At 52.4% G+C, this 228589-nt stretch overlaps 3 protein-coding genes across 6 annotated transcripts; 1 reads left to right on the top strand and 2 right to left on the bottom strand.

Moving 5' to 3' along the window:
* Positions 1 to 377: 377 nt before the first annotated feature.
* Positions 378 to 11269, bottom strand: KNOP1 (lysine rich nucleolar protein 1). Of its 3 annotated transcripts, none has more exons than XM_062179782.1 (5): positions 11208 to 11269; positions 7682 to 8604; positions 4555 to 4623; positions 2815 to 2892; positions 378 to 1177 (listed from the first exon to the last, which is right to left on the bottom strand). In XM_062179782.1, exons 2-5 carry the CDS (start codon positions 8600 to 8602, stop codon positions 866 to 868), a joined length of 1380 nt encoding a protein of 459 aa, XP_062035766.1. In that variant the 5' UTR covers positions 8603 to 8604; positions 11208 to 11269; the 3' UTR covers positions 378 to 865. The 3 variants fall into 3 exon arrangements, with proteins under 3 accessions (XP_062035766.1, XP_062035767.1, XP_062035768.1); XM_062179783.1 differs by lacking the exon at positions 11208 to 11269 and adding an exon at positions 11025 to 11167; XM_062179784.1 differs by lacking the exon at positions 4555 to 4623.
* Positions 11270 to 11356: 87 nt separating this feature from the next.
* Positions 11357 to 135667, top strand: IQCK (IQ motif containing K). The gene is made up of 9 exons (XM_062180962.1): positions 11357 to 11546; positions 21439 to 21503; positions 22380 to 22509; positions 23764 to 23861; positions 63318 to 63370; positions 63490 to 63567; positions 84579 to 84663; positions 118279 to 118390; positions 135600 to 135667. The coding sequence occupies exons 1-9, from the start codon at positions 11357 to 11359 to the stop codon at positions 135665 to 135667; spliced, it is 879 nt and encodes a 292-aa protein (XP_062036946.1).
* A 553-nt stretch (positions 135668 to 136220) lies between these two features.
* Positions 136221 to 159950, bottom strand: GPRC5B (G protein-coupled receptor class C group 5 member B). 2 transcript variants are annotated; one of them, XM_062179785.1, is made up of 4 exons: positions 159870 to 159950; positions 148172 to 149195; positions 140632 to 140906; positions 136222 to 139562 (listed from the first exon to the last, which is right to left on the bottom strand). In XM_062179785.1, the coding sequence occupies exons 2-4, from the start codon at positions 149172 to 149174 to the stop codon at positions 139518 to 139520; spliced, it is 1323 nt and encodes a 440-aa protein (XP_062035769.1). In that variant the 5' UTR covers positions 149175 to 149195; positions 159870 to 159950; the 3' UTR covers positions 136222 to 139517. The 2 variants fall into 2 exon arrangements, with proteins under 2 accessions (XP_062035770.1, XP_062035769.1); XM_062179786.1 differs by lacking the exon at positions 159870 to 159950 and having other exon boundaries at positions 136221 to 139562.
* Between the last annotated feature and the right edge of the window lie 68639 nt (positions 159951 to 228589).

Genomic DNA, 228589 nt, shown 5'->3' with positions numbered 1-228589 from the left:
CACCTGGGTGATTTGTCCCTGGAGCTCCCTGAGGTCGGCTGTGAAGTCCCAGGCGGCGGAAGAGGCTACAGCCGTGCACCATCACTGTGGGCCTGGGTCGCCTCCTTCCCACCTCCTTTCTTCTTTGCAATCCAGAATAACCTAAAGAAAACACACCCTGGGACTCTGCCACCCGCTCAGCAGGAGCATGGACCACTCCCTAAGAGGCCTTGTGCAGAATCCAGGGGCGGCACTAAGATCAGGACCCAGCTCAGCACCTGGGTCCTAGAGGCGAGGCCGGGTCAGGGGCTCCGCTCCCTGGAGCAGAGGAAGCTCAGCCACTTCAGCCAGGGGCTTACAGGGTGGCCTGGTTCCTCCCTGTCCACCAGCAGCCCCACAGACGTGTCATACAACGTGTTTCCTCAACCACAAACTTTAATCCTAGTGAATTTTCCCTTCAGAGGGAGAACAGTGACTTAGGGCTGGGGGTACAAAAGTAAACTCCCTGGTACTTACTGTCGGCTGACCCTGGGCAACTGTAGTGCTTTATCCCTGAACCTCAGTTGCCCCGTCTGTAAGATGGGTCTGACGATAGCACCCACTTCATCATTATGAAGATTAATGCACTTTGGTATGTGCCTGGCACACACACGTGCTAACCCCACAACGAGCGTTAGCTCTTGGTGGCTGCACGGCCGTCTCCACCCAGGGATGGAATGTCAGACACGGCAGGAGGAGGGCTTGGCCACGCACTGCCCCCCTCCCCACCCCCCTTCGTCCACACCTGTCCGGACAGCTGGCCTCAAGTGTCGAAGGAGAGCTTTCTTTTCTGCAAGATGGGGTAAGAAAAAGCACCGGGGGCTGTGCCGGGGACCAGATACGCGGTTTAATCGTCCAGCCGCACGGACTTGGAAGCGTTCCTGTCGATGTAGAAGATCTTGTCCGAGGCGGGGGCGAAGCCGAGGCCAGCGCCGCGGCTGTACTTCCAGCTCATGGCCCGGTCGTAGTCCCGCTGCAGGCCCTGCTGCAGGCTGTCCGCGGCCTGCTTGCTGAGGGCCATGTTGGGCCTCCCGAGCGTGCTGGGGGGGCGGCTGAAGGAAGGGGACAGGTTCTTAAAGCCGCCCATGAGTTTGAGAAATTTCAGCTTCTGCTCCTCGTTTTCAAACCCGGCGGTATCCCACTGGCCAAACTGCGTCCCCTGTGGCAAGAGGGGAGAGCAGGTTAGTCCCCTTGGTCCCAAGGCCCCCGCCCGCCCCCAGACTCCAGCCCGCCAGGGAGGACTCCAGTGAGCGAGGCCCTGTGCTGATACAGCTGCACCGTGCCCTGTCCGATCCAGCCCCAGGAAGCACACCACGGTTCTTGTTTCATTGATGAGGAAATCATCAGTCAGGAGCCTGGCTGGCTGGCTGGCTGGCACGCTGCTGCCTTCTGGCTCGGGTCTGGCCAACGCCAGAGCCCTCCTCTGCACGCCGAGCTGCCTCTCTCAACCCACAGCAGATGGCACACCTTGCCCAGCCCACCAGCCACCTGCTCCCCACAGCTGGAGGGGTGGAGGGACTTGGGGTCCCGATGACAAAGCGTTTCCCCGCCATGTGAGAGAAAAGGCGAGAGCCCTTTGAAAGACCCCTTCCGTCTCCTACCTGTGGGAGAGGTAAGAACTGGCTCCCCTCGTCCACTGTGGCTCTGAAGCCACACCTGGGTGACTTTGCCTGGATGGCCTCACCTGTAGGCCGCAGGGGTTCCTAAGTCCGCAGCCATCCATCCTTCTTCCTGCCCCACCCTCAGTGCGCTGCCTGCGAACCTGCCAGGTTGGCTCGGGGAGAACAGTAAGAACCAGCCATCACCCCCGCTGCCCTGGGTGCACTGCTGATATTCCCCGGCTCCGTGGTGGCCCAGATGACAGCCCAAACTGGGTCTGAGGTGAGCACAGCCCGAGGCCACGTGGAGTCCCAGAACCCAGCTGCAGTCCCCAGGCCGAATGACACTACCCAGGTGGCTGGTCTTCCTCTTGCAGCCGGGCTGACCGAGCTGCTCCAGGAGCCCAAGGGGACACCCAGACCCACGTGACAGCCCCCAAGAGCCCGCTGAGCCAGCGTATGCACCCCCATTTTACAGGTCTGAAAACTGAGGTTCAGGGAGGGCAAGTTGCCCGACGGGAGTGACACCTAGGAAGCCGGTCTCCTGACCCCAGCCAGCGGCTCTCCACCCTGCGAAGGCTGTCAGCACCAAGGCAAGCCCTGTTGTCTTGCTCCCCCTCTCCTCTCCCCCAGGCCCTGTTCCTGACAAACTCCCGCAGGCCGTGCCTTGAAACTTCCCTTTTTCCTTCCTCCAGGCACGGCTTGCTAACCGGGTTGCTCCTACCTGGGCCAAAGCCCCCTCTAGCGGCTCCCACTGTAAGCTCGTGCCGTGGCTGTGCCACTAAGGCCTCCCCCACTGCAGCACAGTCCAGCCAGGGCTGCTTCTCCGTGATGCGTGGTCCTTCCTGCTGGATTACCCATTTCAACACCACACCCGTCCCTGCCACTAGCCCAGGAGCACTGCCTCGGTATGGGGGAGATGGAGCTATCCCCACGCCCCCAGCCCGGGACTGGGGGTTTCCCATTCACACTGGCTCTTGAAGCCAGTCCTGCAAGACTCTTGCCCCCACCCCTTCCCGTTCTGGCAGCCTTCCATAGGTACTAGCCACTGCTGGGAAAAGTCCACGGTCCAGGGGGCATCCCACCCCTGCCCTAGAGGGAGCCAGCTGTGGGCCTGGATGAACGCAGCTGCTCCCCCTCCACCACACTGCAGGAAGGGGTGGAGTCGGGACGCTGAGGGTCCCTGCATCAAACTCACCGTCCACGTCCTGGTTTCCGAAACTTCCGTCTTGCCCGACTCCCGATCGATCTCTTCTTGCAAGGCCTTTCGCCTCACCTGAGCACAGGAGAGAGCAAGGAGATGTATATATTTTCTTTGAATTTAAAACCCAGGACAGGGGCCAGCGCTGTGGGTTAATCCCCTGCCTGCATCCCATATGGGCGCCGGTTCGAGTCCTGGCTGCTCCACTTCTGATCCAGCTCTCTGCTATGGCCTGGGAAAGCAGATGAAGATGGCCCAACACCTTGGACCTCTGCATCCACGTGGGAGACCTGGGAGAAGCTCTTAGCTTCAGAGCGGCCCAGCCACAGCCGTCGTGGCCATTTGGGGAGTAAACCAGTGGATGGAAGACCTTTCTCCCTCCTCCTCTCACTGTCTGTAACTCTACCTCTTAAATAAAAATCTTTGAAAAAGAATAAAACCCAGGACAGAGATGGGACTGGGGGCACAGGGTCGGAGCTGGGGTAGGTGGCGCAGCTTCTCTCTGCTACCAGCCATGGGGGACACTTCTGTCAAAAGGCTTCCCTAATCCAGGGTGACGGGCCTAAAGGGGCAGGTGTCATTTATCCCAGTTACTCAAAGGCAGGCAGGCAGGCAGCTCCCATCAGCTAGTTCATGCCCCCAGTGCCTGTTAACAGCCAGGTCTGGACTGAGCCAAAGGCAGGAGCCAAACTCCAACCACATCTGCCCCACGGGTGCAGGGACCCAACTGCTTGCCCCATCACGGCTCCCTGCCAGGGTGTGCATCAGCAGGAAGTGGGAAGGGGAAGTGGAGCCAGCGCTGGAACCCAGGCCCTCCGACATGGCACACGCACGGCCCAAGTGGCATCTTCACCACTATTTCTCCTCTTTGGCCAGTGTTTCTAGAGAATGAATTCTCCCAGAAACTGAAGCTGATTTGTTAAGTTATCCTGGGTGAAACTTTCCAGAACCCATGGCCGGGTACTGCCGCTGACTCTCATGGGAACAGCACCCTTGTTTGGCGAGAAGACAGGCTGTGGAGTCATGCAGAGGCTGCTCTGAACCCCAGTGCTGCCATCAAGCAGCCGTGGGGCCTTGGCAGTATGGGAGAAACAGAAAAGCTACGTGGAGAGCCTACCAGGGCATTGGGCTTTAAAAGACCCTAGCAAGGCGGCTTTGTGGCACAGTGGGTTAAGCTATCCCCTGATGCCAATATCCCATGGGCGATGGGTCAAATCTCAGCCATACCACTTCTGATCCAGCTCCCTGCCAATGCACCTGGGAAAGCAGCAGCAGGTGGCCCAAGTGCTTGGGCTCCTCCCACACCATGGAAGACGCTGATGGAGTTTCAGCCTGCTGGCCATTGAGGGAGTGAGCCAGCAAATGGAAGGTCTCTCTTTCTCCCTCTCTGACACTGCCTTTCAATACATACATCTTAAAAACAAACAAAATAACACAATTCCAAAAAGTCAGCTCCCACACAGGAGACAGCTGCAAGGGATCTGGACACGAGAGAAACAACTCCTCTGCGTGCTGGGGACCAGCCCAGGAGGTGGCAGCCCTGGGCCGGCTGAGCCACGTAACCCCTGCCCCAGCTGCAGGGTCTCAGGATCATGCCCTCGCAGGTCCCTCGGCCACAGCATAGCAGCTGGAGGGGCCGTGGCAGGACGTATGGGAGGCATGGGGTCCCTGCCCTGGAGGTGTGTCTGAGAGCAGGAGCTGGGGTCCTGGGGGGAGGCAGGGTGGGCCGGGCCGTACCTGGTCTATGTGCGCCTCGTCCGTGTTGCCTTTCTTTACCAACACCACCTCTAAGTCTGTGTCTGGCTCCTGCACAGAGGGAGGACAGAGGCGGGTGAGGGTCAAGCACACAATGACACAGGCCCCAGGCCACGGGGCCCACAAAGCCCCGCCCAGCCTCTCTCGACTGCAAGTCTCCTCCCTGCACCTGGCAGATGGAGACACAGCCTCAGGGAGGAAAAGGGGCCGCCACAGACCACCCCACAGCTTGGGGGACAGGGCTGAGCCCGAGTCAGGACTTCTATCTTGGGCCTACAGTGCGACCTTTCCCACTACACCGGACACCTGACCTCACACATGAAACCAAACCAGCCAGGGGCACAAGCAGAGAGGCGGGGCTGCCAGCAAACGGACCACCCAACCCACCCAAGTCTTTCCTTGGCACAGCCACGCCCGAGTCCTGATGGCTGCCTAACCACGACGGGCCTCTAGGGCTCTAACTTCCACCTCCTGACACCAGCCAGCGAGGGCATCCCAGCTACTATGAAAATCCAGCCTGGGGCCCGCATTGGGGTGTAGCAGCTTTACTTACCACCTGCAATGCCGGCATCCCCTATGAGTGCTGGTTCAAGACCTGGCTGCTGGCCGGCGCCGTGGCTCAATAGGCTAACGGGGCGCTGGATTCTGTCCTGGTTGCCCCTCTTCCAGGCCAGCTCTCTGCTGTGACCCGGGAGTGCAGTGGAGGATGGCCCAAGTCCTTGGGCCCTGCACCCCATGGGAGACCAGGAGAAGCACCTGGCTCCTAGCTTCGGATCAGGTGGGGCGCTGGCCGTGGCAGCAGCCATTGGAGGGTGAACCAACAGCAAAAGGAAGACCTTTCTCTTTGTCTCTCTCACTATCCACTCTGCCTGTCCAAAAAAAAAAAAAGACCCGGCTGCTCCTCCAATCCAGCCCCCTGCTAATGCACCTGGGAAAGTAGCAGATGATGGCCAAAGCGCTTGGGCCCCTGCACCCACGTGGGAGACCCGGATGAAGCTCCTGGCTTCAGCCTGGTCCAGCCCTGCATGTTGTGGCCATTTGGGGAGTGAACCAGTGAACAGATATCTCTCTTTCCCTCTGTCACTCTGCCTTCAAATAAATAAATCTTTACAAAATGAAAAAAAAAAAAAAAGGAGCCTCTGCCCCTCTGCCTGGTCCTTTGGTGCTGCCACAGCTCACCCAAGTTCCAGCCACCCCAGCCGCCTCCTCCCTCCCTGGGCTGCTGCTTCCTCTGCAGGGCGGCAGAGGCCCACACTGCCCACACCGGCGCACCGCCCCTGGCCCCTGGCCATCCAGCACTGACAGCCACCGGCGCCCCGCAGCCTCCCTTCAGGAGCGCTCTGCCCAGCACTGGCGCCCCGAGAAGCGGATCTGGGGGCGCTCCGTGCTCACATCAGCCCCCGATCCTCTCCGCACCTGCAGGATGTGTGTGTGCATTTGCCAAACCAGCAGGCTGGCCTGGCATTACCGCGCCCTCACCGCGGAGATGGTAAACAGTGGGGACGGCTGATGACCCTAGACTCTGATGAGGGCTGGGCTCCAAGGCACTGGAGTGCCCCTCACCCTGAGTCTCTGAACAGTGAAGGTCCAGGTGGAACCAAGTCAAAGGGGCTGGGTCAAAGCTGGGAGAAGCAAAGCCACCTCCAGTCAGCCCCGTGCCCTCCTCAAACCCATGGGGCTGAGCCAGGAGCAGGCCACACACGCCCTGTGGAGGGCCCAGCTCTCAGGGCCAGGCACGCCCTTCAGGAGCTGCCCCCCCCCCACCAGCCACTGCTATTACTTGCAGACCATAGGGCAACACAGGTAAGGGCCATTCAGCTGCGTGGTGCCGAGCTGGGAGAACCCGGGGTGTGTTTTAAAGGAACACAGTCACTTCCTGCCTCCTGTGCGAGGAGACACGGGCTGCCTCCGAGACCGGACAAAACCCCAAGGGCAGAAGCCAGACCGTCCACTGAGTCCGAATCCAGCCCAGCGGCCATTCTTGCAGGCAGGGCGCCCCTCGATCCCCCTTCCCGCTCATGGGGGCACCACGGCAGCTCCCCACCCGACGGCAATGAGGCGGAAGCGCGAGAGGGGTTCCCCAGCACAGAGCCCTCAGGAGAGCAGCAGATGGACAGCCAGCACGCAGGCCGGCACCGGCGACCGAGTACAGCCAGCACTCAAGCCAAGTCAGCCCCCAGCGACGCCGGGAGCAGGGTGCACGCTTGTTTCTCCCGCGCACCGCACGCATGCCGCTCACACGTCGCTCGCACAGGAGTGACAGCCTGGTCAGGGGACTCCCCGTCCTCAGCTCACGGCCACCCTTCGCTGCCACTCGTCCCTGTGGAAACAGCGCATCTCCATGGCTCTTGCCAAGCCATCCTCCTAAAAGGATCGCTCTGGTTTTCCCTCCAAAACTGCCCCCCAACCCCAGATGGCATGGATTAAGTGAGACAGATGCCTGGCATCGGAGCGGGGTTTCTGGCTACCATGACCCAAGCCAGCCTGTGTCAGCAGCTCTAGGCCTCTGCGGTCACTTCGCAGGAGCCACGCTGCGTCCTCGGGGAGGGCCTGAACCCTGAACCACGAGGATGAAGGCCTGGAGCTGCGAGGCCAGCTCGCATGGGCTGGGGACAGGGGAAGACCAGGACTACACTCCGGAGAAGTGCAAGCCCGGAGCTGAGGGAGGCTACCCAAATCGACCGTACCCCTAAGTCGTGTGTACTGAGCTCGGACAGTGAGCTCAGAGAGCTACTAGCACCCTGCGGTTTCCGACTCTTGAGCTTTGGGTAGCAAGTGGTGACGTTCAGGAAGCAAAGGATCCGCTGAAAACTGCAAACTTCATCAGCTCCTGAGTGCAAACAGTTGGGTGGACTCTCAACAGCAAAGGATGCCTGTATTACTAACAATACTGCATGAGCCCCTGGATCCAGACATACCTGAAGCCGGCATACCATAAACCTGATGAAACAGGTCAACAACTCCCCCCCATCTGGCCAAGGTCAGTTTCCTGCTGGCCCCAGCAGCTCAGGCACGCATGCCCACATGGGTACACACGTGCACTGCGCCCGCCCCCCCCAGCGCCGCCCCGTGCTCCCACGGCAGAGCCCACTTCCGAAGGAGAACCCACCTCGTCCCAGAGGTCGCCTGGCACCTCGCTCTCTTTCCGCTTCTTCTTCTTCTTCTTTTTCAGAGCGGGCTCCTCGAGGACCGGCTGCTCCACCTTCTTCTTGGACTTGGTTTTCTTCTTCGTGGGGGTCTTGGGGCCATCTCCTATGGGGATATACTCGGGGGCGTCGACCTTGACCGGCTTCTTTTTGCTGCCTCTCCGAGGGCTGCTCTCCGAGGACCTGGAGAGCGGGCACTGGCCCAAGAGGGTGTCTTCCTCCTGGTGGACTTTCTTCTTCTTCTTCTTCTTCGCCTTCGCCGGGTGCTCCCTGGAGCTGCCCTGCTTCCGCTTCTGACCCGCAGCCGCCTGCTCCTCGCCCCCCTCCTGGCCCGCTGCGCACCTGCACAGGGCGTCCTCCACCTCCAGGAACCAAGGGTCCCGCACTGCGAAGGCGCCAGGCTCCTGGGCCTTTTTTTCCTTCTTGTGTTTTTTGGGCTTCTTGCTGGCTCTGCTCACCTCCTCCCCCTGTCTGGGGTCTGGGGAAACCTTGACCCTCAAGCCATGGGGCACGGCCAGAGGTACCGCGGACTTCCGCTTCTTTTTCTTCTCCCCGCCGAGGAACTCCGAGTGGCTGGGGGACTGCTTCCGGGGGCTCGGTGACTTCTTCGTCCGCCGGGCCCGCGAGGAGAGCTCGGGTTCCGGGGGCTCCTCGCCCAGCGCGCTGCTCTGGTTTTTCTTCTTCTTTTTCTTCTTCACCACTAGCGGCACGTCAGGTGCCTGTCCCTGGGCCCCGCTCCTCCGCGGAGACGCGGCCAGGAAACAGGGGTCATTGTTGAGAACCGAGTACCGAGTCTCTGCCTCTTTGGCCAACTTCTTTTTCTTCTTCTTCTTTTTCTCTGGAAGCTCAAGGCCCAGGTCCAGTTTGGGAGCCTTGTTGATCATTCCTGCCAAAAACAGTAGTACAGGTTAGCCTGACTTCAACTCTTCTAAGCACCACCAAAAGCCAAATTTCTTTGAGCAGGTAGTCTGAAAACGATCAGCATTCCTTTGGTGCAAAGCCAAATAGGACAGACATTTAAGTCCAGACAGCTTTAGGTTCCAAACGAAACCGCTCTGTTACCCTGACTCAGTCACCCAGCCTCAGGGCCAGTGCTGTGGCACAGTGGGCGAGGCCACCACCTGCGGTGCTGGCACGCCATACCTGAGTGCCAGCTCTAGTCCCAGTTGCTCTGCTTTTTTGAATGATTATTTATTTATTCATTTGAGAGGTAGAGTTCCAAAGAGTGAGAGGTAGAGACAGAGAGAGGTCTCCCATCTGCTGGTTCACTCCCCAGATGGCCACAACAGCTGGAGCTGGGCCGATCCAAAGCCAGGAGCCAGGAGCTTCTTCCAGGTCTCCCACGCCGGTGCAGGAGCCCAAGGACTTGGGCCATCTTCGCCTGCTTTCCCAGGCTATAGCAGAGAGCTGGATCAGAAGAGGAGCAACTGGGACTCGAACCAGTGCCTGTATGGGATGCTGGCACGGCAGGCAAAGGATTAACCTACCGTACCACAACGCCGGCCCCCTGCTCTGCTTCTGATACAACTTCCTGCTGATGCATCTGGGAAAGCAGTGGAGGATGGCCTAAGAGTTTGGGCCCCTGCCATCCACACAGAAGACACAGATAAGAATTCCAGGCTCCTGGCTTTGGCCCGGCCTAACTCCGGCCATTGCAGCTACGTGGGGAGTGAACCAGCCGATGGAAGACCTGTCTCTTCCTCTCTAACTCTGCCTTTCAAATGAATAAATAAACCTTTAAAAATACACCCTAACCTCCCTGAGCCTCAACTTCCCCATCTGGAAAATGGGGGTGGAGGGCACTACCAACTCCTTCTCCGGGGGAATAAACAGGACAGTCCACGCCGAGCACGTCCTACATCGTCGATTCCTCTTCCAAAGCCCCTTCCTCAAACCTCCAAGCCTGCTGTTCATCCCACAGATACCAGTCAGCCTGCTGACTCCCAGCCCAGGCAGCAACGGGGCCACAACCAGGCCCTCACCCGGGCTCTCCTAACAATGAACTCCCCCACCTGCACCCTGAGTGACCTCCCCTCGCAACTGCCTTCCTGTGTGGCGCACAAGACCAGGGGTAAGGGCGGGCAAAAAGCCCCAGCGAGGACCCAAACACTGGGCTTCCGGTGCCTCCAACACACTCTTGCCACACGGCCTTGGCAGTTCCCGACCTCAATCCCCGCCCCCCCATCCACAAAGAGGGGACCAGAAGCCCCCAGGGTTAGAGGCCACATCCGGCCAGCACACCTGTTTCGCGGCTTCTTGAAATTTCAAGCTGATTGCTGGCACTCACTGATTGGCCAGGCCACACAGCAACCCAGAAGGCTCTCCCTAGTTGAATGCTATGGAGACACCTGTGCGAAGGGGCGGGCGCCCTCCGCACCCTTCGGCCCCTCTCACCCGGGCCGGCAGCCTAGCCCCCGCTGCTCCCCGGGCCAGCTGAGAGCCGAGTCACCCAGAAACCAAGCACAGGGGCTTCTCCAGCCTGCGGCCCACAGGGGCCCCCCTGGATCCGGCTCGCTTCTAGCAGCGTCAAAGGGCGTTCATAACCTGCTCCAGCAACCCCCGGAGAGCCAAGGGAACAGCCACTCGTTCCCTGCGTTCCCAGAGCCCGAATGCGTGCTAGAGACACAGACACAAGGCACTGGCCTCCCAGCCACCCGTAGGCGCGGGAGGCTAGGCGCCCCAATAACGCCGATGATACAGTCCCCAAAGCAAGAGTGTGGCGCGGTTGGGGCGACGGAGGGCGAGGAACCGGCCCTACCAGTAGTTTGCAAAGTTCCGAAGCACAAAGCTCGGGCAGCCGCGGCGACCACGCGCCTGGAGCCGCCCCGGTGGGGGATGCTCACTGCACAGGTGGGTGCGGGAGGAGGAAGCGGGGGGCCACCGGGTCGCCAGGAGTTGAGGAGCAAAGCGACGGTAACCACGCCCCAGCGCGCACCCGAGCCGGTGCATCCGCCAGGCGCTCGCCACCTGGAGCTGGCGCCCCGGGGGGGGGGGGGGTAGCCGAGCGCGCGCGCCGTCCAGGGGTCGCGCAGAACAAAGCCGGACGCGCAGCCTCGCCCCCTCCGCCGCCCCGGCTCGGCCACTCGGAGCCCGCGGCCCGCCGCGCGTCCGCGCTCTCCCCGAGGAGGCGCGGGGAACCGAACCACCGCCGGGGCACCCCGCGCCCGCGCGCTCTCCACCAGCCACGTCCCACGCGTCCACTGGCCCCAGATCCCGGTCCGTGCGTGGCAAGACGGGGGTTCAAACCCGCCCGCGGACCACCCCGCCAAGCCAGGCCCCCCTCTCCAAGCGCCCCCACAAACACACCGCGAGCCTTGCTCCCGGGCACCTTCCTGGAGGCGGGGGCCTAAGGCCCGGGCGGGCTCGCAGCGACGATCGAGGGGGCAATTTCGGGGTGCGGCGCCGCCACTCGTCCCCCTTCCTCTCCGGCCAGCAGACGCCCAAGCCCCGTCTCCAGCCGCTCGCCGCCGCGCCCGGCACCGCGCTCACCCGTCAGCCGAGGGTCTCCGCCTCCACGTGAGGGCCCGCTCCGCCGTGACCCGGAAGTTAACTTCCACTCGCTGGCTCGGCCCCGCGACAGCCAGTTCCTTCCGGGTCGCTGCCAGGAGGCGAACGCGGTTGCCGTGGAAACGGCGTCCATGGCGGCTCCGCTGCCGATCCCCAGCCGCAGTGGCCAGCGCGAGGAGCCGGACAGCTCGGCCGACTCGTCCGGCACCACCCGGACGCCAGCGCTCACCGTGTCGTCCGTGTCCCCCGACCTGCCTGTGTCTCTGGGGCAGGTCACCGAGCCGCCGCCGGGCAAGAACCTGTGGGAGCAGATCTGCGAGGGTAGGCAGCCGGGACTGGCCGACGAGGGCGGGAGCCGGGCGGCCTCTGTGCGCCAGGCGGCTGACGTCGTGGGGCCGCTGTGCGATTCCCAGCGCGGGGAACAGGCGGGCTCCCGCTGCGCTCTGTCGAGTGGCTACGGAGTGGACAGCTCCCTGGCAGGCAGCTAAGGCAGTCGCCGTGGCCACGGGAGCAAAACTCCCGGTCCTTGACCCCGACGCCCACCCCCCACTCTTCATTAAAAACACTCGGCTCCCAAGGGTGATCGAGTGTTTTGGCTAAGCACTTCCTGTGGCTCTCTGGGTCCAGCCTGAAGTCCCTGCTCCAGCCCTGGCCTAGAGACACCTGTTCCATTGCAGATGCTCTCCGCGTAACTCGCACCCTTAGCTCCCTACCCCTTGGTGCCGTGGCAAGGAGCTAATGACTGCCACAAAGGATTCAAGTATCTGAGGGTAGGCACGGCGGCTGTCTCCTCCCCAGAGCTCTCGCTCCCCTAAGCCAAACGCTTCTGCAGAATATGTGAGCAGCGTGGCGCCATGGGGGGAGTCGCTCAGCCTCCTCTGGAGAGAGGGAAACTGATGGACCGGCTCACAGGGCTGTGGTGAGGGCCGAGTAGGAACGTGCGTGAAGGGGCCTCGCTCAGCGGACTCAATAAACCTTCACTGTCACCGACGAAGAAACACGGGTCGTGGCTTAGAATCCGGGTTCGTTTTGGCCACACAGGCCTGCAGGGAGAAAGCACAGAGAATCTGGGTGCCCGCCCAGAACCAGGTGGGGGGAGCCCCCTGCACAGAGACAGCGTCACAGAAGGAAGCGACTGGGGTCACAGGTGGCCGGCCGTGCGCATGGACACTCGGATGATGTCTGTACCCTGGACGAATAAACTGAGCTCCTAAACATCTTAGAGCACGGTTTGCTATAACAGTAAAGTGTGGTGATTCCCGTCTCTGAGGTTAGCAAGCGTCACGTTCTGTTAGGACCCCTCCATCAAAAACAAGGCTCACAGCAAGCAGCCTGGCCCGAAGCTCGGTTCGTGAAAACAAGACACAGGGCAGGGCCCGGCATCGCCACGCAAAGGTTACGCTGCCTCCGGAGCTGCCCGCCTGCCTCCCACGGGGGAGTGCTGCTTGGGTGCCCCGCTGTTCTGCTTCCCGGCTACGTTCCTGCTGATACACCCCGGGAGGCACCGGGCGATGGAGACCCAGATGGAGTTCTGGGCTCCTGGATTTGGCCTGGCCCAGCCCCGGCAGTTGTAGGCATTGAGAGAGTCAACCAGTGGGTGGAAGATCTCTCTCTCTATTCTCTCTCTCTCCCCCCCCCCTCGTTGCTCTGCTTTTAAAGTAGGTGGAAATATGGCCGGCGCCGCGGCTCAATAGGCTAATCCTCTGCCTATGGCACTGGCACACCGGGTTCTAGTCCCTGTTGGGGCACCGGATTCTGTCTCGGTTGCCCCTCTTCCAGGCCAGCTCTCTGCTGTGGCCCGGGAAGGCAGTGGAGGATGGCCCAAGTGCTTGGGCCCTGCACCCGCATGGGAAACCAGGAAAAGCACCTGGCTCCTGGCTTCGGATCAGCGAGATGCGCCGGCCGCAGCGCGCTGGCCATGGCGGCCATTGGAGGGTGGACCAACGGCAAAGGAAGACCTTTGTCTGTCTCTCTCACTGTCCACTCTGCCTGTCAAAAAAAAAAGAAAAAAGAAAAAAGAAGGTGGAAATAAACTTTTATATAAAGACACAGTACAGGTAAATACCTAAGATGTTGGTCCTGCCTGCTCGGGCTGTCCCGTGTGCCTGTGCACCTGCCTCTATGAGACCTTATCCATGAATGTCGTCGTGTTTTCTCCCTCCTCTTTCCAGTGACAACCAAGGGCTCTGTCTTGGTGACAGGGACCTTTCCTGCCAAGCCTCCTAATTAAATCGTCCAGTGGCTTGGGACTTAACGATGCTGGGCTGTGGTTTCAGCCAGGACTATGGTTTCAGTGCAGCTGTCTGGGCCTTGCTGCTCCTGGTCTGGTGCTGCTGTGGTTCGCCGCCCCGGCAGCCCCGGCACTGTCTGGGATTCATGGCTCAGCCTCAGTGCTCTTGTAGAATCTGATCCCTTATCCCAGCTGCCAGGTACTGACGCGGGTCAGAGCTGAACCAACGCGCGTTCCCCTGGCTCACCCGCCGGCTCTCGGCGCTGGACGCTGTTCAACATCCATCAGTGCCTCCTCCCCTTACCCACGGCGGCTGGCCCCGGGCTTTAGTCCTCCCCCTCTCCACCAGCGTTCTGTTGTCCCACTTAGCACAGGAGGGGAGTCCTCCGGTCCCCCATCTGCGCACACACGGAGGACACGCGCTCTGCGCCCCGCTCACCACTCAGCCCTCCGTCTGCTCTCCATCCCAGGAGCTCACCCTGTCACTCACCACCTCCACATCTTTCACTTCCCCACAAACACTCTGCGCTTTCACCTCGGGGGCGGGGGGGGGGGGGGGGTAATAAAACCTGCCCGGACCCCATTAGCTGCCAGTCCCGATCCATCTCTCTTCCCTGTGAAGAACACACAGGGCCCTTGTTGGCACCACTCTCACTCCCACTTCCTTAGCACCGCAGGCAGACTGAACTTCACTTGATCTCCCCGAAGAAAGGATTCTCCCGCACCCAGTCAGCAGTCAGCACGTACCCACCGGGCGTGCGTGCGTGGTGTGACGGCAGGCAGGCCTGTGGGCCCGGACAGCGGACTCTGGATCCCATATGTCACCATCGTCCACCCCGCACCCCGCTCCAGAAGCCGAGGACCCCTCTTGTGTGCTTCTCGGTTACAACCCCCGCTCTTAATCGCCAGTCCCTGCAGGGTCTCCCTGCTTAGCATCTCCAGGGATCAGCCCCGCCCCCGCCCCGCCCCCAGGCTCATCTCCCACCTTCGGTGAGGCCCTTACAACCCCCGACTGGATTGAACTGGGGCAGGTCTCCTTCTAGACCATGTTCCACTCTGTCACAGGAGCTGCCCTAAAATTCCCATCTCGCCATGCCATACCAGCCTAACACTGAAGCCCCTTAAGGATCCAACCCTGTTTTTCTTGTCTCATCATTTTTCTGCTTCAAACTATTGGAAGCAGAAAATGTTCAACATTTAGTGAACTGTTCTTTAGATACAAGGAACTAGTGTAGGTACATTTTCTTTATTTTTTAAAAAAGATATATTTATGGGGCCAGCACTGTGGCACAGTAGGTTAATGCCCTGGCCTGAAGCACTAGCTGGTTCAAGACCCGGCTGCTCCACTTTCTGTCCAGCTCTCTGCTATGGCCCAGGAAAGCAGTAGAGGATGGCCCAAGTCCTTGGGCCCCTGCACCCACGTGGGAGACCCGGAAGAAGCTCCTGGCTCTGGATTGGTGCAGCTCCAGCTGTTGCGGCCATTTGGGGAGTGAACCAACGGATGGAACAGTGCGCACGCTCTCTCTCTCTGTAACTCTCACTTTCAAATAAATAAATATTTTTTAAAAAGATATTTATTCATAAGCCCATCCCCTGGTTCACTCCCCAAATGGCTGCAACAGCCAGGGCTGGGCTGATCCAAAGCCAGGAACCAGGAGGCTCATCCAGGTCTCCCACATGGGTGCAGGGGCCCAAGCACTTGGGCCATCCTCCGCTGCTTTTCCCAGGCACATTAGTAAGGAGCTGGATCATAATGGGGCAGCCAGGACTGGAACCAGCACCCCCCAGCACTGCAGGTGGAGGCTTAACCTTCTATGCCACAGCACTGGCCCCAGGTGCATTCTCATTTAAGACTCATAGTAACTCAGGATTTTCCCTATTGTACAATGGGAGAAACTGAGGCTTAGAAAACCTGCCCAAAGTGGCTAGCAGAATGAGGATCAAAGTCAGGCCTGTGTGACGCTCAAGTTCAAATCCCTCAACAAGAAACCAGCACGTTGGGACTGGCGTTGTAATACAGCGGGTTAAGCCCCTGCCTGCATTGCCAGCATCACATATCGGCATTGGTTCAGGTCCCAGCTGCTCCATTCCAATCCAGTTCCTGGTGAATGTGCCTAGGAAAGCAGCAAAAGATGGCCCAAGTCCTCGGGCCCCTGCCACCCACACGGGAGACCTTTCAGCCTGTCCCAGTCCTGGCTGTTGGGGATATTTGGGGGGAGTGAACCAGCAGACGAAAGATCTCGACATATCTCTCCCTCTCCCCTTCTCTCTCCCATCCAAGTACTAACCAGGCCCAACCCTGCTTAGCTTCTGAGATTAGGCGCATTCAGGGTGGTATGGCTGTAGACCTCTCCTTCTCTCTGTTTTTGCCTTTCAAATAAAGAAGTCTTAAAAAAAAAAAAAGGGGGAAAAGGAAAGGAAAGGAAACCAGTATGCTTTCAAGCATGGACAGGAGCACCGACGGCAGAACCTCCTGGAAGCTTGCTAACAACACAGATTGCCTGGTGCTGGCCCTAGCCTGATGAGTCCTTGAACTCTGGGCATGAAACTAGCACTCCAGGCAAGGCACACGGCACAGCGCACCGTCCTGTACCGTGTCCTTGTCGCCACCCCGTGTCCCACCCCTCCACTCCTAGGCACAGGCTTTGCTTCATAATGGAACATCTCTGCCCGTTCTAACCTCTGTATCTTTCAAGACTCAGCCCCAGGTGCCCCTCTCCTGGAAGGCCTGCGTCTCTTCGGTGCTTCTAAAGCTGCAGGTGCAGCCCTCTGTGGCATCGCGCTTGGGCATCACAACCCCAGTTCACTATGCATCCCCTCACGGCAACTTAAGCTCCTCAGCCCTGTTCTTCCCCCAGTCCAGCAACCTTGTATAACCCCCTGCCAGAGGACACACCCGCCAGGACTAGCAACAGCCGGCAGGGGGCAAATGTTGCCTTTTAATTGTTTCCATTAGGATCATTTTCAGCGGCAAACAACACAAAGCTCAACTTGTAAATGGCCTGGGCCATCAGTTCATTTCATTATCTGGCATCCCAGAGGCACAGCAGGGAAAGTGTCCAACTGTGGTCCCAGGGCGCGGCTCGCCTGGCGAGCTGCCGGGCTCACTCTGCTGGTTGCACGGTGTCGCCTTTGCTGTGTTCAATGAGCGACCACTTCTTCTGCTTAAACAGGGGTGCCTTCCTCCCGCCTGTGATGAAAGTCCCCTCGCCAGTGAACCTGCTCACCAGTCAGTTAATTGAAAGATTGGAGGTGAGCTTGCCAGCAGCCCTTAGCGATCAAAGGACACAAATGATGATAGATCAGGCCGGTTTAAGGAACGCGATGCTTTTTACAAACCATCAGATCCTCTCGTGCCGTTCGCTGGGACAGCACCGGTCTGTAATCAATTACATATTTCCAGTTGAAATCACAGGGGAAATTCACAGATTCTCAAACGTGCCCGAGGCTGTGAGTGAGGAGCACATGGGATGGGCTCGAGGCCAAGCTGTTTCCCTGGGTATCCTGTATCCTCACTTCCACTGTGGATCTTTCAGGGTTGTCACGATAAAGTTTTTATCTTTTCCATCAAATTGAAGTGAACGCCTGAGATTTCACTGGCAAAAATGCACACGTGGCAAATATACTTAAAGCAATGCAAATAAAAGTATCTTTTTAAAACTGTGTAGGATTGATTATACCCTAGACAAACAGGGAGCGTTACTACTAGCAGTACAAATTGTTGTCAACCTTGGGGCTCAGATTTTAAACTAATTTTTCCTGTGACAGAACAATTCTCCAGGTAGGCATTAATCTGACAGACAAGCTCCATTCAGATCAGTGATATATGTATGAAAATGCTCATTGTAACTTAACAGTGTAACGTTGGGAAAAAAAAATCCGAATGCCCACCAAAAGAGTACCCTGGTTAATTAGGCGTGGCGATCGTGTGTGCAGCCCCATTGAGAGTGGCACCACATCCAACACCTGGAATGTTTCCTTCGGGGCCCTCAGTGAATCGGAGTGAGTGAACACGGAGTCAAAGCACTTTGGTGGGACCAGCGCCATGGCTCGCTAGGTTAATCCTCCGCCTGCGGCGCCGGCATCCCATATGGGCGCCGGGTTCTGTTCCGGTTGCCCCTCTTCCAGGCCAGCTCTCTGCTGTGGCCTGGGAGTGCAGTGGAGGATGGCCCAAGTGCTTGGGCCCTGCACCCTCATGGGAGACCAGGAGGAAGCACCTGGCACCTGGCTTCGGATCGGCGCAGCGCGCTGGCCGTAGCAGCCATTTGGGGGGTGAACCAAGGGAAGGAAGACCTTTCTCTCTCTCTCTCTCACTGCCTATGACTCTGTCAAATAATAATAATAATAATAAAAAGCACCTTGGTGTCCTTGCTTTGTTCACACTTCATCCATCCATCGAGGAAGTATTCTCCAGGAGCTAACAATGGCAGGCACACACACACCCAGGTGCCTCCCTCCCAAAGCAAGAAAAGGATTTCAAGTGAGAGGAAGACCGATACAAGTTGTGAGCGAAAAGGACATTTAGGAAGCTCTGCACCTGGGTCGTTTGACCTGGTCTAAGATCTTTTAAGTAAATATGTTTGTGTATTATGTATTTTTTGCAATGTGGTCTTCAAAAATTTTGTGGAAAATGCCTATTAAAAAGCTATGCATGGGCCGGTGCCGTGGCTCAGTAGGCTAATTCTCCGCCTGCAGTGCCAGCACACCGGGTTCTAGTCCCGGTTGGGGTGCCGGATTCTGTCCCCGTTGCCCCTCTTCCAGGCCAGCTCTCTGCTGTGGCCCGGGAGTGCAGTGGAGGATGGCCCAAGTGCTTGGGCCCTGCACCCGCATGGGAGACCAGGAGAAGCACCTGGCTCCTGGCTTCGGATCAGCGCAGTGTGCCGGCCACAGTGGCCATTGGGGGGTGAACCAATGGCAAAGGAAGACCTTTCTCTGTGTCTCTCATCTCTCTCTCTCTCTCACTATCCACTCTGCCTGTCAAAAAAAAAAAAAAAAAAAAAAGCTATGCATGTGTTTTAAACTTTTTTTTTTTTGCAAAAATAAACTTGAAAAAGTTATTTATGTATTTGTGGGGGTGGAGGTAGAGGAAGGGATCCCATCCATTGGCTCACGCCTTAAATGCCCGCAGTGGCTACAGCCAAGCCAGGCTGAAGCCAGGGGCTGGGCACTCAATCCACGTCTCCCGAAGGGTGGCAGAGACACAGCTACTTGGCTCACCTGCTGCCTCTCAGGGTGCGCGTTAGCTGGAAGCTGGAACTGGAGCAGAGCTGGGACTCGAACCCAGGGCATTCCAACCTGGGATTTAGGCATCTTAACCTCTAGCCCAATTGCCTGTCTCAAACTTACTTTTTAATTTTGTTTCCTCTGAAACTCTAAAGTACCCTCATACATACATTAACAAATATGTTGAAAAACATTCTAACAGATTTACAACAAATCTTAACAGTGGTTATAGGGTTGCAGTGGGATTAGATGTGACTTTTACTCTTTGGAAGCCATCTCTATTACTTAAAACTTTCACTATGTACTGGTTTTATAATCAAAGATACAGGTCTAGAGGCTGGCACTGTGGTGTTCAGGTAAAGCCGCCACCTGCAATGCTGGCATCCAATATGGGCACCGGTTCGAGTCCGGCTGCTCCACTCCTGATCCAGCTCTCTGCTATGGCCTGGGAAAGCAGTAGAAGATGGGCCAAGTCCTTGGGCCCCTGCACTCATATGGGAGACCTGGAAGAAGCTTCTGGCTCCTGGCTTCGGATCGGCACAGCTCCAGCTGTTGCAGCCATTTTAAGAGTGAACCAGCGAATGGAAGAACTCTCTCTCTCTCTCTCTGCAACTCTGCCTCTCAAATAAATAAATCTTTTTTTTTTTTTTAAAGATACAGGTCAATGACATTTTCCATACTGTATCAGTGGTGGGTACTTCAAAAAGCAGTGGGAACAGGAGGGTAAATTCACCATGCCCAAGAGGGACGAGCACAGAGCTGTCGCTGGTTTGCAGGCAGGATGCTAAGGTGGCCTGCACATTCTCACCCCTGGCGCACATGGTTACTCAGTCACACGCTAATCCGGATCTTCATCGGCTGACCTTAATCCTGGGAGATGACCGGAAGTGGACCAGACCTACTCAGGGGAGTTTCAAGGAACAGAAGCCAGAGGGAGTCAAATAGGAGATTCTTGTGTTGACCTTGACGTAGAAACAACCATGTTGCCCACTGCCTGTGGCAGGGACCTGGGGGCAGCCTCCAGGAGCCCAGTGGTCCCCGGGTGACAGCCAGCAAGATGCTTGGGACCTTAGACCTCCAATGGTGAGGAGCTGAATCCCACCAGCCCTGGCGGGTGCCTTGGTTTTGACCTCCTGAGACCCCGCACCATCCCTAGATTCCTGACTCAAGGGAGCTGTGATGTGAGAAACTTGTGTTGCTTTAAATCTCTGAAGTTGGGCTCAGCGGTCCTCCCTTAGCCATGGTTTCACTTCCCATGGCTATGGTTAACTGTGGTCAACTTCCGTCTGAAAATACCGCACGAAACATGCCAGGAATACACCTCTCGTGAGTTTAAAATAACTGATTACAGTGTGTTGATATAAGTGTTCTATCTTGAGTTATTGTTGTTAATCTCTCCTTGTGCCCAATCTCAAAGTTAAACTTACAGATAAACACAGGGTTCAGTACCATCCACAACTTCAGAGACCTGTGGAACTTCTTGGACTGCATCCCCACAGAACAGCAGCGGGCTACTGTCATTTGTTACAATATTGTTACAGCAATGGAAACTAATACAGCTGGGGCCAGTGTTGTAGTATGCACAGGTCTGCAACACTAGCATCCCACATGAGCGCTGGTTCAAGTCCCGGCTGCTCTACTTCTCATCCAGCTCCCTACTAATGTGCCTTGGAGGCAGCTGATAATGGCTCAAGTTCTTGGACCCTGCCACCCATGTGTGAGAACCGGATGGAGTCCCATCCTCCTGGCTTCCTCCTGTCCCAGCCCTGACTGCTGGGGTCATCTGGGGAGCAAACCAGTAAATGGAAGAGCTCTAACTCTGCCTTTCAAATAAATAAATCTTAAAAAAACAAAACTAGTACAGCTGCTATAGCAAATCGAAAGGGCTTACAACCTGCAGTCTGATGTACTTGACCCCAGCCTGATACTTAGGAGTTAAAAAAAGAAAGTTAAGAAATGCTCTACTTCCCAGTAAGGAACCTGATAATGGGGGGCCAGCGCTGTGGTGCAGAAGGTTATTGCCCTGGCCTGAAGCACTGGCATCCTATATGGCACCAGTTTGAGTCCCAGCTGCTCCTCTTCCAATCCAGCTCTCTGCTATGGCCTGAGAAAGCAGTACAAGATGGCCCAAGCTCTTGGGCCCCTGCACCCACATGGGAGACCCGGAAGAAGCTCCTGGCTCCTGGCTCCAGATCGGCGCAGCTCTGGCCGTTGCAGCCATCTGGGGAGTGAACCAGTGGATGGAAGACCTCTCTCTACGTCTCTCTGTAACTCTTTCAAATAAGTAAAAATAAATCTTAAAAAAAAAAAAGGACCCTGATAACGGAGACACCTTGCGTCCAGTACACCTGTATTCCCGCCATACCGTCTTGCCCAGAACGGCGACTCTTCCTCATCACCAAAAATGACAGTGCAGCTGCCCCTAACACCCTGACCTTTCCAGAAATCTTTTCCCAGCCTTCTCCCGAGAGAGGTTTCTGGCCACCTCTCAGCCAGCGTTGCGGCCGTTCCATAGAACTTGTGTGGCGGGCTCCCTGTAAGCCTCTCCTCCGGAAGCCACGGGCATCTTCCCCTAACCCCCTCCCACTCCATCGCTCCTAGTTACCACGGTCACAATCGGAGGCTGAGCACGCTGGGGAAAGACAGCCCCAGACCCTCACATACAGCCTTAGCCCTGGCATGTGTGGGACCAGCTGTCTCTCTGTGTGTCACCCACTGCAACAAAGCATGGAACTGAGCGCTTCCCCTGTCTCCTTTCAGAGTATGAAGCCGAGCTGCCCCCTTTTCCAGAAGGATACAAAGTCAAACAAGAAGCGCCGGCTGCTGTGAGTATTTTCCAGGCCTTAACCTAGGGGGAAGGCTCGTAGAGACTAGCACGGACGGCGGCCAATGTCAGTGTCATGATGGGGAGGTGGACCAGGGGAGGGATTAGAGCCAGGGAGAGATGCTAGCTGCACTCCTCACTTAAAGGGCGTCACGTGACCTCTCTGCGCCTCAGTTTGTTCGTCTGTTAAATGGGACATAATCCTCGACTAACTCCAGGGGCCTCTGTGGGGCTCAGAGGAGACCCCCGAGTGAGAAAGGCCTCCGGGATGAATCCAGCAGCCTGACCACGCCGGGGGCAGTTGCAGACCTAGTGGATGTCTCCGAGCATTAGGTGGGCAAGAGGAAGGCTGGGCCAGAGAGAGGGGTTGAAGGACAGGGCAGCCGGGGAGGGAGGCCCCCGGGACGTAGCCTCGGGGTTCACGGAGTTTCCAGTTTTGCTGGGAAAGAGGTTGGCACTGGCGCGGGGCGCGGCTCTGTGCACCCCGGGGCACGCGGGAGCAGGAAGAAGGCAGGTGCAGCCCAGCGGGACCCTCACGCGACCTCACTGTGCCCCCCCCTTCGGATCTGCGCTGACTCGGTGGACTCTTTCTCCGGGGCCAGCGTCCCCCTCTGGCTGTGCCTTCCTCCCTGGCTTCCCTGTTTCTTTTGGGTGTGTTTGCAAATCGGTCATGCAGAGAAGCGGCTCCTGTTCTTTCCTGGGTCAGGGGTTTATTCCTCGAGTGTCATCTGCAGGTGTCCCGGAGGGAAGGGAGACACAGATTTGTGCTGGGTGTGCCCCCTGAGCCTAGGGTTCTGCCGTGGAAGCGCGACCCTTTGTGAGGTTCCGAAAGGAAAGACCGTGCCTGCGATGGGTCCCCGCCCTTGCCCACCCTCAGGATTTGCCACTGGAGGAAGTGATCGTCCACGGCTTCCACGCTGAGCACTACCTGCCAGCTCCCCCTATCACCGTGACCTCACACATACCTTGTCCTTCGTACAAACTGGAAGCCATCGATCCAAAAACATGTAAGTAAACAAGGCGAGATTTCCGCTTTTGTCGTTTGGGGTTTGGGACACAGCAGAAGCCACAGGGTGAGGGTGGGGGTGGGGGTGGATAGCTAGACCTCACAGAGGCCATATAAATCAGAAAGAATATGGCTTGGGTTTTAATTAAGAGAAGTATCCTTTAGTCCACTAACTTGGAGGTTAGAATGTAATAAAGAGCTGGGTGTTTGGTGAGCTTGCAGGTGCCTACATCCCGGATCAGAATGCTTGATTAGAGCCCCAGCTCCTTCACCTCCAACACAGCTTCCTGGGGGGCAGCAGGGGATGGTTCAGGTGCTTGGGTCTCTGCCCCCAACATGGCTGCAGCTCCAGGCCATGGTCTGCTCCTGCCACTGGTCTGGCCCAGCCCTGGCTGCTGTGGGCATCTGGGGAGTAACCCGGCAGATGAAGGCTCTGTGTTTCCTCTCTGCCTTTCAAATAAAAGGAAAATAAGGCTTTTTTAAAATGTTATGAAGATAATAGCAGGTGTAATTTGATTCTGCATTGAATACAAAGGGGAGAGGGGTCAATCAGTGTGAAATGTGGGAGCAGTTATCATGCCGCCCTCATTTACTTGTGACACCAGAGGTGGGGCCTGCAGGCCTCTTACCCTGAGTCTGGTGCTGTAGGAGCGGCCTCCAGCCAGGCCCTAGTACTGCATTCTGGGCCTTTAGACTCCCACCAGCTACGCCCTGGCCTCACTCCTGCTGCCTTGGGGCTGTAACCAGCTGGGGACCTGGTTCTAGGTAGGACCTGGCCTACATCCTTGCCAGTCTACAGAGGCTCAAAGGACATTTCAAATTCCTTAAAAAAAAAAAAGAAATTCTTTATTTGAAAAGCAGAGACAGAGACAGGCAGATAGACAGAGCTCTTCCACCCGCTGGCTCTCTTCCCTAAATGCCTACAACAGCCAGGGCTGGCAACTCAACCTGGGTCTCCTTCATGGGTGGCAGGGACCCAGTTACCTGAGCCATCCCTGCTAGAATCAAGAGTGGAGCCAGGACTTGGAACCAGGTACTGATATGGGATGCGAGGGTCCCATTGCATCCAAACGCCTGCCCCTTAATTTTCTTCAATAATCCATCCCAACCCAGCAGTCTGGTGTACGCTGTAACACTTACGGCTGTCTTATCGAATAGACCAGACTTTTTTCGGTTCAGAAGGAAATGTTCTTCCCAGAGTAACACAGGGCATTCAGGCCCTGCAGAGGGATTTTTTCCCCCTTGTCTGCTTCAGGTTCCCCCAGAGAGTATTTGGAAACATTCATCTTTCCAGTCCTGCTTCCCGGAATGGCCAGCCTCCTTCACCAAGCGAAGAGGGAGAAATGTTTTGAGGTCAGTTGCTTAGCAAGGTCTTTTGCAGGTTCTCGGTCCTCCATTTTGATCAAATGGTCACTCATTATCTCAGAGTGCCACTGGGTTCCTGTCCTTGAAATGATCCCTTTGGGTGGGACAGCCTGCGTTCGGGGCCGCTCACCCAAGCCCAGCCTTGCGGCCAACAGTGCACACACTCGCCCTGCCTTCTGTCCGGCTGCGCGGGCCTCCCGCCCTGCCTGGCGTCCCTGCCTGCCCTTCTCCTGTGTGATGGTTTTCCTTGCATGCATCGGTGAAAGCTTTCCTTACCACCCGTGGCGTGGAACTTGCTCTGGGAGAGGCCTGGTGCTCTCAAAGTGAGCACAGGATACTGGGCGCTGTCACCCCGTAGCTGGTTATCTGTGCAAACCAAGTGGCACACCGCCACCTAGCACCCTGAGATGATGGGGGGGTATCTCCTGCACGGTTTTGAATTGTAGCATGTTGGGTGAGCCACAGGGAGAGCGTGGGGGAAAAGTACTTACTGTTGAGTGAGCACTGGCTCTGTGCGGGCACTTGACTTTATCGTCCATTATTTCAGTTAGCCCTCATAGCAGCCTTCTGCAATCCTCTGTTTTAAAAAAATCATTTACTATTTTTATTTGAAAGTCAGAGGGGGAGATGGGAGAGTGGAGAAGGGAGAAGGGAGAGGGGAGAGGGGAGAGGGGAGAGGGGAGAAGGGAGAGGGGAGAGGGGAGAGGGGAGAAGGGAGAGGGGAGGAAGATCTTCCATCTACTGGTTCACTCCCACAAATGCCTGCACAGCCAGGGTGGGCCAGGCCTAAGCCAGGAGCCTGGAACTGCATCCAGGTGTCCCAAGTGGGTGGCAGGGGCCCAGGTACTCAGGTCATCACTGCTCTCTTCCAGGGTGCACGTTAGCAGGGAGCTGGATCCTAAACAGAGCCGGGACTAGAACCCAGGCCCTCCAATATGGGATGCAGGTATCCCAGGCAGCATCTAACTGCTATGCCAAATGCCTGCCCCTTCCTTCCACCATCGTCATCAGCGTTCAGTAGATGAGAACACACAGGGACAGAGGGCTCAGAGTGATCAGGCAGCGCTGGTGCTGTGGCGTAGCGGGTGAAGCCACTGCCCCCGGTGCCAGCATCCCATATGGGCGCCGGTTGGAGTCCCAGCTGCTCTGCTTCCGATCCAGCTCTCTGCTAAGGCCTGGGAGGGCAGTAGAAGATGGCCCAAGAGCTTTGGCCCCTGCACGCATGTGGGAGACCCGGAAGAAGCTCCTGGCTTCGGACCAGCCCAGCTCTGGCCATTGCAGCCATTTGAGGAGTAAACCAGCCTATGGAAGATCTGTCTGTCTCTCTGTCTCTGTCTCTCTCTCTCTCTCTCTCTGCCTCCCAAATAAATAAGTCTTAAAAAAAAGTGTGACCAAGGGTGAATGGTAGGGCTAGATCATTGAATGCAGATGAAGTCATTTGTGATAGAACAAATGCAGCCCTTCGGGGTGGCCACACTGTGGACTCTGTAAAAGCATCTGGAGTTCACGCTGTCCCCTTGGCGTCTGGCAGGGCTCCTGTCTGAGTGTTTGGTCCTTGATTGTACTGTGGAGCCAGAGGTCTCCCATGTTCCAGCAAAGACTGGAGCTTCTATTTAGCTGGGCGTGACGTTGCTCCGCCCCTCCTGCCTCTTCCCCCCAAGTGCCTGCCCGCAGATCCAAGCATTAGGCCTCGTGTGGCTGTTTTGCTTCGACTTGAGGCAGGAACGGATCATGAGGCATTGATGAGAACTTGTGCCATGCACCTGTGAAGGCGGAAACCGGGGCGCAGTGGGCCACAGTCCACCATCCGACAGCCATGGATGCGCACGGGGAAGCCGAGGACCCTCAGCCGGACTGTCCACAGCCTCCCTGCCTCGTCTCCTCCCACCCAGTCTCCTTCCCGGCCCCGTCCCTGCCCACCAGAACCGCTCGGTGTGCCCCGTGCGAGGCCCCCACTTCCGGGCAAGTGGTCCTGCTTTTGTTAGATGAAAATCTTGGAACCAATTCGAGTTCCACTTGGTTTTCCATGCCCAGCTCCGTGACACCTCTTCCCAGCTTCCAGCTCCCTGCTGGGCCCAAACCACAAGTAATTGATCCCAGCTCTCAGCTTTCAGGGTATTTCATCCATGCCTTGTTGCACGGCAAATTAAGATATCCTTAATTAAGGCATTCTTAGCCCGCATAGACTTAATTTTGTACGCGTCTGTCTCTCCCAGCATTTTAAGTCCCTTGAGCACAAAGTCTTCATCTGATTTCTTTCTGCTTCTCTACTCAATGCCCAATATGCCCTGCCCAAGGCATAATGGGGGAGCGCACGTAGGTCCTCAGTAAGTGCGTGGCCGGACACAGGGCAGCGTTGCTATCACCATGGTCCAGCTCGCTCCTGCCTGTCTGAGAAAGTTGTCCTGTTAGACTCATCCCTGAGAGGCCGCCAGGTGGAGAAGGAAGAAGACTCCATCCATCTATTTCACGAGTTTTGTCAATGAGGGAGTGAAAGCGATGGCAAATGGCACAGCCTGATCCCCCTCCTGTATGAGTTGTACACTTAGTAATCCCGGCCTTGTTTGTAGCCTAGTACTTCAGAGCAGGATTCTGAGGTCAAAGCTCCCTGACTTTGAAGTTCATTACCATCCCAGCTGACCACACAGCCTAGGGCAAGTTCTTTTGTTTCTCTGAGCCACAGGCATTTCTCTACGTGTGAAAGGAGCAGGGGCATGGCACCTGCTCCTGGGGCTACCATGCTGGTGGAATGAGGCAGAGCAAGCCCAGGGCTCAGCCAGTGCCCGGCACATAAGACAGCTTGCATAAATGTTAACGTACGATCTTGCGTTAGAACTCCTGGGCTACAGGTGCTTCCCACGTACAGCGGATTACCCCTGCTCTCTGAGTGGCTTCATTCTTGCCACTTGAAGATCTGATTCAGCACTTGGTCCAGCTCCCAGGGTAAAAACAAAATTCCAATTCTGCAGTGGGTTCATGAGGCAGCCTTATTGTATGGATCATATCATGGAGAAGTTGGGAAGAGGATTTTGTTTGTACCCATGAAATAATGTTTTGTTCTTCTCTGGAAGCATTTCTGTCACCCCCAAGCAAGCAGCCCTCTCACCAAGTCTCTGAAGACACCTTCCTGATCCAGAACTACCTGGCTCCGGCGCTCAGCTTGCGTGGCCCACCCAGCTAAGCCAGAGCCCCGTGTTGGGCCTGCTCCTCCCTTGAAATGCAGTTCAGCCATCACTCCTTGGGGGTGGGAGTGGTTCCAGGGACTGTACATCCCTCATGCCAACATAGGCACAAATGCAAGGATTTCTTTATATTGCTCTGTCAGAAATGCTTACTCTGGGAGCTGGTACTGTGGCGTAGTGGGCTAAGCCTCTGCCTGCGGCACCAGCATCCCATATGGGCGCCAGTTCGAGTTCCGGCTGCTGCACTTCCGATCCAGCTCTCTGCTATAGCCCGGGAAAGCAGCAGAAGATGGCCCAAGTCCTTGAGCACTTGCACCCACGTGGGAAACCCGGAAGAAGCTTCTGGTTTCTGGCTTTGGATCGGCCCAGCTCTGGCCATTGTGGCCTTTTGGGGAGTGAACCAGTGGATGGAAGACCTTTCTCTCTCTGTCTCCCTCTCCCTCTCTGTAATTCTGCCTCTCAAATAAATACATAAATCTGAAAAAAAAAAAAAAAGAAAAAGAAATGCTCCCTCTTGACACAGGCCTGTGGGTGCCAATCCGGGGGCTTTCAATCCCACTTCACCGACAGCCTGCCTGTCCCCTTGGAACCAGGAAAGCGCACAGGGATGAGAGCCCATGTTTTCAGGAACGGGAAGTAGCCCGCGAACAGGAAATGCTGCTCGATGAATGTCAGCGACTGGTCTACATCACAGCCAGGTAACCGCTCTCCTGTCCCCTGGACTTCCACCGGGGCCCGGGTGTCAGCCGTAGTCGTGAAAGCCAGAGCGGTCGGCTCATTGATGAGCTGCACACCGCGCACCAGTGCTGGCCAAAGCGCTGTCCACACATCAGCCCGCTTCTTCCTTACCCCAATCCTGTGAACTGGAACGAGAGCGGTGGGATCATCTTGGCACACACATGAGGAATACCTACAAGAAGGCGAAGTCACTTAAGTGTAGTTCCGTTCATCAAGTTCTCTTCTGTGCGATCGTGGGGCCAGGCCCTGGGGACACGGAGAGGACAAGCCACGGCCTTGAACTCCAGAAACCCACAGATGAGTAAGCAAGCCTTTGGTAGATGCAGGACAATGATGAGCTAAGGCAGGTTTTTTTTTTTTTTTTCTTTTTAATTCTTCTCCGCTGTGAGTCTGTTCTTCTCTGTGTTTGAGACAAGAATCTATGAGGAGAAGCAGCAAGTGGATCCGTGCTGGGAATTCACTTCTATTCCATGATGCAGCCTTTATCCTAACTTGCTCAGCTGTTATTCCTTTAATTTATAGTCATGCAGAAGGCACAAACATCAGCTCCCCAGGCAGTGATTAAGATTTGACGTCGGAGACTGCGTATCTAATATTCACCCATAAATAATCTTTGTAATGAGGGGTTTAGAGTTTCCAGCCTCCAGGCAGTGATCAAATGCTTTTAAGAAACAAGAGGCATTTCTGTTTGTATTAGAGATTAATGAGGCATCCCTATGCCAGGTCCTGTTTCGTCTTTGGCATCCCACGGATGGACTGCTGCCGGGACTCATTGGAAACACTCTAAACATCAAACATTGCAGGCCGCCTGAATGCAGCATGAAAGTTGAGATTTTCAAAGAAATGACCAAAGGTAGAAAATAAGGGTTCTTCCCGCCATCACCTTGCAAGAATTGATGCAACTGAAAGCCACAGACAACTGCAACTCAAAACCCTGTGCCACCAACTCCTTGCAGGATGGCTGCAGGAAGTCTACGCTGCCTCTGTCAGTGGGAGCGTAGGTGATGGTGCTCACAGCTCCGACAACGTTAGCTTCCCGCGACTCTGCCAGGAAGCTCAGTATCTTAAATGCCACAAACGTGCAGGGTGAGCGGATTGCTGGGAACCTTGGTCCACTCCCTGACTTGGGACCTCCTCCATCCGTCCCCCTCCTTGGCCACATTCTCTGTATTGGATTTATTTTTGGAGGCTTATCAGCACCGTCATTGTCGTCTCAAGGTCGGCAGCCACCAAGTGGGACTCCCGTTACCCAGATCCGCACGACAGATTTGCATTGTCTCAGTTCAGCTCTCACGTCCTGAGGTTGGGAATAGACGCTTACACTGAGTGACGGCCAGCCTCCCGCCCAGATGGCATCACTGGACCACCCTCATCTGTCACCACAGCCCAGCTTACACTCAAATGGCTCTTAGACAGCCGCGTAACTCATGGTTTGCTGGGGCCATTCAAATTATGTCTTGAAATAACACAGTAGGCTGCCCAGGCACAGTCAGGCTGATTCATATTTTGCCCTTAACTTGCTGATTTCCAGTTACTTTTAGTTACTAATCAGCTGTTTTATTCCATGATGCAGCTCCTAAAGTGCCTGGCACGTAGTAGGGACTCAATGAGTATTTATTGAATGAATGAATGAATAGACAAATGAATGGATGAATGGACAAATGAATATATTCCCTCAAAAGTCAGAGCCTACTTTTAATAGAGCAGTTGAGTCTTGAGAGCCCCAGGGGAGGTCAGGGACTTTACTCTCAGTTTACTGTAACTGCTATGTGCAAGAGGTAATTTCTTCAGTGCACCTGCTGTGTCTGGACAGAGGTTGACTCTGGGGAGGCTGCCCAGGTCTCCGGGGTCCCTGGAGCTAGTAAATCCCTCAAAGAGGGAGGGGCTTCATACCCAATGGAGAGCCGTGAGCTTGAGCAAGAGGCTAGCATTCCAGAACTTGCTAGCACCTTTAGAGCCCGTTCTGTGTGCCCAGCACTGTCCTAAGCACGGAGCCTACAGGGGCTCATTTAATCCTGCTGACAACCCTCCAGGTGAGCACCATTCTCCCTGTCTTACCGGCGGACTGAGCGGCACGCAGGTGCACTGAGGAGCGCAAGCAACACAGCGAGTGAGTGGCAGAGGCCAGAGTCACACCAAGCGGTGTGGTGCCTGAGTCTAGGGGCCTGACCACTGCACCACAGTGCTGGTCAGTCCAACAGGTTGCCAGAAGCATAGCCAGATTCTGACATGAAAGATGGGCCTGGGGTTATGAAGAAAAGCAATGAGAGGCCAGCTAGCCCTTTGGGTTTTCCTGGGAGTGCTATTAACCTCTAAGAAGACCAGGGACTGGCCGGCGCTGCAGCTCACTAGGCTAATCCTCCGCCTGCGGCGCCGGCACACCGGGTTCTAGTCCCGGTCAGGGCGCCGGATTCTGTCCCAGTTGCTCTTCTTCCAGCCCAGCTCTCTGCTGTGGCCCGGGAGTGCAGTGGAGGATGGCCCAAGTGCTTGGGCACTGCACCCGCATGGGAGACCAGGAGGAAGTACCTGGCTCCTGGCTTCCGATCAACGTGGTGTGCCGGCTGCAACGGCCATTGGAGGGTGAACGAACGGCAAAAGGGAGACCTTTCTCTCTGTCTCTCTCTCACTACCCACTCTGCCTGTCCAAAAAAAAGACGACGACGACGACGACGACGACCAGGGACTAGCATAGCAAGAGATGGCAAGTGGCGATGCTGAGTGACTACGCCACTGAGCCACTGGCCAAAAACGCTTGTGATTGTATTCGTCTGTTTTCTCTTTTTTTGACAGGCAGAGTGGACAGTGAGAGAGAGAGAGACAGAGAGAAAGCTCTTCCTTTGCCGTTGGTTCACCCTCCAATGGCTGCCGCGGCCGGCGCACCACACTGATCCGAAGGCAGGAGCCAAGTGCTTCTCCTGGTCTCCTGTGGGGTGCAGGGCCCAAGCACTTGGGCCATCCTCCACTGCACTTCCTGGCCACAGCAGAGAGCTGGCCTGGAATAGGGGCAACCGGGACAGAATCCGGCGCCCTGACCGGGACTAGAACCCGGTGTGCTGGCGCTGCAGGCAGAGGACTAGCCTATTGAGCCGTGGTGCCGGCCTTGCCTGTTTTCCATTGCTGTAGTGTAGTACCTGCGGCTGGGTGATGTATGAAGAGAATAGATCTATTTAGCTCAGTTTTCTAGACTCACTTCCAAATATCTTGCCACTGGTCTGGCAAGGGCCCTCTGACTGTGTGATGTGGTGGATGGCATCCTGGTGTGAACACGTGTGTGTGTGTGTGTGTGTGTGAGAGAGAGAGAGAGAGAGAGAAAGAAAGAGAGGGAGAGAGATAGAGAGAGAGAGGGAGACAGAGAGAGAGAGAGGGAGAGAGAGAGAAGACAGAGAGAGTGAAGGACCAGTCTTCCACTTTTCTTGCAAGAACAAAGTGGGGACCCATGAGAACTACATCTATCCGTAATTACTTCCCAGGAGGACCCACCTCTATTCTTCTTCCACAAATTACAAATATTTATACACATATACACACATATGTGTGAGTATATATTTAAGAGACCCATGGACAGAAAGAACTCCTATACACTGGTTCATTTCCCTGTTACCTGCACCTGCTGGGGATAGGCGAGGGCCAGGGTCAGGATCCAGGAACACAGCCCAGGTCTCCACATAGGTGGCAGGAACTCAATTACTTGAACTAACACTGCTGCCTCCCAGGGTCTGCACTGGCAGAGAACAGAGTCAGGAGCCACAGCTGAGACTTGAATTCAAGCACTGCTGTGTGGGTCGTAGGCAGCCTAACCACAAGGCTGAACGATCACCCCAGGCCCTGACTCCTCAAAGTTCCACGCTACCTCCCCACATAACCGCTCTGGTGATCGGTCTCCCAGCACACGAGCCTGGGGGATACACTCAATCCATGTCCAAACTATAACTGTGGGGTGAGGGGAATGGAGGGTGGTGGTCTGAGAACACAAATGAGGCCGTGGAAGGGACTTCAAAAAGCTGCTATCGTCGGGTCACTTCACATACTTGGCAATGGCTGGAGCTGGGCCAAGGCTAAAGCCAAGAGCGGGAACAGAATCCAGGTCTGCCTTGTGGGTGGCAGGGATACAATTACTCGCACCCCACTGCTGCCTCCCAGAGATTGCATTAGCAGGACGCTGAAGTCAGAGCCATGATCTAACCCCGGCAGTCCACTGTGGGACACGGCATCGTAACCGCCCCACGTTATCTTCGGATTCTGTTTTTCCACAAATTCCAGACCAGGCAAACTACTTCCCACCCAGGCCGCCCCCGCACAAGCTGTGTCAACTTGCTCACTTTGATGTGGAGTCAGAGACCGACCAGCTTTTTATATCTGTCATTTCAAATAGTAAGAATCTAACAGAAACCCTAATCTACTATTTTGCTTATCTTTTTAAGTATTCAAGTCCTTAAAATCTCCAGAGTGATGTTCATGATCCCTAATGAGTGATATTTCTCCATTCCTTAAACTTTGAAAGAGATTACAGTTGTTAGGGGAAAAAAAACCCGAAGTGTATGATTTCCGTGAATTATCTCAGGCCCTGCGCGTTTCCTTAGATGAACTCAGCTGTGAAATAGGCTGATTTAACCCTTTCCCAGATGGACATTTTTTTTTAAAAGAATTAAGTATTTTTCTCTATTTTTTTTGACAGGCAGAGTGGACAGTGAGAGAGAGAGAGACAGAGAGAAAGGTCTTCCTTTGCCGTTGGTTCACCCTCCAATGGCCGCTGCGGCCGGCTCATCACGCTGATCCAAAGCCAGGAGCCAGGTGCTTCTCCTGGTCTCCCATGGGGTGCAGGGCCCAAGCACTTGGGCCATCCTCCACTGTACTCCCTGGCCACAGCAGAGAGCTGGCCTGGAAGAGGAGCAACCGGGACAGAACCTGGCGCCCCGACCTGGACTAGAACCCGGTGTGACGGCGCTGCAGGCAGAGGATTAGCCTATTGAGCCATGGCGCCAGCCTAAGGGACTTCTTTATAGTCAAATGGGCCTCTTAGTTTTCCTGTGAAGTCAGCTGGGCGCCCACAGTCTGAACAAGTGTGCTGTGTGAAAGACAAGGAGTGGAGGATGTTAGCTTTGTCCAGAGGCCGGGGGGAAGTGTACCTGTGAGCCAGCCGCAGCATTGTGGGGACACTTCCTGTGCATCGCCTGATTCATGAGCAAATGTAGACCAAGCCAGAGCTAGACAAGTGTTGACAGTAGTAGCTCAATCTTTTAGCCAAGAAATGAAAGCAGCATAGGGGCCGGTGCTATGGTGCAGTGGGTTAAAGCCCTGGCCTCCCATATGGGTGCCAGTTCAAGTCCCGGCTACTCCACTTCCAATTCAGCTCTCTGCTGTGGCCTGGGAAAGCAGTTGGAAGATTCTCTCTCTGTCTCTGTCTCTGTCTCTCTCTTTCAAATAAATAAATCTTAAAAAAAAAAAATAGAAAGCAGCGTATGGAAGTTGGAGATGTGAAAGTTTTGGGGCCATTGCTCTCCAATCTTTTGACAGTATTAGAAAGTTTTTAAATAAATATGAATGATTTTTATCAGGAAAAAAGGAGTTATAGGTAAATAACACGTCCAAGCCCTTAGAGCTGACCTTGCTGCCCCATCTAGGTTATTCTCTCTCTCTCTCTCTCTCTCTCTCTCTCTCTCTCTCTCAAGAAATCGCCTCACCTCCAGCTTTTCACCATTCAGTTTCCTTAATGCAGCACTAAAATCCCCTGGGGCACTTCCTCCCAAGTTTACTGAATGACCCAGTACTATCAGATTCAGTGTCCTATTCCAGGGATGGAAAGGAGGCCAGGATGACTGGAGAAGAGTGAGCAAAGGAGACTGGAGATGAGGCTGCACGGCCAGGAAAGAGGGTAGAGTCTATGCTAAGAGCAGGGGGACGTTGGTAGATATGTATCTAATTATGTATACATGTTGTATTGGGTATATATCTATTGATATCTATTTGATACTAGGTGTAGAACTCTATATACACATGCACGTATCTTACTTACTGAAAGGCAGAGAGCGATACTGATCCTCTGTCCACTGATTTACCCCCTGAATGCCTGCAATAGCTGGGGCTGAGCCAAGAGCCAGGAATTCCATCCAGGCTTCCCATATGGGTGGCAGGGACCCAAGCGCTTGGGCCGTCATTTGCTGCCTCTCAGGTGCATTAGCAGGGAGCTTAATCAACAGCGGAGGTGGACTCAATCCTGGGCACTCGAGTTTGGGATGTGGACACGTATCTCAGCTGCGGCTTAACCCCCTGAACAACAGTGCCATCCCCGAGCCATGATTCTTGACCCATTTGGGCCCAATGCTCCCTCTTGTTTAGCACTGGGTAGAGCCCTTCTTACTATCTTGAAATGAAATTCCCTGATGGTTATGCTGCATGATAAATGACCTGAAAACCTTTTGGCTTAAAGTAATGAGTTATTATTTTTCAAGATGCTCTGGACTAACTAGGTAGTTCCTCCAGGTCTTCCATGTGAGTGTAGGGGCCCAAGGACCTGGGACATCCTCTGCTGCTTTCCCAGGCACACCAGCAGAGAGCTGGATTAGAAGTGGAGTAGCCGGGACTCGAACTGGCACCCATGTAGGATGCTGGTGCTGCAGGCCAGGGCTTTAACTTACTGCACCACAACATTAGCCCCTGCTCCACTTCTGATCCAGCTCCCTGCTAATGTGCCTGGGAAAGCAGTAGAAGATGGCCTGAGTACTTGGACCCCTGCACCCACATGGGAGACCCGATGAAGCTCCTGGCTCTTGGCTTCGGCCTGGCACAGCCCGGGCCATTGCAACCATTTGGGGAATGAATCAGCAGATGGAAACGTGCTCTTTCTCTTTCTCTCCCTCTCACTCTTTCTTCCTTCCCCAACTTTTTTTTTTTTTCAACTTCTCTCTGTATATCTGCCTTTCAAATAAATAAATAAGTCTTTAAAAAAATTTAGGGGCCATGATCATAATCACGTATCACACCCATCTACAGAATTTCAAAAATATATAATGGCCATTTATATTATAGTGAAGTATAATAGAAAATGAAAACAAAACTGGATTTATAAGTAACATGTATTTTTAAAATTTTTCATTTATTTTTATTTGTAAAGTAGAGACAGAGATCTTTTATTTGTTGGTTCACTCCCCAAATGCCTGCAAGAGTAGGAGCTGGGCCGGGGCCAAAAAAGAGAGCCAGGAGCTCAATCCGGGTCTCCCATGAGCAGACTCAAGTGCTTGAGCCACCACCTGCAGCCTTCTGGAATGCGCATTAGCAGGAACCGAGTCGGAAGCAGGGCCAGGACTCCACCCCAGGCACTCCAGCATGGGACATGGGTGTACCAGTATCCACTGCAGCAGATGCTCGCCCCCGTATTCCCTTCTGTAAATGCCAGTGAAATTATGTTTGTAGGTATCATGAAGTCTTTTGCACATATGTATAGAATCACCATGCATATTACAGCTACCAATGGCAAACTAACTCATATGTGTACATTTATACGTGTGTGTGTGTGTCTCACATATGCTAAGGAGTGTTGCCCTAGGATACAGGGTTTTCTGAAATGGTGAAAAATTCAGGTCTTTAATAAAACAAAATACAATTTTCTCTTGACATACATAAGAGTTACTTTCCTAAAAAAAATCCATTTAAATTAAAACCATGTAAAATGACCTTGTATTCATACATTAGACAGCTAGCTAGGTTCTAGGCTCAGATAACTAGTAGCAAGTTTGTGGTTTTTTTTTGTTTGTTTGTTTGTTTTTTTTGACAGGCAGAGTGGATAGTGAGAGAGAGAGAGAGAGAGAGACAGAGAGACAGAGAGACAGAGAGAAAAGTCTTCCTTTTTGCCGCTGGTTCACCCTCCAATGGCCACTGCGGCCGGCGCATTGCACTGATCCGAAGGCAGGAGCCAGGTGCTTCTCCTGGTCTCCCATGCGGGTGCAGGGCCCAAGCACTTGGGCCATCCTCCACTGCCTTCCCGGGCCATAGCAGAGAGCTGGCCTGGAAGAGGGGCAACTGGGATAGAATCCGGCGCCCAAACCGGGACTAGAACCCAGTGTGCCAGCGCTGCAAGGCGGAGGATTAGCCTGTTAAGCCATGGTGCCAGCCACTAGTAGCAAGTTTTAAAAATAATGTCCAGTGGATTATTTGCAAACATTGAGGCTGCAAGACAGTCTCTCTTGTGCAGGACTCCACTGCCCATTGCAGTGGCTGGAACGTCTCTGAGCAGATGTCGAAAATGGCTCTGCAGAGCGTGGTCCCGCAGGAGGTGCTGGGAGGGGATGCTGCCCTTTGCTTTACCCAGTTGCTAGCTGCACTCCTTGGCTCACGGCCCCCGCCACCCTCGGAGCCCGCAGAACCAGTGTCACCTCAACCTCCGCTTCTGCCATCCCTTGTGCTTCTTGATTATACTGGACCCGGCCCGTGTCAGCCACTTCTGCTCCTTCCGTCTCAAGAGCCTTAATTCAGTCACAGCACAAGGGTCCTCAGCCGCCTAAGGTGACACATTCGCCAGTTCTGGGAGTTAGGATATGGACATTCTTGAGAGCGCCGTGGTTCAGCCAAGCACACCCAGCATCCCGATGCTGTACATACCAAGGCGAACACACTCAGAGGACCACAGCACCTGGTAGATAAGTACATAGGCCTGGACTAACCACATAGGGTGTGGTGGGGACTGTGGCCACCCAAGCAGCCTGTGCACTACAGCGGGGGCCGCTGTCGCCTGTCCTCCTCCTGAGGGTAACCGTGCAGGAACAAGGGCTCCTGGGCTGCATCTTCTGCCCGATTCAAGCCCCTAAGCCAGAGTTGACTAGGATAGGACCTGGACCAACTTTTCACTGTTGACAAGTTTTTAAAATTAAACACAGCACGCCAAACAGAACATATTTGTGAGCTAGATTTTCGCCTTGGGTGGGCGGTGGCCTCTGATCCGTGTTCTGTTTGTTTTAAGGTCTGTTTATTTATTTGGAAGGCAAAATGACAGAGAGAAAGAGGGTGAGGGGGAGCATTCATCGGCTGGTTCACTCCCCAGAACCCTGCAACAGCTGAAGCCAGGAGCCAGGAACTCCATCCAGGTCTCCCACGTGGATGGCACGTGAGCCACCCTTTGCTGCCTCCCTGGGGCATTAGCAGGGAGCTGGGTCAGAAATACAGAGCAGCTGGGCCTCAAATAGGGATCCCAGTGTGGGACATGGGCAGCTTAACCACCGTGCCACCATGCCCACTCCCCAGTCTGTGCTCCTAACTCTTCTAATGAGTTCCTGGCCCTTTGCTGTCTCTCCACCCTGCCTTATGCCCACCAAGGCCACCTCAAATACCCTATGACGCCCATCCTTGAGATCACAACAACCATCATTTCTGAGATAGCTTCTTTTATCCAGGTTTCTTGAGGTCCAATTGGCAAATCAAAATCGCACATGTTTGAAGCATATGATGTGATGATTTGATACACGTGTATAGTGAAACTATTACCATGAGCCGGTGCTGTGGCTCAATAGGCTAATCCTCCGCCTTGCGGCGCTGGCACACCGGGTTCTAGTCCCGGTTGGGGCGCCGGATTCTGTCCCGGTTGCTCTTCTTCCAGTCTAGCTCTCTGCTGTGGCCCGGGAGTGCAGTGGAGGATGGCCCAAGTGCTTGGGCCCTGCACCCGCATGGGAGACCAGGAGAAGCACCTGGCTCCCGGCTTTGGATCAGCGCAATGCGCCAGCCGTGGCGGCCATTGGAGGGTGAACCAACGGCAAAGGAAGACCTTTCTCTCTGTCTCTCTCTCACTATCCACTCTGCCTGTCAAACAACAACAACAACAACAAAGAAACTATTACCATGATAAAGCTAATGGGCACATGTATCATTTCATGTAGGGTCTGTGTTGCTTTGGGGGCTGCTGTAACTAAATACTTAAACTCGGCAGCTTATAAACAATAGAAAATTTTTTTTCTCAGTGTTCTGGGGCCTGGAGGAGGTCCAAGGTCAAGGTGAAGGTCCCAGCAGATTGAGTAACTGGTGAGGACCAGCTTCCTGGTTTTTGTGGTATCCTCACATGGGGGAAGAGACAAAAGAGCTACTGGGCCTCTCTCATGAGGGAGAAAATCCCATTCCTGGGGGCTCCACTCTCCCGATCCAGAGACTTTACAAAGCTTCCGCCTCTCAACACCATCACTGTGGGAGTGACACTACCTTCTGTGTTGCTCGCTCAACGCTTGTTTGTAAGATTGCATTGATTTTTAAGAGCGGCCTCAAGATGTACGTGGCATCATTAACACTGTGGAAACTGCAGTTCAAAAAGAATGTTCCTTGCTTGCATGTACCAGGTCATGGAGCTAGCCCCTGGCTGAGCTAGCCCAGTCCTTCTGTTAAGGGAATAAGTATCCCAATTTTTATTCCAAGTCCTTGCCTCAGTGTGAGATAAGAATTCGGAGCAGAGGCGTAAATACAGTGCACAAATGAGAGCAGGACTCAGCTGAAGTGAGAAAGTGCACACCCACTCATGCGGGAGTGTGGGCAACCCCACTCACCGCAGGAGGGCCAGAGAGCAGTCTACAAGGAGAGTGCATGTGGGAGAAGGCAAGAGAAGGCAGGCCCAAGGGCCGCCAAAAGGAAGGGCACCAAAGCCAAAAGGCTGCTCCCATGAGCAATGGTTCTCTTTATGGGGTAGGGGGTGGTTCCCTAATTGAATATGCAAACAGGGTGGAGTTTGGGCAGGGTTTAGAGGCTTGCTGAGAGTTTCATGGTGCCTCCACCTGGAGTTTAATTTTTGTGTGTTCATCATGATATCTCCTTCCCCATCTTGGGTGAGACACAGGTGCACCATGGTAAAGCGAGCATACTGGTTGGATATGCAAGGGGGTGGCATTAAAATGTAGGTTGCAGGGGCCGATGTTGTGGTTAAGTGGGTTAAGCCATGGATTGCAATGCTGAAATCCCATGTGAGCACTGGTTCTAGTCTCAGCTGCTCAGTTCCAATCCAGCTCCCTGCTAATGTGTCTGGGAAGGCAGTGGAAGATGGCCCAAGTGCTTGGGCTCCTGCCACCACCCATGTGGCAGACCCAGATGGAGTTCTAGGCTCCTGATTTTGACTTGGTCCAACTCCTGCCACTGTGGCCATTTGGGTAGTAAACCAACAGATGGAAGATTCTCTGTGTGTGTCTGTAACTTTGCCTTTCAAATAGATAAATCTTTAAAAAAAAAAAAAAATCAAATCAAGGTTGCAGAGACAGAGTTGTGGAAAAATCTCCCAGCTCACTTATTCCTATCTAACTTCCTGCCTAGTTCTCCCACATCCGTTTGACTGTGAGCATGAACTCTTTTTTTTTTTGACAGGCAAAGTGGACAGTGAGAAACAGAGAGAAAGGTCTTCCTTTTCCCGTTGGTTCACCCCCCAACGGCTCCTATGGCTGGCGCACTGCACTGATCTGAAGCCGGGAGCCAGGTGCTTCTCCTGGTCTCTCATGCGGGCGCAGGGCCCAAGCACTTGGGCCATCCTCCACTGCACTCCCAGGCCATAGCAGAGAGCTGGACTGGAAGAGGAGCAACCGGGACAGAATCTGGCGCCCTGACCGGGACTAGAACCCGGTGTGCCGGCGCCGCAGGCAGAGGATTAGCCTAGTGAGTTGTGGCGCCGGCCAAGCATGAACTCTTTTAACTACAGAAAGTAGCCTCTTGTTCCTCATGGTGGAGGCTGAGGCTGTTTGCAAGTCTGGTTGGCAGTGTCCTGTGGCTCCTGGGGTCCCAGGTGTTCTCCCTCTGCCCCACTCCCTCAAGATGCTGATCCTGCCTCACATGGCCTTTGGATTTGGATTTTTTTTCTTGGAATCTTTTTTGATTGCAATTCCTTTCACAGACTTGGGTTTTCAGAGTTTTTACTTTTGGGAGGCAGACAGGAATAGTCATTATCGATGTGATATTCATTGTAGAAAAACGAGAAACTGCCGAACACCCGTGTCAGTCATAATCCTGGACTGGTGACCTGTTTAATGCTTTTCTATGCTTTTTCAGAATTCTCATTCACACATACTCAACACATCCTAATGTGGTCGCAATTATTTTTCTTATCATATTAGTGGTTTTATAACCTTTCTATTTAAGATTTATTGATTTGTTTTACAGGCAGGGTTACAGAGAAGGAGGGAGAAACAGAAAGAGAGAGAGGTTAATTCTGTTGCTGGTTCACTCCCCAGGTGGCCACAACAGCCAGGGCTGGATCAGGCCAACACCAGGAGACTGGAACTCCATCTGATTTTCCCTCATGGGTAGCACACCCCCAAGTACTTGGGTCATATTCCACTGCTTTCCCAGGCACTTTCGCAGGGAGCTAGATGGGAAGTAGAGCAGCCTGAACTTGAACCAGCACTCATATGGGAAGCCAGTTTGGGAGGAAGCTGCCTGGCCTGCTGTGCCACAGTGCTGGCCCCATCACCTGCTTTTAAAACTTAGCAGCAGAATGCATGGTCCGGGAGGAAGATGGCAGTACAGCAGCGAGAGGTTCTGAGTCATTCGAGGAGAAATGGATAGTTGGAGGGGATACAAGCCAGTGGCAGAATCATGAGAAGTTCATGCAGCGTGGCTCAGGAGTCCACCAGAGACTGCTCAGGTCCATGCTGGGGCAGCAAAAGAGAGGTGGCAAATGTACAGTGAAGGAGCAATGTAGGGACCTAGCGAGGAGATGGGTGCCGCCGCCCCCAGTGAACCAGGTGAGAGGTAGTGAGTCCACGGAGCTGCGGACAGTGGCGGGCGGGGAAGCTTGGTGAACTGCACTGTGTTTGAAACTCCAAGCAGGAGAAATTGTAGGGGAATGGGCGGAGAGGTTGGACACGCCATGGTCCTTCTGTGTCTCACCCCCTCCCCCCAACACACCTACAGCCGGTGGGGAGAAGCCATGTTGATTGTTAACATTCTCGAGCAGAGGATTGCCACATCTGCCTCCCGTCACGCACCCGTCGATTGCGGGGGCCACCTCACAACACGCCCCACCTGGGAACAAGGATCACAACATTTCAGAGCGACTTCCTCCCCACCATGCAAGCTGTACAACGAGGAGTAGTCCTAAACAGTGAAAACCCAAGCTCATTTCATGCACCAGTGGGAAACGTACTGGACCCCCCAGTAGGCAGGGCTTAGTGCACCAAAGCCCTGGTACCTCCTCCATCACTATCCCGAAGTAAACAGAGCTTCAGAAGGCAGGGCTGTGTGCTTCCACTTGCAATGCACAGACACATAGCAGCTCATAGCAGAGGGAAATCAACTTAAAAGTAAAATCAACCGGAAATGCCAAAGAACAAAGGACGAATCCTGAATAAGAGTAAGGAACACTTTATGTATTCGCCAGAGCACCAATACAAATCCTCAATTATGGAGGCTGAAGAAGGGATAGAGGATATTCCAGAAAATCAGCTCAGAGAATTAATAGATTACTTAGAGCAATCTAAATGAAAAGCACTCCCAAGAAATTGAGATTTTAAAGAGAAGCCAGAATGACATACTGGAAATGAAGAATTTAATAGATGAAATAAAAATGCAGTAGGAAGTCTTGGGAAGGGAATAGATGAAACTGAAGAACGAATATCAGAACTAGAAGACAAACTTCTGGAAATAATATAGTCAGACTACATACAACAAGAAGAAATTAGAAAATTAAATAACATGGTTGGAGTGTTACAAGATTCTATCAAATGACCAAACTTACAGATCCTAGGAGTTCTGGAAGGTGTGGAAAGAGAAAAGGGATTAGAAGGCCTTCTTAATGAAATAGTAAAGGAGAATTTCTATAATTTGGAGAAAGAAAGAGGCATCTGAGTACAAGAAATACACAGAACTCCCACTAGACATGACCAGAAAAGAATTTCACCATAACACATAGTAGCAAAACTCACATCAGTGAAACAGAAAGAACAGATCTTAAAATGTGCATGAGAGAAATGACAAATCACATTCAGAGGAAATCCAATTATACTCACCCCAGACCTCATCACAAACCCTACAGGCAAGGAGACAATGGCAAGACATAGTCCCTGTCCTGAGAGAAAAAACCATCAACCCGGAATATACCTTCAAAACTCTCATTTATGAATGAAGGAGAAATAAGGATCTTCCACAACATGCAGAAATTGAAATAATTTGTAACTACTTGCCCAGCACTACAAAAGATGCTCAAAGATGTGCTGACATAGAAACACAGAAAAAGGAACATCACTACAAAAGAAGATAAACACAGAAAATGACCCAGCAAAAGTGCAAATGAAATCCAAAATATATAAACAGAACTATTTAAGGGAACACAGCAGGGCAAAGATGGTATTTACAACGGTCACACTGAATTTAAATGGTCTCAACTCCCTAGTTAAAAGACACAGACTGGCTGAATGAATTAAGAAAATAAACCCATCTATTTGCTGCCTACAAGAAACACACCTTAGCAACAAAGATGCATGCAGGCTGAAAGTGAAAGGATGGAAAAAGATAATCCATTCTAACAGAAACCAAAAAAGAACAGGTGTGGCCATCCTAATATCAGACAAAATAGACTTTAACACAAAAACTATTAAAAAGAGACAAAAAAGGACACTGTGTAATGATTAAAGGATCAATTCAACAGGAAGATGTGACTATTAAAAATGTATATGCACCTAATTACAGGGCATCCGGTTATTTAAAAGACTTGTTAAGGGATTTAAAGGGAGATATAGTCTCAAATATAATAGTAATGGACAGATTAACTGGACAGAAAATCAACAAGGAAACAACAGAGCTAATCGACACCAAAGATCAAATAGACCTAGCAAATATCTACACAGCCTTCCACTCTACAGCCACACATTTTGTTCTACAGTGCATGGACTTTCTAGGACTGACCATATGCTAGGCCATAAAGTGAGTCTCAGCAAATTAAAAAAAAAAAATCGAAATCATACCAAACATCTTCTCAGACAACAGTACAATAAAGCTGGCAATCAACAACTCAAGAATCGCTACATCATAGACAAACACATGGAGAATGAGCAACATGTTTCTGAATGAACAGTCACAGAAGAAATCAAAAGAGAAATCAAAAAATTTCTGGAAACAAATGAAGATGGCAATACAACACACCAAAATTTGTGAGATACAGCAAAAGCAGTGTTAAGGGGAAAGTTTATAGCAATTGGTGCCGACATCAAGAAACTGGAAAGGCACCAAATAAATGAACTATCTCTGCACCTCAAGGATCTAGAAAAACAACAGCAAACCAAACCCAAAACTAGTAGAAGAAAATAAATAATTAAAATTAGAGAAGAAATCAACAAAATTGAAACAAACAAACAAAAAAAACAATACAGAAGATCGGAAAAATGAAGAGCTGGTTTTTGGAAAAATAAAATTGACACACCATTGGCTCAGCTAACCAAAAAAAGGAGAGAGAAGACCCAAATCAATAAAATTAGAGATGAAAAAGGAAATGTAACAATAGCCACCACAGAAATAAAAAGAATCATCAGAAATTACTACAAAGAACTGTGTGCCCACAAACTGGGAAGCCTAGAAGAAATGAATAGATTTCTGGACATGTACAACCTACCTAAATTGAGCCACAAAGACACAGAAAACCTAAACAGACCCATAACTAAGACAGAAATTGAATCAGTAATAAAGGCCCTCTCAACAAAGAAAAGCCCAGGACTGGATGGCTTCACTGCTGAATTCTACCAGACATTTAAAGAAGAACTAACTCCAATTCTTCTCAAATTATTCAAAACAATTGAAAGGGAGGGAATCCTCCCAAATTCTTTCTATGAAGTCAGCATCACCTTGATTCCTATACTCAGGAAAGATGCAACAGAAAAGAGAACTACAGACCAATTTCATTGATGAACAGATGCAAAAATCCTGAACAAAAATTCTGGTCAATCAAATCCAACAACACATAAGAAAGATCATTCACATGGACCAAGTGGGATTTATCCCTAGTATGCAGGGGGTTCAATACTCGCAAATCAATCAATGTGATACATCACATTAACAAATTGCAGAACAAAAAACTTGTAATTATCTCAATAGATGCAGAGAAAGCATTTGATAAAATACAACACCCTTTCCTAATGAAAAATCTAAGCTCAGTGGGTATGGAAGGAACATTCCTCAACACAATCAAGGCAATTTATAACAAAACCATAGCCAGCATCCTACTGAATGGGGAAAAGTTGGAAGCACTCCCACTGAGATCTGGTACCAGACAAGGATGCCCACTCTCACCATTGCTATTCAATATAATCCTGGAAGTTTTATCCAGAGCCATGAGGTAAGAAAAAGAAATCAAAGGGATACAAATTGGAAGGAATAAGTCAAACTATCCCTATTTGCAGATGACATCATTCTATGTACAGGGGATCCAAAAGACTCCACCAAGAGACTACTGGAACTCATAGAAGAGTTGGGTAAAGTAGCAGGATATAAAGTCAATACACAAAAATCAACAGCTTTTGTTTACACAGATACTGCCACGGCTGAGAAAGAACTTCTAAGGTCAGTCCCATTCACAATAGATACAAAAAAATCAAATACTTTGGAATAAACTTAACCAAGGATGTCAAAGATCTCTACAATGAGAATTATAAAACATTAAAGAAAGAAATAGAAGAAGATACACAAAAGGGAAATATTTTCCATGTTCATGGATTGGAAGAATCAGTATCATCAAAATGTCCACTCTTCCAAAAGCATTTACAGATTCAATGCGATACCAATCAAAATACCAAAGACATTCAAAGAAAAAGTGATGCTGAAATGCATATGAAGCCATAGGAGACCTTGAATAGCTAAAGCAATCTTATACAACAAAAGCTAAGCCAGAGGCATCACAATACCGGATTTCAAGACATACCACAGGGCAGTTATGATCAAAACAGATTGGTAGAGGTACTGAAACAGATGGATAAACCAATGGAACAAAATAGAAACACCAGAAATCAACATAAACATTTACAACCAACTTATATTTGACCAAGGAGCTAAAACCAATCCCTGGAGCAAGGACAGTCTCTTCAACAAGTGATGCTTGGAAAACTGGATTTCCACATGCAGGAGTATGAAACAAGATACCTACATTACACAAAAATCCACTCAACATGGATTAAAGATCTAAATCTAAGACCTGACACCATCCAATTAATTGAGAACATTGGGGAAATGCTGCAAGATATTGGCACAGGCAAAGAATTCCTGGAGAAGACCCCAAGGCACAGGCAATCAAAGCCAAAAATAACAAATGGGATTACTTCAAATTGAGAAGCTTCTGTACAGCAAAACAAATGGTCAGAAAAGTGAAGAGACAACTCATAGAATGGGAGTAATTTGTAAACTATGAAACTGATAAAGGATTCTATAGAGATCAAGAAATTCCACAGCAACAACACAAACAACCCAGGTAAGAGATGGGGCAAGGACTTAAACAGATATTTTTCAAAGGAGGAAATCCAAATGGACAACAGACACATGAAAAAATGTTCAGGATCACTAGCTGTCAGGGAAATGCAAATCAAAACCCCACTGAGGTTTTACCTCATCCAGTTAGATGGCCCTCATACAGAAATCAACAAACAACAAATGCTGGAGAGGATGTGGGGAAGAGGGCACCCTAATCCACAGCTGTTGGGAATGTAGACTGGTGCAGCCACTGTGGAAGACAGTATGGAGATACCTCAAAAATCTGAATATAGACCTTCCATATGACCCGGCCATCCCACTTCTGGGAATTTACCCAAGGGAAGTGAAACCAGTAAATAAAAGAGCTAGCTGCACCTCCATGTATATTGCAGCTCAAATCACAATAGCCAAGATACAGAATCAACCTAAATACCCATCAACCGAAGACTAGATTTAGAAATTATGTGATATGTACGCTATGGAATACTACACAGCAGTAAAAAAAAAAAAAATCCAGTAATTTGCAACAAAATGGACCAATCTGGAAAACTTCATCCTTAGTGAAATAAGCCAGTCCCAAAAGGACAAATACCATGTGTTCTCCCTGATCTGTGAGAACTAATAGGGCACCTAAAACAAAGCTGTAGAAGTGAAATTGACACTTTGAGAAATGATGACTTGAATAGCCCTTGTCTTGACTGTCAAGAAATAGCTTTTTATTTTTAATTATTTTTTTCTTTTCTCTTCTTCATATTATATGTTGAACTCTTAACAGAGTTAATCATATATATATATATATATATATATATATATAAACTGAAAATAGATCTCAGTAAAAATAAGAGGAGGAATAGTAGAGGGAGGAGCAGGTTTGTACCTATAAAGCTGTAAAATGCCATCTTATTTGTTAAGTGTTAAAGTGAACATATAGATAGGATTAAGTGTTAAAAAGATCATGTAAATAGCATCAAGTGCCTGGTAATGATAATAGAATTAAAAAGAGGGAATGTCCAGCACGGGAAGCAGGCCACACAGCAGACCCATAGAATGACAATTACTTTAAGTAACAGTATCACCTCAGAATCAGCCCTTAAGGCATTCAGGTGTGGCTGAAAAGCCCATGAGAGCAATTCAGGCATGGAAAGCCAAGACACTGTGGCAAAAAATATCCTACATGAAGCATTTCTATGAATAAGACCCCAGTGGGAAGAAGGGGGCATCAAAGAAGGAGGTACTTTTCTCTGAAGGGAGGAGAGGACTTCCCCTTTGCTTATGGCCCTGTCTAAATACTGATGGAGTTTGTGGACTCAGAAGGCTTCCACAGCCTTGGCAGCTATGGCAAGATCCTCAGGTGGTCACTGACATCATAAATAAGAGTGCTAATTGTTAAGTCACTGTGCACTTACTCCCCATGTAGGACCTCTGTCCTTAATGTGTTGTACTACGAGAATTCACTGCAAAACTTTTCCTCAAACAGTACTTTTTTCATTGTGTGTGTATGTGTGTGTGTAAACTGTTGAAATCTTCACTTAGTATAGAGCTGGTCTTTGGTATATAAAGTTAATTAAAAATGAATCTTAATGAAGAATGAGGTGGGAGAGGGAATAGGTGGTGGGATGGAGTAGGGGTAGGAGGATGGGTATGGGGGGGAAAACACTATTTCTAAAGTTGTACATATGAAAATTGTATTAAGTAAAAACTTTTAAAAACATTTTAATAAACAAACTTAGCAGCAGGTCAGGCATTTCTAACAAGTGCATGAACTTTCATAGTGGGCTTCACCTTGACGTGCTAGCTGATCACCTGCTACTGGCCATGGAGGGTCCTGATTTCTCGGTAATCTGAATAATCCTTCAACGTAAAAGCCTCGTGGATGCACTTGCTTCTGCTTCGGGCTCCCTGGGCTAACTGACCAGGAGGGAATCCCCTCCTGAGGCAGGCTGAGACGGAGCCACTCAGGGCACAACAGCTGGCCATGGAGGTGGTAGCCAATACGCACGATAGAACCGGTGCCTGCCACCAGAAGTGCCTGCCTCTCCCGCTCCAGGGAAGCAGGGCTGTTCAAGGGCAAGTCTGTGAGCAGGTGGGCACAAAGTCCTCAGGGTTCTCTCTGCGGGACAAAGAGCTAGGAAGAGGGTGTGGCAGAGCTCCGGTCCCACATGAAACCCAGTCACCACCCATTCCCAGGCACCACCACCCCAACTTGTCTTACCGAAGTGCCACTTATTTGCTGTTAGCTGTGAGAAGCCACCAAGCCCCGGTTTGCCATAGTCTCCAGGAGCTGTGGTATGGTGGCGCTCTCTCCTGGATGAAGAAGGGGTTTGTCACTCTAGGATGTGTGTGTGTGTGTGCACACGTGCATGCACTGGAACCTGACACCCACTGAAGAGAAGCCTCGCTTCTCTTTCTTTGCCCACTTGGCCCCCTGCCTGTGGGCCTCCTCGTTCTGGCTGCCTGGAGCAGGAAACCTCCCCCCTCCCCCCACAGGCCACCTGTAGCTAGCTGCTGCGTCTTATTGATCCACATCTTTAACAGTGTTTCCTTGGTTCATCCATAAAATTTTTTTTTTGGACTCTGATGATAGGAAGAGGTGTCATGTGGTGGTGAAGGGGTATTTTGGTATTATTAGTCTGAGTATGTGTGTGAATTAGTTCTGTAATGTTAAGGTTTCCTTTTATTCATTTACTTGACTAAGCTATTAGAATCAGATAGAGCTGGGTTGTGATTTCCCCGGGCTGCTTGCTTGAATAACCTCACCCCCAATAGCCTCACTTTTCTCGAGTATAAATGGACAGTAATATTAGCATCTGCCTTATCAGCTTGTTCTGAGCACCAAGCTAGATCACGTGGCTAATGGCTTCGCATTACACCTGCCACATGGCAAATCCTTAATAAATATCTGTTATTAGTGTTATTCCTTCAAAAAATATTCCTCCAAAAGGCACAGTGCCAAAGCAAGAGGGAAAGGCAGAGAGAGAAAGGGGGTGGGGAGAAAGAGAGGGAGAGATCTTTCATCCACAGGCTCACTACCCAAATGGCCTCACTAGACAGGTCTGCCAAGCCAAAGCCAGGAACCAGGAGCTCCATCCAGGTCTCTCACGTAGGAGGCAGGGGCCCAAGCACTTGGGCCATCTTCCCTTGCCTCCCTAGGTACATTATCAGGGAGCTGGAGCAGAGCAGAGTAGCTGGGACTTGGACCAGCCCTCCAGCATGGAATGCCGGCATCCCAGGCACAGGCTTACTCCCTCCCCCCCAACCGGCCCTGTGCTCGCACAGCAGCCCCCTGACATTCTTTCTTACTGTTGGCCCATGGCGATACGGCTGTTGGTGCCCAAAATATTTCCCATTGTGATTCTTGGCATTTCTGGCAGATACAGTTTGTAAGCTTTACAAAAAAAAAAAATCGTATTAGAACTTCCTGTTCATACTTCTCTTCTTTTTTTGATTTTCAACAAAAGAGCATTGATAAATTCATTCCCCGGACTTGGCTAAGAGTTGCTTTTTGTTTTGAAAAATCCAAGTCATCCTCAAAGGACAGGCTTTAGAAAGAAAGTCAACAGGCTCTGACCTGAGGATGACCCCTTCGTTCCCTTACAAAATAAGGGCAGAGGCTTGGTGGCAGGGTTTTCCTTCTCCGGCCTGAAGCTTTGTCCTCTTGCTCTTAGGGGAATGGCTCCGTGCCAGGTGGCTGCAGGAGCTGCCTTGACCTCCTGCCAAGTCGGGGAACATAATCATTTGGCCATAAACTGCATTTCAGTCATTATGCACTGCATCAGTTAACTTTTTTCTGCATAACAAACAACCTCAAGAGTTAGTAACTTAAAATGACAAGCACCAATTTCATTCACGATTCTGCAAGTCAGTAATTGGACTGGACCCACTGGGAAGCTCTTCTGGCCCTGGCTGGCTTCATTCACAGGTCTGTGGTCAGCTAGGTGCTTATAGGGATGGATCGTCTCTGTTGCACTTGATCTCCCATCCCCCATCCGTTTGGCCCTAGCTAGTTCCTAGGGTAGCCAGGCAGCATTGCTTAGGTTTTGAGTGGATGCCCTTAAGGCCTTTTGGGCCTGAGACTTGGAGCTGGTATAGTGTCACTTTCCAATGTTATATTGGCCAAAGCAAGAGACAAGACCAGCTCAGATTCAAGGAGTTAGGAACTAGGCTCCACTTCTTGATGGGGAGAGCTGCAAAGTCACATTGCAAAGGCTTTGGAACAAAGAAGGGTGGAGAATGGGGGTCCTTCCTGCACCTGACCTCACATACTGCATTAGTAATAATATAGGGGTGGGCATTTGGCCTAGCAGGACCACTTGGGTTCAATAGCTGGCTCTGGATCCCGAGAGACCCTAAAGGAGTTCCTGGCTCCCACCTTGGCCCATCCCAACCCCAGCCATGGAGGGCATTTGGGAAGTGGGGCAGTGGATGGGGGAGCGCTCTGTGTGTATATATGTGTGTGTGTGTGTGTGTGTGTTTGCCTCTCAAACTAATTAACTTTAAATAAATAAAGGCTATGGACTGGTCACAGATGCCCGGCTTGACTTCTGGCTGCAGCGCTGTAACTTCAGGGAGGCTACTTGCTGGCGGCTCTCTCCTCTCACTTTCGTAAACCATAGGCAGGGTTACGGAGACGACCGAGTGAACTAGTGAGTCAAGGTGCTAACCTAGCGTCCAGCTGTCTGGATCCAGATTCTAGTCTTCCGTTTACTAACGCACGATCAGGTAGGGCAAGGTAGCCTCTTCATGCCTCCATTTCCTGATCTGTAAAATGGGAGAGCATGGAGTACACATTCAACATCCCTGATCTGAACATCCAAAATTCAGACTCCAGAACTATCTGGGTGCTGACATGAAGCCACAGTGGATACTTCCACACCATACAATTTTTCCATGCAAAGCAGTGGAAGATGGCCCAACTACTTGGGCCCTTGCACCCCCATGGGACACCTGGAAGAAGCTCCTGGCTCCTAGCTTCAGATCAACCCAGCTCCAGCTGTTGGGGCCATATGGGGAGTGAACCAGTGGATGGATGATCTCTGTCTCTCCCTCTCTCTTTCCAAATAAATAAATATTTAAAACATGTTTTCATGCACAAAATTATATGAAGCATAGATGAATTCTCAGGACTTGGCTCCCATCCTCAAGATATCTCATTACATACATGTGGATATTCCAGAATATGAAACAGTTCAAATCCCAAGCATTTCAGATGAGGAATACCCAACAAGTACCTCATAGTAATGTGTAGTTGTGAGGATCAGTGAGTTAAGTACAATTTAAGAGAGTGCCTCGTACAAAGGAAACACTCAATCCATGTTAGCTATTGAGAACACTATCAGCATTGTGCTTGGAAAAGAAACAGCAAATTAGTAAGAAGAGTATCATTCTCCATGGCCCCTTCAGGTTGACCAGTTGTTACAAGTATGAATGGCGGATTGTCCCTCCTCCCATATGTATGTATATATGTCAACGCATAACTGAGAAAAAAGATGAGCTCAGAGCCTTCGAATATGACAACACCTCCAAGAATTTAGAAACTGCTGGAATCACAGCTTTTGACAACAAAAAAAAACCAACCGTGAAAGTATCCCAGATTTGAGAGTTTATGTCCAAAAAATAGAAGTCATGTTTTCTAAAAAGGATGAAAATATAGCCAATGGATTTTTTTCAGGAAGCATATCTTAACATGAGTTATTGTTCCTTGGGGTGGGTCAGAGAACTGCATATCTCTGCTGTATTTTAGAAACAGGAAAAGCCAATCGTCAACTGACCCTGAATCTGAAAGATGGTTTAACTGTCAGACTGACAGTTGCCAGGAGCCAGAGAAAGAGGTAAAGCAGCACCCTCTCCAATTCAGACTTGTATGTCAGCCATCAGGTATACCAAGCTTCCTCACGGTTATTTGAAATGTCCTCAAGAAGAGGTCTCCAAACTACAGTCCATGGGGCCAACTACCTGTTTTTGCAGGAGAAATTTTGGGGGGGACACAGCTGGGCCCATTCTTCTACTACTTATTGCAGTGGTAGAGTCAAAAATTTGTAGCACAAACCCAAACATGTTTACGATCTGATCCTTTGTGAAAAAGTTTACCAACTCCTATTGTGAAGTCATGGAATTTTCCAGATTTTTATTTTTGGAGCTGTTGGGTAGGAGGTAGGACAAGGGAAGCATACTGATGAAGTTGTTATGTGGAAAGCAGGATGAGGGGTCTTCAAAAAGTTCATGGGAAATGTGTATTATGAAATACACATGCAGGCCAGCGCCGTGGCTCAATAGGCTAATCTTCCGCCTTGCGGCGCCGGCACACCGGGTTCTAGTCCCGGTTGCCCCTCTTCCAGGCCAGCTCTCTGCTATGGCCTGGAAAGGCAGTGGAGGATGGCCCAAGTCCTTGGGCCCTGCACTCGCATGGGAGACCAGGAGAAGCACCTTGCTCTTGGCTTCGGATCAGCGAAATGCGCCGGCCGCAGCGGCCATTGGAGGGTGAACCAACGGCAAAAAGGAAGACCTTTCTCTCTGTCTCTCTCTCTCTCTCTCTCTCACTATCCACTCTGCCTGTCCAAAAAAAAAAAAAAAAACCATACACATGCATAGATGTCAGATTTTTTGCACCAAAAAAACCACATTTTGATTCTAGTTTTCATGAGGTATTCAAAGTATACTCATGTAAGGAAAATTTAAGAGTAAAGCATGGAATGGGGACCCATTTTCAGCTGAGTTTAGGATCCAGGTGCACATCCTTTCTAAAAGGACCTTGCTAGCATTGTAACCTTCACTGTCCTGAGGCTTAGTTTCTTCCTTTGTGAAATGGGGATAATAATAGTAATGGCTTCATATAAGGGAGCTTAGGAGAATTTAGTAATGCCTTTGAAGCACTGGCACAGCCATGATGAAATGTAGCAAGAAAATGGAACAAAATTCAACTGGAGAGCAGACGTCCCTTAGACCTGGAATGGAAGACTGAGGATAAAACAATGTGTAAGGAAGTGGTGGGCTGAGACTGGCCGCCAGGGGGCTGGCATGGTGGGAGATGAGCCTCGGAAGTGGGGAGGGCGGTGGCAGGACACGTGGTGAAGATCGGGCCAAGTGGGCTTGAGCCCCCTTCTAACCCTTGCTGTCTCTGGAGCCCTGCGGAGATTCCTTCAACTCCACGAGCCCTCCTGTTCTTCTCTTTCAAATGGGAGCAGTGATAATCCCAATGTTCACTTCGCCAGCACTGTCGGGAAGGTTGAACGAGCAGGTGCACGTCAAACACAGAAAGTGGCAGCCATTGTTAAGAATTGTGCCAGAGGGAGGGGTCTCGAGGGAGGAGGCAGATGTCAGCAAGTGAACAGCCAGGGGGAGGGGAAGATGCGTGCAGGGTGATGGTGAAAGAAATACTTCAGCCAGGAATAGCGAGGAGCCCTCAGGAATGGCCTGGCACTGGAGCCTCCTTCCAGAAGCACCCATGTACACAAGTCATAACAAGCTTTCTCTGAGCAGAGAGCAGAATTCTTGGTCTCTCGGGGACATGGCTGTGAAACTACGTGTGTGACTAATCTTGGTCCTTGTTAGTCTCTCTCTGCTACCCTGGAATGTCCTAGACAAGCTATGGATGAAGGCAGGAGGTTTATTCTGGCTCGTGGTTTTGGAGGTTCACAGTCCAAGATTGAGCGAACCCCACTGGTTCAGCCATCTGGTGAGGCCGGAGGAGAGCAGCAGCAGAGCCCAGGCAGAGGAAGCACCACATGGCGAGCCAGGAAGCACAGCCAGAGAGGCTAGACCCAACTTGGTGTTCTTAACCAACACTCTCGCCAGAACTGCTTCGGAGGACATGCCTCAAGCGACCCAAGAACCTCTCACTAGGCCCGCCTCCTACACACTGTGATTGGATGACATTTCCACTCTTCTTAGTGCCCATTAGCATACACTTTGAGGCTTCAGCTTTAAACATCTGAGTTCGGGAGCCATCTCACTGAAATTACAGCAGCTCCTGAGAAAAGAGTTTTTGCAAGGACTTGCCTTTCCTGTCCTGAATCTGCATTGACATTGACCTTCCTGCTCTTGTTAGAGCTGCCTTCTCTGGCCGTGGCCTGTGAGAGTTGGAAGAGGGAAAAGGTTTTAAGGCAGGAAGTCAATGGTATGATTGTTCGGATAGAACTTCAGTATTCGCCCTGATCTACTAGGAACCGAGCTGTAGTTCACTGGAACAAATTAAGCATCAGACATATAAATACCATCATGAGGACGAAACCTTACTGTTGGGTTGATGTTAACTGATCCCTGGACATCCAGCCAGGCCTCTGGATTAGCTTAATTGGAACACAAGAAATCAAATCTTAATTAGAACTTAATTGAACTGCTATATTAAACAGAGTTGGCTTAGCAGCCCATGTTGTTACATTTCACTTGGAAATTCTTTCCGATGCAACTCTGAAAATGTTCTGGGCACTCAGAGGCAAGATAACAATTTTTCCTCTAAGCAGTTTTTGATAAGAGATTTATTTTTACATTTTTAGCAGTAAGAAGTATTGCAAACCCAAAGGAGCTTGTTTCAGCCGGATGGTAGTGTTATGTATGCAGAGCTAAGATTCCCATATTTGCTGGAGTTAACTCTTTGAGAACAGGTCCTGCAAGTGACAGGAAACCCAATCAAGCTGACTTTGCATAAAAGAGAGGAGGATGAGGATTTTAGGTGTAGTCCAGAGGCACAGCTTATCTGGGCTCTCTACTGACGTCTTCAGAACTTAGTTCTGTCTCTGTCACCTGGTTCTGTTTGCTTTGCTTTGGCTCCTTCCTCTGTGGTGTCAGCCTGTGCCCTGCCCTCAGGCTCAAGAGCAAAAAGAGAGTTGCTCCCAGAGTTTCCTTCCAATTGAACTAACTCGGGTCACTTACCCACTTCGGAGTGAGTCTGCAGAACTCGGAGTACTTACCAGGCTTTGGTAAGAGAAGGGGCCCCAGCCAAAGCACACGGTCGTAGAGTTGGGGAAGCCTGGAACCCACAAAGAGTCTGGGGTGCTGGCACCCAAAGGAGGTGGAAGGGATCCTGCGCAGCTAGCTGGGTGCGGGCTGCACTAGCTTAACTAAGGGGACTTCATGGACTCAGGAAACTAGAACATTCCCAGATAAGGCTTCAGGGTGGATTTCAATCGGGGTTCAGTACATAGGAGGGCATTTCACAAAGTCTGTGGAAAAATGGGAACAAAAGAGAAGTTTATTTTGGTGTAGAATTTTTTTGATCTCCATGCGTAGGTTTTTTTTTTTTTTTTTTTTTTTTGTACTGTGCATTTTCAAGGACTTTTGGAAGATTCCTCATATGCAGTTTGCAAGAATTTTTTTGTACCAAAAGAAACTTGTCTCTCAATTCCATTTCCATGACCTCTGGGAAGTGCCCTCGGGTAACGGAGGGTCTGGTTCTCTTCTGCCTCCTGCAGAGTCAGCCTCAGAGCAGCAGGACAGCCGTGGCCGTGGCCCGAGGCTGGTTGTCCACCTGCTGCATCAACCAGAGCGAGGCCGTGAGCAAGCTCTCTGGGAAAAGCAAAGGAAACGATTCTCCCCCCGAGTCCCAGCACATCTCCTCTCACAGCCTATGACCAAAATGGGCCTTGTGTCCAGTCCCGATTTAGTGAATTCCTTTGACCAGGTTAACTGTGGATCAGGCTGGTGAAGTGGGTTTATCTCCACTGCCTGCTCTCTGGTCCACATCTGGTGCCGGAACCGGGGTTCATTGTCTGCACCCACAGCAGCTACTTCCCAGCTCTGGGGACTGGGGTGGTGGTCGCCAGTCATTACATTAATAACCACATGGGGGCCATGTCTTGCCCATTTCTTGATCTCCAGTGTTTCTCCCAGAGCTGGGCACCTAGTAGATGCTCAACAAAAGGTTTGGAAGAGTATCATCAAAGTGGAGCAGTGCACCATACTTAACTTGGAAAGAAATCAGAAGTTCTAGGCATGAGTTGAATGACGACTAAAAATAAGTATTTTCTCATCTTTAAATGTGGATTAGATGTGCGTTCTTTACAGAGGCCATGTGACCACCTGTCCTTCCTGCCCTCCTCCATGCTAAATTTCCCTTTCGCTCTTGGTCGCTCATCAGATGCTCTCACAGGGAGGAGCACCGTAAACAGTAGTTGGGATGGCATTGTAGCACAACGGGTAAAGCCGCCACCCACAACGCCAGTGTCCTGTATGGGCACCACTTTGTGTCCTGGCTACTCCACTTCTCATCCAGCTCCCTGCTAATGGCCTGGGTAAAGCAGCAGAAGCTGGATCAAGTGCTTGGGCCCCTGCCACCCATGCAGGAGACACTGATGGAGCCCATGGCTCCTGGCTTCAGCCTAACTCAGCCCTGGCTGCTGCAGCCACTTGGGGAACAAACCAGTGGATGGAAGATGCTATGTGTTTCCCACCCCTCTCTCTAACTGTGACTTTCAAATAAATAAATCTTTAAGAAAGCCGGCACTGTGGCTCAATAGGCTAATCCTCCGCCTTGCGGCGCTGGCACACCGGGTTCTGGTCCCTGTTGGGGCGCCGGATTCTATCCCAGTTGCCCCTCTTCCAGGCCAGCTCTCTGCTATGGCCCGGGAAGGCAGTGGAGGATGGCCCAAGTGCTTGGGCCCTGCACCCGCATGGGAGACCAGGAGAAGCACCTGGCTCCTGGCTTCGGATCAGCGAGATGCGCCGGCCACAGTGGCCATTGGAAGGTGAATCAATGGCAAAGGAGGACCTTTCTCTCTGTCTCTCTCTCTCACTGTCCACTCTGCCTGTCAAAAAAAAAAAAAAACTTTAAGAAAAATAGCTGGTAGCAGGAAATTAGTTCTAACTCCTGAAAAGTCCTTTGAGGATGACACTAAAATTTGCTATGTGAATAATTAAGTAAAATAAACCTTTTTTCTTGTTATATACCTTGCCTGTCTCAGTCTTTCCCTTTTTAAAGAAATCTACAGATTTTGCTTATTTATTGAAAGAGAGAGACAGACAGACAACTAGACAGAGTTCCCATCTTCTGGTTAACTTTTCAAATGCCCACAACAGCCAGGGGGCAAAGCCAGGAACTCCATCTGCATCTCCCACACGGGTGGCAGGAGCTGAGCCACCCGAGGCATCACCGTTGCTTCCCAGGGTCCCCACCAGCAGGCGGCCGGAATCAGGACCCAGCGCCGGCGGTGGCGCTCAGGCACTGCAGTGTGGGACTTCCGTGTCTCACCCAGCGTCTTCACCGCCAAACCAAACGCTCAGCCATTTCCCTTGTTTAAACCAAATGCTTGAATCTCTTTTAAAAAGTACAAGGGCTCAGGTCAGTGTGGGAAGAACTCCATTTCCTGACCGTGGCCAATAAGGAAAAATTAGAAATATTATCAGCTTTTGTTTAAAAAAAAAATCCTAAAGAGTGGAAAAAATAGATCTGGCAGGAAAGGTGTGGCAGAATTTTTCAGTGTTATCAAGAGCACTTTTAGTAAGGCTCTTGTGACCAGGCTGGACGTCTTGGCCCATAGTTTGTGTTTCCACAGCATATTTTGAGCTTGTTTTGAGAAGTATTATTTTTCTGTAATAAAATTCGGGCGCAGCAGGGACAATGAGAACACCTGTTTGAAGTTTGCTGTGCTAAGTACTTCGACATCTGGTTAGAGTCCCGGTGTTTGCTCAATCCTGGTATCGTAGCATCAGAGGACAGAATTACAACACAGAGAGATCTCAGTGGGCTTCCTCTGCAATCCTAGAATCGGGCAACACTTCATTCCATAAAACAGAACAAGCGTTCCAACGGGCTGAGCGGAGAAATGGAGAAAGCAGAAACACAGGACACAAAGCACATGGGTCCTTTCAGAGTCACTTTCCCTGCAGAACCAGCACAGGGAGACAGGACAAAAGAAAAATAACTGACTCCCAACACCAGGTCCCTCCCCTTCAAAGGATGGAAGCGGAAGGAACGTCATTACCATTCTGATTGAGCCTGGCTTGGGAAACTGGACTGTTACTTCTCTCTCTCTCTCTCTCTCTCTCTCTCTCTCTCTCTCTCTCTCTCTCTCTCTCTCTCTCTCGACTTCTTGGAAGATCGGGTAACAACTTAGCTGCTATTTGGCAATAGGGAACTCTAGCGTGAGTGACTCCATTTTGACCTGTAGCCTAATCTGTTGTGCAAGAGCTTAATGCAAAATAATGACCTCCCATAATTTTTCTTTAGCATAGTCATGGACCAGCTCTGTCCTGTCTGGGAATTCTCAGGCTGCCCCAAGTCTAGTGGAGAGAAAACGTGCGTTGGAAAGGAGACCACAATGGTTCTGTGTGCTGGCCGTGTCCACAGCCCTTGACTGCCGATCTGTTGAGGCTTTGTCCCTGTCCTCGTCACCTGGACTACAAGTGACTGAATCTGGTGTATGAGGGTACTTCAAAAAGCTCACGGAAAACGAAATTACAAGTCTATTTAGATGCGAAAAAGGGTGAAAGCTGTATATAAGAGAGATCTTCAGAAAAGTCATAGAAAATACATAGCATGAAAAAATAATGGGAGCCAGTGTTTGGCCTGGTGGCTAAGCCACCACTTGGGGTGCCTGCATCCCATATTGGAGGTCCCAGGTTCAAGTCCCAGCTCCATCCCCAATTCTAGTTTCCTGCTAATGCACACCCTGGGAGGCAGCAGGTGGCACCTCAAGGACTTGGGTTCCTGCCAATCTATGCAGGAGATGCATGGGGAGCTTCTGGCTCCCAGGATTGGCCTGGCCCAGCCCTGGCTGTGGTGGGCATCGGGAGGAGAGATCCGCAGGTGGGAGATCTCCATCTGTCTCCCTCTCATCCCTGCTTTTCAAATGAAATATCTTTTTCCTCCCCTCACTCACCTCCCCCACAAGTAACAGTTGTTTTTAGAAGGCAGCAAAAGACTATTTCAAAATGTGCTTGCCTCAAATAAACTTCTCTCTCCACTTTACTTTTCCACGAACTTTGTGAAGCGCCCACGTAAGCGTCAGGCCGTGGGGAAGCCACCGCAGGGCGGCAAGGGGGCCTGCAATGATCTGGCGCAGCTTCTTCGCTCACCAGGGATGCTCTGGCCTAGCGAGTACCTAACCAGCCCAATCAGATCCTCCCTCCTGAAGAGCCGCACGTCAGACCACAGAGGGAACAGGCACCCGGGGACAGGGAGAAACCACAAACATGAGTTAGGGTTAGGCACCTGGCATCGTGGCTCAGCTACCCACAGCCCAGATCAGAGTTCCTGGGTTCAAGGCTTGCCTCCACTTCCTGCCCATGGGAGCCTGGAGAGGCAGCTGGATGCTTGCTTTCCGTTCCACCCCTTCTCCTCTATAGCGCCCCCGTGTGGTGGAATATTTTGACGTGCACGGGTATTTTGGGCCTGTCTCTAAGGGAGGCTTCCCTGTTGTGGCCACTGAATGGACCAGACATGACAGTGTGGCATTTCCAAACACACGCTTTAAGAATCAAAACCTGAGGGGCCGCCACTGTGGCACAGGGGGTTAAGCTGCCGCCTGCATCCCATATGGGTACCTGTTTGAGTCCCAGCTGTTCCACTTCCTATCCAGCTCCCTGCTAATGTACCTGGGAAGGCAACGGAGAATGGTCCAAGTGTTTGGACCCCTGTCACCCACTTGGGAGACCAGAGTGGAGCTCCAGGCTTGTGGTTTTGACCTGGTCCAACCCTGGTTGTTGTGGACATTCGGGGGCGGGGGGGACCACTTGATGGAAGACCTCTCTCTCTGTCTCTCCCTGTCACTCTGCCTTTCAAATAAGTAAATATATATATATATATATATATTTGAGTCAAAGCATGGCTCAGTAGATTGTGGTTATTTGCATGGGAACTGGTAGTGTTTCAGATAGACGATGCTCCTCGCTTAGTCTGAACTGCGAAGAATATGGAATCCATCTCCCTGCTAATGCCCCTGCTGCATAGGCCGTGGGATGATGGTCCCAGCTCTTGGGTCCCTGCCCCCGACATGGGAGACCCGGATGGAGTTCCAGGTTCTTGGCTTTGGTCTGGCCCAGCCCTAGTCATTGCAGCCATTGAAGCTCTCTCTCTTTCCGTCTCTCCCTCCCTTTCTCCCCTCCCATCCCTTTCCATCTGTCACTCTGCCTTTCAAATCAAATTTTTAAAAAACAAAACTATGGAGCAGAGAGAACGGCAGCCGCTCAAATTGGTCTTGTCACGAGAGGGCGAGATAAACCCCTGATTGCATGAGCTACTGAGATTTGTAGGTTGGGCATCACCCCGGCAGATATAGCCTCTTCCGGCTGACGGAGAGGGAGAGAAGGAAAGGGAGAGACCAGAACGATGTGCTACGGCCTGAGTGTCTGTGTCCCCGTCACCTGCCTGGCCTTTGGGCAATGATCAGAAAACACAGGCAGGGCCTTCAGGAGCGGGTCCGGGGCTCTCATGGAAGGGGCCCAGGGAGCTTGTTGCTCGGGGGACAGAGGGAGAAGGTACTAAGTGGGAGACGCCAAGTCCGCTGCTGTGCCCTTGATCATGAACCCCCCAGGCTGCAGGCTGCAGGCTCCAGGCCTGTGAGAAAGGAAGTTTTCTTGTTTATAAGCCCCTGGTCAAGGTGCTTTCGGGATAGCAGCCCAGCTGGACCAAGGCAGGAGGCAGCCTGACCCTCGCGCTCTCTCTCTCTCTCTCTCTCTCCATCCCTAGGAGCCTCAGCCATGCTTCAATCCACTCAACTCACAGCGTGCGCTGTGGATGTATTTAGGGGGTGGAATTAGACTCTGTCTCTTCCGAATGCTGACTGACTCTCTTCCCAGTCTTCCAGCCTGTCTCCTGTACGCGCACCCATAAAGACTGGTCCCAATGCCTGTGTGGACGGAACTCCTCCTCATGTGTGCCTTTCCTCTCTCTGAGATTCGGATCTTTTATGGTGGCGCTCTCTCCCCTCCCCCTTGCCCTCAGTTTCATCACACAATTTCATTCAGGCACACAGCGGGCAGTTTAAGCCGCCATTTGGAACGTCTGCATCCCACGTCAGAGCCCCTGGCTCAAGCTCCGCCCCCCACCCCAGCCCCCACTGCTGACCCGGCTTCCTGTGAATGCACCTGGTGGGGGAGCAGAAGATGGCCCCAGTGCTTGGCTTCCTGCCACTCAGGCGGGAGACCCGGATGGAGCTCTGGGCTGCTGGCTCTAGCCTAGCCCCTCTTTGGCTGTTGTGGGCATTTGGGGGGAGTGAACAAGCTGACAGAGGATCGCTTTTTCTCTCCCCGCCCCCACCATCACTCTTCCTTTAAAATAAATAAAAATTTTTTTTTAAAAAAAGAAACCTTCAAAATCAGGGTTTTTTTTTTTTTTTTTCCCAAGCACAAAGGGGATCTGAGGGGATGTCAGAGCGACTGTGCACGTATCCACATTGTCAGCGACCGTCTTGTTTTACTTGCTTCATTACACATCTATCATGAGCCATTGAGCCATCTGTTTTGGGTTTTTTGGATCTATTTCAAAATAATTTGCCAACTCATGATGACACAAGGATGTTTTATCCCTCAATGCTTAGTCTAGTTCCTCTGAATTCTTGATAAAAAAAAAAAAACAGATTTTCTTGTAACAAATTTGAAGCTCCTTTAACGATTTCATCTGCTTTCCCAAACTTGCACATTTGCAGCCTTTTACCGCCAAGAACTCAGTGCGTTTGTCCACGTTCGGGAAACCTGGAGCGCCCACACATTCTTAATCTTGCTCTCTCCTTTTCCCATTACTTCCTCTCTCTTATCTCGTCACTCGTCACAAGTTTTCATTTGCTTTCCCTTCTCTCTTTCAGCTCCCCCAGCAGATAATTTTCAAAGCAAACAGCAGCTGAACAATGCCCGCAGTGTTCTGGGTGTGTGGGTATGCACGGCACGTCCACGCTCGCTCAGAACACGAGGAGAACACAATTTTCCCCATGTTATTTCTTTGCATCCAAAGGGATTAGATCTGCCTGCATGACCTTCATACACCAGAGCGCCTGGCTATTTTGAAAGTCTCGAGCCTCCTTCCCTTCGTAGAAGGAACCTTTGCCACTAAGTGGTGCGGTGACTGCCGAGGGAACAATGCGTCTTTTGTGGGACGAGAGCGCGACGCTGCCATCCTACAATCGCCGGATTGTTCAAATTAGTACACGGCGCGTCAGGCCAGCTACCTATGTGCATTGTCGTTGGCGTATTTCCTTATTTTGGCTAGAGACAGCCTCTCGAAGGGAATCCTCCCCTTGCAAAGGCCAGAAGACCCCATTACACGGTCTAGTATGTGGTGGGAAGAAAGGGAGCAGGACTTGTCTGGAACTATATGAGCAGTTCCTGTTTGCACACAGCCCACCCCTTGTGCGTGGGTTCTTTCTGGCGCTGGGGCACTGCAGCTGGGTGGGGAATGCACTCATTACTGCACCCCGCTCATCACCTGCCCCGTGCAAGGTGTCCCCATCACCACTGGGAACAGAAAGACGGAAGAACCCACAGGTACGCTCTACCCAACTTCAGTCAGGGACGTAGACATGTGGGCTACCAGGTGTGTCACGGTCTGAGGTGCCCTGCGGTGGGCACACAGGGAGCGAGGGGAGAGCCCACCCTACACAGAAGAGGGTGATGGCACTCAGAAAGGCTTCCTGGCAGCATCGTGAAGGGCAGGTGGGAGGTGGCAGACTGGAGAAGGAAGAATAATGTTTAAAACATCTGCTGTTGTAGACCATGCCCAGCCCAGCGCAAACTGGCATTGTCCTAACCAAAAAGGAAAGGAAAGACACGGCTCAGGTTCCTGAAAGGTGCAGGGCATTTTGCCTTCATCATGGCAGGACCCAGGGTCCAGTATGGCGGTACTGGCCACGGGTAGCCTCCCCAGTGGCATCGCCGTCTTCCTCGCTACTGGAAACCTACATTGGTTCTCAGTTATTGGAGCAACTTTGACCTTCTGGAGTGGCTGGGCTTAGTCAGTTACATCTGCGGCCAGGTGTTTCCATGTCCGATCTTGTCCTGAAGCACTTAGGTGTTAGGACCTCAGTGTGTCAGGGGGAGGGGACAGAGCTCAACCCACAGCAGCCCACCTTTCTCCTCTCTCTCGCTCATCCCCTGCGGGTTCTTGCTATAGGCTTCACTCCATTAGAAGGTAAAGGAGCCCGGTCCCTGGGAACCTCTCCAGGGCAGAGAGGAGAGGAGAGCATGGTGGATCTGGAAAGCCTGATATGTCACCGTCACCCTTGGGAAGACTCACTCCACGGGGCAACCGACGCCTAGGGCCTGACGTGGTTCTTAGCCCCTGCCATCTTCAAAGGAGAGGCAGGTGCCCTCTCTCCCCCCCGTTTTCCTAACACTTCTCCAAAAGGAATTGACTGGTTCTGTCGGGGCTACCAGAAGAGACTCGAAGCCGAAACCTAAGGCGAGGTACCTGGTGCCTTGCCCCCACTGACTCTGCCACTTTCTCTGCCTTGTGCCCATCCAGCTGTCTGCCACCAAGGCACGACATCTAATCGCGTGTAATGAAAACTCAAGATCAGGGCCATGACCCACATGAAGTTTCTTTATCCTTACATATCAAGAAGCCCAGAGCAGGGCAGGCCCACGTTGGGGCGGAAGGAAGCCGCCCCCCCTGCCCCCCTGGCTCCACCAGCCCTGGCAGTGGCTTCCTGGCTCCCTCCTAGTTCTGTGTCTGGGTTCCAGGTTGGAAGTGGAAGTGACCTTCTAGGAAGTGGGGGCAGCAGGACTTAGAAAAGCAGAGCTTTTCCTGAAATCTCCAAGATGGGTCTTTTTGTAGCCCGTAAGGCCGGACTGCTGTCCTCCTGTAGCTGTCCCCTGGTGCCGCCGTAAGGCCGGACTGCTGTCCTCCTGTAGCTGTCCCCTGGTGCCACTGTAAGGCCAGACTGCTGTCCTCCTGTAGCTGTCCCCTGGTGCCACTGTAAGGCCAGACTGCTGTCCTCCTGTAGCTGTCCCCTGGTGCCGAGGAGCCTGGGAAAAGTGATTGCGTTCACTCAAAGAGAATCGCGGTCTAGATCGAAGTGCAACCTCCTTCCAAGGCAATCCCAAGAGCATGTAATCCCGAGAGCCCCAGCTACTGTCCGCTGATGCGCGCATAAACCTCGTAAAGAAGTTGGGTCTCATCCCACCCATGCCTTCCGTTACCCTCTGCCCCTGGCCTGCTCAGACCCGTGAGCAGAGGCAGAACAGTTTCATTCTCTCATTCCAGAGGAAGAGAACCAAATTCCTGGCCTGCGATTTCCTCACCGAGTGGTTATACAAGTAAGTGGTCCACGTCTTTGAATATCCTGCGAGCCTGAGCATTCCCGAGTGTGGCAACAACTGACTTGCATCCTTGCTTATCGCTTCCCTGGCAATCAATCGCATGGCCTCCGGAGCAGCCACAATCCAAAGAGGACGGGGGAGCCGTTCACAGAATTCTTCTCCATCCCATTCGTGGCCGAGTGGCTGAAGCAACAGTAAGTACGGCACGGGGCTTTGCATGATTTATCCGCATTTGCGGATTGAGTTACTGAGCGTTTCCCCCACTTTAGGAGAACCCTGGGTCAGCTCTATTTGTGGCTCCTGTCTCTGGTTATTTTTAGCCCATGCTAAGCTCATTCTAACCCTGCAGTGATGTCATTCAAGAAGCATTTCAGAAATAAACCAGAAAAAATAATTCTTATCTGAAGTCATTCATCTCCCCTCTCTCTCTGAAGGTCACGATACCTCGGGAAATATAAAAAAAAAAGCTTTGCTAAATATTAATTTTTCATTACATGCATTAACTCTCCATCCCTATATTAGAACAAGACAAAAAGTTAACTCTCTTTGGCAGTGCTAGTCTGGGTCTCCTCCCCTCACCGAGGTAATTGGTTTAGTCTCTAGTGCATCTTTCCAGAGCTCTTAATAGCTCAATAGGCTAATCCTCCGCCTTGCGGCACCAGCACACCGGGTTCTAGTCCCGGTTGCTCCTCTTCCAGGCCAGCTCTCTGCTGTGGCCAGGGAGTGCAGTGGAGGATGGCCCAAGTGCTTGGGCCCTGCGCCCCATGGGAGACCAGGAGAAGCACCTGGCTCCTGGCTTCGGATCAGCAAGATGCGCCGGCCGCAGCGGCCATTGGAGGGTGAACCAACGGCAAAGGAAGACCTTTCTCTCTGTCTCTCTCTCACTGTCCACTCTGCCTGTCAAAAAAAAAAAAAAGTGATATTTTTACTATATAAAATTAGTAGTATTTATATCATAGTATATGATAGTACTGTGTATAAGGTTTTTTTTGTCATTGATAACAGCAAGTCCAGCCATCATTTAGTGAGTACCTGTAGTGTTGCTCTCAGCATTTGACCCACCTAACAATGCTATTACCAGCCCAATTTTTGCAAATCAAGAAATTTTCCTTTTATTCTACAACGTGCTTTAATTCAAATATACACTTGTGAGATCTAGCCACCACGTTGAATCAGTTACATCTAATTTGTGCTTGTTGATGACTCTACAGTACGTTCAATTTCTAGATTAGCATAATTTATTCATGCATGCAAGAAATATTGATACTGCATGCCAGCCATCATTCTGGGTGTTGGAGAAAGAGCTGTGGCAGTGAACCCAGTAGCCCGACATGTCTGTCTTCAAGGAATTGATAGTCTTGGGGATGGGAGGGTGACAAAAGATCAGCGGGTACACGCCAGGAAGAAGTAAGTAGAGAGGAGAATGTGTCGTGGTGCGGGTGCCCAAGTTGAGGGAGCAGTCAGGAAAGCTCACTTCGAAGGCGACAGACAAGCAGTACTCCACCGTGTGAAGCCCTCGGTGGAAGAAAAGTGCACTCAGTTTGGAGAGGAACATGGATTTCTCTTGTGTCCCGTGCAAGGACAGTGTCAGGAAACTGAGGTGCAAGGCTCGCAGGGGCACGGGTTACCCGGAGTGGAAGCTATTAGGTGAGACCCATGGCCCTGCAGTGCCACACCATGTGCACAGACTTGACACTCTCAATTCTGACAATTAAAAAACAAACAAGTGGATTTTACCATTTTAAAAAAATCTTGAGGGGCCACTATGCTGTGGCATAGTGGGTAAGGCGTCTGAGTCCCAGCTGCTCTACTTCCAGTGTAGCTCCCTGCTAATGAACCTAGGGAAGCAACAGAAGTTGGGCCAGGTGCTTGGGCCCCTGCACCCACATGGGAGATCCAGAAAAGCTCCTGGCTCCTGGCTCCGGCCTGGACCATCCCCGCCATTGTGGCCATTTGGGGAGTGAACCAGTGAATGGAAAGTGTCTCTCTGTAACTCTGCTTTTCAAATAAGTAAATCATCAATCTTAAGAAAATGGCTGTGGACATCCACTGGCTGCTCATATACCTATGAGGGGTCTTTCTTCAAAAAGCTGATGTAAAAACTATGCATGGATTTCAAATATGTTTGCATCTAAATATATTTGCTTTTACATTTGATTTTTCTTTTTTCTTACTTTTAAGATTTATTTCTTTGAAAGGTTGAGAGAGAGAGAGAGAGAGAGAGAGATTGATTTTCCATTTGCTGGTTCACTCCCTAAATGGCCCTAAAAGCCAAGGCTGGGTCAGGCTGAAGCCAGGAGCCTGGAACTCCATTTGGGTCTCCCATGTGAGTGGCAGGGGCCCAAGGACTTGGACCATGTATCGCTGCTTTGCTAGGCACAGTAGCAGGGATCCGGAGAGAAGTGAAGCAGCCATGACTTGAATCAGCGTTCATATGGGATGCTGACATTTCAAGTGATTGGCTTAACCTGTTAGGCCACGTTGCTGGTCTCCAAATTTGATTTTCTGGGGGCACAGTCATCTCAGCTGGACACCACAAGAGCAGAAACACAGGCACTCTTGCTTGAACTGGCATTTGTATTCTCTACTTCCATTGCTTTTTTTTTTTTTTAAGATGTATTTATTTGAAAGGCAGAGAGAGAGAGAGAGAGAGAGAGAGAGAGAGAGAGAGAGGTCTTCCATCCGCTGGTTCACTCCTTAAATGGCCACAACGGCCGGAAGCTGGGTCCATCCAAAGCCAGGAGCCAGGAGCTGGGAGCTCCCCTCTCCCCCTGGTCTCCCACATGGGTACAGGGGCCCAAGCACCTGGGCCATCTTCTGTTGCTTTCCCAGGCCATTAGCAGGGAAGCTGGACAGGAAGTGGAATATCTGAGATTCAAACTGGAATGCCAGCATCGCAGGCAGCAGCTTCACCGACTATGCCACAGTGCCAACCCTTCCACTACCTTTCAAAGAAAAGCCTAGAAGCATGAGGACAAGTAAGTGATACTAGGCCAATTCATTTGAAGCAATAACTATCTATCGAATAACCACCCACTACGACGCAGAGCTTAGTGCTATGGAAAAAGCAGAGGTGGATAGCTTAAATCCCCAGCCCTTGGAGAGAGAGAGAGAGAGAGTGTGTTTATGTTAGCTACAGATTCCATAATGAGTGTTGTGATACACATGTGAGCAGAGCGCTAGAAGGAAACAGGAGAGAGCCCCATCCCGGGGGTCGTGCTGCTGGGCCTGGAGCCAGTCCTGCTCGGGCAGTGGCCAGGGTGGTCAGTGCCCAGATTTGGTCTTGTACAAGAACCCAGTGCATTATTCTTCCTCAGGGTACTCTTGGAGAATCAGAGAAGCAAGTGGGAGCCCAAGTTCTTCAAGGAGATTGAAGGCAGGAGCTGGAAAAGCGTATCTAATCCAGGTTTTTCTCACTGTGGGCTCCACTGATGTTTAGGACCAGGTAACTCTTCATTGTGGGGTTGACCTGAGTGTTGTAGGGTATTGAACAGCATCACTGGCTTCCACCCATGAGCATCCAGTAGCTGCCCCCTGCACCTGACAGTCATGGATGTCTCCAGACACTGGCAAGTGTCCCCAAGGCTGGGGGTGAGAACTCCTCATCTACTCTAGTGGCTTTCTGCACCCCGGCTGCCCATGGAAGTGACATGGGGAGCTTTGGGAAAGTATTGCTCTTGGCTTTACCAAAGACCGGTTGTTCTATCAGCATCCTCCTGTGGATGACTCCAGGAGGCAGGAGCAGGACAGAGGGGCATTTTGAGCAGGGCTTAAAGATGCAAACGGGAGGAAGATGAACTTTGAGAAAAAGACTCTGCCAAGATTTTTTTTAAAGGAAGCGCAAATATAAACTAGTGCCTTAGGCATTATTGGCTTTGGATCAAGAGCCTGAGCTCTGGGGACAGACAACCAATTTTCAAATCTCCGCTCCAGTACTTACTGATGGTCTGACCTTGGGCAAGTGGTGTTTATCCATCACTGTGCCATACACTGCCCCCCAAACGTAGCAGCTTAAAGCAGTACACAGTTATTATCTCAGTTTCTGTGGAGCAGACACGTGGTTGGTTCTGGTTCAGAGCCTCCTGCGAGGTTCTAGAATAGATGTCAAGGGGGCTTAGCTAGGCCTGGGGTTTCCAAGATGGTGCAGTCGTGTGGTGAGGTTGTTGGCTGCAGGCCCTCTTGTGGGCTGCTTGAGTATGCATCGAGCTTAAAAAGAAAAAAAAAAAACCTAGCACAATGAGGAAGCCACAGTGCCCTTTATGCCCCGGCCCTGGAAGTCAAACACCTCCATTTTTGTAACAAACCACCACAACCTTGGTAGCTTTTTATTATCCTACAGCCTGGACACCAGAGGCTGACCTGGGTCTCAGTGGGCTAAAATCAGGGGGTTGGTAGAGCTGGATTCTTTTCTGGACACCCTAGAGGAAGATGCTTCCTGCCTTTTCCAGCCTCTAGAAGCTGCCTGCATTCCTTGGCTGGTGGCCCCCGCCTCCATCTTCCAACCCAGCAACTTTGTATCCTTGACCTTCATCCTCAGCCTTCTCCATCCTCACTTCTGCGTGGCTCTCCTTGGTGTCCAGCTGCTACTTTAAGGACTCCTGGGCTCTCATTGGCTCGCCTGGAAGATCGGGATGACCCTCCTGTCTGAAGATAATACTTAGCTCTATCCCACCTGCCAAGTCCCTTCTGCCAGTGTCAGATAACACTTCCCCGGGGAATTATAACAGGGCCATCTTTGGGACCCAGATTCAGTCTACCACAAAGGGTGATGGAGAATGTAGGGAAATGGACTGTTCTTTCCTCCTAGCTGTTGTCTACATTTTGGCGAGTATCATGTCCATCTTCAAATGGTATTACAGGTTTTGTGAAAGTCATACACACTCAGTGATGAATTTCACAGAAGGCCTGGTCATCTAGGCATCTCCCTCCCAGACAGGACCACGTTGGCACTGGAATGACTCCTCTCAGACAGTCCTCTGTGCGTCCCTCCACAAAGATCCAAGCAGGTGCTTCCTCGGTGCCCTGAGATGGAGCTAAAAGCGAGGGAAAGCTCGGGTGGAAGGGAGAAACATTGAGAAAGTCTGAGCTGAGAGCTGCCACGTGGCTGCTGTCACAGATATCAAGGTCTCTCCGAAGAGGGAGGCCACGCGGGTCCTGAGGGCCTGTGGGGGAGGAGAGGGGAATGTGGCAGGGGCTCTGGTGAAACCTGGGAATCAACAAGGGCCACACGGGGGTGGCCCCCTGCATGCTGAGAGCCTGCTGATGGGAGGGTGCCCAGCAACCCTGGAAAGAGGGTGGTGAGAACAGATGGCTGGAAAGTTAGGGCTGAAGACGGACGGAGCTGTCACAGCAGCAGGGGAAAGGCGGGGCCCAGGTCTCAGGGCCAAGGGAAAGCCTTGCATCCTCTTCTAAAAGTCGCATCTTGCCCCTGTTCTCATCAGTGACCGCCACTGCCGATGCATTTGCATGCCTGCACAATCGGTTTTCAGGAAGAGAAACACCACGTGAGTGTCTGCGGGGAAAGCAAGGGCTACATCCCACCTTGGTCCTCGTCGGGCCCTGTGGTTAAAATGCCATTGGATTGTGCCCCCTTGGGGGTTCAAGGCCTGCCTCTGCTTTCAATCTATCCTCCTGCAAACGCACACCTTAGGAGGCCACAGAAGATGGCTTGAGTCCTTGGGCCCCTGCCACCCACATGAGAGACCCGGATGGAGCTCCAGGCTCCCGGCTTCAGTTAGGGCCAGCCCTGGCCACTGCAGGCATTTGAGGAGTGAACCAGCGGGTGGATGATCCCTGCCTGTGGCTCTCAGCCTTTCTTATGAACGAAAATCAACTTAAGTATTCCAAAAAGAAACACACTTTTTAAAACTGAGAAACACTGAAAAGGAGACGGTGGGGTCCATCTTAGAATCAAGAAGACTTTAAAAAAAAACTTGAAGTGTGAGTCTTGATTCAAAAAAAACTATTTAAAAAAATAAACAGTTGGAAATTTGAACACAATAGGTGGTTGATGACATAAGACATTATTGTTAGGGCCACTGTTGTGGCATAACATGGATTAAGCTGCCACTGTGACGTTGGCATCCCACACCAGGGTGCAGCTGGAGTGCCAGCTGCTCCCCTTCCGATCCAGCTCTCTACCAAGGTGTCTTTGAAAGCAACAGAAGATAGCCCAAGTGCTTGGGCCCCTGCACCCACCATGTAGAAGACCTGAATGGAGCTCTGGGCTCCTGGCTTTGGCCTGGCCTAGCCTCAGCCATTGTGGCCACTGGGGGAGTGAACCAGCAGATGGAAGATTTCTCTCTCTTGTCAATCTGCCTTCTAAATAAACTCTAAAAATCTTTAAAAAGATAAATTATTGTTATCTATTTAAAGTATGATGACAATGACTTTATAGTCACAATAAGAGAAACACACTGACGTGTGTATGTATAAAATTACAAATTCTGTGGTTGGGGGAGATGGTAACCACCAAGTGACTGATATGGAGAACAGCACAATTGAAGCTGGCAGATGGAGACGTGCACTCATTTTTTTCTGCCTGCTTTTGTATTTCTGACATTTTCCATAGTAAAACACTGAAAGAGAAGGAAATCATGAGCTTGTTGGATTCGCCTTGTGAGTACCTCTGAGCACATGGGGGCTGGCCACAGGCAAGGAACTATCTGTTGCCTGGCAGCGAGCCAGAGTTCTCCGAGGTAGACGGCTGGGGTGACGGTGGGGGACTGCATTTTCCCAAGATCATGCTGAGAAATTCCAGCGGCCCTGGGGCACGGGGAGAGTGGCAGGTGCAGGCCCAAGCGAGAAGCAGCACGGTGCTGGGGATGCCTCCTCACCCCTCCCGAGACCCAGCCACGACGCACACAATTAACCTAGCAGTTCCCCTACACGAGTCTCAGGCTCCTTCCCACCTCCCACTCCAGTGCCAAACCCGATCCTCCCAGCCACAACCAGAGGGGGATTAGCATGATCAGAAGCTTGGGTTTGTCCTAAAGAACAAGGCTCCACTAACCTCAGGGTTTCTGGGAACAATTAAGAGTCTCTCTAGGCCAGGGGTCAGCAGACGTTTCTGTAGAAAACAATCTGTTTTAGGCTTTGCAGGCACAGATGGTCCCTGAACTGCTCAACTCGGTCACTGTAGCATGAAAATAGCCATAGACAATATGTGAATGAATGGAGCTTGGCTGCATTCCAGGAGGACTTTACTAACAAAAACAGGTGGTGGGCCAGACTTGGCCCGTGGGCTACAGTTTGTTGATCCCTGTTCTGGATGGAGGGCAAATAACCTTCATGGTCTCATGTAAGGGCGAAAAACAATACAAACAGAAGGGAGGTGCTGGGAAAGGTGGAAGAACACAGAAAGTTCTGGTCCAGTGGGGACCCTGGGAAATTGAGAGGTGACAGTCTTCGGTGATGAGCCATCTGCAAGATGGGACCATTCTATTGTGTGCCTGTCACAGAGGTGAGGTAGGGCTCATGGGAAACACGTGGACCCAAAGCCTCCGTGCTGATAGCATGGAGGATAGGTAGCTGAGAAGGTTGATGGGAGGCAGTTGAAGAAGGCAGCAGGGAGTCAAACCCCAAAGCTGTCAAGGGAGATGTGGGAACGTTCCAGAAAAAGTGCAAGTGCAGTGCCGTGGCTTGGAACGTGGGCTCTGGAATCATAGCTCCAAACCAGCTCTACCACCTCCTGCAGTATGACTGTGGAAAAGATGACTTGGTCTCTCTGAGCCTTAGTTTGTCCACAGCTCAGGCAGTTTCCTATCTCAATAAAGCAAGCGCCCCACCTAAGAGGAACTGGGTACCAAGTATACATTTTTTTCCCATTACTGAGACATATACCAAGCAGGTGTGTTTCAGTGATTTCAAGAAAGGTACTTATTTGTCCATTTGTTATCTAATATTCATTGAGTGGTTCAATGTGCTCTCAGGGGAAGGTGCCTGGTCCAGCCATTAAGTGGCCAGTGGAACACCTGCATCTCCTATCAGAGCGCCTGCTCCCAATTTTATGTCCCGCTGATGCACACCCTGCAGATAGCAGGTGATGGCTCATGCACATGGGTCCTTACCACCCCCATGGAAGACCTTCATTGAGTTCCAGGCCTCATCCTGGCCCAGCCCTGGCCAATGCAGGCATTTGGAGAGTGAACCCGTTGAGCTGAGATTTGTCTGTGTCTGTCTCACTGTTTCCCAAATAAATACTAATGTGCTCTAAAGTTATGCAACAGATACGTTCAGTTATAGAATAAATTTATAGGATTTATAGAGACCACTTCCATTTATTGAATACTTACTGTGTGTCCTGGAAATATGATTAGGCAAACATGATTCTAGTCCTCATGGATAGATCCCATATATAGTGGGATTGAAGTACCTATGTACTGAATTTTGGCTAATTCAACAATACTCTTGTGGGAAAAAGAATTTTTTAGATGAGGGCAGGTCTTGCGGTGCAGCCGGTTAAACTGTCACTTGGGACACCCATATCCCATGCTGGAATGCCTTGTTCAAGTCCTGCCTCTGCTTCTGGTCCAGCTCTCTGCTGATTAGCACCCTGGGAGGCAGGAGGTGATGACTCAAATACTTGAGTTCCTGCCACTCACGTGGGAGACCTGGATGGAGTTCTTGGCTCTGGCATAGCCCTTACTGTGTGGGAATTTGGGAACTGAACCAGCTGATACAGATTCTCTCTCTCTCTCTCTCTCTCTCATCTCTATATCTCTATCTCTATCTCTATCTCTACATCTCCCTCCCTCTCTCCACCCCCACTCTGCCCTTCAAATAAATATGCTCTAAAAATTTTTTTTGAAACTCAAGAGATTCTTGCATTTCACCTGGGAGATGAAGCATAAGATGATATCCATGACTCAGTTATTTCCTGAGTTATTCTCAGCTTTGTGTGCCCCTGGTAACATGAGTAACTAATGCCTACTGCCTGTCCATCTGTGCTTCGACTTGCCAAATATCTACATGGTTCTAATTTGCATACTATTCCAAGCAGTTTTCAAATATTACCCGATTTAACTTGCATAACAATATTACAAGGCAGAAATGTTATACCCATTGATTCATTTAGGAGCTTCAAGGATGGTGGAGTAGGGAGGGAGCTTACTGCTCTAGTCTATGAGAAAATAGTTTAATAGTTGGAGGGAGTGCAATTGCAGTCAAGTGTTAGGGAGAAAATGGCAGAGGAAATGCTATGCAAATTAGAGGGACACAGTAGACCTATGTAAGGATCGTGGATTCCCACAACTCAAGACCCCAGCCAGCAAGAGCCTACATGTCAGCATTGGAGAGTGAGGCAAGATCAGACTACAGCAGCCCAAGCCACTGGTGATAAAGCTGTAGGAAGAACCTAGAGGGAATCTGTCTTGGAGCCCCATGGGGGAGAGTGTACCTGCCAAACTAGATGAGGGCAAAAAACAAGGAGGGACACATTTCTCTCTCCCTGATCACCTTACAACAGAGTCCTGTAACAAGCTGATAGAGCGGGCTCCAGTTTGGACATATGTAACAGCTGTGCCAGCTCATGTCCATTACCAGCAACCAGCTGAGTGGAGACTCCTGACTGTGGTGGGGAGAACTAACAGGAGGCTGGGTGCTCGTGACTATGGGAGGGTTGTGTGCCAGGACCGTGGAAAAAAAAAAAACTGAGGCTGTGTGGGAGGACTCATGGTGTGCCTGGGACTTTGAGCAGTCACTGTGGGAGACTCCACACACTCAGGACTTCCTGGTTATCTGGTGAGAGACATTGCTGGAGAATCTAAGCTTACACTGAGGATTGCACAGATCATTTGTGTGGATCTAGGGCAGAGTGGATGAATATTGTACTCACTGGGGCTAGTGCTCAGGCACTGGTCTCCTTTGAGGAGAGGAGCTTAACTGAGCAAAATAAACCTCCCTTCTGATAAAAAGAAAAAAAAAAAAGATTTACCATGCCAAACCTGGGTGTGTCACCTTAGACACACCCTTCACCCTGGAGAACTGAACAGATCTCCCTGGCCACACCCACCACATGCCTCTAGATATCCTCTGAAAGCAGACACTTCACTTATCAACAGAGGCTTAGTACAAAGATAAAAGCTGCCACAGCAAAAAAAAAAAAAAAAAAAAAAAAAAAAAAAAAGTATCTCCACAAATGCCAAATAACAAATGCACCAATTCAAGAAAGAATAAGAAGACAGACATCATGATGCCCCCCAAAACAACATAACACTTCAATACTAGATTGTGAAGATGAAGAGATTGAAGAAATACCAGAAATGGAATTCAAAAAATTGATCATAAGATTACATAGAAGTAATCAGAAGCAAATGCACAAACTACTGAAATCTGTATATGAGATGAAAGAAAATTTCTCCCACGAAATTAAATCTTAAAGAGAAATCAAAATGAAAAGAAGAATTCAACAGAATAAAAAATGCAATGGAGAGCCTTCACAACAGAATCGGTGAGGCAGAATAAAGAATATCAGACTTAGAAAACAAAGCACATGAAATTATACAGTCAAACCAAAAAGAAGAGGAAATTAGGAAACTAAAAGCACTGTTGGGAATCTACAGGATACTATCAAATGACCCAACATACAGGTTCTAGGAGTTCCTGAAAGTGTGGAAAGAGAGAAATAAAAGGTGAGAAGGCCTTTTTAGTGAAATAATAACAAAAAACTTCCCTAATTTGGAAAAAGGAAGGGACATTCAAGTACAAGAAGCACACGGAACTCCTAATAGATGACCAGAAAAGATCTTTACCACAACATATTGTTATCAAATTCACCACAGTAAAACATAAAGAAAAGATTCTAAAATGTGCACAAAAGACATGTCAGATTAGACTCACAGCGGACTTCTCATCAGAAACCCTACAGGTAGGAAAGAATGGTGAGATATAGTCCAAATCTTAAGAGGGGAAAAAAAAACCAAAACTGTCAACCAAGAAGAGTACACCCTGCAAAGCGCTCATTTATGAATGAAGGTGAAATAAAGACCTTCCATAACAAACAGAAATTCAATGAGTTTGTCACACCCATACAGCCCTACAAAAAGATGCTTAAAGGTGTGCTTCACACAGAAACACAGAAACATGGTCATCACTATGAAAGAAGGTAAAAGAAGAAAATCTCCCAGTAAAAGTTAAAAGGAAATTCAAAGTAAATAAAAAGGACTATTTTTGGAAAAATGGCATGGCATAGTCATTACTAATCAAGTCTCCTTGAATGTAAATGGCCTCAACTTTTCAGTTAAAAGACATAGACTGGCTGAATGGATTAAAAAACAAAACCCATCTGTTTACTACCTACAAGAAACAGATCTCACCAACAAAGATGCACATGGACTGAAAATGAAAGGATAGGAAAAGATATTCCATGCCAACAGAAACCAAAAAAGAGCTGGTGTAGCCATCCTAATAGCAGACAAAATAAACTTTAACACAAAAACTGTTGAAAGAGACAAACAAGGGCACTATGTAATGATTAAGAGGTCAATTCAACAGGAAGATATAACTATTATAAACGTATATGCACCCAATTACAGGGCATCTGACTATTTAAAAGAAATTTTAAGGGATCTAAAGGGAGACATAGACTCCAAACAATAGTAATGGGGGACTTCAATACCCCACTTTCACAATGGACAGCAACCAAACAGAAAATCAGCAAGGAAACAGCAGAGTTAATTGACACTATAGACCAAATGGACCTAATAGATATCTACAGAACTTTTCATCCTGTATTTGCAGAATACACATTCTTCTCACCAGTGCATGGAACTTTCTCTAGGATTCACCACATACTAGGCCATAAAGCAAGTCTCAGCAATTTCAAAAAAATAGAAATCATACCATGCATCATCTTAGACCACAATGTAATGAAACTGGAAATCAACTCAGGAATCTCTAGAACATATGCAAACACATGAAGACTGAACAACATGTTCCTAGAGAAATAGTGGGTCATAGAAGAAATCAAAAAAATTCTGGAAACAAATAAAATGACAGTACAACATATCAAAACTTATGGGACACAGCAAAAGCAGTATTAAGAGCAAAGTTTATAGCAATTAGTGCTTACATCAAGAAATTGGAAAGGCACCAAATAAATGAGCTACATCTCAAGGATCTAGAAAAACAACAGTAAACAAAAACCAGAACAGTAGAAAAAAAGAACAATTAAAATTAGAAAGAAATCAACAAAAATCAATCCAAAAGAACAACACAGAAGATCAGCAAAATGAAGAGCTAGCTTTTTTGGGAAAAAAAAAACAAAATGACACACCATTGGCCCAACCTCACCCCCCAAAAAAGACCCAAATAAATAAAATTAGAGGTGAAAAAGGAAATGTAACAATAGACACCACAGAAATAAAAAGAATCGTCAGAAACCACTACAAAGAGAATTGTATGCCAACAAACTGAGAAACCTAGAAAAAAAATGGATAAATTCCTGGACACATACAATCTACCTAAATTGAGCCATAAAGACACAGAAAACCTAAACAGATGTATAACCAAGAAGGAAATTGAATCAGTAATAAAGAAGCTCCCAACAAAGAAAAGCCCATGAATGGATGGCTTCCGTGAATTCTACCAGACATTTAAAGAACTAACTCCAATTCTTCTCAAGATATTCAAAACAACTGAAAGGGAATCCTCCCAAATTCTTTCTATGAAGTCAGCATCACCTTAATTCCTATACTCAAGAAAGATGCAACAGAAAAAGAGAACTACAGAACATTTTCCCTGCTGAACATAGGTGCAAAAATCCTGAACAAAAATTCTAGCCAATCAAACCTAACAACACATAAGAAAGATCATCCACCCAGACCAAGTGGGATTCATCCCTGGTATGCAGGGAGTTCAATACTCACAAATCAATCAATCTGATACATCACATTCACAAACTGAAGAAAAAAAAACAGTTATCTCAATAGACGCAGAGAAAGTATTTGATAAAATACAACACCCTTTCATAATGAAAATTCTAAGCACATTGGGTATAGAAGGAACATTCCTCAACACAATCAAGGCAATTTATGACAAACCCACAGCCAGTATCCTACTGAATGGGGAAAAGTTGGAAGCATTCCCGCTGAGATCTGGTACCAGACAAGGATGCCCACTCTCACCATTGCTATTCAATATAGTCCTGGAAGTTTTATCCAGAGCTATTAGGTAAGAAAAAGAAATCAAAGGGATACAAATTGGAAGGAATAAGTCAAACTATCCCTATTTGCAGATGACATCATTCTATATACAGGGGATCCAAAAGACTCCACCAAGAGACTACTGGAACTCTTAGAAGAGTTTGGTAAAGTAGCAGGATATAAAATCAATACACAAAAATCAACAGCTTTTGTATACACAGAAATGCCAATGCTAAGAAAGAACTTCTAATCAATCCCATTCACAATAGCCACAAAAACAAAATCAAATACCTTGGAATAAACTTAACCAAGGATGCCAACAATCTTTATGATGAGAATTACAAAACACTGAAGAAAAAAATAGAAGAAGATACAAAAAATGGAAAAATCTTCCATGTTCATGGATTGGAAGAATCAGTATCATCAAAATGTCCATTCTTCTGAAAGTAATTTACTGATTCAATGTGATACCAATCAAAATACCAAAGACATTCTTCTCAGATCTAGAAAAAAGTGATGCTGAAATTCGTATGGAAATACAGGGGACCTCAAATAGCTCAAGCAATCTTGTACAACAAAAACAAAGCCAGAGGCATCACAATACCAGATTTTAAGACATACTACAAAGGCAGTTATAATCAAAACAGCCTGGTACTGGTACAAAAATATATGGATAGACCAGAACAGAATAGAAATGTCAGAAATCAATCCAAGCATCTACAACAAACTTATATTTGACCAAGGAGCTAAAATCAATCCCTAGAGAAAGGAGAGTCTCTTCAACAAATGATTCTGGGAAAACTGGATTTCCATATGCAGAAATATGAAACAAGACCACTGCCTTACACCATACACAAAAAAATCCACTCAACATGGATTAAAGATCTAAATCTATGACCTGACACCATCAAATTATTACAGAACATTGGGGAAACCCTGCAAGATATTGTCACAGGCAAAGGGTTCTTGGAAAAGACCCCAGAGGCACAGGCAGTCAAAACCAAAATTAACAAATGGGATTACTTCAAATTGAGAAGCTTCTGTACTGAAAAAGAAACACTCAGGAAAGTCAAGAGGCAACTGATAGAATGGGTGAAATTATTTCCAAACTATGCAACTGATAAAGGATTAATAACCAAAATCTACAGAGATCAAGAAATTCCACAACAAAACAACCCAGTTAAGAGATGGGCCACGGACTTAAACAGACTTTTCTCAAAGAGGAAATCCAAATGGCTAACAGACACATGAAAAAATATTCAGGATCACTAGCCATCAGGAAATTGCAAATCAAAACCACAATGAGGTTTCACCTCACCCCAGTTAGAATGACTTTCATGCAGAAATCAACTAACAACAGATGCTGGTGAGGATGTGGGGGAAAAGGTTCTCTAACCCATTGTTGGTAAGAATGTAAACTGGTAAAATCACTATGCAAGACAGTATGGAGATATCTCAAAAGTCTGAATATAGACCTTCCATATTACCCAGCCATGCCACTCCTGGGAATTTACCCAAGAGAAATGAAATCAGCAAATAAAGGAGCTAGCTGTACCTCCATGTTTATTGCATCTCAGTTCACAATAGCTAAGACATGGAATCAATCTAAATGACCATCAACTGAAGACTGGATAAAGAAATTATGGGATATGTACACTTAGATACCACACAGCAGTAAAAAAGAAAATGAAATCTGGTCATTTGCATCAAAATGGATGAATCTGGAAAACATCATACTTAGTGAGATAAACCAGTCCCATAGAGACAAACAGCTAATATTCTCCCTGATCTGTGAGAATTAATAGAGCACCTAAATGGCAATCTGTAGGAGTGAAATTGACACTTTTAGAACAATGACTTGAATAGCCCTTGTCTCAATTGTCAATTTTTTTTTCTTCCTTCTTCATACTATTTGTTGAACTCTCTACTTAACATAGACTTAATCATGTTTGTATAAAGTTAATTGAGAATGGATCTTAGTAAAAAAATAAGAGAATAAGAGAGGTGGGAGAAAATTTGTAACTGTAAAGCTGTATAGTTTTGCATACCTTCCTATGGACTTACTTCTAAGGGTATAGTTTAAAAATTTGTCATGGGACCCCAAATCTCATTAAGCTAGGTGGTAAAAATGTCATCTTAAGTTTTACAGTGATCATATTAAGTGTTAAAGTGAACATATAGATAGGATTAAGTGTTAAAGTGACAATTAATTAGAATCAAATGTCAGGTAATTATAATAAAATTAAAAAGGAGAGAATAGTCCAACATGGGAAGCATTCCACCCATCAGACTCATAGAATGACAATCACTTTAATTAACATTCAGACCTCAGAATCAGCCCTTAAGGCTTCCTGGAATGGCTGAAAAGCCCATGAGAGCATTTTAGGCATGGAAAGCTAAGACTCTGTGGCAAAAAATGTTCTACATAAAGGATCTCTGTGAGAGAGACCCCAGCAGAAAGAAGTGGTCATCAAAGAAGAATGTACTTTTCTCTAAATGGAGGAGAGAACTTGCACTTAGTTTATAACCTTGTCTAAATACTGATGAAGTTTGTGGATTCAAAAGTCTTCCATAGCCTAGGCAGGTCAATGTCAAGAGCCTTGAGTGGTCACTGACATCATACATAAGCCAGTCAATCACAGGGTCAGGATTTGCACCCCAGCAGCTGGGCTCCAGTGCTGGGGCTAATGAGTGAGGTCCCCACTTCTGCTCTGTCTCCTGTCACCTAGTATTTAAAGTGATCAGAACTGAGACTGGGAGAAAATCAGCCCCATGAGACCACTGAGCTCTGCCATTTGTTGGGGTCATTTAAGGATTTGAAATGGAAATGTTGACTGATGATCCCGATCTTAGGTCTCAATTTTACAGTGCAACTGCTCTGTGTGCTTGCTAGCAATCAGTGCCTCAAATAATCTGACCTGCCAGCCCGGGGAGCATGGGTCTTTACTGCTCTTGGTAGGACGGTCTCCCAGGCCCAGCTGCCTTGGAAGCTCGATGTGATTATACCATCAGATCACAGCTGGGAGGTTGGGATCATTTGTCACGGTGACTGCCAACTGCTCGTCACACAGATGACGGGCCCTTCTCCCACAGGCTCCATCCACCCCTTCCCAACTGCCCACTCATTTTCCCTAACTTCCTCTTACAGTTACATTTGTATGTAGCTGGAGACATTTAAAAAATGTTCCTACGCTTATAGAAGTAACGAAAATCTATTGTGTGTACCATATACATATTAGGTAAATTATCCACTGATAGGGAATGTCCAAGGATCATCATGGAGTAAACTAACTCCAGGCCTCTAAAGAGGTTCAAAAGAAGGTTCCACTCCATGTAGCAGGAACGTGAATGCCTTCTGTTTTCTCCTCTCTGCTTTGTAGTTTTCATAGTTTCTGCAGAATTACTTTAGGAATGAAGAACAGTTGTTAAGACTGAAGGACATACATTCCATTTTGTTGCTTTCTGGGGTGGACATTTATGCTTCTCCCAGCTCTGCGTTGATCTCCCTCTTTGGGTTACAGGATCCCCTGTGTCCCTAAAGGATCACCCATCTGCCATCCTCAACTCCGGCAGCTCAGGGAGCCAACTCCGCCTCTGGCTTAGGCCTGGGTTGTGACCCAGGTCTGGCCAATCAGATCGGTGATTCTCCCTGACCGCCAGGGCGGCTACCCAAATCAGTTCACGCAGAGTTAATCCCAAGACATTTTTCCCTTAGATTTTCATTTTTTATTAAGCTTTAGCTTATTTTGATCTATTTGGAAAGCAGAGCAAGAGCGCACCAGAGACTTATCTTCCGTCTTCTAGTTCACTCCCCAAATGGCTGCAACAGCAGGGTTGAGCTGGGAGCCCCAAACTCCATCTGAGTATCCCATGTGGGTGCCAGGGACCCAATCCCTTGGGCCATCATCTGCTGCCTTAGAGGATGCGTTAGCAGGAAGCTGGATCAGAAGTGGAGGTGCCAGGGCTTGGCCAGCATCCCAGTGGCATTCCAGTATGGGACGAGGCGTCCCGAGCAGCTCAGCCCACTGCTCTACGACACCCCAGACTTTGCTCTGAGCAGCTCGAAGCTTGTAACTGCAAAGATCAACCACCTAAAGGCCCTGAGCCCGAGATGACAGAATGGAAAGGCAGCAAGGGTCTGTGTCCTTACAATCATCTTTTTTAAAATTAAAAAAAAAAATTTAAGTCATTTACTTTCATTTTATTTTAAAAAGAGACAGACACAAACAGCCAGGGCCGAACCAGGCAAAAGCCAGAAACAGGGAACTCAATCCAGGTCTCCCTTGTGGGTGGCAGGGACCCAACGACTCGAGCCATCACCTGCTGCCTCCCAGGGTGTGCATTAGCAGAGAGCGGGAGTCAGAAGCAGAGCCAACACTTGAATAGGCACTCTGCCGCGGGGTGGAGCCGTTCCCAGGGGCACCTTACCCACCGCACAAAATGCCTGCCCCTGTGATGTTCCTCTGAGCCTCAGCACCTGGCCATATGGAAATTCAACTCTCTCCCCCTTGCCAGTTAAGTGAGCCCTTTTGTTTAAGGCAGTTTGAGTTCCTGACATTTGCAAGTGAAATGTCCTGCTCTGTGGTATGGCCCCTCCTACCCCACCCCCAGTACTCTGACAGTCATCTCTCCCTAAGTTCTGCTGTAGTAGCAAGCACTAACTACCCACCACCACCACCACCACCACCACCAAGTCTCAGAGCCTTGTAACACCGCAGGTCTAACCTTCACCCTCTTATACATTGGCCACGTGTCAGCTTGGGCTCTGCTCCACATCACTTCCCATCCAGGACCTAGGATGCCGGAGCAGCCTCCTCCCTCAGTCTTGCGATGGCACAAGAAGAGCAGTGGTGAACATCACTTCTCACCTTTCCCTGACCAATGCGGGTCAAACGGCCAAGTTCAACACCAGCGGAAGGGGACACTTCCCAAAGGGAGGAACCACAAGGTGTATGGCCAGGGGGAGGGATGCACAGTTTCCCTGCAGGACGGGGAGCAATGACACAGTCCACCACGGGCTCTAACCACCACTTGTTCGGGATGCTGTGTTCCCCCATCTCACACACTGGTGCGTTATACTAGACATCCTATAGACTTTATTCCTAATCACCATCCTCTTTCGAAGTGTAGGGTCCTAACCCAACCTGCCCATCAGAGGCCAGGTCATTATCTGCTAGCATATTAAGAACAGGAAAAGTTTAGTCTCCTATTTGTGTCTGAAAGAATTGCCCAAGAGGACTGACAGAAAGTCGGTCAGATCCCTTTGCAAAAACAAAAAACAAAAAGCGCAGCGCAGCCCTGCTGGCCTCCTGTCCCCCAGGGAGAAGCCTCATAAAAGACATCATTAAAACGGAGACCTTCCATGAAACAAAGATCGTAGAAAAGAGGAAGCTAAAGCAGGCTGACGTGTCTTTTCAGCAGTTCTCTCCCCGAGCAAAAGGGAGGAAAAAAAAAAAAACAAAACCCACGATGCTTTCATGTTGGCGAAAGGTATCTTATGACCGAAAAGTGAGGCGAAAACAAAGGCACCACGGTGCCGTGTGAGGACAAGCGCTGGCCGTGCGGTGGCCTCTATGTGCCCAGGGACCCAACGCGCTCCTGCCTTCAAAGCGACCCAGGAGACAGCGGGCGTCCTGCGCTCAAGGTTGCAATTCAACGCCGCCACGCCCTTTTGAGAGCCAAAAAGCCTTGGAAGCGACTTTGTCTCGTGGAAGAACAGACTCCCGGGTGGGGGACCTCAGCAGCCAGGAGTCTCCCCCCACCCCGCACGGTAAATGGCCTCTGCGCTTCGTGTGTGCGCAGGAAGGAAGGCTGCTTCCGGAACTCGGGACACCGGCATCCTGAGAGGCTGAGGGGGCACGGGGGGGGGGGGGGGGGGCCCTTTCTGCAGGCTGCATGGTGCTGCTTCCTCCCTGTCTTCCTGCTGGGGAGGCGCGAGCCACTAGAGTTGCAAAGTCAGTTTCCCTATTGGCCTCCCTGGGAGCTCTGGGGAGACCTGGTCCTCTGGCTTCTGGGGCTGGCCTATGTCCCTCGGCTCGGGACCCCTCGTTGGCATTACTACAACCTCTTGCTTCTACTTCTGCATGTCGTTTCTTCCATAACATTTTCCACGAAGGTACTGAAGACTTCCTTACAGGCCTGTATTTCAAAACTTTCTGCACCAAAATCAACTTGTATTTTTAAGAAATTAGGTATTGGGCCGGAGCTGTGGTATAGTGGGTATGGAAGCTGCCTGCAGTGCTGGCATCCCATATGGGCACTGGTTCGAGTCCCAGCCGCTCCACTTCCGATCCAGTTACCCGCTATGGCCTGGGAAAGCAGCCGAGGCTGACCCAAGTGCTTAGGCCCCTGTACCCATGGGGGAGACCCAGAGGAGTCAGTTATACTTCATTTGCACTTGGGAAATGAAGTGCATGAAAAAAGAGCAGCACTAAGAAAGCAGTTCCCAAGGCCAGCGCTGTGGCGTAGCAGGTTAAGCTGCTGCCTGAAGCACTGGCATCCTATACAGGCACAGGTTCGAGTGCTGGCTGCTCCACTTCCAATCCAGCTCCCTGCTAACGCGCCTGGGAAAGCAGCGGAGGATGGCCCAAGTGCTTGGAGCCCTGCACCCATGCGGGAGACCCAGAAGAAGCTCCTGGCTTCAGCCCAGCCCAGCTCTGGCTGTTGAGGCCTTGTCTCTCTCTCCTCCCCCCCACCTCTTCTCTAACTCTGCCTTTCAATTTAAAAAGTAAATCTTTAAAAAAAGAAGAAAACAGTTCTTAAACAAGGCAGCAAGCCTCTTGTGCCCGACTGAACACGAACATGTCTGCGGCGGGATTGGGTGGGGGTGGGGTGGGGTGGGTGGGGGTGGGTGTCCAGGGCAGGCCTGGGAGGAGCCTCAGCTGCCTTCTCGGGTGACTGACACATTCATCTCTCCTCCTCTCCCGGCTCCCCGGTGATGAGCTGTCACCTCTTTAGTTTTCATCTGACCCAAAGGCACCTGTCACTCCTCTCCGGAGACTCCGTCCCCTACATTTGGCCCGATTTCCTGGGGGTCTCTCCTACCCAGTCTCGAATTGGGAGCTGGGTGGTGGCCATTTAGCCAGAACGGGGATATCCATCACTCCAGGTGGCCTCCTATTACAGCTCTAGAGGCCCTGGAGGACGGACTTTCCCTCTCCGGAGATGTCATTGTGATGCAGAGATCGGCTCAGGGTTTCCCCCGCTGTGAGAGGCCTTTGTTGGGCCGGCCCCACCCCTTGTGTCCCTGTCCCGAGATTTTTCCTTCTTTTCCTCCTGCCCTCCTGAAGCTGGAGAACCGGCCAGGGTTGCAGGACATCCGCGGTGAAAAATGTACTTAAGGCTGCAAAGCGGCAGCTGGACCCAGAGGCGCGGTCGGGTCTCCCCCGTGGAACGGGTGCCAGCTCGGCTTTGCTCAGCGGAGTCCCCTGCAGAGGTTCCCATGGATGGATATCCGCCAGGGTATCTCCCTAGAGCCCCCCGGAGGAGGCGCTGTCCGCAGCTGTGGTTTTTGCTTCTAGGCAAAGGGCTGTCTTCTAGTTAATGGCCGACAGCTGCTGGCCCCCTCTCTCTGGGCCACTCCCTGTGTTTCCCAGGCAGTAGGTGATCTCCCTAGGACATGCTGTCCACCCCCGTGCGCCCCTCTTTCTTCCACTCTAACCCAGTGGCAGTAGCTCCTTACTCACGCCCCTCAGGGAGGCAGCCGCTCAGCCCACAAGCGTCCAGTGAGCGTGCTCCCACGCGGGAGGCTTGGGGGCGGGGGGGAGCTCCTGGCTCCCAGCTTCGGCCTGACCCAGCCGGCCTGACCCAGCCCTGATCATTGCGGGACATTTGGGGAGTGAGCCAGTGGATGTCATCTCCTATTCTGGGTAACTCAGCCTTTCAAATAAAGGAATACATATGCCCTCCATCCCAGATTGAGAAATACAAAATGCCAAGTTGAACATGCATTTTCTATGAACGGTGACACTGTTACGTTCTGAGAACTTCACCAGAGAGTGTTATGTTGTCAAGGTTACTCCAAAGCTGAAGCATGGAGCCTCACATGCCTCGTTCCTTTTCAGCCCGAGGCCTCCAATCATGCTCTCCCTGCTGCTGACGGAGGAAGAAGCGGCGATTTGCATTCAGGCTTTCTGGAGAGCCTATCTGGTAAGCATTGCGTGCAGCCGCAGCCTGGGCTCAGTGCTGGGGTAGGGGGGCCCAGGGAAGAAACATTAGACACACTTGCAACAAGATGCTCCATCCCGCATCCCGACCTCCGCGGTAGGATGCTCTGTGGCGCAGGTCTCCAAGAGTGACTTGGACATTTTATCAGTGCGAGTTCCCTCCGACCTTTCAAAGTTGTCTTGACCAGCCTGTGTTGCCTAAAACCATACTCTATGAGTACAGAGGGGAATACGTTGTCTTTATAGACAAAAGCATTGTCAGAAAAACTTCAGACAAAGCAGGAAAAATCCTTTTAAGTCAAAAGATAATTGTTCTTTAACATTTTGGTATAAAGCTTTCTAAAATTTAAAAATCTTAATATGTAACAGGATATAGAAATATTCAACCTAGAGAAAAGCACCTTTTCTTTTCCAATTTGTCTTTTTCAACTGTTTTCCTCCTGGGGACTTTGAAGCTATGTCCTTTCTTTCACTTTTATAAAAAAAAAATGCACATCTTTGTGTGTGGTCATCTTTGTCCATTATGTAGGAGGAATTCTAGCAGTATTTTTTTTCCTAAAGATTTAATTTATTTGAAAGAGAGTTAGAGAGGTAGAGACAGAGATCTTCCATCTTCTGGTTCACTCCCCAAGTGCCCACAATGGCCAGAGCTGGGCCAATCTGAAGCCAGGAGCTTCTTCCGGGTCTCCCACATGGCCACAGGGGCCCAAGGACTTGGGCCAGCCTCTGCTGGTTTCCCAGTGCATCAGCAGGGAGCTGGATCGAAAGTGAAGCAGCTGGGACTCAAACAGGTGCCCACATGGGATGCAGGCACTGCAGGCTGGGGCTTTAATCCGCTGCACCACAGCACTGGCCCCAGGAGTGGTTTGTTGGTTTTTTTGAAGAGAAACACTTATTTGAAAGTCAGAGTTGCAGACAGAGAGGGAGAAACAAGGAGAGACACCTTCCACCTGCTGGTTCACTCCCCAAGTGGCCACAATGGCCAGGGTTGAGCTAGGCTGAAGCCAGCAGCTTCATCTGGGCCTCCCAGATGGATGCAGGGTCCCAAGCAATTGGGCCTTCTTCCTCTGTTTTTCCCACGCCAGTAGCGGGGAGTTGGATTGGAAATGGAGCAGCTGGGACACAAAGTGGCACCCATATGGAATGCCGGTGTTGAGGTGGTAGCTTTACTTGCATGTCACAATACCATCCCCTGGGAACGGTATTTCTGTCAAAAAGTTTCTTTTTAAAGCTCCTGATGGGTATGGTCATGTGGCCCTTCAGAAAGGATGTACTTGAAAAAATTCTTGGCCAGCGCCGCAGCTCACTAGGCTAATCCTCCACCTGCGGCGCCGGTACTCCGGGTTCTAGTCCTGGTTGGGGTGCCGGATTCAGTTGCTCCTCTTCCAGTCCAGCTCTCTGCTATGGCCTGGAAAGGCAGTGGAGGATGGCCCAAGTCCTTGGGCCCTGCACCCGCATGGGAGACCAGGAGGAAGCACCTGGCTCCTGGCTTCGGAATGGTGCAGCACGCCAGCCATAGTGGCCATTTGCGGGGTGAACCAACAGAAGGAAGACCTTTCTCTCTCTCTCTAACTCTGCCTGTCAAAAAAAATAAAATAAACAAATAAAGACAAAAAAAAAAAAAAGAAAAAGAAAAAATTCTTGCGCCAGCATCCAATATGGGCACCGGTTCAGGTCCCAGCTGCTCCTCTTACGATCCAGCTTTCTGTTATGGCCTGGGAAAGTAGTGGAAGATGGCCCAAGTCCTTGGGTCCCTGAATCCACGTGGGAGACGGGGAAGAAGCACTTGCTCCTGGCTTCAGATTGGCCCACCTCCGGCCATTGCAGCCATTCTGGGGAGTGAACCAATGAATGGAAGACAACCCACCCTCCCTCCCTCTCTCCGCCTCTCTGAAACTCTGCCTCTCTGTAACTCTGCCTTTCAAATTAATGAAATAAATCTTTAAAAAAAAATCTTACTCAATACATCTGAGAGTGGTGTATGTTTCTCATGCCAAAAAGGGTACACACCCGTGCTGATGGTCCGGCTAGCAGAGTGTCAACATTAGCAAGCATCCACATGAGCACGGAGCTCCTGTTGGGAGGCAGCATGGCTCCCCCAGGTCTGAGAGCTGAGCGTTAGCCAAGGACGAGTTGAGATTTGACAGCAGTGGTGGCCAACGCTGCCACAGATGGCAGTGGTTTGATGTGGGAAACAGAGATCTCTATCCATGCATTCCTCTGAGCTGATGCAGGGGAAAGAGACTGAGATAAACACACCAGCCAATGGCTATCCTTCCCAGACTTAGTCTCAACCTAATGAGCTAGGATCGGTCAGCCAGTGACTATTTGTTGTGTACCTATTTGTGGGACTGGCCCTGGTCACGGGCGCTTCATGTCCAAGGTCACGTTGCCCAGACATTCTGCTCCTCCCAGGCACATTCCTGAAAAGCTGGCACCGTGGCATAGTGGGTAAGGCTGCTACCTGCAGTGCCGGCATCCCATATGGGCACCGGTTTGAGTCCCGGCTGCTCTACTTCCGATCCAGCTCTCTGCTATGGCCTGGAAAAGCAGTAGAGGATGGCCCAAGTCCTTGGGCCCCTGTGTCCATGTGGGAGACCTGGAAGAAGCTCCTGGCTTTGGATTGGTGCAGCTCTGGGTGTTGTGGACAATTGGGGAGTGAACCAGCAGATGGAAGTCAGCCTCTCTCTCTCTCTCCCTCTGTGTGTGTGTGTGTAACTCTGCCTTGCAAATAAATAAATAAACACAGCTGAAGGCAGGTGCAATGGTTAAATAGACATGCTTGTTAAAGTGATCATCTGTGCCCAAGATGTTTTTAAACAGTTACAAAATCCCCCTTTTGGCCCCACATTTAGACATCATCTTTGGCAATGTAGGTTTCCCGTATTTCTTAACTGTAGTCCTTCTCCTACACAATTGAACACCAGGAGGACAGCTTGAGCCCAGGGGAGTCCAATCCAGGGGAAAAGTGTCCTGGTTTCACCTGCTTCTTGAATTCCACCTTGTCCATCAGTGTTTTACACTTGTCAGACTCAAGCCTGTTACACTCGAGTCAGTGTTGTTGTTGTTTTTTTTTTTTTTCTATTTGCTGTTCCACTTTTGTGAAATGATGAGCAAAAAGCAAGAAAACAGTGAGTTTTTTTTTTTTTTTTTTTGACAGGCAGAGTGGACAGTGAGAGAGAGAGAGACAGAGAGAAAGGTCTTCCTTTGCCGTTGGTTCACCCTCCAATGGCCGCCGCGGTAGCGCGCTGCGGCCGGCGCACCGCGCTGTTCCGATGGCAGGAGCCAGGTGCTTCTCCTGGTCTCCCATGGGGTGCAGAGCCCAAACACTTGGGCCATCCTCCACTGCACTCCCTGGCCACAGCAGAGAGCTGGCCTGGAAGAGGGCAACCGGGACAGGATCGGTGCCCCGACCGGGACTAGAACCCGGTGTGCCGGCGCCGCAAGGCGGAGGATTAGCCTGTTGAGCCAACTCAAATCATATCCTGTAGTCCAGTACATAACAGAGTGAGGTGGCTTCGAAAAGTTCAGTGGAAGAGCAGACGCTGTGGCAGAGTGGGCTAAGCCACCACTTGAAATGGCCACATCCCGTATCAGAGCGCTGGCTCAAGCCCCAGCCACTCCTCTTCCAATCCAACTCCCTGCTAACGCATGCTGGAACACAACAGATGATGGCTCAGTTACTTGGGCCTGCTGCCTCCCGCATGGGGGACCGGCATGGAGTTCTGAGCTCCTGGCTTAGACTTGGGGCAGTCCTGGCTGTTGCAGCCATTTGGGGACTAAACCAGCAGATGGGGGATGTCTGCTGCTCTGCCTTTTAAAATAGATGAAACCAACATGTTTAAGAAGTTTGTGGAGATGTGGGGTATGTTTAGCAAGTTCATGGAAAGTCATTCTCTTTAACTCCATCTTTCTGCAAACGTTTTGAAGCTCTGTTGTATAAAGCGAGGCACTGTCCTGATTCTCCTATGTGGCAAGACCCTCTGCCCCATGCCCCCACTGCCCCCCAACCTTCGCAGGCGAAGTGCTGTGGGGCTTATTCGCAGTGCCATGGGAATGGCCTGAAAAACCGTCTTGCAAGCCGGCCGAATGCAGCTCATCACACCGATAAACGCCGCCAAGTACACAGGTGTCAGAGCAGAAGGCTCACAGTGTAACTGTGGCTCTCGCACCATCATCACACAACGGCTGCAAGTGCTCCTTGAGCTACACAGATGTTTCGGCAGGGTGGGAGGGGTCAGTGTCTTCCATGTGGAAGTTCAGCTGTTCAGAGCCCCTGAACACCTCCCATGCTCAAAGCACACCTAAGGGACCCAGGGGCAGGGAGAGATCCTAGGTCGTCACTAAGAGAAGGTGCCCGCCTCAGGAATGACCTTGGATGACCTCACAGGAAAAAAGGACATGGACTCAGCCTTAAAGGAAAGGGAAGGGGTGGCTAAAGGGCCCCCAGGGAGTGGAAAGAGCATGTATGTAGTGTCCATTTTTAAATTAAAACCTAATGGGGCCGGCGCTGTGGTGCAGTGGGTAAAAGCCGTTGCCTGCAGTGTTGGCATCCCATAGGAGTGCTGGTTCGAGTCACGGCTGCTCCACTTCTGGTCCAGCTTTCTCCTATGGCCTGGGAAAGCAGAAGGTGGCCCAAGTCCTTGGGCCCCTGCACCCACGTAGGAGACCCAGAGGAAGCTCCTGGCTCCTGGCTTTGGACCTGCCCAGCTCTGGCCACTGCAGCCATTTAGGAAGTGAACTGGTGGATGGAAGACCTTTCTCTCTGTCTTTCCCTTTCTCTGTAACTCTGCCTCTCAAATAATAATCTAAAAAAATAATTAATTAAAACCTATTTTATATATAACTTTCACGTATAACTGAGAGGAAACACAGCAGTCTGACAGGCGTGAGTACCTTGGGCATTGCTGAGAAACAACTGGAGAAAAGTCAAACCTTAAATATATACTAAATGCATTTTTTAAAATATAGTATGATTTTGTTTCATCAAAATTTAAACTGTGTGATCATCTCAATGGACATTGCAAACACATTTGCCAAAATCCAACATGCTTTCCCTATAAAAGCACTCAACAAACTGCAAAGAGAAGGGGACGCGCACGGCCTGGGAAAGGACATCTGTGAAGACCCTACCGCTGACGTCCTACTTGATGGCCGAAGACTGGGTGCTTTCCTCCTAAGGCTAGGAACAAGGGAACACATCCTCTCTCGCCACTTCAGTCTAACGTAGTACTGGGAGTTGAGACCAGAGAAATCAGGCCAGAAAAATAAAAGCTATGTAAGTCATCAAGGAAGAAATTAAACTACCCATGTCATAGATGACATGATTGTAAGTGTGGAAAATACTAAGGAATTCACTAAAAAAAAAAATCAGCAAGGTTACTGGATAAACGATCAATATACAAAAACCAATTATATATGGGGCTGACACTGTGGCACAGAAGGTTAATGCCCTGGCCTGAAGCGCCAGCATCCCATATGGGTGCCGGTTCATGTCCTGACTGCTCCACTTCCGATCCAGCTCTCTGCTATGGCCTGAGAAAGCAGTAGAAGATGGCCCAAGTCCTTGGGCCCCTGCACCCACATGGGAGACCTGGAAGCAGCTCATGGCTCCTGGTTTCAGATCGGTGCAGCTCTGGCTGTTGTGGCCCAATGAGGAGTGAACCATCGGATGGAAGACCTCTCTCTCTCGGCCTCTCCTCTGTGCAACTCTGACTTTCAAATAAATAAATAAATCTTTAAAAAAAAACCCAATTATATATCTATATACTTAGCAATGAACAATATGAAAATTAAGAAAGCCATTCCATCTACAACGGTACCAAGAAGAACAAAACATTTAGGAATACATTTAGCAACACAGGTGCAAGACTTGTACACTGTGACCTAGGAAATATCACAGAAATAAAGAAGATGTAAGTGAGCGGAAATGCATTCCATGGTCAGCGACTGGAAGACTTGACTTTGTAAAGATGGCAGTACTCTCCCTGTGATCCACAGGTTCAGTTTAATCGCTATCAAAACCCAGCTTTTTTTTTTTTTTTGGTGTGCATTGGCAAGCCGATTCTAAAGTTTATGCGAAGATGCAAGGGACCCACAACAGTCAAAATTATCTTGAGAAGGAACAAAGCGAGAGTGATTGATAGGGAGTGGAACAAAATCAGAGTCCAGAAATAAACCCTTACATTCGTGATCAACCGACTGTCTGCAAGGATGCCAGGAGCATTCAGTGCAGGGAAGAGTAAGTAGCCTTTTCAATCACCAGTTCCGGGACAACTGGATACCCACACGCCCAAGAATAAAGTCAGCCACACTTCTCCCTACTCCATACCACGTACAAAAATTGATTCAAAATTAAAGACCCAAATGAAAGCTATAAAACTACAAAAATCTTCCCCCCCCACACACACACCTTCATGCTTGGATTATACAGGCTTATATAACAAAAAGCATAAGCAGAAGAGAAAAAATAAATTGGACTTCATCAGCATTAAAAGCTTCTGTGCTTCCAAGAACACCATGATTGAAAAGGACTCCAGAGGGGCCGGCACTGTGGCATAGCGGGTAAAGCCGCTGCCTGCAGTGCCGGCATCCCACATGGGCACCAGAATTTGCAGATCATCTATCAGATAGAGATCCAATATCTATAACACACGAAGAACTCCCACAATCCAACAATAAACACAACGAATGCAGTCTCAAGATTGGCAAAGGTTTGCACAGACATTTCTCTGAAGACTGTGCACTCTGGCCATGAAGTCCAAGAAGAGATGCCCAGCACCACTGGTCACTGCGTAATGCCCACCAAAACTATGCCGAGATGCTAATCCGTACTCGCTAGCACGGCAATCATCAGAAAGGTACTAACAAGTGTAACGTGTTGGGGGGAACATGGAGTACCGGAAACCTTCACACACGAATGGGAACGCAAAAGGCCAAACGGTGCAGCCAATCAGGAAAACAGTTTGGCGGTTCCCCAAAGAGTTAGAACATAGAGTCTCTGTGTGATGAGCCAGTGATATTTTAATATTTGACATAATAAAGACACCTGTCTGCACACTTAGATATGAACGTTCCTAGGAGCAGCTCTCACAGTGGTTAAAAAGCAGAAACAAGGCCGGCGCCGTGGCTTAACAGGCTAATCCTCCGCCTACGGCGCCAGTACACCAGGTTCTAGTCCCGGTTGGGGCGCCGGATTCTGTCCTGGTTGCCCCTCTTCCAGGCCAGCTCTCTGCTATGGCCCGGGAAGGCAGTGGAGGATGGCCCAAGTGCTTGGGCCCTGCACCCGCATGGGAGACCAGGAGAAGCACCTGGCTCCTGGCTTCGGATCAGCACGGTGCACCGGCCGCAGCGGCCATTGGAGGGTGAACCAACGGCAAAAAGGAAGACCTTTCTCTCTGTCTCTCTCTCTCGCTATCCACTCTGCCAGTCAAAGAAAAAGCAGAAACAGTCTGAGCCCCTCTGCCCGTAAGCGGGTAAATGAAATGCGCTCATCCACACATGGAATATTATTTAGCCATGAAAAGGAATGGGGTTGTGTTACGTGCTACAACATGGATGGACGCTGTAGACTTTATGCTTCATGAAAGAACCCAGAGACAATAGGCTGCGTGCTGTGTGATGTGTAAACGAAATGTTCAGAACAGGACAATCTAGCCACAGAAACGAGATTGGCTATTGCCAGCCGCTGGAGGGAAGGAGGGCGGGAAGTGACTGCCGACGGGTACAGAGCTTCTGTCTGCATGGGTGAAGATGCCCTGGAAGTAGGTAGTGGTGTTGGCTGAGCCGCTTTGTGACGATAAGAAAACCCACCCAACTGCAAACTTTAGAAGGAGAATTTTACACTTCCTGAGCGACACAGAAATTGAAGTAACTAGGAAAAAAGCAGCCGTACCTTCGTTCCTTGTGGTCACGCATTCTTCTGATACAAGCTGGAATTTCGATCCTTGCAGCAAGGACTGAACATCCTGCGAATGGCAAACGGGACCTTCAGTGACTCTAGAAGTGGACGCCCAAGTCTCCCTGGGTGGGAGGGTTTGCACAGTGCTTAAGATGCCGCTGTGGCGCCTGCATCCCATACTGGAGTCAGAGCGCCGATCCCGGCCCCCTGGGAGACAGCAGGTGATGGCTCCAGTACTTAGGTCCCTGCCACCTACGTGGGAAAACCCAGATGGAGTTCCTGGCTCCTGGCTTTGGCCTGGCCCGGCATTTGGGGAGTCAGTCAGTGGTTGGTAGATATATCTTATTTATATATATAGGATCGGGGGAGAATCTCCCTTCTACTGATTCACTCTCCAAATGCCTACAATAGTTGAGGCTGGGCTGGGGCAAAGCTGGGATCCAGGAACACAATCCAGGTATCTCATGTGGGTGGCAGGAACCATCACGGCTCCCTCCCAGGGTGTGCCTCGGGAGGAAGCCGGAGCCAGGAACCAAACCCAGGCTCGTGGCATTTTAACTGCTCGGTTGAACACCCGTTCCCCGGGAGAATTTTTCTACACTAGCTAAGGTTTTTAACTTGGTCAGCATTAACCTTTGTGTTTTCTCAACTACCATGGACGAAACAATAAATCCTCCCATCAAGACTCAAGTGTAGTGAGGCACAACGCACATAAAACGTGTTATCTTAGCGATTTTTAAATGTCTGGTGCGGTGGCCCTAAGCACACTCGGGATGTCAGGCGACCGTCACCACCACCCAGAAGGTTCTTCATCACTCTCAGCCAAGACTCTGGATCTGTGGACATTGATTGGCCACTCCCCTCCCTCCATGCTGGCTCCCAGGAACCACAGCCCCCACCCCCACAGTCCTTGGATGATCTGAACATCTTACTCCACACCCAGCCCTCAAGGTCCAGCCACAGCACAGCGCGCGTCAGAGCTTCCTTCCCTTCTAGGGCTGAATGATCCGCTCGCCACGAAGTCTCCAAGCCCAGAAGCCTGCCATCTTCACAGCACCAGCCAGGCATCTCAGAATAACCACGTCTCAACGGACCATGCCAGCAGCAATGTCACGGGACGAGAGCGCGGTCTGTAGCGATCTGTCCTGCACAGCTCCCTGCACAGGGAGTGTGGCCAATGCTGGTGTTTTACCACTGGACACCAAGGGCTGCTATACAAGCAGACACACACACACACACACACACCCGCCCTGTCTCAAAACCCTCGACCAGCAGTGGAAAACTGAGATTGTTCCCACACACAAAGCCGGTTGGGTTTTTGTGTAAATCCATGTGAATGTTAGGAATTCAATCTGGTCCTGCGAAACCTCGCCTTTTCTGTGTCATCGGTGACGAGTCACCTGTGCTCTGCCCTGTGGGCGACCTGCCAGAGGCAACCAGCAACCACTGAGAAACCCTGCTCTCTCGTGATGTTCAAAAACTGAGCTTCCTGGGGGCCGTGAATGGAATATCTCCTTAATGATTTAGGAGGCAGAGACCAAATGAATCCACCGAATATTCTCCCTGCTTTATGCGCCGCACGCCTTCTCCTCATTGGTTTTATTCCATCCCGCTTCAGCCCCGACGCCCACCCCAGCGTGCAGTCACCAGCCCCTTGCTCCAGCCAGCGACTGCCCCCTTCCAGGCACTGTGACAACCAAGTCGCAGAGGCCACCCATCGTCACCCACAATTTGATGAACACAGTTGGAGGTGGCTGGTGCAGCCCCTTGGTAACCTTGCGAGATAACCAACCAGAGAACGGAGCTTCTGGTCTCTGCTCTACAGAGAACACTGACTATCTGCACGTTGGCACCTGACTCATGTACATGGGGGATGCATGACCCCCGAGGAGAAGTGGCTCGGTTTAAGCCCAGTGCTGGGCTTCCAGGGTGACAGGTCTCACCCTGGCAGCTGGGACACTCAGATGTCGTTGCATCCTGCTGGTTTGGGATTAGTTCACGATGTTGGGAGGGAGCAAGTCTCCCCACAACGTGACCCGAGGTGCCACACTGACAGCAGCAAGAGAAAGGACTGCAGGCTCAACCGTGGCTGAGACGGTAGAGAGGAGGGCTGGGCCCCGCTGACATGGTTCTCAGTAACCCCAGTGGATCCTCTCTAAGGTTGTCCTTACGACCTAGAGCCCCAGTGATAAATTCTCAGTACAAAGATAGCCAGCCTCCTGGTTCCTTGTACACACAGGAGGATACTGGCACACACACTCAAATTTTGGGTTCACTTGCACAGTGTGGCCATCTCAGTTTGTCCCAGGGGCATCTCAGTTTGTGCCCCTGCAGCCGGCGTCGTGGCACAGCTGGTTAAACTTCTGCTTGTGACACTGGCATTCCATATCGGAATGCGGCTTCAGTCCCAGCTGCTCCACTTCCGATCCAGCTCCCTGCCAAGGCGCATGGGACAGCAGCAGATGATGGCCCAAGTACCTGGGCCCCTGCCACCCACGCGCGAGACTCAGATGCAGTTTCTGGCTTCCGGCTTCAGACTGGCCCAGCTCTGGCTGTTGATGCCATTTAGGGAGTGAACCGGCAGATGGAAGATTTCTCTCTGGCACTCTGCCTTTCAATTAAATAAATCCATCTTTTTGAAAGAGCTGTTTTTTTTTTTTTTTTTCAAAACATACCTAGGTTGTTTAATTGGGCGAGTAATATATATTGATTATGCAGAAAATACATAATGCATTTAAGTTTTTTCAAAGATGGCATTCACTTTTCTTACTTATACAGGAAATTTTCCCAGTGCCCATTTTCTGCCCTTAATGATACGCTGGGACTAGCTTTGTCAGTCAACTAAGGTTTGCCTCACAAGTTTGATGATGCTACGGTATACGTATGCGTGTGTTGTATGTAAGTGTATACGCAGGCATCTTCCTGCAAACACACGGAGCCAGAACTCGCTCAGGCACAGGCGGTTGCATGTTCTAGGTCTTCCTCCCGTGAGTCTGCACGTGTGTCTGGGTTTCTCTCCGAGGTTAACTGATGACTCAGAGTGAGCCCCTGCTTTGGGAGTCTGGGGAAGCTGGAGGCCAAGCCCAGGCCCTTCCGCCACTCCCCCAAAGTATACTGAGTGTGCCCCAGGAGCAGGCTTGGGTGGGATACAGCAGAGAGGGAGCGTGAAGGCTGCCCGAGGTGGGTGGGGCGTGAGGACATAGCACTGGAGAGCAGGAAAAGGGAGGGCTGGCGTGGTCGGTCGTGTGGGTTACAGACTGCACAACTCTGAAGGGACAGGAGGCTTTGAGAAGCCTGGGAAATGGTGGCCGAGGGGCCGATGTGCACACCTCTCTCCTGTACCACCGGTCTTGGCAGCTGCTAGCCGATAGGGGAACATAGCCTGGCGGTGGCTGGAGTGGGGAGGAGGCAGCGGAGCACATGTCCGTGACACAGTCTAGAAGCTGAGGGTCATTCTGAAATCATGCGGCATCTTTTAGTGGTTAGACTACAACCACATTCAATAATAATGAGGCCTTCATGTCTTCAGTTAGTGTTTCTCAAAAATGAAATATCATAAACACCTAGTAGGATGACAAGATGGAAATTGCCTATAGTATAAAAAATAAAATATCTTATATCCACATAGGTTAAAAGAGTTTGGGGCCAATGTCGTGGCACAGCAGGTGAAGCCACTGCCCACGATGCTGGCATCCCCTACAAGAGCTGGTTCAAGCCCCAGCTGCTCCACTTCTGATCCAGCTCCCTGCTAATGCACCTGGGAAAGCAGCGGTGGATGGGTCAAGTATTAGGGTCCCTGCACCCACGTGGGAGACCCAGATGGAGTTTCAGGCTCCTACCTTCAGCCTGGAGCCATGTGGGCAATGAACCAGGGGCTAAAAGATTCTCTTTCTCTCCCTCCCTGCCTCCAATTCTGCCTTTCAAGTGAGTAAATGTTTTTTTTTTTTTTTTTTTTTTTTTTTTTTTTTTTTTTTTTTTTTTTTAAACAAATCTATCTACTTGAGAGGCAGAGTTCCAGAGAGAGGGAGAGAGGTCTTCCATCTGTTGGTTCACTCCCCAAATGGCTGCGATGGCCAGAGCTGGGCCGATCCGAAGCCAGGAGCTTCTTTCTTATCTCCACATGGGTGCAGGGGCCTGAGCAATACATCTTAATCAATTTTAAAAGGGAGAACTTGGTATAGAAAATAGACCAGCAAGAGGTATGTAAAATATTGTGACTGTTCAGTGTTAGGAGGGGGTGATGTTGTTACTGTTTGCTTCTGTCTACTTGTCAAACGATTTTTCAAGTACGTATTTTTTTTTTTTTATAAAGGACAAAAAACATTAAGTAACAGCTTAGAAGCTAAGTATGGCAGTGATATTTTTCCCTTAAGATTTGCCACCATTAGACTATTTCTCCTGAGCCTTTTTAGAACTCCATGCATTTGCCTAAATATGCAAAAGCTGCTGAAAAAGTAATATTTGGAAGACCCGCTCCACTCCAGCCCAGGGCTCGCTCACGCAGTGTGTCCCGAGACCACAAGGCGCTGCCTGGCTCTCAGACGCCCTCACCATGGCATAGCCATGTGGACAGGCCTGGTTCCAGCTCCAGGGCAGCAGGCTCACTCTGCCTAAAGACCCCCTCCTGGGAGTCTCAACCTCACTGACCGACAAGGACAGCAGGATGGCACACGCGCGGTCACGGGGTCAGCCCCCAGCAAGGCAAAGGCCTGGGATACAAGCCGGTGGTGGTTCACGTGTGCTCTGACCAATTTGCTCCTCCTGGAAAGCGACTCCTTCTACTGGGAGGAGATCTGGCAGACCCAGGCAGACAGGCGACAGCCGATGCCAAAGCCAGATAAAACCCCAGCGACCCTGGACACGCTTGCTCGTCTGGCAGGAGGGAGAACAGGTTTTGTAGTTCCTCCCGAGTTTGCAGAAAGCAGGAATTGTGGCCAGAGGCCCTGTACGTGGAGGAGGACAGCTTCTCCATGGCCAGTGGGAGGGGGGGTGGGGGGGAGCGAGAGAGAAGGGGGGAGAGGAGAGAAAGGGGGGGAGCAAGAGAGCACAAGGAAGAGAAAGTGAAATAAACAGAGGGAGACCCTCTGCTGGTTCACTCCCCAAATGGCTGTAACAGCCAGGGCTGGGCCAGACTGAAGGCAGGAGCCAGGAACTCCATCCAGGTCTCCCACAAGAGTGGCAGGAGCCCCAGCACTTGGGCCATCATCTGTTGGCTTCCCAGGCACATTGGCAGGGAGCTGGATCAGAAGTGGAGTAGCCAGGACTTGAACTGGCACTCAGATAGGCAGTACCGGGACCGAAAGCAGTAGTTTAACCCACTAGGCCACAACATTGGCGCTTGATTTTCCATTCGCTGGTATCGCTGGCAGGTGGACAAACTGCCAAAGTCAGACATGATATTGTGCAAAAGGAATGCTAAAAATGGGGCGCTGTTTCACATTGCCCCCAGTTCCAACTCTTGGTGGTACCCAGCCATCGTAGCCTCCGAGGGGCGGGCTGTACCCTTTGTGACTCCGTGAACCATGTCTGTCCAGGTTCCCCCGTGAGAATTCCACACGGATTTTATCTTCCCTGTGGCATCCTCTTGGTATTTGCTGACTCACGAGTACAATTTTAATCACTTTTCACTTCTATGCATGTTCTCAACCAGAAAACTCAGATCTTCTCTCCAGGCCCTCTCAAATTTTTAAAATTCACACGCTTGAGGTTGGTTTTGAGCATTTTGTTACACGTGGGAAATGTTTATGAGCGCACTAGGAGGTAGGCCACCTCCACAAATCCCACTGCACAAGTAGAGTAAAATTCCTGAACCTTCTAACCTTAGGAAAACTTGGTTCTATGCCGGGGATCCAGACAGCGGAGCACTCGCCTTTGGGATGGGACGCTCCCCGGACGGCTGCCGCCAGCCCTCCTGCGCTCCACTCACGGGAAGGCCTCGTGCCTAGCCACTGGCACGCGGCTTCTTCTGTTCCCTTGCTTGACAAACCTGTGTTGAAAGGCTTGCCAAGAACAAGCAGAGTGCTACAGAGACAGAGCCCTGTGTTGAGAAGCCCAGAGACGTCAGTCATAAGAAGGATGGTAGGAAGTATCGAGAACAGCAACACCTGAGTTTGTGGCCCCTTACTACGTGCAAGCGCCGTTCTAGGCATTCTGCAAGCATTTTCCCCTGTCTGCCTTACACCTGCTCTGTGAAGGTGGCAAGCACGTACCACGGTTATCGTGTGTGTCGGTGAGCAAACCAAGGCCTGCAACCTCAGCGTTACACAGCGTAAGAGGTCCAGCCAGAATCCAGGCTCAGCTCCGTCGGTCCTCCGAGCCCCCTCTCTCCCTCTTAATAAACCTCGCATTCCTATCAGCAATGTATGGGGGTTCCGGTTGCTCCACGTCCCCATCAACACTTGGCTTGGTCAGTCTTTCCCTTTAGCCCTTCTAGTAAGGGTATAGGGGTCTCATCTCGTATATATATATTTCAATCAGGTGTGTTAAGGTATTCCTTACATACAAGAGCTCTGTAGCCTTTGCCTTCTGACAACTGTATACAGCCGGCCCACCCCCATGGTCAATATATGGAATATTTGTCCAGCCCCCACCAAAGTTCCTCAAGGCCCTGGTGTGGTCAGTGCCCGCCCCTCACTCCCTGGAGGTCAGGGATTGGTTTCCTGCTCCTGTGGTTTCACTGGTTGCAGAACGTCACGTGACTGGAGCGGTGTAGCACGTGGCCTGAGAGCTGGGCTGCTCTCGCCAGGCCTGACGCATTTGAGGTTCCCCTGTTTGGGTTCCTCCTGGTTGCTGAGCATTCCACGGACGGGCCCCAATGAGAGAAGAAACAGGAGGTGCGAACCCTGACCCTGCAGGGGACTAAACACACGTGTGAGCTCTACGAGAGACTGGAGTGGTCTCAGACCTCGCCACGCAGCCAAGTCATCCGCAGATATTTTCATCTGACACCCAGGGCCTCATTCCAGAGATTCTTGTTCGCTTGGCCGAAGTCAGAACAGAAGAGGAGTCGTTTCTTAAAAGACTCTAAGATGCAACCAGGCTGCAACCCACCGTGGCACCAGAACTGACGTTGCTACTGCCAGCTGGAGGATCCCAGAGCAACCACTCAACTCCAGGTCTCAGGTTCTCTCTCTAAATCAAAGACACTAACAGCTGCCCAGGTTATCGTGAGGATTAAAACGTGGCAAAACTCGAGAAAGTTCTGTAAGCTCTCCATGCAGAAATGAGCGGCAGGAAAGTGAACGTGATAGATAAACCCATGCTGAGGTTCGGATACAGTTCAAGGGCACCTCCCCAGGGTTCATATGTTGGTCCCCCGTGTGGCAATGTCGGGGGGAGGTGAGTCCTTTAAGAGTTGGGGCCTAGTCCAAGGAATCAGGTCACTGGGGGGTGGTCTCAAAATGACCCAGTTCCTCCCCGTCCTCCTGCTGCCTGTCTCCCAGGCGCTCCCACCATGATGCCAGCACTGTGATGTAAGGTAGCCAAGGGGGCCTTGCCAGAGGCCAACAAATGAGCTGATAATGGGAAGCCAGGCAGAGAGTGGGGGGCGGGGGCGGTAGACGAGCTAGAATTTGCCAGCCCTGAGTTCTAACTTGATTCCTCTCCTATCAATCCAATATCCTGGTCTCATCAGGGACCCAGAAAGAGGAAATGCCACGAGGACCCCATAGAAGTGCCAAGAAAAATCCCAGGAAGCTCCACGCATGCTAAGATCCCACCCCATTTGTTAAGGCACCAACCCCCACCTCGTAAGGGAGCTGGTAACAGGAGAGAGAGACCCTCTTTTTGCCCTTGACCTTGCTTGGGGGCCATGCTCTGGCTTCCCTTCTCTCATGGTCAGCTCCCCAGCCCATGTACGACAGGTGTCCCTCCACGTGGGACAAGTCCAAGTTCACACTCTTAAATCCCATTCTCACTCGTGCCTCCACCTGTGGGGTCAAGAACCTACAATAATGACTAAGATAACCAGGCCCATACCCGCGACACACAAACCTGGAGTTTGAGCCTCTGAAACTGTGCACCACACAATCTTCTGCTCTCTTAGCCACATCTTGCTACAACCATGGACAGCAGGCAGACAGGATCAGCACCTCTCCCGTTTACAAAGTCCTAGAAGCTCTACTTCCTACTTGATCTAGAAAGGTTTGAAGGGCCATACTCAGAGGCAGGCTCCCCTCATCGCCTTTTTTTTTTTTTTTTTTTTTTGACAAAGTGGATAGTGAGAGAGAGAGAGAGACAGAGAGAAAGGTCTTCCTTTTTGCCATTGGTTCACCCTTCAATGGTTGCTGCAGCCGGCGCATCACGCTAATCCAAAGCCAGGAGCCAGGTGCTTCTCCTGGTCTCCCATGCGGGTGTAGGGCTCAAGGACTTGGGCCATCCTCCACTGCACCTCCAGGCCACAGCAGAGAGCTGGCCTGGAAGAGGGGCAACCGGGACAGAATCCGGTGCCCCGACCGGGACTAGAACCCGGTGTGCCAGCGCCGCAGGCAGAGGATTAGCCTGTTGAGCCGCGGCGCCGGCCCCCTCATCGCTTTTCTGTGTGCTGTTGGAAGGTTGCTTGGTACATGAGAAGGCTAACCAGGATGCCAGCAAAGAGGGGGAGCAGAGAACCTCGCTCCTCTCCGAGACCACAGCGATGGCGACAGAACCGGGCACGCTCCTCCACCCAGCGGCTAAGTCCATGGTGTCTGCAGAAGGTAAACCACGGATGGCGCCGGGAGAATGTGGCAGGCAGGGGCCGGTCACCACGGATACCACTCCGGAGCAGCTCCGGGGAGCAGGCAGGAGCCCTGTGCTCTTGGCAAGAACCATGCGAAACCAGGTGTTACCTTGCAACCTCGTTCAGCCACTCTGGAAGCTGTGCCAGGAGCTACACATCAGTTTCCTATGGGAAAATTCGCTGAGTGAAAAGTCCCTATTGTGGACAAAAACTATGCTATCTGGAAGTGGCTTCAAGTACAGGACAAGGCCTGTGCTCCTTGCCTGCCCCAATACTGCTGCTTAGGTGGCGCTACCATGAACAGGTGTGTGTCTTCCCGGCGACTTGCCTTTGTAATCGATGTACAGTTGTATTTATCATACTGTGTGTTTATCATCCACTGCTTTATCCCCTATAGCCCCCCAAACACCCGGGGCTAGGCCACGTTGAAGCCAGGGGCCACCAGCCTTAATCTGGGTCTCCCACGCAGGTGGCAGGAACCGTCATCTGTCGGCTCCCAGGCAGGAACCATGATTGCAAACAGGCACTGAGATGTGCAATGTGGGCATCCCAAGTGGTCGCTGAACCACTGGGCCACTCCAGGTAGCAGGCACGGGCTGACGCTGCAGAGCCATTTTGCATCTAGTGTTGGGGGGCTGCTCTCCCCATCAGCACCTCCAGGGGAACGCACAGATGAGTGGAACGTTCCGAGGTCGTCACCCAGAACACTCCCAACCCCAGCGAGCCCCAAGGCGGCACGACTGATCCCGGTTTCTTTAATTTCCTCTTTGAAAGCCTCAACGATTGATATGCTAGGTTCAGCTCCCCTTTGCCCTCTGCCTCCTCCCGGGTCTGCGACTTCCCCATGTTGTCGTTCGGCTTTGCAGTTTTCCCACACTTCCTCTTCCTCCCTGCCTAGAGGGGCGGCTCCTGGCACAGCTGTGCAGGCCGGGGTGGGGGTGGGGGTGCACGGCTTCCTCCCTTTGTGAGTGCTCAGCCGCCATCTCTCTGGCTTTGCTCCCCCTGGGGAGAGCCACCGACCCAGGTGACCCAGTGTCCCCAAAAGCAGCCCGAGAACGGAAGGCTGTCCTTTCTGGCCGACTCCTGGTGTGGCCAGGCAGAGAGAGATGGCACTGGGCACACAGACCACGGCAAGCAGCCTGGTGCGAGGCACGTTTTCCTGGTAGAGTGTATGCAGTCAACAATCCCCATGCAAGCAGTTTTTTTTTTAAAAAAAAAAAAACAAACAAACACTTTGCAGTTAAAGGGGCTAATCTGAAGGCAGTACAGCTAAGCAAGCAGGCACTGCAAACAGACAAAATGCGCACTGATATCCACTCACTGGTTTTACTGCGTACCTACTACGTGGCAGGTATTGTCCTGGACTACCTGGCACACTTTTAAGAACAAGTCCCTACCCCCAAGGAGCTTACAGTAGTCTATGTACAAATAGTCAAGTTTGCCACTTAAGGCCACCACCTGCAGCGCCAGCATCCCATATGGGTACTGGTTCGAGTCCTGGCTGTTCCACCTCAGATCCAGCTCCCTGCTAATGTGCCTGGGAAAGTAGGGGAAGATGGCCCAGGTGCTTGGGCCCCTGCCACTCATGTGGGAGACCTGGAAGAAGCTCCTGGTGTCAGCCTGGCCCAACCACAGTTGTTGTGGCCACCTAGGGAGTGAGCCAGGTCACTGTCTCTCGCTCGCTCTGTATAGTCCTTTTAAAATGTTTAAGAGATTTGAGACAGAGGTATAGACGGAAGAGAGGGAGAAACAGAGGTCTTTCACCCACTGCCTCACTCCCCAGATGGCCACAACAGCCAGAGCTGGGCCGATCAAAGCCAGGAGCTTCTTCCAGGTCTCCCACATGGGTGCAGGGGTCCACGAACCTGGGCCATCCTCTGCCGCCCTCCCAGACCATAGCAGAGAGCTGGATCAGAAGAGGAGCAGCTAGGACATGAACGGCACCCACATGGGATGCTACCATTGCAGGCAGAGGCTTAACCTACTGTGCAGTAGTGCTGGTCCCTCAAACACGTCTCTAAAAACAAAAGAAAACCACTCCCAAACTGAGTGGCTTACAACGTCCATTTGTGTTTCTCTGATGGCTGCGGACCAAGCCGACACCACCTGCTCCCGGCTGGGCTCCACCGCACTGGGCTCTGTTTAGTTTTCTTCTGAGATCAGCAGGCTCCCAAGGGCACGCTCTTCTCACAGCAAGCAGCTCTCAGGAGGAGGGGGGAGTAAACACACACAGGATGCATTCTAAGGCCTTGGCTGGGAACTGGCACATGTCACTCCCACATCTATCTCAATGGCCAAGTTCAACATCAATGGGGCAGGACCATCTCCTCCTTGCTGAACCACCACCTACTGCAAATAAATACCATGAAACAAAGGAAAGCAAACCCCAGGGCTCGAGAACAGATTATTCTAGATGAGGACTGTGTTCAGGGCGACCTCCAGGTGTTGTGTGAGAACAGACATGAACGCAGGCCACTCCAGGCAGAGGGAAAAAGCACGTGCCAAGGCCCATAGGGCTGGGAATGTGCTAGACATGTTTGAGGAACAGTCAGGGCATCTGTGAAAACCTGATTAAAGTGGAGTCGGGGGTGGCATTGTGGCACAGGTTACGCTGCTGCCTGCAACACAGCATCCCATGTCCAAGCCCCGGCTACTCCACTTCCAGTCCAGCTCCCTGCTACTGCACCTGGGAAAGCGTCACAGGATGGCCCGAGTGCCCTGCCTCGCACATGGGAGATGCGGATTGCGCTGCTGGCTTCCGTCTCACCCAGCCTCGGCTGTTGAAGCCATTCGGGGGAGTGAACCAGCAGATGGCTCCATCATTCTGCCTTTCAGATAAATAGAATCATTTTAAGATAAATAGGGCAGGAACTGGGGGTGAGTAGGGGAGGAGGTAAGAAAGTGGTCTGTTAGGGACCAGACCCCGTACGGTTGAGTGCGAATGTGCGTCTGGACGTTGGAACTGTGGATTTTATTCCGACTCAGGTGGCGATCAGGTCTTGGAGGGAGCAGTCACATGACCCGACTTTTCATAAGGTGCAGTAGCCAGGACCCAGGATGACCCCCGATCAACTCCAGGTCCTGGCATTCTCCCACACTGTACTGCGAGCATTAGGCATGAACAGAATACCATAGAAACAATGGCATGCCACTTCCAAGATCAGGAAGACCCCCAGCCTGTCGCATTTGCCATCAGATCCCCCTGTGCGGTTGAGCCTCTAGCTGAGACCACCCACGGCAGGCTAACAGCAGTCTCAGGAGATCTCAATCAGCCGCACCCCACCAGGCTCCCCTAGATCCGACCCTCCCAAGCTGTGTTATTTCAGGGGTCGTTTGTTCCATAGCAATGGAACGCAATGCAACAGCTTAGGTTGTGGTTGAGCAAACAGGGAGACTATTAGGATACCCACACCCCTGTCATTCACGCCGTTGTCTGTGGACCAGGGCTATCTCCATCGCTTGGCAACTGGCTGCCAAGGCGCACTCTCGGGCCCCACCCCTGAGCTCCCAGCTCCAAACCTGTGTCTTAGTAAGATCCCCCTGTTGAGGCTTCTCTTGCTGAGGTTTGCAAAGCAGGTGACAGCCTGGGCAAGTGGGGAGCCATGATGTGGGTTTGAAGCCTGGCTGCCCCATTCTGCAACCTGCAGTCAATCACTTTCTTTTTAAGGATTAGTTTACTTAAAAGTCAGTTACAGAGAGAGGAGAGGCAGAGAGAGAGGTCTTCCATCCAATGGTTCATTCCAATTGGCTGCAAAGGCCAGAGCTGTGCTGATCTGAAGCCAGGAGCTTCTTCCGTGTCTCCCACGCAGGTTCAGGGGCCCAAGGACTCGGGCCATCTTCCACTGCCTTCCCAGGCCAGAGCAGAGAGCTGGATTGGAAGTGGAGCATCTGGGACACAAACTGGCACCCATATGGGATGCTGGCACTGCAGGCCAGGGCGTTAACCCACTGCACCACAGTGCCGGCCCCAATCACTTGGTTTCTTAAGTCTCTGTGTGTGGGGGGGGTAGCAGTGCCGTCCTGTAGGATCACATGTGAAGGTGTTGATGAAATGTGCGCATGTGCTGCTTAGCACAGGTGGTTCAGGCCTCCTAACTAATAGCTCTTTATCAACTCAACCTGATGCGTGCATTGGCATCCCTACAAGTGTCTTCCTCATCACTCCTAATCACGTTCCTTTAAAGCTTTCTTTTAAAACTCCCGTTAAAGACAGTTTTCCAAACATCCTGTGCTCATCAGAAAACTTCTGCCTGTGCCCTAGAATGTCAGTGACCAATACCCATGGCCCGACTTCAGGGCCATTTCAAGGCCACCCAGCAGGCTGACCAAGCCTCAGCAGCATACGCACTGGGTTTGGGCTGCTCTGGGCCGAGCTTCCCAGGCTAGGCCTCCGCGTTGCTCTGGCTGCAGGTGCAGTCTCCCCAGTGGGCCTGAAGGTGCTTTGCCGGCTGCCCAGCGGTCAGCCCAAGCCCTGCTTTCCACCTCTTCCATCACAGCCTGTCTCGACTATGTAACAAAATCCAAAAAACCAACTCCCGGGTTAACCCGAAGGCTCACCCCAGGGGTTGGCACTGTTCACTCCAGGGGTTCGACACCCTTGCATGTGACCTTGTATTTGCATTCTTCTGAGCCTCATTTGCCCAGCTGTGAGATGCGGCCGATAATCATGGTTAATTAGTTCCAAGAGTGACTGGGAGGAGTCCGTGAGAAGGCGCATGTCCGTAGGACTGGCTGTATGGTTAGCAAGGCAGGCCCCACGTGAACTAAGAATGTAGGGCTGCTCGTGCCAAGTTACTAGCAGTTTCTGGGGGCCGGCACTGGGGCACAGCGGGTTAAGCCGCCGCCTGCAACGCCAGCATTCCAAGTCCCGGCTGCTCCGCTTCCAATGCAGCTCCCTGCCAATGTGCCTGGCACAGCAGCGGAAGATGGCCTAAGTCCTTGGGCTCCCACACTCATGTGGGAGTTCCCAGCACCTGGCTTCGGCATGGCCCAGTCCTGGTTGTTGCAGCCATTTGGGGAATGAACCAGCAGGTGGAAGACATTCTCGTTCTATATGTCCCTCCTCCTGTTCTCACTCTGCCTCTCAAATTTTGAAAAAACATTAACTTTATTTTGCAAGGCAGAGTGATAGAGGGAGAAGTCATCCATCTACTGGTTGACTCCCCAGGTGGCTACAACAGCCAGGGATGGCCCAGGCCAAAACCAGAGCCTAGAGCTTTTCCCAGGTCTCTAGAAGAGAGCTGGATTGGAGATGGTACAGCCAGGACATGAACCGGCACTTACATGGGATGCTGGTGTCCTTTAAAATGGAGAATTTTCTTTGAGAAAAGTAAGACTTGGGTACAAATAAAACCAATTTTCAGGGAAGGGGGGGGAAGAAAATCGAAACCCACAATAGAAGAGTTCATACTGGGCCACAGCAGAACTCAGAATATAGTCATAATTGAAAAATTCTAGGTGCTTTATTAATTGACCTTTTGATACAAAATGGCCTATTAAATTTGCAGTTTGTGGTTCTTGGTGTTGAGGTCCATAGGACAAGCTACGAAGTCTTCAAACCTTGAGCTGAACTCCACGAGGGGTTATTTGGCTTTTGAGTCGGTTTTTCCATGTCTAAGAGGTAGTAGCAGCAACAGCGCCCACCTCCTGGGCAGCTTATTTCTTGGCATGGTGAGCTTGTAAAACTGCCGCGGCTTTATCCACCTTGGAGCGGAGAAACTCGGGACACTCCAGCATGTGCAGCAGCTCCGAGTTGTCCATCTCCAACAGCATTCCCGTGATCTTGCCCGCCAGGTTTGAGTGCATCGTTTGGATGATTGGGAACAGTCGTTCTCCCAGCATCCGCTTCTGCTCCTGGGGGGATACTGGAGCATGGAGGCAGTCAGGGGCTCTTGCCATAGCATCACACCAGTCCCTCAAATAACTGAATCTCTAAGAAAAAGAAATTCTGGACGGTGACGGCCGGGCACAAGAGAGGCAGGACGCCCTCCTGAGTACCTCTCCCGCCCCCGTTTGACGGCACAGAGCAGTGTCTAGGGAGCAGGCCCTGAATGTAACACACCTCTTATCACCTGCCATTACTACCTGTCCAACCCCCAGCGTCCATAGAGCCCTCCTAACCAGCGTCCCTTCTAGGTAAAGATTATAGGCAAATCTCACAGTTTAGCAGTTCCATCCCTTCTGACACACAGCAACTTAAAACCACAGCTGATTATTTTTCAGGATCCTGAGGGTGAGCTGGGCACTCATGCTGGTCTTACCTGGGCTCGCTCCTGTGGCTGCGTCCATGCGGTGACCCAGCGAGGCAGGAAGGGCCGAGCTGGCCTCGTTTGTGAGCCTAGCAGTTAGCACCGGCTGTTGGCTGGGGCCCTTCCGTGTGCTTCACGTGGCCTCTTATCCTCCAGTGGGCCGGACCAGCTGCCTGGAATTATGGCAGGAACAACTCAACGAGGTAAAAAACAGCAGCTGCAGGCCTTTCTGAGGCCTCGCCTGGGAAACTTGCCCGGCGGCACCTGTTACCCTCTCTTGGCCTAAGGGAGTCACGAGGCTCACCTGAGTTCAAGAGCGGGGGCATGGACTCCCCCATTTCATGAGCAGAGTGGCAGTCTGCAAAGGGGCGGGGACCTGGGGGATGCGATTCACCTGGAGCAGAGTGCGGCCAGCAGGCCTCCATCTTTGGCCCGAGTCAGAATGATCTAGATTGCCTGTTAGCCCCCAGACCAGTACGGAGGGACCCACTCCCAGAGTGGCTCTGGGATGGGGCCTGAGGACTTGCCCTGCAAGTGCTGATGGACTTGGGTCCACACTTGAGTCTGGAGCACTGGCGCCCACACTGGGCTGCAGGTCAGCAGCAGCTGGGCACCAGTGGGCATCCTGAAGCCATCGATTAAATCAGTAGCCACGGTGTTAAATCTTAGGTAAGACTGTGGTTGTCTTCAAACTCCCCCAGGTGATTCCAGAGTGTAGCCAGAGACTGAAGACGACTTGGGTTCACATCTTGGCTACTGCAGCTGTACGTGTAGGCAAGTTATTTCACCCCCTGTGTCTCGGGGTCCTCCTGGAATGTGGGGGTGCAGTTGTACTGACTCCATCGGGCATTTCAGAAAGGCTATGGGAAAATGGAATCAAAAGATAAGTTGATTTGGGGGCAAACATTTTTTGAAATACATGCATAGTTATTTTTTTTCATCGTACACATTTTCCATGAAACTATTGAAAATCCCTTGTATGCATGGATTTCAACAAAATTCTGCACTGAAATCAACTTATTTTTTAATTCCATTTTCCATGAACGTTGTGAAATATGCACGTATGCATGAATTCCCAGCACAGAGCTGGCGCTGCGAGGATTATAAACTGGAAGTACTGCACAAACGTCAGCTCTGAGTGTTAATGACAAGGAAGAGATCAAAGCATTGTGTAATAGCATGGTTTTCGGCACAGCAAGCTTCGCTGTAATTTTACCCTGTAAATCATTGGAAAGTTCATCAAATTCCTTAGACGCTTTGGCAACTTATTCATTCTCTGATTATCAGGCAAGCAAGTACCAAGAAAAGTTGCATGAACTGGATCCAAACTGTCCTCCCTGAACCACTGGGGGAAATTCTGTTGTTTCCAACTATGTACTGGGACGTGGCCTCATTGTTAAAAAACAAGGTGTGGCTTCCTGGGAGAAGGTTCTTTTCAATCCGGCACCACAGAGGGGACCCCGCCAACAAGCAGCTGCTGCCCATGACTCATAGACACGATGCCTTCCCGAACACACAGTCACAGCCCGAGTCTTCCCTCTCGACTCAGGCTGTGAGCAGTTGCAACCTTCAGCATGGCATTGGAGTAAGAACTGAAACGACCTTCTCCCCATGGTTGAGTCGTGAGCCCGGGAGCGTGAAGCCCACTCTTAGCGTTCTCTTCCACAGCAGCAGGGTCCTCCACACTTCTCAGCGCGTTAGAATCCCCCGGGGTTCCCGCTCAGGCCACTGCAGCTCCAGCTCACACGTACCGAATCAGAACCCACAGCACCAGGTCGGCGTGCAACCCCAACAGCCCCAAAGAGCGCCGGTTCAAGTCCTGGCTGCTCTGCTTCCAGTCCAGTTCCCTTCTATTGTTGCCTGGGAAACAGCAGTTGATGGCTCGAGTCCTTGAGTCACCTGCCACCCGTGTGGGAGACTCAGATGGAGGTCCAGGCTCCTGGCTTCAGCCTGGCCCAGCCTCTGCTGTTTCAGCCATTTGGGGGTGAACCAGCAGGTGGAAGATGGTTTCTCTCTCTCTCTCTCTCTCTCAAACATATAAACAAAAAGAACCTGCAGCATCAGGGCTTGGGATTCTATTTTTATCAGTTGCACAAAATGACATCAATGTCATCAGGTAAGTTCAGGAAAGAGTCTTAAGTTAGTAAATATTGACATAACATGCATGTTACAGAATATATTTTATGTATGTTGTCTATGTATGTGCAGAGAGAGGAGATGGAAGAGACAAAGAGGGACATTGGGGGCCATAGCTTTAATGCTGATTCAAGGATAAGAGTTGGGTTTGGCAAACTACAGCACGTGGACCAAAGCTGGCCCACTGCCTGTTCTTATAAATAAAACTTTATTAAAACACAGCCCTCCCCATTTTATAACATTGTCCATGGATACTTTGGTGCTATCGTGAAAGAGGGAGTGATGAGAGCGATCACGTGGCTCACAAAGTGAGGGTGTTTGCTATCAGCCTCTTCACCAAAAAAAAGCTTATTGACCTGAGCCCTGGGCAAGCTGGGACTCGATAGGTACCAAGATCCACAGTGAGCGTGAGCTCAAATAGGAAAACAGACCGCCCAGGAGGGCAGCAGCAAGCACAGCGGAGTGGAAAATGCAGGCCCCCAGGGCTGCCATTGAGACTGCGAAATAAGCGTGTTTAAGATGATGATAGAGGATGACTGGGGAGAAGCACACACCTTGCTCAAAGAACACGGCAGTAAGAAGCAAAAGGTGAAACTCGGATTTGCAGCGTCACCAAGGGCAGCCTCTCGATGTGAGACCAGCGAGCCTGGATGGGCTGTGGCCGAGTCAGCTGGACTCTGTCCCACCACACAGCCCCGGGCCCACTCTGTGGAGAGCTAACTTAGTAGGTCTTGGGGGGAGCCCACGAATGTGCAGTTCTAAGGAGCTCCCAGGTGATGTTGATCCAGGGACCACATTTGGGGCATGAGGTTAGGAGCAGAGAGAGGCAGTTAGTCACCTGCGAGACAAGTCTGGGAGACGGAATGAGGCAGAGAGACAGACATGGGGAATGTGGACAAGCAGTTGAGAGACAAGGACCAGAATGAGGCCCAGCGTACGTCCAATAGGACTTCCAGACTGCGACAATGGAACAAGCCAGGAGGAAGGAGCAGTTCCCAGCGCTGTGGCGTGAGGATGTCCCGAACGCTGAAGGCACAGGGATCCTGAAACAGAGAAATGAGGACAAAACCACATCAAAGGCTTCATGGCCAAACCGGGAAACACCAGAGGGAAGACGCCTTAGTGATCCTCAGGGAAAGATCAATGACAAAGGAAAACCAATGCCACTGAAGAGAGACGTCTCAGCGAGCCAGGATGGGGGTGGGGGAGGCAAGGAAGTGCAGGATCTTCAGTCTTGAAGGAAAGGAACTACATTCCCGCCCTGCTGTAAATAAACGGGTTGCAGACATGCCTCTCCTTGAAAGATCTCCTAAATGGCAGACTTGAATCAGAAGGAAATTGAACCTGCGAGGAAGGAGCGATACAAGATGGGAGGGTGAAGGAGGCAGCTGCCAGCCCCAACTAGGCATTAACCAATGGGAGGTAAATAAGAGGTGGCTAAATTACTAGGTGACGAGAGTAGGAGAGTGGAGACTGGAGGCATTCTCAGGTCCTGGCGTGGTTCAGGAGGAGGCTAAGAAACCAGTAGAAGGAAACAGAGTTCTTAAAATCCAATGCTATCCAAAACAAGAAAAAATAGAGACATGAAGGCATGATATAAAACAAAACAAGATGACACAGATAAACACGCACATGTCAGGTGGCTTTTGGCCTAGCAGCCACGCCGCCTGCCTCCCACACTCAGTGCCCGGGTTCGATTCCTGCCTCCAGCTCCTGCTAACTCAGTGAGATCCTTGCATCAGAGAACTGGCCTGAGGTCCTCATCCCCAGCTCCAGTTGTTGCAGGCCTGTGGGAGGGAACCAGTGGATGGGCGTGCTTTCTCTCTCTGACAAATAAAACTCTAAAAAAATATACAAATGTATCATGAATCACAAAAAATGTAATAGGACAATCTCCGCTCAGATTCCCAGACTGGATATGAAAAGAAATCTGGCTGTATGTTAGCGGTGCAAGCAACACAAAAGACCACGCTGGTTGGAAGTAAAGAGGTAGGAAAAGGTTCCACACCAATCCTGGCCAGAAGAAAGCTGATCTAGCCTTATTAACATCAGATAAAATCGCTTTTGAGGCAGTGAAAACATTAGCAGGAATAAAGACGGTCCTTACTTAATGGACTAATTCATTTTCTATTCAGTTAGATTTTTTTTTTTTTTTTAGATTTACTTACTCATTTGAAAGGCAAAGTTAACAGAGAGAAAAGGAGAGACAGATGCATAGAGCTATCTTTCCATCGCTGGTTCACTCCCCAGATGGCTGCAACAGCTAGGGCTGGGCCAGGCTGAAGCCAGGAGCCCAGGAGCCTCTTCTGGGTCTCCCACATGGGTGCAGGGGTCCAAGCACTCAAACCATCTTCTACTGCTTTCCCAGGTGCATTAGCAGGGAGCTGGATTGGAAGTGGAGCAGCAGGACTGGCACTGGTGCCCATGTGGGATGCCAGCATTGCAGGCAGTGGCTGAATCGGCTATGCCACAACGCCTTACCCCCACCCCATTAGATCTTTTCAATGCTAATGACAGCGCACCCAGTTGAGTCTAACTACTGTGCTGCAGCCCACTGTAGCAGACACTTCTACACCTCTCTGAAAGTGGCCAGCGTCTCCAAGGCCTTCTCCCCTACAGCAGGTGGGCATCTGGATACTGGAACGGAGATGTCGTAGCCACAGGTTTGAAGACATTGAGGCGAACTTAGAACCACAGGATGAGAGGCCAACTGTTGTTTGGTTATGCTTTGCCGGAGACGTGGGAGGCAGTCACAAAGCTGGCTTCCAAAGAGAAGATGGGAGTCACAGGAGAGTCCCATATGCTATCTTCTTCGGTAATTCAAGGAGCTTTTGCGGACATATTTCCTTTCTGTTGAAGCCAGCTTTTCCCCAAGAATAAAGCGCTTCAGTATGATCATGGTTAGGTCATGGTGAGTACAGAGTAAGAAGCTTCCGCAAGCCACCTCCCGCCGAGCCAGCGCATCTCTGTCCTGGGCACTTCTGGGGCCCTCTGGGACGTGACGTCTCCAGCATCCTTCCAGCAACTCGGCCGTATCAGGGACCTTCCTTCAGAGCAATCAGAAAGACTCCAGGGAGCCATCCAGAGAGGGAAGTGGTTGCTATGTTTTTGTCTGTTTTGCCAAGAAGCTCAGGGGGAAAAAAAACAACTCAGCAAAGAGGAATTCAGACACAGAGAACTCTGTGAGTGATGCGAGTCCCAGGCCACCGCCTTGGTCTTCCCCCTGCCTGCAGCCCCCACCTCCCTGCCCCCCCCCCCCCCCGACCAGTTGGCCGCCGCTGCCGCTGCCTGAGGTTACACAATGAGAAAGTCACGTGTGTGCTCAGCGCTTTGTGAGCCCTGAGGCCTCGCTTTCAATGTGAAGAATCGCTGGCTCCATGCACCCCCAGCTCTGTGAGGACGCAGCCTGTGCACGGAATCCAGACGATTCCCAGGACTCTATTAACTGACTTGAGAAGGGGCTCGCACAGGGAGAGCTTGCTGTGCGCTTGTCTTCCCGCTACGCACGCGTTATCTCGGCTGGTTCTCACACCGTCCCACCCGAGTATCGTTATTATCCCCCGTTGGACGGATGAGGAAGCCGAGAGCCTGACTCGCTCAGGGCTGCCAGAGCCGAGATTCGCCCGCCACCCCCCAAGCCTTTTGACTCAGAGCTGGCTTTTTCCATCCCTAGAATCCCCCGTGTTGGCTTTAGTGGGTACCCAGCGAGCTCCCACCCGCAGGTGCACTACCCAAATGCTGCATTAGCTGGGATGGGCCAGGCAGAAGCTGAGAGCTGGGAACTCAATCCAGATCTCCCACATGGGCGGCAGGGACTCAACTTACATGAACCAACATCATCACCGGCTGCCTGCCAGCATGCACGTGAGCAGGAAGCTGGAGTTGGGAATGGAGCAGGACTCGAACCCAAGGACTCAGATACGGGATGTGGGTGTCTTAACTCGCAGGTTAATACTTCATGCTCACCCCATAAAGGAGATTTTTCTTCTTATCCCAAGGTCAACTATATAATAATGTGCATCATACTCCGCGTGCATATCTTGGAAGAGCAAATAAACACCACATGATGATTTGAAAAAGTAAAAATAGAGGGCCAGCATTGTGGCCCTGGGCATCAACCTGCTGCTTGCAATGCCAGCTTCTCATATCAGAGTGTCTACTTGTGTTCCGGCTACTCTGATTCCAATCCAGCTCCTTGCAAATGTGCCTGGGAAGGCAGCAGATGATGGACCAAGTGCTTGGGCCCCTGCACCCACCTGGAAAATCTGGATGGTGGTCCAGGCTCCTGGCTTTCGCCTGGTCCAACCCTGGCTGTTGCAGCCATTTGTGGAATGAACCAGGAGATGGAAGGTCTCTCTCTCTTTCTCTCTCTCTCTCTCTCCCCCCTCCCTCTCTCTCTGGCTCTGCTTCTCAAATAAATTTTTTTTAAAAAATAACAATTTTAATGATTTATTTAGTTACTTGAGAGGCAGAGTTACAGAGAGAGAGGTCTTCCATCTGCTGTTTCACTCCCCTCCCCCCACAATGGCCGTAACGGCTAGAGGTGAGCCGATCTGAATCCAGGAGCTTCTTCCAGGTCTTCCCACGTCAACATCACGCTGTACTCTCTATGGCATTTGCTGATTGGCACAGCCATTACCATTTAAACCGATTTCCTAATCATGATGATAGCAAGTGGGATTACCCAGTTCAATGGGTGCACGCTCTCCCCAGAGCTCACAAAAGCCTTCTCTAAAGATCCAGGTCTTTCCAGCAAATGGAAACTAACAAGGCTGCTGTGTTCCACGTGGCTGAGCAGTCCCAGATGTGAAGCGAAGGAGACGAGAGGGTCCCTGGCCAAGAGGAGGCAAAGCTCACGGTCCTGGGCTCACCTTCTGGCTTCCAGAGCGACGGGGAGTGGGTGCTTCTGTTTGTTGAGTATTCAAGTAACTGAGAATCAAATGCTTGCAGGAAAATAGGTGTTTGAACAAAAACCAGTGCACAAATGTTCATAGAAGCTCTATTCATCATAGTAAAAAAAAAAAAAAAAAGGCAACAACTCAAATGCCCATTAAGTGATGAATGGGGTGAAAATGTGGTACAGCACATGGCGGAATACTCCTTGGGGAGGTGGTCCTGGTGCAGGCTGCAAGGGGGCCAAGCTGTGAAACCATCCGGACACGAAAAGGCCGCTCGCATGTGCGACCCCATCCGGGTGAAGTGGCCGGAGTAGGCGAAGGCATCGGGCAGGCTGTGGGGTGGAAAGTGGTTAGTGGTTGCAGGGCTGGGCAGAGGGGGGAAGGGGCGGAGACTGGCCACGGGGTGGGGACTTTGCTTTCATGCTGATGGGAATGTTCCAGAACTGCACAGGGATGGTGGCTGCACGACACTGGGAATGTGCTTGATGCTATGAAGTGTACACTTCAAAGCAGGAAATGTGTTTTACCACAATTTAAGCCACAAAAACCCAACCACTGGGGTTTCTGGTCATGAGGCAAACAGGAAGAGGGGGACCCTTCTGGAATGGGACAACGGCAGGGAGTGGTGGTCCTGGGGCTGAGAGCCGGCCCCCACTGATCCCCCGTGGGGGCCATGCTTGTGTCCCGGGGAGGTGGGCACGTGTGGGGGACTCTCAACAGTTGAGCTTTGGGAATCACACGGGGAGGTTGTGGGCACGGGAGGAAGCCCATGGCCCTGGCGGGGAGTCACGTGACTCATTAGTGGTCAGAGAGAGAAGCCGATTGAGCCCAGCTCGGGGGCATCACCACCCCTGGCAGAGCTGGGGGCAGCCCGCCCTCCGGACAACCCAGTCCCTCATTGCGTCTTCTCCCTGGGCTCCATGTCTGCTTCTTCCTGTCCCGCGTATCCCCTCCCCGGGCAGCCGAGGCACCTGCTGATTCCAGGTAACTGGAATATCTCCCAGAATACACCACTGCCCCGTTTTCAACAGACAGAGCTGGTTACCCAAGGGAACCCCCCCCACCCAGGGCTGGTGTTCCATAGGTGACCGGAAGAGCTGAGCCAGGAAGCCAGCATCCTCGGGACGCCTCCCAGTGTTCTTTTGCCACTTGCGCATTGGACCCACGACCGCACGTTGACAAGTCACTCACGTGTGGCCTTGGAATTCACATGGCAGGCAAGCGCAGAGGCGAAAGCTGAGTGAGAGCGAGGCAGGGCACGGCCGGCTTGTCAGTACCTCCCACTGCTTTTGACCTGGGAGTGTCCTGCTCGCCTGGGGCGCTTCAGCCTCCACACCTCTGCACAGCCTGCTTCCTCTCTCCCTGGAACTCCACGGACGCCCCACACCTCCCCACCACTGGCTCACCTGCTCGGTGTAGCGTCTCCTGGGTCAGACGGCCCTCTGTGTTTCCTGGCACTCGCTGGTGCCTGTTTCCTTACCACACCGATGATCCTGCTCCTGTGGGTCCTTCCAGACCGGGGGCAGCTGGAGGCCATCTCACAAAGTTTGAATCACAGCGCCCCCATCTCCTAGCTGCCAGAGTTGGTGAGCGACTTAAATTCAGTTCATGCATCTGTAAAGTGGGGGTAATCTTTCCTGCCTGGTTGGGTTGTTTTGATGATTAAAATTTGCAAAATATTTCAACAATGCTAGGGACATAAGTGCTCAAGAAAAGAGCCATAGCAACAATAAAAGTATTCGGGCTGGCATTGTGGCACCGTGCGTTAAGCCAACGCCTATGGCTTAACAACAGATTCCATTTCTGAGGGCTGGTTTGAGTCCTGATTGCTCCACTTCTGATCCAGCTCCCTGCTGGTGTGCGCGGGAAAGCAAAGGAAAATGACCCAAGTGTTTGGACCCCTGCATTCACGTGGGATACCTGAGTGGGGTTCCAGGAGCCTAGCTTCTCTCACGTCCAATCATTGCAGCCATTTGGGGATTGAACTATGGGATGGAAGATCTCTCTCTCCCTCTCTCCCTCTCTCCCTCTCTCTGTAACTCCACTTTTTCAAATAAATAGATAAATCTTTTTAAAAAGAGATTTATTTCTATGAAAGACAGATTTATTTGAAAGGCAGGAAGGCCAAGGCCATGACTTGTCTGTGCCTTCCGTTGCTTTTGACCTTGGAGTGTCCTGCTTGCCTTTTCAAATAAATGGATAAATCTTATAGATTTATTTATTTGAAAGGCAGAGTTACAGAGAGAGAAGTCTTCCATCTGCTTCTTCACTCCCTAAATGCACAATGGCCAGAGCCCACCAGGCCGAAGCCAGGAGGGAGCTAGGAGCTTCATCTGGTTTTCACATGGGTGCAGGGGCCCAAGCACTTGGGGCATCTTCTGCTTTCCCAGGCACATTAGCAGGGAGCTGGATCAAAAGTGGAGGAGTTGGGACTCGAACTGGTGCCCATATGAGATGGCAGGGGTTGTGCAGGCAGTAAGTTAACACACTAAGGCACAAAACTGGCCCCTAAATAGATAAATCTTTTTAAAAAGTATGAAGTACTTCAAAGCATTCATGGAAAAATTGAAGTAACAGATAAATTTATATATTAAAAAAAAACTCAGTTCTCACATCATTCCTGCTTTATTGGGTTGTTTTGATTATTAAACTTTATAAACTACTTAAACAATGCCTGAGAAATAAGGGTTTAATAAATGAGCTATAATAACAATAAAATAAAAATAATTATAGTAACACTCCAGCTACAGTAATATATCATGACACTAGCTACAGTAACAATACTCTACACTATATACAGAGTATACTAACAGCTGTAGTAACAATACTGTATACCATATAAGTGTGCAGGTGTATACATGATATAGTATATACTGTAGCTCTAGTAATATATGTCAATATCATAGCTGTAGTAACAATCAAATATAGCTAATTATTAATCCTCTCCTTATTCTCAGGGGCCAGCACAAAGGCTAGTATGAAGTAGGCACTCGGTTAGTTGGTGTGAAATGGAACTGCGGTTGGTGTATCAGCCGTCCAGACAACCGTCACCAAACACGTGTGGCTGTGGAGCACTCGAGAGGCAGCTAGTTGACACTGAGGTGTGCCCTGTGTGCAAAAATGCAGGATATGGCGAACATAGAATACAGAAAGTAAAACCTACACATAACTTTCATGTTAAAATGATGTAACCTTGGCTATTTCAGGTTAGGTAGAATATATTCTATTCTCACTGGCCGATTTTTATTTTGTGTGGCTGTATGATGTCCCCATGGGATGGCACAGGTGATCTCAGCCTCCTGTTAGCAAAGCAAACCTTCACACCATTTCCTCCATGCTCAAACAGGACCTGAGTTTGATGAGTGCTTGGTCAGACAGGGGTAGGGAAGCTGTCTTCGGCCAGGGGCCTTTCGGATCTTTGTAGCATCACTCACAGGCCGTCCACAGTGACCCGCTCAAAACGCAGCCGGCTACAGGTGGATTGGGTTTCCAGTCCTGCCTGTGGTTGCCTGGGCAGGGCCAGAGCCCACGACTTCTGGGGCACAGGCAGGGTGGTCCGCACCCCTCTGGAACACTGGTTCACTGAGCATCACAAGCATCCCCAGCTGCCCTGGACAGCGTCCTCCCACGTGGGGTTCGCAAGCTGAGGGTTGCCAGCCTGCAGGAAAGGGGCCACAGCTTTTCCTGCGTTTTCCAGGTCCGCTGCGATCCCGAGATTCAAGAACTGCGCCAGTGGCAGAAGAAACTGCGTGAGGACAAGTACATCCGCCAGCGCGTCCGAATGTTCTGGACCAAACAAGAACTAAAAGGTCAGTGGCTGGGTTCGCAGTTTCTGCTTCACTCGGGGAAAGCCCGACTTTTCTTCCAGGCTGAAGAGGGAAGACTTCTGAGACGGTACAAGGCCCCTGTGTGACCACGCGGAGCCCATGTGGAACCCAGTCTGTGTGTATGGGGCCGCGGGGGGGGGGGGGGGGGGGCGGTGGCTGCAGGTGCAGGCTCTGATCAGGAGCGATAGAGTTGATGTAACTGACGCAGCCACAAATTCAGTGTCACCTGTGTCTGCAGGGTTTTTTTTTTATTTTTTAAAGACATCCAATGCCTCATGATTTTGGAAGCACAGTGTCTACCAACATTATAAGTAGTTATTCTTGGCTGTGTGTCTGAACTTAAATGGTATTTTATGCTGGTCATTTCCCCTTTCGTAATGGTTGGTGTTTTGGCGGCCACTTGACCGGGCCAAGAGATGCCCCACTAGCCGCGGAAGCATTATTTCTGGGTGTGTCTGTGGGGGTGTTTCCAGAAGAGATTCGCTTTTGAATGGGCAGGCAGAACATGAAGGGGCTTCGAGCAATTTGGGGAAAAGGGAATTTTAAAACGACACACATGTTGCATGAATTTTGGGAAGCCCCCCTGCAAAGCACACGGTCCTCCCTAGGGAGGGTGGGAGGGGTCCAGTCCTTGGAGGGGGCGGAGGATTGACCTGACTCCACCTGACGGAGCTGTGCCATCGGTCTTCACCTGCCCTTGGCACACGTGGTTCTCGGGCCCTCCCCCATGGGCGGCCATCGTGGGCACCAATGGTTCTTTGGCTCTCAAACCTTAGAATGACACCACCAGCTTTGCAGATGGCAGATTGTGGGGCTCCTTGGTTTGCATAATTTTGTGAGCTAGGCAGGACCTCCTGGTAAATCTCTTCCTTGAAGCTGGCGTTGTGGTGCAGTGAATGAGTTGAACACAGGAAGTGCCCAGTGCAGAGCTCATCAACTTGGCAGCTTTAGTGCCCCTTAGAAAGAAGCCACTCGAGCTATTCCTGGCTGGCTGGCTTAGCATAGGCCTCTCTGTTCCACGCACAACTGCTATTTCATTTCATTTCATTTCATTTCATTTCATTTCATTTCATTTCACGTCTGACCTGGACGACAGGGCGGTGGCCATTGGAAAGGTCAAGTTGAAGTGCAGTGCACTTGTTGCATACTGGCAGCAGGGGCTCCGCTGTGGGTTGGTGGACTGACTTGGGAGCAGGGAGAGTACGGTGCCTGGAGTGCGAGCCCGAAGCCAGGAGGGGCAGTGTGGCAGCGACCCGCCTCCAGCCACCTGCTGCTTGCTGCACTTGTGCCTTCCAAGGCCTCCAGATGGAACAGTGCTTGCCATAGGCGATGGGTGCTCAGTAGATGCCCTGGTGTAAGCCGGGGGCAAATTCTCATTACGCTGAGACCCCCACCTCCCCAAAAAAGCCATTTCTAAAGTCAGTCCCCAGGGTGTAGTCAGATAAAAAGGAAGTCATCCAGCATTTAACATTTAAAGGCTTCGGGGTTAGCCAAAGCTGCCTTGGAATCCTAACTACCACTTCTAGCTGGGTGACCTTGGTCTGGTTAGCATCGTTAAACTTCATTCTGCCCCATACAACGCGGGACACAGGCATTGCTAAGGGGTTACAAGAAATGATTGTTCTTTGGTGGGTTAGTCTGAAAGGCAGAGAGACAGAGACAGGGAGAGATCTCCCACCTGCTGGTTCACTCCGCAAATGCCAGCAACAGCTGGGGGCTGGGCCAGGCCAAAGTCTAGAACTGGGACCTCCAGCCAGGACTCCACCTGCTGCCTCCCAGGATGCGACTCGCAGGCAGCTGGAATTGGGAGTGGAGCCAGGACTGAAGCCCAGGCATTCCCACAGGGCTGTGAGTGTCCCCTGCTGCTCCAGACACCCACGCCAAGAGGCGGTCTTTAGAGCCAGTTCCCCTAAGGGCCAGTCACTGCCATTATAGCGTGGCTGAAATGTCTGTGTGGTTTGGGGCAACCATGTGTGGATTTCCTCTGGGACTGGCCAAGCTCCCTAGGTTCCAGGTAGGGACCACGCTCGTCTCTTTCGTGGGATTGCTCCACACCCAGCGTGGAGTTCAGCACAGAGGGGTGCTTGGCACAATTTTGGCAGCTGAAGCTCCGGGCTCCCCGCACACATGATGAACCAGAGACCTAGGAAGGTCATGGGACTTGCCCAAGTGCACACGGCAGCAGAGGGTCTAGGACTAGTGCCCGGATGTTCCCACTCTCCCGCCTCTGTTCCAACACAAGCCTCAGCGACCAGAGAGAGCTCCGGACCCAGACTTCTCGGGAAGTTTGGTTTCCCGCGATCTGGGCATCAGCGTTCTCCTTCGCTGTGTTTGGGCTGAGCGAAGCCTCCAGGCAGGGACTGAGTGATGAGGAGCCGGGTACCACCTGCAGCCCACCGAGCACAGGAGACAATTTGTTCCTCTGGGCGTCACCACCCTGGATGACTTTGTTAAGCTCACACACTAGAGTCACTGCCTATTTTCAATCTGTGGAACCTGGACAGCGTGGAAGATGTGAGAATGAATTTCCCCTAGCCAAGGTGACATTGTCATTACCCCGCAGAGACCTCCCATGAAGCAAGTTGAAGACAAACAGAAACATGAGTTCATTCTTCTTGCAATCACTAAAAGCAAGGCGGTTGCAAATGAAAATGTTTTTTGTTTTCAGCTCCATGCAAAAAACAAAAACAAAAACAAAAAACCACAACTCAATGCACAAATCCAGCAAACATCATTTTTTCTTTCCATAGACGTTAACCGTGTTCTGCTTTGGTGTTTACAGTACGAACATAGTTTACCAAGTTCATTTCTCGGAGCAACCCTGCAGCCAGCATCAGCTGTCGGGGCTGGAGCGTGCTCAGACCTAGCCCAGCTCATGTTGCACTGAGTCAGAAGCCTGCCTGTCCCAAATGCCATTTGCCTTGGGGACAGAAACGGCTTGAAGCTATCCTCAGGTCTCTAAGTATTGGGACAGATGCAGGAATTATTTTTAAATGTGTGTGCTAAGAATTTCAGCCACTGTTAGAAGAAGATGCCCAAGTCATTTTCAAGACGTGATCAAAAATCCTGTCTCGATTAAGAGTGTATTTTTAACTCCATATAGTCAGTAATTATTTTCAAATGTGCGTTTCAATGGAATATTTCTATTTTATTTGGAAATCTAGTAAGCACAGAGAAAAACTAATTGTAGAAATTGTTCCCACAGCATTAGGTTATGTCTTGTTTAAACACACATGCATGCACCCGATAACATCAGATCAATTTCTCATACACGGGGTACTTCCAAAAGTTTGCAGAAAATGGAATTTTTTTTTTTTTTGACAGGCAGAGTGGATAGTGAGAGCGAGAGACAGAGAGAGAAAGGTCTTCCTTTTTGCCGTTGGTTCACTCTCCAATGGCCGCTGCGGCCGGCACATCGTGCTGATCCGAAGCCAGGAGCCAGGTGCTTCTCCTGGTCTCCCATGGGGTGCAGGGCCCAAGCACTTGGGCCGTCCTCCACTGCCTTCCCGGGCCATAGCAGAGAGCTGGACAGGAAGAAGGGCAACCGGGACAGAATCTGGCACCCCAACCGGGACTAGAACCCGGTGTGCCGGCGCCGCAAGGCGGAGGATTAGCCTGTTAAGCCATGGTGCCAGCCAGAAAATGGAATTTGAACAGCTAAATTTATTTTTGGTGAGAAAATTCTGAAATCCATGCATAAGAACAGTCCTCAAAAAGATCATGGAAAACGCATATTTTATGAAAAAGCTGCACAAGGATTTTTTTTTAAAAAAGATTTATTTATTTGAAAGGTAGAGTGACACAGAGAAAGGGAGAGATACACACACACTCACATACGCACAGGTCTTCCATTTGCTGGTTCACTCCCCAAATGGCCGCAACGGCCAGGGTTGGGCCAGGCTAAAGCCAGGAACCTGGAACTCCATCCAGATCTCCCACATGGGTGGCAGGGGACCAAGTATTTGGGCCACCTTCCAGATCGGAAGGAGAGCAACTTGGACTGGAACCAGCGCTTGGATATGGGGCGCTGGTGTCGTAGGAGGAGGCTCAACCTGCTGTGCCGTCCCGCTTGCTGGTCCCTAAGCATGGATTCCAAAAATGCTTTGCACCAAAATAAATTCATTTTTAAATTCCATTTTCATAAACTTTTTGAAGTACTCTTAAACGTGTAAATGGGTATTTTTTTATGTACGTACAAGCAACCTTTAAATGACTCATTTTTTGATGTTTTGACAAAAAATCAGGGCTTGGTGGGGAGAGGGTAGATCTGTGGGAAGGGAAGGGTTGTTTTCTTCCTGTTGGCTTAACTATTTATTCCCTACCTTATTCTAAGCACGGCTTGTGGTAGTCACAGACACATATGCTATATAATCTTTTTAGGTAAACATGGTAATTAAGGTAAGGAGAGTTGAGGGAATGCAGACAGCCACTGAAAGTATGAAGCAAAATAATCCAAGACCTATACTTGCTAGAGATTTTTTTTTGAAGATTTATTTATTTATTTATTTGAAAGTCAGAGTTACAGAGAGAGAGAGGTCTTCCATCCTCTGGTTCACTCCCCAATTGTCTGCAATGGCTGGAGGTGAGCTGATCAGAAGCCAGGAGCTTCTTCCAGGTCTCCTATGCGGGTGCAGGGGCCCAAGGACTTGGGCCATCTTCTACTGCTTTCCTAGGCCACAGCAGAGAGCTGGATCGGTAGTGGAGTAGCTGGGACTTGAGCCAGCACCCATATGGGATGCTGGCACTGCAGGTGGCAGCTTTACCTGCTAAGCCACAGCAGCGGCCCCAAGATTTTTTTGTTTTTAATTTTACAACACTTAACTGAGAAATAAAAATGGTAGGTACTCAAGGCATATGATATGATGATGGAATAGATGGACGTGTGGTGCAGTGGTCACCACAACTGATATATCCATCACCACCCATACTTAGTGTTCATGTGTGGGGGGTGAGGACACTTCACATCTGCTTTTTTTATTAATCAAATTCCAAAGAGCCAATACCATATTACTGACTGTAGTCAGCACGTCCTATGTTAGATCCCCAGAACTCATTCATTGTATAACTGGAAGCTTGTATCTTTGGCCAGTATAAGGTTTTCTTAGAGACAAAACAAAAAGTTTTTTGTTCACATTGCCCACAAGAAAAAAAGAAAAACCAGTTGTTCAGGACAGGCCAAGCTCTTCCCTAATGCATTTTGCGGCGTGAATAACAGCCTCAAAAATGTTCCTACGATAAGCAGAAATACAGCTCTGAGCTTCCTAGAAGCCTCAGCAATAAAGGAAATAGGATCATCGATGGCTCACGGTGTCCTCAAGACCGAAACAGTGTCTTGGAACCACTTCGATTCTTGGAGCTGAGATGTGGTTTGTCACTGACGAAGAGGACACCGCTTTTCCTCCCCTAAACGTAGCAACGGGTTCCTCAGAGTAACGTTTGCTTCCAGCGGGAACAGGTGAAAGCCCTGGGCACGGGGCAGAACATTCTTTTCCCTGTTTTCAGTTCAGCTTGCAGGGTAAGTCCTGACTTCCAGGCTTTCTCCGGGGCTTGAAGGACGTTCTTAAAATAAGCTCATCTCGGCCACACCACCTGCTGTGACCTTTGTCTTTCCTGCCTGCGTGCCTGCTGGGAACAGATAAGGACAAGCAGTGGCTGTTGCTTACCGAGGGGGTACCGTGTGCCAGGCACGTGCTGCCCACACCTGCTCCCCCAGAGAGATGCTATCGTCTGCACCATACGGAGGAGGAATCCAAGGCCAGGAGGAGACGAGACTGGTACAGGGCCACACAGCCAGTGGGGCCGCAGGTGAGGGATTCGAACCCAGATCTGCCTGTCACTGAGGAGGAGCTTTGCAAACTTATTTGGGGGGAAGGGGGGCCTAACAGCCCTGCCTCCTGCCCTCCACACTAACCCCAGCCTGCCCACAGGTCTGGTGAGGAGGCAGCAGTAGGGGAGGCTGACTCTCCAGGCCCACGGCAGCAGGGTCTGCCCCTGTGTTTCGGGAGACATTAGAGCAGGAAGCCAGGGTCAAGTGAAGCAGGAGGAGGATGCTCCTCCCGCCCTCCTTCCCAACCCCCTGCCCACATACAGGTGAGGAGCAGAGGAGGACACTGGCACCCAGGGCTGGGGGACTCTCTAGCTGCGGTGCAGGAAGTGGGCTCTGGCATTAGCCGAGACCTTTTGTGATCAGCAAGCATCACCCAACACGTAACAGAAAGGTCCCGCCTTCGGTGCCTCACCCTCCTGAGACAACCCCGTTGAGTGTGTCAGCCGTAGGTTTTTTAAATTTAAAAAAATTAAGTTATTTTGTATGTGAAAGGCAGAGAGAAAGAGACATTCGGATATTTTCTATCTGCTGGCCCACTCCCCAGATACTGCAGCAGCCAGGGCTGGGCCAGATTGAAGCCAGGAGCCTAGAACCCCAGCTGGGTCTCCCGTGTCACTGGCAGGGGCCCAGGTACTTGAGCCACACCTGCTGCCTCCCAGAGTGCACATTTGCAGGAAGCCGGGTCAGAAGTGGAGCCAGGACTCGAACCAGGAACTCCAATAGGGCACGTGGGCATCCCAGGTGGTGATTTAAAAAAAAAAAAAGATTTATTCATTTGAAAGAGTTATAGAGAGAAGCAGAGGCAGAGAGAGATCTTCCATCCACTCCCCAAATGGCCACGATGGCCAGGGGTGGGTTGGGCCTTAGCCAGGAGCCAGGAGCTTCATTAGGATCTTCCACGTGAGGGCAGGGCCCATGGACTTGGGCCATCCACCTGCATCTTCCCAGGCCACTGGCAGGGAGCTGGATAGGAAGTGGAGCAGCTGGACTTAAAACCAGCGCCCATATGGGATGTTGGCAGCATAGGCGGCAGCTTGACCCTCTGTGCCACAGCACCAGCTCCCAAGCGGTGACTTAACTGCTATACCAAAGGTCTGCTCCCAGCCCACAGATTTTCTTTTTCATAAATCTATTATATACAAATATGCATGTATTACACACACATGAAATTTTTTTAAACCTCATACATAGTGTTTTCATAATATACACTTTCCACAAATTTTTGAAGATCCCTCTTAGGATTTCAAAATGTTCTACACCCCAGTGATCTTTCCGTTCTATTTGCAGTGAACTGTCTGATGAACCCTTGTCTACCTGTACAGACAGGGAGCCGTGTTAGCTGCGCTGTGCCGGCCCCTGCGCGCTTCTCCCCATGGCTGTGTGCGCATGACCTGTGTCCCTGCCAGGACAAACAGCCCTACCTCATCGCTGATAGTGGCTCCATACGGAGAGATCGGAGCCGCCTTTTCTTAGAACCGAACCCTGTTTGGCCTGTATCCCAGGGCCCCATAAACATTTTTCTGTGGGTCTATTCCTGCTTACTCACAGAAGTGTTTATGGTGTACATTCCAAGAAGTGGGACTACTGGGTCAAAGGACATTCACGTGTGGGGTTCTGGCAGCATCGCGGTGCCGTCATCCAAAAATGTGGTGTTTGTGCTTCCTGCCTCCACCCCACGGTGGGGCTTTCCAAAATGAGAGTCTTTGCAAAGTGGGAATCATTTTGCCTCAGGGATAATTCTACATGAGGTCATTGTTTTGATAATACTGCGGCTTTTAAAGAAAAGAGCTCTATCTGCAGATCTAAGTCGTCATTTTCATTTTTGATTTTTTTTCCTTCCATCTCTCCTCCAACTTCAGCTCCTTCTGCATTTTAACCCACAAAAGAGATAAAAATGTGATTACGAGGCACCTAATAACTTCACGCCTTGCTAATATCGTCATTGATTCTGTTTTTCAGACCCATCCGTGGGCGGGGATGTTTGTATGACGTCAGTTTTCCCCAGATTGCTTTTCATTTAATGTGTGCAAAAGTTGGCACAGCTGGGACACGATTTTACCAAAATGCTTGACGGTCCCTACTATTCTGCTGAAATAAAAAGTAAAATAAAAGATGATTTTTTTTTTTTCTTAATAGTTTACACTACAAGTTCAAGACCCACCAAAATAGAGGCACCAACCCCAGCAGGGCCCCTGGCCCACTCCCCTCCCCCCCATCAGGCTCTGCTTCCTGTCCCCTGCCTGGCGGGCCCCACCCGGCTCCTCCCCACCACCCTGGTGCCTGAATTCGGCCTTACATAGCCCACCTCCCAAATGACCCACTCTGGTCCATTGCTGTGGACAAGAGCAACCTAAAGGAAGCAGAACTCTTTCCAAAAAGCAAGTAAAGCAGAAATATTTGCTCATGTGGCCGATCTAAATGGATAAAGACCAAATGTCTACTAACCTACGCCCCTGCCCAGGGCTACCAGTGATTCTCTCTGCCTGGTAGTAATGCAGGCAACTGATGGGCTCATTAATTTTTGTATGTTTTTTTCCTACAACAGAAATGTAGGAGATTTTCCCCCTCTCTTTCGATTATCCACATTTGCTAAAATAATTACACTTACATTACCAGTTTCACTCGGGGATGATCATTTTCCCAGGCACTTTGCTAGCAGCGACCCAGCCGTGTGGCTCTGTCCATTCGCCTTCACAGTAACCCTTTGAAGAAGGCTCTGCAACAGTGCTTCGTTTTCTAATAAAGAGCGATTTCAAAGGCAGAGTCGGTGAAAGGGGGTGGGGGAGAGAATCTTCCATCCACTGGTTCACTTCCCAGATGGCTGCAATGGCCTGGGCTGGGCTAGGCTGATGCCAGGAGCCAGAAACTCCCTCAGGTCTCCCATGTGGGTAGCTAGGGCCAAGCACTTGGGCCATCTTCCACTGCTTCCCCAGGCCCATTAGCAGGGAGATGGATCGGGTGCAGAGCAGCCAGCGCCCATACGCGATGCCAGTGATGCGGGCGGTGGCTGAGCTACAACTCCAGCCCCAGCAGTCTTCGTCTTCATAGTTGAAGAAACTGAGGTACACAGGGGTTGAACGCTACGCCCAGGGCCTCACAGGGAGAAAGTGGCTCAGCCAAGCAGCGCGCCCCAGAGTCCTGGAGGCTGCACCATGCTGCGAGGCACGGGGGTTATTTGTGGGGTGAAAACGCTCAGAACTCTGTTGGTGTTGGGCATCTTACAGAGCCATGGGTGCTGCCAAGGGCACAAGTGCTCCCCATTCCTGTTCCTCGGGGGGACTCAGCCCGCCCCCCCAAGTCACCCCACCTTCCCCCTGCGAGCACCACTCCAGCACTGGTGACACGCGGTATCCGCTGGTCTCTAAATTTAGGAGTGAGCGGCTAGAGTGTCTTGCCAGTTTTCAGATCCAACTCTCATTAGTCCAGGACATGGGAAAAATTTAAAGGTACAGCGCTCTGGAGGCCAAATGTTAAGAAAAACAGACTGATTCCCATTTAAACAATTAGATAATTAAATAATAGCCAAGCAGCACATTCTCCTTATGAAAAATACAAGAAACTAGCAAGAGATCTAAAAAGCTACCCACCCCACTGTCTCTGAGAATACTTTCCTATGTAGGGAAACTATATATATATTTTTAAAGATTTATTTATTTGGAAGGCAGAGTTACAGAGAGAGGAGAGACAGAGGTCTTCCATCTGCTGGTTCACTCCCCAAATGGCCGCCATGACTGGGGCTGTGCCAGGCGGCAGCCTGGTGTTGCAAACTCGGTCCAGGAAGATTTTTAACAAGCGCCTCTGCCGAATGGGAGCAGAGATGGAGGGGACCAAGGAGCCGTACCTGTGTTCTGTAGTTGCCATGGCACTGGCACTGCCTTCCTTTGCTTCCCATGGCATCCAGGGAAATTGTCATTGAAGAAGTCTCAAAGCGACATGAGAAGCTGTTCAGGATAAGCAGCTAAGAATGGAAGAAAGAGTCCTGGGCTTGGAGTCCCAAGACCTGCATTCAAGCTCTGACCGGCAGCTTCCTAGATGTGTGTCCTTGAACTTGCTGATTGTTCATCTTTTAACTGAAAAGTGGAATAATACCCCCACGGAAAAGCCCAACTGAAAGACAAGTGTATTTATTTGTTTTAAAAAAAAAAAAAAAAAAAAACTTGGAGTGGGCACTGTGGTGCGGTGGGTTAAGCATTCCATTTTAGAGTAACTGTACAAGCCCGCCTGCTCCACTTCCCATCCAGCTCCCTGCTAATGGGCCTGGGAAAGCAGCGGAAGATGGCCCAAGGGCTTGGGCCCCTGCACCAACGTGGGAGACCCGGAAGAAGCTCTTGGCTCCTGGCTTTAGCCTGGCCCAGTCCTGGCCGTTGCTGCCACTTGGAGAGTGAACCAGCAGATGGAAGACATCTCTCTGGATATGTCATTCTGCTTTTTAAAATAAATAAGTCTTAAAAATATAATTCAGCTGGAGTGGGTATTAGGTGGGATCTCATTGTGGTTTGATGTACATTCCCTTGATGGAAAATGATGCTGGATACCTTGTCAGGTGACCATTGGTAATCCTTAGAGAAATATCAATTCAAGTCCTTTGCCCTTCTAAATTTCACTGTATTTTTCTCACTGAGCTATGAGGGTTTTCACGTGGTTCTAGGTACAGTCTCCATCAGCTACATGATCAGCAGGCCTGGGAGTTGTCTTTTCCTTGTTGCTCTCAAAGCACAGATTTTGATGATGTCCAGTTAATTTGTTATTGGTCGCCTGTGCTTTTGGTGTCACAAGCTAGGAACCCGATGCCTAACGCAAGGGCACAAAGCTTTGCTCACTTCCTCCTAAGCGGTTATAGCTTGAGCACCTTTATTCAGGTCTCTGGCCCAGTCTGAGTTATCCTTGTACCCAGTGTAAATAAAGTAAGGACCCAGGCTGGGCCAGGTGCTGGGAGTGCGATGGGAAACAGAAGACGATACGTTGAGTTGCTGGGAGCCCCGAGCCTATGGGGAAGGCAGGTGCAGCAGCCACGTGAACACCAACACCAAGGAGCGCATCACTGACGTTCAGGGTGCTGAGAGAGGCAGGGGTGAAGGGCTCCAGCAGGTCCTCGCAGGCTGAGAGCTGGTGTGTGAGTTCGCTGGGTGTGAGTGGCAGAAAGGGCCACCGAGGGTGAGTCTCCAAGGGGGGCTGCCAGGAGAGTGCAGCGGCCCCAGGACCTTGGGAAGCACCTCCTGACTTCAGCTGGGCATCGGCAGCCTCAGAAGGACTGCCCAGTGTGGCTGCAGGTGGGGGTGGACCAGATGGTCCGGTGGCAGTGAGCATGGAGAGGTGTGGATGGCTTTAGGAGAGAGTTATGGGATAAAATAACAAAGTTGAGATGAGTGACCCCGTGACCCCTTCCAAAGAGGTATTTTTGTTGATGGTTAAGTCTGTTTCTCCCTACTGTAAGTGGTTGAAAGTGTCCAAGTTTTCTTTTTTTTTGGCAGGTAGAGTTAGATAGTGAGAGAGAGAGAGAGAGAGAGAGAGAGAGAGAAAGGTCTTTCTTCCGTTGGTCCACCCCCCAAACGGCCACTACGGCCGGCAGGCTGCGCAGGTCCGAAGCCAGGAGCCAGGTGCTTCTTCCTGGTCTCCCATGCGGGTGCAGGGCCCAAGCACTTGGGCCATCCTCCACTGCACTCCCGGGCCACAGCAGAGAGCTGGACTGGAAGAGGGGCAACCGGGATAGAATCCAGCGCCCCAACCGGGACTAGAACCCGGGGTGCCGGCGCCGCAGGTTGAGGATTAGCCTAGTGAGCTGTGGCGCTGGCCTCTTTTCACTGTTATCAGGGGGCTTCTTGAAACTCTTGCAGCATGTTTTCCATTCCCTTCTTTCTTTTTTTAAATATGTATTTGAAAGGCAGAGTTACAGAGAGAGAGAGAGAGAGAGAGAAAGAGATCTTCCATCGGTTGATTCACTCCCCCAAATGGCTGCAATAGCCAGGGCTGGGCCAGGCCAAAGCCTGGAACCCCATCCTGGTCTCTCACCTGGGTTGCAGAGACCCAAGCACTTGGGCTATCTTCTGCTGCTTTCCTGGGTGCATTAGCAGGGAGCTGGATCAGAAGCGGAGCAGCAGGGATTTGAACCAGTGCTCTTGTGGAATACAAGGAGTCGCAGGTAGCAGCTTAACCAGCTGTACCACAACCCTGGCCCTTTTATCCCATCCCCTTCTTTTAATGATAAATAAATTCGATTCCTGGTATTTGGGATTTCTAGATTTGAGCCCTGTCTTGGGGTCTGAGTCAGCCATCTGGGTGATGCAACACTGCCTCCCACCCCAAAGCACAGAAAGCAATTATTCCAGTAATTGTTTATTAACTTGTCACCGTTGTAGCAGCGCTGTTTAAAAATAAACTAGAGTATTTGTGTCCATTTCCCTTAAAGGAAACATTTAACACACAGCCGCTTCTGCCAGTCTGAACTGGATGGGAAGTGTTGATGCCCTAAACACATTGAGAATGCCTGGGGTGTTTCCAAAGGCCGGTCTTGGCGGCGGCAGCTGAGAATGCCGAGAGAAAGGAAAAGTCACGGGACAGAGCCGCCCGGGGTTGTGTGCGCTCCTTCACCAGAGCCGCCCGGGGTTGTGTGCGCTCCTTCATGGCCGTGACTCACAGCCTGTGGAAGGCACACAGTGTGGCAGGGGGAGCTAGCAGCCGGAGACCGCTCATACTGCTGTACTCCGGTCGCGCTCTCACTGGGAAAGGGAGCTAGCTGCCCTGGTCAGTTGAGATGCAGAGAGCAAATATCAATATGTAGATCTATAAACACAAGCGAGTAATACATACATGAAAGCTTACCCAGGGGCCGGTGCTGTGGCGCAGCAAGTTAACGTCCTGGCCTGAAGCGCTGGCATCCATATGGGCGCCAGTTCTAGTCCTGGCTGCTCCACTTCCAATCCAGCTCTCTGCTATGGCCTGGGAAAGCACTAGAAGATGGCCCAAGTCCTTGGGCCCCTGCACACCTGTGGGAGACCCAGAAGAAGCTCCTGGCTCCTGATCAGCACAGCTCTGGCTGTTGCGACCCTTTGGGGAGTGAACCAGCAGATGGAAGACCTCTCTCTGTCTCTACCTCTCTCTGTAACTCTGTCTTTCAAATAAATAAAATAAATCTTTAAAAAAAAAATAAGAAAGCTTACCTGTGATTTGAAAATCTTTTTAGGAATCTTTTTTTTTTTTTCAGTTTTTCTTTCTTTCTTTTTTTTTTTTTTTTTAAGATGTATCTTACGGATTTGGAAGGCAGAGTTACAGAGATAGAGATACACACACACAAACACACACACACACATTTCCCATTTGCTGATTCACTCCCCAAAAGGTTGCCAGGGGGCTCTGGCCGGCTGATGTCAGGCGCCTGGGACTCCATCCGGGTCTCCCACTTGAACCGTCCTCTGCTGCTTTCCCAGGTACATTATTAGCAGGGAGCTGGATCAGCAGTGAAGCAGTCAGGACTCCAACCAACACTTCAAATAGAGGATGCTGGAGTCACAGAGGCAGGTTGACCAGATGTACTACAATGCCGCTGGGGTGGGGTGGGGGAGGAGCACACCAGCCCACCCCATCATCCGATTTTTCTACAGTGACTGCTTTCATCGGGTACATAAGTAATAATGGCAGTCCCGTTCTTCTAATTTTATTTTATTTTTTTGTGGCTGAGGGCAAACGTACATGGAGTAGGGTACACTGGTCGTAGCATGGAGCTCAGTGTCCACCACATGACCCCCACCTGGATCAGCACACAGACCACGGCCAGCATCCATGCCCTGGTCCATGAAGCAGTTCCCCTCCCTGAGTCAGCTCTATCCTGACTTCTCCCACCACGGAAGAGTTTTGCTTACTCTTGAACTTGACACAGCTGGGAACCACCACATGAACTCCTTTCTGTATGGCTTCTTTTGCTGAATGTTCTATCTGGGAGACTCAATTGGGTTGCGAAGGCCAACACCAGGTTGCTCTCTTTCATTGCCATGCAGTTCCCCCGTGTGTGACTATCACAATTGTTTTCCCTTTGAACACTTGGGTTACACCCAGTGTTCCTGTTATGAGAAATGCTATTACCTTGGACACTCTGTAGCCTCTCGTGGAGTCTATTCGGTCCTCATGTCAGATGTAGACCTGGAATTGCTGGGTCATGGGGCATGCACATGTCTAATTCTAGCAGATCCCTCCAAGTGGCTTTTCCAAAGTGGCTGTCCCATTTTGACATGGCCACAGTGGCACATGGGCGTTCTAGCCGCTGTGCATCTTCCCCAACACCGAGCACGATGAGTCTTTTTCATGTTAGGGCTCCAGTGGGCAGCAGCTGCCCCTCTGTGACTTTGGTTTCCCCGACGACTAAGGAGGGTGCACACACCTTCTGCTGTGCTTGTCAGCCAGCGGAACAGCATTTTGTTCCTACATCCAGTTGTGCTCTTGGGGTCTCTGATGGGCCAGCTTGCCAGCACGGTGTTGAAAGAATGAGCACGTGTTTTGAGAGCAGACCCCAAGGCCCCTTCTGACACACACTCACGTCCTGGGAACACATTCCAGTACACCTATGTTGGCGTCTGCCTGCTCTCAAGTTCTTGGCTGTGCTGATGGCTGGGCGTGCAAGATGATTTGCAGATAAGTGACGTCTTAAGAATTTTAAAAGATGCCAGAGTGAACTCTGGTGATTCAGATTACATTTCTGTCATCCTCTTAGGGGGAAAGGCATTCGCATCTGTTGAGCACCTGCTGCCTACTATTCGATGGCACTGGCACCATGGGCCCACTGGCCCAGGCATTTTAAACGCACCCTTCCCTTTCGTCTTCGTAAAGACCCTGTAGGGGTGGAGATAATGATACCTACAGGTCAAAGGAGGAAACTGAGGCTGGGATCATGGTGTGTGTGTGTGTGGGGGGGTCACTCAGCTATTGAGTGGCAGCACCAGGACTGCAACGCAGAATCTGTTTCACGCCCAAAGTCCACCCTTCCATTGGCAAGCAAACTGCAGTGGGGGAGGGGATATTGTTTTTCCAAGCAATCTGCTCATCAAAAACTTCTAGCAAACATCTCATAGCATTTCTCCTAACGGTCTCCTCCAAGGCAACCAACATCGGACCTGGTGAGACTGGAGAGGTCAGAGGTCAGCTCCTGTGGCGTTCCTAGAGCTTCCAACTGACCCTTGACCCCGTTTCTTATCTTTCCCCCATCTCTGGGCTCTGACTGATCGCAGAAGCTCTATTTCCATGTTGACTCTGCTTTCAGTTCTTTTTGTCTTATGTATGGTATATATTTTTAAAAATTTATTTGAAATTCAGAATTGAGAGAGAGAGAGAGAGAAAGAGAGAGAGAGAGAGAGAGAGAGAGCGAGCCAAGATGGCCACAATGGCCAGGGCTGAGCAAGGCAGAAGCCGGGAGCCAGGAGCTTCATCCAGGTCTCCCACATGGGTGGCAGGGGCCCCAGCACGTGGGCCATGGTCCACTGCTTTTCCCAGGTCATTAGCAGGTAAGCTGGATCACAAATGGGACAGCTAGGACAGGAACCAGCAGCCATATGGGATGCTGGTGGCACAGGCAGCGGCTTAACCCCCCATGCCACAATGCCAGCCCCTTGTCTGGTGCATTTTCCGATGATTCGTTAAGAAAGTTTCCCCAGTTGGATGTCATGTGTGTATGCTGTAGAACATCTGGAAAAGAATCACCTGTTTTCTATCATTTTATCTATGTTTAGCTAGTTTTTTTTTTTTTCTTAACAAAACCTAGTTGTGTTGCTGGACCATAACTATTCGAGGCAATGGATATAATTTTGGAGGTGATGAACGCATGGCAGCACACTTAAGGGACATCTGTCCGTTGCCAGCGTGCTTCTCCAAAGGTATTGGGCCCGCAGCCTGCTTCTCCACCCAGGCTATTAGTGCACAGGGGCCTTGATGAAATGCTGGTGTCCAGGCCCCAGGCCCAGCACACGAGAATTTCCGGAGCGAGACACGGCACCAGTCCCTTTCAGGAGCTGAGCATGTGTTTCTTTTGTGTAGCTGAGGGTAGAGACCCGGTAGTCAGGGGGTCTCTAGCTCCCACCAGAATCACCTGGGTGGGGCTCATTCAAATTCAAATACCAAGCTCTGCCCCCAGTTTGATTCTGTGTCTGGAATGGGAGCCCCCAAATGTGTTTCAAATAGATTGTGTTTGAAACACGCCACTACCATGCCTTACCACACAGCCTAAAGACATGGTTCATACAGTATTTTAAATGATTTTGTTCACAGCTACGCGGCGTGGAATTTTTCCACCCGTGGCTTGACACCCAACAACTTTCAGATTTGGGACCATTTCTGAAATCCAGATGAGGCACACTCACACTCTATAATTAGCAGTAGCACACAAAAGCAAATTTATTCACTGATTTATTGATTGGAAAGGCAGAGTGACAGAGAAGTCTTCCACCGGCTTGTTCACTCTCCCCAATAACCACGACAGCCAGGGCTGGGCCAGGCTGAAGCCAGGAGTCGGACACTCCATCGGGGTCTCCCATATGGGTGGCAGAGACTCAAGCCCTTGGGCCATTTTTCGCTGCTTTCTCAGGCTTGTTAGCAGGAGCTGGACCGGAAGCAGAGCAGCCAGGATGCTACACCACAATGCTGACCCTTATCATGCATGTGGGTGGTTCATAAACAAAGACGACAGAGGAGACTCTGGGGGCCCCTGTGGTTCAAGTCACCTCTCAGGCAGTAACACGGGGTGGGGTGGGGGGAAGCCCTGGGACACTCGAGGGAAAGACATAGGACAAACAAGAGGGTCTGTGCCCAGGGATTCCTCCACCAACCGGGGGCTTTGGGCTTCCTGATGTGTGTGGGGAGGGGCTTTTGTCCGCTGCAACTCCTCCCCGACACACACACACACACACACACGGTGCTGTTCCGTGTCCATCGAACTCTCCTGTCTGGCAGGCTCTGGGTACCACCAGGATCCTGTCTGTGTTCAGATGGTGGCGGAGGAGGAAAGACTGGCTCTTGCCCGTGTCACCAGCACCAGCAAGACTCTGGGGTTTCCATTCTGAGTGGGTGCAGGGGAACAGTGTGTGGCCACGGCCCGGCTTGAGCAGAGAGCCCGGGATCTGTTATGACTTTGAGCCAAACTTCTTTTCTCCAGGACCCCAGTCCGCAAAGCACACCTGTGGCTTCCCACGGAACCAAGCGGCTTGGGAAAGGCTCCTGGGCCAGCCCCAGGTTCTTCACGGTGGGCTCCTGGGGCCGGAACCACAGCAGGTGCTGCGGGGGGGAGGGGGCGGCGGTTAGGTGCTGCTGACCTGTGCACGCCTCCATGTTTCCAAAGGACAGGCCTATCTACGACCCTGCCTGACTTTCTCTTTTGTCTCTTTGCAGTGAAATGCAAAATGGAGGAGGAGGAGGAGGCGGCGGTGGCGCCCCTGGTTAAGATCCTGCGACCTTAGCCCCCTGCGGGAATCTTCCTGGCAGAGGACAGCTTCCTCTGCTGTGATTGCCGTGCCACCAAGACTTGGTTCCCGTGAAAACAGAATCCTTCCTGCTCAAGGTGGCACCTGTCTCAAACAGGCAGTAGCGCGAACTGTTTCGAAAACAACGTACTTTCCGATTTATCCTCCAACTTTGTTTTTATCCAGATATTTTTCCGAGCCTCTCAGCATCCCCCCTGCACCAGCAGATGTGCAGTGAACTCCAGTCCCCACAAGCTCAAGTTCCCCGCGTCCCCGCTTCTGGCCGCCTTCTGCAAAGACCCGCGTTTTAAGTCCCAAACCTCCGAACTGGGTTTCACGTTCGCCTGGTGACATCAATGCTTACGATCATTTCCGACAGATCATTTCCCTACAAACCCAACATAGGCTTGGACATCTGAACCCAGGCAATTGTTAACAGAGGATTTTTGAAGTCCAGGCCCCAGAGACGTACAGAGAGGTGTTGCTTTTGTGGGCCATTGACCGTTATCACCCTCATTTGTGCTGTGGTCGGCTGCTAACCAGGATTCTCCCATTCAAAACGCCACAGACTCGGTCCCAAGCCCGGGTGGCCGCGCTGGGTTGCTGTGACACACTACCACACGGCGGGAGTGAACAGTAAAGCCTTTATTTTCGTGTTAAGAGCAGCATTTTGAAAATGAAACCTTTTTGAATCGGCAATATGGATATATACAGTCACGCAGGGTACAGGTTGATTGTCTTGACATTTAAGGAGTTTCCATCCCATAGAAGTACGCAAGTCAGCCAGGGGCAGATAAAGGGACATTATAAAACACACATGAACCCATTTAATAAATATATATTATCTATCAAAAAAACGAGCCTCAGCTCTTTATCAATTAACAAAAAGCACCTGCCGAGAGCGCCCCCAAGCTGGTATAATCATTGCATCATCGGATTATAAAAGCCACAGTTGCTCCCTTTTCATTTGGGGTTCAGCCTGAGACATTCCACGCAGCCTGGGCCAACCAGGACCGCCCCCCACCCCTGCCCCAAGTCGGCACTTACCCAGGGGGCAGCTGTGCCACAAAAAGCCCCGTGCACACCCAGCTCCCAACAACCACACCTTCAGCCCCGGAGCTCACAACCTCACAGTTTGCTGAGCCCCCAGCACCGCCAAGCCCCTAGCTCCTCACTCTCCATCTCTGGGGGGAAGAGATCCATGCTAGACTGACAGTTTTCTATCAAAAGACGAGGATAGCAGTGGCTGACAGAGTCCCAAAGCGATTCTAATAACTGGACATGGAAAGATTTGTGCTTACAATGAGGGATTCTGATCACAGATGTCTTCCAGGTGCTTTTCCCCAACCAAGCTGTGTTTACAGAAACAGGTCTTAAACACAGGTGCCTCCAAACTTCACGCTTGAACTTGGCTCCTTGGGGGCTGCTGGCAGTCAGACGCACGGCAGAGCTCTGTCTGGTGGGCTCCGAGTAAAGTCCTTGGGGCAACAACAGCTCTCTCCCTTCTCCCCTCACTCTCGCCTCTGCCCCATGCTGAGGGCACTCAGCCTGCTCTTCACCTTGACCTTGACCTTAAAGCCAAAATAAAACAAACCCCAGAAGCGCAATAGCCTATCAGAGATTTTTAAAAGAGGAAAGAAGAGAAGGTCTCATTATTCGGTGATGTTCTCCCAGGCCTCCGTGGCGGTTCCATTTTTCCGGGGGTGACCGGGTGGGAGGATTGTGTCCCCAGTCCTGCCACTTACGCCCTGCTCACCTTAAGCGTGTGGTGGACAACACAGAACTTAGAATGAATGACCGTGTGAACTGCTGCCTTCTGCAGGGGCTGGGGGCTCCTGCACACCAGCTCCCTGCTGCCATTAGAAAGCTCCGAAGGACTCCAGGGTGCGGGGGCGAGCGGCCACGTCCTGGCACAAGAATGTGTGATGCTGTGGTTGTTTCGCTGGGTTGGCCCCAGGCAGGCAGAGACCTCTTTATTTTCAGGACAGGGGGTCTGCATGCAACCGCCCGGGCCCCCAACCCGGGGGGGGGGGGGTTCCTCGCTTTCTGCCCCTCCCCCACCTTGCCAAGACCCCAGGTTTGCAGACCACCCAGCGAGGGTCCCAGAGCAGAGGACTGGGATCAGATTCTCTAAGAAGCAAGCCTTGGGCTGGGTGTGGGGACTCGCCCTGGGAGGCCAGGTAGGGGCCGTGGCCTGGTGCCATGCTTTCTGCCCCAAGCACGGTGGTGACACAAGAAGGTACCCTAGCTGTAAGGAAAAGTCACGGAGGGCCACCCTGGGGGGCCCAGATTGGCCTCATTTTCTCCAGTGCTGTGCAGGCACAGGGGCGTAAGAGGCAGGCAGGGGGGACACAGTTAAGACGGGGGCCAAGAAAAATCAGGTTTATTAAAAGACGCGCAGCTCGGATGCACTGGCTCACGGAAGGGGTCAGGCCTCCCCCGTGCCTCCGCCCAGTGTGCACCTGCTTCATTTTCTTGAAAGGTTAAAGGCTTATGGGTAGGTCTTATAGAAAAAGCAATGTAGCGATCAGAGCATATGCAAAAGGCCCCACCCTCATCGATACATTCCGTGCCCTTTGCTGGCAATCACGCTGGCCAAACAGTGTAGAGGACATGGGGCTCCAAGCGGCTGAGATGTTGGCAATGCCAAGGAACAAAAGAATGACTTGCTGCGGACAGATGGAAGTCATGGCAGAAACAATGGGCTTTGTAGAGAGCCAGCTGCAGACAACCAGGACCGAGATGTCCCCCACTCGCTCCTCCCAGAGTAGCCAGACACCCCCACATACCCATTCCACCTGCCGTTTTCACAAGGTTAACGGAGGAGACTGGAGAAGCCACTGCTACTGAGGCAGTGGCGAGTGACATTCCTCCACACTCTAGAGGGCAGCCCTGGGAAACCCTACCACGCGGCGACATCCCGAAAACCTGCCATGGCGCCCACCTTCTAACTTGTTTCCTGGAGTGGCTTCTGGCTGGTGGCTCCATCTGAGCTTTGGATAGGAGCATGGCCATGAAGCTGGGACAGGGTTTGGAAGAAGGGACCTCACCACCCCCAGCCAGGGCAGTTCTATGGCTCTTCAAGGAAAGGGGGCGGGGCCTGCCGTCTGGCCCCAGGCCCCAGGAGGGAACAGTGGTTGGCCAGTGCTTTCTCAAGGGGACGGTCACTTCCACACCGGGAGAGCCTCCTCCTCTTTGGCACGTGCCAGAGTCCCCCCACCATGGCTGGCTCTAAAGCTCACGCCACCATCCGGCTGCCTCGGAGTCACAGCCACAGGCTCCTTCACTCGCCTGGCCCTCCCGGGAAATGTGCAAACCACCAGGGGGGCCAGTGGAAGCGACCCCATGCCTCACAAAACGGTCGCCTCCAAGAGGCCACCCGGCGTCCGGCACTTGCTGGGGGGGAGGGGCCGCTGGGGGGGAGTCCACGCCCCACTCCCATCTCAACAGTCAACCAACACTAGCCTGGCCCACCAGCTGGGAATCTGGTTCTGCTCTCGCCCCCAGGGGCCGACCCTATCTTCCCAGCCACATTTTTGAGTGAGCCTAATACTAGTTGCAATTAGCTTTGCTTTAGTCAGCGGGGATTGAGGTTGGCTTGGTAGACTGTGTGTGTGTGTGTGGGTGGGTGGGTGGCAGAGGCAGGAAGGGCAGTCGGTGTTAGCTTTTTCAGTTCATCAAGGTTCACATTTACACAAAATCCCCTTGGCTGGGGTTTCCACATCTCCCGGCTGGCTGCAAGGTGGCCTGGTTCGGCTACAGTGACCCCACTGCTCCCTCAAGAAAGACACAGCCAGGGAGTAAGGTGGGTAAGAGAGATGCTTATTCTCTGGAACTTAAAAGTCTTTCACCAGTGGTGTCTTCCAGTGTGGCTTGGCGGAGCGGTTGGGATCTGGAATAACATAAGGATAACAGGCTAAGAGCTCTGTGCGAGAACCGTCCGTCAACACGGTGCCAGAGGCAGGCCATGACCTGACCGTCACCTGGGCGGACCAAGTGGCCACCGCAGCACTGTCCCTGTCTCCTCACCCAGGACCTCGCCCGCCCACTCAGCTCTCAGGGGCTTCACGCGCACTGGCCTGGAGGGGATCGTGGGGGTGCAGAGGTGCCCCTGAGGGCCGGACAGGCCCCTCTCACCACGCTTATTATAACACACAGAGGCCCAGTGCCTGTGAGTCACAGGCCTTTTTTGCACCAGACAGTGCAAAAGCCCAGTGGTGGCGGGGGGCCTTTAAGAATGCAAAGCTGTGCTCGCATTTGTCACTAACAGGGGAAAACAAAACAAAAACCAAACCAAAAAAAAGCTCAGGTTGAGTTATGGAGCGCGCACATGGCGTCCAGGGTGGATCCAATGTACTGCTGCAAACTGGCTCACGTGCTGTTTTGCAAAGAAGCATGGAGCCACGCCGGGGGTCAATGTGGGAATGACAGCGCGTCTCAGGACGGCCCGAGAGACGTGAGGATGCAGTTCTCAGCAGCAAAAAACAAACAAACAAACAAAAAATGACAATCGTGGTGGCGCCCTGTTTGGCATCAGTGAACGTGCTTCTGTATTTGAGGGGGCAGACACGGCCAACGCTTCCACTTGTTCCAAGATTTCTTTCTCTTAGGGATTGGGGCTGGGAGGACCCTGGGGACCCAGCTGGGTCACAGAGACTGAGGTTCCCCCACCCGGGGCGAGGGGACATGAACTAGGCCAGATGTCACCCAAACCGTGACATCGTGCTGGGGCTTCTCCTACAGGTCCCTTCCCACAGAGGGAGCCAGATGACAGACAATAAGTCACTGGGGATGGAGGCCCAGTGGACCGAGAGCTAACTGAGTGCAGGGGGGTGGATCGAGGGGGGTGGAGGGGTGGAGACAGGAAAGCAATGCATGCCCCCGCAGCCTGCCCAGAGCACGGGGTCCCCAACACTGCGCTCTGGGGCTTCCCGCCCAGCCATCGGCCCCTTGCCACTTACCGTGCCCCCGTTAAGGACCACGGCCATCTCGGTCGGCTGGTACACGTTGCTTCTAAACGGGGCGCTGGGTCTGTGCCCCATGCCACCGCTCTGCTGCTTCCTCACGCTGCCGCTGCTGCTGCCGCTGCCGCCGCTGCTGCCGCCACTACCACCACCACTGCCACCACCACCGCGTTTCTTGCCCAGGCTGCCGCCGCCGCCGCCAGGTTTCCGCCCCAGGCTGCCACTGCGCTTCTTGCCCACGCTGCCATTGGAAAATCTTGCCGATCGGCGAGCTGGGGGAGGGAGGGAGGCGTTGGCAACAGGACAACACCCAAAAAAGAAACTCGATTTTGTTTGCTTTCCTGGATCCACAGTGTCCTCCAGGGCTGGCAGCTCCCCCACCCCCACCCCGCCCCCCATCGGTCCTCCCCTTTGTCACACAAAACAGAAGTCACAAAGGGGCTTTGTTCTCCAGCAGCTCTAAGAGCCTCCGTGGTGGTGTGCAGTCCAGGGTGCAGGCTGCTCTCTGTGGGAGGAGGCCCAGGCTTCAGCCTCTTCCCCGTGCTCGCCTCCACAGCAGCCTGGGGTCAAGGGGGACGAGCGCCCCGGACAAAGGCCAGTCTCACGCCAGAGTGCCATTCACGTGCAGTCACACGCGCTTCAACCCCTTGGCTGCTTCTGCACACGCTCAGGGGTGAGAACCCTCAGGGATGCGCACAGCAAGTTCACAGCGATGCTCATCTATGTAGGAAAGGGACCTCGCCACGCTGGAGGTGATTTCTAAACAGGGAGACGTGACGCAAAGATGGCAAAATACGTCACCACTTTTACCCCTGAAGGGTGAGCAAACAGTGTCTCTTACTTGCTGAAGGTTTTTTTTTTTTTTTTTTTTTTTTAATTTATAAAGCATATTGACAGAGAGGACAGCAGAATTACAGAAAGGGGTCTTCCATCTGCTGGGTCACCACTGCCCCTGCTCTCCGCCCAAATGCCCACAGCAGCCAGGGCTGAGCCAGGAACTCCATCCAGGTCTCCCAGGTGGGTGGCAGGAGCTCCGTGGGCCATTACCTGCCTCCCAGGTGTGTTAGCAGAAAGTTGGGTTATTGTGTCTTTAAGAGGTTTTTTTTTTTTTTTTTTGGACAGGCAGAGTTAGACAGTGAGAGAGAGAAAGGTCTTCCTTCCTTCCATTGGTTCACCCCCCAAAATGGCCGCTACAGCTGGCGCTGTGCCGATCTGAAGCCAGGAGCCAGGTGCTTCCTCCTGGTCTCCCATGTGGGTGCAGGGCCCAAGCACTTGGGCCATCCTCCACTGCCCTCCCTGGCCACAGCAGAGAGCTGGACTGGAAGAGGGGCAACCGGGACAGAATCCGGCACCCCAACCGGGACTAGAACCTGGGGTGCAGGCGCCGCAAGGCGGAGCATTAGCCTAGTGAGCCGCAGTGCCGGCCTTTTAAGAGGTTTTAAAGACAAATCAAATTAACCTGGAAAGACAGAGAGAAACTGCAAATGCATATTGCTAAGTGAAAGAGGCCCGTCTATAAAAGCCACGTACATCACGTTCCAGGGAAGGCAAAGCAATAGAGACAGTTTGCCAAGGGTGGGGGGGGGGTACAGGGCATTTTGAGGGCGGTAAGATTCTTCCGTAAGACGTGACGTGGCAGATACATGACCCGATGCCTTTGTCAAAACCCACAGAACCCTGCAGTACAGAGCAAGCTAATTAAAATATGGACTTTAGCGAATCCAGTTATCAATACTGACCCAGCAACTGAAACACACACACACACACACACAACTAACATGCACTGTTCAACATAGGGGAGACGGGGTGGGGTGGGCAGCATTTGGAAACTGCTTCTATTTCCTGCTCAATTTTTCCATCAACTTAAAACTACTCTTAAAAAAATAACCAATGAGGCGTGGGCATTGTGGCATAGCAGGCTAAGCCACTGCTCAGGACTGAGTCCCGCATACTCTGCTTTCAACCCAGTGTCCCGCTAATGCGCATGGGAAGCAGTGGACAATGGCTCAAATGTTTGAGTTCCTGCCACCCATGTGGGAAACCTGGGATGGAGTTCCTGGCTCTGGCCTGGCTGAACCCCAGCTTCTGTGGCCATCTGGGGAGTGAACCAGTGGCTGGAGAGATCTCTGTCTCTCCTATCACTCTGCCTTTCAAATAAATAAATAAATCTTAAAGACCAACTTGTGAAAACCCACGAGAAAGTCAAAGCACTATTTTAAAGACTCCAAGTCTTCCTGGATGGGCTCTTTGCAGATTCATCCTCATTGAAGGCACGACTTCGCTAAGCGTCCTGCTGAGCACCTGTCTGGCTAAATGACTTCAAGAGAGTTTGGTTTGTTTATTTTTTGGTTTTGACAAATTGCTTGGGGCAGGGACCAAATTACCTAAGCACTAGAACCAACCTTCTCAGGGCCAGGCATGTAAATTCTATGCATATATATAAGCTCATTGGGTTTTCACACTTCTATCATTTCCACTCGACATGGAACACACACACACACACACACACAGCCTCAGCAGCCTGCCCAGGTCTGCACAGCCGCCAAGAGGCAAGACCAGCACTGGAACCCGGCAGAGAACAAACAGCTGTGTTCTTCCCCATCCCCTCATAGCTATCGGCTCCAAATATTGAGTTTTAAACTATCTCACATGTCACTAAGAAGCAACTTGAATTAAGTGATCCCAGGGCCTGTGTGATGCAACGCCTGCCCCCAGGAGAGCAAGGAACCAAGGTGGGAGTCCACAGCCCAGCTGTGGGGCGCCTAAGCCCCCAGGCCCTCTCTGTACTGGCTGCTTGGGGACCTCCCCTGAGTGTTGGCCAAACTGCCTTCTCCCAGGACTCAGGGGTGGGCATGTGATTTAGGCCCAGCCAATCAGGGCACCACATCTCCCTGGACACACTGATTGGTCAAGGGCAGGGCAGTCAGATCGAATCAGAGTGAACCCTGGGATTTTTTTTTTCCCCAGGCATCCTGGGAAATGTTCCTGTTTGCCACTGAGAGTCTAGGCAAGCCTGGAGCTGAGAGCTGCCTTAAGCGAACATAGCCACGAGATGCAGAGAGACTGAATCCTGTCCCCACTGAGTCTCCCGCATGGATCCGTGCCCAAGCCTGCTTCTCAGTAGACTTTTTTTTTTATACGTTAGCTGAGTTGAACTGGATTATTACTTGCAAGCAGCCTCAAGAAGCCAGAAGACTGACACCCTACCCAGACGTGAAAGGCCAGCAGGGCTCAGCCACTGGGGGCCCCCCAGGAATCGAAGCTCACAGATGGAATGCCAGCCTTAGCCGGTGTAGACACTTGCAGGCAACGCCTGGTTGGCTCTGACCCCAAAGCCAGCTCAGTGCCCCCAGGAGCAAGCAGAGGGTCCGTGCGCCTAGTGTGACCCCAGAGCCCAAAGTCCCACTTTTCTTCTTTCCTCCCCTGGAAGGTGAACATTTAACGCGCCCTGTAAACGTTTTCCAAGACGGGATCCAGGCGCTACCTCCCTGCGGTACTTTTATCACACACATCACGCCTTGTTGATACACATTCTCAGGCAGTAGTTGCTGAGGTCGTGGGTGTGTGGGTTTGCACTCAGGGAAAGGTAATATGCAGGCGCTGGTTGCCGGGGCCCGGCAGAGCCACAGATCGGCTTGGAGAAGGCCCGCCCCATCTCCGGAGCTCGTCGGGACGGTCATCCAGGGAAGAAAGCCTGCAAGGCTGGTAGGAGGGCAGAAATGCAAGGAAAACCAGCCCCACCGTAGCCCGGGGCATCGGCGGTTCTGTGAGCCCGAGGCCCAGGGGCCAGCGGCTGAGGTCCGCACCCCCTGGGAAGTCGGCAGCTGTCCACGGTGGCCAGGGAGCGTACCCCCATGATCCCAGCCAGCAAAGCAGGTGCTGGTGAGACACCAGCCTTCCTCACCACGACTCCAAATGCAGCCAGCCTCTCTGTGCAAGCTTTGCCAGGGGCCGCATGGCCTGGTCCCACATGAATTTTGGTGGGTAGCTGGAGTGATCTCAAAAGATGGCTATTACCAAAAAAACTGACAGTGGCGCAGTGGGTTAAGCCTCAGCTTGCAGTGTCGGCATCCCATAGGACCACAGGTTCGAGTCCCTGCTGCTCCACTTCTGATCCAGCTTCCTGCTAATGCGCCTAGAGGATGGCCCAAGTGCTTGGGCCCTGCACCCGCATGGGAGACCAGGAGGAAACACCTGGCTTCGGCCTGGTCCAGCCCTGACCACTGGCAGGGAACCAGCAGGTGGGCGCTCTGTTTCTTCTGTCTCTCCCTCTCTCTCTGTAACACTGCCTTTCAAATACATAAATAAATCTTTCTAAAAAGTTTGACAACACCCAAGGTTGCTGATGGGGTGGAGGAACTGGGTTCTCCTGCAAATACCAAGTCGGGGGACAGGAAGTTAGTTGGCCTTTCTGGGGTCCCTTCTGGAAGGATACACCAGATTTCAAGTGCACACTCTTATTCACAACTAGGATTGATCGTGCAAGGAGTTAAGTGATCAGAGGCCGGACGATGCAGCGCTGTTCACCGTGGAAAGCCAGCAGCAAGCAGAAGGGCAGAAAAATAAACGCATGTGCCTGATGGGAAGCTCTGGGCCTGGGCAGTGGCTGACCCCGGGACGGCTAAGCAGCTCCGCACAGCCCCAGTCAGAGCAGCGGCTGCACCTGCGTGGGTCTTAGACTCGCCCATTTCCAAACTCAGGTGTGCTCAATCCGAACGAAGCAGGCAGGCACTGGTAATTTTCCTAAGCGGCCCAGGTGCCTCTAACATGCAGGCAGGTTACGAATGGCTCCGGGGCCAGAGCTAGGGTGCTGTGCCAGCATCGCACATCGGAACACTGGTTCAAATCCTAGCTGCTCCACTTCCAGTCCAGCTCCCTGCTAATGCATCTGGGAAGGCGGTAGGGGATGGCCCAAGTGCTTGGGCCCCCTGCCACCTACATGGAGGACCCGGATGGAGTTCTGGGCTCCTGGCTTTGGCCTGGCCCAGCCCTGGCCATTGCGGCCATTTGAGAAGTGAACCAGTGACTGGAAGATCTGTCTCCCTCTGCCTTCCCAATCAATCTTTTTTTAAAAAAAGAGTGACTTTGCTGTATTGTCATGTGAGACACGGCACGCATGCCTGCACTGAGGTCTGGCGAGAGGGGAGCAGCCCCTGTAGGCGTGGGCCTCGGAATGACTTTTGTGTTCTCATTTGCTGAACCTACACAGTTCCTGGCCGGCCACAGAGTATTGTTGGGGTACAGCCAGAAAGAGGGGGATGAAAAGATAACTCACTTGGCGGACGAGGCTATCACAGTGCAAAACAGACGGGGGGTGCGGTGGCTGTGTGATACTGTGCCCACCAACCCGAGTCCTATGTGCACCCACAGTACCGGCTGCATTTTCACAAGACAGGTGCAATCACACTCAGACAACCAGCTTCCCCCTCCCCTGCCCTGCCGAGCTCTCGCAGGGTGAGCTTGGACATGTTTGCCGGCGTTCCTGGGCCTCGGCGTCCCACTCTGTGAAATGGGTGTCTGACAACACGCAAACTTCCAAACGCACACAGTGGTGCTGACAGGGGCCTGCCAGGATTCAGACCCCTGCCCCCACCCCGGGGTGAGTCACTTAGCCCCGGTATCCTGTCTGCAACCCTTGCCCTCATGAGTTGTTTTTCAAAAAGTATTTATTTTTTCATTTATTTGGAAGGCAGAGAAAGACAGAGATTGTCCACCTGCTGGCTCACTCCCCACATGGCTACAACTAACACGGCTGGGCCGGGCCCAAGCCAGGAGCCCAGAATTCAACCCAGGTCTCCCATGTGGGTTGGCAGGGACCCAAGCACTTGGGCCATCACCGCTACCCCCAAGGTTTGCATCAGCAGGGAGCCGGCTGGAAAGTGGAACCCACACTTGAACAGGGGCACTCTAACACAGGAGGCAGCTGTCCTAGGCACCATCTTACCTGCTGTGCCGAATGCCCACCCTGTCGCGGGGCTGTCGAAGCACCTAAGGGCACCATGGCACTCACCCCAACCAGGCGTGGCGTGACCAGCTACTGAGCACGGCACCACGCACCTGGGCGAATGGCACTGAACACAGAACAGTGACGATCCGGACAGGGCCCCCTCAGGATTTTAAAGTCACTGAGCTTCTTAGAGCCTCTAGGTGCTCATCTATAAAATGGGTGGTGGCGAGGACTGAGGTAAAGCAGGTTAAAGACTTAGAATGGAGCCTGGCACTCAGCACTCCACAAATGACAAAACTTCTCCCGGAGGGGCCTGGGTGCCTATACTGCACCCCCCGGCAGGTCCTATTATGATCTCACCTCTGTATCCCGCTGGGGCAGAGGAGCAGTGCTGGGAGTCCCACGCCACCTGCTGTGCCCTCCAAACCCATTTTTCTGCCCTGGAACCCAACGGGGTCCCGTTCAGCCAACTCACAGAGTCAGAGGAGATGGCGGGAGATGGGAGTTCATAGCAGACCATGCCCCAGCCTCCTATCCCTCCAGGGAACGCGTGTAGGACAAGCCTCAGAGGGGCCCCCGGCAGGACTGAGCCCCAGAGGCTCCCAGTGCTACCCAGCCCATGAATGCACTTGTTCAGGCATCTCCTGCTCTCCCTGCTTCATCCCTGTACAGCCACCTCCCCCGCACCTGCACCCCAGCCTTGTCCCAGACTCTGCTTTCAGGTGAACCCCAATAAGACACATGTGCCTCGCCCCAAGGAGCGTGGGACTCCCTGGGTCACTTCTCACTACAGCCCAAGTTCTCATCCACAGGTGGAGACACAAACCATCGGCTCAAAGCCGCACACCCAGGGAGTGGCGGAGGCAGGATTCTGAACCCTGGCACCTGCCCCCAGGGCCCGGAGCCGCACACTCCTGGGGACTGAGGGAGGGGAGGGGACAGGAGTGCCGGCACGAGGAGAGCCACAGCTGGGTCAGGGAGCAGGAGGGAGGGGCGGAGAGGATGGTGACCAGGAAGGGCAGCCACAGCTCAGCGAGGGGCCTTCTGCTACACTCCGGCTCCTGTCACTTCCTAGATCCGACTTATTACAAGAAGCCAGAAACCTGCCTTTTTATAATAATCCAGTTGGCAACTTCTAGGGAATAAAGCTAAACAAAAATCTAATTTGGGCAGGCATTGGGGAAGTGTGGGTGAAAGCCACCACATATAGAACCCACTCCCCGCAGCAGGGTGAAGGTTCAAGTCCTGGCTTTTCACTTCTGATCCAGGTGATGGCCCAAGTACTTGAGTCCCTGCCACCCACATGGGAGACCTGGATGGAGCTCCTGGCTCCCGGCTTTGGCCTGGTCCAGCCCTGGTTCTTGTGGCTATTTAGGGAGTGAACCAGCAGATGGAAGATCTCTCTCTCTGTCTCTCCCTCTCTTTTAAAATAAATAAGTAACTTAATTTTAAAAATCCACCTCTGGGCCAGTTTCGTCAGTGGGCTCCTGTCGGCTAGGACTGCCCCTGGGGCAAGGCACACTCAGCCCTCTGGAGATAGACAGGAGAGACCGTGTGGGTCACATGGCCCCTGGGGGGCACCTGCTTTACCTGAGCTATGCTCATCCATCGAGAAGGCCTTGTTCTCCATGTAGGTGCGCGGCAGGTGCATGTCGTCAAACGCCGTCTGTCGCATCCTGGAGTGCGACGTGTCGAAGTAGTTGGGTGGGGTTTCCTGCAGGGGCGGCAGGAGGGTGCAGTGGACCTCAGGGATGGCGTGGAAGACGATGAAGACCCAGCCACTGGCCACCAGTGTGATGGCCAAGGTGGGGTCGCTCCAGGCCTCCTCCTGGTGCAGCATGGTGTTGCCGAAGAGGTACATGGACATCCAGGCCACCCAGATGAGCATGGAGAGGAAGGACGTGATGAGGAGGAAGGCCCCGTTCAGTTTCCACCTGTGGAACTTGCCGCACAGCGTGAACAGGGCCTGCCCCAGCGTGGCCGCGAGCAGCACCATGTCGTAGATGAGGGCCATCACGAAGTCCATGGGCTCGTAGGCGCAGGACGGCTTCGTGTCCCGCAACACCGTCAGTACCAGCCACTCGGTGGCGATGATCACCTGCACCATCATCAGGCACAGCGCCAGGCTCACCAGCTGCCAGCCCGCCGGGCTTGAGCCCTGGCGCACCAGCCTCCGCACGCGCCATGTCTGGCTCAGCAGGCAGGAGAAGCAGAGGGCGAAGAGGACGCCCCAGAGGAAGCGGCGCACGGAGCAGATCGTCTCGTCCATGCGGATGATGAAGGCAAACGTCAGCCCGAAGAGGCCCAGGGTCCCCAGGAGGAAGAGGAAGAGGAGGCATGCGGGCCTCCGCTTCTCCTTGTCCCGGACACACGGCAGCCGCACCAGGAGGATGAACATCAGGAGCAGCGTGATCAGGGCGCCCGCCCCGGCCACCGCCTCCACCACGATGCCCCAGACGGCGTCCAGGTCGCACAGGGACACATATTGAGGGAGGAGGTCCAGCCCGCAGCCCCGGGACGTGCTGGCATTCTCAGAGGCCACGGAGGCGACCGTCAGGAGCAGAAGGAAGGCGAGCACCTCGCGGGTTCTCATCTTTCTGACACCAGGAATGTTCTGGAAAAGTCATGCAGGGGTGGGGAGGGGGGAAGACACATTTATAGTAAGACTCTCACCCTTCCGGCTTCGTCCAGACCCACCTCGTTCCACACCTGGGGGCCCACACGGCTCTGTGGGGCAGCCCCTGGCTGGGGACCTCATCTCCCTCGTCACCCATGGCCGGGTGCCGTGAACAGCCTTGAGCCATCAGTGCCACTGGCTGGGGCATCGGGTGGGCTGGAGACTCACCTTCCCAGTATCCCTTTTGGAATTCCTTAAATGTGAGGCTCCTTGCCCCGAACGGCCCCTCCAAAAGTCAGAGACTCAAATGGAGCTTGAAAGAGAAGGTCACGGCCAGGCCACGAGCCGAACCCCTTCCAGTGGCTCAAGGCTAACAGCTCGTATCTACTGCACATGCACACCAGCCTAGGCACGGGGCACAGCCCCTCCTCACAATGCCCTCTGAGGCAGCTCCCATTGTGACCTCCAGTTTACAGGTGACAAAACAGGTGTCCAAGAGGTGATGACACTTGCCCAAGGACACACAAGCCAAGTCCGGTGGTGGCTCCCCTGGGAAACCCACCAGCGTCTCAAACACTGGAACAGGCAGTCGCCGCACGATGACATCTCGGTACATGATGGGCAGTTCATGTGAGGGTGACCCCCTAGTGGGGCTGGCGAACCTGTGTCCTGCCACGGGCCATCCGGAGATTTGTGACGTCATTCGTGGGCCACATGGGGCTGGTGCTGTGGTGTAGTGGGCTAAGCCTCCGCCTGTGGGGCTGGTATCCTATATGAGTGCTGGTTTGAGTCCCGGCTGGCCCTCTTCTGATCCAGCTGTTTATGGCCTGGGAAAGCAGCAGCAGATGGCCTATGTGCTTGGGCCCCTGCACCCACGTGGGAGACCCGGAAGAAGCTCCTGGCTCCTGGCTTCGGATCAGCCCAGCTCCTGCCGTAGCAGCCATTTGGAGAGTGAACCAGCAGATGGAAGACCTTTCTCTGCGTCTCCCTCTTTCTCTGCAACCCTGCCTCTCAAATAAATAAATCTTAAAAAAAAAAAAGCCTGCGACAGATTAATTGAATTTCAAGCTCCACCTGTGGTTGCCTTGGCAGACCCAGAGCCAATGATTTCACAGGCCTTCCAGGACCCGTGGGCTGGGTGTTCCCCTCTCTGATGCCGGATCAGAAAAACCCCATGGCCTACTGAAACCACAGCCGTCCTAACATAGCATAAGCCATGACCCCCACTGCGCCACTGGTATATACAAGTATTGCCCATCAGTGACACACAGAAAACAGGGCTTTTTATTTTGAAAGGCAGAGAGACAAAGATGAGACAGAGAGACAGAGCTTCTATCCCCAAACGCCCACAACCCAGCTTCAGGCTAGGCCGAAGCCTGGAGCCAGGAACTCCATCTGGGTCTCCCACATGGGCAGCAGGGACCCAAGTGCTTGGACCATTGCTGCCTCCGAGTGTGCATGAACAGGAGGCTGGAATGGAGAGCGAAGCCAGGGGTCCAACCCAGGCACTCGGATGTGGGATGCTGAATCACTGTGCCCGTCCCTAGCACAGACCGCTTGGCAATAAACTGTGTTGCTGCCCATGCCACACTTCTCACTGCTATGTAGAGTGTGTTCCCACGCATGCCAGCAGCAGCCTCACGTCTCCCGTTGCCTGCATCAGGAGGCCCAGCTGGGTGACCTACGCCACCCAGGGTCCCGCGAGAGCCCCCAGGATGCTTGCACAGCGACACCATCACCTAACCTGCAGGGCTCAGACTCCGTCCCTGTCGCCACGCGGCACACGACTGTCCCGTCCATCCTGAAGGAAAGGGGCTGCCTTCCTCGGTTCCATGCTCAGCCCCTCCCCCTCCCCCTCGAGCTCTCCAGAGGACCCGCCCTCTCCACCCCACCCCACTTGGCTCCTGCCTGGAGGCTGGCAGGACCCTCCGTGCTGCTCACTGTTGTGTCCCCACGGGTGCCAGACTGCACAAGGCAGCTCGGAGACGGTGACAGGCATCCCCCAAGCCTCCTTTGTCCGTGGGGGCTCTGCCCGCTAGGACACACCGCCACCCTCACTGGGAAAGCCGCCCCTCCCGACGGCCATCAGCAGCACAGATCTTGGCCAAGGTCATAGCCGGACTCCTCTCAACAGAGCTTCCTGTTACCTTTCTTGGCTGTAATCCTGTCTTTTTTTTGCCTGTTTACTTTGTTTCTCTCTCTCCCTCCCCCTCTCCTCCCTTCCTTGTCCTCCCTTGCTCAGGGGTGGACCAGGCTCGGCACCCTTGGCGCTGGCCTCTGGGTTGCATCGCACAGTGCCACGGGGCTTCTTTCTGTGCCTCCCCGGATGTTTGGCAGGGTCCCTGGCCTCTGCCCACCAGATGCCAGCAGCACACCCCCTCCCCAAGCTGGGACAACCAAGCTGCTCTAGACACCGGAATCGGCCCCTAGAGAGTGAGGCTGCTGTTGCCCGGATGAGTATCGTGGGAGTGGACTCCAGCACCAGCACACAGTGAGAGTGAATGAGCGAGAGCGCCTTATTCATCCCGAATGCCCTCTCCTGCACCTGCCTGGCTTCCTAGAAAGAAGGCCACAGCCTGCTCAGGTCTGCGCGTGAGGCTCTCCTCCAGGCATTGCAAGCCGGCCCTGCTGCCTTGAGCTGGGCCCACGCGAGGCGCTGGAGCCAGCCACCCTCCCCGTGGCTCCACGCGTCCCTGGGGCTTCCGTAAGTAAATGCAGTATCGACCGCCTCCCTCTGTGCTCCTTTATGGAGATCTTGCAAGCGTCTCAGATCCTGCCTCGGCCGTGAGGCCATCGATGGGCATGAATTATGGATGTGATGGTGGGAGAAGGTGCCTGGTGCCGTGGGATCCTCTCCTTTGCCTGCAGGAGAGAGGACGCAAGCCGGGAACAGAGGGCATCTAGCAGCGGATGCCTGCTCACCAGCATCCTGCCTGGGCCAATTGAGGGGTGAGGCTGCACCCCAGTGCTATCCACGGCCCTGCCCGCGGGTCACTGCGGCTACTTATGCCCGTGGTGCCATCGGTCACTCAACTCACTGAGTCCTTTAAAGTGACCCACTTTAGAGACAATACACATGTTAAATACATAACTCTCGATGTTCTGAACTTGCTCGTTAATGGGATATATTTCCAATGAGGATGTCCCAGGGGCACATCCCTCGGAAAATCATTATCCTAAACAGAACTGCTTCCTTTTTTTTTTTTTTTTTTTTTGACAGGCAGAGTTAGTGAGAGAGAGAGAGAGAGAAAAAGGTCTTCCTTTTGCCGTTGGTTCACCCCCCAAGTGGCCGCCACGGCCGGCGTGCTGCGCCGATCCAAAGCCAGGAGCCAGGTGCTTCTCCTGGTCTCCCATGCAGGTGCAGGGCCCAAGGACCTGGGCCATCCTCCACTGCACTCCCGGGCCACAGTAGAGAGCTGGACTGGAAGAGGAGCGACAGGGACAGAACTGGCACCCCAATGGGGACTAGAACCCGGAGTGCCAGCACCGCAGGTGGAGGATTAGCCTAGTGAGCTGCGGCGCCAGCCTAGAACTGCTTCTTGTGAGCTCCTGGAAGAAGCAGGGGATGAACATTTCGGAACTGGATGTGGACAGGTTGGTGATGCGGCGGGTGAGTCCCCGCATCCCACATCGGAATGCTGGCTCTTCCACTCTTGATCCAGCTTCCAGCAAATGAGCACCCTAGCAGGCAGTAGGTGACAGCCCAAGTACTTGGGGCCCCTGCTACCCATATGGGAGACCCAGAAGGAATACTGGGCTCTTGGCTTCAGCCTGGCCCGTGGAGTGAACCAGCAGAGAAAGATCTCTGTCTCTGTTGCTGTGCTTTCAAATAAAAGCCACTAAACGCACACACACAAAGGGACACCAATGGCTAAAAATAAAGAGAACTGGATGCGTTGGAACAAGGTGCCATCACTCACTGCCAGGGTGGAGGGGCCCTCAGACGTCTCTCATCAACATAAACCCAGCAACCCTCAGCAAGAAGCATTCCCCAGGTCACCAGGGGAGCAGCCAGGCCCACGCTGGGAGCATGGCAGGTGCTTCTGGGATCCCCCAAGGCCTGCAGCTTTCATCCAGGACCCGTTTCCCCCTATCACGGGCCATTGGGCAAGGCTGAGTGCTGGGAGCGGGGTATGACTCGCTCCTGCTGGGGAGAGCCCAGGGATGCTAAGTTTCCTACAAGGCACAGGACGGCTCCACGCCAGAGAACTGACCAGTCCACCAGGTCAACAAGGCCCACGCTGAGAAAGCCAGGTGTAGCCATGAGGGGCAACGCTGATGGGGAAGACGCCAGGAAGCCAGCAGGCCTCCAGCCTCAGCCTGCCCTCTCCTACAAGAACCAGGCCTTGGTGAGCCGCCCGGTTCATTCTCTTAGGAAGAGCGCCTCTTCCAGCCTGGCGCAAAGCGGGACTTGGCTTCCCCAGCTCCCTTCCCTTCCTGCTCGGTCTTCCGACCTCGAGGCCTGGGGGGATGAGGAGAGCCCCACACGGCGCCCTCACTCCTGGGAGCGTGCAGAGCCCCCCTGGCCCCGGTCCGGGTCTCCGGCTCCCGCCGGGGCTCTGACACAGGAAGCAGCCACACTCTGGCTTTCCGCTTTCGCTCCCGAGGGCGGAATCTCCCCCTTCTTCCCAGGACCCAGGACAGCTGCTGTTTGTGTGACCCAGCATCTGGTCCTCCCATTTCGGGAAAGAGCTGCCTACTGTCCTTCGGAGAGCTCCCTGGAGCCCGCGCTGCCGGCAGAGGCACCTGGCGCAGGCCATTCAGCCTTCCGCCTGCCCTGAACTGGACCTCTGGGTGCCAGCTCCGGGACGCCCTGTTCTGGCAAGAGGTGTTCCTGCTTGCTGGGTTGCTAAGCTGGGAGGAGAGAGGCCTGCAGCTGCAGGACTTATCTGCCATGGCAGCAGCAGAACCTGTCTTAGAGTAAAGCTGACTCAGAGGAAAGATCCAAGTGCCGGGCCCGCGTCCTAATACACGGAACGGCTGGATGCATCCATGCCTGAAGCTGGCACAGTCTTTGCCATGCTAGCAGTCAACAGACGTGCCCACTGGAACCAGGTGTCTCTCATTCAGCAACACACAAATTCTCATTTTTTCACAACCTCCTATGGCCCATCGCTTCTAGGAAGTCCTCCACATCTGACATCCCGGGTTGTGCCTGCAACCAAGGGTAGCCAGGGGCTGTAGCAGGGGCCCAGCTGTCTCCAGGATGCCCCCAAGGCGACAGCCACCCTGCTCCACGGAACAATGTCCAGGATGGCCGGGGTAGGCATCACACATCAGGCCAGGGCACGAAGCCAGGCCTAGGCTGCCTGGAGGATCCAGAACTGCAGGCTTCCCACCAGCCTCTGTGACAATGACCGTGACAGTGAGCTCTGAGGGCGCTCACCATGCCCGGGGCCTCTGTGTATACGGACTCCTCATCACCCATGCAACAACCTCACGAGGTAAGCACTCTTACCATTTCCATTTTGCACAAAACCGTAGTACAGGGAGGTCCCAGGCTTGTCCAAGGTCACACAGCCAGAAAGAGGTGGAGCCAGCAGGCAAACAATTGTACGATTGTCCCTGGACGCTCTCTGTAGTCCAGAGAGCCGAGCCTTCTGCTGGTCTATCAACTCAGACCCACCCCACCCCATGACACACCTCGGGCTACCGCCTTGGTGGCCCACGCCAGGATTTTTAATTATTTCATTTTATGATGCCTGCTCGTGGCCCCATGCCAAGCCCAGCACCAATTCCCCAGGGCCTGGCACCCGGGGAGGCCCCCCCATTTATCCTGCTGATAAACACAGTCTCTAACCCTCCGATCACCTACAGAAGAGTGAGGGTCCAAGAGGCTTGAGCTCAAGTTTGCTCCTTGGACTGGCAACAACAGCACTGCCTGGGATGGTGTCAGAAATGCGGACTCTAGGGGCCGGGGGTGGGGGTGGGGGTGATCCGGACCCGCATGCAGGTGTTGCCTGGGTACACGGATGCAGCCCCCCCCCACCCCAGTCCCTGCCCCAGAGCCCCCGGGCAGGTAAGCCCTCTTCCTCTGAGTGAGACACCTGCTGCCTCCCATCCCGGGAGAGGAACAACATGATTAGAGGTTTCCAGTGGGCCTGGAGGCAGAGCTGGCTGGGGCAGGATGAAGAGACCACAAGGGACCCACGGGGGCAGGCGTGCGGCTCCTCAAAAGGAGCGAGGAAGAAACACAGGGAGCGAGGGAGCGCGCAGGGCTCGGCTCCCATACTAATTACCGCGCTGCCAGCCAGGCTCCCAGGGAAGGGACTCACCGAGGGCTCAAACACACCGCACCTCTCCCTCTCTCTGCCTCTTTCTCTGAGCAGCCACAGGAGGTAGAGGGGCAGCCCGGCCCCTTTCTCTCCAGCTGGGGCCTGCAATGGCAGTGACCGATGTGAGCAGGATTCCTTGTGTGTGAAGGACCACATGGCCTGCCTGGAGAGAGACCCGCCCCCCCCCCCCCACACACAGCTCCCCTACTCTGTAAACTTTGGAGTCTGACATAGTTGCTTCAAACCCTGCCCCTGGGACACCTGCCGGGAGCCTCTGACCCTGGGCAGCTGACTGCATCTACCTTGCCTCAGTTTTTTCATCTGCAAATGGGGGTGATAATGATGTTTACCCCATGGGGTTGTGGTGACGGTTACAATAATTAGGAATTAGGGGCCGGTGCTGTGGCACAGTGGGTTAACCATATGGAACGTGTCCTGGCTGCTCCACTTCCCATCCAGCTCCCTGCTAAGGCACCTGGGTAAAGCAGCAGAAGACGGCCCAAGTGCTTGGCCCCTGCCACCCATGTGGGAGACCTGGGTGAAGCTCCTGGTCCAGTCCTGGCCATGGTGGTCATTTGGGGAGTAAACTAGAAGATGGAAAATCTCTATTTTACCCTCTCTCTCTCTGTAACTCTACCTTTCAAATAAATAATAAATCAGTCTTTAAAAAAGATACAAAATAAGTAGTAATTACAGTGTGGGACAGTATGGTTCACGGGGGAGTAGGCACCTTTTAAAGAAACTGTTAATAGAGGCTGGCAAGTCTCTGCTGACCGAGAGGGGGAATGAACGCTTCCAAATTTCTGGCACGGGGACACTCGGAGGCCATGTGGTGGGGGCTCCCACGGGTGTTTGTCCACCGCTGGTTTCCAGGCTGGGCCTCCCCCACGCTCCTGAGGGGGTGGCAGCACCCTGGAGTAGACGTGAGCCCAGACGCTGGGAGTCTCACTGAGCCAGGCCACCCAGCCCAGCCCTGGCCCGGCTCCCCCTTTCCTATCCACCCCTGGGAGAGGAGAAGCGAAATGCACAAAACCGCTGGCGGAGCCGCCTTTTGTCTCACCTCTGCTGCTACCAGCCAGGCCCCAGGGAGGCCCCCACTCGGGTTCCCTCCCAGTGCCTGCCAGGTCAGAGGCATCGGAACTTCGCTCTCTTGAAAGCTGGTAACGGGGTGGGGTGGGAGGAGCCAGGGGAACACGGGGCCAGCGTTTGGTGCAGCAGGTTCAGTGCCCACCTGTGACACCCCGCATCCCTATCAGTGCGGCTGCTCTGCTGGCAATCCAGTTCCCGGCTACTGCACCTGAGAAAGTAGCAGAGGCTGAGGGCCAAGTGCTTGGGCACCTGCTACCCGTGGAGGAGACAAAGTACAGTCCCGGCTCCTGGGTTCCGCCTGGCCCAGCCCCGGCTGCTGGGGTCCTTTGGTGGTGGGGGGGGGACGGCAGATGGAGGATTACTCTCTGTCACTGTGTCTTCCAAAGAAATAAACATTTTTTTAAAAAAGAAAAGAAAAAAGGAGCAGCTGGTGGTGGAGCGGGCTTTTCTGCCTCCTGGTTCAGCACCCCCGTGGGCGCCTGGCACAGTTTAGCTTCAGAGTGGAGGACCTCAGTTGGCGGGAGACAGCTGTGACACTGATGGAAATGACCCAACCTCAGTCTGCCTCTCTGTAGAAGGGGTGCGGCTGGGGTGAACGTGCTGGGCTCAGTGCCCGGCCCGGAGGAGGCCAGAAGACAATCACCCCGTCCTCCCGATGGGACACGAAGGCAGAGGTCACGGTCACGCAGTTTGGCCAGAAGCACTCCCGGCGTCCACAGAACAAGCCGGGGCCACGGCTTACTTTTCCCAGCTCCTGACCCCAAGGCCTCTCCAGCGCCCGCCTACTCTGACCACCCACGTCTGGCAGAAGCCCAGGACCTGGCTACAGGGGCGGCCTCCCCACGCAGCCCAGCGCTCCGCTCTGTTCCAGCCCCCTCCGCCAGAGCTGGGAGCCGCTGGTGACTTCCTGCTCTGGCCAGACTAAACCGCGCCAGGTTTCCTGACACTAAACTCTTTTCCAGACCTGCGCCTCTCACCTTCTCCCATCTTCCCCGAGTCCCAGGATCTCCTAACCCTCACTTCCCACGGCTGACCAGCAGCCCCCCCCCCAACCAGACTCGCAAGAACACAAGCTCCAAGACTTCATGAATATGCAAAGCAGCTGAGGTCCGTAAATAAAAGCAATCATTTACATGCAAATTGCATCCTTGGCTGCCCGGTCCAGCGTGGACGGGTTCCTCTCAGGCTGTAATTCTGGGTGGAAAATGTGACTAACACGGAAGGCGTCCGCAGTGGCGCTTACGGGGACCTGGGCTCGGGGTGGGGGGCTGGTTAGTGGGGAGTGGGTTTTAAAACCTGAGCTATGCCTCAAGGCGCTCCCCACGGCTGGACAAAGGCCCTTGGAGACTTCCTCCAGTGCCAGTCCCAAAGCCAGGACGGAGGACAGGCCGCCTTGCCTCCAGGTCCATGTCTGGAGAGCTATTTTTTTTTTAATCAGATCCCACGGCCCCCTGTTCAGAACTCTTTGGAGACTCACTGGCGCAAGCAGAACCAACCCTCAGCTCCCTCGGGCCTGAAAGACGGTGGTCAGCTGGTCCCCGCCGCTGCCACCCCCAAACCTGCCTCCCCTTCCCAGCCACAATGGCCTTTGTTTGGGTCCTCTGAGCTCCGTGCCACCGCCGAGCCTTTCCCAGGGCCTGGCTCAGGCTTTCAGCACGATCTGGGGGTGGGGGGGTGGGTGGGGGGGTTGTTTAGCCCCAGGGTCCCGCCCCCGCAGGGATCAGCACGGACTGACACCTTGTCACAGGTTTTCCTCGCCCAGCACCCTCTCCCTGGGGATAGTTACCTCCACCGTGGAGGGTGGGCTTGCGCACCTGCCCAGCAGGAGAGCGGAGGGGGGGGGGTTATATACAGGCAGCGCCCAGCCCCCTCCTTCAAATCCCAAGTTAACAAGCCAAGAGTCTGAGCTTATCTGTCCCGGCAAACCCCACCGTCTGCAGCCCCAGCCCCACGCCTCCCCGGCTCAGCTGCCCCCTATCAGACCTGAAACTCCACAGCCTGCGTACAAACCTGGCCGGCACCAGGGCTCCCGGCCACCAGGTGCCAGTTCGCATTTGATTTCCGTGCCGTGCGCACGCAGTGTAACTCAGTCTGGACACTGCGAGGGCCCCCGGGCTCTGCCAAAGAAACTTCTGAATTAAGGTTCTTTGGCTGCACGGCCGGGTTTTTTGTGCCAGGTTCCCCCCTCCCCCACTTCTCTCTCCGTCTTTGCGGGGGGGGGGGTGGCCAGGGCGGCTCGCGCGAGGCTCAGGTGCTCCCCATCCCGGCCACCGTGGCGCGTGGGCTGGGGTCGCAGGCGGGGACGCACGGCCGCCACACTCCAGGGGCCTTTGTCCGCGCTCCGAGGACCGCCCCCTTAGCGAACCGGGGACAAGTGGGGCGTGGGGGTGCGGGGAGCTGGCTAGGACCGGCGAAGGAACGCCGCAGGGGGCAGTCCTCTGGCGCAAGGTCGGCGCGCCCCTCTCCGGCTGGTGAACCAGGTGCAGCCGGAGGCCAAGGTGCAGGACCCCCCCCCCCCAGCCGTGCTCCCCTTACTGCCCAGGCTGTCCGGGTCCCCGGATGTGTGTGGGGCACTCCAGGGGCTGGGAGTCCGTGTCCCCAAGCGGAGAGGACACAGCACTGGGCGACTTCTTAGCTCCAACCTGACCGCCTCTCCGAGGGCCGAGCGCCCGGGGTCTGGCGTGAAAACTCCACTCCCGGCTCCCCCACCCCCCACCCCGCCTTCTCCAGCCCCCACTGGACCCCAAGGCCAGGTCTCCGCTCTGCCTCCTTTTCCCAAGCAACGTCCCCACCCCGTCGGGCCGTTGTCCAGCACTGCGCGGCCCAGGCCGGCTGCGAACGTGGCCCCCAGCCCCGCGCCAGGCAGGTGCGGCTGCTGGACCCCCGAGTCCGGCCCCCGCCCCCCCCAGCAGCCCCCACCCGCCTGGCGCGCGGCCCCGGGCCCAGCCCGCGCGGCTCCTCTCGCACGACCCGGGGACGGCTGGGCTCCTGCCCTTCAGCTGGGGCCGCCCCCAGAGCCTCCTCGGGGACTCGACCTCCATCTGGTCTGGATCCCCAGGGCCCCCCCCCTCCGAGGGGCCCCCAGCCCCGCTCCGCGCTCTGCGGCTCCTCTCTCGCTGCCCTGGGGTCCCCCGGCCGGAATCAACACCTCCCCCACTCGGCAGGTTAACCCTGGGGTGGCGTGGGAGTGGGGGTGCTTAGGAAACCGCAAGACGCGCCCCCTGCAAATCTTCCCAAGTCCACGGCGGGAAAAGTTTTCCGGGGTCCCCGCAGCGCCCTCCACCGCCTCGGCGCGGCTCGCACTCACCGACCCCCGCGGCCCTGCGGCGCCGGCGCTCCTGCTGGCCCTGGCCCGAGTCACATCCCTGCGGCGCTGCCGCGGCTCCACTCCGCGCGCGCACACCCGCCTGCCCGCCGCTCCGGCCTCACTGCATCGCGCTCCGAGTCGCCGCCGCCGCGCGAGGCGCCCCCTGGCCCCGCTCGCGCTGCTGCAGCGCCGCGGCCCCGCCCCGGCCCCGCCCCCAGCCCCGAGCCCCGCCCTCCTGGGCCCGAGCCCCGCCCCCGGCCCGAGCCGCTTCCCTCCCGGTTCCAACCCCGCCCCCCGGGCCCTAGCCCACCGCCCGTTCCCGAGCCCCGCCCCCAGCCCCGAGCCCCGCCCCCGGGCCCGAGCCCCGCCTCCCGTCCCTAGCCCCGCCCCCCAAGCCCGAGCACCGCCCCTGGGCCCGAGCCCCGCTCCTCCGGGCCCGAGCTCCGCCCTCCTGGGACAAAGCCCCGCCCCCGTCCCGAGCCCCGCCCTGTCCCGAGCCCCATCCCTCCCGGTTCCGAGCCCCGCCCCTCCTGGCCTGAGCTCCGCCCCTCCGCCGAGCCCCGCCCCCGGGCCCGAGCCCCGCCCCTCCCAGTCCCGAGCCCCGCCCCTCCGCCGAGCCCCCCGAACCCGGCAGCCGCTCCGCCTGGTACCGGGCGCAACGCGCGCGCACCAGGGGCGCAAGCTCCAAGCTCCTGGCCCGGAGCGCAGAGGGCCGCCCGCCTCCCGCGCCCCAGGCCCACACACCCCCCGAGGGACACCCCCACAGGGGGATCCCACGGCAGGAGGGCGCGCTCTGGCGTGGGCGCCCACGCAGCGGACCCCGCCGCGCGTCCCGAACTCCTCCCGGCCCCCGAGGCTTGGGCTCGCCTAGAGGGGTCCCCCGGGTGTACCCCTGCGCCTCCCCACCCGCGGCGCGTGGGCGTCCCTGTGCGCACCCGCCGCCGGGGGACCTGCTAGGAGGGCGGGTCCTGGGCAGTCTCCCACCCCGGCGCAGCGCCCCCTCCTCTCCCACCCGACCGCCTGGGACCCCCCTACCCCGGGCCCGGGACGCTGAGCTCCCCGGGGGACCCAGCGCCTGGCATAGGTTTTCGGCCCTGGGGCCAAAGCCGGACACGGGGGCATCAACGCCCTGCACCCTGGTCGCAGCCTTGGAACACTCGCTGGCGACCCTGTCCCCGTGGAGGGGAGGGGGTCTCCGCCGGCCGCACGATTGGAAAGTGGGTGAGCACCGCCACCTGGTGGTTGGCCGCGGGACTGACGCCCAGAGCAGGTTGCGGGGTCCTTTAGCCCCGGGAGATGACACTTAGTGACGGAGGGTACTGTGTGGCAGGTGCATCCCTCCCTCCTCCCCCCACCAAAATTTTGAAGTCCCATGAATAATCAGGCTAATAGCTAACACTGACATAGGGCTCAGTCTGTGCTTGGAGCTATTCTAAGGGCTTTCAACCCTTCAGTATCTCAGCCTCCCAGCAATCCTTGAAGCAAGATGCTAGTATTCTTCCCATTTTACAGATGGAGACACTGAGGCCCCAGCGCCGTGCTCCCACCCCCTGGCTACGCCGCTGGCATTCTCTGCAGGGTCACGCCTCGGGTCCCAGGAGGGCTGCCAGGTGCCAGGTCTGCAGTCTTGGGTAGAACGGGTTTAGGGGCGCAGACAGCCACCCTAGCCCCTCAACTCACTCCACCTCGGGCTGAGGGAGAGCAGGGGCTTCCCTGGCCTGAGAGGTGGTGAGGGCTCAGCCTGTGGCTGTCCCCCTGGCCGTTGGGTGTTGGCGCGGCTCTTTGGTCTCTGTCGCCTGCACCAGGCTGTGTCCCCATGCTGTCCCGTGTGCTGGGCCTGCCGTGGGGACCCTTGGCCACCCGTGGCCACGGGGCACGCTCTGTGCCAGGGACTAGAGCTCTCTGTTTCCTTTACTTTGGATTCGTTCACATCCGAGTGGTCCCAGCGGCCACTGGCTCCTGGTGCACAGCGTGTCCCAGTGAGGACGGGAACCAGGGCACCGTGGTATCCAGGTCATCGAATATCAGGGCCTGGTGTTGTGTGGTGCCGTGGGTTAAGCCGCCTCTTGTGACACGCACACCCCCATCCCCATCCAAGAGCTGGCTCGAGTCCCGGCTGCTCATCTTCCGATCCAGCTCTCTGCTGTGGCCTGGGAAGGCAGTGGAAGATGGCCCAAGTACCTGGGCCCCTGCACCCACGTGGGAGACCTAGAGGAAGTTCCTGGTTCCTGGCTTTGGATCGGCCCAGCCTCTGCCATTGCAGCCATTGGGGAGTGAACCAACGGATGGAAGACCTCTCTCTCCCTCTGTCTCTGTAATTCTGCCTTTCAAATAAATAAAAAAATCTTTAACGACAACAACAACAAAAAACCACTCGGTGCCCCATGGGCGTCCACAAGTGCAGATGCCAGGTGTGACTGCCACGCGGCGGCCCTTCCTCTACCCTGCCCAGACTTGGAGCAGCCTTAACACTCTCCCAATGCTCCCAGAGCTGTCACTCAGGAAACATTCAACTAATAGGCCGACCGCTTGAACAGGGCCTTTGCTCTCACACACAGTGGCCTCAGGGCTTGTTCAGTGCTCAACAGTGTCTACACAGGGCAAAGGCTCTCTCCCACCCTCTGCTCTGCCAGCCTCAGCTATTGGCTACCTCATGGTCACAGGATGGCTGCCACAGCCCCAAGCATCAACTCTCTCCCTGGTTTCTGATACGAGAAAAAAGCTGTCCAGGGAAGAGAGCTCTGCCCTACCGCACCCCCCAGCCAACCTCAGGTGCTGGCGCCCCCTCCATTTCCTTGACCAGATGAGATTACCCAGCCTCCTCTGGTGTAAAGCAGGCTGGGAGGTGAGTGTTTGGCACAAAGAGGTTCAATGGAGGACACAGGGAAGGTGGCTGGAGCAGGCACCGGGCCGCGGGCTCCGAGGGAAGGGCGAAGCTGCAGGCAGGGCCCAGTGCCAGGCTCCAGCCACGGCCCGAGCCTAGTGTTGGTAGGGGCACTGGGACCAGGGAGGCTTCTGGGTATAACAGGCTCCATGGCTGCCCCGCCCAGCCCCCCACATGGAGTCGTCAAGGCCGTGTGGCCCAGGCGTTCTCAATCCTGGCTCCTTACATTCACCTGAGTCGTTCCAAGAGCGTGCCTGGGGGCCGGCATCGTGGCGCAGCTGGTAAAGCCGCCACCTGTGATGCCGGAGCCCATAGGCGCACCGGTTCGAGTCCTGGCTGCTCCACTTCTGATCCAGCTCCCTGGGAGCCCAGCAGAAGATGGCCCACGTCCTGGGGGCCCCTGCCACTCCCGAGGGAGACCCGGATGGAGTCCAGGCTCCTGGCTTCAGCCTGGTCCAGCCCTGGCTTTGCAGGCAGGATGAACCAGCAGATGGAAGATTCTCTGCCTTTCTCTCTCTCTCTCTCTCTCTCTCTCTCTCTCTCTCTCTCTCCCTCTCTCTCTCTCTCTCTCTGTAACTCTGCCTTGCAAATAAATAAGGAAATCTTTTTTAAAGAAACGGTGTTCATAATAGGACTAAAATCGTATTTTCCCTTCTCCCCTCCGTGGTCTGGAACGCACCGCGAAGTCTCCGGTTGCTCTGAGGCGGGCCACCTGGTGCGGGCAGGCGGGTGCCACAGAGAATTTACCACCATGCTTACCCTGGCTGGCTTTTTGTTTTGAAAACAGAGGGTTTTTAAAAGAGAGCTTTTAGGTTAATAAGTAATGGATGCATTGCCTTTAAATGCTTTGATAAACATTTAAAAAACCCCGGGGGGGCCTTCATTTAAATGGTCCCGTCCCCAGGGGGCTGGGCGCCACTCGGTCTCAGCTGGATCCATGCACTAAGCTCTTCCCTCTGTGAATTTTAGGGGGGGGGGTCAAAGGGTCACAAACCCACGCAGTTTGAGAACCGGCATTGTGCATGCATTCCTATCCAGAACTTCCCCAAAAAGTCAGCTCGCTAGCTGGGAGAATGCTGCTTCCATCACACTCAGTGAGTCAGTCAACAAACACTGCCAAGGCCCGGGCCTGGTGCTGGGGGCACAAGAGAGGACAGGACGCTGTCCCCAAGGTCCTGCAGCAGGCAGGGCTGGGCCACGCCAAAGCCAGCAACCCAGCACCCAGTCGGGGTCTCCTGCGTGAGTGGAGGGGTCCTCCGGGGGCCTGAGCCAGCACCTGCTGCCTCCCCGGCCCAGGAACAGGAAGCTAGGGGCGGGGCGAAAGTCTGGACTTGGACCAGGGCCCTGGGGTGGGGGTGGGGGCGCAGGTGTCCTTTATTCCTGCAGTGTGGCCTGGCTGGGCCTCTCCCAGGGAGCGGGAGGTGTGAGTCCTGCCTGGGGGAGGAGGTGAGCGCTCCTGGTCTCTGCCTCCCCACTCTGCTCTCCCCCTTCCCATCCCTCTCCCCCCCGCAGGAAGCTGGCCTGTGCCCCGCCCCCCCCCCATACACACGGAGCCATTCGGTCACACCAGCTCGGGGTCCCATGACCCAGGGACCACCTACCTGGAGACAGCAGGAGACTGCACAGGCCAAGGGCTCCGGCCAATCACAAGCCCGCGTGGTCGGCGGGGCCTGTCCCCTGCCTGATGCCGATGTGGGGGCTCCGGGGAGCCTGCTCTCTCTGCCACCACGAATCGGCCTCCCATGGTTGGACTTGGGATGAATAAAGGGTGAAGTTGGAGGGGACACGCTCTCTTCCTGGGCGAGAGAACACACAGGCCCAACGTGGGGCCGGCGCCTGGGCAGGAGGTGCAGACTCGCGCGGGCTGCTGGGCTGGGGCTGCAGGACAGGTGCTGTGATGGGGGGGGCCTTCTGGCTGGGACAAGGCCTGGAGACTGGCAGGGGTGCCTCTCTGCCCCCAGAGAGAGACCAGGACCCCAGGTCTGCACCACAGCAAATCTGCCCGGGGCCCGGAGTCCAGCTGGGCTGCAGGGAGGCCCAGGGTGGCCACGCGGGCGAGGGAGGGTCCGGGGGGCCAAGACCCCAACCCTTTCACTTGCATTCCCCTGTCTTTAAGTGACCTAATCTTCTTTAGAGATGTTATTTATTTATTTGAGAGGCAGAGAGGCAGAGGGCGGGGGGGGGGGGGGGGGGGAGAGGTCTTTCATCTGCTGGTTCACTCCCCAAATGGCCACCACGGCTGGAGCTGTGCCGATCTGAAGCCAGGAGCCAGCAGCTTCCTCCAGGTCTCCCACGTGGGTGCAGGGGCCCAAGGACTTGGGCCATCTTCTGCTGATTTCCCAGGCTGTAGCAGAGAGCTGGATGGGAAGTGGAGCAGCCGGGATTCTAACCGGCGACCCTAGGGGACTGCAGGTGCCGCAGGTAGCCGCTTCATCCGCTGCACCACAGCGCTGGCCCCAGGCAGCACCTTAACCACTCTGCCAAATACCTGCTGCGGACATCATTAAAAAACCCCGGTGGCGACTTTGCCACGGTCGGTGCACTGGGCTCGGTCTCCTCGGGGGCGCGGGGGTGAGCGGAAGGAGCCCGAGTCCTCCTGACACGTGCTGGAACGCCGGGTCTCCGCACTGCCTGGGGCTTCCCTGGACACGCACGGGCCCTGGATCTGAGGCTCGAGTTGGGACACTCCTTCAGGGAGCGTGAGGACCCCGTCTTCGGAGGGTTCCCAAGACCGCTTACAACGTGCGTGGACCATGGGTACTTGCCTGGTCTCTGAGCTAGTCACGTGTTCCTGGGGCTACTCTGAGAAGCATGGAGGCACACATTTTGCTTGTCAACCAACAACGCCATCACCTGCCAGGTCCCACAGGGCCTCTCCTGTGCCGGGACCCTCTTGTCACATGGCCTTTCTGTCTCACAGGTTGTCCGATTTATTTATACCCGGATGCCTGGGTTCCAAGAGCGAGCGCCCCAGCAGGGCAAGGCTCAAAGCAAACCTGGCTGGCGCCATACTTGTGGATGTCCTGTTGGCGGGCACAAGTCACACGGCCAAGCCCAGTCCCTGCGGTGCTGGGAGGAATAGCCCATCTGCTACCATCAACTTGATTTTTGCAGTCCTGTGTTGTCGCCCAGCTCCGGAGGCACATTTCTGGGGCTTTGGCGCCCCCACGTGGTGATGCTTGGTAATGCAATGCGCTGGCAGTAGGACCCTGGGCAAGCAGGAGAGCTTAGTGGACGCTCCAGGCCTAGGTGCTTCCTGGGTGCGTTAGCTTCCGGTGGCCCCAGGCCTCTCCTGACTTGTGGTGGCATCGCTCAGGTGCCCGTGCCTCCACAGGGCTTCCCTGAATGCCAGCCCGTGTATCTATCTGCCCCGCCTTGTTGTCTTAGAACACCAGGCCCTGGGCTGTGGGCCCATCAAACCCAGGCCTCTTTCTGAACAGAATCCCGCCGAGCAGACACGGGTGAGGCTGGACACCGTCCACCCATCGGGAACTCATTGATTCACTGCAATGCCAGGAGGCAGATAGGAAGCATTGTTCTCGTCATCTTACTTTTTAAAGTGTTTAGTCATTTATTTGAGAGGCAGAGGGAAAGATGGAGAGAACGAACAAGATCTTCCATCCGCTGGTTCACTCCCCAAATACCCACAACGGCTGGGGCTGGGCCAGATTGGAACCCTGAGCTGGGAACTCCATCCGGGTCTCCCACGTGGGTGCAGGGGCCCAAGGACTTGGGGCGTCCTCCTGCTGCCTTAGCAGGGAGCTAGATTGGAAGTGGAGCAGCCGGGGCCCGAATTGGCGCTGCGATGTGAGATGCAGCTGTCCTAAGCCAGGTGTTGCCCTACGTGCTGAGGCCAGGGCAGTGAGCAGGACAGACGGACCTCTGTGTCCCATTAGAGCTGGTGTTCCGGCAGGGGAAGGAATGACAGGCAAAGCGCAGGTGTTCCCAGGTGCTACAGCTTGCCGCGCCCGAATGGGGAGGCACACCTGCAGGGCGGGGGTGGGGGCTGCTCCCGGTGCTCCCCCAGCTCCACGGATGCCGAGCGCACGGAGAACTGGGCAAATCCCTGGAGTGGCCTGCAGTGGCTCACAGTGGCCACAGGGTGGCAGAATGTCTCGCAGATGTGGCTCCTCACCCAGCTGTGGGGAGCTTGTAGTTTATGCAGGTCTCCCCGTACCTTTGAAAGGACGGCAAACCGGGGCTCCACGGAGCAGGCCCCTTTGTGTTTCATGACTGGTGGCCTCTCCACTGTCTGCATCCTGAGGGTGGAGGGGGCGGGGGGCCGGGGTGTGGGAGAATAGCGAGACCCCGACCCCAGATTTAGGGTTTGGGCTGCGTCTCAGAGAGGGGAAGTGATCAGAGCCAGAGCTGCACCTGCTGAGCCCAGGCTCGGTTTTCATCCGCGAGACCACTCCTCGCAGTCCCTGCCCTGGACACTGGCGCAGTCCTTGGTGGGAGGTGGGCTGGGGTAGGGTGGGGCGTGGAGAGGAGCCAGACGAGCTCTGGACTGGAGTTCAAGATGGGCTGTTCACGCCAGCTCCTGAGGAGTGGAGTCAGAAAGCTGATCTGTCTGCTACTGGGGTGGACCTCGGGACTCAGTTTTTTCAACCTGTAAGATGGGAATAATCGTAATAACCATGTGTAGGGGCTTCATGTGTTGGTGGACATTTAAAGTGACCCCGACCTTGGGTAACCTTGGACAGCTGGTTACTCACATCTTAGCTACAGGATCTTAACCCCTCCGGGCCTCGGTTCCTCCCTCTGTCAAATGGGTCCAGTGCTGTCGTGGGTTAAGTGAGACAGTGCGAGGAAGAGCCCAGCCCAGTCCTAGCTCTCTGTCCATTCCGGCAGGGGTGGGCGGGGCCGGGCAGCTGGCAGGGGCTGGGGGACCAGGAAACACTGGGGGAGGGCCGCCTGTCCACTGGGGGTCCTGGCCTGTCACTCTTCCCTGCGTGTCACCTTCAGGGAGGTTTCCTGGTCCGGCTCCTTACATTGGTGAAGGGCGCGGCCCGAGGTTCGGTAAGTCCACGCTGCGTTGGTGCCAAGTCCCTGATGTGGGTTAGGGTGCAGAGCAGGTGGCCTAGGGGCGGAGGGAGTGAGCTGGTGGGAGATAGCACAGGCAGGAGGCTGGGCTGTGGAGGCAGTGGGACGGAAGGGGGCCAGCATTGCCCTGAGCCCCCCACCGAGGCTAGGACCCAGGGGCGTGGGGGCGGCCTTCCTGAAAACGCACATTCCCAGGCCCTGGCCCAGCCCTTCCGGCTCAGCTCTGGGGGTCGGGGTGGAGTGAGGGGTGGGGGTAGCGAGCACCTTCCCCTGGTGGCTCCAGCGATCCCGCAGTGTGGGGAGTCCAGGGCTTAAACTTGAACGTGCATCAGAGTCGCCCGTGGAGGGGCGGGGGGTCAGGACAGGCAGAGAACATGCGTTTCCACCACGATCCCAGGGTGCCGATGCCGGGGGGCCCTGGGCCACACTGGGCTCCGCTGTCTCGGCTCTGGCTGCACCCTGGCCCAGCCATACCGGGGCCTGGGATGTCAGGATTTTTGGGGGGAGTGGAATCCAGGCCTTTAGCATCGGGAAGCCTTCCCCTCTGGACCGGGTATCGGCATCCCTGTCGCTGACCCCACCCCCCCGGATCACGCCCCAAGGAGGGTCAGGGGGACTTAGTGGCCCCATGGACAGAGAGGCTCAGACAAATGCAGAGACCTGTCTGGGAGGCAGAGGCAGGGTTTGACCCTCGGCTTTTCTTGTTTTTGAAAATTTATTTCTTTGAAAGAGTGACAGAGAAGGAGAGAGAGAGCAACAGAGAGAGGGAAAGAGAGGTCTCCCATCTGTTGGTTCACTCCCCCAATGCCTGCACCATCGGGGATGTCATAGACCCAAGCCAAGGGCCAGGAGCTCCCTCCAGGGCTCCTCTGTGGTGGCAGGAAGTCCCTGCTTCCCGATGCGGGAGCAGGGGCTGGGTCAGAAGCCGAGGAGCTAGGACAGGAATGGCGGCTGCCCCAGTGGAGGCTGGCTAACCGACTGTGCCAGCCCCCAAGTCCATGGAGGCCGAGGCCCGGGCAGGCTTTGGGTCACCTTCGTGGAGGGAGATGGAAGTTCTGGGGAAGACGAGCAGCCGGGCAGAGCACTGGGGCCGTGCAGCGAGCAGGCTGTGGGGGCCACCCTGGGCAAGGCGCAGGTGCACTGTCCCTTTGCCTCTGCTTTCTGGCCCTGGCCCCGCGCTGCTGGGTCAGGTCTTCTGTGCGGCTCCATCACGTCTTGTTTATCCTGTGACACTGTTGGATGTTTGCGTTTCCCTACTCTTGACCATGGTGAACCATGCTGCTCAGAACGTCGGTGCAGGGGCTGGCGCTGTGGCCTAGCGGGTGAAGCCACCACTTGCGGTGCCGGCATCCCATATGGGCGCTGGTTCGAATCCCGGCTGCTCCACTTCCCATCCAGCTCCCTGGTATGGCCTGGGAAAGCAGTGGAAGATGGCCCAAGTGCTTGGGCCCCTGCACCCAGTGGGAGACTTGGAAGAAGCTCCTGACTTCGGCCTGGCCTAGCCCTGGCCAGTGCAGACATCTGGGGGGTGAACCAGTGGATGGGAGATCTGAGAATCTTCCATCCACTGGTTCACTCCCTAAACGGCTACAATGGCCAGAGCTGAGCTGATCTGAAGCGGGGAGCCAGGAGCTTCTTCTGGGTCTTCCCACGTTGATGCAGGGGCTCTAGCACTTGGGCCATCTTCCACTGCTTTCCCAGGCCATAGCAGGAAGCTGGATGGGAAGTGGAGCAGCCGGGACTCAAACCAGCACCCACATGAGATGCCAGCACTGCAGGCTGTGGCTTTGCCTGCCAAGCCACAGCGCCAGCCCCACAAATAATTTTTTAAAAAAGGAACATCTGTGCTCAGGGCTCCGGGCCAGTGGGTACTGTCTTTTTTTTTTTTTTTTTTTTTTTGACAGGCAGAGTGGTTAGAGAGAGAGACAGAGAGAAAGGTCTTCCTTTTTGCCGTTGGTTCACCCTCCAATGGCCGCTGCGGCCGGCGCATCTCGCTGATCCGAAGGCAGGAGCCAGGTGCTTCTCCTGGTCTCCCATGGGGTGCAGGGCCCAAGCACTTGGGCCATCCTCCACTGCCTTCCCAGACCATAGCAGAGAGCTGGCCTGGAAGAGGGGCAACCGGGACAGAACCGGCGCCCCAACCGGGACTAGAACCCGGTGTGCCGGCGCCGCAAGGTGGAGGATTAGCCTGTTAAGCCACGGCGCCGGCCCGGTACTGTCATTTTTCTCGAATATGTACCTGGGTCACACGGCAGCTCCACGTCTAACTTTGTGGGGGGACTGTCAGATCATTTCCACGGCTTCTCCTGGGCCCCTTTTGGGGGGGACATGCTCATGTCTGAGCCTCAGTTTCCCCCTTTTAAAGTGGAGGTCACTGTGATGGTGAAATCCAGTCACGGAGCCCAGGCCCCCGTGCACCCTTCCTGGCGCGGCGCCAAGCACCTAATAAATGCTTGCCTTATTCACATTTACCTGCATGTTTACTTATTTACAAGAGGGACGCAGCCCGAAAATGTATACAACCCTCACCGGGAAGAGCGGCCATAAAAATAGGCTTAGAAAATCGATGGAGCTATAAATGGTGGAGCTTTCTGGAGTGCAAGTGCGGGTTTTATTGATGCTCAGTGCGGCAAGCATCCTGCCTGCCTCCCTGTCCGAACCTGAGCCACAGACAGAAAATGTCCCGGCTCCCACCTGGCACCTGGGGTCAGCTGGCTCCCCCACGGTGGCACCGTCCACCCCAGGACCCTCGTTGCTAGTTTGTGGTTGATGTCGGTGATCTGTCTTTTTGTTTTGAGGAGGCAGTGTTTAGAAGTCAAAAGAATCAGTGCAAAAGGCAGAGAGAGGGGGCCGGCGGTGGCACTGTGACACCACAGGCTAAGCCTGAGCATCCCAGGTGGGCACCAATCCAAGCCGGCTGCTCCACTTCCCACCCAGCCCCCTGCTAACGGACCTGGGAAAGGATTGAAGATGGCCCAGGTGCTTGGGCCCCTGCACCCGCAAGGGAGACCCTGGAGTTCTGGGCTCCTGGATTTGGCATGGACCATTCCTGGCTGCTGTGACCATTTGGGGAGTGAACTGGTAGATGGAAGATTCTTTCTCCTTCTCTCTCCCTCCCTCCTCCCTCCCCCCCTCTCTCCTCCCTCTCCTTCTCTCTCTCTCTCCTTAACTCTGCCTTTCAAATAAATAAATAAATAAATAAATCCTTGAAAAAAAAAAGGCATAGGGAGAAAAGTCAGTTTCCTCTTCACTCCCAGAACCTCACTGCCCCTCCCTCTCAAAACAGAAGCAAATCCCTCACTCGCGGCCGCCACCGTAACCAGGTTTGTGTTTGCGGGTGCATCTTCCTAGGCTTATCATATAATACACGTGCACATGCTACAGGCATACTTGTTAAGTAGAAATTAATTCTCTTTTCATTGTTGAAAGTTTTAATTGGTTTGTGACACAGTTCTAAGAACACAATGATATTTCCTGCTCCCCCTCTTTCCCTCTCTCCCCACCACCCTCTCTCTTTTTTTAAATTTATTGAGATAACATTTGAATTTCCATTACAATAAAAAGGCTTACTACTTTGTTGAATAAGAAGTTTAACAATAAAAAGCAAACAGACCCTAGTTTAGTGGGAATATAGACAATGGCTATAAACAGCACTTGAATGGAAAAACGGCCACTTCATCTGTAACAGTAAATTTTAATCAGAGATCATTAAAACTGTAGTTTTTTAATATGCTTAACCATTGGCTTCACAAAGGTTCTTCCAGGTCTCCCACATGGGTGCAGGGGCCTGAGGACTTGGGCCATCTTCTACTGCTTTCCCAGGCCACAGCAGAGAGCTGGATAGGAAGTGGAACAACCGGGACTTGAACCGGCGTCCATATGGGATGCTGGTATTGCAGGCTGTGGCTTTTACCTGCTATGCCACAGTGCTGGCCCCATTATCTTTATTTTTCACTTAAGTGTCTTGGGAATGTCTCTTCCCCCTGACCCATGGCGTGGCTCCACTGTAGCTGATCTCATCATTCCGGGGAGGAAGTGGGTGGTTCCTGAATTCGTGCCACCACAGACAGTGACTAGCCACGTGCTGCATTTGCACACCTGCCTCATCAGTTGGTTAAATTCCTGGGAGTGGACTTGATGGCTTGGAGGTGAAAAGCACGTGTCCATTACGTAGAGAGCTTTCCTGCGAACCAGCTTCCCCACAGCACCATCAGTGCACGGACTAATGACTTAGGTTTTTCTTAGGAGGAACAAAGTGGTGATCTTTTTATATATTTAAGAATCTTCTGTGTTTTCTTTTCTGCCAATGGTCCGTTCATCTCTTCTGCCATGTGCCTCTTAGATGGGATGGTTGGTCTTTTCATGATGCATTTGTTGAAATGCTTCATAAACCGGGGGATTGGCCTTTGTCGATGACAATCAAAGTTCTGATTTTTGCCAATCTGATAGGTGGCCTGAGGCCGAGTACGTTCTATCTGAAATCTATCGCTCCAGTCAGCCCTCTGCACCTGCGGCCCCCATCCATGGATTCAGCCAATCGTGGGTCAAAAATACTCAGAAAAAAGGAACTGCATCTGTACGGAACATATCCGGGCTTTTTTTTCTTGTGAGTCCCTGAAGAATCCGGCATCACCAGTGTTCCCACAGGATCCACTCCCAGGCTGCCGTGGTCTGGGGACCACGCCGGGCGCGCATCCTTGGAGGTTGCCGTGGACTTAGCTCACTTTCCACGCGGCTCACCTCCTGGGGGGCTGGAAGTCAAGGCTGGGGAGCAGAAAACAACCCAGCTGGATGCTGGCGAAACCCACCTGGGTGCTGGACGCCACTGGGGAAGCTCCCCGCCAAGTCTCCTGCAGGCGAGGAGCGAGGAGACCCCGCGGGGCTGGCAGGGAAGGAGAGCGCCCTTCGTCCGTCAGAGGCCCTATGGCGCCCTCTACCGACACCTTGCAGCAGCGCACCCCTGGCCGTTCATAGAGTCCAGCCCCAGATTTGGATCTGAGAGACAAATAAATTGATAATGACAACCAAAGGGGGGGGGGGGGGAATGGGAGAATTTGAAGTTTGCATACATTCATATACGGGGAGGAGTATTTTAGCCCTGACATGGCTGAGAATGGTTGGAACACAGTGAAAACAAAAGTAAAAAAAGACTGATTGATGTTTAATTTGTTTTATTGTCTTAAAATTCTCTGTAGCAATGACCCCCATATTACGGGCTGCCCCTGTCTAATCCTGTCTCTGCCTGTCTTCCCTCGGAGTTCACCACTGTGGATTTTGTGTTTATCATTCTGTGGCTTTTCTTTACTTTTACCTAATATGTTTGCAGTTGTGAAAAAAATACGTTGTTTAGTTTTACGGATTCCTGAATTGATGCCAATGGTGTCAAACTGTTTGCATTTCTCTGCAGCTTGTTTTCCCGTGTTAGACTGCTGCCCAGTTACACAGGGGCGCTGCTGTAACCAGGGCTCAGCATTCGCGTTTTCTCTCTTCCCTCTTGATTTCTCTCTCTCCTCTGTGTGGACATGGTTGTTTTTGCCTCTCCATCTTCCCTTAGCCTGAAAACCTCCTCCTGGTTTTCTTTTGGAGAACCCTCTCTCTCTCATGTCTGCTTCCAGGCAGAGAGACTTGTCCAAGCTCACTTTCCATGTGGCTCCCCTCTTGGCGGTGGAGTCCACTGAGGTTCTAGAACCTTGGCCAGTGTGGTAACCTCCACCACATGTGGCTGCTGTTGGTGAGGACCGGGAAGAAGCTGGGGGCCAGGAGATGACCTTGGTGACCTCCAGGGAGTGTGACTTCATCATGGGCAGAGCTCATCCCAAACCAGTGGGCTCCACCCTGGTTGTACCTGTAGAGTCTTCTGAGGGGGCTTGAACAAATACAGGTGTTCAGGGCTTGCCCCTTGGCAATCCCATTTAACACTGTCTCAGGGGAGGGCCTGGACACCTGGGCTGGCTTTTAAAATTCCCTGGGTAATGTCAACGTGCCCCAAGGTTGAGAACCACTTCCATGGGGAGACTGTGTTGGGTTCAAATGCAGCAGCTGGCGTCGGAGTTGAGGGGTTGGATGATGCACCTCTGGTTTTCCCTTGCTCCTCATGGAGACTCATCCTTGACTCCTAAGGTCAGGAAACAAGAAGATGACCCCAGAAAGGTAACAGCTCAAGGCACTGGCGGCCGAGGGTTCTGGCTTTGGTGAGAGATTGGCCTGGACATCAGATGTCCCAGCACAGCTACCCATGGGGTCCATCCGTGGGGATGTCCTGTGGTAATGGGTTAACAGCAGAAGATACCAGAGGAGCATGGGAGGCAGGAGTGGGGGATGACCAAGCACCTTGGCCACTGTATTTGACATTGCTTTTGCCTTCCAGTGTTGTGTTCCCAGGAGAACCCCTTAGTCCTGCCTTCCTTTGCAGGTGGAGTTGTTGATCATGGTGCCCCATTGACAGTTGGTTGGACCAATCACAGCACAGACTTCTGGTCTCAATGGTTTGGCCAGGGAGGAGGATTACACACCCCAAACAGCTCCGATCACAATCCCTCCACGAGAGCATAATCTGGGTGCTGCACGAGAGGGCGCCCTTTAAGTTCCTTACCTGTGGGTGACCAGTGGCTGCGCAACACCAGAGCCCAGAGTGGCTTCAACGATATTTCCTCACCTCTCCCTGTTTTCCGCAGGCATGGCGGCTGAGCCACACGGGAGCACTGGTGTGTGTCTGTCTCCAGCCTCAAGAGGAGTCTGAGCCGCACACTGTGGGTCTCTTCACTCTTACAGCCCTGGGAAACCTCACTGGGCAGCTATGGGTCAAGTTCACCTCTCCTGCAAGGTGACTTTGCCACGAACTCCGGAGAGGCTGAACACAAAATAGATTGTGTTTTCTGACCCCTCAAAGGGCAGGATGTCATTGAGACAGCTGGAGAAAAAGCTCAGCCCAAAGCTAAGCGATGGCCAAATTTGTGTGCCTTTCTACCTGAGTCCCAAGGTTAGGGAAGGACCCGGGGGAGGGGGTTGGGCTGGTTTACGACATCGAACAGGTTCTTAATTACCGTGAATGGGCCCCATGTGATGCTTTTAAGCACACCGCTTTTACCCAGGGAGGATGGAGTGGGCAGTTTGGTTTGAGCCCCGAGCAGGATGCAAGTGAGGTTTTATAGATCCACGTCCCTGGCTGTTCTGAGCTCATCCCTGTGCTGCTGAGGCTGGTGTGGCCGGTGGGGCAGAGCAGGTGGGATTGGCCAGACCCACACGGCGTGCGGGATTTCTCGTTTCTGTCGATTTCTCTGGAGCTCTGGAACATTCAGGTGTGGTGTGCAGGGCCTGTGGGTTCTTCCTCCGGCGTGTTCTCCCCAAAGGCCTCTTTTTCAACAATCGGGTCCACGTTAGGTGGATACACAACTTGTTGTTCGGATCGGGACGCACTATGAATTATACTTGTATGGCAGGTGCAAACGGAGCTTCTGTTGGGCACCCAGAGCTCTGTAGCCATGCTAGGTAGTAGCGGAAGCACGCCCAGGGAGAGATGTCAGAGGCAGCTGCGTGAAAACAGGAAGTGGGAGGCGTGTCCAGAGGGGAGTTCAAGGGTGGAGGCCCCCCTAAGTGTGCTGGCGTCCGCCCGGGGGCTGCGCTTCCTGAGGTCAGACCCGGGCCCCTTCCTCTGTGGACAGTGCCCTGCCTCCTCCCAGGCCGCTGACTTGGTTGGCTGGACGTAGGGAGCAATTGCCTGAAAACATTCGGTCACAGCATTCAGGATGGCTTCCCCCCTTTTAAATGGATAGAGAGCTGGCTATCCACATCAACCAAGCATGGGTTGAAACTATTCAGAAAAAAAAAAAAAAACAATTGCATTTGTCCTGAACCCGTACAGACTCCTCTAGGTGATAGTGTCGCCGCTACGTCCACAGCACTGGCATTCTATTAGGTATGTGGCTACCCTAGAGATGATTTAAAGTACAGGTGGGGTGTGTGTGGGTCACGCACAGCTACCATGCCATGAGGGACTCGGGCATCCTTGGATCTTGATGTCCTTGGCGGGTGCAGAACCAATTCCCATAGACACTGAGGGAACGTGGTGGACGCACAGCAGAGAAACGTTACATAGCGTGTTCTCACATCCACCGGCTAGAGGGAGGCCCAGCGCGTTTCTGGCTGGGATAGTTTACCTTCGTTCATCCTCTTCTGGGAAAAGGACTTGTTCACTGCGTTAGGAACCTGGGCTGCTGGGACGATTGCCCCACATGTCAAGGCTTAAAACAGCACCAATGGGCCAGTGCCATTAGACAATTCTGGGGGTCACAAATCCGAACTGGGTCTCAGTGAGGGGTAGCAGGGCTGTGTTCCTTGTGGAGGGTCTAGGAGAGAATTTGTCTGCTTTTTTTTTTTTAAGAATTATTTTATTTATTTGAAAGACAGAGTTATAGAGAGAGGTAGAGCCAGAGAGAGAGAGAGGTCTTCCATTCTGCTGGTTCACTCCCCAGATGGCCTCAACAGCCAGAGCTGAGCTGATCCAAAGCCAAGAGCCAGGAGCCAGGAGCCTCCTCTGGGTCTCCCACACAGGTGCAGGGGCCCAAGGACCTGGGCCATCTTCTACTGCTTTCCCAGGCCATAGCAGAGAGCTGGATCAGAAGAGGAGCAGCCGGGACTCGAACCGGTGTCCATAGGGGATGCCGGCACTGCAGGCTGGAGATTTAACCCACTGCATCATAGCACTGGCCCCAGCTTTTTTTTTTTTTTTTAAACAATACTTCATTTCATCTACTTGAACGTGCCAGAGAGAGAGAGAGAGAGATGGATCAGGTCAAAGCCAGGACCTAAGAGCCCCATCTGGGTCTCCCACATGGGTGGCCGGAGCCCAAGCACATGGCCCATCTTCTGCTGCCTTCCCGGGCGCTTTAGCAGGGAGCTGGAGTGGAGTGGAGCAGCCGGGACTTGCGCTGGGGCTCTGACACAGGATGCTGCTCTTGCGATCGGCAGCTTAATTCGCTTATTTCACCATGTCGCTGAGCCCAGTTTTGCGGTTTCTCCAAGCTCTCACTCCTCCTGGAAGTCCTGAGTGTGGAGAGTTGGGGGTGTTTCCCGCTGCAGAGAACTTACAGCCCGACCCCTAGTGGCTTCACCGAACTGTGGTTTTTTGTTTTTTTTTTTTGTTTTTCCCTCTCATATATGAAGTCTCAAGGCAGGTGACCGCTGACCTCAGGTCAACACCTTAGCAGTGTCACAGCCAGTATCCCTGAGTTCGTTTTTCCACCTGCTTGTTGCCTGGTGGGCAAAACCCAGCTGCCTCTGCTTCAGGCATCGTGTCTATTTTCAGTGCAAGAAGGAGAGAGAGAGAAGACACCAGCCACAACTGTTTCTTTTATGTATTTGTCTTTAGTTAGAGATTAAAAACCTCTCCCAGAACTCCCCCTGTGGAGCTGATACCTCTCTGCATAGTATATGGTGTGTGGTCACACAGTCGCTCCTGGCTGCAGAGCCGGGGACAGAGAAGTGAACTGATCGCTTTCTCTCCTCTCTGTTCAGAAACAGCGAGGGAGGAAGGGCTGCTGAGCAGTGGTGCTCACCGTGGGGATGTTGTTCTGCGTTCACGGCTCTGTGCCGATCTCGCTTTGATGAACCAAGGCAAGGTGAAAACATGGACGTCACTCCAGAAAGTTCCATGGTGATCTTTCCAGTTAACATCTCTACCCCACACTGGCAACTGCCATTCTGGTTTCTTTCTTCCTCCTCTTCCTCCTCCTCCTCCATCTTTGGTTTATTTACTTATTTGAAAGGCAAAGTTATGGGGTGGGGGGCGGGGAGACATCACACAAGCGTGCACGCGTGCGCGCACACACACACACATATCTTTCCTCTGCTGGTTCATTCTCCAAATGACCTCAGAGCTGGTCCAGGCCAAAGTCAGGAACCTGGAACTCCATCCGGGTCTCCCACATGGGTGGCAGGGGTTCTGGGCCATCTTCTGTTGCCTTCCCAAGTGCATTAGCAGGGAGTTGGATTGGAAGCAGAGCAGCCAGGACTCAAACCAGCGCTCATGTGGGATGCTGGGCAGTCGTCCTATTTTTGTCTTCATTTTAAAAGACCTCCATGTAGATGAAATTGTACAGCATGTACACTTTTGTGTTTGGCTTCTTTCCCTCGATATTAGGTTTCTGAGATGCATCTGGGCCTTGGCTTGGATCAATAGGCCTTTCCTGTTCATGGCCGAGCTACAGTCTATTGCACGGGTATGTCACAGTCGGTCCTGGCTTGTGCCGATGGTTGTTTGGGTTTGTTTCCAGCCTTGGTGATCGGTCCTGTTCCAGGAGGGGGGCTGGGAAAGATAGGGTGAGGGCCCAGCAGGGCGTGTAGGGACTTCCTCTGTAAAACACGTGGGGACTCACAGGAGTGTAGCCCCCGGCAGGACAGTGCGTGCTGAGGGTCAGGCAGGCGGGCTCAGAACAGCTCTCCACGCTGGCAGGTGACCTGACACTGACCTCCTGGGTCTGCTGCTCGGCCTGCAGTCTCAAAGCCCCCGAAACTTTACAAACACAGCTGCTCACGTCTCACCCCTGCAGAGTCTCCGATCCAGGGCCAGCAGGTGGACCAACATCTGGAATCGGAAGGAGATTCTGACACGCGGCCCGGGCTGTGAACCTGGCTTCATGGGAAAATGCAAATTCTGGTCCCAGAGCATATCTACCTGGGGTGGGGCCTGAGATTCTGCCTTTCCAGCCGGCTTCCAGCGGGGGCTGCCAGTCTGCGGGCCTCCCTTTGAGAACCTGCAAATACGGACTTGAACATGGGGAATCGCCTCATTAGACACCAAACAAACCACCCTGTACCCTGACGATTCTGCGGGCTGCCCTTCCCTGTTCGATGCGCGCGCGTGTGTGTGTGCACACGTGCCTCTCTGTTTAGATGTCTTCTGTAGGGTTTCTGCATAGCCTGGACCCAGGGGTCTGTGATGAGACTTGGCTAGGCTGGAGGAGGGATGGACAGGGAGGTGGGCAGGCTGCCAGCCTGTTTGGGGACATGATGATCTGGAAGAGGCCTCAGAGCAGTCTTCCCCACGCCACCCAGGGCTGTCTCACCCGTAATTGGCGTAACTGGTTTTCCTGCAGATGAGAAAGGCTAGACGAGGTCCAGACAGCTCTCCGTCACACCCCGGCATTAGGCACACACATTTCTCCTCTCCCTTTATCGGATCAAGGTCTTCCATCAAGCTGTCTGGTTCTGTCTTATTCAATTAAATTTTTTAATTCAATTTGACCCATGCATTCATCTTCTTTGAAATCTGAGAGACGACAGGATCCGCCACAAATTGGGAGTAAATGCCCAAATTAGCTTTCAGAGAGGGCTCGGCGAGGCTGCTGCCCAGGGACCCACAGTCTCTTTTGCAGGCAGCTGCTCACGGAGGAAGGTGGCAGGGGGCGTGGGGGGGTGGGGGGCGAGGCACATGAGGTGTCACAATGACCCTCCACTTGGAGACCTTGCAGAGACGGCATGGCACGGCCACAGAGAGCGCAGACCCTGGGGCCAGAGCATCCGCGGCCAGATCCAGCAGAGCCATGTCTGGCAGGTTCTGTGCCTCAGTTTCCCCGATCTGGTATCTACCTCCCAGGGCTGTTGGGAAGATGCAGTTCATCCACACACCTATGCAAGACACACAGAGTGGCTCATGATGCCTGGGGAGGGCCACAGGCAAGTTTCAGCTGCTACTGGTGTCGACCCCCTGACTCTGCGGCCACACACACGCACTGAACTTGGAGGGACTGAAGCCGTGCAATCTTGGCCAATAGCAGGGGATATTGAAAAGTCACTGGGAAAATGGAATCTAAAGTTTATTTTGATGCAAAAAAAACCCCACATTGAAATCCATGTACAGTTTTTCATAATAGGTATTTCCTGTAAACTTCTGCAAGACCACTAGTTTGGCACCCAGCAAAGCAACCGAGCGAAACAATATCCCATTGGGTATTATTTTTATAATTTTTTTTGACAGGCAGAGTTAGACAGTGAGAGAGAGAGAGACAGAGAGAAAGGTCTTCCTTCCATTGGTTCACCCCCCAAGTGGCCGCTACGGCCAGCACGCTGCGCCGATCCAAAGCCAGGAGCCAGGTGCTTCCTCCTGGTCTCCCATGCGGGTGCAGGGCCCAAGCACTTGGGCCATCCTCCACTGCCTTCTCGGGCCACAGCAGAGAGCTGGGCTGGAAGAGGAGCAACTGGGACAGAACCGACGCCCCAACCAGGACTAGAACCTGGGGTGCCGGCGCCGCAGGCAGAGGATTAGCCTAGTGAGCCACGGCGCCAGCCATTGGGTATTATTTTTTAAAATTGTTTGGCTGAAGGATTGGCGCTCTGTTTTGCTGTTGGAAGGAACATGGGCTAGGAGAGGTAGTTACAGCAACATGCAGACCAACCCTTCCTTTATGGCTCATAAGAAGGGTTTTCAAGGTGAATTTTAGACTCTGTGTGAGTTTTGCCTTAGATATTGATTTTTCAATTTTTCAGCTGATCTTGGAGTTTACTACAGCCCATTTGATCTGTGTGCAGCCTGGTTGAGTGCGCAGGCTGTGTAAACACAGTCACCCAGCACAGCGTGGTGGTTAGGGCTGAGACCTTGGGACTCTGACTGCCTGGGTTCAAATCCCAGCTCCGTCACTTCCTCTCAGCTACCTACTTGTATCCACTTCCGTATCTGTGGAAAGGGAGGACTATTGATGATGAGGCTAATCAAATAATAATAATACTCAATTCAAAGGATTAAATACATGCGTATACTAAAGTGCTTGGAATAGCGCTGGGTGACGGTGCTTAATACATGTTGACAAATAAATCCATACGATCAGTGAATGTTAATAAACGTCGTAGGAATAGAAATGAAGCAGGGCCCAAGGCCTAACGCTGTGTGATCACTGGTATTGCATTTGAACGTGGTGGGACCCTCTGGGGGAGCTGATGGGGTTTGCCAATGTCTCAGCGCTCCAGTCTTAGCTCTGCTGCCCCCAGGTGTGCCTGCAGGCCCTGGGGAGTGGAAGGAGACCCTGGGCCCTGGGAAAAAGCATCACAGTGTGAGCGTGTCGTATCTGAGTACATACGCCAGAACTTGGCTTTGCTGATCACCCACTGTGTGCCGGCTTTGTGCTAAAGGCATCATTTCATTTCATTTCTCACGGGGACCTGTATGAGGTAGGGTTTGGCCTCGTGGTTAAGACACCCAGGGCCCATATTGGAGTGCTTGGGTTTGGCACCTGCCTGTGGCTCCTGCCTCCAGTTTCCTGCTAATGCAGACCCTGGGAGGAAGTGGTGATGACTCCAGTAGGCGGGTCCCTGCTGCCCACGTGGGCGATGGAGATTGTTTCTGATCCTGACTTCAGCCTCCCTGGCCACTGTGTGTATTGGGGAGTAAGCCAGTGGTTGTGAGTGCTCTCTCTGTCTCTGTTTCCTGTGTTTCTCTGCTTCAAAAAATTAAAATATTTAAAACTAGATACATTTATTTTGGTGCAAAAAAGGCTTTAAAACCCGTACACAGTTTTTGCATAATACTCATTTCCTGTGAACCCTTTAAACACTACCTATATGTATAGGTTGAAACTTTTTTCACGCCAACATAAGTTTATCTTTTGCTAAAAAAAGATTTATTTTATTTATATGGAAGACAGAGTAACAGAGAGAGTCAAAGAGAGAGAGGTCTTCCATCTGCTGGTTCACTCTCCAATTGGCCGCAACAGCTGGAGCTGGGCCTATCCAAAGCCAGGAGCTAAGAGCTTCCTCCAGGTCTTCCCACACAGGTGCAGGGGTCCAAGGACTTGGACCATCTTCCACTGCTTTCCCAGGCCACAGCAGAGAGCTGGATCAGAAGTGGAGCAGCCGGGACTCGAACCAGCACCTATATGGGATGGCAGTGCTGCAGGCTGGCCTTTTAACCCGCTGCGCCACAGCGCCGGCCCAAGTTTATCTTTTAATTCAAGCTCCCATGAGCTTTGTGAGGTGTCCTCATGTCATTAGCTGCACTTACAGAGAGACGGGGTGTGGGTCTGATTCCTTTCTGGGGCCCCAGCTCTGACCTGGGGTCTGCTGAAGGGAAGCTGGCTTTAGCTCCCGGGGGTGGATGTGAGGGGGAGAGCTGAGCAGGGTTTTGAGGGGAGCACACGGTGAGGACGCTGGGTCGTGGGGTGGAGAGCCCCAGAGAGGGTGGCTGGGGTTGTCATCATGTGCTGTCTTGTCATCGGTGAGCATGGATGGTGGCTGCCTGATGGAAATCCCCCAGGTATCCGCCACCGGGGGGCGTCTCATCAACAGGTGTCTTCTCCCACATGGGGGCGCCTGGCTCCATGTAGGATCATGCATTTGGGCCCCCAAATGAGTTTGCTTGTGGCTTCTATGTGACAGTCACCTTGGCCTGGGGAAGAGATCTCCTATGAGGGCTTTGCTGGTTTTAAATGTCACACTGCTGGGGGCCGGCACTGTGGCCCAGCAGGTTAAAGCCCTGGTCTGAAGCACCAGCATCCCATGTGGGCGCCAGTTCAGGTCCCGGCTACTCCTCTTCCAGTCCAGCTCTCTGCTATGGCCTGGGAAAGCAGTAGAAGATAGCCCAAGTCCTCGGGCCCCTGCACCCACGTGGGAGACCTGGAAGAAGCTCCTGGCTCCTGGCTTCGGATCAGTGCAGCTCCGGCTGTTGTGGCCATCTGAGGAGTGAACCAGCAGATGGAAGATCTTTTTCTCTGTCTCTACCTCTCTCTAATTCTGTCTTTCAAATAAATAAAATAGATCTATAAATAAATAAATAATTTTTTTTTAATTTTTATTTTTGACAGGCAGAGTGGATAGTGAGAGAGAGACAGAGAGAAAGGTCTTCCTTTTGCCGTTGGTTCACCCTCCAATGGCCGCCGTGGTAGCGCGCTGCGGCCGGCGCACCACGCTGATCCGTTGGCAGGAGCCAGGTACTTCTCCTGGTCTCCCATGGGGTGCAGGACCCAAGTACTTGGGCCATCCTCCACTGCACTCCCTGGCCACAGCAGAGAGCTGGCCTGGAAGAGGGGCAACCGGGATAGGATCGGTGCCCCGACCGGGACTAGAACCCGGTGTGCCGGCGCCGCAAGGCGGAGGATTAGCCTAGTGAGCCGCGGCGCCGGCCCAATAAATAAATAATTTTACACTGCTGGTGGAGAGGCATGACCAGGGCAGAAGCTAAAGGGCTTCCCATCTGGTGAAGTCATGTTGGGCAAGTTCCTTACCTTTCTCAGCCTCAGTTTTATCATCTGCACAAGGGGATAATAATCTCTCTAATGCCTAGAAGAAGTGGATGCCCCTTCACTTGCTGCTTCCTGCCATTTCCAAAAATGGGTTATGTCTGCCTTGGCAACAGCTGGCCCAGACTTGTTTCCAAACTCAGGCCTCAGTAGCCTCGTCTGTGAAATGGGCCACTTAGTGCTGAGAGCATCGATCAGGTGAAGGTACTGCATCTCGCCCCAGGGATCGCTGATGTTAGTTTGCTTCTACTGCCTCCCACCACCTGCTTTCTTGAAGCCAGGTTTCCCGACTCAGCAGAATACGAACAAGATGGCTGGGGGCGGGACGGGGACTGCCACAGCGCCTTCTGCTGCCCTCGCACCTCCTGCACCTTTGGTTGCCTTTGGCTGCAGGAGGTGGGAGGGTGCGTCACCTGCGTGTGATGGACAAGGAGACCGGAGAGGCCAAGAGACATCCCCAGGACACCCAGCAAGTGAGTGCAGGGCTGTGCTGAGTCCCCACGCCTCCTTACACCCCCCTCCTGTCCCCTGGGAATTTCAACCAGCGGGGATTTTGTCCCTAAAGGACATTTGACAATGACTGGAGTCATTTTGGGTGTCCCAGCTGGGAGGGAGGGGGCGCTTCTGATGTTGTCAATCACCCTGCAGTGCACAGAAAGCCCCCGCAACAGAGGCTGACCCAGCCCCTCACAGCGCAGGGGCCATGGCTGAGCCCCCCACTCTGTAGCACACTGATTGCCCCAGGATACCAGGCCTGACATTTTTGGAGCACAGAGCTATTGCTTGAGCAGCTTTGTACACACAAAATTTGCTCAGTGCCCCCAGAAGTCCCAGAAGCAGGTCGTGAGAGGATCCCTACTGGACAGTCGAGGGAACCGTGGTACAGAGAGGTTGAGTAACGCGTCCGAGGTCACACAGCCGGTCAGTGACAGAGCTGGTTCTGAACACAGGCCATCTTGCCCCAGGGCACGTGCCCTTCCTCTCTCCACTTTGCCAAGAAGGGAGGGAGTTGCTTGTGAGTGGACTCGGGATGAGGGCGACATCTTTCTCAGGGGTCTGACGAAGGTCTGCCTGGGGCTCCTCCCTTCCTGGGGCACTTTGCAGCTGTGAGTTTTCTGTCACGGGAGATTCATTGTCTGCACTTGGGGTTGACCTTGGGTGTTGGGTTGGGTAGTGTGGGTGACACTGCGGATCCTCACCTCAGGGGCTCTTGGGGACCTGGGAGATGGAAACTCTCAAAGTCTTTGGCGGCTCCTGCATGCATCTTTGCAGGACACGCACGCCTCCTTCTGTCTAATGCGTTTTCTCCATGGCTTTGCTGCCTTGCATATTCACGGTGGCCATCCTGTGCTGTATCCCTTCCCTGTATTTACCCAGCCAGACGATGGAGTCTCCTCCTCCTTTTGGTTTCTGAGTGGCTCTCAGTCCCTAGCAGGAGCTGTTCCTGTCCTTGCCTGATCACGGAGGGTGTGAGTCCAAGGGTCACTCTCTGTGACAGCCTGCGAAACGTCCATGGCCTTGAGCAACCTTGAGATTGTTGGCCATCTCCACAATGAGCAATTTTAGAGCCTGCGGCAGGAGTTCAGGGGCCGAGGAGGGAGCAGGAGGGGAGAAGAATGAAAGTAGCTGTGGATCCCATTTCCTATGGAGCTTGGTTGCAAAGGCCAAGTGCGCAGTGTGGGTTCGAGTTGCTTTTCCCAACCACTCCTGAAATGGAGCCCCTTGCCCCATTTTGTGGGTCAGTTGGACATTCCAGGCATCCCAGCTAACAGCAGGGAGAGCGGGGACAGCCTTCCTGCAGAGATGAGAGAGGCGATGTAGAAAATAACGGAGGATCAGGAGAGAGGAGTCAAGATCCCAGGCTCCAGCGGCTGTCTTACGTGGGACGAGGCGGTGGGCATGGGACAGGCATCTCTGTATTAGATTCTCACCAGCCTGCCCTGCGAGGATCATGGAGCCCAGAGACGCTAAGTGATCACACAACCAGCCGGTGACAGAGCTGGGATTTGAACCCAGAGCCCTGAGCATGTCCCTGTGGCCCTCTACACCATGGAGGGCTGGGGGAGACCAGCCGGTCCATTCCCTCTGAGAGCGATGCTTACGATCCCACAGGGCACTGGGATGCAGCAAGTTCCACATGGAGTCGAATCCTAAGGAGGACGAGAGCAGGAGCCTGCAGGACCGTGTGTGCCGATAAATTGATTTTTTTTTTTAAATGTCCTCATGCTGCCGGGTTACAAGAAATGAGCCAGGCCTGCTGCTGCTTCCCCGGGGAGTCCCTGGGGAGATTTTTGGAAGCCCCTGTTGCTAAGGCAACCAGGCAACCTCTGACAGCGTGTGGTCCTGCACGCACTCCAGTCTGCCCAGCCCCAGCTGGTCGTCTGGACCCCGGCCAGCCTTTCCTGTCGCGCGCTCTGTCAGGAGCAGGAGGTGATGTGCAACAGGAGAATGCGAGGGTTCCCCTGTGATGGGGGCGTCACCCAGCACCTGTTCTCTCCTCTCCCCAAAGCCCTGTAGTGGCCTCATTTCACCCATGGGAGCAGCAGGATCTGGCTGCCTCCTTAGAATCATCTCTTCTCACCCTCCCCCCACTTCACACCTTGCTGGTCTTCAGCACTTGAATCCTACTCCCACCCCAGGACCTTTGCACCTGCTGTTCACTCCACTTGCAAGGCTTTGCCTCCCAATCTTAGCCAGGGTTGTGCCATCACCTCCTTCCATCCCTTGCTGAAATGCTACCTTCTCAGCAAGGACTTCACGGCCATTCCATTCAAAGCAATAGCCCCTTGTTCCCTCTCCCTACTCCTTGCTGTATTTCCCGTGGTATAGCTAATGGACAACAAAGTTTACTCTCTTGCATGCTCACTGTCTTGGACCCTGTGGCACACAGCCGCTCCGATGGCCCCTGCCTCCTGGCATTCATGCTCTCGTGAGCCCCTTCCACTGAGAAATTCGCTTCCAGCTGTCAGAATATGCCAACCTCGAGAGAAGTTCCCTCCCGTGACCAGATCGTGCCCCTGTCTTAACCGTCAACTTTCCTACTGCCTCCTCAGCTGGCCGGCTAAGAGGAAGCATGAAGCCAGGTAGAGGGACCCTTGTGGCAAAGCAGAAATTGGGAGAGGCTTCTGGCTGACACCCAGCAAGAGCCCAATAACCCAGAAGGAACTGAGTCCTGCCAACAACCAGACAAGGCTGGGGGGGGGGGTGTCCCCAGTGGACATTGTGCAGATGGGCTGTGAAGACCCGCAAGCAGAAGACCCAGCTGAGCCAGGCCAGACCCCCTGGGTCACAGGCACTGTGGAATAACACGTGTGTGTGTGTGTGTGTGGGGTTGAAACTGCTAAGTTTTGTCCCATGGAGATAGATGCCCAGTGCATTCCCTGCTAGGCTGTAAGCTGCACACTCTTGTTGAGGTCCCTCGGGGCCTCAGTGCCACCGATGGGCACCTGTCGGTCTCCTCTGCTGGACCTTGTGTGAGAAGCCTGCTGCTCCGGCCCTGGGCCCATGCGCGGCCTCCCGCCCGCGGGGAGCTGAGGACCCTCTGCATACCCACTGCCTTCTGTGTGACTGACTGGTCTGGACTAAGATGTCTAAGACACTGCCGAGTTGGAACACTAGGGGGCACCTGAGAAAGGGGCCAAAGGGAGACCAGAAAGGCAGGAGAAAATGCTCTCCCCTTAGGAAAAGGCAGCACAGGTGCTCCCAGGGAGTCTCTGTGTGGGGAGGCTCAGCCCCTGGCGTTCCTGGTGCCTGACCTCTTGCCCTCGTGGCTCCTGGAGGCTGCAGCCGCACTGCTAGGATCAAGGGGACAATGGTCCCGTTTCGAGCCGCAGCCTTTATTTTTTCAAGCTTTAAGCAACAACTTTATTGAGGCGTCATCTATCAGTGTGCCTTAAGTTTCATAAGTTCTGTGCTAAGGAGACAATTCAATGAGACTTGAATGGATCTACCGAGGTGATAATCACCATCACCACTCAGTTGGCTTTTGGGAGGCAGAGGAGGAGAGAAAGAAAGAGAGAGAGAGAGAAAGAGAGAGAGAGAAAGAGAGAGAGAGGGAGAGAGGGAGAGAGAGGGAGAGAGAGGGAGAGAGAGGGAAAGAAAGGGAGAGAGAGGGAGAGAGAAACTCCCATGCACGGATTCACTCCAGAGTGCCTGCAATGGCCCTGCAGCTGGGAACTGGGAACTCAGTGCAGGTCTTCCACATGGGTGGCAGGAGACCCTGCCTGACGTCACTGCTACCACCCAGGATGCCTGTTAGCAAGAGCTGCAGCCGGGACAGGAATGCAGGGACCCTCACATGGGACGTGGGCATCTGGACAGCCAGGCTAAAAGGCTAAATGCCTGCCCGCGTCCCATTTCTGATCACTTCCAGCATCCCCAAAAAAGTCGCTCTCACGTACAGTGAACCCCACCCACACCCCCAGCCCTTGCCACCACGGGTACCCCTGTGTCTCTGGAGAGCGGGCCTTTCCAGACCCATACATGACAGCACACAATGTGTAGATTTTTGCCTCTGGCTTTCTCCTTTAGCACAAGGAGGCTCATCCGTGTTGTCTGTATCAGTAGCTCGGCCCTTTTTATATCTAAGTAGTTTTCCGTGGTGTGTCTGTGATGGTGTGCTGGTCTGTTCACATCTGATGAATGTTTAGATTGCGTGCGCAGCTTGGCTCTGACAAACAGTGCTTCCTGTGCCATCTTTGCATGGGTGCATGTTTTCACCTCTTTCGAGTTTCTGCCTAGGAGACACTAATCTTAAAAAGCCCAGCAGTGTGGCTGTGAGAGGCTGGGATGATTGGGAGGCTTTTACAAAAGGCTCAGGAATGGGAATACAAAGACAGAGAGAGACACGGAGGGAGGGAGCTTGGGACTGACCTTGGCTAAGCTCCCTTTCCCTCCTCCCAGGCCTTACAACACAGCCTGAAGAGTGGGCTTGGGGGTCGGCCTGACTGCACTTGAGCCCCAGCTGTGTGATCTTGGACGTGTGACCTAACAGACTGCTTCCATTGCCGCATCTGGGAAATGGGCATTCAGCACGGGATGAATACTCTCTCCCCTCAAAGTTCACCTACTACAGCCTTGTCTGCAAGCTCAGGGGGTTGGGAGGTGAGGCCTGGGGAGGTGAAGACATCACCAGGGTGGAGCTCTCACGAAGGGTCATGTCCTTATAAGAGGGCACGGAGAAGAAGGGTGCCCACGAGGCCCCAGCAGCCCACGTACCAACACACGCTGTGAACGGACCAACAGGAGTGCATGGCAAGCGGCGGGCGGACCTGGGTTCAAATCCTTGTTTTGCTTTCTACCCTAGGAACTCCCGCCCCCTGGGGTGACTGAAGGAACTGAGGATCATGGGAAGGACCTATAAAAGGGGACATGAACGTTGGGCCTTGGAGCCAAGCAGACCTGGGTGTGAATGAAGCCCTGCCGTGTCCCAGCTGTGTGGCCTCCTCTGAGGCCCCTTTGCCTCTCTGCCTTTGTATTCCCATCTAGAAAATGGGAATAAGAGTATCTAGTTCACAAACTCAGGGATGACGCCGCTGGCCCCCAGCGTACCCGGTCAGCAGGTTCACTTGGCTGTTTATTTTGGATCAGGCATTCGGCCTAATGGCAAAGACACCCATGTGTCACTCCAGAGTGCCTGGGCTTGAGTCCTTGCTCCATTCTCAATGCCAGCTTCCTGCTAATGCAGACCCCGGGAGACAGCAATGACAGCCCCTTGCCACCCACGTGGGAGACCTGGATGGAGCCCCCAGCTCCTGAGTATGGCCTGGCCCAGCACTGGCTGTTGCAAGCAGCTAACATGGAGGTGGGCCCAGGAGTTGGTGATTTGAATAAGCACGCATGGGAAACAACCAGAGAAGTACGCACTCAGGTTTCTCTGTCGCTATTGTCGTTGTGTTGGGTACAGTGCATAAGGTACAGCACTGCCATGGGTGGGGCTACCTCCTGCACTGGACAGAACTGGGCGCTGGGAACCCACACAGTCACCCAGGGCAGGAGGCTGCTCTGTGGCAGGCGAGCACCTGTCAGCACAGGCCGAGGGCGGCTGGAAGGTGTACTCTCCAAGCCAAGTGCTCTCTCTGCTGAACTCGTTATTTCTTCCACTCTGGCCCAGCCGGCGATGTTTCTCAGGAGCATTTGCTTTTTTATTTTTTTAAAATTTTTTTTGACAAGCAGAGTGGACAGTGAGAGAGAGAGAAACAGAGAGAAAGGTCTTCCTTTTGCCCTAGGTTCACCCTTCAATGGCCGCCGCGGCTGGTGCGCTGCGGCCGGCGCACCCCGCTGATCCGAAGGCAGGAGCCAGGTGCTTCTCCTGGTCTCCCATGGGGTGCAGGGCCCAAGCACTTGGGCCATCCTCCACTGCCTTCCCAGGCCACAGCAGAGCATCCGGCGCCCTGACTGGGACTAGAACCTGGGGTGTCGGCGCCGCAGACGGAGGATTAGCCTAGTGAGCCGTGGCGCTGGCCTCAGGAGCATTTGCTTTTGGAGAGCTCTTGGGGAGTGCGGTTGGCAGACCCCAGGGTCTGGGGTCTCGGAGAAGGTAGAGCCGCTCCTGGAGAGGCTGAGTGTGGGGTGCAGGAGGAAGACATGCCCCTGGTTTGGTGTTTTCTCCTGTTGTCCAGTATCCTGACAACCATGGCCAGACCCCAGCTGATTCGGGAGCCTGGGGAACAGGCTGCAGGGGTGGCGACTTGGGTGAACAGGGGCAAGGGGAGGAGGGGAAACACACCCTTGTGCTCTCAAATGCCCCCGCGGAGGTGCTGGCAAGCTGCAGCCCCAGGGCCAAATCCCACTCACTGGCTGTGTTTGTAAACTCAGTTTACTGACATACAGGCGTGCCCACGTGTGTACGTACAATGCACAGTTTTGTCGTACAATGAGTTTTCCATGGACATTTTGAAGACCTCTTTGTATGCATAAATTTCAAAAAAATTTTTTAAAGATTTGGTTTTAATTCTCTGAAAGGCATGTGACAGAGAAGGGGAGAGAGAGAGAGAGAGAGAGAGAGAGAGAGAGATCTTTCACCTGCTGGTTTACTCCCCAAATGGCTGCAACAGCTGGAGTTGGGCCAGACTGAAGCCAGGAACCTAGAACTCCATCCGGGTCTCGCACATGGGTGACAGGGGCCCAAGCACTTAGGCCTTCTTCCTCTGCCTTCCTGACTACATTAGCTGGGAGCTGGATTGGAAGCGGGGAAGTCAGGACTCAAATTGGTTCCGTGATAGGAGACGTTGGCATCGCCGGTAGCAGCTTAACCCACTGCTCCACAACACTGGCCCCTACTGTGCCATTTTATAGAAGAGATTTGAGCATCCATGGATTTTGTTGTCTCTGGGGTCCTGGAACGGATGCCCTGTGGATTTTGAGGGACGACTGCATATTGTTTGGTTGAAAGAAACAAACAGAAAGCCAGCTTGACGTGGCTTCAGTAAATAGGGAATTTATTGGCACATAGAATCCAAACAAGGTCTGAGCAACCACCTGGCAGGAAGTGCTGTGAGACAGCTGAACCTGATGGGTGCCTGCTGTTTCCTTGTTCCTGCTTCTCCCCAGGCGCTAACTTAGGCTCTCCTGATGGTCACACTGACTCCACACGGTGGCCATTGGTGGAGACTTTCCCAAATCATGGTCATACCAATCAAATGGACGGCACCTGCTCCTCACTGTGGCCTCAAACAGAAAACAATTCTTGGCCTCTGATGGGTCTAGCTTGGGTCAAGTGCCCATTGCAGAACCAACCAGTTGTGCTTTGAGGTCAAAGGAGAACTTGGCAGCTCTTATGGAAATCTAATGTTTGGAGCTGGGAGAGGACCAGTTCCGAGAAGAAGCAGGAAGTTGGTGGAGACAAAATGAGAGAAGCCTATACAAGGAGCTTATGGGTCATGTTCAGCTCTGCTCTTCCTACCCAGACGTTGTAGTGCAAAGAGCTGCTTGCACGGGGTGAGGCCCAGATCTGGCACCATTGATTACCAAGTTGTGGTCTCTCCTCTACCCAGAATCACTCAATATATCCAATCGGGAGAGGGAGAGGGAGAGGGAGAGGGAGGGGGAGGGGGAGGGGGAGGGGGAAAGGGAGAGGGAGAGGGAGAGGGAGAGGGAGAGGGAGAGGGAGAGACTTGCTTTTCTTCTTTGTGCCACAAAATTTAAATTATGTGCTTGTACAATAATCTTTTTGGACACTTGGATGATAGAGGTATGGGAACCCACAGTTGGCCTCAGGTACAGCACACAGTAATCACTCAATAATTGCTATTTTTGCTGATTGAAGGGAGGCTTCCAGAGAGCTATCATCACATGAGGACAGCACTTGGCATTGCCAGTTATGTGAGTTTTGGGAAAAGGAGGTAGCATAAATAGAGGCTAAAAATCCATACTTTGAAATCAGCAAATGTGGATGCCGGTTCTGGCTCTGATGCTTACGGGCTAGGTGACCTTGGGCAAGTTACTTAATCCCTCTGAGTCTAAGAGGTTAAAATGGGGGCAAAAAACCAATTTTCTGCATGCAACCTTTAGCACAATGCCTGGCAAACAGTAGGTACTCAATAAGTGGTCGCTGTTATTGGTGTAAGATGGTTAGCCTGTTCTCATTTAATTTCCTGTGAAATGGGGATGCTATTTCCTAGTAAGAACATGACAATAAACCAGGAAAAGAAATTCTTTGGGGAAAACATTCTTCCTAACTCCGAAGCTCACAGGTTGGGGATCTTGAAGGTTTTTGGTGTAATATCAGTTGAGTGTTATTTCAGACAGGGGCTTAGTTGGATTTTACTTTATCTACCTAATGTATTTTGGTTTAAATAGCAGGTGTGTCAGGGGAGATTAGAGCCATCCCATCAGAGGGAATGTGTGGCAGGCACTCACTGATCCAGCCCACTCAATGATAGATCCAAATTCAAAGTTCTAGAGCTGAGATTCCCCTTGCGAATAATTCACCCCATTTGCCATTTGAGCCCCTATTTGTGATTCCATTACATTTTGAGATAGGCCAGATGCTTTGCAGGAAACCTATGTCCTATCCAGTTCCAGTTCTATTAATTAGTGATCGAGGGGGAAAACATCTCCACCCATAGAAGCGAAGGGAATCATTGAATGCTGTGAGTGCTGTGTTCCAGGGGGCCTGGGAGCCTGGGCCAGTCTGCGGTGACTCCTGAGGTTAGGAGGTGTCCTTGCCCTTCCATTCTTTTCCACTTCGTACACTTGAACTACACCAGCTGAGTGAGCAGGTTACCTGTCTGGCTTGATACTTTCCATTTGTCCCTTTAGACTTATTGCTAGGAAAAGAGAAAGAAGGGGCTTAGTCTTCTAAGGTGCAAGCGCCCTCTAAGGCAAATGCCATGGTTTGGATGTTGGGTTTGCCAAAGTCTGTAAGTTGAGGCGTTGCTGATGTTTGTCCCCAGGGAGGAGGGATCTGTAAGAGGTGGGGCTGAGTATGAGTTCCTTAGGCACAGGGTGGGGGGTGCTCTTGGAAGGTAGTTCTTGCACAATCTCTTGAGTTCTCCAGGGAGGGTTTGTTATAGACACCTGAGTTTGGCCCCATTCACTCTGCTGCTGGCTAGAGATGTCTTCATGCCTCCACTTGGACTCTTGCCCTTGCTGTCGACCACAATGTGACACAGCCCTTATCAGAACCAAGGAGATACAGATGCCAAGAACTCCCCTGGGGATCTTATTCACCTGCAGATCCTGACTCAGAAGGTCTGGGGTGAGGCATGAGATTCTGCATTTTTAATATGCTCCTGGGTTATGCTGGTGCTGTGGTCCAGGACCTTACTCAAGGATGCCATGTAGGGAAATTGGACTGCTAAACTGTTGGGCATTGAACAGTCCATTAGCTACTGAGGGCTGGGGGTTTGAGAAGGTACTGGTTTGCAAATGCTGTGTTTTGAGTGTCAGGTAATTAAGAATCCCTTTACTGAATATTGTTTTGTATACGCTACTTACATTCAATTTTGCTTTAGGAAATTTTCATTGTTTTCAGGGCAATGGACTTCTAAGTAAAGACATCATTTAGGCTGTGGGGAGGAAAATTAAATGTTTTCTGTATTTTCCATTTCATTGCAGACTCAGCATTTTATTAATGGGTTGTGCAATAAAAAAAAGTTTGGAAGTCACGGGAGGAATGAGTTTCTCAGGGAGGAGCAGTTTCCCGGAGACGAGGGCTGTTTCTGAGAGAAGAGAGGGGGCTGGGGAGACCCTTGTCAGTGCCCGTCTCCATCCAGCCCAGAGACCAGAGTGGCAGAGACCAGATAGCCATGGAAGGGAAGAAGAATCTCCTTTCCAGGGCTTTATCGCCAAGCCTGCTCTCTCCCTCCCTCTTGTTCCGCCACTTTGGGCCTATTTCTAGGAAGATGTCTGTGCCCAGGTGGCGCACAGACAGCCCTTGTCAGGATGAACTGTGGGCCTTGCCTGGATCCCAGGAGAAAGACCCCGTGGATGCACCTGCAGTTACCCCTTTCCTGGATTTGCTGTTCTCCATCTCCATGACCCAATATCTTACCTCCTCCTTTCCGAGTGGTTCGGGACGGTGGGATGATCATCAGCTCGGTGGATTTGCTCAGGAGGGTCAGACGAGGTGGCACATTTGGGCACTCTGACGTCTCGTGAAAGCAGAGGGCACAGGTGCAGTGATGGGAATGGCCTAGCCGCTCCAAGGGAGAGTGCCGGTGACTCAGTGTCGTGCACGATCATTAGATACTGGAGCCTTCCTCATGCTCAGGACGTGTGTCTTACAGAGTCCCTAGGGCAGGACGCTGGCTGGCAGAGCTGTGGAGGGTTTTATAAAGGTGCATCCCGTGGGAGTCCAGTGAGACCAGAGCCACCCTGACTAATGGCCTTGTGGGGCCCTGGGCTGCTGGCATGTCTGCTACCCAGCGTGTACCAGGAAGCTGGCGAAAACAGAGGTGATTTGGAATCTTTTGTCTTCAAGTACTCGAGGTAATAAATCCCCCAGTGTTTTGGACCCTTCAGCACTCACTCATGCTTTTAACATTCAATAAGCTACTTAACATTTTGTTTATTTATTCAAGAGAGAAGAGATGGTGGGCCAACCGGACAAGGGAGATGAGGAGTTTGGCGGGATTCTCACAGCTGGTATGGGTGAGGGCTCAAATCATGGGATAAGAGAAGACACTTGGCAAAGGAACAGCTGCCACCCAGAGCCCGAGTGGCTTGACCCAGACAAGGAGACCCGGAAGCAGGCGTGGGATGCAAATACTAAGGCTTCACCTTAAGACGGTCAGTGCTGCAGGCTAGTAGATTTCCTGCAGAGGGCCAGAAAGACACAGAATGTGTTTGGCTGGAGCCATTCAGTGAGAGGAAAAGTCACACCAAGTGAGAGTGGAGGTGTGACGTCACAGGCGTCTGGATGACACAGGACAATGCCCAAGCTGTGCCAGACCCATAGCTCCCCCTAGTGGCTGCGGTGAGATTGTCTGACTCGTTCTGTTCCTTATGGGCTCCTTTTCCTCCGGGCAAGGAGGCAGTGTGTGCCTGGTGTTTCCCATGTCCCCTGCCTGTGAACGCACATCGTCGTGGGCCCCACTCCAGGACTTCCGCAGACTCACATTCCACATATATGTGCTCCCTTCATCTCCATGTCTTTCCCATCTCTATCCCAACCCTTTCCCATAGGAAGGCAAATCTGTTTCACATAAAAACCCCAGTGTCCCTAACAAGGCCCACCGAGTGGCCAAGCACCTGTCTGTATTGAGATGAAGGAAATCCTTGGGAAAGCAGTAGAAGATGGCCCAAGTCCTTGGGCCCCTGCACTCATGTGGGAGACCCAGAAGAAGCTCCTGGCTCCTGGCTTCGGATCAGCACAGCTCCAGCCATTGCAGCCAACTGGGGAGTGAACCATCAGATGGAAGACCTCTCTCTCTCTCTCTCTCTCTCTGTGTGTGTGTGTGTAACTCTGCCTTTCAAATAAATAAATAAATCTTTTTAAAAAGAGAAAAATAAAGAGAATCTTTAGTTTTTTGAGTTAGCAAAGCCAGGGTAACAATGAACCACCTTTTTAACCTCAAGCATCATCGGAAGGGTCCCGAATTGCATTCAGAATCTGTGTGCAGGTCTCCCTTGATCCTTCTGTCATCTTGTTCATTAGACCTGCTTTTTGGGGGAGATATCCCATATCAAAGTGCCTGGGACTCAGTTCCCCCTCTGCTTCTGATCCAGCTTCCTGCTGGTGCACCTGTGAGGCAGCAGAGTGGCCCAAGTACTAAGCAGGAGACACTGACAGAGTTCCTGGCTCCTGGTTTCAGCCCGGCCTAGCCTCAGGTACTGTGGCCATCTGGGGAGTGAACCAGCAGATGGAAGATCTCCTCTCTCCCTCTCTCTCGCTCTCTCTCTGCCTTTCAAATAAATAAAACAAACAAGTAAGTAAATCTATTTTAAAAGCCTTGCTTTCATCCTCTTCAATTATACGTATGCATATGTTACTGTGTGCAGGGCACCTGCCTTCCTCCTAGGATGGTTTTTATTCATGTAATATTTTTGTTTCTAGAACTTACCACAGTTGCCTTCTCCTAGCCAAAAACTATCAAACACTGAAGAGGACTTCGGTTACCTTAGTGCTCAGCTATTGGGGATGACTCTGGGAAGTCAAACATCAGCTGTGCCTGCAGAAGTACTTCCTTTAGTTCAACAAAATGGAGCCCGTGCAATGTGCCACTCAGGAGGGTAACATTTGCTCTGTGCCCTCTGGATTCTCACCACATATGTGAGAGAAAGTCAAGGGAGCAGGAGAAGTCGAATATGAGGCTTCCTAGGACAATGCACTGATGCATGGGTTTGTGTCCAGCCCCTGCATTTTCCCCTTTTCTGATATCAAGCAGGTTGCTAGGCCTTGCATTTCCTGACTCTTGTTTACAGAACTGAAAGAAGAATTTGCTTCAAGCCAGTGGTTCTTCCTGTCTAGGGTAAAATGCTGGCACTCACTGGGGATGGAGAAAGAGGAAGAGGAGGAGGGAAGGCAAGGTCAGAGGGAGGCCTGGACCCTAGGGCCAGGTGTGGCTGAAGGTTGGTAGGCCACTTGATTGCTTGGTACCCCAGAACCCCCTTGCTCAAAAGAGACCCCTTGTAGTTGTGCAGCTCATCCGGGATTCTGAATCCTGGTCACCAGGGGGCCCAGTCTTGGCAAAGACTTCGATGTCCCTCTGTGAGGCAGAATCAGAGCAGCACGGGACTTCAGCGGACTCAGGTTGACTTAAAATGAGAGGCAGCAAACCATGTCCTGTTTGTGCACGTCAGGTTTTACTTCAATACGGTTGTGACTATTTAGTTTTGAATTTGCCTATGGCTGCTTTTGCAACCCAAGGGCTGAATGCAGACATTGCAACAAAGGCTGGGTGGCCCCCAAAGTTGAAAGTATTTGCTATCCGGTCCTTTATAGACAACTTTTGTTGATGGGCTTGGACAATGGACATCTTAGCAGAGACTCCATGGGCCAAAACCCGGTGAGTTCTGCCTTGAAGAAATTGGGTTAAGACCTCAGAATTTCCTGAGCCCCTCATGGGTAGTGGGCAGTGCTCAGAGCAGGGTCCTGGTGTGGACCCAAGTCTGCTTTCTCACCAGTCCAGTGGGAGAGGGCCCCAGAGTTGGATTTAAGTTGATTTAAAGATAATAAAGTAATAGGATAATCTTGCACGCTGCAGATGTGTCCCTGTTTTGGTAAAGATAGCGTGGTTTTATTTTAACGCATTAACCAGAGCCTTCCACCACTCCTGGAAGTTCCTTCTGCTCCTGGCCTTCCCGTCGCGGGCTGCAGCATTCCATACTCACCCTCCTCCTGATGGTCGGAGCATCAGGAATGCACAGCAGAAGAGACAAGACAATGCCAAGCTTTTGGGTTTTGCAATTTGGAATTCTTGGAACCAAGCAATCATCTTGAAAGCCAATACTTTGTCTTTAGAAGAGCTGGATTTAAAAAAAAAAATGGTTTCAAAACTTTAAGTTCTAAAGGGTTTGGAGTCTATACCATCAGGAAATTTTCCTGGATTGGGAAGGGTGGATGGAGAGACAATTTCATCATGACTGGGAGGAGAAAGGTTCAAGGAGACAGAAGAGAACTGGGTGCTGATGGGTATTGCGTTAGTTTTTTTTTTTTTTAAAGATTTATTTATTTATTTTTTGACATGCAGAGTGGACAGTGAGAGAGACAGAGAGAAAGGTCTTCCTTTACCTTTAGTTCACCCTCTAATGGCCGCTGCGGCCAGCGCACCGCGCTGATCCGAAGGCAGGAGCCAGGTGCTTCTCCTGGTCTCCCATGGGGTGTAGGGCCCAAGGACTTGGGCCATCCTCCACTGCACTCCCGGGCCACAGCAGAGAGCTGGACTGGAAGAGGAGCAACCGGGACAGAATCCTGCGCCCTGACCGGAACTAGAACCTGGTGTGCCGGTGCTGCAGGTGGAGGATTAGCCTATTGAGCTACGGCGCCTGCCCTCATTAGTTCTTTATTGCCTCCTAACAACACACCCTAAACGTTAGTGGTTGAGCACAGCGTGCCATCTGGGCAGGTTTGGTGTGGAAGGCTCCCATCTGCTCAATGGCATCGGCTGGCAGGGCGTGGATGGGTGGGGCAGGTGTGCGTAGGACGATCCATTCTCAAGCTGAGTGACTCTCGGGGTTGGCACCTCGGTGCTGGCTTTTGGTGGGAAGCTCAGCTGGGGCTAAGGCCAGGGAACCTCTCCACACGCCGTTCCTGGCACTGTTGGATTTTGTCATAGCGTCAGGGCTGAGTTCTAAGAGCCAGTGTTTCAAGAGAAGGTGGTGGGAGGACATTACCTTCCTCTGATCTAAGCAGGGAGGTCAGGTGTGTCCTCCGCCTTGCTCTCGGTCGAGGGCTCTGCTCAGGTTCAAGGGGACACAGAGCCTGCAGCTTAGGTTCCAATATAACAAGAACATGAGGGGTAAGAGGCATGACTGCCCGCACCCTTGGGAAATCCCATTGGCTGCAAGATTCCTCCAGGGGGAAGGCTCTAAAGAAACTGCAGGGAGGTTGGGCAGAGAGCAAGAGCAGAGAGAATGCGTACCTCCGTGGTCAGGCTTTGCAGAGAAGCCAGGCCTGGAATGCTGGATCGGGGGCGGCTCAGGGTGTCGTCTGTGAGGCGGCAAACTTGCTGAGTCAGCAGCACCCCCAGGATCTCCCAGGGAGAGGGGAACAAAGCTCCTCCAGGCCCAGGGTCCTTGCAGGTGCAGCGAGGGAAAATGGAGACCAGAAAACATGGAGTTCCCGTGATGCCAACGAGCAGTCACACTGTTGATTTAAGAGGAGACAAGGCACAGGAGGGCAATCACGGACCAGGTGCCCCCACCAATGATGCTATAGAAGCCTCCTGGAAGAGAAATGCAACTCCCAGCAGCAGACCAGGAAACCAGCAACGAACCCTTGGATTTGCTGAGTTCTCTCCAAATCGTCCAAGTTTATCCTCAAGTGAACGGAGTTAGCTTCATAGCAGCCAGATAAGAGCTGGGGTTCTGGATAAAATAATAAAATCCAGTTATAAAGAAGCATGAAAAAAAAGATTATATTTTTGCTCACCTGGGTTTGTAGCTTTTAAAATGTTATATCTGCTGCAAAGAGATCCGCATTGGCTACAAGGCAGTAGCGAGCCAAACAATTTCGAAGAAGTACTTAGGCCGTAAGGACAGGGCTTGGTGGGGAGTGAGTCAGCAGGGGACCAAACGATCTTGTGGAATACCCAGCATTGTGAAGGTGCCCGTCTTCCCCGGATCTTTGTAGCTCTGAGGGGCGGCCTGGGGACACGCACGGTTTTAATCCCTCGCTTTCTGAAACGCCAAGGCAGAGCTGCAACACTGAGCAAAAACCCTTGGACATTTGTGCATCGCTGTCCAATTTGGCCAAGGCTGTATCAGCTCCGCAAGCAAACAAGTACTTGGCATCCCTCGCCAGGTTTTTCCTCGAGTCTCATTAGTTCCCCAAATGGAACAGCTGCTGCCAAGCCATTTGCTCCAGCAGCCCTGCACTTGCTCCTACGCCCGCCCCGCTCCCTCGGCTCTGGAGGAATTAATCTCCTCTCTAGCGGAGCTCAGAGGCACCGCAGTGACCGCTGTTGGCGGCCAAGGGGCTCCAAAGAGCCCGGCTAAACACGGTGGGGGTGGGGCGCTCTGTTGGCCTGGGTGGTGGCCAGCTGGCCCAGACCCCAGGGGGTCAATAGCTCCTTCCAGGTGCTAGGGTGCTGGCAGCCGAGGTTGGGGTGCTCCTGCAAACAGGAGAGTTGTGTTCGGAGCTGCATCCCTTTGATTTCTGCAGTTATATAGATCTTGTCCTTTTCCCTGTTCTTGGTTGTCCCTACCAGTGCTTCCTGTACCTGGACCACGGGATATTCCAGTGATGGTGTGTCTCAAACATTAGCCAGTATAGGAGCCCTGCAGTTCTGTTATAAAGACAAATGGTCCCTGGGCAGGTCTTAGTGGAGCCTGAGTGCTGTACTGTGTTGGGGGAATTGTTTTTATTTTTTAATTTATTTTTTGACAGGCAGAGTAGACAGTGAGAGAGAGAGAGACAGAGAGAAAGGTCTTCCTTTTTGCCGTTGGTTTACCCTCCAATGGCCGCTGCAGCCCGCGCAATCGCGCTGATCTGAAGCCAGGAGCCAGGTGCTTCTCCTGGTCTCCCATGAGGGTGCAGGGCCCAAGCACTTGGGCCATCCTCCACTGCACTCCCGGGCCATAGCAGAGAGCTGGCCTGGAAGAGGGGCAACCAGGACAGAATCCGGTGCCCCAACCGGGACTAGAACCCAGTGTGCTGGCACCGCAAGGCAGAGGATTAGCCTGTTGAGCCACGGCGCCGGCCCAGAATTGTTTTTATTGTGATGAACTATATATAACAAAACTTACCCCCTCAACATTTTTTTTAAATATACAATTTTTAAAAAATTTATTTGATAGGCAAAGTGGCAAAGAGAGGAAGAGAAAGATAGAGATATTTTTAAAAAAGATTTATTTATTTATTTGAAAGAGTTACACAGAGGAGAGGCAGAGACAGAGAGAGACAGAGAGAGAGAGAGAGAGAGAGAGAGAGGTCTCCCATCTGATGGTTCACTCCCCAACTGGCTGCAATGGCCAGAGCTGTGCCTATCCGAAGCCAGGAGACAGGAGCTTCTTCCTGGTCTCCCACATGGGTGTAAGGGCCCAAGGACCTGAGCCATCCTCTACTGCTTTCCCAGGCTATAGCAGAGAGCTGGACAGGAAGTGGAGCAGCCAGGTCTTGAACTGGCACCCATATGGGATGCTGGCGCTTCAGGCCAGGGCATTAACCCATTGTGCCACAGAAGATAGAGATCTTCTATTCACTGCTTCACTCCCCAAATGCCCACAACAGCCATATCTGGGCCAGGCTGAAGCCAGGACCCAGGAGCTCCCTCTTTGTCTCCCACATGGGTGGCAGGAACGCAAGTACTCGGACCACCTGCTGTTGCCTTCCTGGCTGCATTAGGAGGGAGCTGGCTCGCAAGCCCGGTAGCTGGGACTTGAACAGGTGTTGGGAACCCAGAGGCATAAGTTGTGGCTGAACCTGCTGTGCCACAGCTCAGGCCCAGCAGATTTTCGAAAGTGTACCACTCTGTGGCATTAAGGCCATTCGGGCTATGTGCAATCAGTCTCTGGAACTCATTTCATGCGGCACAACTTCAGCTTGGACCAACCCCAGCCATTGCAGCCACTTGTGGAGTAAACCAACGGATGGAAGATTTCTCTCTCTCTTTCAAATAAATAAATCTAAAAAAAAAAAAAAGGTGTGTGTGTGTGTGTGTGTGTGTGTGTGGCTTCCAAGGCCCTGCGGACAAACGCTGGCTCCCTGCCCAGCCTTGGCACTTGGTGCTCGGGGCTCTCCCCTCTGGCTTTGGCGACAGTCGGAGTCTTGCAATGACTCAGCAGTACCGCGCCATCCCCTGAAATGCAATGGTCCTGGGAGCTGAGCTTCTAAGATTCCACACTTGCCACTCCTCACCCTCACACCTCCTGGTTTCTGCTGAAATGTCACTTCCTCCAGCCTTCTGGGCTCGCAGGGCCAATGAGCTGCCCCACTGCGCGCCGCTAAAGTCCCCTGAACTTCCTGCTCGCCCACCACTTTCACACCGGGATTCGGCTGCCTGGTGATTGCATCTCCCTTTAGAGACCGGGAGCCGGCTGAGGCTGGAGGCTGTGTCTTGCTCACCCTCATATCCATGGTCCCTAACAAAACGCTCAGCACACAGTTGGTGCTCAATAAATGTTTGTTGGGGGCAAGTGTCTGGTACGGCGATGAAGACAGCGCCTGAGACACACACTTCCTCTACTGAAGTGCCTGGGTTCCAACCCAGGCTCTGCTCCAATTCCAGCTTCCTGTTGACGTGCACCCCTGAGGCAGCAGGTGGCTGATAGCTCAAGGGCTTGGGTCCCGGACACCCATGTGAGGGTTCTGGGCTCCTGGTTTCAGCCTGGCCCAGCCTTGGTTTTTGCAGGCATTTGGAGAGTGAACAGGTAGGTGGATGATCTCTCTCTCTCTCTCTCTCTCTCTCTCTGCCTCTCTCTGCCTTTCTCTGTCTCTGTCTCCTGCCTTTCCAATGAATAAGATAAAACGTGTTGAAAAAAGTTTGTTGAATGAGTAAACAAAAGCAGCAATTCTGCCAAGGTTCAGGAAGAGGAACTGGAATTCTGTTTGCAAAAGAAGGGAAGAGGATGAGAAAAGCAGCATTTATGGACCACCTACTGTATGCAAAACTTCCCAACAGCCTGATGAATGAGGTATCATAAGCCCTTGGTCAAATAAGAAAACTCAGAGGAGTTAGAAGGTTTGCTCAAGGGAAAGATTTTCTGTGCAGGGCCAGGCAGCAAACATTTCCAGCCTCGGGGGTCAAGTGATCTGCCGGGGCCGCGCACCCCTGTGGCTGCGGCACAGAAGCGCCCGCACGCAACACGGAGGCATGTCCAGAAGCTTGCGGGAACACTTGAGATGCCGTGCGCCATTCTGGAGTGCCCACCCCTCAGTCCTGGGGCCGCTTCCAGTCCCAGCTTCCTGATACCGTGAGCCCTGGGAGGCAGCAGGCGACGTGATGGCTGGGCCAGTCGAGTCCCTGCCACTCTCACCGCAGATGTGCACTGGGTTCTGGGCTCCTACGCAGGCCTGGCCCAGTCCTGGCTGTCGAAGGCACTTGTGGACTGAATCTCTGTCTCTGTCTCTGTCTCTGTCTCTGCCTCTCTCTCCCCCCTCCCCCAACTCTAAAATATAAGGAAGAAAGGTGTTCACTTTGATGCTAAACAAAACAGTTGAAAATCCACGCAGTTTCCCCTGGACTTTTTGCTGAGCCCACACATCTGAACAATGGACTTGGCTGGATTCTACCATAATTTTGTTTACAAAACAGACGATAGGCGGGGTTGGAGCTGTGAGCTGTGGTTTGGGAGCCCCTGAGCTAGGTAGTGATCTAAGGGGATGGAACTCACGTGCACCTGTTGTGCACGAAGACCTCTTGGGCAGCAACTGCAGAGAGACAGAAGCGTGGCGGAAGCTGTGAGGTTCAGGAAGGGGTGTGTGTGATGGCAAAGGCCACAGTGAATTCAGTTCATGTGATCACGGGAGCTCACACGACCTTTACTCCTCAGGTCAATGTCTCCTGAGCATCTACTATGTGCTAAGCCTTTGCCAGGCCTGCAGGGAATCCAACCACACGTAAGGCCCGTCCCTGCCCTCTGTTAGCCTGTGAAGTAGTAAACGAAGCGATATTTACTTTGTTTTACTCGTTATATATTGACAGGCAGAGTTAGACAGTGAGAGAGAGAGACAGAGAGAAAGGTCTTCCTTCCGTTGGTTCACCCCCCAAATGGTCGCTACGGCTGGCACGCTGCGCTGATCCGAAGCCAGGAGCCAGGTGCTTCCTCCTGGTCTCCCATGTTGGTGCAGGGCCCAAGCACCTGGGCCATCCTCCACTGCCCTCCTGGGCCACAGCAGAGAGCTGGCCTGGAAGAGGGGCAACCAGGACAGAACCGGCACCCCAACCGGGACTAGAACCTGGGGTGCTGGCGCCGCAGGCGGAGGATTAGCCTAGTGAGCCGTGGCGCTGGCCCTCACTAGTTATCTATTAAGTTAACACCTACTACGTGCGGGGTATGAGACTGTAGCAGTGAACACATCAAGTCCTGGAGGTTGCAGCCCAGCTACAAAGACGGGCATGAAATAATAATGACGGAGATAAATATTTAATGATACATCAGGCTGAATGCCATGAAGGAAAGAACGCGATGCTATGAGAATTACAAGAGAGGACTCACTTATGTTGGGGTGGAGAGGGGAGGGAAGGGCTGGTCAGGGGAGAGCTCACTGGAGCAAGGAGAAGCACCCCAAAAGTGAGACCGCAAAGGGCAGAGGCACAGGCCTGGAAAAGGCTCTTGAAGGCCATGATATTTGAACCTGGAAGGCTCCATGGCCCAGACAGCTGTACATGTGCACTGCACCACTCCACCTAGACACGGGGGAATGCCACGTCTTAGGATGCCACAGTTGTACGACTGTCTGCAGCAGCTCTGTGCTGGGGTGGGGAGCAAGAACATTCCTGAAGGAAGCAGCCAGGCCAGGGGCAGGGCAAATTGGCCTGCCTTCAACACGGCTTGTTCTGTGTTGCTCCATTTCCTCCTCCGCCGGCTACAGTTTGTAGCATGGCGGGGCGTTCCCAGGCCTCCGCAGCCGCTGTTATGAATGTCCTCTTATGCCCCGCTCGAGTCCCCCAGTGAGGCCCTCCTTCTGGCGCGGCGCGCTAAGAGGGCACTCAAACCCATACTCATTACTCCAGTTTAATGAGCTGCCGGCAAAACTTGCTGATATGAAATGCATATTTATTGAATTTGATTGTCCTCCAGCTCGCTCCTGCGGGTCTCACCCGCTCGCTCTGGGGGTTGGGACCACTCTTCATGACTGTGTTTCAGTTTTTCTAATAGGCGGCCTGTTTGCTTGGTTGTGAGGACAGGACCTCACGCCCCTGCCCCCTCTGTTTGCTGGGTGCAAGAAGAGGCTTTTCCGCCTCGAAGCTCTCTGAGCAGAGTGGAGGAGAACTTGCCTCAGGGTCCAAGTTCATAGCCCTGCTGGGCCGAGGAGTGCACGGCAAGGGCGTGAATCGGCCCGGGAGACGGCGGGAAAGGAGAAACGGGAGAGCCAATGCCGCCCAATGGCTTCTGTCCCCTTGTAGCCGTGTGCAGATGGGACCTTGGTAGGAGGATTTTTAATTTCCCATGAGTTTAGAAAAGGGAGCAGTGGGTGCTTGTGCCTCGGTGGAGACTCAACTTTAAATACCTGCAATTAATCTTCAGGAATGTTTTTAACATCGTGCGTGTCAAATCCAGCCCTCGGGGCTCAGGTTTGCAATCTCTAAGCTGCAGGAAGCTGGACGTGGGAAAATGAGGTGACATTTCCCGAGGGGAGCCATAAGTCCTCTGGCCTGGAAGAAACCGATTTTGGCCAGGCAGAGAGACTTGGGCATTCAGAGGTGAGGCTGTGGAATGGAGGAGACCGGAGCTCAAACGCAGGTTCTGAAGCTTTGAGCGACCTGGGGCCGGGCCTCACCTGGCTGCGCCTCAGCTCCTGCAGCCAGGGACTCTGGAGGCTGGGCGACATGGCAGGGTTGCAGCGTAGTCACCAGGCCCTGTTGAAGTTAGGCCGTGCAGCACCACGATGTGCGTCAGTCACTCCCAGGCAGAAACCACAGCGTGGTTTGCCATGTGTGCTTCCTAGAGTGTGACCACACGGTCCAGCCTGGCGCCTGGGTCACCCTGGATCCCGCAGGAACAACGAGGAGCAGCGTCCACTCCAGAGTACCAGCAGGCCTCAGATGCCTAGCAGGAACTAAGGGTCACTTCCGGCGGAGCCGCGGAGTCCCTGGAAGTTTTTGCTGTTGTTACTGTAGCGTGGCCTTCCCTGTCCTGACTGGTATGTAGCTCACTGGTATATAGTGACACGACTGGATCCGTGACCCACCCGGGCCTAATCACCTCCTCAGAGCCCGCCCTCTCCTCACTGCTGGCCGGGGGCTCACGTTTCCAGCACGTGGCTCCTGGCACACACACACACACTCCAGCCCCAGGGATGGGAGGCCCTGAGAACAGCGCCTAGGATGTGCTAAGCCCTCGTGGCCATCAGCTTTGTTACAACATCAAATAACTCCAAAATTTCAGTAGGTTACAACCACAAAGCTTTCCTTCCTGGGTTCAGGGTGGAGAGCAAGCTCCACCTAGGACGATCCATCTCCGAAATGTGCCATTTGGGACCAAGGGAAGAGTGAGGGAGTTGGTAGAAATGGACAATACCTTTAAAGTTTTTACTAAGACCCCCATCATATCCCCCTCCCCTCCCACCACTGCCCAGAGCCACACGGCCAGGCCCAATGGCAATGGCGCAGGCTGTGAGCTGCCATGACCCCACCGGACAGTCGAGAAAACAGAGGACACGGAGGAGACGTTGGCGAGCAGGGGGATGGTTGGAAGCCAGATTCCGGGGACCCCGCTTTGGAAATCTCCTCACCTTCACTGCGAACAGAGAACTTGCGGCTCTGTGCCCTCTACCATCTGAGCACCTGCGATTGGCTGATTCTGATGGTGGATTACATAACTCCTGAAATGTCCCTCCACGCTCGTGCCAGTTCATGTGTCAAGGGAACCCTTGTCTTGACTTTTGTGTATTCGCTTCCAGACACTAGGGGTAGGAATGACAACAACCACTGCTCATCCCAGGGGCCTCTTCTTAAGGACCTCATATGCACAGCCTTATATTGGCTCATCGAGTCCTCACAATAATCCTGTGATGTAGATACCATTATAACCCCATTTTACAGATGAAAAAGCTGAGGCTCAAAGAATTTAGAAAACATTCCTAAGGTTGCACAATCTGTAAATGGCATAACCGGAAGTCGAGGCCTGGGACGTCTGGCTAAGGGCTTGTTTCCAGGGTGGGCATTTAGTACTGTGGTTAAGTTGCTGCTTGGGGTGCCTGCATCCCATATTAGGGTGTCTGGTTCGGGTTCTGGATGCTCTACTTCTGATCTACCTCCCTGCTAACGTGCTCCCTGGGAGGCAGCAGATGATGGTCCCTGCCACCCACGTGGGAGACATGGATGGAGTTTTGGGCTCCTGGCTTCAGGCTGGCCCAGCCCCAACTGTTGTGGGCATTTTGGGGGACTGAAACAGCAGATGGAAGATCTCTCTTCATCTGTCTCTCTGCTTTTCAAATAAAAATGAACATGAATAAAAAAATTTAAAAACAGTCTATGCCCTCAATCGCTATTGTACTGTTTCTGCACATTTTTCCCACTGACTGTAACTGTGTTTGTGTGTCCATGGGTATGCGTGTGCACGGTGGATTATCTTTCAAATGTAATGAGTGTCTTATTGAATCGTTCTTTCTGATACTGCTTTTTTTTTTTTTCCCCAATCCCAGCCGGCAGTGTGTCTTAGAGTTTTTTCCATGTCAATAGATACTGGTTTATTTCATTATCCCTAATGGCTGCCAAGTACTTCATGGACTGTGACTATAATTATATTTTAATTTTCTTTTTTCTTTATTCTGCCATTCTCCTGTTGATGGATGTGTTTCTGTCTTTCCTTTCTCCTGTATTTTAACCTAATTTTTACCCTTAAGTTTTAACTTAAAAATCTACATTTTTTCATACTTAGGATTTACACTTTGCCACAGCTACTCCTGCATGGACAAGCCCTGCCTCCTCATGCGTGGATTGCACATCCTCTCTTGTGGGTGGTGAGTTGGTCTCGTTTACACGCACGTAGGACCCTGCTTAGAGAGAGATGGGCTGCAGAGCAGGCCTGGCTGTTTGTGTGTCTCTCCTCTGGTCTGCTGCCTGGCCCAGAGGAGAGCTCCAGCGAATGCATAAATGCATCAAGGATTGAATAACATAACTCATTGTCGCTGCTTAATAACGCGCCACAGGACTCAGCGAAGTAGAGGCACGCACATTCAGTATCTTACGGCTTGGGTGGGTTGGGAATTCGGGCAGTGCTAGCCGGGTACCGTGGCGTAGGCTGCAATCCAACATCAGCTGGGGCTTCAGACATTGCAAAGCTCAGCCGAGCAAGCTGGGGTCTGCTTTCCAGCCCCTCTGGTTGCTGCAGGGGCTGGTTGCACGCCCTGGCTGCAGGAGCAGGGGCCTCTGTTCCACCTGTGTGTTGCCACGTGTCCTTTCCAACATGGCAGCCGGCCCTGCTGGGAAGTGCAAGCTATGCGGTACGAGAGACTCCGCTAACAACACAGGAGTTGCGGCCTCTGTAACCTGGCGCGGAAACAGTACCCCACCACTTGGGTTGTGTTTGGTTGACTACAAGAGCCCCGGTGCACTGCAGGGAAGGCGAATGACGGAGCTCTTGAATACCACTGTTTGTCTGCTCAGAGGTCTACTGACCATGAAAGAACAACTTTATAATTAATTCAGCTAATATTACATGCATATTTATATCAGAGTGCAAAGCACTTTAAGAAGCACCACTTATTTAGTTAATTTAAATTTGTTATTTAATGAACTCTACTTACTGATACACACACGCACATGTGTGAATCCCGGTCACGTGACTTGTAGCTGGCCGACTCTGGGCATCACCTTCGTAGCCACGGAGCTTCTTAGAGTGCTCGGCACGCAGACTGCACCCCCCCCCCCCCCCCCCGGGATGCTGCAGCTGCTGTTACGGGAGTTGATCAGGCAGCGCTGTTGTTTATAAACATGGAGTACAAGCTCTGAAAGATGCTTCAAAACCCAATTATTAATTGCTAATAGGCTGTGGCTGGGGCTCCTCCTTCAGAGGCGTCACTTACGATGGCTGCTCTGTTTGTTGCATTTGTGCACACCAACCCACCGGACTAAGAACTGACGGGGAAAAGTCATAATTCAAGCAAATATAGAGGGTGTACCACGAAAGGAAGACTTGACAGCGTGCAGTGAGTGAGTGTGCGAGTATGGTTGCCATGGATAATCAGGCCTGAATCACCAATCTCAGTGGGAATCTGCGAAGTCAGACAGCGGCTGGCGAGGGAGCTTGCCCTCTGGGGATGCGAATAGGCGTCCGGAAGGCAGACACTAGGTGGTAGGGTCAGGCCATCTCTTTGCTCTGTGGGTTTTGGACTGGTTGAGAAATTAACAGACCCAGGGGTCAGAGATCAAAATGTCAAGTGTGTTGCTGGCTGGCCTGGTTTGCAGGACACGGCTTGGATCTGTGGGCCCCAGCAGCCTTACTCTCCCTGCTCTGGTCTAGAGGTCTAGAACTTGAGATCCTTTTCAGGGCTGTGATAAGAGGGGGAGGGGAGGTTAGGAAAAGAAGAGAAAAAGGGGAAGGCAATGGAAAGGGAGGAAGAGGAAGAGGAAGAGGAAGAAGGAGGAGGTAACATCTTAAATCCACCCCAAAGGCAGCAAAGGGACAATGGAGCTTAGACACTCGCCCACTTCCCAGCCAAGGTGCACTGCTCTGCCTCCCTGGGAAGGGTGGGGCGGGTCAGTGACAGGTGGAATGAGAGGTAAAGGTCATGTGAAGGCTACACTAGTGGTTAAAGACACAGAATTCTGGGCCTCCACTTCCGGTTGTAACATTTACAGGCTGTGCAACTATGACACAAGCCCTGTCTCCTGAGCCAGCTTGGAAACCCAGTGAGGGATTTCATCTGGGACTGCCCACCGTAACAGCACCAACTATTTAGTGAGTTGTTTTTTCAATTGTGTGTCAGGCATCGTGCCAAGCCTTTTAAACGAATTATCCTGTTGAGTCCTCACAGGAGCCGTTGGAGAGGGAGAATACAATTAGCTCCATTTCGCAAGAGAAGAGAGGGACACTGTTGACAATGCAAGGTCACATGGTTAGTGAGTGTCATGCCGAGGTTCAAATCCAGATTTGCTTGCTCTCAGAAACTGTGTTTTTTCAATGCCAATGTTCTCAAAAGGTGGTCCATGGACACCCTGGTTTAGAATCATCTGGGATGTGTTTTTTTTTTGACAGGCAAAGTTAGACAGTGAGAGAGAGAGACAGAGATAAAGGTTTTCCTTCCGTTGGTTCACCCCCCATATGGCTGTTGCGGCCGGTGCACTGTGCCTATCTGAAGCCAGGAGCCAGGTGCTGCCTTCCTGGTCTCCCATGCAGGTGCAGGGCCCAAGGACTTGGGCCATCCTCCACTGCCTTCCTGGGCCACAGCAGAGAGCTGGACTGGAAGAGGAGCAACCGGGACAGAATCCAGTGCCCCGACTGGGACTAGAACCCGGGGTGCCAGCGCCGCAGGTGGAAGATTAGCCTAGTGAGCCGTGGCGCCGGCCCTGGGATGTGTTTTTAAAATGTTCATTTCCAGCATGGCTGACTCCTACCCCCAAACCCTGCCTCATGAGGTTCCAGGAGGGGCACAGGAGTGTCCCCTTGAAATAGGACCCTGGCAATTCAAATGCACAGCTGGTTTGAGAATGATTGCACTGGACGGCTAGGTTTCCAGTTCGGTTTTGTTAATTCACCTGATGCACAAGAAAACGGGCACTTGTGTTCAAATGGGATTTTTCTTTACTGATTTTTACTAATTTATCAAATCTGGCAGCTCTTTGGGAGCTGAGTCAGCTGGGCTTCTCCCTCTCTCAGGTATCTGAACGCCTGCAAACGTCTGGCAGGCCTTTTCTTACAGTCGGAAGGCTTTCCTCTTTTTTCTCATTGGCGGTCCCTAACCCAAGGGACATCAAGATCAGGGAGAATCACGTTTTGAAAAGCTGACCTCCTTCCACCCTCCTTTTCTTTTTTGCTTTTTAGGACATGGTTCTTTACATAGATCGGCACAGCTGCCTACATTCATTTGCATATATCTGCGTAGATTTGCATGCGCTGGGGGGTGTGCTTGAATATCTCTTATTCCTCTGGCTCCATTCTTGAGAATGCTCTCACCCTTCCTTCAAGTGACGGGGGCCTTCTGATGTCAAAGTTGATGGTTTTATTTTCCCCAGTGGTGGGCCGTTGGCTTTAGGAACCGACTTGGCTGCACAGCTCTGTATTCCAATTAACTCCAATCCCTTATCTGTCAATCCGGTATGCCCACTTCCCCATGATGCACCTGTGTTTCATCTGGGACCAGGAAGGAGGAGACAACTGGATGACCACATGGAGGCACCATGAACCTCCTAGAAACCTCGCATGCTAAACTCCACTCTGTTTGTATATCCAGTGAGGGCACCATCCCCTACCTCATGAAAGAGACTGACAACATGGGAGCAGCTCCTTTACTTTGGGCTTCTGGGTCATGCTTTTGGGTCCTTCTTTGGGCCCCTCCCACTCTCTCTGCTCCTAGGCAATCCCCTGGCCCACTCACGGTACAGCATCTCTCCATGTGGGGTTGCCCACACGCACAGGTGAACATATAGTCACTCTCTCTCTTTTAAATAAATCCTGCTCTTACTTATGCACTGTATTTACACCCCTGCTTTGCATTCTTATCTCTGTGGGGCAAGGACTTGGAATGAAATTTGAGATACTTGGATCCACAGCACTGGGACAAGTGGAGTTTCCTTAATTGGCCAGTGGGGGGCAGTGTAGAGTAGTGGTTAGAAGCGTTCACTCTGTAGTTCAATTCTGGTTTGTGCACTCAGTAGCTATGTAACAGCGCATGAGTCATGTAACTGCCCCAGGGGTTTGTTTCCTCAACCATTAGTAGGCACAATAATAGTACCTGCCTGATAATGTGAAGCAGTTAACGTGCTGCCTGACACACGGGCCAGACAGTGGTAGCGATCAATGTGGTCATTCTCTTGTGTGATGATGATGGTGATGATGGTGGTGATGATGATGGTGGTGATGATGATAACAACGATGCACTCATGACTGCCTCTGAGCTGTGGCTCCCTTAACCCCAGGAGATAAACAGTCAGTGGGAGAGAGAAAGAATTCAGTGTTAGTGTGGTTTAAAACACGGATGCTGAAGCCACCTCCCATCGAGTGTCTTCTGGGCTCGAAGCCTGCCTTCTAATGGATAGACGATGGCAGAAGTGGCCGGATGTCTTCTCTACAAGTAGGTTCTTGGCTTCTTCTTGGATGCGTGCGCTTCCTCCTTCCTGATTCTCTCTCTCTGGGGAAGCCACTCTGCGAGCAGCCCTGTGGCGAGGGGCTGATGCCTCCTGCCAATGGCCATGTGATTGAATGTTAGAGGTGGCTGCAGCTGATGGCTTGCTGGTGATCTCACGAGAAACCTTGACTATGAAGCTGAGCTTCTCCACATTCCTGAGCCACTGCCACTGAAATCATGCATGGCTGCTGATTAAAACTTTGGGGTAGTTTGTTAGACAGCATCACCTAACTAGTACAGTCGGGAAGACTGTAGCCCCATTGTGGATGTCTCATTCTGGTTTATACCTCTTGGTCTGAGACTAAACGTGTTGGGTGGTGCTAGAAGCTTGTGTACAAGTGCACAGAGGCAGAGTTAGAGTAATGGTGAATTTTGGCTTGTGGTTGACTGTCACCCACATGACTGATGCCTTTTCTTGCCTGACACACTCACATATATTTCTGGCTTTCTGAATAACTTAGTTCATGAATAAATAAAACGTGAAATGAAAATAAAATAAGAGATTTCTTTTCTCACCCATGGCTGGCTCCCTGATAAGGCCCCAACAACATAAGGCAGATTAACAAGAGAAAAGAATACAAATTTGTTTAAGTTTGACATGACCAAGAACCTTTAGAAATCAAGACCCAAAGGAAACAGGGACACCTGGGTGTTTGGGTGCTTACTGTTTTTTGTTTTTGACAGGCAGAGTGGACAGTGAGAGAGAGAGAGAGAGAGAGAGAGAGAGAAAGGTCTTCCTTTACCGTTGGTTCACCCCACAATGGCTGCTGTGGCTGGCGTGCTGCGGCCGGCGCACCGCGCTGATCCGAAACCAGGAGCCAGGTGCCTCTCCTGGTCTCCCATGCGGGTGCAGGGCCCAAGGACTTGGGCCATCCTCCACTGCCTTCCCGGGCCACAGCAGAGAGTTGGCCTGGAAGAGGGGCAACCGGGACAGAATCCGGCGCCCCGACCGGGACTAGAACCTGGGGTGCCGGCGCCGCAGGTGGAGGATTAGCCTAGTGAGCCGTGGGTACTTACTCTTGATGAAGAGTGTACAGCTGTGTGGAGGCATGAGTGGACACAGAGGTAGGATCTGGTGATCAGCGGGGAGGAACTCAGGCTGATTTGTGCAGATTCTTCTCTGCTCCTAGGCAGAGCGATCCTTTCCCCTAGCTATAGGGAGGGCACTTGTGGAATAAAGGTCTATGAGCTCGATTTCACTTACTGCAGGGAAGAAGGCTAAGACGGAGGGAGGGGGAGAGAGAGCAAGGGCTCTCACCTGCTAGTTCACTCCCTAAATCCCACAATGGCCCCTGACCAGAGGCAGAAGCCAAGAGCCAGGAACGCAACACAACCCGCCCACGTGCCTGGCAGGAACCCGTTCACTTGTACCATCGTTGCTGACTCCCTGGATTTGTGTTAGAGGGAAGCTGGAGTCAGCTGGCGATCCCTAGGCCAAACACCTAGCCATGGAGAACTCTGCTATGACCTGCTTCGGGGCAGCAGGGCGAGGGGAAGGTGAGGGTCACCCTCCTGCTCCAGCTGGTCTTTCAAACGCCAAGGTGCGTGTGGGGGCAGGGCGTCCTGCAGCTCATCCCTTGATCCAGTTGGCAACAGCGACAAAGGTACATCAGCAACAGTGCTCAGCAGAGGCACGCACAGTGGGGATAGTCTCAGAGTCTACCCCAGTGTTTGTCAGAAGTCCACTCCTCCCCCTCCCCATTCCTAAAGCATGGGAGATGCTGTCCGTCCAGTTCTAAGTATTTGTGGAGGACCTGCTGTGAGCTGTCCACTCTGTTAGGCTTTGGAGAATCTATGATGAATAAGACTGTCTCTGTTATCATAGAGAACAGTGTCGAATGGGAAAAAATTGTAGGCAGAAGGTAATTAAGCCAACGAAATAATAGTGTATGGATAATAGATGCATTTATTGGAATGCTTTTGGCTCTATCAGCAGAGATTCTTGATTAAAACTTGCCTAGGAATAAACCAATCACCCAGAGCTAGAAGTCCACGTGTAGGGTAGGCGCTGAGCAAGGGGGTGGTTAATGATGTCAAGAGATGATTCTTTCTATCCTTCTGCTGTGCCCTCCTGGAGCTGGCCTCATCCTGGTCCTCCCTGTAGGTCCAAGATGGACTCCAATGTACTGAAAGCTCTCTGCTTCACCATTTTGTTCTAGTAGGAGAGGAGCTAAAATGTCCATGCTATGCCTAAACCATCTCCTTTCTCTCCAATCTAATTGGCCAACTGAGAACGTGTGACCTTTCCTGGACCAATAGCAGCTGCCAGAGGGCATACCTTATTCTGATTGGTTAAGTCTAATTAAGGTCTATCCACCACCACAAGAATGGTTTTACCATTGTCCTAAATCAGGGGAGAAGTATGGATGCTTGACACAACCCAGTTCTATTGGAAGCGATAAGAGGGAGGGCTTGGGATTCCGGGTAGGCAGCCAACAGTACCTATTATAACGTGAGAGGACTGGAAAGATGTGGGAATATATGGCTGGGAGTCTGGGAGGACTTAACTGGGAAGCGATGTTGATATTGAGATCTGTAGGAAGAGGAGATGGAGAGGGTGTGTGTGTTTATACATGATGGCATCACAAGAGGTGAATATTACTACAGTGCCAACACTGACCCTACCTTAATTCATACAGGAAATATGCAGTTCACAACATTTGTCCTTAACAGCAACACTTCTAGTATATAATGTTACTCGCAGCATGTTTTACCATCGATAGAAGCTACAGAACCATTTCACTGTGATCTCCTTGACTTTGCCACGTTAAGGTAAAATGGCCTGGCTTATACCTGCTAGCATTCGTTTGTAAAGCTGTGGCTCATTTTATCACGGCTGTAGCAGCCTGAATGACTGCTTTCTCAGAGAGATCCTCCACCCAAGGAACAGAGAAGAGGGGGCACACCCAGTGCAGCAGGCACAGATTGGAAGGTCCGGTTCACTGGGACCACCAGATAATGGTCTGCCTCTCTCTCACTTTGAGTAGAGGATATACCCGCCCCAAGCTTCCCTGAAGCCAGGTATCTGGCCGACGGGATCCGCAGTGCATCCCAAAGAGCATCTCTGTCAACCTCTGGAACCGTATGTGGATCCCTGCCAGCTGACTCACATGCAGTAATTTGAACTAATATATTTTTTTAATTAAACTTTTATTTAATGAATATAAATTTCCAAAGTACAGCTTATGGGTTACAATGGCTTCCCCCTCCCAAAACTTCCCTCCCACCCACAACCCTCCCCTTTCCCGCTCCCTCTCCCCTTCCAATCACATCAAGATTCATTTTCAATTCTCTTTATATACAGAAGATCAGTTTAGTATATATTAGGTAACGATTTCAACAGTTTGCCCCCATATAGCAACACAAAGTGAAAAAAAATACTGTTGAAGTACTAGTTATAGCATTAAATAAGAGTGTACAGCACATTAAAGACAGAGATCCTACATAATATTTTTTTTAAATTAATTAATTTTCTATGCCATTTCCAATTTAACACCAGGTTTTTTTTTTCATTTCCAATTATCTTTATATACAGAAGATCGATTCAGTATATAATTAGTAAAGATCTCATCAGTTTGTACCCACGCAGAAACACAAAGTGTAAAAATACTGTTTCAGTACTAGTTATAGCATCACTGCACATTAGACAACACATTAAGGACAGATCTCACATGGGATGTAAGTACACAGTGACTTCTGTTGCTGACTTAACAATTTGACACTCCTGTTGAACTAATATTTGCACCCACATAGTCCTGGAAAGTGGGAGATACTTATTGCCTAAGTACTTTGCTTTTGGACACTTACTCTATCTTCTTTTTTAAAAAATGTTTATTTGTTTATTTATTTATTTATTTATTTATTTTGACAGGCAGAGTGGACAGTGAGAGAGAGAGACAGACAGAAAGGTCTTCCTTTGCTGTTGGTTCACCCTCCAATGGCTGCCGTGGCTGGTGCGCTGCAGCTGGTGCACCGCGCTGATCCAAAAGCAGGAGCCAGGTGCTTATCCTGGTTTCCCATGGGGTGCAGAGCCCAAGCACTTGGGCCATCCTCCACTGCACTCCCGGGCCACAGCAGAGAGCTGGGCTGGAAGAGGAGCAACCGGGACAGAATCCGGCGCCCCAACCGGGACTAGAACCTGGGGTGCCAGCGCCGCAGGCAGAGGATTAGCCTGTTGAGCCACGGCGCCGGCCCTATTTGTTTATTTTTATGTATTTGAAAGGCAGAGAGAGACACACAGAGAGGGAAGAGGTGAGGAGAGGAGAAGGGGAGGGGAGGGGAGGAAAGGGGGAGGGGAGGAAAGGGGGAAGGGAGAGGATAGAGAGGGAAGGAGAGGAGTGGAGAGGAGAGGAGAGGAGAAGGGAGGGGAGGGGAAGGGAGGGGATGGGGGGAGGAGTGGAGAATGGAGGAGAGGGAGGGGAGGGGCGCGGAGGAGGGGAGTGGAGAGGAGAGAAGAGGAGAAGGGAGGGGAGGGAGGAGATAGGGAGGGGAGGAGAGGAGTGGAGAGGAGAAGGGAGGGGAGGGAAGGGGAGGGGAGCAGAGGAGAGGAGAAGCCTACTTGCGGCCTCTCTACCCATGGTTTAGTGGGTAGGATATCAGATCAAGGCTCCCATGCCTCATATTACAGTGCCTAGGTTCAACATCCGATTCCACTTCCACTTCCAGCTTCCTGCTAATGTAGACCCCTGGAAGGCAGCCGTTTGGGCCTCTGCAACCCATATGGGAGTCCTGAATTGAGCAGGAAGCTGGATCAGAGGCAGAGGTAGGACTGAAACCTGCGCAATCCAAGATGGGACGTAGACATCCTAAGCAGTGCCACAATGTCCATCCCATTGGTCACGGCTTCTTGGCAGAGTGTGCCCTAGTTGATGGAACCAGTCACTGTTCCAGGAAAGGCCTTCTTGGAGGAGAGGTCAGCATGTACGGAGACCAGGACGATGATTCAGCCTGGGAGGGAAGGCAGAGAGAAGGCGGGACCAGACCCGCAGGAGCCATGTCTAACGTTGGGGCTTCAGCTTGTGGCTGGGGGATGCCGGGGAATAAGGACTCTTGTGGTGGCCCTGCAGACACTGTGACAACTGGAAGGAAGGGGAGCTCTCTTTGGGTGACCCAGTAGGAGTCAGGCTGGACCTCATCTGCGAAGACTTTATGTTGGGGACAGAAGACAGGGCAGTCGCGATGTGCTGTCTAGGCGCCCCAGAGAGGCAGCTGTTTTCTGATCCCCTAACAACAACCTCACATCCTGAGCCGTCAGGATGCTGCCAGCTCCCTTTGCCTGAATGCACTCCTCAAAAATTCCGCCAAGCAGGCGGAACAAACCTTCAGATCATCATTAGCTGTTGTGGGCAGAGTTGATTCACTGGTGGTGAGGGATGGTTAGCAAGGGCGAGGAACCCAAGTGCTGGGTTAGAGGGAAGTTGAGCTCTTCGGGTTGAGACTTGCTTTCTTGCTCCACACTTGAAAACCAACAGGCAAACAACAAACATAAACTCCCTCTTGGATGCAAGGAAGGGGGTTTGGACTTGATGATTCTTTTATATACTGGGGACGGGTAGGACATGGAAGGAGAGTGTCACCATGTAAGACTGAGTAGGTTGGACACTGAACAACCTGCTTATGATGCAATCAATGGAACCGGTAGCCCCTAGAGCTGTGCAGTATTCGGTTTGGATTGTTGTGTGCACTGCCCTTGGGAGGTACCTGGAGAAGGCCGAGTGCCATCAATCACTTCCAGGGCTGTGAAGGATGCAAACGCTGGCCTTCAAGAAAAGAGAGTTTCCAAAATATTTGCAAAGGAGAAAATGTATTTGCACTTGGAAGTGTCTCCCACGACCAGTACAAACCTGGCTTAAAATCATGACTATTTTTTATTTTCGATTAGGCAACATTTCCAGGTGGTTCAAAATCCACAAGGCACGACAAGGGTTTCAATATATCTTTCCATTCCATCCCTGGGATGCTGGGGGTCACTCTCTTTTGAGGCAGCTGGTGGTGCCAGCTTTTCTTTATCCTTGGCCAACTCTCAATCCCAGTTCAAGACTTGAAAAAGCTTCTACAGTTCACCTCGTCCTGCAGCCAACCCACATTTCTGGGAATCTGTTACCCAACCACCAACTACCCATCCATCCCTCATCTCTCTTCCCTCCTTCCTTCTGCTTCCCCCCTTCTCTCTCCCTCTTTCCTTACTCCTTTCTTCTGTTCTTTCCCAACCCCATGGACCAAAAGTTGAGCTAATCACAGTCCTTCTTGCCCAACAGGCCGGCAAAACTCCCTTTTGTTTTATCACTATGATTTGATTAATCCCCTTGCATTGCGTCTTTCCCAGTTCCCCGTAGACAGCATGTCTAATGTGTCTAGTTTATATCCATGTGTCTGTAGGTGCTCTTGTCCATGGGAGGCATGCATTTTTTTTTGACAGGCAGAGTTCGACAGTGAGAGAGAGAGAGAGAGACAGAGAGAAAGGTCTTCCTTCCGTTGGTTCACCCCCCAAATGGCTGCTACAGCCGGCGTGCTGCACCGATCCGAAACCAGGAGCCAGGTGCTTCCTTCCTGGTCTCCCATGTGGGTGCAGGGCCCAAGGACTTGGGCCATCCTCCACTGCCTTCCTGGGCCACAGCAGAGAACTGGGCTGGAAGAGGAGCAACCAGGACAGAATCCAGCGCCCCAACTTGGACTAGAACCCGGGGTGTTGGCGCCGCAGGCGGAGGATTAGGCTAGCGAGCCGCGGCACCGGCTGAGGCACGCATTTTTTAAGAATTCCAGTAACATCGTGTGTGGACTCTGCTGGGGATTCGGGGAAGCATGAGGCAGGCTGGCTTAGCTCTGGAGTTTGCAGGGTGGCTGTCTTTTGGGACTTTTCCGTTGCTCCCTGTTCCTACACGGGTTTCTTTCCCACTGCTCCTCTGCCCCTCCGATCCCCTGTGCACCTGCTCTCTTTCTCAGGTGTGTCTACCTGTTCCTGTCTTCCTGCCTCCATTTTCCCTTTTTACTGAGTGTTTCCTCTGAGTTAACCACTTTACATACAATTGTCCCTTGGAGTCTGTGGAGGAATTGGCTCCTGGACCTCTTGTTCATCTCCAGTCTCCGGGATGCTCAAGTCCCTTAACTGAAACCCTGTCGTGTTTGCCTATCACCTGCATCTCTAATTACAAATCCTCTCTAGATGACTTAGAATACATGATTCTCTGTACATAGTTTTTGTATTACATTGCTTAGGGAATGAGGACAAGAACAAAAATCTGTCCATGTTCACTCTAGATGCAACTTTTCTGTAAATATTTCTGATCTGTGGCTGTTTTGATCACGTGGACACAGAACCCGTGGATACAGAGCTGGGCTGTGTTTAATTTCAAGAATCTTCAGCCCAGCTGTGTAAAACAGGACCCCGGCGTGCTGGTTTGTCCAGAGGGTCTACTCTTCTAAGCACTCTCTGCAAATAGCACGCAGCAGCTCTGTACATGAACACAATGTCATTTTCTCTGAAGATTCCACGGATGTAGAGAGGGCTCATGGCACACAGAAACCCAATCAGATTCTGCACTGGACATTTCGAGTTTTACATTTAGAGTTTTGCTCACCAAGATTCTTCCCAACGCGGAGCTGTCTCTCTTGATCTGTTTTCTCTTCTCTTCCCTACTTTCTTTCTCTCTCTTCTTCTCCTGCAACCTCCAAAAACCCCAGGAATTCAAAGTTCCCTACATTAGTAGCTTTCCCTTTAAGAAAGGAAAATATCTGGCGATTAGCTGTAACGGCCACCTCTTGGCAGGGGTAAGGAGCGGAGAGCAGTGGAGGTGAATCTGACTTATTAAGGGGAGAACTGATGGAAACCATACATAAAACCAAGAGTGGGCGTACCCCATCCCCTTACAAAGCATTGGCTGGAAATCTTAACCACTATCAGGTGAAATATTCCCTTTGGCTACCACAGGGCATTGCCGCTGCAGGTTGGATGCAATATGGCAGAATACGTAAGCCTGGACTTGAATCCCAGATCTGATGTTTACCAGCTTTGTGTTCTCGGGTGACTGACTCTGCTTCTCTGTGCCTTGCTTTCCTCATTTATAGCTGTGGAAGTTACAGAAAACTGCTATTGATGCCAATGACTGTTGTCTCTAGAAATACACATGATTCACGTCTGGTAGCATGCGACTGCTGGACTCCGGCTATTGACCACTTTTGTATCCACTGAGCACGTTTATTTATTTATTTTTATTTTTATTTTTGACAGGCAGAGTGGACAGTGAGAGAAAGACAGAGAGGTCTTCCTTTTTGCCGTTGGTTCACCCTCCAATGGCCGCCGCGGTAGCGCGCTGCGGCCGGCACATCGCGCTGTTCCGATGGCAGGAGCCAGGTGCTTCTCCTGGTCTCCCATGGGGTGCAGAGCCCAAGCACTTGGGCCATCCTCCACTGCACTCCCTGGCCACAGCAGAGAGCTGGCCTGGAAGAGGGGCAACCGGGACAGGATCGGCGCCCCGACCAGGACTAGAACCCGGTGTGCCTGAGCACGTTTATTTTAAGAATCCTGATCATCTGCACCTTTCTTTTTCAACTTCTCCTTTGAATCAATTGCATGTAAACTTCTGGTTCTCTCTAGAACTTCATGGCTTGGGAAGAACATCTCTGGCATATGCATATGAGAGTCATTATTTCATGTTTAAATATAAATTAGCCTTTAATAATATTATGTTTCTTCTATTTAATAAAGAGTAAAACCACAGCTTAACTCCCCTCTCCCATCCAAGCTCCCCAAACACCTGTAACATTTGAAGCGCTATAGTGCCTTGGTTGGGGGGTCAGCTGGTAGGGCTGAACTACATTTCCCAGAATCCTCTTTTCTATGACCTTCAGAAGTGGGCTGTGGTAGAGACTCTGGCTGGAGAGTGGGCTGTGGTGGAGCAGCCGGCATTGGCAGCTCACACACATTGCTGTCATATCCTGGCCCAGCTCCTGCCTGGGAAGCAGTGCCAACCCAGATTCTCCTTTTACATGCCCCGTCTCCTGGCAGGTGCATGTTTACCTCCATATTGAGGCTACTCGGGTGAGAGGCAACAGAACGGAGCAGCTGCAGCCTGGGGTTGTGGGTTCAGCTGTTTCTCACCTTCATCGCCCCTACTTCCCTCCCTTCCATCTTTCCTTCTGGACTTCCTGCCTGGCTGCAGCATCAGATCGCAGACAGCAGCCTTGCAGAGGGTCCTTCATTAATTCCTACAATTATATAAGATCCAGTTTTCTGCAACCAATCACTGAAAAAATAAATCTAAACCTAGTCCCATATCCGCTATTGGCTGAACGCTTTGTGCGTTGGAACCTAGTCCCCAGCGTGAGGGTCTCCGGAGGTGGAGCTTTTCCAGGGGTGGGGGGTGGGCAGGTTTTGATGAGGCGATGGGAGTGGTGCCACTATGCTGGGGTTCACGCCTTTGTAAAGAGTCCCCAGAGAGCTCCTGTGCCCCTTCTCCATGTGAGGACCCAGGGAGAAGACGGCCGTCTGTGACCCAGGAAGGGTCTTCACCAGGCCCAGGATCTGCTTGGACTCTGCAGCCTCTAGCCCTGGAGACGTTTCTATTGATTCCATGGCTTCCGGTCTGTAGACTAGGACAACCCACACGTGTCCACATGCACAGTGCTCCCCAGGGGTCTCCTAGTGGTCCTGCTTCTCTGATGGAATCCTAACGGAAGAGTGCCCCAGTCAAGGCCAGGTCAAGGGCACAGAGCTGGCCAGTGGACAGTGCAGGTCTCTGTTGTCTCAAGCCTCCCCTCCCCCCGGGGCTCCTCCCGTGCTCAGCTGCCCTCCCTGCCAGCCAGCTCCTCCAGCCTCTCTCTGTTCTCTCTCAGCCCCTCTGGGCTCTGCCTCAATCGGCTCTCTTGCCTTTTCAACAGTTCTTTTTCTCTGCCTTCATTGTTGTTTCCTTAAGAAGCGATGTTTAACTCCAACGACTATGATTATGTAGCCTGAGTGACTTACAAATCTTTAGGTGATTTAAGAAGAGAAAAACAATAAACCAAGCTACACTGTTTTTCACCGGGGAGTAGCTCAGGACTGCGACCCTTCCCCCACCCACCATATCCTCAGGACGCAAAGGGCTGCACCCCCGTGGGGATGTCTTTCTCAGCCTGCGTTGTCCAAGCTCTGTTTTCGGCGTGTCTCCTTTCTGGCTGGATGCAGCCTACATTTCCACGAGCAAGGCGATTCTTTGCCAGTCACAATCAGCTCTTCCGCTCCCACTCACCAGCTCTCAACCCGTGTTCCCCGCAAGTACCAACAAGTCTCTGCTTTCAAGTAGCTGGTTTTGTAAGCCACATACGGCCCTACATGCCACCCCGGGGAATCCAGCTCACCAAGCGCCGTCTGAAGCACCAATTACTTGCTGCCCCAATCGTAGGGCGAGGAGGAAGAACGTTCACGTTGCATACCACACACCGGAAACTCTGATGCTCTCCCACTTTGCCTCCCAAAGTTCTTCGCTCCTGGCTGTCGACTCCTGTATCCATCTTTCCCCATACACACAGAGCCCTGGTCTCCACTCTGGGTAACAGAATTGAAATCCCAAGAGGCAGGGCCTGGGCACATGAGTTTAACAGGTGCCCCAGCTGATTGAGGCGCAGGGAAATCTGACTGCTGTAGCCCCACAAGACCTAGTCCTTGGGCCCTTGTAGTATCCAAGAATCGGTACACACACACACACACACATGCCTCACCCTCATTGAGCTTACGTGTGGTGTAAGGGTTTGCATACATTACAGTTTCAAAAAAAAATTTAAAATAATTTTTAAAACATTGGGAGAGAGGAAGAGAAAGAGCAAGAGAGCATCCTCTGGTTCACCCTCAAAGTGTCCACAGTGACCTGGAGTTGGGGGGACAGGGCCAGGACCAGGAATTCAGTCCAGGTTGCCCAGGTGGGTAGCAGAGACTCAAGTACTTGAGCCATCACCTGCTGCCTCCGGGGGTGTGCATTCGCAGGAAGCTGGAATCGGAAGTGAATCTGGGGCTGGAACCCAGGCGCTCTGCTATGGGATGCAGGCATCCCAAGAGGTGTCTCACGCTGTGCCCAATACCCACCCTGGACTGGCCTACGTTTTTCTGTTAAGGTTCAGATAGTAAATATTTTAGGCTTTGTAGGCTGCAAATGGTTTCTATCATCTATTTTTCTTTGTTTCTTTTATTCTAAAAGCCCTTAACAATGAAAAACCATTCTTAGCTCATGGGTGGTTCAAAGACAGCCCCGAGCTGGATTTGACTGGCCCCTGTTGCAGTGGATTAAATGAGATAACAGCTATAAAATCTTCTCCCAGACATGGTGATGGTGTGCAGTGCTGAGCACAGCTCTGGCCTGGAGTCCGGGCTCAGCAAGCAGTGAGCTGCTGTCCCTGCCAACCTCGTTCCTGACGCTGGTTCCCTGCACTTGATGCTCCTGACCTGGTCAGAGCCCTTGACCCCATCACCGACTGCCTGGCCATTGTGCAACTGAGCATGGTGCTCCCCGCAGCTCCCTCCCTCCCGCCAAGGTCAGCGGGCAGATGCAGCATCCATTCTGCCCTTCAGCCATGGCTGGCAGCCCTGGGCACACTTCCGCCCAGCTCCTCTGCCTCCCAGGGAAAGTAGCCGGAACCAGCTGAGATGACTCAACACTGCAGTGGCCACACAGCTTGCCTCTCCACAGGGCCGCGGCTTCTTCCTGCCACCCGAGGGGGTGGTGGAGATGGACGGGCCACTGCTTGAGAGGTCCTCTCGCCAGGCCTGGGTGACCCGAGGACATGTCTGAGCTGCCTGAAGCTTCCCGGCTGTGGAGTTAAATGGCCCAGGGCAAAGTCAAGTTTCGCTACTGAGCAGCAGCCGTGGGCTTGGATGTCCTGGGGGCTCTCAGGGGCTGAGCCTGCCTCTGGCCCTGCTGCCTTGAAGTACAAGGCTAACGCTGTCACCAAGGAAAGGACACCTCCCAGGTGTGGCTTGGATAACCGGCAGCCTCCTATTCCACGTCCCCACCCCCTCTGCCTTCTCCCTAACCCAGCTTCCATGTTGTGGAATGGACATGCAACTGTGGGCTGGAGTTTCCTGCTTTAAAAACTCTTCAGTGACTCCTCACGGGTGCAGCTCGGAGCCCTCCGTGGAGGCAAGGTGCCCCTCTCCAGTCTCATCTCCTTCCTTCTGCGCCCCACTCCTGCTGAATCACCACCAGTACTTCCCAGGAACTCCACGCCTTCACTGCCCTCTCTGTGGCTTCGTGCTGTTTGCCTGGCCTCTCTCTCCCTCCCCAGCAGGAGAACACGCTTGCTCCATGGGGCCTTCCCCAATCATCCTAAACGAGCCCTTTCTCCTCTCCTCTGGGCTTCTACTTGCACCCATGGGAATCTGTCCCCTGAGTGTAGGCAGAGTGCTGAAGAGCTGGCCTTTGAATTCCAGTTCAATCTTCGGCTGTGTGGCCTCAGGTAAGTTACTCAGCCTCCCTGAGCTTCACTCTTGTCTGTAGACTGGGGCTGATCACAGTACCTGCCCCACAGGGCTGTTGTTTTGCTGTGGTGTTTGAGTGGGAGGGTTCATGGCAGTGTCATCACCCTGTGCATACCCCCTAGTGAACGCTCAACAGGTTCATGGGCATCACCACTGGATGGTACTGAGCTCTTTGAGCACCTAGCGCAGAGCCTTGCTTGTATGAGGCATTCCACTAGCTTCTGTCTGCAAATGTTGGTTACAGAGAAAACGAGTTCATCCCCTACCTAAAAGTGTACCTACATGAGGTTGTTCACTGCAGCACTCATTTGGAGAGGAAGCTGCTGAAAAACCACTGAAAGTCCAGCCATACATTATGGTCCATCCTCATGACAGAATACTTTGCAGCTATTAAAAACAATGAGGTCACCCCAGAGGAGCTGACAGAGAGAGAAAAAGCCAAGCCACATTCTGTGAAATATGCAGGCTGCGCCAGCAGGAGTAGTGGGAAACCAGGTGCGTGCATGTGTGTGCATGGGTGTGTGTGCACATAGGTGTGTGCATGGGTGTGTGTGCATGGGTAATTGTGTGTATGTGTGTGTGCATGGGTATGTGTGTGTGCATGTGTGTATGGGTGTGCGTGGGTGTGTGTGCATGGGTATGTGTGTGCGCATGGGTATGCATGCATGGGTATGTGTGTGTGCATGGGTGTGTGTTTGTGTGCATGTGTGTGCACATGGGTGTGTGTGCACATAGGTGTGTGCATGGGTAATTGTGTATGGGTGTGTGTGCATGGGTGTGTGTGCATGGGTATGTGTGTATGGGTGTGTGTGTATGGGTGTGCATGCATGGGTATGTGTGTATGGGTGTGTGTTTGTGTGCATGTGTGTGTGGGTGTGTGCATGGGTGTGTGTGCCTGGGTGTGTGTATGGATGTGTGAGTATGGGTGTGTGTATGGGTGTGTGTGTATGGGTGTGTGTGTGTGCATGGGTGTGTTTTTGTGTGCATGGGTGTGTATGGGTGTGTGTGCCTGGGTGTGTGTGCCTGGGTGTGTGTGCATGGATGTGTGTTCATGGGTATGGGTGTGTGCGCATGGGTGTGTGTGTGTGCATGCATGCATGTGTGTGTGTTTTAAGGACATTTATGTGTAGAAAATGAATTGAAGGATACAGATGCCGTTAATTGTCTATTTTCAAGGGAGAAAGGGAAAAGGAAGAGTTTGAATGTTTATTCTATGCCCGGGGCAGCCACACTGCAGCTCTTGGGCCAAATTCAGCTGGTTTTGTAAGCACAGTTTTCTTGGTGCCCAGCCACACCCACTGGCTGACCTATTGTCAGTGTTTCTCTCATGCTTGCAAAGCAGCTGAGCGGTTTTGACAGCGACCGTATGGCCCGCGAAGCCTGCACTGTTTCCTATCTGGCCCTTTAGAGGAGAGGCGTGACGACCTGTGTGACACCCCATCTCTGTATCATCGAGTTAAAAGCACGGTGCATAGTGTATGCGTGATTCCCGCACACAAGCTAATGTGGCCTCATTTGCAGTCCCAGGAGGCTGAAACCCAGGGTTACCGTATCCACAACGGGATCTATCTGGCCAGCAGTGCTGTAGAAATAACACCGCAGGCTCGAGGGCTTGAAATACCCTCTGAGGGTCGTCTGGGCAGGTCTCTGGCAGGCTCGCTTGCACACTTGAGGAGTGTGAAGGTCTGGTCTTGGCTGGGCTCCTCTCAAACCTTCGACCTATCATGGGACAACTGGGCTACCCTCCATGCGGTTTCTCATATTCCCATCGGGCAGCTCAGGCTGTCTTTGAGATAGGACATCTGAATGAGAGGGCAGGCCTCTTTCAGAAGATGTTTAAATATTGGTGTGTTTAAGAGAGAGAGAGCGAGCGAGAGAGCAAGCACTCAGCAAAGAGGCAGGGCCTATAGGGGTCTGCATTATGGTGGTGCCGTGTGCTCGCTGAGCCTGTGGTGTAATTCTGGAATTGTTCCTGGCCCAGAATCCCTCCACTTGCTCCTCCAGCCATTCTGCCCATCTGCCAGCTACTTCATATCCTTTAATTAATCCCTTTTCTGTGTAAATTGCCCAGAGTTGGTATCTTAATCTATTTTGTGCTGCTGTTGCTGAACACCTGAGACCAGGAAATTTATAAAGAACAGAAATCTGTGGCTCGCAGCTTTGGAGGCTGGCCCAGGACCAGGAGGCGGGTGGATCTGGTGTTTGGTGAGGACCTGCTCCGTGGCTGGCATCTTCCCACAGCCCCTCCTCTTCCTGTCCCCCAACTGGCGAGTAGGATTTAGCACAGGATTTACAGGCGACACTCGGACCACAGCAGTAGCTTTCTGTTGCTAGCACCTAAGACTGCTGGCTCCTTGCAACTGTTATAACACGCCCTAGCACTGTCTGAATGAAATTTTTCTCCACTTCAGTTCTTAGTGGTTAAGATGTGGAAAAGGAAGGCCCAATTGGGAAGTTCACGGAAAGAGAGAGGGGAAAATGTTGGAAATTGGGAATTGGGAATTGGAGATTGCATCACGTCCATCTTGCCTAATCGCTCAGAGTTCTCATCCCTGTGTGGCGTGCATTGCTGCCTTGACCCGAAACATCAGGATCACACAACTGCACACATGAATTCAGTTCCAACCAGCATCAGCAAAACAAGGTGAGCCACTGTGGACCCCTCTGCTGCTTGCTGTTGGACAGAGGGGTTTGCCTCCTGGGGCTGCGGGGAGCGATTCCTGCAAACCCAGAGGCCCAGAGGAGCGGAAATGTGTCCTCTCACAGTTCTGGAGTCTGGAAGCCCAGATCAAGGCCCCAGCAGGGACCAGCTCCCTCTGAAAGCTCAGGGGAGACTCTTTGCCTTTTCTGGTGGTTGCACCAAATCCTTGGTGTTTCTTGGCTTAAAAATGCATTTCTGTCTCTGTAGTCATCCTTTCTACGTCTGTATCTCTTTGTATAAGGACATCAGTGATTTAATTTAGGGCTCCCCCTATTTATTTGATGGGGTAGTGGAGAGAGGAGAGAGAGAGAGAGAGAGAGAGAGAGAGAGAGAGAGAGAGAGAGAGAGAGAGAATGAGAGAGACGCTTCTATCCCCAAATGCACACAATAGTCAAGGCTGAAGCCATGAGCCATGAACTCAATCCAGGTCTCCCAGGTGGGTGGGAGGCCATCCACCATGAGCCACCACCAGTGCCTCCTAGTGATGTAGGTAGGCAGACAAGCTAAAATTGATTAGGTTTGTGAGCTGGAAGGCCATGCCTTCACCACGTCCCTGTGTGATCTCATGCCCCTGCCTGATCCTGCCTGTATGCCCACCTGCCAATCAGGCTAGGTAACCACTCCCCTTTGGAAGTGGATAAAAGGCCTGGAACATGGTGGGCCCCCTCCCCGCTTTTGTTGCCCTTGTTCGCCCATGGGCGCATGGCCTTCAGACCACTGGCTCTGCCTTCTTGCCTGCATGGTTGGTGCCCGTGGCTCCTGGCCTGCTCTCTGCTTGTTATAGACACAACTGAATTTCTAGGCTTCTCTTTCTCCCCTAAATAAAGCCCTCGCTCTCCTACTCATTTCTTGCACTGAATAAAATCCTTAAAGCTTACCACGTTGTCTGGTCTGTTTGAGCCAGTGTTCAGAATTCTTCTCTGAATACGTGGCAAGAACCCACGAGCTTATTGGTATTGGAAAAATATTAATAAGCAAGACGGTATCACTAGGGTCTGCACTGGTGGGAAGCTGGAGTCGGGAGCTGGAGCTGGGAGCTGAGCTAAGGAACATCAATGTCTTAACCACCAGTCTGTAGGCCGCTCTCTGTCTTTATGTTACTTATATTAATTTATCTGCAAAGACTCTGTTTCCAGATAACATCATATTCACAGGCACTGGAATTTAGGACTCGAACATCTTTTTGGGGGTGGGGAAGAGGGACACAATTCAGCCTATTTCAGGAGGAAGGAAGAGCAATGCTATAGGAAACAACTTGATTTTCCATCCTCAATGGCTCCCATCCGTGAAGGGGATGTGGCCAAAGGGGAGCACGTACACAGTGTGGGTGGGAATGTAAAGTAGTGCAGCTGCCACTGTGGAAAACAGTGTGGAGATTTTTTTAAAAAACTAGAAATAGACTTGCCAAGTGATCCAGCAGTCCTACATCTGGATATACACCCAAGACGTGAACGCACTGTGGCAAAGAGACACCTGCACCACCATGTGTGTAACCACACTGTTCACAACAGCACAAATACGGCATCAACCAAGGTGCCCATCATCAGCTGAATGGATAAAGAATGTGGTACAGATACACACAATGGAATATTACTCAGCTGGAAAAAGAATAAAATTCTACACTTTGCAGCAAGAGGCATGCAACAGGAGGACATTATGTTGACTGAAATAAACCTGACACAGAAAGACACATACCACGTGTTCTCCCTTATATGAGGGAGCTAACATTGAAAAAGAAAAAAACACAGAAAACAAAAACAACAAAAAAAGAAGAAATGCCCATGTGTATCAGTATTGCTACAAATTTAGTTTTGTCAATTTTTGTTTTATGCCTTTGTTGAACCCATGGTTAAGAATGTTAGAGTTGGGGCCGGCATAGTGGCTCAGTAGGTTAGTCCTCCACCTGCGGTGCAGGCATTCCATATGGGCGTTGGTTCTAGTCCCCACTGCTCCTCTACTGATCCAGCTCTTTGCTATGGCCTGGGAAAGCAGTAGAAGATGGTCCAAGTCTTTGGGCCCCTGCATCCATGTGGGAGACTGGAAGAAGCTCCTGGCTCCTGGCTTTGGATCGGCACAACTCCAGCTGTTGTGACCATTTGGGGAGTGAACCAGTGGGTGGAAGACCTCTCTCTCTGTCTCTACCTTTCTCTGTAACTCTGTCTTTCAAATACAATTTTAAAAAAACTAACTAAAAATAAAAAAAAATTGCTATAAAAATCTTTTTTTTTTTTTACAGGCAGAGTGGACAGTGAGAGAGACAGAGAGAAAGGTCTTCCTTTTTGCCGTTGGTTCACCCTCCAATGGCCGCCGCGGCTGGCGCACTGCGCTGATCACTGTGCTGATCCGAAGGCAGGAGCCAGGTGCCT

Source organism: Lepus europaeus, chromosome 21, assembly GCF_033115175.1.
Source record: "Lepus europaeus isolate LE1 chromosome 21, mLepTim1.pri, whole genome shotgun sequence".
NCBI classification, from domain to species: domain Eukaryota; kingdom Metazoa; phylum Chordata; class Mammalia; order Lagomorpha; family Leporidae; genus Lepus; species Lepus europaeus.
This window is presented reverse-complemented; position numbering and strand designations above follow the sequence as displayed.

What these genes read in the sequence shown, in the direction of transcription:
- KNOP1 (XM_062179782.1), bottom strand. Translation starts at nt 8,602, where the DNA reads ATGATCAACAAGGCTCCCAAACTGGACCTGGGCCTTGAGCTTCCAGAG. An exon ending in CAGGCGACCTCTGGGACGAG is followed by an intron (nt 4,624 to 7,681) that starts GTGGGTTCTCCT and finishes CCCTCTGTGCAG; the next exon opens with GAGCCAGACACAGACTTAGA. An exon ending in CGGAAACCAGGACGTGGACG is followed by an intron (nt 1,178 to 2,814) that starts GTGAGTTTGATG and finishes CTCTTGCCACAG; the next exon opens with GGGACGCAGTTTGGCCAGTG.
- IQCK (XM_062180962.1), top strand. Translation starts at nt 11,357, where the DNA reads ATGGCGGCTCCGCTGCCGATCCCCAGCCGCAGTGGCCAGCGCGAGGAG. An exon ending in CTCACCGAGTGGTTATACAA is followed by an intron (nt 63,371 to 63,489) that starts GTAAGTGGTCCA and finishes CCTCCGGAGCAG; the next exon opens with CCACAATCCAAAGAGGACGG. An exon ending in GCCGAGTGGCTGAAGCAACA is followed by an intron (nt 63,568 to 84,578) that starts GTAAGTACGGCA and finishes GTTCCTTTTCAG; the next exon opens with CCCGAGGCCTCCAATCATGC.
- GPRC5B (XM_062179785.1), bottom strand. Translation starts at nt 149,174, where the DNA reads ATGAGAACCCGCGAGGTGCTCGCCTTCCTTCTGCTCCTGACGGTCGCC. An exon ending in GATGGATGAGCATAGCTCAG is followed by an intron (nt 140,907 to 148,171) that starts GTAAAGCAGGTG and finishes TCCCTCCCCCAG; the next exon opens with CTCGCCGATCGGCAAGATTT. An exon ending in TGGTCCTTAACGGGGGCACG is followed by an intron (nt 139,563 to 140,631) that starts GTAAGTGGCAAG and finishes ATGTTATTCCAG; the next exon opens with ATCCCAACCGCTCCGCCAAG.